This window comes from Amyelois transitella, chromosome 25 (assembly GCF_032362555.1).
Source record: "Amyelois transitella isolate CPQ chromosome 25, ilAmyTran1.1, whole genome shotgun sequence".
Taxonomy (NCBI): Eukaryota; Metazoa; Arthropoda; class Insecta; order Lepidoptera; family Pyralidae; genus Amyelois; species Amyelois transitella.
In genome coordinates this window covers 964248-1252605 of record NC_083528.1, presented here as the reverse complement: position 1 = coordinate 1252605, position 288358 = coordinate 964248, and the positions used below count along the sequence as shown (strand labels likewise).

General features: G+C 36.5%; 7 protein-coding genes across 26 annotated transcripts; 4 read left to right on the top strand and 3 right to left on the bottom strand.

Moving 5' to 3' along the window:
• Positions 1–94110: 94110 nt before the first annotated feature.
• LOC106142783 (solute carrier family 12 member 9) lies at positions 94111–130579 on the bottom strand. Of its 6 annotated transcripts, none has more exons than XM_060951480.1 (23): positions 130374–130579; positions 128272–128400; positions 126422–126544; positions 124767–124901; positions 123370–123504; positions 122329–122531; positions 120489–120693; positions 119369–119548; positions 118377–118466; positions 111425–111540; positions 110489–110574; positions 109203–109404; positions 108517–108648; positions 107985–108092; positions 106824–106972; positions 105688–105796; positions 104950–105032; positions 100926–101093; positions 100821–100852; positions 98904–99034; positions 98351–98454; positions 97760–97889; positions 94111–96594 (listed from the first exon to the last, which is right to left on the bottom strand). In XM_060951480.1, the coding sequence occupies exons 2-23, from the start codon at positions 128384–128386 to the stop codon at positions 96514–96516; spliced, it is 2817 nt and encodes a 938-aa protein (XP_060807463.1). In that variant the 5' UTR covers positions 128387–128400; positions 130374–130579; the 3' UTR covers positions 94111–96513. The 6 variants fall into 6 exon arrangements, with proteins under 6 accessions (XP_060807463.1, XP_060807466.1, XP_060807462.1 ...); XM_060951483.1 differs by having other exon boundaries at positions 98904–99031; XM_060951479.1 differs by lacking the exon at positions 100821–100852 and adding an exon at positions 99909–99940.
• A 1864-nt stretch (positions 130580–132443) lies between these two features.
• Positions 132444–133586, bottom strand: LOC106142762 (probable small nuclear ribonucleoprotein G). The gene is made up of 3 exons (XM_013344641.2): positions 133420–133586; positions 133166–133313; positions 132444–132592 (listed from the first exon to the last, which is right to left on the bottom strand). The coding sequence occupies exons 1-3, from the start codon at positions 133449–133451 to the stop codon at positions 132542–132544; spliced, it is 231 nt and encodes a 76-aa protein (XP_013200095.1). The 5' UTR covers positions 133452–133586; the 3' UTR covers positions 132444–132541.
• A 1684-nt stretch (positions 133587–135270) lies between these two features.
• Positions 135271–228328, top strand: LOC106142776 (transcription factor EB). 15 transcript variants are annotated; one of them, XM_013344674.2, is made up of 16 exons: positions 160468–160602; positions 194346–194648; positions 207957–208059; positions 211948–212055; positions 212909–213010; positions 213719–213850; positions 214958–215108; positions 215576–215817; positions 216881–216994; positions 217812–217862; positions 218138–218252; positions 218664–218791; positions 219223–219310; positions 220093–220212; positions 221295–221435; positions 223370–228328. In XM_013344674.2, exons 2-15 carry the CDS (start codon positions 194518–194520, stop codon positions 221429–221431), a joined length of 1722 nt encoding a protein of 573 aa, XP_013200128.1. In that variant the 5' UTR covers positions 160468–160602; positions 194346–194517; the 3' UTR covers positions 221432–221435; positions 223370–228328. The 15 variants fall into 15 exon arrangements, with proteins under 15 accessions (XP_013200117.1, XP_013200118.1, XP_013200132.1 ...); XM_013344669.2 differs by having other exon boundaries at positions 160471–160602; positions 194298–194648; XM_060951597.1 differs by having other exon boundaries at positions 160486–160602; positions 194408–194648.
• Positions 228329–230969: 2641 nt separating this feature from the next.
• On the top strand, positions 230970–234906 carry LOC106142751 (phospholipid scramblase 2). The gene is made up of 6 exons (XM_060951445.1): positions 230970–231083; positions 231446–231615; positions 232306–232447; positions 232897–233008; positions 233970–234105; positions 234810–234906. The coding sequence occupies exons 1-6, from the start codon at positions 230970–230972 to the stop codon at positions 234904–234906; spliced, it is 771 nt and encodes a 256-aa protein (XP_060807428.1).
• Positions 234907–241822: 6916 nt separating this feature from the next.
• Positions 241823–285872, bottom strand: LOC106142768 (zinc finger protein 579). Its single transcript, XM_060951629.1, has 2 exons — positions 285495–285872; positions 241823–243695 (listed from the first exon to the last, which is right to left on the bottom strand). Exon 2 carries the CDS (start codon positions 243677–243679, stop codon positions 241826–241828), a length of 1854 nt encoding a protein of 617 aa, XP_060807612.1. The 5' UTR covers positions 243680–243695; positions 285495–285872; the 3' UTR covers positions 241823–241825.
• LOC106140026 (retinol dehydrogenase 12-like) lies at positions 262350–263447 on the top strand. Its single transcript, XM_060951444.1, has one exon. The coding sequence runs from the start codon at positions 262374–262376 to the stop codon at positions 263445–263447; it is 1074 nt and encodes a 357-aa protein (XP_060807427.1). The 5' UTR covers positions 262350–262373.
• LOC106142750 (retinol dehydrogenase 12-like) lies at positions 264616–265643 on the top strand. Its single transcript, XM_060951571.1, has one exon. The coding sequence runs from the start codon at positions 264642–264644 to the stop codon at positions 265620–265622; it is 981 nt and encodes a 326-aa protein (XP_060807554.1). The 5' UTR covers positions 264616–264641; the 3' UTR covers positions 265623–265643.
• Positions 285873–288358: the final 2486 nt, after the last annotated feature.

Sequence of the window (288358 nt, the reverse complement as noted above, 5' to 3'; positions counted from 1 at the left end):
AGCCGGGGCGGGCCGCTAGTATTGCATAAAGAGAGTTATGAATGTGGATGAAGCGAAGGAAGTATGCAGAGATCGTGGCAAGTGGAAAGAGGTAGCCTCTTGCCTACCCCTCCGGGAAAGAGGCGTGATGTTATGTATGTATATTTATCATTCGAAAGTTATGTACATTAATTAGTTTGAATACCAACCGGTTCTCTTACGGTGAGGGAAAACATCGTGAGGAAACCTGCACATTCAGGAAATTGGATGTGTAACCATGATCGATCCAATACGGGTTAGGCTTACCTAAAAAGGTATCGGGGGTCAGATGAGAGTCGCTTCGTGTAAAAACCTGACTTATTCAATCCACGGTCCAAGGTCAAAGGCATACCCCGGGCTCCTCTCCAGAGTGGTGAGGATGCAATCGGGACTAAAGCCAGGGGGAAGAATGTATCTTTATCGTCCTCTTTATGCGAGTTAACTTGAGATTACTTTGTTAGATGATCTACCTGAAAATCACTACGTCACTCGCCATCAACAAATCATAGCGAAGTGTGTTATGTGATCAGCCAATAGTGACGAAGAGTCTAAATCGCGCCATCAGATTGTTTTTATACTTTGATTCGGTACTTGAATTTAACAATGAAGATATTAATCCCTTTTCTTGATTGTAGCATAAATACAACAATATTGTTGGAGGCATAAAACCTAGTTGTGAGGTAGATACATACATATAATCACGCCTATATCCCTTGCGGGGTAGACAGAGCCAACAGTCTTGAAAAGACTGATAGGCCACGTTCAGCTATTTGGCTTTAAGATAAAATTTAGATTCAAATAGTGACAGGTTGCCAGCCGATCGCCTAAAAGAAGAATCCCAAGTTTATAAGCCTATACCTAAGTCATCTTTTACGACATCCATGGGAAAGAGATGAAATGGTCCTATTCTTTTTTTTCTAGATAAAATTAAATAGAAAATAAACACTCACATTTGTGGGGTCGAGTCCGAAACACCAACCGCTCCAATCTCTAAATGTGGCCGTTTGGCTCTGTCCACCCCGTAAAGAATAAAGACATGAGCATGCATTATACAGTACCGAACCAACCTCACGAGCCGAAGGAAAATTCAGTGTTGCCATTTCGTTTTGTTCCCGGTTTTTTGGCGGGATGCAGTCCCGAATGTGTTCCTTGACTGACGTCCCGGTTAATTCTATTACTGTGCATTAACATAATGCAGTTCATTCCGGGGGTAATTCGTTTTAAAATGCTTATGCAATTGAATGCACCATTTTTAAAATTCAGCATAGTTAGCTACTTAGTTTAAGTGTATGATGTTCCGAAATTAAATTTGGCTAGTAACTTTTGTTTTCTGTTTTTTTTTTTCAATTGTTTTTTTCTTTTTAATTTAATATTGGCCAAGATCGAGTCTGACTGGTGCACGAAAGATTTTGTACCGTTTTATCGAAATTATATCATCATAACTGAATCGATTTTGTTCAAAAGAATTTTCGCTTCAACTTTTTATTAGGATTAGGATAAAAAAAAATTTTTTTTCGATAAGAAGGTTTCTCACTGGAAAATATTTACCATGACGGAGATTTGTACTATTTTTCATGGGCTTCCATTTTATCTGAAACAAAAATAAAAAAGATATATTTAGTGTTTTGAAAATCAATTAAACAAATAACACGTCTTTATCAATTGCGTGGTAGACAAGGGCAAAAGGAGTAGTTACGAGACATTTCCACGTTAGGCTAAATGGCTTATTGATGAAACTGAGATAAAAAATAGTGACAGGATTTTCAAGACTCTGTTTACCCCGCATGGTATATAGACGCGATTATATGTATATTTGTCCAGTTTTCTAGTCAATTACCTACAATAGGAATTTCCAAGTTTATAAGCCTGTTCCTCAGTCGCCTAGTACGACATCCGTCGCTGAAGTCGTTATAATATCATTAGTTTCCAACATATCCCTGCCGTGTGGTTCCCGGCACCAATACAAAAAAGAATGAAACCACTCCATCTCTTTCCCATGGATGTCGTAAAAGGCGACTAAGGGATAGGCTTACAAACTTGGGATTCTTTTCTAGGCGATGGGCTAGCAACCTGTCACTATTTGAATCTCAATTCTATTCTATCATTAAGCCAAATAGCTGAACGTGGCCATTCAGTCTTTTCAAGACTGTTGGCTCTGTCTACCCCGCAAGGGATGTGGACGTGACCATACATTCTGGTATGTGGCACATAAACATGATGCTATTCTAGGTAGAGGCCTGGCTTCCCTCAACTCACTATCAAAGAATCCAATTGAAACGTCTGCCAAAAGAAATATTACGTCGAACTTCATTCCAATATTTTTTTAATGTGAATCAGATTTTGACCGACTTACAGAATAGATAGATGGTTTTTGTTTAAAATTCCTATATTTGTATTATATATATTCATTCACCGACCCATATTAACACGACTTTATCCCTTGCGGGGTAGACAGAGCCAGCAGTCTTGAAGACTGACAGGTCACGTTTACCGATATAAATGATGTCGTTTAATGCGACTAAGGGATAAGCTTATTAACTTAAAATGCTTCTTTTAAGCGATGGACTAGCAACCTGTCACTATTTGTATCTCAAATCTATCAATAAGCCTAACAGCGGAACTTGGCCTGTGAGTCTTTCAAGACTGCTGGCTGTGTCTAACCCGCATGGGATATAGACGTGATTGTATGCATGAATGAAAAAAAAATCACTACTAACTTGGATTAGTGAACTTAGCGAATTGATTCTTATTCCTATTTTATTTATTTATATACTTAAAACTTTATTGCACAAAACAAAAATGTACAAAAGGCGGACATAATGCCGTTTGGCATTCTCTACCAGTCAACCAGCTGACCGAACAGAAAAAACTTTAAGTTGGTGGTGCGATAAAGTGCACATGCATACTGACAAAATTCGAGTAGGTACATACATTACAAAAAATAAAATTCATAAATACATAGAAGATACACTACCGTGCCGTGTGGTTCCCGGCACTATTACAAAAAAGAATAGGACCACTCCATCTCTTTCCCATGGATGTCGTAAAAGGCGACTAAGGGATAGGCTTATAAACTTAGGATTCCTCTTTTAGGCGATGGGCTAGCAACCTGTCACTATTTGAATCTCGGTTCTATCATTAAGCCAAATAGCTGAACGTGGCCATTCAGTCTTTTCAAGACTGTTGGCTCTGTCTACCCCGCAAGGGATATAGACGTGATCATATGTATGTATGTATGATACACTACCTTATATAAGATATTTTGGGTTTGACGAAAACCAACCACTGTAATAAACTATGAAAGAACACAAATTGATTCGTTAACTCAGAAACTTTGTAATTTCCTACAAAATAAGTAAGGAAATAACACATATCAAGAAAATAATATTCCTTCTGTCCCAACTGATATTATGAATTCGAAAGTGAATTAGTTTGTTTGTTTGTTGCCTCTTCACGTCTTAACCACTGAACCGATATGCATGAAATAAAATAAATATATACGGGACAAATTACACAGATTGAGTTAGCCTCGAAGTAAGTTCGCGACTTGTGTTACGAGATACTAACTCAACGATACTATAAGTATACATTCTATATTTTATAATAAATACTTAAATACATACATATGGTCAAGTCTATACCCCTTGCAGGGTAGACAGAACCAACAGTCTTGGACTGAAATAATAAATAAATACAAACAACAAATACTTAAATGAAATTTTGCATATATAAAGTGTGGAGTTCATCAATTTCATCATAAAGCCATACAGCTGACCGTGGCCTATCAGTATTTCAAGGACTGTTGACTCTGTCTACCCCGCAAGGGTTTACAGACGTGACTATACGTATGTATATTCAGTATCCTTCTTTTTTGGAGTCGGTTAAATTCCTAAAACCTTTTTCTTCTCTTTTATACAACCAACTTTCGATTCTTTTTGCAGGCGATGGTCAAGCAACCTGTCACTATTTGAATCTCAATTCTATCATTCGTCTATACAGCTGAACTTGGCCTTTCAGCGTTTGCGAGATAGTCGGCTCTATCAACCCTGTATGTGATAAAGACGTGATTATATGTATGTATGTTTGTAACACATCCAAAAACATATAAAGGTATCTCTTTCTATACACACTTGCGAGCACCATACATAATCCCAATCTATCCCCAATTCCCTAGGGATCTCCCTTCGCATCTCTCTAGAGGGGTGGGGAGGGGGGCGCCTTAAAAGGAAGTCATTTCAAAAAGGCCTCTTTGAAACCGCGTTTAGATTTCTTACAAAAGAACAGGAATAATTGAAGATCATTGTTGAAGATTATAATGGGAAGGAATTTAGCTGAGAATTTTTTCATAACTAATTTTCATCATAACACACATATACATACATATGTTCACGTCTATATCCCTTGCGGGGTAGACAGAGCCAACAGTCTTGAAAAGACTGAATGACCACGTTCAGTTAATTGGCTTAATGGTAGAATTGAGATTCAAATAGTGACAGGTTGCTAGCCCATCGCCTAAAAAAGAATCCCAAGTTTGTAAGCCTATCCCTTGGTCGCCTTTTATGACATCCATGGGAGAGAGATGGGAGTGGTGCTATTATTTTTTATATTGGTGCCGGGAACCACACGGCACATTACACACATATACCTATCCATGTATATACCTTACGGCGTAGACAGAGGTGATAGTCAGGAGAGACTTGCACCCGTTCAGAGTAACAGAGATACATACATTCTTATAGTCATGTCTATTTCCTTGGGTAGACAGAGCCAACAGTCTTGAAAAGACTGAAAGACCACGTTCTGCGATGGTAATGAGATTCAAATAGTGACAGGTTGCTAGTCCATCGCCTACAAAAAGGACCCCAAGTTTATTAGCCTTTTACATGAACCACACGGCGCTTATCTATACTAATATTATAAAGCTGAAGAATTTGTTTGTTTGTTTGAACGCGCTAATCTCAGGAAGTACTGGTTCGAATTGAAAAATTATTTCTGCCTTGAATAAACCATTTATCGAGACAGGCTATATAACATCACGCTGCAATTATAAAGAGCAAAGAAATAATGGAATATGTGAAAAAAACGGGGGAAATAATTAATCCTTCAATGATGCCCAAAATAACTATTCCACGCGGACGAAGTCGGGGGCACAGATAGTTTTTAAAATACTACCTAACCTCGTAATAAAATGTGCTAACATTTAACTTTATTCTAAAACGATGTTGCGACTTAAATCGAAAAATTTACAAAACATGTGCGAATTTTGGACTTAAATCCTAAACCTCAGAGGGAATCCGCTGAAATAGCAATACGACTTTCCAATTGCATTTCTATCTGAGAATGCTCTAGAGATTCTAAACGTGGAACATCGACAATACGGAAATAAAGCTAGCAAATTGACATACCTCTTCACAGACGGTAGACTGAACAGTCCAGGCCGATTAAGGATAAAGATTAAGCTAGGCTTATCAACTTGGGAATCTTTTAGGCGACAGGCTAGCAACCTGTCAGTATTTGAATCTCAATTCTATCATTAAACCAAACAGCTGAACGTGGCATATCAGTCTTTTTAAAACTGTTGGCTCTGTCTACCCCGCAAGGAATAAAGACGTGATGACATGATGATGATGACAAAATCTTAATTACAATACCTACTTACTGGAAAATAATGTAACATTAAATTATTCATTAACAAGAAACTAAAAAAAATCCTTAAAAAAAAAATTGAATGACCTGAAAAAATCTTTTCCACTTCAAATTCCGTGTGTACACGTCTTCAAAAAGGAAAGGGTTTCGAGTGACCCTTTAAAATCGGTTGAGTGGATACGCACCCTTAAAATTAATTTAGCACATTTAATTGTGCATAAAGGGTCCAGGAATAGTTCTTACGTAAATGTTCAATAATAGAATTGTTTCGAAGCATTTTCTTGTATAAAAGAAAAAAAAAGAAAGAAAGAAAAAAATATTATTTGGTACATTAAAATATACCTAAATAATTATATACGGGACAAATTACACAGATTGAGTTAGCCTCGAAGTAAATTCGAGACTTGTTACGAGATATTAACTCAACGATACTATATTTTATAATAAATACTTATATAGATAAACATCCAAGACCCAGGCCAATCAGAAAAAGTTCTTTTCTCATCATGCCCTGGCCGGGATTCGAACCCGGGACCTCCGGTGTAACAGACGAGCGTACTACCGCTGCGCCACAGAGGCCGTTATATATCAAGAACGGAAACATTAACTTAAAACAACTTTTGTACCAAAATGCCCCACGCCTCTGTTCGTGACCCTGGAGTGGTCAACTCAGATTTTTACACGAAGCGACTCCCATCTAACCTCCGCAAACTTTGCAAAGGAACTTTACCCGATACCTGATCATAATATACATATGTGGGAGAAGTTTTGTTTTTTGCTTTTATTTAAATCCTTTTTGTTAACTGACCTAACATACATACATACATATGGTCACGTCTATATCCCTTGCGAGGTAGACAGAGCCAACAGCCTTAAAAAGACTAAATGGCCACGTTAAGCTATATGGCTTAATGATAGAATTGATATTCAAATAGATTAACTAACTTCTTACTTATTTTTACGCTGGCAACATTGAAAGATAGAATAGGGAGTCTGTGGTACGATGTAAGAGACGTTAAAAGATTTGTTTTTAAGAAGTCTTATAAAATACATACATACAAACATATGGTCACGACTATGTCCCTTGCGGGGTAGACAGAGCCAACAGTCTACAAAAGACTGAATGGCCACGTTCAGCTATTTGGCTTAATAATAGAATTGAGATTCAAATAGTGACAGGTTGCTAGCCCATCGCCTAAAAAAGAACCCCAAGTTTGTAAGACACTCCCTTAGTCGCCTTTTACGACATCCATGGGAAAGAGACGGAGTGGTCCTATTCTTTTTTGTATTGGTCCCGGGAACCACACGGCTTCTAATAAAATACTCGTAAGAAGATTTACGATATCATTCCGCACTGTTTTACTTTCAATCACACATATATAGATATTATATCAAGGTTTACACATCCAGTTGTCTGTTGTTATAACGCCAATAAATTATATTCAAATATTTTGCCCGCCAGTAACAATGTTTGTTCTCGTGGAAACCTGCTCATTTAAGGGCCAGCACTTTTATTTGTTATCTAAATCTTTTGACATAGTGTTTGTCTGTGACTATGCCTATAATTTAAGCGTTATAAACTGAATAGTAGGTAGTCTCTGCCTACCCCTCCGGGAAAGAGGCGTGATTTTATGTATGTATAAACTGAATATCAAAATAGCACACACATTTATCATACATACATACATATGGTCATGGTCACGTCTATATCCCTTGTGGGGTAGACAGAGCCAACAGTCTTGAAAAGACTGATAGGCTACGTATATATGTAGGTATGTTTAAAATGCCATCCAAATAAGAGCTATTCATTGTGATGACCCGTCAAACTTCGGAGGCGGGGGTTAAGCTTGTGAACTTAGGAATTGGCACGTAGGTACATACATATAATCACGTCTATATCCCTTGCGGGGTAGACAGAGCAAACAGTCTTGAAAAGACTGATAGGCCACGTTCAGCTATTTCACTTTAAGATAGGACTGAGATTCAAATAGAGACAGGTTGCTAGCCCATCGCCTAAAAGAAGAATCCCAAGTTTATAAGCCTACCCCTTAGTCGCCTTTTACGACATACATGGGAAAGAGATGAAGTGGTCCTATTCTTTTTTGTATTGGTGCCGGGAACCACACGGCACGGCACGTAAATGCTTCTTATACCATATTGAGGTAAGCTATACAATATCATTGATTGAGGAAACATAATTATTTATGTTTCTATTGAAAGACAAGGGGACTACCGGTCAAGAGGAAAATAAACTAATTCTTAGTATAAATGTGAGATGACAACATTTTTACGCAAATAAAAAATAAAATATTACCTAATTTTAAAAAATATTCCTACTTGAGAGCTTCAATGAAGCCCAAAATAACTATTCCACGCGGAAGAAGTCGCGGGCACAGCTAGTGTACAATAAAGTATTTACAAACAAACAAACCTAACGTACTCCAGCAAAACTAATAAATTAATATAACTTCTTAGATACAATTTTTATCCCATTCGCCTGGTAATTGGCCATAGTCCAACAAAACCTCTCGAATAAATATTTGTGTAACATTTCGCCAAAACTGAGACAGTTAACTAGATTCTGATGGACGAACAGACAGACATGCATATATCCGTATTGACGATCTAAATCCCCAAAATCCTTGGTTATTGATGGACATTGTTCATTTCCTTGTTACGTTTGTAAAGTTACTTCAATATATCAAACACATACACACATATATTCACATCTAAAACTCTTGCGGGGTAGACAGAGCCAACAGTCTCGATACTGATACGCCATACGTTAAGTAGTTTGGCTTAATGATAGAATTGAGATTCAAATAGTGACAGGGTTGCTAGCCCATCGCCTAAAAAGAAGAATCCCAAGTTTATAAGCCTATCCCCTCGTCGCCGTATACGACAAACTTGGGAAAGAATGAAGTAGTCCTTTTCTTTTTTCTATTGGTGCTGGGAACTAGATTAAAATGACAAAAACTAAAACTTAAACCGGGACGTCAGACACTATTACATTCTTAAGTAAACGTCTTAAGTAAGTTCTTAACTTAACGACAAACTTAACAAAAAAGAGTCTAACTACTTACTTGACGTCGCGAAACTCAAGTCGAAGTTGCCGAAGACACAATTTAAAAAGTTCAAAAGAGACTTAACCGTTACAAAGTTTTTGCTAGGCGAGTCAGTAACTTCATCGTTCACTAAACTGAAGAAAACTTGCCCGGCCCACGTCAATTCTAAACTAGGTTGGTCTAATTAACGGACGCGCTCACTGACTCACTCATTACATCTAACACGAACAAATTATCACTATTAGCTGACTTCGTAAACGCCCCTCAACCTAACGCTTCGAACGCACGCATGCAACTGAAGTTTTCGAACAAAACTCGCATCTTTTAAACCCTAATAAGGGTTGCGCGCGCACGGACAATAAACCCGAAATGCTAGGTAACCCTATAAAACTATCCTCATTAGACTAAGGGCGCGACCACCTTTATTGCAAGCGTGTGGCCCTCATTTGGCCGATCATCTGTTTATTCTGCTTTAAGGTCGTTTCTTGTCTTTATAGGTTGTTTTTGTGAGTTATAGGGGACGTTTGCGGGGCTGGCTAATAACGGATTATAGGGTTGGCCGTGGCTGTATAGCCGCGCCTGTCTAAGCAAATGTCGAAGGAAATGTCGGTGTAAGGTTTTGTTTATCTGTGTAGGTGTGGCAGGGCGCGGCGCCGCCCGATTTAGCAGGTGGAAAAATTACACAAATTGACTTGGTGCTATTTTTGCGTTTTTTGCCTTTTCAGGGTACCGACGTGGCGACAGCGGAGCCATTTTGTTTTGTTTTTTGAAATAACAAATTATTCACTAGCAAAAAAAAGTATCATGATTTTTATTACTACAAATAAATAAAGTGTTCAGTCTAAGTTCTAGTCGTGTTTGTTTCCTTGATGTACATAAATATATGAATAACTAAATGTGTTTCAATTTTAAACATGTTTTTACTTTACATTTTTATCTTTAATAATTAAATGTCATCATAATCTTACTCATAGATTAACTCTAAAACTTTGAGACCAATTTAAACAAAAAAACATGAGTCCTCATCTTCTGGAATAAAAATTAAGCTATTTTTCTTCCTGAAATTGCCCAAGCCGTACAGCTGCACGTGACCTTTCAGTCTTTTCAAGACTGTCTCTGTCTACCCCTTAGGGGATAGAAGAGTTAATTATATCTATGTATTTAAACTCCTTAATATAAGTAGACTAAAAAAATAATTTTCTCAAAACCTCAGAAAATAAAAAAAAACAACATTTTTGCATACTGAACCCCTTTTCTTATTCATTTTGCACACTTGGCCGGTTTTATTTTTATACGGGTCCCGATTTTCAACCCTCTGAAATATTAAAAAGGTGCCCCTTTTTGGAACAAATAATACGAAATTAGGTCGTTTCATTTTCATGTTTGTTGCACTTTGCAATGACTCCATTGTTACCATCATTGTGAAAGAGATATAAAATTTTATGAAATGCTTTTTGATGGGGAAAATGTTTTACCTTAATTTATAATGGGCTAAGCAAACATTTTTTCTGACTTTCAATAAATTTTTTTTACATAAAGAAAATAGATATAATAAATAATTTTTTTTTCGCTATTTTTAGAAGATTTCAGTTTCAATACATAAATATTTTTTTAATACAATGATTGTTTTTTAATTTGTAATTTCTTTAAAAATAGTAATAAAATATTTATAAAAGTAGTATCGCCACAAATTAATTACACGTTTGATGCTATTTTTTAACAGACTTCAAAAAAAAAGGAGGAGGTTTCTCAATTTCGACCGTATATTTTTACAATTACAAGTTTCTACGCCACAATTTTACGGTTACATTGTGTTAAGGTTAAAATTTTAATCAATTTTATCACAACGTTGTACAATTACGTCTCATTTGGACGCTTATCACGTGTAACTAGATAAACGGATTTCAGTTGCGCGAGGGTGTCCAAACATTAGGGTTCAATTTTCAGGAAATCTTTGCTTTCGTCTGCAAAGGTAACGCGCTAAGTACATATAACTATATACATATAACTAGTGAATACTCGCGTAAAACGAAAAATCCCGAACCCGCGGAAAAACATACATACATACATATAATCATGATGGCATAATGAGAAACGAACTTTTTCTGATTGGCCTGGGTCTTGGATGTTTATGTATATAAAAGTATTTATTATAATATAGTATAGTTCAGTTTGTATCTCGTAACACAAGTCTCGAACTTACTTCGAGACTAACTCAATCTGTGTAATTTGTCCCGTATATATTTATATATTTATTTATATATATAATCACGTCTATATCCCTTGCGGGGTAGACAGAGCCAAGAGTCTTGAAAAGACTGACAGGCCACACTCAACTAATTTTACTGAATAATAGAATCATTATATTTTTATATATCAAAGAATTCCAAGCACACAAGTTTAAAATATCCTCTATTACGTTATCGGCATAGATACTTCTTTGTTTCATTCAGAATTCATAATTTTTTTTTCCACATTATTTTCAGCGTACATCTCGTCGGTTTAAAAACCTTAACTCATCCTTAGACACAAGTTTAAGTGGTCACTCTATTCGGGTTAATCCCCAGAGCGTCCAGATTAAAAGCCGCACTAGTTTATCCTGAATGAAAAAGGAATTAAAATACTATTCCCTGACCAAAAGGCAGCCATGAACGAATACAAACTTTACTGTGATCGAGTAAAGGTTACATGAACATGACTCAAAAGGGAATATACGAGTAACTTGTTTAAAAAAAATCATTCCTTACTTTGTAAGTAATTACATACTTCAACTTTCTGGAGAGAGGAGAGGAGAGAGAGGAAATCCCTCGAGATCAAGGACCTGGACAAAATCTGGTTAATGTATAATACTTCTTGGGTCTAAGAAGTGCCGTGTGGTTTCTGACACCAAAAGAAAAAAGAAAAGGATCACTCCATCTCTTCCCCATGAATGTCGTTAAAGGCGACTAAGGGATAGGCTTATAAGCTTGATATTCTTCCTGTAGGCGATGGGCTAGCAACCTGTCACTATTACACCCTCAATTCTATCAATAAGGTGCCGTGTGGTTCCCGGCACTAATACAAAAAAGAATAGGACCACTCCATCTCTTTCCCATGGGTGTCGTAAAAGGCGACTGAGGGATAGGCTTACAAACTTGAGATTCTTTTTTTAGACGATGGGCTAGCAACCTGTCAACTATTTGAATCTCAATTCTATCATCAAGCCAAAAAGGTGAATGTGGCCTATCAGTCTTTTCAAGACTGTTGGATCTGTCTACCCCGCAAGGGATATAGACGTGATTATATGAATGAAGAATTTAATTTATAAATTGTTTTTAATGTTTTCTTTTTTAAATTAAGTATTAAGTTTATCATTACAATATTAGTTGTTTTTTTAACATACATACATACATACATATGGTTTGTTTAAGGTGTAACTTAACATCTAATAATAAAACGTAATCTTAATTAAAATTTAAAAACTCCTAAAACAATAGGCAACTGCTCCACACAAACTTCCTTAACCCAAAAGAAAATGAAAATATACTAAAACAAAGAGCCATTTGTTCCAAAAATCTGTATCAATCGTTCACAATATGCACTTCAAACAACATTAAATATTTCAACACGTTCAAAAAGCTTAGAACAATAAATTCTATTCTCGAGAATCGAACTGTGGACCATTGGTGGTCGAACAATCGACGCTTATTAAAATAACTCATGTGTTTCCGATTCGAGTCATAAGCTGAAGCGTTTATGAAAATTTTTGATTATTTACAAAATCTATACTAATATTATAAAGCTGAAGAGTTTGTTTGTTTGAACGCGCTAATCTCAAGAACTACTAGTTCGAATTGAAAAATTGATTTTGCGCTGAATATACCATTTATCGAGGAAGGCTTTAGGCTATATAACATCACGCTGCAACTATAAGGAGCAAAGAAATTTATTAGGTCCCTTTCATTAACACCGATCACATATGTAAGGGCAACGGTTTAGGCGATGGGCCAGCAATCTGTCACTATTTGTACTCGTATCTCAATTCTATCATTAGGCCTAACAGCTGAACGTGGCCGATTTTTTTTATTATATTTACATTTTTCTTTTGTTTTAAAACTTAACGTCATTGCTACAACAGATGAATTTATTTATTTACTTTGGTAAAATTTCACCGCAATCCAACGTATCGTTTGGAAATTAAAGCGACGCTTCGATCTCTTAAGATTTAAAAATGTCTTGCTTATTTCAAAACAAAGTTAGCAAAAAGATTATTTATAGCAAAAACCCCGTTACATGTTTATTCTTCATGAATTTAGGATTCCTTGACAAGCAATAAAGATATTTCACTTCAGCTTCGCTCTGATTTATTATCTCAGTCACATTTTTTTTTAAATCACTAATTTATTACCAGTTCCATTGTTTCTTCAATTCATGTTTTCTTTTACATTTTTATCACAAATCTTTATAACTGGACAAATTACATCTTTAATGCCAATGCGCCATTATTTATACCCCAATAACATAACACTAAGAATTAATTTCCTCTCCCCGTTCCTTCCTATTTGGAATACAATGTAAAAGTCATCATAAAATTGCTTTGTTTACATCACATTTTTAATTGCTCAATCCATAAAACATCAAAGGGGAAACAAAAGTGCAAAGTTAAGCAGTATTCCCTAGCGAATAATAATTCGGCGCACCCGCCGGATTTATGATCCGTTAAAATGTCATCGCTTGTTCGCTACAATCATTTGACATTTGTAGCATTTTCGGTTCCCGAGGGGTCGTAATAGTGAAAAGAAGTAATGTCCTCTTATGATTTTCATTAAAAGGGTTAAAAAGATACAAATTTATTAACTGAATAACTGAGGATAGCTAAAAGAATAACTGAGGATAGCGAAAAACGGACCCTGGGTTACTAACTGGACTTAACACAAAAGCAGTATCACTGCTTATGCTGAAATTATGTTGAAAATAAAACTTATTTTAGAGATACAATGAAGTTTATCAGATGAAGACAGCATGTATTGCTATTCATAATTGTATGGTCTGACTCATGAGTCCTAGTTTCAGATAAATTAACTGCTCTCAGGTCGGTAACATTTGAACTCGACCTTTGTTTGCAGCGCTTATGACTGCTACCTGAAGAATCTTTTGATGGAGTGTTTTTGATGAGAGTTATAATTCTTATTTGTATCAATGACTTATTAGTTGCAATAACGAAAACTGGTGTAAATGTAAATTTAATTTTTAGTGGGGTAAGTGAGCACTAAAATTTACTTATTTTTGTGTTTTTGTCCAATTTACATCCTAACCTAGAGAGGGGCCCGGGATGCGCCTTTACCATGGTCCTGATTAGGTAAGGCATTTACACAAAACGACTCCCGTCTGACCTCCGAAACTTTTGCAACCTAACCTAACCTAAAATGGATCATAGTAAAAGCTTCACTAGATGAAATCTATTCCCTTAGTCGTTTTTTACGACATCCATGAGAAAGAAATGGAGTTGTTCTATTCTAAAAAGTGCCGAAAATCACACGGCACAGCCGTCAACAAACATCGAAGTAAAAAAATTATAAATCACCCAAACTAAGGTTCTCTGCTTAATCCAATGGTAGACTGTTAGATAATGCTATTAGCATTAAGTCCGCCTATAATTGTACTTTACAAATTAAAATTGTTACAATAAGAATCTATACCAATATTATAAAGCTGCAGAGTTTGTTTGTTTGTTTGTTTGAACGCGCTAATCTCAAGAACTACTGGTTCGCATTAAAAAATTCTTTCTTATTCATCCTTGAGGGCTTCAATGATGTCCAAAATAACTATTCCACGCGGACAAACTCGCGGGTACAGCTAGTAAATAAATAAATGAAACAAATAAAAATCTATTTCCAGAAATCGCTTCCGCTCATGCCTCGCGGTCCCTAGAACGTGTATAGTTTATTAGTTCGATATTATTGGCACTGACTCATATAGATTCCGGTAGCGTTTCGTAGCGCACGGCGGTAGTGATCCAGCAATGAACGTTAAAATAGTTGGTAGTTTTCATCGTGAATATATTAAATCATCTTTGACGAATGGCTGCGATTGTAGAAAGAGAAATAAATGTTTTCGTAAGAATTTATTTATGCAGATTCAGCTTGACATAAAGTAATCTTAAGATTATAATGTATATCGGAAGTTGTAGGTATTTATTCTCGAATCCACGAAATCTTTGTAATCGCGATTTAGATTCTAGACACATTTACTACCCAATCTAGGTGCATGGTCACAAGTTGCACCCCTGGCTCCTCTCCAGAGACTAGAGTAGAGGATTTAAAACGACAACGACTCATACATACATTACATACATAAAATCACGCCTCTTTCCCGGAGGGGTGGGCAGAGACTACCTCTTCCCACTTGCCACGATCTCTGCATACTTCCTACGCTTCATCCACATTCATAACTCTCTTCATGCAAGCTCGGCGGTTTCGGGTACTTTTGACCTGACCCTTTACCAGGACGTCCTTAATTTGATCAAGATACGTTCGTCTAGGTCTTCCCACTCCGACCTTTCCCTCCACACTCTCCTTGTATATCTGCTTAGTCAACCTGCTCAACAACGACTCAACCTGTCCATAATCGAATTAACCAAATTAAAACCCTCATTTATTTTTACACGGTAAAAACAGTTAACCGTTAACAACTAGATCGTCTAAATACCGTTATTTCCGTGAACTATCGCTTTGTTTTTGCATACCCGGGGCTGTGATTCGTAATTTACTTGTCCAATCATGATAGGGCTCCAGGCTATAGATAAATACCGTGTTAGGAAAACAGAATGTGATGGGATAAATGGGGGTTTCTGGTTTTTGCCGCCCAGCAAGTGAAGGTGTACTATTTAATTTATACATACATACAGACATACATATGTATAGTCACGTCTATATCCCTTGCGGGGTAGGCAGAGTCGACAGTCTTGTAAACACTGAAAGGCCTCGTTCAGCAGTTTGGCTTTATGATAGAATTGACATTCAGGTTGGGAACAGGTTGCTAGCCCATTGCCTAAAAGAAGCATCCCAAGTTCATCCATGGGAAAGAGATAAGAGTAGTCCTATTATTTTTTCAATTGGTGCCGGGAACCACACGGCACCTACATACACTCACATGTTACGTTTTGATTCTAACGATGGACGCAGAGTCAATAGACCTTGTTCAGTCTGATATATATTATTTTATATATGTTAGTATTTTCATACATACGGTCACGTTTATATCCCTTGCGGGGTAGACAGAGCCAATAGTCTTTAAAAGACTGAATGGCCACGTTCAGGTATTTGGCTTTATGATAGAATAAAGATCCAAATAGTGACAGGTTGCTAGCCCTTCGCCTAAAAAAGAATCCCAAGTTTGTAAGCCTATCGCCTTAGTCGCCTTTTACGACATCCATGGGAAAGAGATGGAGTGGTCCTATTCTTTTTTGTATTGGTGCCGGGAACCACACGGCACTTCTCTGTCAGTTATATATTATTTTATATAGGTACGTTAGTATTTTCAATACTTAAAAATATTACATGCCTGAAGGGGCAAGCTTTTGATACTGTTAAATGTATTTCCATTTACATGTCTACACAGTTATGCAGTAAATATTTTGAGATGACATATTGAGGTATTGAAAACTTGCTTATCCCAAGTTTATAAAATTACGAGCTTCAATCGACTTTTACAAAACAAAATTGGCAAATACAAAATTCCATTTGCCAATAAACAAAGCTTCGGTGCCGTAAACGAATTAAACTAATAAAATCGATTACACAAACCGATAAACTAATCGATTAAGTGGAATCGACACATATTTCTTAGCGATACGATTATCTAGCTGTTTATCTGTCAGTTCGCCTAATGGATGGATTGTCGTGAATAGCCTTTTATCGTATTGGAGGCTTTCAGTCGATTCGTATGAAATTTTAAGGGTTCCATACCTTGATAAAGAGACCGGATCCCTTATATGATCACTTCGGAGGCAAAGGCGGCCTCTGTGGCGCAGCGGTAGTGCGCTTGTCTGTGACACCGGAGGTCCCAGGTTCGAATCCCGACCGGGACATGATGAGAAAAGAGCTTTTTCTGATTGTCCTGGGTCTTGCATGTTTATCAATTTATCTATACTAATATTATAAAGCTGAAGAGTTTGTTTGTTTGAACGCGCTAATCTCAAGAACTACCTGGTTTGAATAGAAAAATTATTTTTGCGTTGAGTAGACCATTTATCGTAGAAGGCTTTAGGCTATATAACATCACGCTGCAACTATAAGGAGCAAAGAAATAATGGAATATCTGAAAAAAAAGACGGGGAACATTATATAACCTTGAAGGTTTCAATGATACCCAAAATAACTATTCCACGCGGACGAAGTCGCGGGCACAGCTAGTTATAAAATATAGTATCGTTGAGTTAGTATCTCGTAACACAAGTCTCGAACTTACTCCAAGGCTAACTCAATAGGTATGTGTAATTTGTCCTGTCTATATTTATTTAAATTGTCATCATAAAAAAATAAAAAACAATTTTTTTTCACGTTAAAAATCTTATTAAAACAGTTACCGACATAGGTAGTCATAAAAAATATCCTTTTATTCGACTCCATACAAAAAAAACGCTTAGAATATTACAATTTAATCTTCTCAAATAAATCCTGGCAAAAAGGTGGATTTAAATTCATCCTGTAATCGCGAAGGCTCAGGAGATACGGCTGCAACAGACAGACGGACGTACGCACGAGTGAGTCTGTTTGTTACGCCCCCTTTACGTTTGCAGACGATGAAATTGATTCTAATATTATATTATATATTATAAATACTTACATATATACGGGACAGATTACACAGATTGAGTTAGCCTCGCAGTAAGTTCTAGACTTTTAATGACAGTTCGACAGACCATATTTCTGTACTTATTATAGTTCCCGGCACCAATACAAAAAAGAATAGGACCACTCCATCTCTTTCCCATGGATGTCGTAAAAGGCGACTAAGGGATAGGCTTACAAACTTGGGATTCTTTTCTAGGCGATGGGCTAGCAACCTGTCACTATTTGGATCTTAATTCTATCATTAAGCCAAATAGCTGAACATGGCCGATCAGTCTTTTCAAGATTGTTAGCTCTGTCTACCCCACAAGGGATATAGATGTGACTATATGTATGTATGTTTTATTAAAATTATTATGATTCTGTAGCTTAAATTGTAACGCCACAAAATTTATTACACAGTGGGTCCTCTTCAATAAAGAAACAAAAAAAAATGAAGATGAAATTATAATTTAGTTCCTTACACCCCTATCATAAACTCGTCGTAAAGTATAAATACTATTACGTCATTCTTTCTTAATTGTTTTCATAGTTACATCATCACTTCAGTCTCATTCATAGCAAGGATTTTTCCAGGCACCAACTACATACGCCATTACATAGATATACATCGTAAGGATGGATCTCATACACAACGCATTAAAATAACAATCATTTGTACGATAAAAGACTTCATTCACTATAAAAACAACCCATTCTTTGAGAATCCAATAGCATCTTTGCAAATAAAAAAAAAACTCATATACAAAACCTTTAAGACATAATTTGGAACACATTTTAAATTTGGAAAGGAAAAATATAAATTTGTAAATCGAACAAAAGGATTGTGTAACTCATATTTATTTCGAAGCGCATAAAGGTTGCTATTCAATGAGTTTCTTCGAAGGTGCAGAAAGAAAAATTTCGAAAAAGGAACACGTGCCGGCGGCCCAGTTCGTTCGGAAACGTATGCAAATCCCTTTGTTGTCTGCGTTGCGTCAGTGTAACGGGACCACGCCACGGCTTACGAACGGTTCGTTTATGGTTCACCATGGCCCTGGAACTATGGCTAGTTCACCTTTGCCTCTTGTTGTTGAACTAATTTCAAACCTACATTGATATTACTTAAATTTATTACAGAGAAGTAGGAAAAATTTTAACCGTCAAACCAGATACTACGTCTCCCATGATCGACCTTTACGATCAGCAGTGCTCGATATAGGTTGCTGATATAATTTATTTATAAATATAATGGTGGGTTTTCTAGGTAGTAAATTAAGAATTTTCATGCTAAGATCATTTGTAAATTGTGTAATACATACATACAGACATATAAATCACATCTTTTACCCATACCGGGTAAACAAATCCTGAAAAGGCTAAACGGCCATGTTCAGTTGTATTGTGCAACGTACCAATAAAATTTCTATTTAAGTTTATTCTTAAGAAAAACACCCATTACATTGTAACAGTACATGAAATGTCACAAATTAAGTTGTCAACATGCAAATGTGATAGTCAATCGCCTAGAAAAAATATTCGAATACTGGCCGAAAATTTGAAAAAAAATATTGTCAACATTTGTCTCACGTCTCTTCAAACAAAGAAAGAATAAATCAGACTAAAACCAAATCAACTCGACCCTCCCCTCCTCAGGCTCTAGAACTAGAATATATGAGGCCTCAAATATACAAAGAATGTTCATAGACCAGCTTACACTGGTCCTTGTCGCTCTACATCTGTTGCAGCTACCAAAAAATCGTTTCCTACCAACAAAATTACCATACATTTGAATTTAGTTCTTACGGGTTTAGGAATACGGAATTATGAATTCTGTCATTTTTACATCATCTGTGAAAATAAGATTGTAAGTTGCGTCTTTAAGTTGGTACTGACTTTACCCTTTTTGAAGTCACCATATTAGAACATTTTTAATTGGGACATAGACAAATCTGGGTTTTAATTTTCTTTGTTTCTTTGTTTAAATTTGGTCGTCTGTTAATTCAACGAACTATGGGGAAATCAAGTGATAAATCTCTGAAATGACGTGAGTTTTTCCTTTTTCTTTCGACAAAACTGTTCTATTTTTAAAAATACTGTAGATTATTAACTTAATTTTTTTTTCACTGAAGTATTTTCAGGCACAAGAATCTCGAACAATACAGCCTAGTCCGTTATCTATTAACGATAAGAAGTATTACAGACATAGTCAAAGTACACACTATAAATCTATGGATTAAGCTTGGATTATGGTTTAATAGCCAATGCTTTGCGTAACATTGATAAGCAAGATGAGAATATCCTTAGTTTAATGTTGGAAATTTTAGGTCAAGTACCTAATGTTTGCCGGCTTATACGGGCCTGATTTTACTTTTTTGTAAAATAAATACCTAAGTTAATGGATAAGGCTCTAGTTGGAATATTTAACTATACTTCCATACTATCTGATGCATACACACATTCGTCATACATACATACATAAAATCACGTCTATAACATTTGCGGGGTAGGCAGAGCCAACAGTTTTTAAAAAACTGATGGCCCACGGCTGGTAGTTTGATAGAACTGAGATTCAAATAGTGACAGGTTGCTAGCCCATCGCCAAAAAGAATAATCCTAAATTTATAAGCCTATCCCTTAGGCGCCTTTTACGACATCCATGGGAACGAGATGGAGTGGTACTATTGTGTTTGTTTTTTATCGTGCCGGGAACCACACGGCCCGAACTAAGTTTAAATTATTATTATTATATGTATTTACTTACGATTTAGTTTTCAGTTTCTCTTACATCCACATCTGAAATGAAAAGAAAACTGTTAAAATACTGTAATAAATGATAAATAACTGAAAATGTACTTGGAGAATAAAGTCTACCAATCATCTTGTGACGTAAAAACATTTTTTGTAAGTATGTTTGCAACGCGATATCTTACGAATCGTTGGTCTGATTTTGATGAAACTTAAAATGTGTGTTATATATACAAAAATGTGTGTTAGTACGCCTAAATTTGGTTTAAATGTTTTTAGTTATTTACATTTTTTGTTCATCATACCAACTAAATATGTAGTTCAATTTACATTACAATCATAAGTTTACAATAAATATACCTACATACTATCTTTTTATATGTATGTACGGGGCAGACAGAGCCAACAGTCTTGAAAAGACTGAAAGGCCACGCTCCAACTGGGTTTAAAATAATGGATTCGAAATTCAAAAGATGATAGACCATCGTCTACAAGATGAATCCAGTGTTTATTAGCCTTTCCGTTACTCGCCTTTTACGATATCCATGGGAATGTTATGGATAAATTCTATTCTTAAGTGTCGGGAACCACACGGCACTATGACTATGTATGACTCATAACAAATTATCGCATTAACATAAATAACACAATACATACTCTGTTCTTAACCATTACTCACTCTAATCTCATTATACATAGTTACATGTATATCTCAATGTAATTCATATAACTTCTAAACTTACATACAGAAATGATGACTAATTTATATCGACATAGTATATTTCATTTACACATAGTAAAGTTATTTCATTGAGCCATACAGCTGAACGTGGCGTTTCAGTCTTTTTGAGACTGTTGGGTATGTCTACCCCGTGAGGGATAGACGTGATTTTATGTATGTATGTATGTACACTTGACTCGTAGTCGCTCAATTCTTTAATTGAGCCATCCAGCTAAACGTGTCCTTTCAGTCTTTTCAATATTGTTGCATCTGTCTACCCCGTAAGGGATTAGGACGTGATATAATGTATGTAGTTAGTAGCAAACTTCATATGTTTGCGATTATTTTTAATTGCAATTAAGCATTTATACGCCGCAATCTTTTTATTTATTTGATTTCCGTAAAATTAAATTTTGAAACGAACGTATCTTGATCAAATTAAGAACGTCCTGGTAAAGGGTCAGGTCAAGAGTACCCGAAACCGCGACCTTGCATGAAGAGAGTTATGAATGTGGATGAAGCAAAGGAAGTATGCAGAGATCCTGGCAAGTGGAAAGAGGTAGGCAGGTATTATTATTATTTTTTTCAAGGTTTACTACCTAGCTCTCTAGATAGGAGTATGGAAATTTGAAATTGGAATTGGAAGAAAGTCTTCAAATTTCGAATAGGAACAATGTTTTAATTTTTAAATTGTTTCTACTTGAAATTTAGTTACTATCAAGGAGGCCTACTTAATATTTAGTTATTATTAAAATTTATTTTTTGATTAATTATATTCTAAGGAAATAACGACATAGATTAAAAAGGTTATCATCTTTCCTGCCATTTATCGAATATGGCTTAGTTATTATGAGTATAAGGAAAAAGTTATAAGTTCAAATAAATCGTTTATAACCATAGTGCCGTGTGGTTCCCGACACCAATTGAAAAAAAAACAGGACCACTCCATCTTAGGAAGAAATAAAATAAATAATCAAAATGTTATCTTATTAAATAGCTTTCATACCATCAGTATAAATGTCAAGCCAGGATTATTTGAACATACATACATGTATATATGTATGTATGTTCAAATAATCCTGTCATACGTCTTTATCCCGTCATATACATATATTATGAAAAGACTGGATAGGCTACGTCGAGTTATTTGGCTTAATGATAGAATACATACATACATATGGTCACGTCTATTTCCCTTGTGGGGTAGACAGAGCCAACAGTCTTGATAAGACTGAAAGGCTACGTCCAGCTGTTTGGCTTAACGATAGAATTGATATTCAAATAGTGACATGTTGTATGCCCATCGCCTTCAAGAGGAATCCAAAGTTTATATGACGAAATATTCGTATTGAAATAACTAGTTCTACATTCATTCATGTTTTTTAATGTAGACAATGTGCATTCGTCCATGATTTAGATTTAAGAGATCTATATTTGTACATTGACGTCCGATGAAAATGCTGCAGTGTAGTTTGTTCCGCCGCTTCTTCTACACATGCGCTTTGGAAGCGGTAGTAGTTATAATAAGATTTAAGTGATGTGACGTCAATAAGTGATACCTTGTATCCAATTTTGAAAATAAGTCTATTCTATTAAACCTTTCCGTTGTGCCCTATTCTCAAGTGCTGAGAACCACACGGCAAATGCGATTTTTTTACCATTACGTAAGGAAGGTGGATATCATGATCTTTGTGTACCTAACTATATTAAGTAATGGTCCAGTCCATTACTTTAAAAAGACAAGACACAATCAGCTCTTATTTGAGCGAATTAAATTACATTTTTGTGGGGTGACCACATTCTCGTGCAAATATTTTTTATCTAGTATACAATATTATAAAGCTGAAGAGTTTGTTTGTTTGTTTGATTGAACGCGCTAATCTCAAGGATTGAAAGAATTAAATCTGGTTGGAATTGCAAAATTATTTTTGGTATCGAGGAAGGTTTTAGGCTATTTATCATCACGCTGCAACTATTAGGAGCGAAGAAATAATGGCAAATGTGAAAAAAAAAAACGGGGAAAATTATTCCTCCTTGAGGGCAAGTAACTTGAGGGCTCGAAAAAACTATTCCACGCGGACGAAATCGCGGGCATAGCTAGTAAGCTATATACATACATCATGTCTGTCAATTCCATAAAAAAAATTATAATTTGTAATTGTTATGGATAAGGCAGAACGAATAATTTCGAAAACATTGGTAGGCCACCATCAGCATGAAATGGAGATAAAAATAATTGTCGAATTGATAACCTCCTCCTTTTTTGAAGAGGGTTAAATAAAAATAAATTAATAATAAATAAATATATACGGGAAAAATTACACAGATTGAGTTAGCCTCGAACTAAGTTCGAGACTTGTGTAACGAATTACTAACTCAACAATACTATATTTTATAATAAATACTAATAATATAAACATCCAAGACCCAGGCCAATCAGAAAAAAATCTTTTCTCATCATGCCCTGACCGGGATTCGAACCTGGGACCTCCGGTGTCACAGACAAGCGCACTACCGCTGCGCCACAGAAGCCGTCCAATATACTGTCAGACTTTTCAAGACTGTTAGACTGCCTATATAGACGTGATTATATGTATGTATGTATGGTCCTCCAACTAAACTATAAAAGTCTATCCTATAAGATGAAAGTTTTCAGATACAACAAAGCGAATAGTTTCAGTAAGATAGGTGCTCCATTGAAGGCTTTTACTAACTTTTCTCATACAAAAGTATATAAAGGGAAAAGGGTCCGGAGTTCTTTGAAGTGTTACCCTATTTTAAAAGAGGTTGTTCGAGTATATAATATATACATATATATTGTATATTTTATCTTACCAAATTACCGCATTTTCTTTTCAAATAATGACAGGATGGACATACAAATAAGTAAATATACTGTTACGTATTCTAAGTAAAATTTTAAATACGAATCACTTTTGTCATGCCCGTCTGTCCGTCCGTATAATCATAGCAACTTTATTTAGAATTGAAATTAAGATGATTTAATGAACTGTCACGTAATAGTGCGGTATGATTTCGCAAATTAAAAAATAATAATATTAGATTCGATACATCTATACTAATATTATAAAGCAGTTTGTTCGTTTGAACGCGCTAATCTCAGGAACTACTGGTTCGAATTGAAAAAATTTTTTGTGTTGAATAGACCATTTATCGAGGAAGACTCTAGGTTATATAACATCACGCTGCAAGTTTTAGGAGCAATACCTATTCGGGTCAAAACTTGACTTTATTTGAAGAAAAAAAGCTGTGATAAGAAAGTCAGATTCACTTTTATTACTAATCTTTCTTACCTTTAAATTTTGATTATAATTAATTTATTCGCACGCATTGAGTCCCTCAATACTGTTGGCTCAGTCTACCCAACAAGGGTTATAGACGTGACGATACGTATGTAATGTATTATGAAAAAATTCCAAAATAATCTGCAACTCATGGTGACCTCACAATGACGTAATTTACGACCGCCTGTTTAGGGTGATGCGCTGATTTTCAGACGTGTGATAACGCTCCCCCCCCCCGTTCCCCCCTCCCTCCCCACTCTCACGTTTATTGAACCAGCCCGCATAGTTCATGATTAGAATGTTTTAGTACTTACTATAAACAATTGTTGAGTAATTTAATGAGTGCCAACATTGGCTTGAGATTCAATTAGTCACAGCCCATCGCCTAAAAGAAGAAACCCAAGTTTATTAGCCTCTCCCTTATTCGCCTCTAACGATATTCACGGGAAAGAGATCCAGCGGTCCTTTTATTTTTCTATTAGTGCCGGAAACCGTACGGCACTATAAAGAAACGACAAAAAGGGAGGAAGACGATATAGTATTGTATGTAAGTATGTAAATTTAATAACTGTACTATTTTTTACAGTTTAGCCAAAAAACCCTATTTAAATTTTAATTAAATAAATTAACGTTGCCGTGAAATTGCCGTGTGGTTCCCGGCACCAATACAAATAAGCATAGGACCACTCCATCTCTTTCCCATGGATGTCGTAAAAGGCGACTAAGGGATAGGCTTACAAACTTGGGATTCTTTTTTAGGCGATGGGCCAGCAACCTTTCACTATCTCAATCGCAATTCTATCATAAAGGCAAACAACTGAACGTGGCCTGTCAGTCTTTTCAAGACCGTTGGCTCTGTCTACCCCGCAAGGGATATAGACGTGATTATGTGTGTGTATGTATGTACATTTAATAACTGTAGATACTATTTTTTGCCTCAAAAAACCTATTTAAATTTTAATTAAATTAACAAAGGGCACTACGCCCATGCGGATACGTTGTCGGTCTGTCCGTCCGTCTATAACGAATCCAACTATGCATACATAAAATCACGCCTCTTTCCCGGAGGGGTAGGCAGAGACTACCTCTTTCCACTTGCCACGATCTCTGCATACTTCCTTCGCTTCATCCACATTCATGCAAGCTCGACGGTTTGGATTAAACTATGGGAGTAATTAATGACGTACTTACATCATTGCTCACTCCCTTCCCTTTCGGGAATGTTGGCTCTGTCTATTATGCGAGGGATATAGACGTGATTACATGTATGTAAGTACATCATTGGTCTTTTGGTACTTTTAAGACAGAACATTCGTAAATACTTTTAGAATAGTATAAATATTCGTAAATACTTTTATAATAGAAGACCCATATGGAGTGGCCATATGGGTGTCGTGAAAGGCAACTAAGAGAAAAGCTTATTACCTTTTGGGATCTTCTTTTAGGCGACGAGCTAGCAACCTGTAAAACTATTTGAATCTCAATTCTATCATTCTATTCAGCTGAACGTGGCATATCAGTCTTCAAGACTGTCGGCTCTGTCTACCCCGCAAGGGATATTGACGGGGCTTACGTGTGTATGTATGTAAATTCATTAAAATACAATCTTACTTTGCATGACGTTAATCCTTAAAATCTCTCTGAATAAGAGCCCCGAGTACGTCTTTTGGCAATGATCCTGGGTAAGTGAGGGTTATACACGGAGCGACTCCCGTCTGACCTCGGCAACCTTTCGATGGAACCTAACTAAATTTTACTAACTTAGAAATTTTTATAAACTAATCTTCTATAATATAAAAATGAATCGCAGAATGTGTTGAGCGAATAACTCAACAAAGCCTGGACCAATTTGGCCAATTCTTTTTTTTAAATGTTCGTTGAAGTTCGAGGATGGTTTTTACGGGGAAAAAAATAAAATTATTGCCGGAAAACCCCTAAAAACAGCCCTAAAAGTTTTCTAACTAAAATGTAGAGTCAATATGAGCTTTATTTCTTTTGTACAAAGTTCACTGTTGTCTAACAACGTAGGTGTGTGGTCAAAACGTCATATTTAATTTTCACCTTATTATCGCTGTACTAAATTCAAATTCAATCATATTTAAATATCAAATCTCAATTTTTTGCCCCGATTATAAAATAGGTACGAACACAAAACTGCTATATTACAAATCTTTTTGACAGAACGAAGTTTGTCGGGTCCGCTAGTACTTCTATATATAAACTAAAACTTCATATAAATTTCATGAACATTCATAGACACAAGCTCTTAGACTACAACTTAATTGACTAAACAGCATACTGACGGAGTAGCTTCAATTGCTGACGCTACCCCACGCAACAGATGTGCAGGGGTCACGTGCTGACTCAGTGCGCGGGCGCACATACAGTCGGCAGCAAAAGTAAGTTATTAAAAAAGTATGTATAACAACATACATCTTTTTACCGTATGAGGTAGACAGAGTCTTGAAAAGACTGAAAGACAACGTTCTACTGAATGTTGTAATGACGGAATTGAGATTCAAATAGTGACAGATTGATAGCCCATCGCCTACAAGAGGAATCCCAAGTTTATCAGCCTATTCCTTAGTTGTTACATTAAAAAACTCACATACATACATACATACATAAAATCACGCCTCTTTCCCGGAGGGGTATGCAGAGACTACCTCTTTCCACTTGCCACGATCACCGCATACTTCCTTCGCTTCATCCACATTCATAACTCTCTTCATGCAAGCTCGGCGGTTTCGGGTACTTTTGACCTGACCCTTTACCAGGACGTCCTTAAAAAACTAACAAGCGCGTAAAATTCACAACGCTGTTTTTTTTTGTCAGGCACACTGTCGATGGAAACTTTACCATGTCTGTTATGGTGTTAAAAATATCAGTTTACCCTTATGACGAAACACTATATTAACACGCGAAAAACTATCATTTCGTTTTTTTTAATGACGTGAAAAGGGACGAAAGGAATTAAAGACGTCCTGGCAAAGGGTCAGATCAAGAGTACCAGAAACCGCCGAGCTTACATGAGAGAGTTATGAATGTGAATGAAGCGAAGGAAGTATGCGGAGATCGTGGCAAGTGGAAAGATGTAGTCTCTGCTTACTTATTTAATGTATGTATGTATGTTAAACGGGACAGCGTTAAGTTCACGCGCGCTAAAAACAGCTTCGCGCGTGTCAAGCTACGAGGTCTGACTTTCATCTCCGAAGATAGCTGGGGCTCTTAAAAACATGTGTGTTAAGCAATACAGTTAAACGTGGCTTTTCAGTCTTCTTTCAGAGACTGTTGAGTCTGTCTATGTGTGTGAGAAAAAAACCGTGTGAACCACATGTGAAATAAATCAAAAACACAAATATCTTACGTGTACAATAAAACATAACAAACAAACAAACATAGTATGCTTACGAATGAATCACTTAGTACATTCAAAAAAGGAATTACAGAACTCATTCATTCGTTCAATGAATGGGATTGAATGAAGTTGTTCTCGGTTAAATGCAACAGATGAAATGGGCGGCGGCGCGCAGTTCCAAGAATAATTTATATGTGCGTATCATTCATCAATTCGGTACATGTTAGTGCAAAAGTGTCTCAAATACATAGAATCACGTATTTTTCCCCTTACGGGGGGAACAGAGCCAATGTTCTTGTAAAGACAGTAAGGCCACGTTCTGCTGTATGGACTTATGATGGAATTGAAATTCCAATTTTGACAGGTAGCTAGCTCATCGCCTACAAGAAGAATCCAGAGTTTATTTTCCTTTCCCTTTATTGCCTTCTACAATCTGCATGGAAAATGCCGCAGCTATTACAATATTAATGTGCTCCTATTCCCGTAGTCGCTTTTAACGACATCCATGGAAAAGAGATGGAGTGGTCCTATTCTAAAATTCTGGAATCCATACGGCACTCAATCGCGTTCCGATTGCATTTTGGGCAGCGTCTTCAAAAGTCAGATTCTGATTAAAAAAGCATGTAAAAACGTTACATGCCATCTCAAACGCATTTCGCATTACTTTTTGAAATACATACATAAGATAGTGTCGTGTGGTTCCCGGCACCAACGAAAAAAAAGAATAGGACCACTCCATCTCTTTCCCATGGATGTCGTAAAAGGCGACTAAGGGATAGGCTTACAAAATTGGGATTCTTTTTTTAGGCGATGGGCTAGCAACCTGTCACTATTTGAATCTCAATTCTATCATAAAGCCAAATAGCTGAACGTGGCCATTCAGTCTTTTCAAGACTGTTGGCTCTGTCTACCCCGCAAGGGATATAGACGTGACAATATGTATGTATGTATGTACATAAGATAACGCTTCTTTCCTGAAGAGGTAGGCAGAGACTACTCTTCATCCACCTTCATAATTAACTTCTTACTAGCTTCTTGCATACAGCTGTACGTGGCGTTTCAGTGTTTCCATGACTGTTAGCTCTGTCTACCCCGCATGGGATAAAGACGTGACTATATGTATGTATTTAAAATTCCTGTTGTAAGCAGCCCGATGACCATGTCATGCTTACTTAATCTATGACAAATAATATATACGATAATATTGACTCATGCCCTAATGAAGCTGAAATACTACTTAAAAATAATGTCAGCATTTGCAGTTCCAAATTTAAATTCTTAAATATTGACCCTACTGACATTATTAATACCTTTAAAGAACTTAATCTGAAAAAGTCTGAGGATTATTGGGGTATGTCGGCTGTTGTGATATGTCATATTATAAATATTATAGCTGGGGACTTAGCTTATATATTCAATAATTGTGTTGACCAAGGGATATTTCCAAATTTAATGAAGTATAGTAAACTAATTCCATTATTCAAGAAAGGTGAAAAATCAGATCCTGGTAATTATAGACCAATCTCAATTTTACCAATTTTGAGCAAGGTGTTCGAGAGAATCATGCTTAATCAAATGCAGCGTTACTTTAAGTCTAATAAATTATTTCATAGTCAGCAATACGGCTTTACTGAGGGGAAATGTACAACAGATGCAGGTGTGGCTCTTGTCACTCATATTCTCAATGCATGGGAAGACTCACAGGATGCCATCGGAGTGTTTTGCGATCTGACCAAAGCATTTGATTGCGTAGATCATAGAACTCTTCTGCTCAAGCTCGCTCATTACGGGTTCGATACTGCTGCCGTTGAACTAATTAAATCATATCTTAGTGATAGATTACAGACGGTAGACTTAAATAACACAAAATCGAAAGGAGCGACGGTAAAAATTGGGGTACCGCAAGGTTCCATTTTGGGACCTTTTCTCTTTCTGATATATATCAACGACCTGCCTTGCATGATTGAGAAACAGACTGGCATCGTGTTGTTTGCAGATGATACGTCACTAATTTTTAAAATGAACCGCCGTAGCGAAATCTGTGATGATGTGAATAGCACTTTAGCCGCCATCTCTAACTGGTTTACAATCAACAACTTACTGTTAAATGCAAATAAGACCCAATGCATTAAGTTTACACTTCCCAATGTGCGGCAGGCAAATGTGGATATTAGTATAAGTAGTAAAAGATTAGATTTTGTTGATAGTACTACTTTCTTAGGAATAACATTAGATTCAAATTTGAAATGGCATGCTCACATTTAAAAACTTTCTAAAAGGCTTAGTTCTGCAGCATACGCTATTCGTCGTATTAGGCATTTGACGGATGTGGCAACTGCTAAGCTAGTATATTTTAGTTATTTTCATAGTTTAATGTCATATGGTCTACTGCTTTGGGGATCAGCAGCAGACATACAAACTATTTTTATTTTACAAAAAAGGGCAATTCGATATATCTACGGTCTTAAACAAAGAGATTCCCTTAGAGATTTTTTCAAAAACCTAAATATTTTAACTTTGCCCTCCCAATACATATTCGATAACATCATGCATGTTAGGAAAAACTTAGACTCTTTCAAAAAAGTAGGTGAATGTACTAGTAGATCACTGCGGAACAATTACAAGTTGTCGATCCCAGCACATCGGCTGGCTAAGGTAGGGAAATCTTTTCTGATTAATTGTATAAGATTTTATAATAAATTACCAAAAAGTGTTCTTGAAATGAATGATAGAAAATTCAAACAGTATATTAAAGTTGAGCTTTGTAGGAAAGCCTATTACAGCACGGATGATTATATTAATGATAAACATGTGTGGCCCGAGCTGGACATAATGGCCTCTTAAATGCTTGTGTATTTTTGACATGATCTTGACATAATTTGTACAGTATGTACATATTTTATTTTATATTTATTTTATTTGACGAAATATTCGTATTGACATAATCAGTTCTACATTCATACATGTTTTTTAATGTAGACAATGTGCATTCGTCCACGATTTAGATTTAAGAGATCTATATTTGTAAATTGACGTCCTATGAAAATGCTGCAGTGTATTTTGTTCCGCCGCTTCTTCTACACATGCGCTTTGGAAGCGGTAGTAGTTATAATTAGATTTAAGTTATGTGACGTCAATAAGTGATACCTTGTATCCAATTTTGAAAATAAATCTATTCTATTCTATTCTATTCTATTCTATTCTATTCTATTCTATTCTATTCTATTCTATTCTATTCTATTCTATTCTATTCTATTCTATTCTATTCTATTCTATTCTATTCTATTCTATTCTATTCTATTCTATTCTATTCTATTCTATTCTATTCTATTCTATTCTATTCTATTCTATTCTATTCTATTCTATTCTATTCTATTCTATTCTATTCTATTCTATGTTCAGTAGCCATTAATTTTAGTACTGAGTATTCAAACATTCTCACAATTGAAAAGATTGGATTGAAATGTCTAGAGAATTATAACTGGACGTATAGGTAATGGACGATTTGCGTACAGTCGCCGACACAATACATTGCAATTTTGTGTAACATCATTTAATTACCTTCAAAGTAGTAATTTTAGTTTAAAATATTTTTTTCTTTATTTTGTATTTTGTTAAGGTGATTTCGGTTGTAAACGTGATAAATTTAAATTAATTTAATTATTATTAAAATGCAGTGAAAAAGTGCCTGGAGAAAAGTGAGTGAAAGCCTATTTTCTGAATGAATTATAGATTTTGATTAATTTTTGATTTTCAATCGTAAATTGATTTGTACGCTAGTTTCACCAATGTCGCCAACTGTACCTAGACTAGACAATTGTAAACGTTCCTAGGAAACTAATTTACATCTATCGACCACGCGCTGACTCAAGGTCTAAATATAAATTATGCAATAAGAGAAAAATATTTCCGCAGTTTTATTCAACATAGTATGTAGAATGGAGCCGTGTGGTTCCCGGCACTTATAGAAAAAAGAATAGGACCACTCCATCTGTAATGTCGTAAAAGGCGACTATAGTATATGCTTATAAATTTGGGATTCTTCTTTAAGGCGATGGGCTAGCAACCTGTTACTATTTGAATCTCAATTCTATCATTAAGCCAAACAGGTGAACGTGGCTTATCAGTCTTTTCAAGGCTGTTGGATCAGTCTACCCCACAAGGGATATAGACGTGATTGTATGTATGTTTGAATGTTGAATGGTCACTTTGCCAAGTGAAGCGACTCAAAATCGGAAGCACTAACTAGTTCCTTAAAAACTTCACTATTTATTTAGTTGAAATGTGGTTAAAATGACGGAAAACAGATTGACATAGAAAATATACAAGGAGTCGAAGAGAGAAAGAGAGAACTCGAGACCGACAAGCTCGGATGACGATTTACGAATGTGGATGAAGCGAAAGAAGTATGCAGGGATCGTTGCAAATGGAAATTAGTAGTCTCTGCCTTCCCCTCCGGGAAAGAGGCATGATTTTTTTATATGTATCGATATGGATGGTTTGAAGTGTAATGTTGAGATGCGCGAGTTCACAGGGTGGTCCCAACCAGGATAAAAGCATCATGAGTCATATAAGATAAAGGTGACGTCATCGACTAACCTATTGATCTACCTAACGAGACACAGACATTGATAGAAATAGATACAGCATGTGTATGTAGTTTGCATACCGAACCGCGTGGCATTGTTAATTTTCTTTGTTAAAATTGATTGAGCGATTAAACAAGGGAAATTTTTCTAAATTAGTGGGTATTAAAAATGAGAGGAAGGAATATAAAGAAGCAGTAAGCGTCCCACGTCAACAGAAAGAAGGCGGGTAAACCTGTAGTCAAAAGCTAGTCATAACTACATAGTATAAAACAAAGTCGCTATTTTAGTCTGTTTGTCTGTATGCTTAAATCTTTAAAATTAAGCAACGGATTTTGATGCGGTTTTTGTAACAGGTAGAGTGATTCAAGAGGAAGGTTTTTATGTATAATAACATTTATAATTTTGCACCCGTGCGAAGCCGGGGCGGGTCGCTAGTAGTAGATAAAGCTCTTTGATGACTTAAGGGAAGTCAGAAATCGCTCGACACGATCGAGAGAGCGTCGCTGGTTTAATCGGTAAAGTGCCCGGTTAAAATGCGTGATGCGCAAGGGATATAGATGTAACCATATGTATGTATGTATTTTTTTTTTGTTTGTCTTTCAGTCATTTTGAGACAGAAGACTATGTCTATCGCTGTTATTTACCTTGTTAAGGATATAGACGTGATTATATGTATGTATGTGTGTAAAGGCGTTGTCTATTTCACTCTATGTCTATGGTCGGTGGTCTATTGGTCGCCATTATTACGTCATTATACGCGCTGAAAATAATTTATGGCCTGTCCCGTAGTAAGTACAAAACGACAATCAAATTTTATTACTAGGCTTGACCGCAATAGTTGTAAAAGTACGCTGAAGGACAATAATAATAAGTTAGAAGTTATAAAGCGCCGTGTGGTTCCCGGTACCAATATAAAAAAGAACAGGACCACCCCATCTCTTTCCCGTGGATGTCGTAAAAGAGATAGGCTTATAAACTTGGGATTCCTCTTATAGGCGATGAGCTAGCTCACTATTTGGATCCCAATATTATCATGAAGCCTAATAGTTGAACGTGTCAGTCTTTCAAGACTGCTTTCTGTGTATCTCTTGTGGGGTAGACAGAGCCAACAGTCTTGAAAACACTGATAGGCCACGTTCGGCTGTTTGGCTTAATGATAGAATTGAGATTCATATAAAGTGATAGGTTGCTAGCCCGTCGCCTTAAAGCAGAATCTCAAGTTTATAAGTTACTTAGTTGCCTTTTACGACATCAATGGAAAAGAGTTGGAGTGGTCCTATTCTTTTTTGTACTGGTGCCGGGAACCACACGGCACTTAAACAAAACAATCCATAATTACCACATTTTGCTGACCTTACATGTAACTGACTAATGCAACTTACCTATCTCAAATATGCACGATAAGGTTTATCTTATTCAAATAACACGTGTCAAGGAATTCCAAACAAGATTACTAAATAATAATGATATATGTATATATACACACATATATTACATAAATATATATATATAACGTTTGTATATATACAAACTCATTAATAAATATCATAAACCATTTGCGTCATCACATCACAAAACATTGGCAACCTGGCTTGAAGATGCATCAAATAGCACACAAACCAGGAAGCTAAAGAAAAATGCATTTTACCCAAAGGGAAAAAACAAAAATAAAGTGAACCAAATAAAACAAATAAAAAAAAAAAAAAAAAATTACCTATGCGTTACATTCAATTTCAAGCGTCCAATTCTTTTTTTTATTATTGGTGCCGGGAACCACACGGCACATAACACTGTACTTATTTACTTAAACTTTATATTTATTTTTATTCACAAACTCAGTTTGGTCTCACAACTTAAATAATGTAGGTATAATAATAGGTGGACTTTGAATACTAAATATATAGTAATAGCATTTTCTACCAGTCGAAATTTTAAATCAAACTGCTTTTACTATAGGTAGTTAAAAAATAAAAGAAATGTAATTTAATTAAACCAAAAAAAAACTTTCCGACAGATGTTTTTAAGTATTCGTTCAATGCACAGTTTCAATAGCAGTCAAATAAAGGTAACCTCAGGTCAATACTGACCCTACAAAGTTGAAAAAAAAAAGTACCATTAATGCTTTTGACTTTAAATTATGAGATTGTTCATTTTTTGATCAAGGAAAACCTACTCAGCCGAACGTGGCCTCTGTCTACCCCGTAAGGGATAAAGACGTGATTATATGTATGTAAGTGCGATTAATGCAAAAAGACTCCTCTCGATATCATCCAGTATAAAGCTCAATTATTTCTGAAAAAGCGCCAAATTGATTGATTCGTTGCAATGCAGTGTTACAAACGTCGTGCTTTTTTTTGGCGCGAATTATAATGTAAAGATTTTTTCAAGGTTAATTTTCAGCGTGAAAGTTACCGAAATGTCCTCAGAGCTTTTCAAGAACTGAGCAATCAGTGCTTCTATGTAAAACTAGCGACCCGCCCCGGCTTCGCACGGGTGCAACGCTGATACTAAACTCTTGAATCACTCTATCTATTGAAAAAAACCACATCAAAATCCGGTGCGTAATTTTAAAGATTTAGCGCATTACCATCAGATCGGATCGGAGGTCCCGGGTTCAAATCCCGGCCAGGGCATGAGGGGGAAAGAACTTTTTCTGATTGGCCTGGGTCTTGGATGTTTATCTATATATGTAAGTATTTATTATAAAATATAGTATCGTTGAGTTAGTATCTCGTAACACAAGTCTCGAACTTACTTCGAGTCTAACTCAATCAGTGTAATTTGTCCCGTATATATATTTATTTATTTATCAGATACTGGTAACTGTGCTTGACTGTACTTCGCCCACTACTGGGCCTCGGCGCCTGATGGTCGCATCACTACAATAATTAAACTATGTAGGTCGGTTGGACGCCCACAGACCGCACACTAACACCCCCCTCCACCTCTCCTTATTACACGGCAAATACTGCAAGAACAAACTGGAGGGGTCAACGTAAAATGGACACCGTTTGACCTCGGTACACAACGCTTTTCTGTTGTTCTTTATTTCAATTCAAAAAGCGAACGAGTACAAAATGATAAATGGGTTATTCTGCGTTTGAATATGGAACCGTTCTCCGTTTAGGAACTAAAATGTTTTGAATGGATGTTTTTTATGTTACGTGCCTGTATCGTATTCATTTGACACGAAATGTTTTCTTTTTTTTTTGTCGCCGACATTAATCCTTCTTCACGTGGGTGTATTGTTCCTTGCGCAAGAAAAGGCTATATTTAAAAAACAGCCAATGTAAAATCATCATTCGCATGAAGAAATTCTAGAATTTCACAGAATTTCTTTAATAGTATACAATGTAGATTAAAAATACATTAATAACTTTTTTAATCTGTATTACGTATTGTATGCAAAACACGTCACACAAAGTCACGTTCCGATTCACGCAATGCAATTCAAAGCACTTAACTCTTAAGATATGCCATCATTGTACACTAATAAGTACGTGAAAAGAGGCGAAATAACGTATCTCCTTTCATAAATATCAAAAGAAACAGAACAATAGCACGGAATCACAGCATCCGTCAAATTAAATTGCAATGTTGCCAACTGTACGTGAATTAACATTGAAAATTGTTAAATTGATTTGAAATTATCTTACAATTACATATTTTAATTTGATTATAACGAAAGTTTGAGAAATGTCAAATTAACAAACCGCAGACGTTTTAGCGTGAATTCGATGGATTCAGAAATTGCAATGGTCGATATTTTATAGGATTTTGACACGAAATTATTTAAAAAATTGGATGAAAAGAAACACAAAATTTATTTATTTAAAAAAAGGAAGTGGCCTATATTTCGACTCCATGCTTTTTTTCACTTTTTTTTACGCGATTTTTGGATAATATTGATGATTATTCTATATTATGACTGCCTTTGTGACGCAGCGGTAGTGCGCCTGTCTGTGACACCGGAGGAGGAATCATGGAAAGGGAAACAAACTTTGTCTGATTCTTGGTTGGGTCTGGGTATTGAAAATTTATGTATATAAGTCTTTATTACAGAATTAAGTATAGTCGAGTCAGGATCTCGTAACACAAGTCTCGAATTTATTTATAGGCTAACTCAATCTGTGTAATCTGCCTTGTATATATTTATTATTAGTATTATTTAAAAAGATATACTTCCTACGTCCTACTTCCTAGATCCAGGGATATTTTTAAATTTTTCATAACAATTATTTTTAGTAAGATTTCTTAATCAATTTAGACAATAATTTCTTTTTTAATAAGAAGCTTTTATCTACTGTATTTTCCTAGTCTCATCCAATTAATTCCTGTCAGCTGATTTCCCCTAAAACTGGGAAAGATAAACCAGCAACACCGGATTTGCAGCTAAATTGAGTTTTATTTCGTTCCGCTAAATGACAAATGCTGTACGTGGTCGTCATTTGTCATATTTTGTGATAGAAACAACATTTTTGAAACAGATTGCGAATCACCCGACAAATAATTTTAAGATTACGATTTAAAATCACGTAGAGTATTCAGAGTATTCCAGATTTCACTTTTGTTTGTCTGGTGCATATAATTTTAAACCTACCACGTCTTGATTTCGTATGGAGTAGACAGAGCCAGAAGTAAGTAGTTTAAAGACTCAAATTGAGATTAAGGAAATGCTCGATCCTGAGTCATTAAGCCTTTCGGTTGATTGACTTTTTCAAATCAGGTTAATGACTTAGCGTTTAAAATAAATCCAGGCTCAAACAATGTCGCTTGGGCTTTAATAAGTAACAAAATAAGAGAAAATAAAAATATTCTGCATCCCCAATCTGTTCCCAAAGGTTAGCTTAGCAAAGATAATATAGGTCAGACAGGATTTGCTTCCTGTAAAACCTGATTTACAGTAGGTACTTTTTAATTTTATTCGTAACGTTAGCCTTTGGGAACAGATTGTCTAAATAACATTGAAAACTGCATCAAAATCCGTTGGGTGCAATAAAAGAAAGCTAAAAAACGGACAAAGGTTATTAGCGACTTTGTTTTAGAGGTATTTTGTAGTGATGGGTTTTATAAGAAAGAAAGCCGTTAAGTATTTCGTACAAACGAGAATCATATGTTTATTTTTAATCAAAAACTGTTTGGAAAAAAAGCTCCAAAATTTCAAAGAGAAACTGAAATGTCCGCTGAAATGAAATGATAAAATTTTATTTAAAAAAACAACTATTATACAATACATCTCATGACTTATTTTAATGTGCTATGCTCACTAATTCCGAGTGCACTACATTGTCTATCACTCAGTAAGAATTTTGTTTATTTATTCAAATAATCACTCATCTTTAATCATCATTTTCTTCATACAAGAAAATTACTTATCGCTTATTTTTTTACGAAATATTATTTTTGTGACGAATAATTAATAGTCTACCCGCATCCCACTGTCACATGTCTGTTGAAAAAAGAACTACCTCTCTTTGTAAAACAATAAGAAAAAAAAAATTGATTTAATTTTTTCGTATTTCTACCTAGATTAACAATTTTAATTGGAATATAAACCATTTATTATATTATCGTTGTACAAAAACCGAAAGTGATTGAACTACAAATGATTTCTCTTGATTACATTAATTAATTTTAACCTAAAACAATAAAATATGAAAAGCGAAGGCAATATACCTACAACTACACGGAAAGCCGAAACAAGTGGCTTTTCCCACGCGATTAAATAATATATTAATTCTTACCCCAACAAGTTTACGAAAAAAATTATATAGTATCCAAAATCGATATTTTCGATCGAATATTTTAGTTATTATTAAGAATATCCGTTTCTTTGATCTAAAAAGATCAAATTCAGGGCGGGCGTAAATGATCGCGTCCGAAATCGGATACAGCGTAAAAAATCAAAGCTTTTAACTTTCGTAAGCTATCAATCAATCGATCGTTCTAAGACTTACTTTTTTGATTCCTCAGTCCGTCGTGATGGAAACTCAAAAAAAAAATGATGCACAAAACAAAAAAAGAACACAATACTGGCCATAATACGCGTGCGTTCAAACGCGTTCTAATTTCGAACGTCGATACAGAGTCGCCCGTCCGGCGCCTAGCGCGTAAGCCACTGATCCATTTCGTTTGAAAACGTACACGAAAGTGACGTAAGAGACGCCATTTTGTTCCCCCCTCCCTGCTGCGCCTCTTCGTCCTCGAATCGCTTCTGGAAAACGAACTACAATCAATTTTCTAAGTTGTGGAATGTTAAAGCTTTTATTGTGTTATATCGTGTTACAGGGGTGTAAAGTTTTGCTATTGATAAGTTATCTCGCTTATATGAGCTTTTTAATTGAAACTATTCTCTTAAGTTTTTTTACGCGATATTAACTTAAAAATTCTGTTTTCAGAGGCTACTTATTTTCAGTTTTCAACGTAAAGTATGCACTAAGTTTTGTGAATAAATTAGTAACTATGTACATCTTTATTATTCATTTAAATTAAGTTTGCATTTCGTACGCACCCGATTTCTAATGTGTTTTATTTTTACTTAACTTTAACAAGTTTCATGGAGATCGGCCCAGCATTTTTTATTAATAACAAACATATTTTTTTTCTTTTTATATGTAATACAAGTGACCCGCCACCGCATGTAAAACGTCTTCTATACCACTTCCAGATTATGTTATTATCTTTAAAGATTGACCCTTACAAACAACTTTACAAACTTTATCATAGAAGAATAAATAAAAAAAATATTATTACTGGTAACGAAACCCGATAGAAATATCGATATATTTTTTCAGATGAGTCATTTTAAAATTAAAGAGATTTCGATATTGTAATTTGCTTAATTATCCATAGTGACATTATCCGTAGCTTAAAAGAAGGATCCCAAGTTTATAAGCCTATTCCTTAGTTGCCTTCTACGACATCCATAGGAAAGAGATGGAGTGGTTCTATTCTTTTTTCTATTGGGTGCCAGGAACCACACGGCACTATATATTTGGTATTAGAATTATATTTGGTATGAACAAGGGAATACCTTCGTAATTCGTGTATTGAAATCTGTGAATTTCAGGAAATCAAAACATTTGTGACAATTCAAAATTATTTCACAGTTAGCTGTTAAATTACACAAACCAATTTGAACTTTACATTCAACGAATTATAGACTGTTTTGGAATTTAACCTCAATACGGGATCATACGTTGAATGATACGGTAACAAATAGTAATTATTAATTGTCACAACGACAGGCTTGATACCATAGGAATCTTAATAATGTTAGTCTATAGAAGTGGCTAGTTTAGGTAAATGTGTCATTAGAACTGACGGTAATCACCACCATTTTAATATCTGTGTGTGATTAATTAATCTATACTAATATTATAAAGCTGAAGAATTTGTTTGTTTGTTTGAACGCGCTAATCACAGGAACTACTTTTTTGAATTAAAAAAATCTTTTTGTGTTGACTAGACCATTTATCGAGGAAGGCTTTAGGCTATATAACATCACGCTGCTACTATAAGGAGCGCAGAAATAATGGAATGTGAAAAGAACGGGAAAAATTTTTCATCCTTGAGGGCTTCAATGATGCCCAAAATAACTATTCCACGCGGACGAAGTCACGGGCACAGCTAGTGTTAAATAAAGATATTTCTTGCTTTCTCAATTCTAAGTTACACCTGTGCCGTGTGGTTACCGGCACCGTAAGATTAAAAATAGAACTCCCAACCCCACCATCTCTTTCCCATGGATGAAGTTAAACACGACTAAGGGATAGGCTAATAAACTTTGGATACAAGAAGAATTAATCTATTTCTATTGTCTCATTATCCGATTCCTATGTTCGATGCTTATTTTGATGGAAGCTCTTGGGAGTTCATTATAAAGTGCCTATCTCCCTCTCATTTTCTCTTATCGAATTCCCAGTAGCATTTCCATTTATTAGTTTCAAATCTCATGATTCTCTTAGACATTAATGGAATAAATCTATGACGTGGCCAATAATTTTGATAGAACAATCTTTAAAACTACCTAACCTATGTTGTTGTATTTTCTTTTCAAAGAAAGACATACATACATATCTAAAAACATGTCTATATCCCTTGCGGGGTAGACAAAGCCAACAGTATTATTAATATACTGATAGGCCTCGTTCAGCTGTTTGGCTTCATGATAGAATTGATATTTAAATAGTGACAGTTGCTAACCCATCGCCTAAAAGAGGAATCTCAAGTATATAAGCCTATGCCTTAGTAGCCTTTAACGACAGCCATGGGAACGAGATGGAGTGGTCCATATTCTGTTTTATATTAGTGCCGGGAACCACACGACACAATATACATATATACACAGCATAATAGAAAGATGATTTTTATAGGTTTATAACATTAGCATTGCACTCGTGCAAGGAAAACTGAATTAAATCATTCGTTCATTCATTCAAGAATTCGTGTCGAAATGATATTACGCAAAATAGTTTCAAAACAGTCATACGTAGAGGAAGACCACGTAATGAGGAAGCGACGGGTCGGCGCGGTTAGCTAGGAAGGGTTATACTATACATACATACATACATGTATGTCAGGATGTCAGTATGGATGTTTGTTACTCTTTCACGCAAAAACTACTCAACCGATTACGATGAAATTTGGTATGTAGGTAGCTGAAGACCCAGAATAACATAGAGGCTACTTTTTATCCCAGAATTCCCGCGGGATTGATTCCACGCGGACGAAGTCGCGGGCAGCCTCTAGTCACTAATAAAGGAAACCGCATTGAAATCGGAGTAAAAGTTTTCGCGTGACGCGAGTTCAAACATACAAACAGACAGACAGAAATTGTAAAAATCATTTTTTATTCTGTTGGTCGTTAATATTCTTAGATCTCACTTTACGTTTTTGTGTTAAAATACATACAGACATATAATCACGTCTATAACCCTATAGACAGACAAACAGTCTTTAAGAGACGGATAGGCCACGTTCAGCTGTTAGGCTTAATGATAGAATTGAGCTTAGTTACAATTTATTATATCACTACTTATCTCGGAAATTTTGGAGTGTTTGAAAGAGGTCTTCCTGAGGAAGGTTTATTTCAATAAATGCTACCCTTCCAAAACCGGGGTGGATCGCTAGTGTTATATTATCGAGGAAGGATTTAAGCTATATAACATCACGCTGCAACTATTAGGAGCGAAGAAATAATGGAAAATGTGAAAAATAGGGGAAAGTTATTCACCCTTGAGGGCTTCAATGATGCCCAAAATAACTATTCCACGCGGACGAAGTCGCGGGCACAGCTAGTAGTGAATATATTGCTTTCCACACGCTTACCTTTGCCAAATGTGAACGATCTTCAAATCGATTCCAGTAATAAACTCGATAAGGAAACAATACCTTTTTTGCAACTAAACTTTTTACGTCGACAGACGCCACAGCTTATCGATTGTAATCGATACAATCTACTTAATCGATTACGCCCGCCCCCACAATCGTTATCAGTTCGCAGTGGCTATCGCGATACATGACATACATACAAACACGCCTCTTTCCCGGAGGGGTGGACAGAGACTATATATTTCCACTTGCTACGATTCCTGCACACTTCTTTCGCTTCATCCACATTCATGACTCTTTTCATGCAATTTTGCATGCAGCTAAGCGGTTTCGGGTACTCAGAACGTCTCCGATTTGATCAAAGTACGTTCGAATAAATTTCAATAGCACAAAACTATATTTTTTTCCATAAGCCAATGGAATTGATAAAACAAAAAGGTTCCGGAGAAAAGGTTCGGAAATTAATTTCCAACGATAACGGAGCGGACCGCCCTAAACAATAATTTGAGAATAAGGGAAATTTATGTTTTACGCGCGAAAACTTTGTAATAAACGCACAATGTAGGTTAGACTAAGCGACTTCTTAACTTATAATTATGTGAAGAGTTAAGTTTGTACCTTTTATTTTGGAAATGCTCTTTAAATTTCATTAGATACTTTATAAAAATATTTTTGTCCAGAATGTTTGTGAAATTTTATATAAAACCTCCTTACATGTCACTAGCCAGTTGGAGAAATTTAATATGTTTTGTTTCATAATGGAACCTAATGAAAATAATTCAAAATTGTATTACGACGCAATAGTTCACAAAGTGCATGTTTATCTATACTAATATTATAAAGCGGAAGAGTTTGTTTGTTTGAACGCGCTAATCTCAGGAACTACTGGTTCGAATTAAAAAGTTATTTTTGAGTTGAATAGAGCATTTATCGAGGAAGGCTTTAGACTACCTATCACGCTGCAACTATTAGGAGCAAAGAAATAATGGAATATGTGAAAAAAACGGGGAAAATTATTCATCCTTGAGGGCTTCAATGATGCCCAAAATAACAATTCAACGCGGACGAAGTCGCGGGCACAGCTAGTTTAATAATGAATAAGTACAAATATTGTTAAATACAGTGCAATAATACAGATTTCTTAGTTTCAATTATCAAAAGTTTTTTTATTCCGAATTATTTCCCTATTTTTTCAAGTGACAAACTCATTCATTAGTTCATCATTAAACAATTTTATTACACGATTTGTGATCTGAGCGCGTCCGTGGTCAAATTGTTGTGGTAACTGTCTAGGAAAGACAGGATCATATATTACCTTGACCATGTGCCAATTACTTTTTTCTGGGTTATAAATAAATATATACGGGACAAATTACACTGATTGAGTTAGTCTCGAAGTAAGTTCGAGACTTGTGTTACGAGATACTAACTCAACGATACTATATTTTGTAATAAATACTTGTATAGATAAACATCCAAGACCCAGGCCAATCAGAAAAAGTTATTTTCTCATCATGCCCTGGCTATTCGAACCCGGGACCTCCGGTGTCACAGACAAGCGCACTACCGCTGCGCCACAGAGGCCGTCTAATGTTATGTATATGACTGGATCATGGTTACACATTGGAGGTTGCCTGAATGTGCAGATTTCATCAAGAAGCTTTCCCTCACCGTAAGAACATCGGTTAGCAACCAAACTAATGTGAGTACTCAGTAAAGAGTCAGCAAACATAGCAGTAGGATTGCAATCCATCCATCCGTATAATCACGTCTATATCCCTTGCGGGGTAGACAGAGCCAGCAATATTGAACGGCTGACAGGCCACGTTCAGCCGTTTGGCCTAATGAAAGGATTGCATGTGCATCTAAGAACGAGCCCGCTTATTTGAATTAGAAACTTTTACCATATGAGCAGCTTTTTATCTTTCAGCTTTTTAGCTTTCTTTAAAAATGCTTTTAAAAAAATTAAAGATAAAACAACATACATTTGTACGAGTATAAAGCTTTCGTGTCACTCAAAGTTTTTCCCAGAGCTTCGGGGAACTTACAAAGGCATGATCTAATGGAACAGTTTAACTTTTATCGGACGATCTAAACTTTTCCAGAAGCTTTATCCGATGAAGAGTTTTGACTTTTTATACTTCCGAACCGATATGAGGAAAAATAATTGAAAACTACTTACATACATACGTACAGTATGTAGTATGCCGTGTGGTTCCTGGCACCAATAAAATAAAGAACAGGACCATTATTTCTAAATTTTCGTCGTAAAAGGCGACTAAGCTTATAAATTTAGGATTTTTCTTTTAGGCGATGGGCTAGCAGCCTGTCACTATTTGAATCTCAATTCTATCATTAAACCTGACAGCAGCAACAGCTGAACGTGGCCTATCAGTCTTTTCAAGACTGTCGGCTCTGTCTACCCCGCAAGGGATACAGACGTGACTTTATGTATGTATGTAGGTATACGTAGAGATAACATATCTTTATTCGTTATGGGGTAGACAGAGCCGATATTCGCGACAAGATCCCTAATGTAAGTAAATGGTAGAAGGAGATAAAAAGTTTAGTACAGCTTTCGACCTAGCCTAGACTCTTACAAGGGCTAATGCGTCTACACAAATATATCTTACTATATAAATGACTAGAGGCCGCCCGCGACTTTGTCCGCATGGAAACCCTATCAATCCCGCGGGAACTCCGGGATAAAAAGTAGCCTATATGTTATTCTGGGTCTTCAGCTACCTACATGCCAAATTTCATCGTAATCGGTTCAGCAGTTTTTGCGTGAAAGTGTAACAAACATCCATACTGACATACTCACAAACTTTCGCATTTACAATAGTAGTAGGATGTAACCACGCATGTTAGAAGTGAATTTGATTTCAATTTGAATTTCATTTCTTTTTAGTCACTCTTGTGAGAAGTGCATACATACATACATACAAGAATCACGTCTATATCCCTTGCGGGGTAGACAGAGCCAACAGTCTTGGAGACTGATAGGCCACGTTCAGCTATTTGGCTTTAAGATAGAATACGTTTGTGAGAAGTGACAAGTAAATTATGTCTTAACAAGATACAAGGGCGTCAAATTAACCGAAGCCAGTGGCAAAAGTTAGTCAATGAGTGACATTTGGACAAGCGTCTCTCACCATCGACCCTTTAAAAGCCGCTAATTATAATTCGGTGGCCATGCCACAGATACTTGGGACCAGAAAGTTAATGACTTACATCTATTTATGACCAGTTAAACCTTGCAAACAGAAAGGGACTGATACACACATACATAAAATCACGCCTCTTTCCCAGAGGGGTAGGCAGAGACTACCTCTTTCCACTTGCCACGATCTCTGCATACTTCCTTCGCTTCAGGGAAGGGACTGATAGACACTAATAACTAAGTATTTTAACTTGCTGCGTGTCTGTTTGTTTCGCTTTCACGCCTAAATCTCTGAAGCGGTTTTGATGACATTTGGTGCAGAGATAATGTTAAACCTGCTTTACTACTCTCTATTGCGAAAAAAGGAAATACGCGGACGAAGTCGCGGGTAAAGCTAGTGAAATATAAATATAATCACGTCTACATCCCTTGCGGGGTAGAGCCAACAGTCTTGAAAAGACTGATAGGCCACGCTCAGCTAGTTGTCTTCAGATAGAATTGAGATTCAAATAGAGACAGGTTGCTAGTCCATCGCCTAAAAGAAGAATCTGAAGTTTGTTAGCCTATCCCCTAGTTGCCTTTTACGACATCCACGGGAAGGAGACGGAGTAGTCCAATTCTTTATTTCTATTGGTGCCGGGAACCACATGGCATAGTTTTATTTATAAATAGTATAATGCATAAAACGGAAAATTTAAAATTAGAAATAGACGACATTCTGTAGCTTTTTTATACTATGGTCACTCACCACGGGCGGTGTCATTAATCACAATGGACTGGAAGCCCTGCCGAAACCTAATCATCGTACTTTAATTGACAATGTTATCTCGGTGTTTACTTCAAACTATACTATGTATGTATGTAAACCATACATATAATTAATTTGTATTCCATATGAAAGCAAATCAAATATCGTGTGTAGCTAATCAAATAAATGAATTATCTATCTATCTACTTACTACCGGTTCCAAAGCGCATATGTAGAAGAAGCGGCGGAACAAACTACACTGCAGCATTTTCATCGGACGTCATTATACAAATATAGATCTCTTAAATCTAAATCATGGACGCAAGTACATTGTCTACATTAAAAAAAACATGAATGAATGTAGAACTATAACACTACATAAAAAGTTATACAATTTATCGATTAGTTGTATAATTCGTTCAAGTTGAAAGTATAATAAGAGTTAACCCGCGGGTGCGGCGGGGCGCGGCCGACCCGGGGCGCGCCAGGAAGCTACATCGGAAGTCAGCCAGGGTTACCATTTGCAAAGTATTTTATCGTCTTAGTGTTTAGTCAGTAGTAGTAGTTTATGGATGAAATGTGTGGTGTCATTTTTGTCATGCAATGTTGGTTTTAAGATAAATCATTCATTGTGCCGTGTGGTTTACGGCACATTAGAATAGGACCACTCCATCTTGTTCGCATGGATGTCGTAATAGGCGACTAAGGGATAGGCATATAAACTTGGGATTCTTCTTTTAGGCTGTCACTATTTGAATCTCAATTCTATCATCAAGCTATATTGCCAGAATATGGCCGTAATCAGCTTTTTGGACTGACCGTTGGCTCTGTCTACCCCGCCAGGGATATAGTCGTGGCTGTATGTATGTATGAAATGTATTCTGTTGAATTTTAAAATTAAGACTGTATGTTCCTTGGGGAATAAAGGGAATAAATAAAATAAAAAGAGGGTATTCCGAAATTTACGCACATGCTTTTGGAATGGAGGGAAAAAACCACAAAATAAAACTTCACCTGTGGTGTAATCTAATTAATCCCGCCCGCCCTAACAAACACATAAAAGGCTGATTTTACCAACGTTAAATTTATTTCACACTACAGCTTATTCCAGTGACTTTGTTTGCTACGAATAAAACTCTAAGATACATCTGTGTAGACTAATACGTCTACACACATAATTATGTAAATCTTTCTATAAAAATGATGAACCACTCTTGTGAGAAGTTACAAATAAATTATGTCTGTACAAGATACAAGGGCGTTGAAATAAGTAGCACCTTTGTATTAGAATTACTGTAATATATGCTCCTGTATATAATTTTGTGTACATCCTACTACTATTATAAAGGCGAAAGTTTGTATGGATGTATGGATGTTTGTTACTCTTTCACGCAAAAACTACTGAACCGATTACGATGAAATTTGGTATGTAGGTAGCTGAAGACCCAGAATAACACATAGGCTACTTTTTATCCCAGAGTTCCCGCGGGATTGATAGGGTTTCCATGCGGACGAAGTCGCGGGCGGCCTCTAGTAAATAAATTAATAAGGGCGTCAAATTAACCGAAGCCAGTGACAAAAGTAAGTCGGTGAGTGACACTTGAACAAGCGGCAAAATATTTCATCAAATCAAGGTACATACATACATACATACATATAATCACGTCTATATCCCTTGCGAGGTAGACAGAGTCGGTCAAAATAATACATATTAAGTAATGGGATGGAAATGAAAATATCGCAATGAATATAATCAAAACTTATGTTATAAATGCAATAGCTTTTTTGTTGATATACATACATGCGTACATACATATAATCATGTCTATATCCCTTGCGGGGTAGACAGAATCTTGAAAAGACTGATAGGCCACGTTCAGCTGTTTAGCTTAATAATAGAATTGATATTCAAACAGAAACAGGTTGCTAGCCCATCGCCTAAAAGAAGAATTCTAAGTATATAAGCCTATCCCTTAGTCGCCTTTTACGACATCCATGGGAACGAGATGGCGTCCAAATTCTAGCTGTCGTTAAAAGTTTTTAAACCCCAGAAAGAAAACATGTGGAAAATAAAAGTTCTCCAGCCATATAAATTAATTAATCCCGCCCGCCCCAGCAAACATTGAGGGCAGATTAATCATACGATGTGACATTGTTTGCCGATTCTTTTGGGCGGGGTCGATCAAGGGAATTTTGGTTGATAGCTTTGTAATAAATACGGTACCACGGGCTTTGGATTACTTGTATTACGTCTTGATCCCTTACGGGGTAGATAGAGCCAATAGTCACGAGAGCCGAGAGAGTGAACTTAGAAGTGAGATTCGGAGATTCACTTGCGTACTTACCTACATACATATAATAACGTGTATATCCCTTGCGGAGTAGACAAAGCCAACAATCCTGAAAAGACTGATCGGCCACGTTCAGCTATTTGGCTTAATGATAGAATTGAATTGAGATTCAAATAGCGACAGGTTGCTAGCCCATCGCCTAAAAAAAGAGTCTCAAGTTTGTTAGCCTATCCCTTAGTCGCCTATTAGCTATAAGTAGTTCAGTTAGCTTAAACATTGATCTTTGTAAAGAGGAAATAAACGAATTTGAATTTGAAATTTGAATTTATTACGACATCCATGGGAAAGAGATGGAATGCGCACCTACTTATATTGTAGTTTATTAAGATTCCTAATCGACCGGTTATTTTTTTATGGAATAAAAATACCTATTTCATTAAAGAGAAAAAATGTAACACACATATTTTGACAATATTTGGAAATAACCACTAGATTTAATTACCTATGCCAAGAGAAGAGAGTTATAGAAATCCTGAAAACATAACACTCATTCTGTGAGCAGTCGGTTAAAAAGAGGATAGTACCTACGTACAGAAACCGCCGAGCTTGCATAAAGGGAGTTATGAATGTGGATGAAGCGAAGGCAGTGTGCAGAGATCGTGGCAAGTGTAAAGAGGTAGTCTCTGCCTACCCGTCCGGGAAAGAGGCGTGATTTTATGTATGTATACAAATAATTGGAAATAACCACTAGATTTAATTACCTATGCCAAGAGAAGAGAGTTATAGAAATCCTGAAAACATAACACTCATTCTGTGAGCAGTCGGTTAAAAAGAGGATATTACGTACAGAAACCGCCGACGTTGCATAAAGAGAGTTATGAATGTGGATGAAGCGAAGGAAGTGTGCAGAGATCGTGGCAAGTGGAAAGAGGTAGTCTCTGCCTACCCGTCCGGGAAAGAGGCGTGATTTTATGTATGTATGCAAATAATTGGAAATAACCACTAGATTTAATTACCTATGCCAAGAGAAGACAGTTACAGAAATCCTGAAAACATAACACTCATTCTGTGAGCAGTCGGCTAAAAAGAGGATAGTACGTACCGTACAGTAGACGATACTAATTGTGTCAGGCGGGCGCGGCCGGGCGCGGCCGGCCAGACGCATTCGACCAACAACTCCTCCATTTTAGTTTTCACAGGGTTGACAGATATTGTCAACTCCCATCTCTTAAATGGGACTAAGGAATCCTACTAATATTATAAATGCGAAAGTTTGTGAGTATGTCAGGATGTCAGTATGGATTTTTGTTACTCTTTCACGCAAAAACTGCTGAACCGATTACGATGAAATTTGGCATGTAGGCAGCTGAAGACTCAGAATAACATATATATAGGGTATCTATTGATTGATAGGATTTCCATGTGGACGAAGTCAGAGGCGGCCTCTAGTAGGCTTATAAAATTGAGATTCTTCTTTTATGGTCTATATCCCTTGCGGGGCAGCCAGAGCCAACAATCTTGAAAAGACTAATAGGCCACGTTCAGCTGTTTGGCTTATTGATAGAATTGAGATTCAAATAGTGACAGGTTGCTGGCCCATCGCCCACAAGAGGAATCCCAAGTTTATAAGCTTATCCCTAAGTCGCCTTTGGCTAACTAACCTGACACTATTTGAATCTCAATAACATCATTAAGCTATACAGCCGAACGTGGTCTTTCATACTGCGAGACTCTTGGTTCTGTCCACATCCTGATTTGACGTCGCAAAAGATGATATGCGAGCCAATGTATTTTACATTTATGATGCTGAAGACTCGATAAATAATGCTTCCCCTGATGCGTCTATGGCTATCATTGATATACATATATATGGTCACGTCTATATCCCTTCCGATGTTGACAGAGCCAACAGTCTTGAAAAGACTGAATGGCCACGTTCAGCTATTTAGCTTAATGATAGAATTGAGATTCAAATAGGGGCAGGTTGCTAACCCATCGCCTAAAAGAGCATCCCAAGTTTGTAAGCCTATCCCTTAGTCGCCTTTTACGACATCCACGGGAAAGAGATAGAGTGGTCTTATTTTTTTTTGTATTAGTGCCGGGAGCCACACGGCATTGATCGTTGAGATAATATAAATTTATAATACCCTTGTGTAGGACAAATATTTTTTTAATACACCACAAAAATTTGTGTAGGTAGGTAGATGAATAAATAAAATCCTGGCAACCCTATCTCCGCGTATTTTCCGCCAAATCATTTCGGGTTAATAATGTCCACTGTTATTAATTGTTATAATTACCTTCACGTCAGTGTCATTGAGGGGTTATGTCCAAAGGGAAGCTAATTATGTGTCAGTCATGAGCTCCGATAAGTAAACCAGGGTGGAATATGAAATTATTTTCGTTAAAGTTACACTGAAATACCAACACTGAAATAAATACATAACGTCACGTCTATAACTCTTGCGGGGTAGATAGAGCCAGCAGTTAGGCTCATTGATCTTTAAGCCATGCAGCTCATATGTGGTCTTACAATTTTTATTAAGAATTTTGGTGTGTATATTGCAAGTGATATAAAACCGTGCGTTGCCGTGTGGTTCCCGGCACCAATAGAAAAAATAATAGTCACTCCACTCCATCTCTTTCCCATGGATGTCGTAAAAGGCGATTAAGGGATAGGCTTATAAAACTGGGTTCTTCTTTTAGGCGATGGGCTAGCAACCTGTCACTATTTGAATTCTATCATTAAGCCACCCACAACCTGTCACTATTTGAATTCTCAATTCTTTCATTAAGCCAAATAGCTAAACGTGGCCATTCAGTCTTTTCAAAGCATGTCTTTTAGCATGTTGGCTCTGTCTACGATCCCTTGCGTCTATATCCCTTGCGGGGTAGACAGAGCCAACAGTCTTGAAAATACTGATAAGCCACGTTCAGCTATTTAGCTTTAAGATAGAATTGAGATTAGTAGTCAAGTAGTGATAGGTTGCTCGCCCATCGCCTTATAAAGAATCCCAAGTTAGTAGTTTGTAGTCGCCTTTTACGACATCCATGGGAAAGAGATGGAGTGGTCCTATTCATTTTTGTATTGGTGCCGGGAACCACACGGCACCGGTACGGTTTATTGAGTAAACGATTAATTCACTTAACTATATTTGTGTTTGCTAGGGCGGGTGGAATTAATTAAAGTGTACCTACAGGATGTTCCCGTTTCAAGGTATTCATTTATTTTGTTTCTGCTTTGGTTCATTGTGACTTTTTTAAGTTTGAATCCTATTAGCCATACATACATATATTCAAGTCTATATCCCATGAGGACATGTGCCTATCCATATCTTTCGCATGTCGTAAAAGGCGATTAATGAACAGACTTATAAGTTAGGGATTCTTCTTGTACTTAGTCGATGTGCCAGCATCCTGTCAATATTTGAATCTCAATTCCATATTAATCCATACAGCTGAACGTAGCCTTTCAGTCCTTCAACATTGTTGGCTCCGTCTACCCTGCGTGGGATTTTAATAAATATATATATATATATATATATATATACGGGACAAATTACACAGATTGAGTTAGCTTCGAAGTAAGTTCGAAACTTGTGTTACGAGATACTAACTCAACGATAATATATTTATAATAAATACTTATATAGATAAACATCCAAGACCCAGGACAATCAGAGAAAGTTCGTTTCTCGAGATTCGAACCCGGGACCTCCGATGTCACAGACAAGCGCACTACCGCTGCGCCACAGAGGCCGTCGAAAATGTAATTTAATGTAATAAAATAAATAAGCTAAATACATTTAACAACAACTGTGTGTGTAGGTTTACTGGAGAATAGGACCCACAGAATGAGTGACTGACTGACTGTAATTTAGCATTAAGTTCCCTTATATGGTCTAGGGGTGTACCTACTAAGAAAGGATTTTACGAAATTCCCGCGGGAACGGGAATTAACAGGATTTTTCGATCCGCCGCCGGCGGCGTGTAATACATTTATATAGGTAAGTCGTGAATATGACCTCCGCAACCTAACCTATATCGTATCATGATCACATATCCAGTTACCTGAATGTGCAAGTTTACTTTCTGTTTCTTTCTTACTGTAGATGTTTTCCTTCACTATAAAGTTCAATTTATTTACATAAAATAGTAATTTCCAAGAGGAGTTCAAGGCCGTTGTTAACGTTACATAATTAACATTAAAAGTAAATTAGGTACGTTATTTTCAAAAAGTTATGACATAATGTGATCTTACAACGTTAAGAATAGAATTATTCTTATTAAATTTGTGAACCAGATAAATATATAGATAGATTTATTTTCAAAATTGGATACAAGCTATCACTTATTGATGTCACATCACATAAATCTAATTATAACTACGCATGTGTAGAAGAAGCAGCGGAACAAACTACACTGCAGCATTTTCATCGGCCGTCAATTAACAACACATACTGTAATTGTATATATAACACATACTGTATATTTTTATACGACTATACCATTAACGGGATTGTTTAACTTAACTGTAATATTGGCTGTTTCTTTATGGTTTTATGGTGGCCCATGGGGTGCCATTTTTATGGAAATACGAAGGTTGAAACCTTATGCTTGTTTTTATAGAGAGCTGTGGTTTACCAACTGTCTAGAAAAGTTGACTTATGCTTTTATCTTTTTATGTTTACATGTCTAACCTTAAATCTATTGTAAACAGTTAAATAAAGAGTGTATTCATTGAGCTTAAAAATAAATGTTGGTCTAGAATCGAAAATAAAATGTAGCATGTGCCACCTGCTTCTCATTCCGCTTGTAAAAGTTGATCAAATGAAATGTTTTTATTAACTAAGGATAATCTTAAGCGATGGACTGGAAGGGTAGGCCTTAAAAGCCTTGACTGCATGTAGGTTATCAAAGATAAAAAAGGAGCCTATAAAAATGACTCAAAACTAATTTGCTCGGTGACCACGGATCATTATGACATTATTCGAAACGTCAGGGATAAAAACAACGTACGTTTTATGCGTTTAATCATTCGTTCATATAATCACGTCCGTATCCCTTGCGGGGTAGACAGAGCCAGCAATATCGAAAGATACTGATAGGTCGCGTTCAACTGTTAGGCTTAATGATAGAATTGAAATTCAAATAGTCCTATCCCTTAGTCGTTTTTTACGACATCCTTGGAAAAGAGATGGAGTGATCCTATTCTTTTCTAATATTGATGCCGGGAACCACACGCGTTCAATACCTGTATTATTTATGAAAAGTACAAGAACCAAAAAGGTGAATTAAAAATATCAATAACCTGAACCTGAGGTTCAAGGCTAAGAAGCTGATGATGCGACAAATAATAGCGTGTTACAAAACTTGAGGCCATCATAAAGACGTATTGAGGTAAACAAGCCCAATTACTGCACGTAGTAATAACCACAAGCAAGAACCCACAAAACACCGGCAAGGTACATTAAACTGTAACATCTGTGCATAAAAAGTTATTTCCAAAAGTAGACGAGCCATCAATCACTCGCGGCGGATGACAGAACTTCCAACCTGATAGTCATTAGCGGTAATTATACTACCAACATAATATACACTACAGCCGACATGGCATTATAACCTTTATTCCTTTACGCGACAACAACTTTTTTAAATTCTACGGAAGACAATTTCCGAACGCGTTGACAGATCATTCGTCGCCTCTGATTGGCTGTGGAGTACCCGCCAAAACGCGTGTTCGAAAGACGAATGACAGCTGTCAGCTAAACACGTTGATTTGTTATCTGACATGTTTTAAACCAAACAAATGAGATCTGAGAATTAAATTTGTTGTGTTGAGTTTTCAGTGACAGATTTAAACGGAAGGGAGCCACTTAACCTTTGAATTTCTTTGTAAAACTAATCTGTGTTTTGTATGGGGTGGGAAGACATAAATGACTCCTATGGTTATGTCTGGATAACATTACCAAAATTAGGATGTATAGATGTTTACAGCTTTTTTTACCTCCATTACCAAAATAAGGGGTAGACAAAGCCAATAGTCTTGAAAAGACTAAATGGCCACGTTTAGCTATTTGGCTTAATGATAGAATTGAGATTCAAATAGTGACAGGTTGCTAGCCCATCGCCTAAAAAAGAATCCCAATTTTGCAAGCCTATCCCTTGGTCGCCTTTAACGACATCCATGGGAAGGAGATGGAGTGGTCCTATTATTTTTTGTACTGGTGCCGGGAACCACACGCCACTAAAAACTAAACTAAAAAAAATAACTAAATAATAGTTGTGGTTAAGGCTGAGTTGCTCTTACGGTCATCACGTTTTTATCCCTACGAGGTAGATACCGCCAAAAGTTGCAAACATTCATACCTAATCCTATGGTTTCGGTTGTACATTGTCAGACAATTGAGTGATCATCAAAAGTCGAAAATGATTTCGTGTCATGTCGGAATCATTTTAATTAACAACTTTTAATCAGAAATGACTACCTGTCGCTGTGGTTTAAAAATGACATAGCTCTTTGTCTGTTAGAGTATCATTGCTAAGCGATTCTTTCACGAACCAATTCATGGTAACCCAGTGACCACAAACAAACCAGAATTGGGATTATGGAATTATATCCGACTGGCGGAGCCCCGGGGCTTAGATCCCGTGGGAATTTCAGGATGAAAAGTACTTATTATGTTATACATACATATAATCACGTCTATATCCCTTGCGGGGTAGACCGAGCCAATAGTCCCGACAAGAATAACAAAAAAAAATTAACGTTCAGCTGCTTTGTTTTCTTTTTTTTTATTGGTGCCGAGAACCACACTCTATGGTTATAACTAACATACATACATATAGTTATGTCTATATCTTTTGCGGGGAAGACCAACCAACCACCAACCAACAGTCATGAAATGACTGACCGGCAACGTACAGCTTTATGGCTTAATGATGGAATTGAAATTCAAATATTGACACAAGAAGCATCCGAAGTTTACTTTTACGACATCCATATGGGAAGATAGGGACTTTTACGACATCCATATGGGAAGATAGGGAGTAGGTCCAGTTCTAAGGTGCGGGAAACCACGCAACACCATTATAAGTAATCTTGATCAAATCAGGGACGATTGATTAAAAATGAGTTCAAAATTACTCAAAATTGGAGAGTTATAAATGTGCATGAAGCAAAAGAAGTAAGGACGGACCAAGGAAGAGGACAGACGTTGTCTCTGCCTACCCCTCCGGGAAAGAGGCGTGATTTTATGTATGTATTTCAACACCCCCCAAAACCATTCTTCCTCCTGACTTTAGTCCCGGTTGCATCCTCACCACTCTGGAGAGGAGCCCGGGGAATTCCTTTAACCATGGATCCTGGATTGGGTGAGTCAGGTTTTAAGACGAAGCGACTCCCGACTGACCTCCACAACCTATTAACCTAACCCGTATTGTATCGATCATGGTTACACTTTCAGTTGCCTGAATGTGCAGGTTTCCTCACTATGTTTTCCTTCACCGTAACAGCATTGGTTAGTGTTCAAACTAATGTACATACATAACTTCGAAAATAGTCATTGGTACTTTGGCCGAGATGGGATTCGAACCTGTGCCTTTCTGCGCATCATTTAAAGCGGGCACCTTACCTATTCGACCGACAGCCGACGCTCTCCCCTCCAAAACCATTGTCACCCCACAACCAAACTCTAATCAAGAAACCGACAATTTTGACGAATATTAATTCCTCAAGTTTTCAGTTCTGATTGCGTGTTTAATAAACGAACAGACAGACAACAGCTGGTAAGCTTTGTTGAATGGAAATCATCGATTTCAACTTTAAAAGTGGCTTCATTAGAGTCCAGTTTACATTGAGTTGGAACCGCGTTCGAAACTGTTAATTTCGAAAAGCAATTCATTCAATGTTTTGCTAAGGAAATTAATTAATAAGTCCCTTCGTTTCGGGTTAAGATAGCTGGGTTATTTAACCAACAATTTTATTGACTGCACTGCGGTAGTATTTTCCATTAATTTTTAAATGTCTTTTATCATGGCGTGTGGTTAACGGCACTTTTGAATAGAACCACTCCTTATGCATGTCGTTAAAGCTGACTAAGGGATAGGCTTATGAACTTAGGATTTCTCTTGTTTACGACATTCATGTGAAATAGAGTGGTCATATTCTCAAGCGGCGGGAACCACACGGCACTTATAAGCGTTGGAATATCATGTACATGGATTTAATAATTCTCAAACTAGACGAATCTGTATTCTGGGAATTATTTACGTAGGTAACGTAAAAATGTAATATTTGTTTGAATTTTCAGCTATGCTAAGATGTAGGTACTTGGCAGGAGTTTTTGTCGCATTTTACGGCTTAGTCAAAATATACAGAAATTATAAGCACGAGTGATGTAAGAAATATTAGACTGCATTGCGTCTTCTTTCGAATACTAACTTACATTTTGGACACAATTTTGAATTCTCATTATGTTTAATTCTCATAACAAGATAAAGATGAAATGAAAATATTCACAATGATAGTCTATCTTAGACTTATCTATAAATTAAAATTCACTTATCTTTACTAATATTATAAAGCTGAAGAGTTTGTTTGTTTGTTTGAACGCGCTAATCTCAGGAGCTACTGGTTCGAATTAAAAAAATATTTTTGTGTTGAATAGACCATTTATCGAGGAAGGCTTTAGGCTATTAAACATCACGTTACAACTATTAGGAGTGAAGAAATAATGGAGGGATAGGCTTATAAACTTGGGATTCCTCTTTTAGGCGATTGGCTAGCAACCTGTCACTATTTGAATCTCAATTCTATCACAAAGCCAAACAGCTGAGCGTGGCCTATCAGTCTTTTCAGGACTGGTGGCTCTGTCTACCCCGCAAGGGATATAGACGTGAACATATGTATGTATGTATGGAGTGGTCCTGTCAGGAACCACACGGCAAAAAAAAAATGTTACCTTTTACTTTCCTCACATAAATATAAATACTTACAGACAGACAGACAGCTTAGCTACATTCGCAGTCATCCATCAGTCGGTCAGGAAACGTTTCTAAATGCTTCCTTCCCCGATGACTCGCCGCTCACAAATTCCTGTTAATATTCCTAAACGGTGCTAAATACACCTTTTTGTGTTCAAGTAAACGAAATATTATGTTTGTAGAGATTTAAAGACTAAAAGAAGAGTTTATAAACTTGAGATTCTTCTTGCAGGCGATGGGGTAGCGACCTGTCACAATTTGAATCTCAATACCATTATCTGTTGGCTCTGTCTGCCCCGTAATATGTAAGGATGAAGACGTGATTACTTGTGTTTGTATTCCCAAAAAAGAATAGGATCATCTCTTTCCCATGGATGTCGTAAAGGACGACTAAGGGAAAGGCTTAAAAACTTGAGATTATTCTTTTAAATGGCCATGGGCCAGTCACCTACTGTCACAATTTGATACTCAATTCTATCATTAAGCCAAACGGCTGAACGTGGCCTATCAGTATTTTCAAGACTGTTGGCTCTGTATACCCCGCAAGGGATATAGACGTGATTATGTATATGTATGTTGTATCCCCAAGTCCCTCGTTACAGTATATTATTATGCGTTAATTTCATCAATCTTCATTCCATTCAATCATTTTCAACTATTGAGCTAAACATGATCTTCAAGTCTTGTTACTTTGACTCTGTCTACCACTTTGAAAACTAACGTTATATATTTTACTAGCTGTGCCCGCGACTTGTCCGCGTGGAATAGTTATTTTGGGCATCATTGAAGCCCTCAAGGATGAATAATTTTCCCCGTTTTTTTTTTCACATTTTCCATTATTTCTTCGCTCCTTATATTTGCAGCGTGATGTTATATAGGTAGCCTAAATCCTTCCTCGATAAATGGTCTGAATTTTAAACAAATATAATTTTTCAATTCGAACCAGTAGTGCGAGAGATTAGCGCGTTCAAACAAACAAACTCTTCAGCTTGATAATATTATATATTATATTTTATATACGTCTTTTCCCTTACAGTCCTAAAGTGAAATTACTATAATAATCCCGTAATTCCCACAGAAAAAAGATATATTTGCGCGTAAGAAGTCGCGGTTTGAACCTAGTTACATTATAAAGAGGTTTATAAGGTCAATTAGCTCAATTGTATCAAGACGCTGTTTTTTCCTGTTCTACCACGATTGTCTTAAAGATCTTCCTGGTCTAAGTTCCAGGGCTTCCAGGTCATTTAAACATATTCTCATTGTGTATCTCTTGGCATATTACATCATCAGCTCTCTGGAGAGGAGTCCCGAGGAGCGCCTTCTGACCATAAACCTGGATAATATTCTTACTTGTGTAATAATTCTTCTTCTTCATTAATAATTCCCAGAATACAGATTCGTCTAGTTTGAGAATTATTAAATCCATGTACATGATATTCCAACTCTTATAAGTGCCGTGTGGTTCCCGGCACCAATACAAAAAAGAATTGGGCCATGGCACTATTTCTCATGGATGTCGTAAAAGGCGACTAAGGGGATATATCTACGGGACAAATTACACAGATTGAGTTAGCCTCGAAGTAAGTTCGAAACTTGTGTTTATAAACTTGGGATTCCTTTTTAGGCAATGGGCTAGCAACCTGTCACTAGTTGAATCTCAATTCTATAGTTAAGCCAAATAGCTGAACGTGGCCATTCAGTCTTTTCAAGACTGGTGGCTCTGTCTACCCCGCAAGGGATATAGACGTGTCCATATGTATGTATGTTTAATAAATAAATAAACTCCATGGTGTATGGCTGAGCATTGGACCCGCTTAGAAAATGTATTAACACCTTTCATATTAACGATGTATGTACATAATATGTTGTTGAAATGAGTCAATAAAACACTTCTTTTCTTCTTCTTCCACCTGGTCTAAGACCTAGTTATATCCTCACCGATTTGGAGAGGAGCCAGGTTGCGCTTTTTAATCATGATCCTGGATGGTGGAAGTCAGATGGATTGGTCTACACTGGGTTTTCTTTACATACATACATAAAATCACGCCTCTTTCCCGGAGGGGTAGGCAGAGACTACCTCTTTCCACTTGCCACGATCTCTGCATACTTCCTTCGCTTTATCCACATTCATAACTCTCTTCATGCAAGCTCGGCGGTTTCGGGTAGGTACTTTTGACCTGACCCTTTACCAGGACGTCTTTAATTTGATCAAGATACGTTCGTCTAGGTCTTCCCACTCCGACCTTTCCCTCCACATTCTATTTTAAAATTTTAATATCATTTGTTTAATAGATTTGTATGTATATAGAGATGTAGGTATACGCTGCCGAACGTGAAGGCCGATTGTGCCTCTTTGTCGCTCGTTCCGCGCTCTCGCTTGCACTTCAAGCCTTACGTGGAACGCCTCAGAGCGAGGTAACGCCGCATGATTCATGTTTTTTCGTGCGTGCAGCCGGCTCAATCGAATTATAAGACGTTGTCACTTCAAAAAAGGAGGGGGATGCCAAATCACACATATTTTGTGTGTTCAAGCTGTTTGTGCTAAACGTGGTCTTAGTATCCTGACTCTGTCTACAATGAGAGGGGTGAAGATCTTATATATTGTGTGTGTAACCAAATACGGCTTTAACTTTCAAAAAGTAGAGCATCCTCATTATTGTGTAGTTATAAACAACAAATTTGAATAGCCGCCGACTGCCGCGTATTCCTTTGTTGCCGAAAACTTTCTAATTTGGAAACCTTATTCGGTAGACCGTATGACGCGACGATACTAACATATAAGTATATATAGTAACAAAAAATCTTCAAACATTGCATACATACATATAAACACGTCTACATCCTTTGCGGTGTAGACAAAACTAACAGTCTTGAAAACACTGATTATGCCACTTTAAGCTGTTGATGTCAATGAGATTCAAATAGTGACAGGTTGGTAGCCCATCGCCTAAATGAAGAATCCCAAGTTTATAAGTCTGTCCCGTAGTCGCCTTTTACGACATTAATGGGAACGCATGCAATGCATGCACGCATGGAATGCATTTCATCCCAACTAATATGATAAATATGAAAATAAGTTTGTTTGTTTGTTTGTCTCTTCTTCACGCGTCATCTACTGAACCAATATTCTTGTAATATTGGTAAGTACACTATGTACTAATCATTCCGATAAAAACTACAGTTCCCGTGGGGTTTGCGGAAAACCTGTATTCTTTCGAAGGTGGCGTTAAAAATCGTTACTTTTTGAAGGTGCCGCTAAATACGTCGCTTTTTCAAGGTGGCGCTAAATAAGCGCGGACGGAGCTGCGTATTAAAGCAAGCAGAGGTATACCTAGAAAAATTATCACCCCTCTTTCTCAGAATTTATGTAATTTCACTCTTATTTTTTGATATTATTTATTACGGACTATAATTATCTGTTCAAACTATATTTTGCGCCAACGCAGCCTAGTTACAGGATGTTATAATGAGTGAGTAATGCTGGAAACTTTGTTTTGACTGTTCATTATTAGTGTTCCAATGCTATTCCGAATGCATTGGTTCTCCCGACTTTACGGAAATGAACTGTTATGTTTTTTATTTAAGTACCTACCTATATTCTATCTATAATCTTAATTCATTCGTTCATTCATATAATCACTTCTATTTCCCGTGCGGGGTAGACAGAGCCAGCAGTTTTGAAACGACTGAAAGGTTCAGTTTTGGGGCTAAATGATACATACATACATACATACATACATATGGTCACGGCTAAATGATGAAACTGATATTCAAATAATGACAGGTTGTTTAGAGCTCATCGCCTACAAGAAGAATCCCAAGTTTCGCCTTTTCCTTAGTCGCCTTCTATGACATCTTTGGTAAAGATATAGACTGGTCTTATTCTAAAGTGCTGGAAACGAAACGGCACCCGCATACAACATCATGAATAAATGACTTGCATTGAATATGCAGATTTATTCACGATGTTTTTCCTCGCCGTAAAAGCATCGGTTAGCAACAAAACGAATGTACGTAACTCAGAAAATAAGTAATTACTTAATTTGATTAAATACTTTATTTGAACTTCTGCTACACTGTCCTGTAAGATGAGCGGCTATAATTATAATTATCTGTGTTATAACACTTCTTAGACATACTATGTTTATAATAAAACTGATTACGCTGAGCATAATTCGTAAACATTCGTGTTTACGCCTTGCCATTTGGGCGGAACTTGCAGATTTTATGATTTTTAAAACGTAAACACTTCGATATTTATTGGGGATAAATTTGATATACTAGAGGGCGCCCGCGGCTCCGCCCGCGTTAAAGGAAAACTCCAATTATATACGGTTCCCGCGGGAATTTCCAAATATGTCGTATCCTATTTTAGGACGCGGTTTTTTGACTATATGCATATCAAATTTCATTCGAATCGGTTCAGCGGTTTAGCTGTGAAAGCGGAACAGACAGACATACTTTCGCATGTATAATATTAATGAAGTTTTATGTTTTTCATGTACGCCCTATCTTAAATCTAAAGTCATTTATTCATTCATATAATCGCGTCTTTATCCCTTGCGGGGTAGACAGAGCCAGCAGTCTCGAAAAAACTGAAAGGCCACGTTAAGCTATATGGCTTAATGATGGAATTGAAATTCTAATAGTGACAGGTCTCAAGCCCATCGCCTTGAATTTGAATACCTAGTTTATTAACCTTTTTATCGCCTTTTACGACATCTATGAGAGATTGAGTGGTCCTATTCTAAAAAACCACATGGCACTTATATCTCAAGTATAAAAATAAAAAACATATTTAATTTTATAACAGGTTATCTATACTAATATCATAGAGCTGAAGAGTTTGTTTGTTTGAACGCCCTAATCTTAGGAACTACAGGTTCGAATTGAAAAATTCTTTTTGTGTTTAATAGACCATTTACCGAGGAAGGCTTTAGGCTATATAAAATCACGCTGCAACTACAAAGAGCGAAGAAATAATGGAAAATGTAAGAAAAAAAAACGGGGAAAATTATTCCTCTTTGAGGGCTTCAGTGATGCCCAAAATAACTATTCCACGCGGACGAAGTCGCGGGCACAGCTAGTCTTATATTAACCTCACATTCGTGTTAAGCCTTACATACAAATGTATCCATACATACATACATACTTACATAAAACCTCAATATAGCCTTACACACAAATGTATCCATACATACATACATACATACATACACACACACATGCGCACCACGCATCCAGGTCGTTCGATAGTAACCTGTTGCATATCCAAGGAGTAAAAGAGAGGCTCGATCGCCCCCAATTCTGGACAACGAGAGGAAGGGAGACAGTTATATAAGTCAATCGTATTCTAATAAACTGTGACACAGTGATCTAAATGTCAATTTCTTTGTTCGATGAAGTGATTTTTATTAGCGGTATGTTGGGATTGAATTAAGCAAAATCTGTGGAGGGATACATACATACATATAATCACGCCTGTATCCCTTGCGGGGTAGACAGAGGTAACAGTTTTGAAAAGACTGATAGGCCACGTTCAGCTGTTTGGCTTTATGATAGAAATGAGATTCAAATAGTGAAGGTTCCTGGCCCATCGCCTACGAGTACTTAGAAAAATTCAAAGTTAATTAGTTTTAGTCTTAGTCGCCTTTTTCGACATTCTTGCTTGCAGTATTCCTTAAAAAATGGGAGAAACATACATCCATATAATCACGTCTATATCCCTTGCGGGATTGAAAAGTCTGATAGGCTACGTTCAGCTCTATGACTTAGCCCACAAGGGATATAGACGTGACCAACTGTATGTATGTTTGTATATCATTTTGTTTCAAGAACTGCGGCTTTGCATTTTATCTTTCATTTAGTCCAAACACGTAGTTTCATCAATTTTTATCACATTTTTATTGCCTTGGTAACCGTTACTTTTCATCACTCAATAAAGGGCAATTAACTGAATTGGCGTCTGCCCACAAAACCATTACACCGAGAGATTAGCCACGCTTGTTATCTTACGCTGTGCTTAAATAATCTGACCGTTTTGACCTGTGTTCAGGTTTTTTAAACAGTATATCACGTCTGTCGGGGTAGACAGAGCCAAAAGTCATAAGACTCGAAGGGTTTAATAAGCTGAACGGCTTAAGATGACATTGGGACCCATAGACTTACGTGCGGCTAGCCCATCGCATCAAAGTAGAGTCTAAGTTAATAAGTTGGTCTTAACTGGCTTTAACTATCAGCGCGAGAAGAGAACTAGCTAATTTGCGTTATCAAATAAAAAAACAAAGCTAAACAGATAAATTAGCAGTTTTACTAGTGACAAAAAAACATAAAGCTACAACAAATAAAATAAAAAATATCGCACTATGAACCATTTGTGACTACAAAACAAAAAAAACATTAGCCAACTGGTTTGAGTTGTATCAAATGGCACACAAAATCAGAAGGCTAACTCAATAATGCAAATATAGATATATTTCATACAATTTAATTTAAATTAATTTAATATAATATAAATATATATATGAATATATGTATAATAAACCGTGTGCCGTGTGGTTCCCGGCACCAATGAAAAAAGAATAGGACCACTCCATCTCTTTCCCATGGATATCGTAAAAGGCGACTAAGGGATAGGCTTACAAACTTGGGATTCTTTTTTTAGGCAATGGGCTAGCAACCTGTCACTATTTGAATCTCAATTCTATCATTAAGCCAAATAGCTGAACGTGGCCATTCAGTCTTTTCAAGACTATTGGCTCTGTCTACCCCGCAAGGGATAAAGATGTAACCATATGTATGTATATGTTTGCGCTAATTAGTTATCTGTGCGCAATTTCCATTTTAAAACAAAAGAAGAAAAATCTTCCCGCCTTTTTTTGAACGTTTTTCCGAATACATCATTTTATCGAATCCAGAGTTTTATTTCGTCAAAAATTATAAATCAGGACTAGTTGTCCTCATCAGTATAACAAACCATTTGTGACTTCATAACAAGTAAAACATTAGTTTGAGACGGCAGAATAGATACATTTTTTAAGTCATATTTCTCTGAAGCTCTTCATTAATATTTCCCCCTATAGCACCCCCCACTTTATTTCTGTCTTATAATTACGTAAACCGTCTGCTACTAAGTCTGGCCACGTGCTGCGCTGATTTCTCAACACCTAAATTACCGAAACCAATAACAAACTTTCAAAAATGACCTTTATAACAAAGTGTTAATGTTCTTTTTCGTATACTAAGTTTAAGTCTCGGTGGTTGTATGTGTAAATCAATCGATCGAAAGACGATAGACGCTCGCGCATGTTGGCGATCAAACGGAAGCTATTTTGAGGTGTGTTAAGATGAAGTTTTCTATTTTAAAAAAAAAATTGAGTGTTAAACATAATTGGAGCAAAGAGCTCCTACGTTTAAAGATAACTTAAATCAAAGTAAAAGTACCTAGATCAAATAAGAAAGGATTTAGTTAAAATTCAGATGAAGAGTGTAGTCTTAAGTACTTTAAACTTAAGAGACTTTAACTTAAGAGGAACTTAGGAACTGGCGTTGTCCAAACCAACGATATTTGCATAAATGGTGGGGTTCCGGCAATTCAGAATGGGACCACTCGATAACTTTCCCATGGATGTCGTAAAAGGCGACTAAGGGTAACACTAATAAATTGGGATTCTTATTTAGGCGATGGGCCGTCTTATTGGTGCCGGGAACCACACGGCACGATATAATGTATATTTGTAAAAAAGCTTCCCCTTAATCGATTCGTAGCGCAGGGGCCTGGCCACTTCGCGTTACAGAAAACGGCTGGAAAAAATACATAAAAATAGCCCAGAAATCTCGACCAATATAACTGGAGGCCAGTCGGTCCTCATGGAAAAAAAAAATTAAACAACTACTTACATATTATAAGCATGCTTCTATTCTGGAGGTAAAGGCAGATATACATACATACATACATAAAATCACGCATCTTTCCCGGCGGTTTAGGCAGAGACTACCTCTTTCCACTTGCCACGATCTCTGCATACTTCCTTCGCTTCATCCACATTCATAACTCTCTTCGGGTACTTTTGACCTGATCCTTTACCAGGACGTCCTTAATTTGATCAAGATACGTTCGTCTAGGTCTTCCCACTCCGACCTTTCCCTCCACACTCAATAGAGAAGTTGAATTTAACTTATAAGGCAGAGATTAAATCGACAAAAACAAATCAACAAGAACAAAATGTACAAGTAACATTCAACTATAACTAGTATGTAACCCAATTACAGGTGAACACAAATTTCGACAAAAATGATACATGTGGGTTAGATTCCCATGCAAAATCACACATCTGAACAGCCTTTCAGTTTTTTCAAAACTGTTGACCCCTAAAGGTAAAGTTTGTTGGTAGTTAGTATTCACTTCTTCCCTATTACATACATACATACATATTGTCACGTCTATCCATCCCTTGCGGGGTAGACAGAGCCAACAGTCTTGAAAAGACCGAATGGCCGCATTCAGCTATTTGGCTTAATGATAGAATTGAGATTCAAGTAGTGACAGGTTGCTAGCCCATCGCCTAAAAAAAAGGAATCCCAATGTTGTAAGCCTATCCCTTAGTCGCCTTTTACGACATCCATGGGAAAGAGATGTATTCTTCCCTATTATTAGATATAATTAAACATGCAGAGCAGTGTACATCTTTTTATTCAGGGATTGATTAATGACAAATAAATTATAAACTCCTTTCTAGTATCAGCACACAATAAAAGGGATATGACGTGACCATAATTATGTATATATAATACATATACGGGACAAATTACACAGATTGAGTTAGCCTCGAATTAAGTTCGAGACTTGCGTTACGAGATACTAACTCAACGATACTATATTTTATAATAATAAATACTTATATAGATAAACATCCAAGCACCCAGGCCAATCAGAAAAAGTTCATTTCTCATCACGCCCTGGCCGGTATTCGAACCCGGGACCTCCGGTGTCACAGACAAGCGTACTACCGCTGCGCCACGGAGGCCGTCAATATACGAGTATAAATATATGTATGTATGTAACTCGTGCTATGAATGAAGACATTTTAAGGGCCGTATGCTTCATCGCAATCGTTCACGCAGTCCGCGATCCGAAACGGTTTCTTGGCTGATCACATTTAAATATTAAGTGGGGGGTACACAGACTATACTATATATTTGACGTCAACCAATGTTATGAAACCAAGAGAAACATACATACATATGGTCTCGTCTATTTCCCTTGCGGGGTAGACAGAGCCCACAGTATTGAAAAGACTGAATGGTCACGTTCAGCTATTTGGCTTAATGATGGAATTGAGATTCAAATAGTGACAGGTTGCTAGCCCATCGCCTTAAAGAAGAATCCCAAGTTTGTAAGCCTATCCCTTAGTCGCCTTTTACGACATCCATGGGAAAGAGATGGAGTGATCCTACCTATTCTTTTTTGTATTGGTGCCGGCAACCACACGGCCCAAAACCATGAGATATGACAATTAATTAGTGATGTTTGAACTGTCCCATAATTATGAGTTAAATTTTGGATACAGTACGGGTATATATCAAACATACATTATAATCACGTTTTTAACACTCACGGGGTAGACAGATCCGACAGTCTCACCAAGAATGAAAGGCCGCGTTCAGCTGTTAATGATGTGAGATTCAAATAGTGACAGGTTACCAGCCCATGGTCTTAAAGAAGAATCCCAAGTTTATTAGCCTATCCTTTTTACGACATCCCTTCAAAAGACCGCCTCTTTTGAAGGGATTATGGTCTTATTCTAAAATGCCGTGAACCACACGGCATAAGTTTATATCAGTCCGTTACATTTCTGCTTCTTCGTCCTGGTTCCCTGTTACATTCTCATTACCCTGGAGAGGAGCCCAGGGTGCGCCATTTGACCATGATCTTTGGGTAAGTCAGGCTTTTACACGAAGCGACTCCCATCTGACCTCCGCGACCTAAGATATATTGAAGAGAAATCTAACCCTTATTAAGTCATACTAAAAACTGCAATAAATTAATATACCCATTCCCTTAGTCGCCTTTTGCTGCACCCGTGGGAAAGAGATGGATTAGTCCTTTTCAAAAGTGCTGGGAACCACAAGGCGCCACCGGTACAATTGTAATAAATGTTGTACGAAATCAATGTGTGAAGTTATTTCCTGAGAAATAACGGATTAGGTACATACGAGAGAGAGATTTTTAGAAAAATATAATTTTGATGTTATTTCAAGACACCAAATAACAATTTAGTACCCTTTTTTGCGCATCTCAATTCCATTAGCCACCAGTTAAACCTTACGGGTAGGCTTTGTCTACCCCGTAAGGGATACAGACGTAATATATTTATGTTAACAATGAAAATAGCAACAAATCGCACTAACAAATAGTTAAATCTAACAACGGTTATTGAATTCACCTGAAAATTCCAAAAGAAATAAAATAAAAGCACTCACACAACGCTCCCTCATTATTTTCGGATTCCAAAAGTTGAACAGTGTACACCCGGCTTAACGTCGGTCATGGCGTGACCCCGTGACCGGGTCATTGACCCCTGACCATTGTTCGTTGGAAACTTCGCTCTATTAATTTACCTTCATTCCGGTAGTTTTAATTTGAAACAATAGACCAATAATGGTGTGGTAGAAGATTGGAAAGACAAACTGTTTGGGTTTTAAACAATATTCAGTTTTAGGGGGATCAAAATGGAGAAACCTGTCAAGTTTGCATGAAGGGAATGATGGATGGAGCTAAAGAAATATGCAATGATCGTGGCTAGTGGAATGATGTTGTCTCTGCTTAATTACTAAGAGAAAGAGACGTGATTTTATGTGTATACTAGCAGTGCCCGCGACTTCGTCCTCATGAAATAGTTATTTTGGGCATCATTGAAGCCCTCAAGGATGAATAATTTTCCCCATTTTTTTTCACATTTTCTTTTATTTCTTCGCTCCTTAAAGTTGGAGCGTGATGTTAAATAGCCTAAAGCCTTCCTCGATAAATGGTCTATTCAACACAACACAATATTTTTTTCAATTCGAGCCAATAGTTCCTGGGATTAGCGCGTTCAAATAAACTCATCAGCTTTATAATATTAGTATAGATGTATAGAAATGCCGTGTGGTATCCGGCACCAATACAAAAAAGAATAGGACCACTCCATCTCTTTTCGCTGTTTCGTTCGGCTGATACGTTCAGCTGTTTGGCTTAATGCCAGAATTGAGATTCAAATAGTGACAGGTTGCTGACCACACGCCTAAAAGAAGAATCCCAAGTTAAGCCTATCCCTTAATCACCTTTTACGACATCCATGGGAACGAGATGGAGTGGTCCTATTCTTTTACAAATACTACTAAACAAAGAAGTTAAATATTCTTATTCAACAGTATAGTGTAAAAATCAAACCAGCCTGCGGCATTAAGGTATAAAGTCTCGGGTTCAAGGCCGTATGTCGAATTTATCTTGATAAAACAAGAAAGTCTTATTAAAAAATATTATCCTCTCTCATCCAGGGTTCGGGAATTCCTGGCTACATCTCCCTCTTGAAAATAATTAAAACGCTATCTTAAGGATATAGGTCTAAGGCTGTTATTACATTTTGCAACAGTTCCCTTTATAATTTTAATCCCAAGTAATGGAAATTCAGCATTGAAGTCAGAAGCATAAAGACGATTTTCAATTACAATCTTAACAGCATAAGGCTTCGGTTTGGTTTAAACTGGAATAAAAGTGATTTATTTTTGCTCATTTTAATTAGTTTTCTAATAATTTATGAGCAACAAGCTTCGTCAAAGATTACAAATATAGCAGACGGAACGAATTTTAATCGATTAATTACAAATTATCATAAAAAATACCTACATCACAAAATCTGTGTAGAAATAACTGCTTCATACATACATACATACATATGGTCACGTCTATATCCCTTGCGGGGTAGACAGAGCCAACAGTCTTGAAAAGACTGAATGGCCACGTTCAGCTATTTGGCTTAATGATAGAACCGAGATTCAAATAGTGACAGGTTGCTAGCCCATCGCCTAAAAGAGGAATCCTAAGTTTATAAGCCTATCCCTTAGTCGCCTTTTACGACATCCATGGGAAAGAGATGGAGTGGTCCTATTCTTTTTTGTAATAGTGCCGGGAACCACACGGCACTGCAATAACTGCTTCACTGCCGAGAAATCCGAGAATAGAATATATTTATATTCAATGTTGGATACAACATATCACTTATTGAAGTCAACATAACTTAAGCCTACAAATTTAAGCCTTTCGCTTCATTTACTTTTTAATGTAGACAATGTAAGTAATTCGTCCATTTAGATAAGTCTAATGATATCTACAAAGGCAGTTTATTACAATTAACAAATATCTTTTATATCTAAATTGTGGACGAATGTACATTGTCTACATTAAAAAGTAAATCAAGCTAAAGGCTTTAATTTGACATTCTTCTTTTAGTCTATGGGCTAGCAAACCAATCTAGTCTATCCATAGATATTAAATTCATAATAAGGCAACCAATAAAACGTCACATTTGCGTATTATGACTATTAGCTCTGTCTGTCCCATATAAGTATATCTGTATACTATAAAATAGGCCGTTTCCGCTTTGGTAAGACCTCAGACCACAGCTCGCAAAACATTCAGCGGAAAATCCACATTATTTCCCTCGCACAAGGTCTAAATTACATTGAACTCAGAATTATCGATTGTAGGCATGTTATAGATATAAGAAGTTAGATGTGCACGACTTAATTCAAGTTTACTAGGTCATTCCTCTCTCTGCCCTAGGGCTAACGAAGCTGTCTACGTAGAGTTTTTCTAGATTTCCAGCTTTATATAGTTACAGCACTGGAATGAGAAATTTCCGTGCGAAACTTGATTTGCTGAGTAAACAAATATTTGCAAGCGAGTTCTTCCGTTTGAGTGAGAATTTCACGAAATTTTCTTTTGGAGTCCAAGCCAAGCAAGTAATAGGACATTATTTTTTGTTTTTACATACAAACATACATACATGTAATTACGTCTATATCCCTAGCGGGGTAGACAGAGCCAACAGCCTTGAAAAGACTGATAGGCCACGGCCAGCTGTTGTGCTTAATGATTGAATTGAGATTCAAATAGTGACAGGTTGTTAGCCTTAAGAATCCCAAGTTTTTAAGCTTATCCCTTAGTCGCCTTTTACAACATCCATGGGGATGAGATGCAGTGATCCTATCCTTTTTTATTGGTGCCGGGAACCACACGGCACCAATAAAATAATATTTATGAGTTTAGGTATTTTTTGAATACACCGTGTGGTTCTCGGCTTTTTAGAATAGGATAATACCAGGATCAGGCCTATCAGTCTTTTGAGACTGTTGAGACTTATAGACGGCAAGGGACATAGACGTGATTATATGTATGTATGTAAAACTCATAAATATATTCGTGCGTTTCTTCAGTTTTAATTCCAATATAGTTTTGAACTAAATCAGAGATTTATGTTTCCAGTCGATATTTTTGAAATACGTCTCCTATTATCTATTTATACTTGTTTCAATAATACACTAGGGATACGCATAGACTATGAACAAATAGAAAGGACTTTTTTTTTAATCGTATGTCTAAATAAATCTATCAAAGTTTATTTTGCCCTAAACATCGCCTAAATAAATAATTTGTTTTGTAATAATAGGTAATGTATAATATAATAGTAGGTATATGGACAACAAAAAAGGTTACCAATAAAAAAAATAACAATATCATATTAATTGCATCTGAACCACTCTGAAGAGGAGCACGGGGTATGCCTGACCATGGATCCTGGATTGGGTGTATCAGGTTTTCACACGAAGCGACTTCCGTCTGACTTTCGCATCCTTTGCAAAGGAACCTAACCCATAGTTACACTTCAAGTTGCCTAAACGTGCAGGTTTCCTCACGATATTTTCCCTCACATTTAAACAGTAGGTACTATCATAAACAAAATAAAAAACTATAATTTTCTGCTTGTCGATACCACCTAAAAAGAGATTTGGGTCCGCTTTTGACTGACAACGATTCAGTAGCGGCATCCGTACTCATTTCAGCTTCATAATACCTTTATATCTTTTAAAAAATACTAATACTCCACTCTATACTTACCTAAGTCTATGTCGATCATCGATTTCCATCATAATTTTATATTTACACACGTCAGCTGGCAAACCTTTTGTTAATTTTGGCTCGCTTTACGGCCGGCACTAAATCCGCCATCTTGGACAAAATGGCGGTGGAAAAATGTCAAAAAGCGCGCGAATATTGCGCTGTAATGTTTTAAAGCCACTTTACTTCTTACTGCCGGTTTGGATTTTATTATTATGTAGTTAGAGCATTTTTCATATACCCTCGTTCGTGTGAAACAATATTATGATGTTTATATGAAACATTTCACTCTAAATCTGACATTAAAATAGCTTTATGTGTGCCGTGTGGTCCACGGCACCAACATAAAAAAGAATAGGACCACTCCATCTCTTTCCCATGGATGTCGTAAAAGGCGTCTATGGGATAGGCTTACTAACTTGGAATTTTTTTTAGGTGATGGGCTAGCAACCTGTCTCTATTTGAATATCAATTCTATCATAAAGCCAAACAGCTGAACGTGGCCTATCAGTCTCTTCAAGACTTTTGGCTCTGTCTACCCCGCAAGGGATATAGACGTGACTATATGAATGAATGAATACGAAAAAAACTTTATTAGGTATGTACTATGTAATTAGGTTGCTAAGGAAACTTTTGAAAGAAACACACATATTTTTTAACAATCAAAGGCTGCTTCATTTCAGGCAGCATATATCTAGTATTTAAAATTCCATCTCTTTCAGTATGTAGCGGGAGCGATGATTTGGCTCTAACGCCGCCAAAAGGAAGATCTTCCGCCAGGCTAGGTGGTATGCCTGACCACACCGCCAGTGTTATCGTGATCCTAAATCCCTACAAGTAAAAGTCGTAGAAGGCAACTAAATAACAATAATTAAAACAATAGTGCATTCACCACAGCTTTTAATTTGTAAGAGGGTAGCTTTACTATTTCGAAATACCCACCAACGTGGTTTTATTATAATTACAGTGTTATTGCAATATATCTAGTGCACTAATAATCAAGTGTGGTTTACTGTAAATAAGAGTATGCACTGCTCTATAGAGCGCGCTCATTAAGGTACCGTACTTTTAAAATAAAAAAGTGAGATATAAATGCTGCAGTGCAGTTTGTTACCGCTTCTTCTGCACTGACGCCTTGGAAGCGGCAGTGAACTTAGTTTTAAGTTATTTATTTGTCGTCAACCAATGTTGTGAAACCAAAAGATTTGACAATTATTAAGCGATATGAAGTATCCTATAATAATAAATAAAAAATTTGAATTTGAATTTGAAAAATATATATACTTTCATACAATCACCTAACTTTCCTGAAGTGGTAGGAAAACACTACATCATTCCACTTGCCACGATCCCTGCATAGATCATTCGCTTCGTCCACATTCGTTAGTCTCTTCATGTAAGTTCGTCGGTTTCTGGTACTCTTGACTCGGCCATCTTCTAGCCACATCCGTTAGTCTATGGCAGATCGAATGGCCGGTTTGATGAAGTGGCCGGATTCTCGAATCTGAACTAAAAGGTCCCGCGTTCGAGTCCTGGTTAGATCACAATGGAAAAAAAACCCTTTCTGATTTGCCTCGGCTTTGTTTGTTTATCTTTTAAATTATGCATTATAAAATATAGTTAGTTTCTCATAACACACGTCTCGAACTTACATTAAGGCTAACTGAGTCTGTGTTATTTTTTCCGTATATATATATTTGGCCTATGTGTCTCAGCGGTAGTACGCTTGTCTGTGACACCAGAGGTCCCGGGTTCGAATCCCGGCCAGAGCATGATGAGAAAAGAACTTTCTCTGATTGGCCTGGGTCTTGGATTTTTATCTATATAGGTAAGTATTTATTATAAAATATGGTATCGTTGACTTAGTATCTCGTAACACAAGTCTCGAACTAACTCTCTCTAACTTCGAGGCTAACTCAATATGTGTAATTGGTCCCGTATATATTTATTTATTTATTTACATCCTGGAACGGCCGTGTGTGGAGAACTCAATACTCAACACGCGCTCTACAATCACTATGTTATAGTTACTCTATGCCTATCAAAGAGATTATTACAGCAGAATAACTACTTTTGTTATTACAGCCCATTGTTTGTTGCTTTCTAAGAAACGACCAAATTATTTTATTGCGGAACACATGTTATGATCAAGATTTTATTGTTGTTAAGTTTAAACCAGATTTGGTATGATTTGGGTTATGTTAATGAGTCTTTGATAACAACCTACATGTTATATAAGAATGTACAGTCAACCGCGTATCCAGTGATCCTACTTGGAACTATTATGGAACTTAAAGGAGAATATAAGCGAATTTGCAATGAATTTGAGTAGGTTGATAAGCTATTTAAATCGCTTATTTATTACTTTCGATGTTCGTGAAGTGCCGCGTGGTTCCCGGCACCAATAGAAAAAAGAATAGGACCATTCTATCTCTTTCCGTTGGATGTAGTAAATGGTGACTAAGTGATAGGCTTATACTTGCGGTTCTTCTTTTAGGCGATGGGCTAACAACGTGTCACTATTTGAATCTCAATTCTGTCATTAAGCCAAACAGCTTAACGTGGCCTCCTTTCCGTCCTTTGCAGACTGTTGGCTCTGTCTACCCCGCAAGGGATATAGACGTGATTATATGTATGACTAGCGACCCGCCCCGGCTTCGCACGGATGCACAGCCGATACTAAATATATCTCTATTAGAACTAACTAAAGGACCGCCCGCAAAGCGGCTAAGTCTTGCTCCCGGAAAAAGTGTCAACTCTGCCTGCAGTCCCGGGCCATGCAGCAGAAATCGTAATATTTTAATTTAACCACAACTTCAAAACCAGATGTCTAATTTTAATCATTCAAAGACCAAATATTATCTACATAAACTGTACTTATTGATGAAATTATTTATTTTGATAAGGATTAATAGCATGAGTAAAAAAAACGCGTTTAAATGTAGACCAAAAAAAATTCAAGATTTTTAAATAAAAATGTGGTTGTTGTGCCTCACTCGACATAGATAGGTATAGTGTGTCGCGGACTTTTTTGTAGATATTTATAAGATCTACAATTAATTAAAACATTTTATGGTTCTATCTTTTGTAGTTAAGGCAGCGTACGCAAAATAAGTAACTTTTTGGTTGATTTTTTTCAGTTTGTGTCTGAAAAATCCAAATATATTACGGAACCCTATTTTTTTCCGAAATAAAATATAGTCTATGTTACTCGTGGATAATGTAGCTTTCGAATGGTGAAAGAATTTTTAAAATCGGTCCAGTAGTTTTTGAGCCTATTCATTACAACCAAACAAACAAAGTTTTCCTTTTTATAATATTAGTGTAGATAAGAGATTTGTAAATTTTTTACACGATTTCGTAATGATTCGTATATAGCTAGAGCGACTCTTATTTATTAATTTCAAAATTGATTTGTGCTAAAACCACAGACCTTTTATTTTTTATTGGAACCTTTAGTGAAAGATTATACATATAGAGAAGACATAAAAATCTGAATATTATGTTTTACCGAATTCTATGGTTAATCTAGAATCACTGCTCCCTTGCTTTGTGGCGTACTGAAACACAATGACACCTTCTAATGAGATTTTATCGCAGCGTTTAATAATGTCAATCCTACATAACCTCTAGGTAGAACGCGCCAAAACTTTCGAAATGGCGCGCAAATGTCAAAAATGGCGGCCAAATGTCAAAAATAGGGTCGGCGAAATGCCACCGTAAATGTTGAGCCGGCATTTGTCCTTTTGTAAGGTCAGCACGCCTCGGTGGTCACCCTGGGGACTTAACAGCATTTGATGGACTTTAGCACAATAGATACACCTTCCTTTATTTTTTGGTGGACATAGATGATATATAACCTTTTCATGACTTAAAAATTAATTTAATAACGTCTTTTATTTGCTTACCCCTCAAAATAAAAGGTAAGTACCTACATAAGTACAAAAAATCACGCCTCTTTCCCGAAACAGTAGACAGAGACTTAATTTTTCACGATCCACGTATAAGTATATCGCGATTATTTTTTATCAACTGTCAAAGACAAATCCCATTGATTCAAACAAAATTACGTGTAAAACTTTATAGATTTTATTTGAAAAGTCCATAACATATTTGAAAAAGGTTGTAACAATAATAACATCCTTATATGCATCCTTATATCCTAAAATAGAAGTACATTTATTTAAACCAAATCCAAATCGTACCAATATACATTTTCATAACCAATAAATTTAAATCCATGCGCCATTTCGAAATTCAGATTTTTCAAGACGATTTAAATTGTGAACAGCTCTTTGTCCGAATTTAGGCCGAATCCAGGTCTGCGAAGTGGAGACTATTCAGAAATCCGTCTTATTGGAACAAAGACAATGGATTTATTCAAAATTTTGAAATTGGTGTCAACTTTGACTATTTATTTAAGAAAAGAAATAAAGAAAGAAGAAATATTAGAACGTCAGTGGTCCAATTCAAATAACCCAACCAATTGTATGACTAATAACTAATTTATAACTCTACTTAATTAATAACAACTTTCTGAGTGATGTACATTAGTTTGGTTGCTTACCAATATTGCTAGAAATTGATGCTTTTGTTACCTTTACTCGCATTTTACGAACATGACTGAAGAAGAGAGAGCAAGTGGCTCTTCAAAGTTTTTTTCAGCCATTGAATAGTTAATTTATAGTCTAGATGAAGCGGCTCTTTCAACTTTGTACACCAAGGATATTTTAATTAATTGTATCATTCCTAAATTTGACTTGTCTCCCGTCAGAAAATCCAATAAGATTTTGCAGAACACGCTATTTCTTGTCGCTTGTAGGGACAACAAAAAAGTTGAAGGCAGATTTATTGTTGTTATATAAATTACAAGAGGCCGCCCGCGACATCATGTCGTAAAAGGCGACTAAAGGGTAGGCTTATAAACTTGGGATTCTTCTTTTAGGCGATGGGCTAGCAACCTGTCACTATTAAAATCTCAATTCCATCTTAAAGGCAAACAGCTGAACTTGGCCTATTAGTCTTTACAAGACTGTTGGCTCTGTCTACCCCGCAAGAGATATAGACGTGATTATATGTATGTATGTATGTACATATGTACTCTGCAAATTAATAACTTGTGATTGAAATACTGTGACAATACAAATAAAATTTACTTCATATTTTTTTTTTTCTGACCGTATGTAAATAACGTTAACATAATTTTAAGCTTCTTAGACATCATAACGATCAGCAAAAATTTAATGCTGTGCTACGTAGGTACTAAGTGTGTTTCTTTGGTTTTTTTTAACCATCTTACTATAGTTACTTTTTACGTACATAAAATTACAACTCATTCTTTCACAATCATCACCTTTGCGGGGTAGACAGAGGCAACAGTATTGAAAAGACTTGATAGGCCACGTTCAGCTTAATAGAATTGAGATTCTCGTCGCCTAAAAGGAGAATCAAGTTTTTAAGCCTATCCCTTAGTCGCCTTTTACGACATCCATGGAATGAATTGGAGTGGTTCAATTCTTAAGTGACGGGAACCACACGGCACAACATTTTGTTGTATAGTTGTTGTGGTGCTCTTACAGTGAGGGAAAACATCGTGAGGAAACCTGCACATTCGGACAACTGGATGTGTAACCATGGATCCAATACGGGTTAAGTTTACCTGCAAAGGTTGTGGAGGTCAGATGGGATTCGTTTCGTGTAAAAACATGACTCAACCAATCCAGGATCCATGGTCAAAGGCATACCCCGGGCTCCTCTCCAAAGAGGTGAGGATGCAACCGGGACTAAAGCCAGGAGGAAGAAGTTGTATAGCTGTTGTATGTTTGTATAGTTTTCTATGTACAGTGCAGCCGGAAACCAAACATACCTACATTATTTATTAATAGAAATTCCACGAACCATACGAAGCTAAATTAATATAACATACGATAATATAATAATATACAAAATGAAGAAAATATAATCACCGGGTGATGAGAGAGACGGGCGGCGCGTGCGCAAGCAGATGTCCGAGGTTCGATGCCCGGTTTGGGCAGCTCGGGGGCGCCGCGCTTTACGCTGTACAAATACAGGTTGATGTCAAAATGATAATAAAAACGAAATTTATTTTTGGTCAGGTACTTCATTATTTACGTTTGAGACAGGTAATGTTCATACAATTTACGAGAATTCAGAATTTTTATCAATTAGAAGAATTAAATAAGAATTAAATAATCATGACAATAGCCGATCAAGTCCTGTGACAGTCGACTCTGTAAGACTACTATTCTATTCTAAGTTTGGATATCTGTGAAGTTGAAGTTGTTAAAGAAAATGCTGCAGTGCAGTTTGTTACCGCTTCTTCTGCACTGACGCCTTGGAAGCGGCAGTAAACTTAGTTTTCAAGTAATTTATTTGACGTCAACCAATGTTGTGAAACTAAAAGTTTTGACAATTATTAAGCGATATGAAGTATCCTATAATAATGAATTAAAATTTTGAATTTGAATTATGAATGAAATTAAGTGAACAACCTATATAATGAAAGTTTTATTTTTACTTTCAACGTGAGTTCATTCTTTTGTTCTTTGATGTAGACCGTTTGAACACATGGCCTGCACTCCGAACTAAAATAAAAAGCGTCAAGACCGAACCGCCTTTAATATCGACAGCTCAGTATCGTAATCATAACATTAATAGATGCTACAATATTCTTTATGAAGTTTCCAGTCCGGTCTAACAAATAAAAAATATAGAATTCCCCAGCTGCATTTTTCATGAACATACATACATACTTACATATAATCACGTCTATATCCCTAGCGGGGTAGGCAGAGCCAACACGTTGTTTCGCCACTTCTTCTACACGTGCGCTTTGGAAGCGGTTGTAGTTATAATTAGATTTAAGTGATGTGACGTCAATAAGTGATACCTTTTATCCAATTTTGAAAATAAATCTATTCTATCACACCAGTCTGGCGGAAGATCTTTGATTTTGGTGGCGGTCGAGCCGAATCATCGCTTCCGCTACAAGCAAAATTTTTACATTCATAGACTATAAAGGATTATTATTTTTGTTTGTGATGAATCAACTCAAAAACTCCTAGACCGATTCTGATTTTATATAACACAGAGACAGTAACGTTAAAAAGTTATTTTTTCTAGAAAAACCCACGGTAACACAGAAGAATTTTATATTCACAAGCAGAAGGATCTCTAAAATTGGTAAATGCCTTCCTCCAAGGCTTTAGGCAATTCATTTTAAGTTTTTATAGTGAAAGGTGTTCCGAAATCGCAAAAGGGGATTTTTTTAATTTTTATTTGCTTTGACCAAATCGCAGACGTCCTGGCGAAAGATCAGGTCAGGAGAGCAAGAAACTGACTGAAATCTTGAAGCCCAAAGCTTTTATTAGTATTCTATCAAAAAGAAATATACTAAGAATAGAATAGATTTATTTTCAAAATTGGATGCAAGGTATCACTTATTGAAGTCACATCACTTAAATCTAATTATAACTACTACGGCTTCCAAAGCGCATGTATAGAAGAAGCGGCGGAACAAAGTACACTGCAGCATTTTCACCGGACGTCAATTTACAAAAATTGATCTCTTAAATCTAAATCGTGGATGAATGCACATTGTCTAGATTAAAAAACATGAATGAGACAAAATCAGATTTACACATTTCTTCTTATAAAACTTGTCACAAAACAATCTTAACGAAACTTATGAATAAAATGGAAAAACAAAACTGTTCATTAAAAGTAATTTACATGTGAAAATTCAGAGTTATTAACAAACAGAGCGTCCATGAATTATTCAGAGCGCCATCTGAAACGGCGGACAGAAGTTTAGTCAGAGGGACAGACATAGACCTCAAAGGAGATAAACCATAGACACGATAATAATAATTGATGTGTTAATTCTCTTTCTGTTAAATATAAATCTTTATAATTTTTTTTTATTAAGAATCTGTAAAAAATAAGTTATGTCATCTCCTGAAGGTTCTGTGTGTCTCCATGCCAAATATTTCTTACTATTTATTCTTTCTTACATACAGATACATACATATAATCACGTCTTTATCCCTCGCGGGGTAGACGAAGCCAACAATCTTGGAAAGACTGATAGGCCAGTTTCGGCTGTTTGACTTTAAGATAGAATTGAGATTCAAATAATGACAGGTTGCTAGACCTCCGATTAAGTCGCCGTTTTATAGCAGAAAACCTTTGTGTGGGTGACAATATATATTTATAATAAACTTATATATATATACATACAAATATACTACTCTTAATATATATATGGAAATACGTAAAGTAGTTTTCGAAAGTTTACAATCAAAATTAATTTATTTTGATCTAATTTGTCCATTCTATATCTTTAAAAGGTTATGGTGCCATCAGAAATGGCGGACAAAGTTTGGCGGGAGGGACAGATAAAATTATTTTTGAAGGGATTACTACCGCTAGGATATTAAAGGACTCCAATTTAGGATTAAGGAATCAAGATTCGGTAACAAACGATATCGTTTGGATGGTGAAGATAAAAAAATAATGTTTATATTTAGGACAGAAAAACAGTTTAATTCACATATAAATATACATACATATGGTCTCGTCTAGGTATATCCCTTGCGGGGTAGACAAAGCCAACAGTCTTGAAAAAACTGATAAGCCACACTCAGCGCTTTGGCTTAATGATAGAATTAAGATTCAAATAGTGACAGGTTGCTAGCCCATCACCTAAAAAAAGAATCCCGAGTTTGTAAGCCTATCCCTTAGTCACCTTTAACGATATCCATGTGAAAGAGATGGAGTGGTCCTATTCTTTTTTGTACTAGTGCCGGGAACCACACGGCACAGAAATCTGAGAGTTTGTAAATATTTATGTTAATTACTCGTAAACATAAAGTAAAACGGATATACTAAGGTATCAGATTTTGGGGATCAGATCGTCGAAATAATTGAATTAAAATATGTTCTAAACAGATATGGATGAAATTTTACACTAACCTTCTTTAGAAATTCTGAAATAAACTATCTTATTGATGTACTCTGATTCAGAAAAAAAAAACAAATAATATAAGCTTATAAACATGGGATTATTTTTTTAGGCAATGGGCTAGCAACCTGTCACTATTTGAATCTCAGTTCCATCTATTCTATTCATCAATAAGCCAAACAGCTGAACGCGCCCTATTAGTCTTTTCAGACTATTGGTTCTGTCAACCCCGCAAGGGATATGCGACTATATGTATAAACTGGAAGTAAGTCGCGGGTAAAGCTACTAGAGTAATTAAATACATAAAAATGAGTGGGTGTTGAACTTTTTGCTCACAGCAGAAAACAAAATGCAAATTAAGTATTAAAGTGATAAATGCGACATTTTTTGTTACAAATTCTTTTAGCTAATTGCTACAATACTTTCGAATTGAATCTTCTTACTTCTATCGTGAAAAGAATATATTCTTTTATCATGTACCTTATTACTGTTCTACGACTTCGCATATACATACATATAATCACGTCTATATCCCTTGCGAAGTAAACAGAGCCCACCGTCTTAAAAAGACTGAAAGGCCACGTTCAGCTGTTAGGCTTAATGATGTTGCTAGCCCATCGCCTGAAAGAAGAATCACAGGTTTGTATCTATCCTATAGTCGTCTTATACGACATGGTCCTATTGTTTTCTTCTATTGGTTCACCAACTTTGATTAGATATTATACCTACTTATATTGTATAGATTTTGCTTAAATACAATAAAATAAGTTTTACACTTTGAATGTGCTAAATGCGAACTGTGGGCAGAAATAACGACCTTCAACAGGTGGTCAGCAGATGGCATTACCTCGAGTAGATCAGACAAAACAATCGAAACATATATATCGAATCTTAAGTTTATAAGCCTATCCCTTAGTCGCCTTTTACGTCATCCACGGGAAAGAGATAGAGTGGTCCTATTCTTTTTTATATTGGGTACTGGGAACCACACGGCACGAAATATGTAAATTAAATAATAGTATAAATCCCTCCCTTACGGAGTAGACAGAGCCAACAGTTTTGAAAGACCGAAAGGCCACGTACCTACAATTGTATGGCTTAATGATGGAATTGAGATTCAAATAGTGACAGGTTGCTAGCCCACCGCCTAAAAGAGGAATCCCAAGTTTATAAGCCTATCCCTTAGTCGCCTATTACGACATCCGTGAGGAAGAGATGGAGTGGTCCTATTCTTTTTTGTAATGGTGCCGGGAACCACACGGCACACGGTATGTATGTATTGTGTACAAAAAGTTCACGATCGACCGCAGATGGCAAGCGAAGGGTTAAGTTCAGCTTAAACTGCACCTGCTTCTGATATCGGCCAGTTTTTATTAAAAAAAAAATTACTTTCCCCTTCTTGCGATTTGATATTCCCGATAAATTTTACAATATAATCATAAAGATGTGGATGAAGCGAAGGAAGTATGTATGCAGAGATCGTGGCAAGTGGAAAGAGGTAGTCTCTGCCTGCCCCTCCGGGAGAGAGGCGTGATTTTATGTATGTATATGTATGTATAATAATAAAGTAAAACTTTTGCCGTGTGGTTTACGGCACTTTAGAATAGGACCACTCCATCTCTTTCCCATGGAGGTCGTTAGAGGCGAATAGGGATAGGCTTATGAACTTGGGATTCTTCTTTTAGGGAACGGGCTACTAACCTGTCACTTTATATAAATCTCAATTCTATCATTAAGCCAAACAGTTGGAGCGTGGCCCATCAGTATTTTCAAGACTGTTGGCTCTGTCCACCCCGCAAGGGATAAAGACGTGATTATATGCATGTATCTATACGTATGTATCATTAACAACGTACATGATTAAATCAGAAATCATACTTATGCAAAGTATGTACAGAATAGATGCGCTTTACTTTATATCCCGTGCTCTGATTAAACCGGCCTTGTTCCAGTGCGCTAGTGTAGTGATGGGAAACGTATTCAGAGTTTCAGAATAAAAACCACATTAATATATATATATATATATATATATAAATAAATATATATACGGGACTAATAATATAGCCAAATAGCTGAACGTGGCCATTAAGTCTTTTCAAGACTGTTGGCTCTGTCTACCCCGCAAGGGAGATAGACGTGACTATGTATGTATGTATAAAGTGATAGGTTGCTAGCCTATCGCCTAAAAGAAGAATCTAAAGTTTATAAGCCTATACCTTAGTCACCTTTTACGACATCCATGGGAAAGAGTTGGAGTGGTCCTATTATATTTCATTGTATGTTGCAGCAAATAAATAATTTTTCATTTTAATTTTCACTAATTCACAACACTACATGAGCCGCCCGTGGCGCAAGTGCACTACACTACACTATCACAATTAGTTCTTTGTTCCGCCGGCTTCGCTCGTGTTTGTTTGTTTGTTTGTGACACAATGACGTAAGAATGTCGTCATGCCCCGAGGCGGCACGGTTGTATTGGATTTCCGACGCTGTTTCAAGGATTTACTATTTTAGCTCAATTTTGGATGATACTGATCAGTTTTTATTTTTGGGAGAAAACTTTTTTTTGTCTTGGTGGATTATTATTTTGTGACATTCAGTAATCACAAGTTCAGTTCCATGGCTTAATAATGAAATTGAGATTCAATTAGTGACAGGTTGCTAGCCCGTCGCCTCAAAGAATCCCAAGTTTATAAGCCCTATATCCCTTAATCGCCGTTTACAACATTAATGGAAACGAGATGGAGTGATCCTATTCTTTTTTGTATTGGTGCCGGGAACCACACGACTCAACTATATAATTAGCCCACAATACATACTCAATCTACCCGCTATCATAAATTAAATTATATTTTCCCATATTATGGATTTACTATCAAAGATTTTACGCGTACGCATGATTGATGAGGCCGATTGGCAGGAGTGGGGGGTTGGTGGAGGGGTGGGGGGGATACAATCGCGCTTTGTTTATCGTGGACAGGGGTGGCGCACATTTTATCAGGTAACGGATAGGTCAGCTTTTCAGCCGTAACGGATACTGGAATAAAATAGAAAGATTCATTGCGTAGTATTAATTATATTATATTGGGTTTTCGACAGTAAAAAAAGGAGAGTCTGTTTCTCCTTTTTTTTACTGTCGAAAACCGTGTTTTTTGTTTGTGTTTATCTTGAGAAACCGATTTTGCTGAATATTTTTTCGATTGACATGATGCCAGGAGAAAGATAACTGGGCAAATACGGTCGAATTGAGAACCTCCTCCTTTTTGCAAGTCGTTAAAAAAGGTTTTAAAAAATCGACGCGATTAAGTGTTGAATTTACCATATAAAAAAAATTATAATTTTTTAACAGGTGTAATTTTCTGTACATCATCATCTCTCAAAAAACCTATAATTATCTACTAAGCTTCCCAACATGATCTTCGCACATCGGATAAGGTTTTAATTACATACATATGTACATATAAACACGTCTATATCCCCTGAAGGCAAGACAGAGTCAACAGCCTTGAAAATACTGAAAGTCCACGTTCAGCTGTTTAAGGTAGAATAGTGGCAAACCTGTCACTTTTTGAAATGTCTGTCTTGTCGAGCAATTTACTAGCCTACAAGAAGAATCCCAATTTTATTAGCATTTCCTTTTGTCGCCTTTTACGACATCCGTGGTAAGGATATAGACTGATCCTATTCAAAATCACACGCACAGATGAACTTTAATTGAAAAAAAATTATTACAATTTTTTATGAATATACCCTAATTCTAAATGTGTAGGACCCCTGTCTGCGTGTTTACCCTACGCAGATGCGCCGCACGTGTGCCGGCGGCGCGTGCGCACACAACACGTTTTTTTGTACACGCCTCGACTCTGACCAATCTGGCCATCCTGTACCTATAAAACGGCTTACTTTTATTTGTTAAAAACTAGATTTAGAGTAAATTTAGCAAGTAATAACTTATTAAGACAATATGTTTTTTTTTATTTTCGAAATTCTCATTAAAAGGACGCCTTTGTTACCTTTTAAGGTAAATCTATATTTATTTAGTTTGACCCCACATAAAGTTCTCTGTCAGACCCAATGGTTGACTGGTAGATAATGCTTCCAGCATTAAGTCCGCCAATTGTGCTATACATTTGTATTTTGTGCAATGAAGTTTAAATAAATAAATCTGATCTTGATTATCTTTTTTTTCTCCTTTTATTTCCTTTTTTTTTCTCCTTCCAAAATGACATATTTTAGATTAAATATTAATTGTGATGATCCAATAAATAAAAATAATATAAGTACTCCATAAATAAAAATCTGATCTTTATCTCATTGAGTCCATTAAGATTTTTAATTTCGCTCCAGCATTCTCCATCTGAAGTTCTTACTCGTAAGTACATAACTCGGGAATATGATTTTTGGTAAGTACATCACCGCAGTGGGATTTGAACCCGGGAATTGGGATTTGAACTGGCAAGCTTCGCAGAAATCCTATCAGTCTTTTCAAGACTGTTCTCTGTCTACCCCGTAAGGGATATAGACGTGATTATATGTATGTACGTTCAAAATTCAAATTTTTTATTCATTATCTATTCATATCACACCAGTGCTTACGTAATATGAACGTGATGCCATCCGAATGAGTTCGTGTCCCGCCCGTTCGGGGGTGAAAATTCCTCCGGGGGGTGGGAGGTGGGAATCAATTACCGGGTAAGACGCATTTGGGTTACATGTCCGGATGTGTTGGCAAGTGGAAAATTTTTTCTATACCGTTTTGTATGGATAAATCTATACGAGTATTATCCATACAAATATCATAGCGTTCCCGCGCACCAAAAGAAAAAAAAATCGGACCATTCCTTCTCTATCACATAGATACATTCATACATATAGTCACGTCTATATCCCTTACGGGGTAGACAGAGCCAACAGTCTTGAAACGACTGACAGGCCACGTTCAGCTGTAATGGCATTGAGATTCCAACAGTCACAGTTTGCTAGCCCATCGCCTAAAAGAAGAATATCAAGTTTATATCCCTTAGTCGCCTATACGAAATCAATGTGCCGTGTGGTTCCCGGCACCAATAAAAAAATGATCAAAAAATTCGAAATGTCCTATATCTATATACATATAATAAAACAGTAAAAATATTTTGTCTTCACATTTAGTATTTTTGACTGAAATGGATAGAATTTTTTTTTACATTATTTGTCTGCCTGTTTCTGACCGTATGATCACGCTTATCTCCACAAGTACAAAACCGATTTAATTACAACCTTCAACAATTTTAGATTCGACTATAAATTTACGCGGACGAAGTCGCAGGCAACAGCTAGTAATTAATAAAATTTTAATAATTGAATTTCATATTTTTTTCTTTTAACAAATTGAAACGCGTGTGAAATTTGTCTTCCCATTGGCGATTCCGTTTTTCACGGGTGAAAGCTATTTTATCTAATAAAAACCGTAGACAAAGAAATATGAAATACTACAAGTTGGAATCATTTCGGAGTAATGACATAATCATCAATCATACTCCTCTGGTTACCATTACTCGTCGCATTTCATTTCTGAGGCGCGAATAACATTTTTATTATGAATTTGACACAGATAATGTAAGTACGCGAGTATAACACGAATATACCGCGGTATCATTTTTGTAATTTTTAACCGACTTCAAAAAAGGAGGGGGTTCTCAATTCGACCGTTATTTTTAATAATTTCCTTAACCTCTCAACAGTCTAAGTGAGCAAAGTTCGTTCAGTTGGATTGTTGATCGCTTAAGCCTTATAAGAACTAGCTGTGCCAGTGACTTCGTCCGAGTTGAATAGTTATTTTGGGCATCATTAATCAATAATTAACAAGGAAGAATAATTTTACCCGTTTTTTTTTCACATTTTCCATTATTTCTTCGCTTCTAAAAATTGCAGCGTGATGTTTTGTATCCTAAAGCCATCCTCGATAAATGGTCTATTCAATACAAAAAGAATTTTTCAATTCGAACCATTAGTTCCTGAGATTAGCGCGTTCAAGGAAACTAACACACAAACCAACAAACTCTTCAGCTTTATAATATTAGTATAGATTGCGCCATGTCGTTTGTCCGTATACTCGTATAATTACCATGAATATGGACAGTTTATAAACCTTTCCCATGACAGACTTTATGTTACAAGCAATATTTCAATATCTTGACCCCACGAAACCAATTCCGCCCGGAACTGAAGACTCCATTCAGCCTTGTACAATCAATCGATGTCTTCTGAATTATTAAAACCTTTGTCCCTTTGAGAATGTTATCGACACCTAGCTGCCTGCCAGGAATCGGGGTGTTATAATCTATTATATGGATTTATTATGTAGACTCGAAGGGTGCTTATAGGAATAAATATAATTATAATTATATTACGGGTGCCGTGTGGTTCCCGGCACCAATACAAAAAAGAATAGGACCACTCCATCTGTTTCCCATGGATGTCGTAAAAGGCGACTAAGGGCGCTTATAAAATTGCGATCCTTTATTTAGGCGATGGGCTAGCAACCTGTCACTGTTTGGATCTCAATTCCATCATTAAGCCGAGCAGCTGAGCGCGGCCATTCAGTCTTTTCGGGACTATTCGCTCTGTCTACCCCGTGAGGGATATAGACGTGACTATATGTATGTATATTTAAAGTGCCGCGTGATTAATGATTTGATTAAAACATACATATGATCACGTCTATATCCCTTGCGGGCTAGACAGAAGTCTTGAAAAGACTAAAAAGCCACGTTATTTGATTAATGTTTAGATTTATAAAAAATTGCATGAACGTAAATGCATAACTTGTTATTTAAGGCACATTGTACTTCGTTAACCGCATTTGCTTAACATTATTTAATAACAGCAAGTTAACTTGAAACTAGGAAATTAATAGGGTGACCATGCGTCCGAACATACATATACAGTACTTTATTTAACTTGAATTGAACTTGTACCTCAACGAAAAATAAAATGACGCCTTGTCGTAAAAAAGGTTAGTATTAGTAGAAAGGGAGTGACCAGTGAGAGGGTAATAGGAATAATAGAAAAAATAGAAAAAATAAGAGGACAGAAGTAATTGGAAAAAACTAACATACTGTGCCGACCCCACGTAAAGAGTGAGAAAAGGTAATGACAACATCTTGCCGTAAAAAGTAATTTTTTCTATTTTTATTTGTATCAGTTCAAACTATTATATACTAGAGGCCGCCCGCGACTTCGTCCGCATGGAAACCCTATCAATCCCGCGGGAACTCTGGGATAAAAAGTAGCCTATGTGTTATTCTGGGTCTTCAGCTACTTACATACCAAATTTCATGGTAATCGGTTCAGTAGTTTTTACGTGAAAGAGTAACAAACATCCATACAAACTTTCGCCTTTATAATAGTAGTAGGATAGGATATAGTGTGAATGTTTACGTTGAAGTATGAATGCCTAGATGAACGTACCATGATCAAATTAGAGTCATCCTAGCGTAATATAACGTTAACTTTACCAGAAACCGACGAACTTGTAGAAATGGACATCGAGCGAAAGAATGTAGGTAATGTGTTAAATGTAGATTACTACAAATCGTGAGAAGTGAGAAGATGTAGTCTTTTAGTCCTTATGGTCAGGATTTTCCATAAAGCGACTCCCGTCTGACCTCCCCAACCTTTTGCTGAAACCTAATGCATATTGGATCAAGATAAAAGTTACAAACGATTAATGTGCCTACGCCTAGTCACTTAGTCGTCTTTAACGACATCCATAGAGAAGAGATGAAGTGGTCCCAAGCTAAAGTACCGGGTACCACACAGCACAATCATAAATAGTGCGTCCTGCAGTGTAGTTTGTTCCGCCGCTTCTTCTACACATGCGCTCTGGAAGCGGTAGTAGTTATAATTAGATTTAAGTGACGTGACGTCAATAAGTGATGACCTTGTATCCAATTTTGAAAATAAATCCATTCTATTCTATTACGTATTTCAATTTAATCTTGTCACCCTAATCTCATCAAAGCGCTACATTATGAAAGCCTTATTACGTCACCGTAAGGTTGACAATGGCTATAGAAACAGCAGTTTTCATTAAAACAAAGCCTGTCTGCGGATGTCCTCCGTGACAACTTTCTGTAGCCTTTATTACAAGCATTCATTGTTTGTAAATTTATGAATGAATGAGTGCCGTGTGGTTCCAGGCACCAATGCAAAAAAGAATAGGACCACTCCATCTTGTTCCCATGGATGTCGTTAAGACGACTAAGGGATAGGCTTACAAACTTGGGATTCCTTTTTAGGCGATGGTTCGAATTGAAAAATTATTTTTGTGTTGAAAAGACCATTTATCAAGGAAGGCTTTAGGCTATATTACATTACGCTGCAACTATTAGGAGCGAAGAAATAATGGAAAATGTGAAAAAAAACGGGGAATATTATTCACCCTTGAGGGCTTCAATGATGCCCAAAATAACTTTTCCACGCAGACGGAGTCGCGGGCACAGCTAGTGATATATAAGAAGTTTGTTAACGTCAGACAATATATAAACTTAATTTCCTTACAAATTGTTTATTTGTAAAAAATTTAATAAGTGGGTACCAAGTGTCCTACGTTATTTTATTACCACCTTAATTACCTACAAACTTTTGTTGAGAAGTCCTTACCGAACAAACTTCCCATCTCCAAATTACGTTACAGAACAAGGAAAATGTACATTCCTCCATGATATTCCTGCCTCTTCAGAAATTACTTTCTACTTAACTTTTTCTCTCTATATTTCACTGAAAATTTTCACATTCGCCGAGTGCCCGCGTATTTAAACAAACCACTTGTTGCTCGATCATCCTGACCTACTTTGAGAAATAGGTCACTCCGCGTCCCAATAAAACCAATATTAAAAATAAATCGACGTTAAATTTTATGCGAAACTGTGATACAGCCAAGACAAGGCATCATAATCAAAATTCTTTTGCAACGAAAACGTTCGGAAATAGGGCAATTTCCCGCCTAAATCCGAGCGTCTTAAGCGTTCCATTGTTCGCAATGGACAAAGAAGGCGGAATGGTGTCAAATGACAATTATTCACGTCTAGACGATGAACGCAACGCAATATTTTGTATTTGGAACGTCATTAATGTCAGAGGGGTGTGTGACGTCATCGTGGCGGGAGTGCGGAATGAGTTTGAAATTGGAACGCGTAGTTTATGATTAGTTATCTCGGGATTGGAGTGGGCACGCCTAGAAGGAGTCAATATTTTTTTTTGTTAATTTTCTCAGCTCCTCATTTGATGAGGTTTGACAAGTAATATCACTGGAATCTGGGGATTGTGAGGAACAAAATAATATGCGTTAAATCAATAAACGGCATACCATCCGCCATACAATAAGAAATTGACTGCTTTGCCGACAAATAAGTTCTATTTATTAAGAATATAACGAGATACATGGACTTTGAGGGCTGGGCTGGGCTGGGCATGGTCATAAAGAAGGTAAGTTGAGCCGGATGACCTACCCAACCCATATAAGACGAGACAATCACGACTCTCAGACAATAAACAGTCAATTTCATGAAACCTACATGCATACATTTCAGTATTTTCGAGACGGTTGACTCTGTTAACCCCGTAAGATTTATAGACGTGATTATGATATGTCAACCGTCTCGAAAAGACTGAAACACCATGTTGAGCTGTATGACTTAATGATGGAATCAAGTTTTAAATAATGACAGATTGATAACCCATCGCCAAAAAGAAGAATACCAAGTTTATTAGCCTTTCCCTTAACCGACTTTGACGACATCTATGGGAAAAAGATGGAGTGGTCTTATTCTTTAGTGACGGGACCCACACGGCACTAAAGATAGAATTGAGATTCAAATAGTGACAGATTGCTAACCCATCCCTTACAAGAAGAATCCCAAGTTTATTAGCCTTTGCCTTGGTCGCCTTTTACGACATACATGTGAAATATATAGAGTGTTTCTATTCTAAAGTGTTTCTTTTGATTTTTCAAAGTAATTAAAATCGATCGTATGGGATCATAAAGTACTTCTTCTTCCTCTTGGCTTTAATTCCTGTCACAACCTCATCTCTCTGGACTCTGGAGAGGAACCCGGGGCCCGCCTTTCGACCAGGATCCTTTAGTCAGGTTTTGTACAAAACTGTCGTAAACGGTGACTAATGTATAGGCTTTTAAACTCGGGATTCTTCGTTTAAGCGAAGGACTAGCAACCTGTCACTATTTGAATCTCAATTCTATCATTAAGGCAAGCAGCTGAACGTGGCCTATCAGTCTTAAAGACTATTAGCTCTGCCTACCCCGCAAGGGATATAGACGAGATTATATGTATGTATGTTAATAAACCTGCATATGTAATTCGATGAAAATTGAACAGATAAACAAAATATGCGGACATATTTTCAAACCGAAATGGACTGAAACCGGCGGCTATCAGATGAGCTGTCGAGATACACTCATCATTACGAGGCTGTGTGTGCATCTGTCGGGCTGGCTCAGTGTTCCATAAAAGCATATACGTACATATAATCACGTCTTTATCCCTTGCGGGGTAGACAGATTCTTGAAAAGACTGATAAGACACGTTCAGCTGTGTGGCTTTATGATGGAATTGAGATTCAAATAGTGACAGGTTGCTAGACCATCGTCTACAAGAAATATCCCAAGTTTATTAGCCTTTCCCTATATCATCTTTTACGACATCCAATAATTGTTATTAAAATCGCACTAGCGTATTAATTTCAAATGAAAATATTGCACGAAATAAACATTATTTTCAACAAAAATGTACTGAAATCGTCAGCTATCAGATTTGCTGTTGAGATACACTCATCATTCCATAAAAGCATATACGTACATATAATCACGTCTTTATCCCTTGCGGGGTAGACAGATACTTGAAAAGACTGATAAGACACGTTCAGCTGTCTGGCTTTATGATGGAATTGAGATTCAAATAGCGGCAGGTTGCTAGACCATCGCCTACAAGAAGAATCCCAAGTGTCCCTTAGTCGCCTTTTACGACATCCATAGGAATGATATGTAAACTTCAGTTCAACAAGAAATATAAGTATATTAACACCTCATACGACATTACTCCCACCCAATAAAGTTATTACTCAATTACTTATCCCAAGTTTATTAGCGTTTCCCTTAGTCACCTTTTGCGACATCCAATAATTGTTATTAAAATTGCACTTGTTTATTAATTTCAAATGAAAATATTGCACGAAATAAACGTTATTTTCAACAAAAATGTACTGAAATCGTCAGCTATCAGATTTGCTGTTGAGATACACTCATCATTACGAGGCTGCGCTGTGCGTCTGTCTGTCACGCCGGCTTGGTGTGAGTGCAGTAAAAGGATTTGTGTGTCCCACAACGACGTTAAATACGACTAGAAATGCCCACATACATATGGTCACGTCTACATCCCTTGCGAGGTAGACAGAGCCAACAGTCTTTAAAAGACTGAATGGCCACGTTCAGCTATTTGGCTTTATGGTAGAATTGAGATTCTAATAGTGACAGGTTGCTAGCACATCGCCTAAAAAAGAATCCCAAGTTTGTAGGTAAGTATCTATCCCTTTGTCGCCTTTTACGACATCCATGGGAAAGAGATGGTGTGGTCCTATTCTTTTTTGTATTGATGCCGGGTACCACACGGCAATGCCCACAATCTATTACAATTGATGTAAACTCTCCATGACTGATTAACTGACTGAGAGACATCGCAGTACAGTGAGTCAAAAAGTTAGGGTACTTATAGATATTTTAAATTTTGCTTGTAGGTTAAGTACTACGTCGTCAAGGAGTAAGAACACTTTAACGTTGCAACTTATCAACATTCTAACATCCAGATTATTGAGTTTATTGTCACTATTCGAATCTCAATTCTATAATTTAACACACACAGCTGAACGTGGCCTATCATTCTTTTAAAACTGTTGGCCCTGCCTACCCTGCAAGAGATATAGACGTGACTATATGTATGTATAAAATTCGTGAGCCGACCATTCCAGTAAATACTATAAATCAACGTCAACATGCTTGTTCCGATTGGAGAGCCCTATAAAGTTGGTACTCCTGGCTTCAATACGGGAAATGGCGGAATAACTAGGCCGCTCACACCACAGCATTTGGAAGAACAGTAGGTTAGGTACATTATTTATTGTTGAAATTGTTTTTGTGCCGTGTGGTTCCCGGCACCAATAGATAAAAGATTAATTTGAATCTCGATTCCATTATAAGGTCTTTTGAAGACTATTGGCTCTGTCTACCCCGCAGGGGTTATAGACGTGACTATATGTATGTATACTTCCTTCTTTCCTTATTTTTTTTACTTTAGGTAGTTACTTATTTTATAAATGCTTTATTTAATTTTTAATAGCAAAATGTATCAATAATTTTTTTTTTACGTTTTTGACCGTGTTCTGATAACTTTCTATTAGTTTTACTGTGGCGCCATATTGGAACGATCTTCACGAGTTTTTCGCAGTCCGTAATTTACTTAGGGCACTTGATTTTTGACTGCTGATACTTTGTTGACGCACCCTTTAGATGATATCAGCTTTTATGTTCATTTCTTAAGAATAAAAAGCAATGTCGCGTCGCAACTGTGTGTGAATTACCCCTTAGGTTTGTCATCCTAATTCGCTTTGTGTAATAACCTGACTTACACAATCCAGGATCATGACCCTGACGCCCCCCCAAGCAATCCAGAGATGTACCCGGGTCTAAGACCAGGAGGAAAAATAACGTTTTCATATCACATTTTAGTCCTGAAATTGATTTGACGGCATTAACTATAACTGTGCAGAAAACAGTACCTACATTGCAAATTAGTTTAAAAGTACAACCACTTCTTCTAAATTAGTAATATAGTTGAAATGAAATGCAGTGGAAATGAGAGCGTTAAGGAGTAGGTATGATGGGTGTGAAATTGAGTGACCGGATACGGAACAGCGTGATAAGGGAATGTTGTGATGTGAAAGAAGATGTAGTTACAGGAATAGAAAAGGGTATGTTAAGATGGTTTGGTCATGTGGAGAGGATGAATGAAAGCAGGTTAACTAAGCAGATATACAAGGAGAGTGTGGAGGGAAAAGTCGGAGTGGGAAGGCCTAGACGAACGTATCTTGATCAATTTAAGGACGTCCTGGTCAGGGTCAGGTCAAGAGTACCCGAAACCGCCTAGCTTGCATGAAGAGAGTTATGAATGTGGACGAAGCGAAGGAAGTATGCAGAGATCGTGGCAAATGGAAAGAGGTAGTCTCTGCCTACCCCTCCGGGAAAGAAGCGTGATTTTATGTATGTAGGTATGTAAAATTATTCATATTTGAAGGCTTCAATGATGCCCAAAATAACTATTCCACGCGGACGAAGTCGCGGGCACAGCTAATTAGAATTAAAGTTTATGAACTTAGGAAACTACTTGTTTTTGTTGGATAATAATGTTAAATTTTAACAAACAGTTCTTTCTAATTATTTGTATTGAGAATAAAATACAAAGTGCACCGTTTCAATCTCCAACTCGATTTACCATACACCCTGTATAATATAGTCCAGATAGTGTCACAGGCGCGCCACCTGCCTCGCCCCATATATCTGGCGCGCAGGTCAAGCACCCTTGACACGGGGCGCGTCCCGGCTGTTGTCCGATCTGATCGTGGGTTATTTTCGGGACTCTTGTTGGTTTTTATTGGAAATTTTCATTACCTGCACCAAGGAGAAAGTTTCCTTGGTTAAGTAACGCTACAGATTGTTTGAAGTTATTGGTAAGCGAATCGCGATTTATGCATCGTGTTACCATACATACATATATTCATGTCTTTTTTCTTACTAGGAGCCAACAGTCTTGAAGAAGTTGATAGGTCGCGTAGCTGTTGACTTGATACATACATACACACATATAATCACGTCTATATCCCTTGCGGGGTAGACAAAGCCAACTGTCTTGAAAAGACTGATAGGCCATGTTCAGCTGTTTGGTTTAATGATAGAATTGAGATTCAAATAGTGACAGGTTGCTAGCCAATCGTCTAAAAGAAATCCAAGTCTATAAACCTATCCCTTAGTCGCCTTTTACGACATCCATGGGAATAAACGGAGTGGTCCAATTCTTTTTTTATTGGCGCCGGGTACTACACGGCACTTGATATTGATAACATTTCATTAAAAAGGCAAATTAAGCAAAATATATTATTTATTGTCATATCACAATTGAATTGAATACTTTGACTTGCTTACATCTATCTACACATATCAAAAGACAATCATAATATTATACGACATGTTTAATGTTAGTATTGTAACAACTCGTCATAAATCCATAGTCTCTGCCTACCCCATTGGGAAACAGGCGTGATGTTATGTATGTATGCATGTATAAATGCGAATTCGTCATTGCACGGGTAATTTTTCATTTTCGCAACTAATTATTATGTGTCGTGTGGTTCCCGACACTTAGAATCTTACGTATAAGTCCCGCGTGCCATGTTACAGGGTAAGATGCGAAAATGTCGAGTAGCGAATATGACGAGTTGCTACTAGTCTATTAGAACTTTTTAAGGCAGGGCTTGAATTACCGTTAAAAAATTGGTATCGTTATTAATGTCAAACAGGGTTACCGTTATAACTTCAGTACCGTCATGTACGATATTATTTGGGTCATTTACCGTTATACTCATATAACGTTACCAGTAAAGTTTACGGTAAGAGATAACGTTAAGACTGTTTATCGTAAATTAACAGAACAAATCAATGCTTTGGTATCGATATAAATAACGTTAATTGGTAGCGTTATTGTTAAAATTAATTGGTAACGATATATAAGATAATTTAATATCGTTATATTATAACGTTATAAAATAACATTGCCTATATCACGTCTTTAACGGTATCAGTCATAACTTTTTGAAAATATCGTTATTTACCGTTACTTTTAGTGTTAATTTGGTAACGTTAACAAGCCCTGCTTTAAGGTTAAATGGTCAGTGGTGATTCATTATTGTAATTAAAAAAATAACTTATATTCTCAATGTCAAAAGTGTCCTATAAAAATTATATGTTTATTCATCTTGATATTAGCTCTCGTTGTAAACTTTATCAAATTCTGTCCAGCAGATCCAATAATACTATATAAGCTAACTAAATAACTAATGACAATTTCGAGTCAATAATATCATAATATAAATTGAGTTAATAGTCCTTAAAAAGTCTCCATCAGCGGGGTTTTAGTGCGAGTTTTATTAGTTCGTTCGTTTTCGTCGAGCAAATGAACGCGAATTTTTAAAAAGATAAAATTTGTGTGATTTAATCAGCGCCATCTAGTGGTGACGACTTGCACAAATGAACTCGGTTCAACATTTTGAGTCTCTTAACTGATAAAACAGGCACCATCTGACGGTTTGTTATATATTTAAAAGATACAATTTAAAGAAATAGGAATATTATAACCTAAGAAACACAAGTTTATTAAAAATGTTTGGTCCACTTTGATTATAATTTATCAATATAATACTTAAACTAAATTATGTTTATTTTTAATACACCTTACCCGCTACATTTTGAATATACATCTAAATTAGATTATACATAGACATTAGTTAAATAAAATTCAAAATATCAAAGGTCAGGTTTAAAAAAAATGTATAACTAAGAACATTCTCTACTTAATCACTTACAAGAAAACAATCAAAATCGGTTCATCCGTTGGGTAACTGCTATGCCATACTAAGACATACACACACGTAGGCAGACATACGTCAAACTTACATAAAACGGGGATTTAAAACTACTTATTTTATACATGATATGTTTTATATAGTACCAATGTTTAAATATCAAAATAGACGCCTTTTATATATATAGGCCATATGTTCCATATATAAAAATTGCATATAACTTTAGGTCTTTCCAATAAGCAACGTTACCTGAAAGTTTAGCTAAGATTTTTGTGAAAACCAATTATGAGACTAAGATTCATGTGATTTTTTCAAAAGGCTATTATTGTAAGGGATGCGCTCATTGGGTCATTATTTGAAATTTTGTAAAATTAGTTTAAGGCAGTTCGTAATATTAGTGGCAGTGCGCTTCCATTTGCAGTTAACCACTGCGCAGGTAACACTATATACTTATTCTTCTTCCTCCTGGCTTTAGTCCCGGTTGCATCCTCACCACTCTGAAGAAGAGCCCGGGGTATGCCTTTGACCATGGATCCCCTAGATAGAGTGAGACAGGTTTTTACACGAAACGACTCCCATCTGACCTCCGCAACCTTTGCAGGTAAACCTAACCCGTATAGGATCCATGGTTACACATCCAGTTGCCTGAATCTGCAGGTTATTACCTCACCGTAAGAGCATCGGTTAGTATTCAAACTAATGTACATAACTTTGAAAATAGTCATTGGTACACGGCCGAGGTGGGTTTTGAACCTGTGCTTTATGGATTTTAACCACTCACCTTACCGATTCGAAAACCGAAGCTCACAAATTTCAGCCTAAATTCAGTCCAGGAACCAACGATAGTGATTTTAAAATAGTTAATTAAAAAAATTGAGTATATGTCTTAATTAAAACAGCCTACATTATAAAGCCGTTGATGTGACAGACTTGAGGCCTCGCACCAGAATGGTCGGCGATAAATTCTTCGTGAACTCGTCTAATATCTGAGGGATCAATCGGAAAAAAATATTATTTTTATATATTCTTCTACACATGAAAAAGAATAGGACCACTCCATCTCTTTCCCATGGATGTCGTAAAAGGCGACTAAGGGATAGGCTTATAAAATTGCGATCCTTTTTTTTAGGCGATGGGCTTGCAACCTGTCACTATTTGGATCTCAATTCCATCATTAAGCAGAGCAGCTGAATGTGGCCATTCAGTCTTTTCGGGACTATTGGCTCTGTCTACCCCGCAAGGGATATAGACGTGACTATATGTATGTATGTATGTCTTCTACACATGCGCTTTGGAAGCGGTAGTAGTTATAATTAGATTTAAGTTATGTGACGTCAATAAGTGATACCTTGTATCCAATTTTGAAAATAAATCTATTCTATTAATTTGTCGACATATATGTAGGTATATTTCAAGTGAACAGATATAAAAATGTAATCCACTAATATTATATATGCGAAAGTTTGTGAGTATGTCAGTATGGATGTTTGTTACTCTTTCACGCGAAAACTACATAACCGATTACGATAAAATTCGGTATGTAGGGTAGCTGATGACCCAGAATAAGATATAGGCTACACTTTTTATCCCGGAGTTCCCGCGGGATTGATAGGGTTTCCATGCGGACGAAGTCGCGGGCGTCCTCTAGTGGTATATAAGTATTATTTTCAATTGACATTAAAATTTCTCAATTAAACCATATTTACTATGACTACTATTTCTATGTGTGGTTCCCGACACAAACACAAAAAAGAATAGGACCACTCCATCTCTTTCCCATGGATGTCGTAAAAGGCGAGTAAGGGATTGGCGTATAAATTTGGGATTCTTCTTTTAGGCGACGGGCTAGCAACCTGACACCTTATAAAATTCAGATTCTTTTTTTTAGGCGATCCTCTCACTATTCGAATCTCAATTCTATCTATAAGCCAAACAGATGAACTAGGCCTTTCAGTCTTTTCAAGACTGTTCTCTGACAAGACTGACTCTGTCTACCCCGCAAGGGATATAGACGTGATGATATGTATGTCTGTATATACATACATATGTACATATATATATGTATGTCTGTATGTATGTATGTACCCATATGTGTATGTCTATATGTATGTAAGTATGTATGTCTGTATGCATGTAAATGATAATACTAACTCTAAGATACTGCAGACAGATGGCGTGGTCGGCGGGCGTGGGCACTGAAGACAGTACCGGCGGCGGGGGGAGCTGTACAAACGTAACAGCTGCGCCCTCCGAGCAACGACGGGAGATTATGTTGTTGACACTGGTAAAAAGACAATATATATATATATATATATATTATATTTGACATCTTAAATTAAATCCTGAAATTTCTTCTAATTGAAGTATTTTATTCCGATTATATTTTGTTGTGCCGTGTGGCTCCCGGCACCAATAAAAAAATTATAAGACCACTCCATCTCGTTCCCATGATGTCGTAAAATGCGACTAAGGGATAGACTTATAAACTTGGGATAAAATTTTTTAGGCGATGAGATAGCAACCTGTCACTATTTAAGTCTCAAATCTATCATTAAGCCTAACAGCTGAACGTGGCCTATCAGTCTTTTCAAGATTTGCTTGACCTGCTTGAATCTCAATTCTATTATTATGCCGAACAGCTGAAACGTGGCCTCTCGGTCTTTTCAAGACTGTTGTCTCTGTCTACCCCGCAAGGTATATAGACGTGATTTTATATATGTATGTTTTTAAAAAAATACTCACGTCTGCAAATAACTGAGCGACACCCTCTGATATATGCTGTTCTGGTCGGAATTGAGATCGCTGGACCAGCTCGCCGAGTTGTCTAGACACGGCCAGTCTGTCACCTGAAAAAAAATATTTATTTTTTAATTTTTCAGTCTATCGCTTTATTCTGGGCCCATAACCTAATAAAAAAAGAACTAGTAGCTAGCAACAGACTGACATTTATATACGTACATACATAAATACAATTATGTCACGTCTATATCCCATGCGGGTTAGACAGAGCCAACAGTCTTGAAAAGACTGAAATACCACGTTCAGCTGTTTGTTTACATATCATTTCATTTATTAAATAAATTTTATTTTCTTTTTAATAATGACATATAAACGTGGCCACCTATCAGTATATTCAAGATTGTCGACTCTGCCCACCCCGCAAGGGATAAAGACGTAATATATGTTTCAATTGACATATAAACATGGCCTATCAGTATATTCAAGATTGTCGACTCTGCCCACCCCGCAAGGGATATAGACGTGATCATATGTATACATGTAACATGTGACTCACGCTATGTGTAGAAGCGTGTATCCTCAACAGCTTGAGCAGCTGGTCCAGCCGCTCCTGGACCGGCCGGCCCTCCCCCACGGCGCCCACGCCCGGGTCCGTGTCCGCTCCCACTGTCACGGTGCGGCCTGCTTCTGGAACAAAATACACATTTTAAATGGACCGTTTGTTTAGTACAGCTGTCGCTGTGAAACAAAAGCACCAAAGCAGAATAAATGCAGTGGAAATGAGAGCGTTAATGAGTATGATGGGTGTGAAATTGAGTGACCGGATAAGAAACAGCGTGATGAGGGAATGTTGTGATGTGAAAGAAGTTGTAGTTACAGGAATACAAAAGGGTATGTTGAGATGGTTCGGTCATGTGGAGAGGATGAATGAAAGCAGGTTGACTAAGCAGATATACAAGGAGAGTGTGGAGGGAAAGGTCGGAGTGGGAAGACCTAGACGAACGTATCTTGATCAAATTAAGGACGTCCTGGTGAAGGGTCAGGTCAAAAGTACCCGAAACCGCCGAGCTTGCATGAAGAGAGTTATGAATGTGAATGAAGCGAAGGAAGTGTGCAGAGATCGTGGCAAGTGGAAAGAGGTAGTCTCTGCTTACCCCTCCGGGAAAGAGGCGTGATTTTATGTATGTATGTATGAACCACAAGGTTGATATTTGAGCTCATCTTCTCAGCGAGCCCCTCTCTGCTGCGGACAGTTACCATGTATGGTGGTGTGCGAGGCCCCGGGCGGCCTCACCACAGCCCCTCGGAGCCCCTCTCTGCTGCGGACAGTTACCATGTATGGTGGTGTGCGAGGCCCCGGGCGGCCTCACCACAGCCCCTCGGAGCCCCTCTCTGCTGCGGACAGTTACCATGTATGGTGGTGTGCGAGGCCCCGGGCGGCCTCACCACAGCCCCTCGGAGCCCCTCTCTGCTGCGGACAGTTACCATGTATGGTGGTGTGCGAGGCCCCGGGCGGCCTCACCACAGCCCCTCGGAGCCCCTCTCTGCTGCGGACAGTTACCATGTATGGTGGTGTGCGAGGCCCCGGGCGGCCTCACCACAGCCCCTCGGAGCCCCTCTCTGCTGCGGACAGTTACCATGTATGGTGGTGTGCGAGGCCCCGGGCGCCCTCACCACAGCCCCTCGGAGCCCCTCTCTGCTGCGGACAGTTACCATGTATGGTGGTGTGCGAGGCACCGGGCGGCCTCACCACAGCCCCTCGGAGCCCCTCTCTGCTGCGGACAGTTACCATGTATGGTGGTGTGCGAGGCCCCGGGCGGCCTCACCACAGCCCCTCGGAGCCCCTCTCTGCTGCGGACAGTTACCATGTATGGTGGTGTGCGAGGCCCCGGGCGGCCTCACCACAGCCCCTCGGAGCCCCTCTCTGCTGCGGACAGTTACCATGTATGGTGGTGTGCGAGGCCCCGGGCGGCCTCACCACAGCCCCTCGGAGCCCCTCTCTGCTGCGGACAGTTACCATGTATGGTGGTGTGCGAGGCCCCGGGCGGCCTCACCACAGCCCCTCGGAGCCCCTCTCTGCTGCGGACAGTTACCATGTATGGTGGTGTGCGAGGCCCCGGGCGGCCTCACCACAGCCCCTCGGAGCCCCTCTCTGCTGCGGACAGTTACCATGTATGGTGGTGTGCGAGGCCCCGGGCGGCCTCACCACAGCCCCTCGGAGCCCCTCTCTGCTGCGGACAGTTACCATGTATGGTGGTGTGCGAGGCCCCGGGCGGCCTCACCACAGCCCCTCGGAGCCCCTCTCTGCTGCGGACAGTTACCATGTATGGTGGTGTGCGAGGCCCCGGGCGGCCTCACCACAGCCCCTCGGAGCCCCTCTCTGCTGCGGACAGTTACCATGTATGGTGGTGTGCGAGGCCCCGGGCGGCCTCACCACAGCCCCTCGGAGCCCCTCTCTGCTGCGGACAGTTACCATGTATGGTGGTGTGCGAGGCCCCGGGCGGCCTCACCACAGCCCCTCGGAGCCCCTCTCTGCTGCGGACAGTTACCATGTATGGTGGTGTGCGAGGCCCCGGGCGCGGCCACAGCATGCACCCGCAGCCGCAGGTGCTGCCAGCCGCGCGCGGATCTCACCACGGCCGCCAGCTGCAGCGCGAACAGCGCTCGGACTGTGAAAGCTTCTTCGCAAGACGGACGAAGAACTTCGACTAACCATACGTCTATGTATTTTAGAGTTGGAGATTTTCTGAAAAAGAAAATTGATAATACGTAAAAAAAATACATACATATGGTCACGTCTATATCCCTTGCGGGGTAGACAGAGCCAACAGTGTTGCAAAGACTTATTGGCCACGTTCAGCTATTTGGCTTAATGATAGAATTAAGATTAAAAAATATCAAGTTAAAAAGCATATAAATGGCGGCGATGGTGTCCGCACCCCATCACGTCTCGTTCCCGGCGGGAGCGGTATGCGGTCTGCTGAAAGCCGCTTTGCGACGATGAATGTAAGAGGAGGAATGAAGGATAAGATTGAGGAAGTATGCCAGATGATGGATGAAAGACGTTTGGATGTGTTGTGCGTGAATGAAACGAAGCGGAAAGGATGCGACGCGACGCAGCACGGCCCTTACACGGCGTATTGGTCTGGAATTTCCAGTACCAGCCGAGGCTGTCAAGGGGTCGGTCTAATTCTTTCTGCACGAATGGCTGAGTGCGTGAATGAGTATGAGTGTGTCAGCCCTCGTCTTCTATGGATTAGGCTGAAAGTTGGAATCACTCGGATCTTCGTTCTAGGTGTTTATGCACCTTGGGATGTGGGTTCGAGGGGTACAACATCAGCAAAAAGCGAAAACGAGGAGTTCTGGAATAGTGTAAGAGAAGTATTGAAAGTTACCAAGCCAAATGAGAAGATTATTATGTTAGGTGATTTTAATGGATGGGTGGGTGTAAAGCGTGATGGATATGAAAAGGTGCTTGGTGCGTTTGGTGACGAAAAGGTGAATGATAATGGAAGAAGTGTATTAGAAATTTGTCTAGAGTGGGATCTTTTTGTGTCGAACTCAATGTTTCAACATAAAGAGATCCACACCTACACAAGAGTGGAAGGTATTTTAAAAAGTATGATAGACTTTGTGATTGTAGATGAAAGATTGAAGAACAAAGTGCTGGATACCCGTGCATATCGCGGTGCTGGCATTGACTCGGACCATTTACTGGTGATATCCCGGATAAGGGGTATCTTCAATCGCTGGCGGCACAGGGTAAGGGAGCAAACCAGCGCTTTGGAAAGAGTAAAAGTAGAAAATTTGCAAGATATGGATGTAGGTAAGAAGTATATTAATAGACTGAAGGATGAATTTGAAGATTTAGATGAAATGAGCGATATTGAAGATGGATGGAAGGAATTTAAAGAAAGAATTGTGAAAGTAGCTGTTGAAGTGTGTGGTGTAAGTAGAAGAAGGAAAGGAAAAAATCACAAAAATGCGTGGATGAGTAAAGATGTGCAAGAACTTGTGCGATTAAAGAAGAAAGCATGGCTGGATTTGTTAGCAGCAAAAGCTAACTTAAGAATGCAAGAGGTTATAGATGAAGATGTGAATGAAGCACGTAAGGAATATAAGAAAATGAAAGATTTGGTTAAGAAAGCTGTGATTAGAAAGAAAGAAGAGTATAAAGAGGATTTTGATAAAGGGCTATCAGAAGACTTTCAGTCAAATCTGAAAGTATTCTGGAAATCCGTAAGGTCAGCCCGAGGAAATACTATAACCAGAGAGCTGACTAGGATCAGATGCCAGGATGGTAGCGTTGTGAAAGGAGAAGAATGTGTACTAAAGATATGGAAGGACTATTTTGAAAGTTTATTTGAAAAAAAGGAAGGAAATAAGAAAGATTTCTGCTATAGCGAAGAAAAAGAGAATGAGATGGAAGGCGAAATTGAAATGTTCGAAATTGTGGAAGCACTTAAGAGTATGAAAGCGGGAAAGGCTGCTGGGTGTGATAGAGTGTCGGTCGAGATGCTTAAAGCAGGAAAAGGCGTAGTAGCTAGTCAGTTGTACTGCCTTTTCAATTTGTGTTGGAGAAGCCGCCGAGTACCAAAAGATTGGTGTAAGGCTGTTATCGTGCCACTTTACAAAGGAAAAGGGTCACAGCTGGACTGCAAAAATTATCGTGGTATAAGCCTGCTTAGCGTCGTCGGCAAATTGTATGCTAAGGTATTGATTAATAGAGTCAGGAATGAAACTGATGACAAAATATGGGATGCTCAAGCGGGATTTCGAAAGGGAATGGGATGTACTGATCAGGTCTTTTCCTTGAGGTGCATAGCCGAAAAGTTTTTGGCCAAGAGTCAAAAAGTCTATTGCACATTCGTAGATCTGGAAAAGGCCTATGACAGAGTTGAGAGGAATGAATTGTGGTCAGCACTTTCTATGCATGGGGTGAGCAGTCTCTTAATACGAGCACTGAAATCCTTATATGAGGATTCGAGTGCTTGTGTCAGGATAAACGGAGCGCACACTGAGTGGTTTAAGATTGAGAAAGGCGTTAGGCAAGGATGTGTTGCGTCACCGTGGCTGTTCAACCTATTTATGGATAGCTGTTTGACAGATTTGAAAGAGTCTAAAAGTGGATTAAGGATGAATGAGTTACTCGTCAAATGTCTGCTCTATGCCGACGATCAGGTTATACTGGCGTCATCAGCGGAGGAGTTACAGGAGATGGTAAACTGTATGCATGAAGCTTTAAAAGAGAAAGGAATGAAAGTGAACGTAAGTAAAACTAAAACACTGGTTTTTGAAATGGAGAAAGAAATGACAGCATGTAATATTTTGATTGGAGGAGAAAAAGTGGAGCAAGTGAAAGAGTTTGTATATCTAGGATCAAAGTTTACATCAGATGGCAAGTATGATAGTGATATTGAAAGGAGAGTGAACGCGGGGAACATGGTGAATGGAGCTTTGCATGCCTTTATGAGCAGTCAGAAACTATCCAAAAAGGCTCGACTGGCTGTGCACAGGGGCGTGTTGGTCCCGACATTAATGTATGGGAGTGAAAGTTGGGTATGGCAAAAGAAGCATGAAAGCAGAATAAATGCAGTGGAAATGAGAGCGTTAAGGAGTATGATGGGTGTGAAATTGAGTGACAGGATAAGGAACAGCGTGATAAGGGAATGTTGTGATGTGAAAGAAGATGTAGTTACAGGAATAGAAAAGGGTATGTTAAGATGGTTCGGTCATGTGGAGAGGATGAATGAAAGCAGGTTGACTAAGCAGATATACAAGGAGAGTGTGGAGGGAAAGGTCGGAGTGGGAAGACCTAGACGAACGTATCTTGATCAAATTAAGGACGTCCTGGTAAAGGGTCAGGTCAAAAGTACCCGAAACCGCCGAGCTTGTATGAAGAGAGTTATGAATGTGGACGAAGCGAAAGAAGTATGCAGAGATCGTGGCAAGTGGAAAGAGGTAGTCTCTGCCTACCCCTCCGGGAAAGAGGCGTGATTTTATGTATGTATGTATGTATGTAAGTTCAAAATATGGTTAAAACAGAACAAAAGAAATGCGACCGATATCTCATGTGTAAAATCTTGTTCATGAATATCATATACTAAAATAAACTTATTGTGTGCTGATACTAGTAAAGAGTTTGTAATCTATTATATGTATATTACAGTTTAAATATAAAACTCGTTCTATGTCACTGAATGTTTTGACACATCAATATCTTGAATAAAAAGATGTACACTGCATAAATATGTACATACATACATACATATAATCACGTCTATGTCCCTTTCGGGGTAGACAGAGCCAACCGTCTTGAAAAGACTGACAGGCCACGTACAGCTAATTGGCTTTAAGATAGAATTGAGATTCAAATAGTGACATGTTGCTAGCCCATCGCCTTAATAGAAGAATCCCAAGTTTATAAGCCTATCCCTTAGTCGCCTTTTACGACATCCATGCGAGAGAGATGTAGTACCTAGTCCTATTCTTTATTCTGTTGGTGCCGGGAACCACACGGCGCTAAATATGTGTTTATAATTAATTATTAAGGGTAAATAATAGGGATGAAGTTATTCCAACCAACAAACTTCAAAACTGACCTTTCAACAGCCGCCATGTCCAATAGATGGAAGTTTCGACACAAACCCACGTTCTTATTGACGCAGAGAACATCTGACACCACCTGCAAAGTATATACATACATACATACATATAGTCACGTCTATATCTTACACTAGCTGTGCCCGCAACTTCGTCCGCGTGGAATAGTTATTTTGGGCATCATTGAAGCCCTCAAGGATGAATAATTTTCCCCGTTTGTTTTTCACATTTTCTATTATTTCTTTGCTGCTCATAGTTGCAGCGTGATGTTATATAGCCTAAAGCCTTCCTCAATAAATGGTCTATTCAACACAAAAAGATTTTTTCAATTCGAACCCGTAGTTCCTGAGAGTAGCGCGTTTAAACAAACAAACAAATTCTTCAGCTTTATAATATTAGTATAGATACATACATGTAATAACCGCTATCCCTTGCGGGGTAGAAAGAGCCAACAGTCTTAAAAAGACTGAATGGCCACGTTCAGCTATTTGGCTTAATGATAGAACTTAGATACTCAAATAGTGACAGGTTGCTAACCAAACGCCTAAAAAAGAATCCCAAGTTTGTAAGCCTATCCCTAAGTCGCCTTTTACGACATCCACGGTAAAGAGATGGAGTGGTCCTATTCTTTTTTTGTATTGGTGCCGGGAACCACACGGCGATTAATACTACAATTTATTACTAACATTAGCTGGATGTAACAGTAGTAACGTAGGTATAAAAAAAAATTCTCTTACCTGTACATACTCAGTGGCCGATATACTGGCGGTGTCCCCGCGTCGGATAGGAAACAATGTCTCTCCAGTTTCCAAATCGAATAAGTCCGTTTTATACGGCGATGTGGGGCTGTTGACATACAAACAGATAATTTATAACGACATACATACATACATACATAAAATCACGCCTCTTTCCCGGAGAGGCAGGCAGAGACTACCTTTTTCCACTTGCCACGATCTCTGCATACTTCCTTCGCTTCATCCACATTCATAACTCTCTTCATGCAAGCTCGGCGGTTTCGGGTACTTTTGACCTGACCCTTTACCAGGACGTCCTTAATTTGATTTTATAACGACAGTTCTTATTAATCTTTATAAAGGGATTTATATAAAGAAATATTCAACTAATATTATAAATGCGAAAGTATGTCAGTATGAATGTTTGTTACTCTTTCACGCAAAAACTACTGAACCGATTACGATGAAATTTGGTATGTAGATAGCTGAAGACCCAGAATAACATATAGGCTACTTTTCATCCCGGAGTTCCCGCGGGATTGATTACACACTGGGACAAAGTCGCGGACGGCCTCTAGTATATATATATATATATATATATACTAATATTATATAGATGAAGAGTTTGTCTGTTTGTTTGAACGCGCTCATCTCAGAAACTGCAACGCTGCAACTATAAAGAGCGAAGAAATAATGGAAAATGTAAAAAAAAGGGGAAAATTATCCATCCTTGAAGGCTTTAATAACGCCCAAAATAACAATTTCACGCGGACTAAGTCGCGGGCACAGCTAGTATATATATATATATATATATAAAGAAGAAATCTTTTTGCATTATCTTTCTTTCTTTCTTTCATGTTGGACTCACTCTCTGAAGAAATCCTTGGGCACGCGGGGACAAAGTCGCGGACGGCCTCTAGTATATACATATATATATATATATATATATATATAAAGAAGAAATCTTTTTGCATTTTCTTTCTTTCTTTCTCTCATGTTGGACTCACTCTCTGAAGAAATCCTTGGGCACGCGGGGACAAAGTCGCGGACGGCCTCTAGTATATACATATATATATATATATATATAAAGAAGAAATCTTTTTGCATTTTCTTTCTTTCTCTCATGTTGGACTCACTCTCTGAAGAAATCCCTGGGCGTGGCGGTGTCTCGGAAACCCAGTAACACTGTGTCGGGTTTCATGGCGCCCAGCCCTGACAGTCTGGTCAGATGGGCGGCACCACTTCTTACGCTCTCGGCGAGGCACAATTCCACGAAAGCCTTGACCTGAAATAAAAAAAAAAACAGTTGTCTGTAAATAAGAGATCGTGGCAAGTGGAAAGAGGTAGTCTCTGCCTACCCCTCCGGGAAAGAGGCGTGATGTTATGTATGTATGTATGTCTGTAAAATCGGTTTACTGACGATAGTTGAACGTGACAACGTCTTAAGAAAATACTGATGGAATGGTAGCATTTTGCAAAAGAAAATATTAATTTTATTTGTTTAATAGATTTGTATGTATTACATATATAGAAAAGGATGTATACGCTGCCGAACGCGAAGGCCGATTGTGCCTCTTTGTCGCTCGTTCCGCGCTCTCGCTTGCACTTCAAGCCTTACGTGGAACGCCTCAGAGCGAGGTAACGCCGCGTGAGTCATGCTTTTTCGTGCGTGCAGCCGGCTCAATCGAATTATAAGACGTTGTCACGTTAAAAATAAATAAAATATCATTTACGAAGCTTTTGCCAGCAGCATGTGAAATTAGCGCCATCTTACAACAAGACATGAATTTCTTACGGTGAGGGAAAACGTCGTGAGGAAACCTGCACATTCAGGCAACTGAATGTGTAACCATATGATCCGATACGGTTTAGGTTTACCTGCAGAGGTAGCGGAGGTCAGACGGGAATCGCTTCGTGTAAAAACCTGACTCACCCAATCCAGGATCCATGGTCAAAAGAGCACCCCGGGCTCCTCTTTAGAGGTCAGGATGTGACCGGGACTAACAGGGGGTATGAAGTCGAAATAAAGATTGGACGGCCTCTGTGGCGCAGCGGTAATACGCTTGTCTGTGACACCGGTGGTCCCGGGTTCGAATCCCGGCCAGGGCATGACGAGAAAAGAACTTTTTCTGATTGGCCTGGGTCTTGGATGTTTATCTATATAAGTATTTATTTTTATTATAATATATAGACAGTATCGTTGAGTACGTATCTCGTAACACAAGTCTCGAACTTACTTCGAGGCGTGTAATTTGTCCTGTATATATTTATTTATTTATTAAAGATTAATTACTCACTTTTAGGTGATCAATCAGCTTCAACCAATACTTGTGTTCCTCGGCCAAGGGGTCACCATTACCATCTAGTTGTCCCACTCGCACGTGACCGATAACAAACAAACCGCCCTGCAAGTTAAAAGATACATATAATCACGTCTATATTCCTTGCGGGGTAGACAGAGCCAACAGTCTTGAAAAGACTGAATGGCCACGTTCAGCTGTTTGGCTAAATGATAGAATTGAGATTCAAATAGTGACAGGTCGCTGGCACATCGTCAAAAAGAAGAGCTTTTCCCAAGTTTGTAAGTAAATCACTCTTATATTGACTGATTAATTCACCAACATCCTACTAATATTATAAATGCGAAAGTTTGTGAGTATGTCAATATGTATGTTTGTTGCTCTTTCACGCAAAAACTGCTGAACCGATTACGATGAAATTTGGTATGTAGACCCAGAATAACATATAGGCTACTTTTTATCCCGGAGTTTTCGCGGTATTGATTCCGCGCGGACGAAGTCGCGGGCGGTATTAATATACTTCTCTTACCTTCTTCTGATCATTAACGAAGTCGATGAGCGGCGCGGACTGCCTCGGGGAAGCTATCAGCAGTAACATTTGCGGCCGCCAAAATTTCACGTGTTCTCGCCGCGGGTCCAATAGTAACAGGTATTTTCGGACCTACAAAAAAAAGAAAGAAATATTAAACATACAAACATACATACATAAAATACAGCTCAGAGGTTAAACCTAAATATTGCAAGTGATTTGTTTCTTTTATAACTATGTACATACAATTTTCTTGTTACCGTGTAAATTTCTATGCAATAAACATATTACAAACAAACAAACAACATACATATAATCACGTTCACGGCCAACAGTCTTGAAAAGACTGAGATAGGCCACGTTTAACTATTCGGCTTTAAGATAGAATTGAGGTTCAACAAACAAACAAACAAACAAACAAACAAACAAATAAACAAACAAACAAGACGAATAAAGAAACACAAAAACAAGTGGACCGAAGAGGAAATAACCTACACACATACATACATAAAACCACGCCTCTTCCCCGGAGGGGTAGGCAGAGACTACCTCTTTCCACTTGCCACGATCTCTGCACACTTCCTTCGCTCCATCCACATTCACAACTCTCTTCATGCAAGCGCGGCGGTTTCGGGTACTCTTGACCTGACCCTTTACCAGGACGTGCTTAATTGGAACCTCCTCACCTGATGGAATATCAGCGCCTGACTGAGGCTCCCCCACTTGGGGTCGGCGGCGGCGGGCGACAGCAGGTGGAGCGCCAGCACGAGTGACGTGCACGCTAACGCGGCTCCACACGCGTACAGCGGCCGCAGCGCGAACACTAGCGCTGCGCAGCCGCACAGGCCGAGCAGGGAGGTCAACCACGAGAACTGCTTGAACGTCGGCCTGGTAGGGGCGGGGGGGGGATACAAACCAGTTCTACATATACATTCATTTATTTATTTACTAATTTATGTACACAGAAAACATCGAGACTGATAAACACAAGAAACAAAATTACAAAGGTTCTTCATTCATGTTTTTTTTAATGTCTACGGTTAATATACAAATATAGATATCTGAAATGTAAATCCATTTCAGATATCTATATTTGTATATTGACCGTCCGATGAAAACGCTGCAGTGTAGTTTGTTCCGCCGCTTCTTCTACACACGCGCTTTGGTAGCAGCAGTAGTTATAATTAAATTTAAGTGATGTGACGTCAATAAGTGGTACATTGTATCCAATTTTGATAATAAATCTATTCTATTCAAATTCAATTCAAATTTAAATTTTTTTTTCATTATTATAGGATACTTCATATCGCTTAATAATTGTCAAAACGTATGGTTGAACAACATTGTTTAACGTCAAATAAATAACTTAAAACTAAGTTTTCTGCCGATTCCAAGGCGTCAGTGCAGAAGAAGCGGTAACAAACTGCATACATATGGTCACGTCTATATCCCTAGACAGAGCTAACAGTCTTGTAAAGACTGAATGGCCACATTCAGCTATTTGGCTCAATGATAGAATTGAGATTCAAATAGTAACGACAGGTTGCTAGCCCATCGCCTAAAAAAGAATCCCAAGTTTGTAAACGCATCCCTTGGTAGCCCTTTACGACATCCATGGGAAAGAGATGGAGTGGTTCATTCTTTTTTTGTATTGGTGCCGGGAACCACACGGCACTTGGCACAAGGAGGGAATATTATTATAAATAAATATATACGGGACAAATTACACAGATTGAGTTAGCCTCGAAGTAAGTTCGAGACTTATGTTACGAGATACTAACTCGACAATACTATATTTTATAATGAATACTTATAGGTATAGATAAACATCCAAGACCCAGGCCAAGGCATGAAGAGAAAGTTCGTTTCTCATCATGCCCTGGCCGGGATTCGAAGCCAGGATTTCTTTTTATGTGCTATAAAGAGTTTACAAACAAACATATATAGATAAATTACAGAATCAAACAATTACCTGAAATTAGGTGCAGATGCCAAATCAAGTCCGAGGCACGCCAGATTTATTGCGAAGTAACTCGTCATGAAGAGAACTGAGTTCACCTGTAGGGAACGAATGAAAGATTGATATTTCTTGCTCAATTAGTGCCGTGTGGTTCCCGTCACTAATAAAAAAGGAACAAGGCGACAAAGGGGTAGGCTTATAAACTTGGGATTCTACTTTTAGGCGATGCGCTAGCAACCCGTCACTATTTGAATCTCAATTCAATCTTAAAGACAAATAGCTGAACGTGACCTATCAGTCTTTACAAGACTGTTAGCTCTGTCTACCCCGCAAGGGATATAGTGATTATATGTATGTATGTATGTATGCTCCATTATTATACATACATAATAAATTCCAAAAAGATTTCTATTATATATGTATAAGTAGCACCTGTGTACTAGAATTACTGTATTAAATACTCCTGTTTATAATTTTGTGTACATAAATAAGTAAATACATATCACCACGTCTATATCCCTTGCGAGATAGACACAGACAACAGTCTTTTTTTTAAATTTTGAATTAGAATTTTTTAAATTGGATCATGGTTACACATCCAGTTGCCGGAATATGCAGGTTTCCTCACGATGTTTTCCCTCACCGTAAGATTCTCAATTTCTCAAATAATAACAAGGAAAAGAGTCATTGGAAGTTTGGAAAGACTTGAGTCTAGGCGTCGATATGCCTATTTACATTATTTTTCATGTTTTATAGCTAGTAAACAACGAATAGTATAAATGAGGAAGTAAGTTTGTTTATTACCTCTTCGCTAGTAAACCATTTAACAAATCTCCATATAATTTCACGTACACAGAGTGGAGACCGTAAAAAGAGGTATAGCGATGATATGATATGATATTCTCGAGAGCGGTGCCGCGGGTAAAAGCTATAATATTCCACACAAACCTGAGCGATGGCGTTGAGGGAGCCGGCCATAATGCCGATTTGGACGAGCAGCCACGACGCCAGCACTGATACAATCGGGTTGCCAGACCTGGAGACCATGGGGCGCAGCAGGAATCCTGAACATATAATAATCACGTCTATATCCCTTGCGGGGTAGACAGAGCCAACAGTCTCGAAAAGACTGATAGGCCACGTTCAGCTGTTTGGCTTCATGATGGAATTGAGATTCAAATAGTGACAGGTTGCTAGCCCATCGGGTAAAAGAAGAATCCAAAGCTTATAAGTCTATCCCTTAGTCGCCTTTTACGACATCCATGGGAACAAGATGGACAGTTGTTTTTTTATTGGTGCCGGAAACCACACGGCAATCCTGAACAGACATACATATACTGTGTAATTAGATACAACGCCATCTAGCGGCTAACATTGTTACTAAAACCAATGCTTTAGATTTTAGCGTCATTCTTTTCGGTGTAGGCAAGCCAAAAAAGATGGTTTAAAGTCGTATATATGTGGCAGTCCAAGCATAAAGGTACCACTTGGGTGGTATTGAGTTAAGGCCGTATTTGGATAGTTAAATAGTTGTATGATCATATGGAATAAAAAAAAATTAATCATAATAACATTTATTGGAATAAAAAATTTTCAAAGTTCACACTTACAAAAATCAAATTGTTGGGAAACAGGCATTGAAAGTTTAAACTGTATTATCTAAAGATCTAGTTGTCAGTTACATAGATTGTTATTTATTATTATAGAGCAATATGTTTAGTATAAAATCAATTAGTTAATGTTATGGAAACATTATCGAATAAAAAAATAGAAGCTTAAAACTAACTTTATAATAAGTTTAGTAAAAGGGCCCAGTTGAATACAATAAAATTTTAAACTGTAATAGCTAGAGATCTAGTTGTCAGTTACATAGATTCTTCTTTATTACAATAGAACAATATGTTAAGTATAAAATCGACTAGTTATTATTATGGCAACACCATCGAATAAAAAAATAGAAGCTTAAAATTAACTTTATAATAAGATTAGTAAAAGGGCCCAGTTGAATACAATAAAATTTTAAATTGTAATAGCTAGAGATCAAGATGTCAGTTACATAGATTCTTATTTATAATAATAGAGAAATATATTAAGTATAAAATCGACTAGTTTTTATTATGGCAACACTATCGAATAAAAAAATAAAAACTTAAAACTAATTGGTAGTTATGTTAAGTTTAGGAAATGGGTCGAGTTGACCGAAATTAGGTTATATTTCGCGTACATTGTAACACACATTTATTAACCCTTTGACCGCCATAAGCAAAACCGACAAACGTGTCACCGACGCCACGGGTACTTTTTGCGAAAACGGCGGCACTTTGAGGATAGGGTTGGGTAAATAGTTATCGAAAAAATATTTAAAAAAAAACGAACCTTATTTATTCCTTGTTTAATTTTTCCCGTTACCACACATAAACATCAAACAATACATATTACTTGATTTTAACCAAAAATAATGCAATTCAAATATATAAACACATAAAAAAAACCTTTTAAATGATTTCAATGACATCGATTTTTCACATCACTAGGCGACTCCTTTAGTCGTCCGTGGCGTCAGTGGTGTATCTTTTCGGAGATAATTTATTAAATCGATAGTGTTGTCCACGAGCACGATAAAATTATGATAGCGGTAAATTTCCTATTAACACCGTAATATTCTTCTAGAAGTGTTGCAACTACTGAGCCACTTGCGCCTAAATTATCAAAATGTGTTAATTCCGTGTCTTTGCCGCAGTATACAATAAAATCCAAAATTATTCCCGACAACACATCACATAAAACGAAGAGCTTGATACCAAAACGATTTCTTTTTTTTTGAAGATACTGTTTAATAAGAAGTCGCCCTTTAAATGGTACAATACTTTCGTCAATGCAAATTTTTTCGTATGGTATAAAACTATTCTTAAATGTCTGACGAGCATGATTTACTGGGTAAATAATTTTTGACAATATAGTTTCTTCCTCAGTCCTAGGGCCTGGTTGGCAGAAATGCAACATGCCTAAAATTGTACAAAACCGGTTTCTCGACATAAGACTACCATATATGCCGGAATGCAAGTATGGGTTAGTAGACCAGTGTTCTTCAATCGTATTCCGGCTGTTTCTTGTCATTAGCATACACACAGCGAAAAATGTATACATTTCAGGAACTGTTACAGGATACCAATTTTTTAATCTTGAATGAAGTTTTATATCAATATGTCTAACAACATATTGCTGGTAACTATTAGTAAATTCAACAATTTTTTCTACATAAGCTTCATTGCAATAATGTAAAAAAATATCCAATTCTGATGAGACCGACGAAATCATTGACGGCGAAATACCGCTAAAAAATCATCAAACGGCTCGTTTTTAATTTCGAAGGCTTCGGACGACCATTGAAAACTATATTCTCCAGCAGAAATGTTTTGACTTTCCTCAGTAGTCGGGTCCTAAAAAACACTTCTACATTAAGTAGGTATAATGAAAAAAGTAATAGTCATATATGTAGCTATTAATTTATAACCTCCTTATTCAATAAAATTATCAAACGTTTAATAAGCCTATTTTAACTAAAGTACGTTTTGTCACTTTCTTTCAACGTAAAATTTTTAAATGTGAGGTAAGGACAAAACATACTTTAGCTAAAGAAGGCTTATTAAACATTTGACAAGTTTTATGAATACGAGTGTAAGTAATTACTGAAACTTACCTCAAAATCTGATAGATCTGAATCTTCATCAGAAATAGCAATAAATTGTTCGACATTCTCCACTCCTTCCAGAATTGCAATAAGATCGTCATTTTCCATCGTAAAGTTAATTTTATCCACAGGAAATGCTACATACAATATGAATATAAACCAACAAATGATTCACGGGTATTTCGATATATTTTATTTATTTTTCTACCCACATCTTGCAAGCACTAGTCGATAAATTGCTTTCGCTTCTGACGTCACAAGCGGGCGCCTAAAGGTGTCCGTGGCGTATAGGGGACGTTAATTGTAAAATTATCTAGAAACGTCCGTAATTTTTATCGATAAAATGAAGGTATATAATTATAATATTGAGATTTTACGAAAAAGATGAATAATTTCGTTACTTAATAATTATTTATGATGCTAAATATTTAGAGGTTTAGGAAATTAATATATTATTATTTATTATTATATATAATAATATTAATTAATATAAAACACTCTTGTATACGAAACTTCAACAACATTAATATTTATTTATTACCGACGATTAACAATTATTAAAGAGCTATATTGAGTGGTATTGATTGTTCTTCTTCCGTTTCTTCTCCTTCACTTTCACTTTGGATTGGTACAAATTCTATGACTTGGTCCAAATCAGGGTCCCCTCTCAACAATCTTATAAGATTTAAAATTTGCGGATATGCATTTGAACGTTTGTTTTCCGGCAAACGCTCTAATTCAAAAGCCACCAACCTTGCAAAGTCTTCATTCCTTTTATCGGACGGTCTTCTATCGTCGAAATTAACATCGGGCAAATGACGAGTAGAATAAGAAATATTTCCTTCTTTTGTAGTTTTTCTGTACACCATAGTGTCTGTAATAGTGTATTCTGTTTGTGTCTGCTTATTATTAGAATTTTCTGTTTCTCTATACTTTCTTTTACGACTTGAGAATCCGAATAATATCGACGGCGAAGATGGCCTCTCTTCTTCCATATTTAGGCAATGACAGTACTACGACTAGTTCAGATCTCATATAACTGAGAGCAATAGAAACATGCTTCAATGAATACCCACTACAATAACATAAGGAACATTAAATGTAGGTACTTGTAAAAAAACTACAATTTCCCATCACTACGCGACACTTAAAGGTGTCGTTGGCGCTACTTGATAGTGTATTTTCATTAAATTTTAGGTAATTGTAAATTAAGCTTTAAATGGGTGTTTTTATATTTTTTCTTCATTCCGCCTCGGTTAAACCAAAGTTTGACGAATAATCAAGCTACCTATCGATATTATTTCAATAAGATTAGTATTAAAGTAAAGTTTTTTTTTGTTTGAATGTGATACGAATCTCGGCTACTTAAGAAGTCGTCGGCGTCTCAAGACAGTTTCCGCTGGACGCCTAAAGGTGTCCACGGCGGTCAAAGGGTTAAGAATATACTACTCGTAGGACATTATACAAAAACAGATTAAATTTACGTCAAAAGAATAAAAATTAATGAATCAAAAGTCATTAATACGACACATTACAAAAAAAAAAGAATTAACCTATTACAGGTTTCAAAAGTCAGAATTAAATCTCAAATATTTTCTGACCTGCGCTTTGGACAAAAATATGACCCGTTTCTTACTTGATTCCTAAGACCGACTTCCTTGCAGTATGAACAAGTTGGCGTTTTTCTAACACTCTTAGCAATTTGATTGGATGATGTATTAGAAGTAAAGTAGTTGTTCCTTCTACTACACTACATTGACTAGGAGTGGATATGTCGTCTAAGACTATTGGTTTGGGACACAAAATATCTTTAGATTCTTCTTCGACAAATTCACGTATTTTGTTATACAAATACCATTGCCTTTCTATAGTCATACCTGACGGGAATATTTCTGTTGGAAGTTGGTCATATACTTTATTTGGATTTAAAACTTTTGCCACGACCGATGGTAGCATTTCAGAAATATTTTTGTAGCAAAGCATGTGCCCTTTGTTATTTGCGTTAGATTCAAAATGGGAAAATGTTAATAGCTGGCTTATGGTAGAAGCATCTGATTGAAAAAATTTTGCCCAGTCATACATTTTTATAAAAGTATCACCTTTCTCATTACCTGTGAGAACAGCTGTAATTGCGTTAGTTTTTGGACAAGCCTAAACTGCGGCTACAACCAAATCCATTAATTTATTAGATTCTCTATTTCTAAAAGTCCAAAGTACATGTCTGGGGCGAACTTGGTATGCCCTACGGGAAGGAATGACATGCGAAATGACCGATGCCTACCTGTAACTACTCGCCACGTAGCATACTGCATAACATAGTTATTTTTATTTTGCCCAGCACAGTTATCAGCGTGGCACACAACATCGGTTTCACCTAATCCGAAATTTGCAAAAAAATGATGCAGCAATGAAATGATTACGTTAGCCCCTTTACCTGTATGACATGATTCAGGGATAATATATAAGACAAATTTCTTTAATGGCTCTACAGCAACACCAAATAAACTGACTTTGAACCCTGTCAAAAAATATTGTAGCGGGAGCGATGATTCGGCTCGACCGCCACCAAAGGGAAGATCTTCCGCCAGGCTAGGTGTTATGCCTGGGGAACCGCGGCTCCGACGATGTTGTGTCGGAGGTTGTATATATAGCTCCAATCCGTTAAATCTCTGAAATCGCGATTTGGGTTCTTCGCTGCTATTGGCTGAGCGCGTCGATTTCTTCGAGATGATTGACAGTAGTTGTTTGATTAGATGTTGTGGACGAGTGGCGTAGAGATGGCGCCACAATATAATGGCCCTATCTGTTGAGAGCTATGTGGTAAATGAACTTGCTGAGCAAAATCAAAAGAGTAATGCATAACACCATCGTAACTACAAGTAATATGAGGTCCAAGCATAGGGAAAGATTCAGAGAATGAATCCCTTACACATCTGATTATATCACTGTAATATTTTCTTTCAATTTGTACTAGGTCTAAATGTTGCTTTGATTTAATTATGAGATTTGATTTTTCTTCTTCACTCAAAGCGTTCATTTTTCCTAATGTTGTTACATTTTTTTGACAAACTGCGCAAAGGTCAGTTTTCGGTTTCTGCACAACAACATTTGGGCAAAATGTTTCCTAGAGGTCGTACCAAGCACTCCTACCAACAAGAATATTATTCAGTGAAATTAGTTTATGTTTTATAAACGTATGATTTGGTCATACTGCAAGAAAGTATTACTAGATCAGAATTATATCGGTGACCTGGTAGACGGCCAGGTAAAACTAAACCATTATCATTGGAGTACTGTTTTATATAATTAACTTCATCAGCTCTGGTTTGTAAATTATAACAATTGTAAGGAGCTTTTCGTGACTTATGGACATTTGGCGCGACACCGTTAGTCAAAAAATCTCTATTATAAAATATCGCTGTTGACAGTAGATGTCTTTGTGGTTGGTTAAACATCGACATTAGTTGTTATTTAACTCATTATCATTATATAATTCAATTTCAATCATTCAATTTAAAGAGTGTTGATAACTGGTCCCTTTTCACTAAACATATAATTGCAATTTTCTCACGTTGTGTTCGTTATTTACAGACGATTATTATACGAAAATGTAGCCCATTGCATGTTGCATTAAAATCCATTAAAATCGCATAATGCCAATTTTCCACCTTTTTTCACAAAATCTCAAATATCTCGGAAACTAGAAAGTGCTCAGTGGGCCCTTTTCGCTTGGACGGCCACATATACTCTGCAGTTAGACACAGCGCCATCTAACGGCTTACATTGTAATTAAAACGAAAAATGTCTGCTTTTAGTTTCAAAGTGCCTCTAACTTGACATACAAACACATCACGACCTTATGCTTTGCAGTGTATGCAAGGAATACATACATATGTTCACGTCTATATCCCTTGCGGGGTAGACAGAGCCAACAGTTTTGAAAGGACTGAATGGCCACGTTCAGCTATTTGGCTTAATGATAGAATTGAGACCCAAATAGTGACAGGTTGCTAGCCCATCGCCTAAAAAAGAATCACAAGTTTGTAAGCCTATCCCTCAGTCGCCCTTTACGACATCCATGGGAAAGAGGTGGAGTGGTCCTATTCTTTTTTGTATTGGTGCCGGGAACCACACGGCACTGTATGCAAGGAAAATGGATCAAAAACGGCATTTTGCTAAATTTGTTGAAATTCAGAGTGACTTACATACCAAAAATGTTATCTTTCGCAAGCGCCTCCAAAACTCTCGAAGCGCCGATCAAATTCGAGAGCCCAGCGGAGAATGTCGCCATCAACATGCCTGTAAACAAACAAATTGTAATTATTTAATTGTTTGTAAGCTTTCAATATTCGTTTAGCATACACGAGGAAAATGTCTTAAAATACGATACCAAAAAGTATTAATAAACTAAAGTAACTTAAAATGTGCCGTGTGGTTCCCGGCACCAAATAGAAAAAAGAATAGGACCACTCCATCACTCTCCCATGGATGTCGTAAAAGGCGACTAAGGGGTAGGCTTATAAACTTGAAATTCTTCTTTTAGGCGATGGGCTAGCAACCCGTCACTAATAGAATCTCAATTCTATCTTAAAGCCAAATAGCTGAACGTGGCCTATCAATCTACAAGACTGTTAGCTCTGTCTACCCCGCAAGGGATATAGACGTGATTATATGTACGTATGTAACTTAAAATAACTTAAAAATTCTTACATACATACATACATATAATCACGTCTATATCCCCTACGGGGTAGACAGCAAAACAGTTTTGAAACAACTGATAGGTGCCACTTGAGCATTGAGCTGTTTAGCTCAATGGTAGAATTAAGATTCAAATAGTGACAAGCTACTAAATAATCGCCTAAAAGAAGAATCCCTAGTTCATAAGCCTATCATTTAGTCGCCTTTTACGACATACACGGGAACGAGGTGGATTGGCCCTATTCATTTTTTTATTGGTGTCTGGAACCTTATCTCATATCTTAATAAAATAAATAAAATCGCGCCTTTTCCAGAGGGGTAGGCAAAGGCCACATCTTTAAAACAATACTAACTCACCGACAGCTACCCCGCAAAGGATATAAACGTGATTATATATATATATATATGTATGTTAGATATATCCCGCCTCTTACCTAAAGCGGTAGGCAGGCAATAGGCAGAGACTACACCTTAAAAGTATAACTAACTAACTAACTCACCGACAGCTATGAAAGGCGGCCAGATATTGACAGGCAGCAGATAAACATAGTTGTTCTGCAACAAGTCCCGGGAACATGTCGCGGCGGTGAGAACGCTGAGTGCCACGTAAGATATGAACGTGAACACTAACGCCGCTATAGTGCCCGCTGGGATGCTGCGACCTGGGTTTTTGAGCTCACCTGGAACAACATACAAATGAATAAATAAATACATACATAGTAAATAAAGATCTTGTATTTATTGTTAAAATTGAAATAAAAAAAAATGCCGTGAGGATCCCGACAACAATACAAAAAAGAATGGGACAACTCCATCTCCCCATGGATGTCGTAAAAGGCGAGGATGTTCACATTGCATGGATGTAATAAACTTGGGATTCTGTTTGTAGGCGATGTGCTAGCAACCTATCACTATTTTAATCTGAATTCCATCATCCACACTAATAATAAAGAGGAAAGATTTGTATTTTTGTATGTTTGTGTGGAATAAACTCAAAAACTACTGGTCCGATTTTGATAAAATTTGGCACAGATATAGAATAGACCTTCAAAAGTGTCATAGGCATAAATTTGTTTTGAAATAAATTTATTTCAAAATATAAAACACAAAAATATGTCCACCCGTGCGAAGCCGGGGCGGGCCGCTAGTAAGTTATACAGCTGGACGTGGCCTTTCAGTCTTTTTAAGACTGTTGGCTCTGTCTACCCCGCAAGGGATATAAACGTGGCTATATGTATGTATGAACCACACGGCAAGTACGGCACACTACTTCCTTCGCTTCATCTACATTCTTCCCTCTCTTCATGCACGCTCGTCGATTTCTGGACCTGACCTTTTACCAGGACACCCTCGATTTCGTCAAGGTAATCAGACCAAGTTTTTGTAGTAAACCTTATCCAAAAGTTACTTTATTACAATGGGAATAACTGTAAAAACATACATACATACATCACGTCTATATCCCTAGCGGGGTAGCCAGAGCCACTAGTCTTGAAAAGACTGATAGGCCACGCTCAGCTGTTTGGCTTTGTGAAAAGTCTAAAAACTGACTGATAAACATTCATATCAAAAATAAGTGTTCTTTTTCTCTGTAATTTAAAACCAAAAACTTATACTGACCGCTCATGTTGGCCCCGGCCATGACCCCGGTGACCCCCGTGAACAGCACGCCGAACACGGACGCGAAATCCACCATCTCCCCGCCGCTGGTGGTGTAGTCCCGCCCGTACGAGGGGTACAGGTTCGAATATAAAGTCTCCGAACTCAGACCAGTGTAGGTGAAGTTGGTGGTGTTCACCAGGTGATTAGAGTCGGGTCTGTCTATCTAAAAATAAATATACATAAATATATATATATATCTAATATATTTAAACGAGCAATTCTTGTATGTATATATGTTAACGGAAATGTATGTAATCCGTCATTGTATACAATTCCTAGGAAATGTATGTAATTCCTAAAATAGCCCGGAAATATGTGAAATAAATTATATTAGACACATTTCCTAGGAAATGTATACATTTCCTAAATAGCAATCGGAAATGTAAAACCCGTGGCGGTACGCGGGGGTAGGCGAGGGGATTATCATTCAGAATGTTAACAAACGCTAAGAACACCGCTTATATCGAAGATGAACGTTACAAAACGTTAATAGAAGAAGTTTCCACGGCAAAAACAACAGCTAGAAATACGGCAGCATAAAAAAGGGCATCGTTGTTAAGCCTATCATATCGTCAGAGTTTAACACTAAGCAATTATTATTTCTTTTTAAAAAAAGAAAAAAACTATCTTAACCTAACCTAAAAATATTATTCTCATTTAAACAAGGTGTTTCATTACAGAAAGCCTTCTTTTATACATTTCCTAATACGGTATAGGAATTGTATACAATTCCTAGGAAATGTATATATCTCGCAGGATATGTATGTATTAAATGATTTTTAAAACAAATATTTTATACATTTCCTAAATAGCTTCGGAATTGTATACTTTTCCTAGGAGTTGTATGCAATTCCTAGGTTTTATACATTTCCGTTAACATATATATAATCAGTATCTCGGAAACGGCTCCAACGATTTTCATGAAAGTTACAGATTAGGGGCTTTTCGGCTCAAGGAATCGATTTATTAAGTCCTAGGTTCGAGAAAAGCTCGGTTCCCAAGATATATAAACATTTAAAAAACCGCGTTTTAAGAAACTATATCAGCGCCATCTCTGGTAGACCGAGCAAAGCTCGGTCAACCGGGTACTATATCACTGGAGTGAGAAACATCGGTGGTCGAAACGGTTAGGTGTCTAGTTAAAATGCGTGATGCGCAAGGCACAGGTTCGAATACCATCTCGGCCATGTACCAATGACTTTTTCCAAAGTTATGTACATTAGTTTGTATACTAACCGACGCTGTTACGGCAAAGGAAAACATCGTGAGGAAACCTACGCATTCAGGCAACTGCATGTGTGTGTAACCATGATCGATCCGATACAGGTTAGGTATACCTACAAAGGATGCGGAGGTCAGATAGGAGTCGCTTTGTGTAAGAACCTGACTCACCCAATCCAGGATCCATGGTCGAAGGCATACCCCGGGCTCCTCTGCAACTAAAGCCAGGAGGAAGAAGACATATTAAAGACTAGCTGTGCCCGCGACTTCTTTCGCGTGAAATAGTTATTTTATGGATAAAATAATTTTCTCCGTTTATTTTTTCACATTTTCCATTATTTCTTCGCTCTTGATAGTTGCAGCGTGATATTATATAGTCTAAAGCCTTCCTCGACAAATGTTCTAATCAACACAAAAATAATTTTTCAATTCGAACCAGAAGTTCCTGAGATTACCGCGTTCAAACAAACAAACTCTTCAGCTTTATAATATTAGTATAGAAGTATAGATAGAACGAGAAACAGAACGAGAAACAGCACGAGAAACATAAAGTGAATAGAAAAAAGATATTACTCACCTGAGCTGGTGGCGTGATGAGGAAGCTGAGGAACGCGCTGGACAAACAGACGAGCATGGTCACCCATATAGCTAGGCTGGTGCGGGCGAACAGTGATGCCCCGGCCAAGGAGACGGCCAAACCCACGGCGTTGAGGACAGACCGGTACAAGAAACGGTACCACCAGCCGTCCGGGATACCCTCGTGAGCGCCGACCAGGTATCCTGGAAAATGGGGGGAAATTGTCAAGTTATTCGTTGAGTTTTTTTAAGGTTGAGGTCAGATTATGATCATAAAGGGTAAGTTAGGTATTTACATTTATTATTTATGCCGTGTGGTTCCCGGCACCAATTTTAAAAAAAAGAATAGGACCATTCCATCTCGTTCCCATGGATGTAGTAAAAGGCGACTAAGGTAGGTTTAGGCTTTTTAACTTGAGATTCTTCCTCTAGACGATGGGCTAGCAACCAGTCACTATTAGAATCTCAGTTCTATCATTAAGCCTAAGGGCTGAACGTGGATTTTCAGTATTTCAAGGCTGCTGGCTCTGTCTACCACACAAGGGACATAGACGTGGCTATATGTATAAACATTTATTAGTAAGTGTGCCGTGTGGATCCCCGGCACTTTAGAACAGGAACACTCCATCTCTCTTCCTCGGGTGACATTAAAGACTGTAGTCGCTTCGTGTTAAAACCAATTACCTAGGAACACGGTCAGAAGGCATCTCTGAATCCTCTTTAGAGAGGTGAAGATGTAACTAGGAACATCTCATACATACCTTTAATCACGTCTATATCACATGCGGGGTAGACAGAGCCAACATTCTTGAAAAGACTGGTAGGGCACCGTTAAGCTGTTTGGCTTAATAAAAAAAAAATGAGATTCAAATAGTGACAGGTTGCTGGCCCCTCGCTGCAAAATCCCAAGTTTATAAGCGTATCCTTTAGTCGCCTCTTACGACATCCATGAGAAACAAATAGAGTGGCCCTATTATTTTTTATACATATTGTTGCCGGGAACCACAGCTCACGATCAGATATCTATAATTTTAATTATTACCATTAGTCCCGAAGTTCTCCACCAGCGCTTCGGTGCACGCAGATATGCACAGCGCGCTGGAAACCACGTTTGCGAAGAAGAACAGCGTGCCGATAGCGCCCCCGAATTCCGGGCCCAGGGTCCGGCTGATCATGACTGTGGTGCTGTTCAGGAAACTTCATCTTCTCAGTCAGTCACGTCAATAAAAAATAATAATATACGAACATATGACCACGTCTATAGATACATAAGTACATTATCATGACTGCGGTTGTTCAGGAAACTTCATCTTCGCATTTAGTCAATCATGTCTATTAATAATATAAACAAACATACATACATATTTTGATTGGAGGAGAAAAAGTTGAGCAAGTGAAAGAGTTTGTATATCTAGGATCAAAGTTTACATCAGATGGCAAGTGTGATAGTGATATTGAAAGGAGAGTGAACGCGGGGAACATGGTGAATGGAGCTTTGCATGCCTTTATGAGCAGTCAGAAACTATCCAAAAAGGCTCGACTGGCTGTGCACAGGGGCGTGTTGGTCCCGACATTAATGTATGGGAGTGAAAGTTGGGTATGGCAAAAGAAGCACGAAAATCAGAATAAATGCAGTGGAAATGAGAGCGTTAAGGAGTATGTTGGGTGTGAAATTGAGTGACCGGATAAGGAACAGCGTGATAAGGGAATGTTGTGATGTGAAAGATGATGTAGTTACAGGAATAGAAAAGGGTATGTTGAGATGGTTCGGTCATGTGGAGAGGATGAATGAAAACAGGTTGACTAAGCAGATATACAAGGAGAGTGTGGAGGGAAAGGTCGGGGTGGGAAGACCTAGACGAACATATCTTGATCAAATTAAGGACGTCCTGGTGAAGGGTCAGGTCAAAAGTGCCCGAAACCGCCGAGCTTGCATGAAGAGAGTTATGAATGTGGATGAAGCAAAGGAAGTATGCAGGGATCGTGGCAAGTGGAAAGAGGTAGTCTCTGCCTACCCCTCCGGGAAAGAGGCGTGAGTTTATGTATGTATGTAAACATACATACATATGACCACGTCTATATCCGTTGCGGGGTAGACAAAGCCAACAGTCTTGAAAAGACCGGAAGCCCACGTTCAGATGTATGGCTTTATGATGGAATTGAGATTTAAATAGTAACAGGTTGCTAGCCCATCGCCTACAGGAAGAATCCCAAGTTTATTAGCCTACCCCTTTGTCGCCTTTATTTATTTATTTATGTACATCAAGAAAAATAAGAATAAAACTTAACATAAAAAGAAATTCAATACAAGGGCACTACTTTTACGACATCCGCGGGAAAGAATGGAGTGTTCCTATTCTTTAAACGAAAGAAAATAAAACTTGAAAAAAAAACGAATGTTCTAATGCTATTCCATAAAAACTACATTTCAAAGGATACAATAGACCCCGCCCCCCTCCACGGCGCCGTTGGTGGAAATGGCACATATTGACGTCACAGTGAACACTACTATGAGATACGCCAGGCCAAACTGTCCCAAGGTCACGAGTAAACCCGCGTTGCCGACCAAATAACCTGAGAACAATAATTATGTATTAGCCATAGATATATGTATGTATATTCATTTATACTAATATTATAAAGCTGATGAGTTTGTTTGTTTGTTTGAACGCGCTTATCTCAGGAACTACTGGTTCGAATTGAAAAATTATTTTCGCATCGAAAATACCATTTATCGAGGAAGGCTTTAGGCTATATAACATCACGCTGCAACTATTAGGAGCGAAGAAATAATGGAGAATGTGAAAAAAAAAACGGGGAAAGTTATTCATTCTCGAGGGCTTCAATGATGCCCATAATAACTATTCCACGCGGACGAAGTCGCGGGCACAGCTAGTTCATTTATATAACAGTCATACATGCTGTTCAGGTAGCGAAAAATAAACAAAGTATGTGTGCATAACTTATTTTCTTCCCAAGCAAAAAAGTGAAAGAGAAACAAAGGAAAGACTAATAAACATACATACATACATATGATCACGTCTATATCACTTGCGGGGTCGAATGGACTGAATGGCCACGTTCAGCTATTTGGCTTAATGATAGAATTGAGATTCAAATAGTGACAGGTTGCTAGCCCATCGCCTAAAAAAGAATCCCAAGTTTATAAGCCTAACCCTTAGTCGCCTTTTACGACATCCATGGGAAAGAGATGGAGTGGTCCTATTCTTTTTTGTATTGGTGCCGGGAACCACACGGCACTAAACTTGGGATTCTTCTTTTAGGCGATGTGCTAGCAACCTGTCACTTTTTGGATCTCAATTCTATCATTAAGCCAAACAGCTGAACGTGGCATTTCTGTATTTTAATGACTGTTGGCTCTGTATCCCAAGTAGGTATACAAGCTTATAACTTAGTCGCCTTTTACGACACCAATGGGAAAGAGATGGACTGGTCCTATATTTTTTTCTATTGATGCCGAGAATCACACGGCGCGATAGCTACTTGTTTGGCAAAATAAAATATATCTATCAAAATGTGACGTGTCTCAAGTGACCCGCCCGAGTCACAGACACGACCTTGCAATGCCGGGGGCAATGACCTGTCGACATAGATAATTACAATAATATAATTACATATTTGAATTAAACATTTCTAAATTGAGGCAGAGTCCGGCTCAATTTAGGAATGTTTAATATAATAATATACAATTCTTCTTTAAAAGCGATGTAGTCGAATGCTGACCAGAGATGAGTTTCACAATATATGTAGTTATACCTATATTCTTTTTATTATTTAGACTGTTGTTAGAATCAAAGTCTTTTAAATACAGTTAGTAGATGTTAAGTGAGTTAAGGTAAGTGAGCTATTAAATTCTTTAGAAATAGTTATTGTTGAATATTTAAAGATTAATGTTGCTTTTTCATTGTATAAGTGTTTTGTATCTGTGAGGACCTGTAACTGATCATTTGTTTCACATACGTGGCGCAATTTTTTTTTTTAAACGGCAACAACCTTTTAAAAAATGAATAAATAATTCCGTTCCGTTACAAAATGATTAAGTCTTCCAAATGAATAAATAATTACAAACTCACCCATCCGAATGAAGACCAGGGCACTGAACATGGACAGCACGACCGGACAGAACACTCCGGCGAATGTGCCCACCTTCTTGATACCCGGGACTTCGGACCTGAACTCTCCGAACTCCACATAACCTGAAACAAATATGTATGTGTAATGACTACTAAGAATAATCAAAAGACTGTATTCTCATGCATCTAACGTTTGAATGTACATACATACAAATACATACATAAAATCACGCCTCTTTCCCGGAGGGGTAGGCAGAGACTACCTCTTTCCACTTGCCACGATCTCTGCATACTTACTTCGCTTCATCCACATTCATAACTCTCTTCATGCAAGCTCGGCGGTTTCGGGTACTTTTGACCTGACCCTTTACCAGGACGTTTGAGTGTACCTACTTATATTTATGTATGTTTATATAGTTTTTTATTTATGTATGTTTATCATTAATTAGTTTATAATTATTTGGTTCCCCAATGCTTTTAATGTACGCTGCCTCTTTGATTTTGGATTCTCCTTTATATTTTGGTTGACTAGAAGAAATCCAGATTGTGATAAGTCCGCTATTGTACATATTCTTCTAAATCCAAGGACTGTTTTCTATTTTTGTTACATTTCTTTTTATGTGCAATAAAGAGTTTAGAAATAAACAAACAGTCTACCACGATCAAGGGCTTGGGTTCACCTGCAAAGGTTGCGGAGGTCAAACGGGGGTCAGTCATTAGTGTAGACCTTGTTTAGCGTAGTGCATCCTCACGACTCTGGAGAGAAGCCCGGGGTAAGCCCTTGACCATGGATCCTGGATTAAGTGAGTCATGTTTATACACAAAGCGATTCCCATCTGACCTCCGCAACCTTTGCAGGTAAATCTAACCCGTAATAGATCGATCATGGTTACACATACCGTAGCCCGAATTCACAAGTTTCCACAAGATGTTTTCCCTCACCGTAAGGGCATCGGTTAGTATACAAACTAATGTACATAATTTCGATAATTGTCATTGGTATATGGCCCTGGTGGAATTCGAACCAGTGTCTTGATGCGCAAGACGCAGTTTAACCTTACAATTCGACCACCAACGCTCCACATACAAACCAAAATCATATTGGGATCAATATATGTAAGTACATAATGTGCCGTAGACTGTTTATTTGAAACTTTATTGCACAAAAAAATGTACAAAGGGCGGACTTAATGCCGTTTGGCACTCTCTACCAGTCTACCAGCTGTTCACAATGAGAAAGACGCTAAGAAGAGACCACTAAATTATTTACAGTTTAAAATTAAAAAATACACAATCACGAATAGTGTACCACGGTACATTATGAACACGAAACATATACAATCCAAAAAAAAACCGGTCGAATTGAGAAGTTCCTTCTCTTTTTTTTGGAGTCGGTTAAACATGAATCACCTTGAATGCACTTTTCATCCATAACCGACGTGTGAACCACACAAGCGCATACAATGCACTGATAAGTACAATTTCTTTGATAACACACTTTTTGCACAACTATGAAAGACTATTTGTATTTTAAAATAATTGTAATGCCGTATTGACAGCAAAATTGGATGAAGACTTCTATACTAATACTAATATTATAAAGCTGAAGAGTTTGTTTGTTTGTTTGAACGCACTAATCGCAGGAACTTCTGGTTCGAATTAAAAAAATATTTTTGTGTTGAATAGACCATTTATCGAGGAAGGCTTTAGGCTATAAAACATCACACTGCAACTATTAGGAGCGAAAAAAACGGGCAAAAATTATTCACGCTTGAGGGCTTCAATGATGCCCAAAATAACTTTTCCACGCGGACGGAGTCGCGGGCACAGCTAGTATTGAATATTATTACCTTCAGATGTTCTGTTCAGTCCACCGCTGCCAATCCTTTGTCTCAATTTGTGAATGAACCCGGGACTCCGAGCCGTGTTCACGCTAGGCGACAACGGGTCTAACATATCCACCATTTTGGGCTTTGTCACTGCAAACAACAATTAATTTGATCAATATACGTTCGTCTAGGTCTTCCCACTCCGACCTTTCCCTTCACACTCTCCTTGTATATCTGCTTAGTCAACCTGCTTTCATTCATCCCACCAAACCATTTTAACAATGTATTAAGTATGCAGAGATTATGGCAAGTGGAAAGAGGTAGTCTCTGCCTACCCCTCCGGGAAAGAGGCATGATTTTATGTATGTATGTGACAATAATTAAATTTAAATAAAACTAGCTTTTGCTTCATAGGTTTGTTTCTGTGGGAATTTACATTCCATGTTAAAACAAGAATAAATATTGTAATTATTATATTATTATACAACTGAATGTGGCCTTTCAAGACTTTTCGCTCTGTCTACCCCCTAAGGGATATTGACGTGACTATATAATATGTATACATAAATATTGTTGACTTACTTTTCTTTTCCTGGAGAATCAAGTTGCTTAAAAGTATAATTTATATATATATATATCAATTTTTTGTTTCAAATCAAAAAATTACCCTTTCCTTAATGGGTGAAAGAGGCGTAATTTTATGTACTTTTGACAATGTATATGTATGTAAATAACAACAAGATAAAAAGATTTTAAACTAAAGCAATTGAGCCAAAATAAACTCTGAAAAAGCGAAACTCAACTATTCATGACAATGACATTGGAGGAATACCTATTTAATTTTCGCTTTATATTGAAATAGATACATTGAGCAATTTTGGCAATGACAGATTGAAAGTAATTTCAAAGATATTTAGTTCAGGGATCTATTGCGTTGAGTAGGACTAAAAAACAGTAAGATTAAGAAATACGAAAAATAATAGGACCACTCCGTAGTGGTAGTGGTAGTAGTGGATGTCGTAAAAGGCGACTAACGTAACACTTTGTTTTTCTAATCTTCATTCGTTTTTCATTCAAACTCATGGTAGGTACTTACCTTCTTTGATACTCCAAATATTTCTTAATAAATACACACACACATGGTCACATCACATCTATATCCCTTGCGGGCCTGTTTGTGGCCATTCAGTCTTAAATAGACTGAATGGCCACGTTCAGCTATTTGGCTAAATGATAGAATTGAGATTCAAATAGTCACAGGTTGCTAGCCCATCGGCTAAAAAATAATCCCAAGTTTCTAAGCCTATCCCTTAGTCGCCTTTTACAACATGCATGGGAAAGAGATGGACTGGTCCTATTCTTTTTTGTATTGGTGCTGGGAACCACACGGCACTTGACTTTGATAAACTTGATGTTGATAAACCTCTGAAAACTAATTATCTTGAAACCACACAAGAAAGCACACATACATATAATCACTTCTCCATCTTGTCTCATTCTCTTATCCCTTACAGGATAAACAGAGCCAACAGTCTCATCAATCCATATTCAGCTGTATGGCTTAATGATGGTATTTATGTTCAGACAGTGCGGGGTCATTGCCTAAAAATAGGCTCCCAAGTTAATTAGTCAATCTCTTATTTACCTTTTACGACATCTATGGGAAGAGATGGAGTAGTACTTTTCTAAAGTGTAAGGAACCACACAGCAGCACACACAAGTATGAAACTCAGGGTATTCAGAAAGCCATATTTTATAGTTGTATGACTGATTAAAGTGCATATGCACCCAAGTCTGTGACCTGAATCTATGACCTAGAAATCTAAACCTAGTTTAGCTATGTTTTAGGAATTCATAATAGATAGCAAAAATAATCCCAAAGTGATCTCATCATGAGAACAAAGTACCTAAATGTCAACATTATTTACAACTTTAAAATATTTTGAATAAGGTTGAAGAAGTAAATGATTATGTTAATTTTCTTGGAAAGATGTACTGTGACATCTCATGATCACTATATAAAAAGGCGGATTATGACCTACGACATGAAAAGTGTACCAGGAAACTTTATGAAAACTTATTAAATACGTTTTTGTTTGTATGAATCATGCGAAACCACTTACCAAATGAGTTAGTTTATTTTCACGTCAAGTTTCGCTACACCTGTTATTTTTTCTAACGCATTGTTTCCAAAACACAAACAGTCAATTAACACTTAATCATAATAACACAAAATCAATCTAATTTACGCAGAAGATAAAGATAACAAAAAAAATACAATCTGTTATTCGGCGTCAGCAAACAATAAAAGCTAGGGATGTGATGCAGAAAACCAAAACAATTTTAAATAGGTGAAGGGCTTGTAGCTTATTTCTGATATCGCCACAGGCTCTACCTCACTTTACAATTATTATTTTCCTCTGCGATTTGAATGAGCCCGATTCATCGCTCCTGCTACAAATCAAAAAGTTTTTGGTTGTATAACTCTAGAAAAGTAAAATTAGAAATCAATATAGTTATGACTTATGTAATGGCATATAAAAATATATGCTATTTTGAAGATAAACACCACATTTAAAATTTACTGTACGTAGGTAAATTTTATATGTGGTGTTTATCTTCATAATAGCATATATTTTTGCCTTTTGCCTGCCTGTGCAATTCGAAAACGAGGCAATTTAAGCTATAAGTTAAAACCCTAAAACATTCTTATGGTAAAGGTAAGTATTCTTAGGAAAGGAATTAATCTAATAATTAAAATAACCCTGTATAAGAAAACAAGTTCATAAAATATATCCATCAAGTTTTGAAATTAAAACCAAAACCAAAGAACAAAACGTTATCAAAAAATACTTTCCCAACGCTATTCAATCACGTTGACAGTTTTGATTGGCAGTGACTTTGACACAATATTTTACTGCCTTAGACAGTAGAAGTAGACAGGCACTAGCAAACGGGCTTAAAGCTTTCCAAGGTAAAAATAATAAACACACACTGGCCAACACACACACTAGTCGATTTCCTGCAACCCCCACGCCGCCTACAACCACACCGAGTATTGTCACTGACAATACTCAAAGCCAAGTACGTACCCGTCGTGTTGAGTCTTACTCGTTGAACCTAATAATATCACTCTACCTGTGTGTGCCCACCCACAGACTACTATTATAGTTAATTATATAGACATTTAGTCTATCCGTTTCGGGGTAAACAGAGCTAACAGTCATTAAAAAGCCTAAGACCATGTTCAGCTGCCATAAGCCATAGCGTAATGATGGAATTGAAATTTTAATAGTGACTGTTCCTAACCCATCGCCTATCCCAAGCTCATTAGCCATTCTCTTAGTCGTTAAAAGTTGGAGTGGTCATGTAATATTAAATACTAGGAACCACTTGGCATCTATACTAATATTACAAATGCGAAAATGAGCTTATATTACATAGTTATAATCTCTTCACAGTTAAACCACTGAACCGATTTGCGTGATATACCTACATATAGTTACGATCCGGATATGGGGTATTCTTCACGAGGGCAGAGCCAGGGCCGGTGAAAGCCAGTGAAGACAATAAAAACACATTCAATGTTTGAAAAGTTACATTTATTTTGGAAATTAGGAATTTTTAACATACAGACCAAAATTTGTTTACAGATTGTATCACATATTATAAAGTTTTGAGTAAAACTAACTGCAGAGAATCAGAACACATTTCTTTAGAACCCTGATTTACTCCAAATCCTTTCCATCAAGAGATCGCCCGCCTTTGGGTGGTGTCCCCTTTAGTGAGAGTGACGCTGATTTGCTCAAATCAAGTTTCAGATATGGTAAAATATATATCAGTGCTCATTGCTTCAAAGATGTATGTTCATCAAATACCATGCAAGTGTTAGTCTTATAAGAAGTTGACAAGGTAAATTAATTATTCACATAGCAACAATTTTGTAATCTTTTTTTCAACTTTTGCTTTTTAGTAATTTCAAGACTGAGCAAGAGAAGCGAGTGAGGTCTACATCAATATGGAATAAAAAATACATTTATTGTATTTATGTAACAATCAAACAGTTAAGTCTTATTTTGTGGAAATTTAAAATGTATGTAGGGTCTGTTAATAGAATTTTTAAGTTTAAAGGGCATCAAAACTGGTAAATTAGTTTTTGAGATATTCACAATTTTACAAAAAATTTATATGTACAAATTTTGTCTCTGTTATCAAATGAAATTCCTCTCACATTTGGTCAAACTCCATCACTTATCATTAATGTAATTAAAGCTTAAGAATAAACCTAATTCTATATTCTATCTAATGATTCTAGCATTATGATGCTATTTCCTCGGATTACCTGCAAATAAATTAAATGGACTGGATTAAAATACAATGACATTGTTTGTGTTTAGAACCCCCGACATTAAATTATATTAAAGATATCTTATATTACATACATACATGTAGTCACATATATGGCCTTTATGGGGTACATAGAGCCAAGTCTTGAAAACTAATAGGTCATGTTCAGCTTTTTAGCTTGATTATAGAACTGAGATTTAAAAATTGTCAGGTGCTTGCCCATCCGCCTATATTATAGAACAAAAATTTTCAATCTGAATCACACAACTCAGAAGATACCTGGCCACCCCTCATATGGTGAGATGGCACAGCTCACACACACATCTCAAGACACACTGTTGATAAAAAGCTTCTATTTTTTATGTATTTATTAAAATTAATCTCTCTTCGATCATTGGCTGGTATGTTTTTAATAATTTTTAGCAATTTCACTTCCATTAGATTTAGTAGCAGCTTTATTGTCCCAATATGCCACTGTTTACTAATTATTTATCAATGAATAGGGTATCAAAATACAGTACTTTAAAAGTCCAAGATGAGATAGTATCACTTCTTAATAGCTACATACCACCATGCCGATATTGTTGCGCTGTCCGTCTTTGCATTCTTCCACAGACTCGTCTAGCACAAGGTTCATGAAAGGATCGAAACCACGCAAGACCCCTGTCACGGCACGACCCGCGTTAAGTTTTATAGACAGCTTCTTGTCCATAAATCTGTAAATCACAAGATATTCCGGTAAATGTTTGCCAAAGTAAGGTTATGATTGACGCGCCGTTACCATAGTACATAATCGTAAGCAATTTACACAATTGTTCTTACTTTTTCAATTCTGGTGGGTGAGCCTTGGACATTATTAATGATTATGTGAACTATTTTAATGAAAACTCAATGAACGAGATGGAACTTTGATAATAACTACAAAATTCGTCACAATCACAACAGAAGCAAGCAAGCCAGGTTTTTTTTTTCGCTTCATTGCGTTTTCGTTCAAAAACTTGCCTAAACCAAAAATTTTACTGCACGCATATCAGGTAAATTTTTCTTTTGATTTAACTTAAACATAACAATTATTAAAATCTATAAAAATATGACTTTGAATTGAGAAATCAATACCTATGCTAAAAGCGGTTTTTTCAAATTATAAATTAGCCTCAGTTTTTGTTTATTGTGCAGGTATCTAAAATATTTCTTACCAAAACTTTTCGAACGCACCTCGATTTAACAGTGTTAGGTGTTGCTTTTACTAAAAATTGCTCACAAGATTATGATGAATTTGCAAAAATATATTTGCCTTTAAGAACATTTATAAAATATTTTGTCTTATAAATTGATAAAAACAAATTTATGAAATCATTGACGCAAATGCAATTAAATGTTTATTATGAGCGGTGTTGCCATATCGCAAAAACTCGTGAAAAATAGTAATGCTGCTAAATTACAAAGTACTCGTGCAAATACAGATTACTACTATATTTAATATCTTTTCAATTGGTACGGGGAGAAGTCATTCGTTTTATCACAATGTGCATGTGTACCTACACACACAATCAACTAGGGATGTGACATTGCTGATAAAAAATCGATTTTTATATAATCGATTTATTTTTTAAGTATGAAAAATCGATTAACAAATAATCGATTTTTCTTAAGAAAATAATCGATTTTATTATATTGATAGATTTTTTCCAAATTTTTCAATTTATGTCAAAATAAACGCCATATACATTATATCAATAGATTTATTCATTAAAAATAAACAACAGAATCAGTAAGTTCTTATACAGGGTGACATTTAATTTAACTGCATAAATTTAGCTGTTAAGTGTACTCATCTAAAGGATATTTAAAAACGTAAAAAGAAAAAAATATCGGTTCATATTTCAGAAAGTACGAAAAAAAATAAAAGTCCTAAATACGTAATATCACCCCGGCCGGCGGAAAAGCGACGCGTAAGATTCAGAGGTTAATGACACAATGCATTCAGCTAAGCGATCTCGACAACTCTGTAGGTACTTTACTTGATCTTGATACTAGAAAAATAATTTATTTTTCAGACATTTATTTACATGTTTAGTTTTAAATTATTTTTGTAGTATTGGTCTTAATAAAGCGTGTGACGTAGTTTTTGAGGGTTTTTTAAATGTGAAAATGATGAAGTTTAATTTAAATAAAAATAGGCTCAAACGGCTCAGAAGCATGGGTATAGTCTATGTTTAAAAGGATGCAGTTGTTTTAAATGTCACCCTGTATAATCAACACAAATTAAAGTTTATAACAATCAAGTTTGAGAATGAAGTTTCAGCAACGAATAATGAATAAAATATCAACCGAATGTCGGTAAAATACTGTTCATCGACTAATTCCATCTAGAGAATGTTTGATTAAATTAATCATCTAAACTGTTTTAAGAGCACAGAAAGAATGCACAGATGGCGTTAATGTAATATAATGGAGCTATGATAGTATTCTTTGGCAGTTCGCGTTCCGGGCTCAAAGCCAGAAGACAAAAACATAATTTCGGAGTGCATTTATTGGATGATTATAAAAATCGATTTTTAATCGATTATTAATTTTTAAAAAATCAAGTATAAAAATCGATTTTTACTAAAAAAAAATCGATTTTTAATCGATTTTTTCCATAATCGATTTTTTTTTCACATTCCTACAATCAACAAAAGCAAGCAAGTTGATGATAGAGTAGGTAGGTAGGTACTTCTTTCTAATTTGTGAAGTGTACAGCTGTGAGGATGAATGTCGGGTTGATATTCATCGTATTGTTATAAACAGCCACGTATTGTTTCGTTAATATGGTTATTTATTATCTCATGTAGCCACTTAGCATAATTACGTAGTGGAAAAGTTTGTGTTTGTGTTACCGTTCAAAAATGGATGAATCCGGAATTGATATGGCTTATGATCTCGCCTCTCTCCTCTCCAACGACTTTAACGCTGACCAAAAGATCCTAAATGAGATGACCGCGGCCCAGCAGCACCAGGAGTTCATGTTCTACGAGCTGAAGTCGAAAGCGGTGCCGATAACTGAAAGGTAAGTGGATTCTAATTAGAAATATGCTCCCGCGAAATACACTGCAATCATTCATTGCGAATATTTTTAGATGAGGAACAATTTCTCCAAAGTATAACGTAAAACGCCTGCTTCGCCTGCGACCCTGAATACTGGACTTGGCAAATCACCCAGTTCTACAATCTTGTTTATCCCCATAAAGCGTTTCGTTAGCATTCCTTTGTTGGATGTTTTCACGTCTTCAATAAGCGAAGATTGTGATTCTATCACATCTTACAAATAATTGATGCTTATTTATTTTGTTTTACTTTTTGTACAACAAATATATCTAAAATCACTTTGAATAACGGTTAAACTTCCCGCCAATTTAACAGTAAGTAGGTCGGTAGGTATGAATGAAACTCCTGTCTGACTTTTTTTTTCTAATTTTCCTCCAAATTAGTTGGTAGGTAAGATAAGATTGCCAGTACTAATTTTTATTATTTCATTTTCTCATATTTGACCTTGTTTACTTTTAATTAGATAGGTACACAGAGGTGATTCAGCCAAGTTCGGTTTGGTTATGTTTCAGCCGTGTTAGGAAATACAAGAGATAGAAATCGATTTACTTGGTACCTAGAACCTAGATGCATTACACAGTCACGTCAGTTATCAATGAATCAGTGTTTACACAAACGAAAAGATCGGATTGTTTGTTTTATAAAATGAATGGGCTCAATTGGCTTGTCAGTAAAAAAAAATATCAATTTAGCTCAGAGTAGGGGTCAAGTGAGGTCAAACATTAAGCACTGTTATGTACTTATAACTAGATACGGTACATACCTACGTAACGAATATGAGGTCTATGTTTCGACCTCTAATAATGAGTTCAAATATTTATAGTCGGCCAATATAATTGCCTTAGAGTACCCGAAACCCCCGAGCGTGCATTAAGAGAGTTATGAATGTGGATGAAGCGAAAGAAGGTAGGTGTTTGTGTTTAGGTAATAATACACACATATGTACATAAAAACACGCCTTCTTCCCAAAGGGGTAGGCAAAGGCTACGACTTGCCACTTGCACAAACACTGCATACTTAGATATGGGCATTGGTTCTTCATGATATTGGGCCCGAAATCATGAAGATCATAACATTTTTTGCCATAATCATTGTTTCGAGTTTTTTCGTCATTCGTCGCCAACTTCTCACTTTGGTTCAGTGTCCATCCTAGGTACCTACGTAGGTAGGTATGTGATTTATCTTAATTATGTTCATGTAGGTTTCTAATATCTTTAACATATCTTTGTAGGTATATTGACAACAGAATAGACTATAAGTTAACACAGCGCCACCTGCTAATGTTTTCGCTGGGTAAGGTTTTAGGTATTCACAATTCAAAGGTTACCTAGATGAGATCGCTTTTAGTGTTATGGTCGCCTTTTATAGCAATGTTCTAATACATGTGAATTTCCTGTAATTTATTGTGATGCTTCTTCGTCCAAGAGAGCAGCAGAGCCCGGGATCCACTACTCCTCTTCTTTCCTAGGCGAATTAATGAGGTTACTGTCGTCTGACCTCCGTGACCTAACAGAAAAATCATAAACAATACCTAGCATAGCATAGAATAGAAATACCTAGCACCGGTTTTACGATACCTTATCCCTTGATCGACTTTAACGATTTGCACGGGAAGAGAAGCAACTGGCACATTCTATGTTATTTATTTCGCTCGTAGACCAGCATAGATTGTCGTGCAACAAAGAGTTATTGTATTGTATCGTTTTGAATAAAGTTTTTTATCATACTAGAGGCCGACTTCGTCCGCGTGGAATCATTCCCGCGGGGACTCCGGGATAAAAAGTAGCCTATATGTTATTCTGGGTCTTCAGCTACCTACATACCAAATTTCATCATAATCGGTTCAGTAGTTTTTGCGAGAAAGAGTAACAAACATCCATACTGACATACAAACTTTCGCATTTATAATATTAGTAGGATATTAAGTCCTTACTAATAATGTTTCTTACTTTGATTAAATAAATATATTTTATTTGAAAATTTTGTACTTTATGTTCCACCTATACCAAACACCAATTTTATTATGTAAGGACCTAATATTATAAAAAAAGTTATGAAAATCGATAATAACGTTTAAAACGATTCGAATGCATGGAACTTGGCGTATCGCTTACATTAAAGTTCTTTTTTTAAATAACAAAAAAAATATATTTTCTTTTATTTTATGAAATCCTTTGATATAAACCACTATCTAACGTCACGCTTCGCCCTTGTGTTTTATTTTGACAGCAACTCTATAATTTTATCTTGGGAAGGTACCTATTTATATCTGAAAAACTAAGCTTTACCGACACGTGTAGGGTTCGCAAGATTCGCAAGATAAATAAATTCGTGTAATATCTTGTTTAAAAATAAAATTGTAATATTTAGCACCAAGCAAATATTTCTCTGGGTTCTTGATTGCTATAGTTTAATGACAATTGTATGCCAGCTGATTCTTTTCCCGCAGAATTATAAAATTAGGTCTAGGAAAAGGCTTATAAAGGCCTTTGGCGATGGGCTGGCAACCTGTATAGGTACATTTTTGTTTTAATCGTAATTCCATAAGGCCGTAACGCTAAACGTTACCTTCTAGTCTTGTGGCTTTTGCCTCTACCTACCCCTTAAAGGGTAAAAACCTGCTAAGACCGGGTTTTTATAATTTACTTATAGAAAGAAAATTGACTTCACCATTCAAATCATAAAACCGATTTTGGTAGTAGATAACAGAGTAGTGATGTTAAGTCAAAAACTAGATTCATATTTTCGAGTAAACATAAAATCGGTTAAGGTTAAGAAACATGTAACAATTCCGGAGAATTCACATTTTACGCGCACGAAGTCGCGGACAAAATCTAGTCAATATAATAAATAACGAACTGTAGGTCTATTATACATATCTAGATAACGGCAAACGAACTTATACAATGTAATTCATTGATAAGGTATCATTTAATAACTCATTTAATTTAGATGACCGCATGAATGGGATATTAAATTATTAATAACGTTGTCGTTAACTTGATTAACGTTCTTCTCGGATAAATATGTTACTATTCATATATCTTATAGAATATGTAAGAATATTAAAAAAAATCGAAAGACCGCCATCAAAGGGAAGATCTTCCGACAGGCTAGGTGTAATGTCTGGGGAAGCGTGGCTCAAACGATGTTGAACTCAGAGGTTGTATTTATGCTCCAATCCGTGAAATCTTTGTTTGCGCGATTTAGATTCCACGCTGCTATTGGCTTAGCGCGTCAATTTCTTCGCTATGATTGACAGTTGTCGTGTGATTGGCTGTTGTTGTGACGTGTGGCGTAAAGATGTCGCCACAATTTAAAAAGGTGTCAATGTAATCCCGTTGAAAATTTTAACTGAAAATGAGATGCCGAAGCTCCTCACCACGTTGGCATACATATATACATATGGTCACGTCTATATCCCTTGCGGGGTAGACAGAGCCAACAGTCTTGCAAAAACTGAATGGCCACGTTCAGCTGTTTGGCTTAATGATAGAATTGAGATTCAAATAGTGACAGGTTGCTAGCCCATCGCCTAAAGAAGAATCCCAAGTAAGTATAAGTACTCGTAGTTATTACTAAGTTCGTGTAAACATACTCAAGGACGGACTCATCACGATTACTATTACACAAATTTGAAAGGATCGTTCGTTACTGCTCTCTAATTTGCAGCCATAACGTCGATCGGTGTCGTGTGGTTCCCGGCACCAATAGAAATAGGAATAGGTCCACTCCATCTCTTTCCCATGGATGTCGTAAAAGGCGACTAAATGATAGGGTTATAAACTTGAGATTCTTGTTTACGGACTAGCATCTATCTGTCACTATTTGAATGTCAATTCTATCATTAAGCCAAACAGCTGACTTGTCAGTCTTTTCGAGACTGTCTACCCGGCAAGGGATATAGACGTAACTGTGTATGTACAAACAAAGTTTTGTAGTCTTACTTTTGTCATTAAATTTTATCTATTAAATTATAACCTTTTTTTTGGTTCAAAATCTACTAGTCAATGTTTTCTTGCTTTCTTTCAATATCTCCGATAAAAAGTCCTTGAACTCAAACAAGCACGCGGCAACGTGGTGGGCATTTCATTGCGGTGACGTACTGACAAACATACTCACTAATCTACATATGTATAGTAGTATTTACATGTCTGTCATTCTGATATATGTATAGAGCACACAAGTTTGTTGATATAGAAAAAATGCGGTTGAGATGTTGATGAGAGTTTTTAAATAAAGAAAGAGAGCGTTTGACCCGCGCCTGATAGGAAACATACATATAACCACGACTATATCTATTGCGGGTAAGACAGAGCCAAATATCTTGAATATATGATAGCTCAGAAATATAAAATAATTGACTAGCGGCCCACCCCGGCATCACACGGGTAGCATTATTACGTATTAACCTTGAATCACAAAAAACCGCATCAGTCGTGTACTTTTGAAGTTCTAAGCATACATACATACAGACATAGGCACAGACGCGGAAAGCGACTTTGCTTTATACTATTTAATGACAAAGCAAGCCCCAACGAATTGCTCTGATAACATCATCTTATCACTCACTTCATTACAAACATAGTATGTAAATATTAGTGCCCAAAGGTTGCTACTTGCTAACGTTCATTGAATGAAAGTATATAACCCTGCTTTTGCAGATGGGGGGAAAACGTCCAATTTGTTTTTGTTTTTTATTAAATACTAGCTGTGCCCGCGACTTCGTCCGCGTGAAATAGTTATTTTGGGCGTCATTGAAGCCCTCCAGAATGTATAAATTTCCCCGTTTTTTTCACATTTTCCATGTGATGATACTCGTAAATAGCCTTAAGCCTTCCTCGATTAATGGTCTGTTAAACACAAAAATATAAATTTTCGACTTCATCGTCACTGACCATCGGGTGGGAAGGAAGACAAATGCCTAATCCAATCTATACTAATATTATAAAGCTGAATAGTTTTGTTTGTTTGTTTGCACGCGCTTATCTCAGGAACTACTGGTTCGAATTGAAAAATTCTTTTTGCGTTGAATATACCATTTATCTAGGAAGGCTTTAGGCTATATAAAATCACGCTGCAACTATAAGGAGCAAAGAAATAATGGAATATGTTAAAAAAACGGGAAAAATCATTCATCCTTGAGGGCTTCAATGATGCTGCAGGGCGCTGATGATGTAACCGGGTATACGCTTTGACGAAGAAGAATGAATTCGAGATAAAAACGAATCAAAGCGCGTAAAATATAAACATTCGTTAAAAACTTAGACATACAGACATCAATTAACCTTAGTTTACCCCCGCTTGCCCACGGGACGACCAACAACACTATTATGGCATAGTAGGGTTGTCGCTTATCTTTTGGTTTTTTTTTTAGTAAATAAGGACTTTATTTACTAAAAAAAAAACAAAAGCAAATGAACGCGAATTTGTGTTGGTGACGCGATGGCACTAATGCAATTTCATGTATGAAGTCATTTTCATCAGTTTGATCGAGTTAAACTCGCACTAACCCCATAGTTCTCTTGTCCACGTACGCACCAATGTTAAAGCTATATTACTGCAAAGTTATGAAAATCCGTTCAGTAGTTATTGCGTGAAAGGGTAACAAAAACACACACATATGTACTTTCGTAATTATATACATAAGTAGGAAGTTGGACTTGAAGGATCAATTGAAGATAGCAATACCTTTTTTTTCATATATCAACTAATATTACACCGACTTACTTCAGGTTCAATCTCTGGTTATACCAAATACAAAAACTTGATACGGAACTTCTGAACGGAAAGGTTGTTAGCTCGTTGTCAATTTAAGATAACCAAAAATTTTTTCACATGTTTATGATAAAAGCCGAGACGGCAAAAGATTTAACTAATACGTGCCATATTTAAATTGCGCAATTTAAAAATGTGGTTATGTACTTACTTTGTTTAAAAAGATTGATGAATGGAGATGAAGCATGAAGAAAACTGTCAACCCCTCTGGGAAAGAGATGTGAATTTATTTAATATTTTCATATACATATGAAATGAGAACTTGGCATTCCCTAGCAAAAAATGTTACTATTTGAATTTCAATTCCACTTGAACCATAGCCAGTTGACCGTTGCCGCAGTCTTTTCGAGACTGTAAGCTCTCTCTACTCCGTAAGCTGTATGTTATAAATATATATTTATTATCGAGCTCTTCTTCAGAGTGGTGAGGATGAAACCGGAACTATCGTTGGGAAGAAAAGAAGAGAGAGAGAATATCCTATAAAAAAAAAGAAAAAAAAAAACATATGCCAACCCTACACACTTCAATATAACGACAATTTTGAATTGATCTCAATTCATTCCAATAGGTTTTGTTGTTGATAGCCTGCTTCTGAATAAAGACATTCAACAAGCAACAAGACCAAGAGATCGCGCGTGCAGCAATTTTTTAGCCCACTCGAAAAAAGAAGGTTGCTCGTAAAGGTCAAGCGTCGATGTGAAGTGCGAATAAATTTCAGCATTGAATTAGATCGATTTATAACAATGATTCCATTCCATTCCATGATGTGCCATATGGTGCCCATCACTTTTAAAGAGAATCAGGAAAGTCCTGGTGAAAAGTCAGGTCCAGCTCTACCCGAAACCGAGGAGTTTGCATGAAGGGTACAAATGACTATCGGGCGGTAACACTACCCATGATCCAACACAACACCCATCTTATTTTTTTACTATACAGTCAAGTCCAATTTTTCAGTATACTAGCGACCCGCCCGGTTTCTCACGGGCAACATTAATAATATAAACCTTCATCAGAAAACCCCCTTTCCAACATTTCAAACATGAACAAAATCCGCCCACAACTTTCCGAGATAAGCGCCTGCACTTAGACAAAAATTAAGGGCACTTTACAATATGTACCTCTAGTGATAAATGTAATGATATTGCCCGTTTCAAACCCTTTCTTTGTGTGATTTATTTCACAGTTACTCATAGTTCGTTCTACAATAATTACTTGTCAAACTGTCCACACTGCTGGCTGTTTGCCCAGATATGTTCGACTACCTCATACCTAGACTGTGCACATCCGCCGCTAATGTTTCCCAAAGCGTGCAGGGTTGCCTGTAAAAATTAATTATTGATTGCACAAATACATAACATTGAAATTAATTTTATATACCTACTATTACTTAGTTATGTACATTAGTTTGAGTGCTAACCGATGCGCTTACGGTGAGGAAAAACGTGGAGAAGCATGATTACACAATGTGTAATCATGATCCAATTTGTAAAAAAGCAAATTGTTTCATACATACATATGGTCACGTCTATATCCCTTGTGGGGTAGACAGAGGCAACAGACTTGAAAAAAATGACGGAATGTATGAAATTCGTACATTCATGAGCGTAATATTTATGGAAACCTTTCCAAAATTTTCTTCTTCGACAATTTGAGTGCGTTTGATCTCAATCTGTCTGTTGGTAAGTAAATTTGCGTCTAAGGCCGCATAACTTTAACATACATATATACCTTGCGGGGTAGACAGAGTCAACATTCTTGAAAAGACCGAATGGCCACGTTTAGCTTAATGATAGAATTGAGATTTAAATAGTGACAGGTTGCTAACCCATCGTTTAAAAAAATCCCAAGTTTGTAAGCCTATCCCTTAGTCGCCTTTTATGACATCCATGGGAAAGAGATGGGTTGGTCCTATTCTTTTTCGTATTGGTGTCGGGAACCACGCCGCATTACTTTTATGCACAAATTTAAAAAACGCAAAGCTTAAGAGTTCGAGTTTCTGACTCCTGTCTCAAAGCCTCAAGTTGTTAAAGCTAAAAGGCTCGATCATTCATAGTTTCAAGGGCTCATGACTTCCAGAATTAAGCGCAGACTTATTTCTCACAACCACAACACTAACTTTGGCATACATTAAGTAAGGTAAGGTTTGATGTAATGAAACTATCCTATCTATACTTATATTTTAAAGCTGAAGAGTTTGTTTGTTTGGACGCGCTAATCTCAGGAACTACTGGTTCGAATTGAAAAATTATTTTTGGTTGAATACACAAGTTGGACTTTCTTGAGGTCTCTGTCGATGTTTGACCACCAGGTCAAGTCCCATAAGAAAAAGAGAAATATAAAAAAACTCAATTTTGGCAACCCTATAGTGAAACTGTTATGCATGCTTTGTGTCGCGAGAACGGTCACGTTGGTTATCTCATGCTGTCTCGGAATCGTTCGGTGCACGTTAGACTAGTCTTTGCGCCGTGTGGTTCCCGGCACTTTCTTTTTTTGATTTCTTTTATACATGAAAGTTGAAGTGAGAGAAGGAGAGGTTTGTAAGGATCGTAGCTATTGGAAATCCATAGTCTCTGCCTACCTCAATGGGAAACTGGTGTGATGGTATGTATGTATGAAAGTTGCAAGTGACAGAACAAAATGATACGTTTAGGTAATCCATACATATATTATAAATACAAAATAAAACTAAACTACTAGAAGAGGACCACTCCATATCTTTCCCATGGATATCGTAAAATTTGTAAGTGACAGAACAAAAAGATACGTTTAGGTAATACAAAAAAAGACTAGAATAGGACCAACTATATACATATCTTTCCCATGGATATCGTAAAAGCGACTAAGGGAATGTCTAATAAACTTAGGATTTTTCTTGTACGCGATGGGCTAGCAACCTTTATTTGAATCCCAAGCTTACTTTTACTAAGCTCAGCTTATACTTTTGCCCATAGATGTTATCTGTACTTACCAATTTCATCATGACTCAAAGGGAACCCTTATAGGTTTTAATTTACGAGAACAATAATCTTGACAGACATACGGCTGAACAGGCTTTTACCGAGTACCGAGTAACAACCTAGTACCCGGCCCATCACTAATTACAGCGTTACCACAGCACAGCCCTTGAACTTGCGGTTCATAAATAGCGCGTTCAAAATAAACTCACGCGCACGGTGCCAAAACGCGGTTCTTGCGATTGTCCTGTTTGTTTTTTTTTGTTGTTTTGCGTGTGGGAAGAAGTCTTAGACTCTTGAAAGGTAACTGGTACATACATATAATAACGTCTTTATCCCTTACGGCGCAGGCAGAGCCAACTGTCTTGCAATGACTGAAAGGCCACGTTTAACTGTATGGCTGATACGTGTAACTGAATGTTAGCACACATAGTCCTGTTTTGAAATGTTTTAGGCGTGGGCTAAGTTATTAATTAAGATAAGCTTGTTTAGGTCTTCCTACTCCAACCTTTTACGCTTCTATGTGTTGAGATTATTTGAGAACTTTACGGCGGAACACCTTGTTAAAAATAATTAAGAAGATACTTAGAGAAATGTTTTTGTACAAGTCAATTAATACCCTAGGGGTCCATGGAAGGGTAATGCTTGACTCAGGGACGGCGTTCCATGCTCTGTGATCACCAGCATTGAGAGAGTGGCATGTTTGTGGGGGGAAGCCGTCACGTGACGATAACTGATGTCAATGATGTGAATGACTTTCGAAATCCGGAGATAAAGCCGACCATATATATGTACTAGCTGTTGCCCGCAACTTCGCACGCGTGAAAGAGCTTTTTAATTGTGTTAGGAAGATACTATATCGTACTCGAAGGTACTATAATTTTTTTTAAGAAATACGTAATATAGATAAACGTCAAAGACTTACGCCAATCAGGAAGTTTTTTTTTAATAAACATCCAAGACCCAGGCCAATCAGAAAAAGTTCTTTTCTCATCATGCCCTGGCCGGGATTCGACCCGGGACCTCCGGGGTCACAGATGAGCGTACTACCGCTGCGCCACAGGGGCCGTCGACTCATCATGCCCTGGTGGCGATTCGAATTCAGGACCGACAGACATACATATAATCACGTCAATATCGTTACAGACAAGTTTAGCCGTATGGCTAATGATGGAATTAAAATTAAAATAGTGACAGGATTTAATAGAAAATGAATGTAGAGCCTCCTATATGCCATTAACAGGAATCCTACTGAGTTAATTAAATTACTACCAGAATTTATTGATAAAACAAGTTTGTTTTCGCTTTCACCGTAATGACGTTATGCAGAAGATACGCAGTTTACATAAGGATTAAACAAGTAATGACAATTCTAAACATAGCTCTATCTGTGAACAACTGATGTAACTACAACATTCGAGTTTTAGTTAAAAGTTCAATAGGAAACCACGAGATGGCGCTGTTTGTAAACCAATCAACATTATTATTAGTTATTATAAAAAATATAACGTTTTCTTTCTTTTTACGAATAAATTATGATGATTTTTTAAAGTAAATATGTCACTCCTGCCTGAAGGTCAAATCTATGTCAAATTACATATAAACTGGTCTATGTTTTAAGAAAATAAAAAAAACAAATTCATAGCCATTATTTTCAAGACCGTTTGGTCTGTCTACCCCGCAAAGGATAAAGACGTGATTGTAACAAAATGAGAAACATACGGAGGTCTTCAGGACAACAGATCAGAGCGACCATTCAGAAATGGCGTGGCTTATCGTAATTGCGTAACTTGTATCGTCAGCCCCCCCTAGAATAAGGGGTGAGTAAAACAGAACTAAAGGTAAAAGAGATTTTGTAGGGAATCAAGAAAGGGTGAGCTGTTAGAGAGCAAACGCGAGAGCAGCGCACTCCGAACATGATACATACATTCATATAGTCACGTCTATATACCTTGAGAGGTAGACTTTTTTACGCGATGGGCTAGCAATCTGTCACTATTTGAATCTCAATTCTATCGTTAAGCCAAATAGCTGAACGTGGCAATTCAGTCTTATCAAGACTGATGGCTCTGTCTACCCCTCAAGGGATATAGACGTGACCATATGTATGTATGTGTATTTAGTATGTGCGGCCGGCACTCATCTTGACCTGAATGTACCGTCCTTAACCGCATGTGGGGCGCAGCATTCTAGATCAGGCGTGCTGAACCTTTTTAGAATGTTAGGATAACTCGACAAGCGTGTGTCGGGCCCCCAGTAATGTTATCTTCCATAGTTAAATAAACTAGTCGTTCGCGGTGACCTTAGGCCTTGCGAACAGTTTAATTTTTTATTTAATTTTGAAAATACAATCAACTGATCCGATTTGGTTGCCCTACGAAGTTGCTCTTGACATACCCTACCTATCTTTTAAATTTCATCAATATCAGACTAGTAGCGGTGCAAAAGTTATCGCGTTATAAACATGAGTACATACAAAAAATTAACATGTACACTGTAAAAGTGGACATTGACAATAAATTGTATTATGTCTTATTCTGCCATCCATCTTGCAGTCTTTTCGATACTATGTTGGCTCTGTCTACTCCATAATTGACTATTACCTAGTACTTATATGTTTATGTGTGTATGATTCTGATGTGTTAACAATAATTTTCATTCCGTTCAGTAAGTATTCTCACAAACTTTTGCATTTGTCAAATTATAGTAGGTCATTGTCATGAAATCATGACACGACTCAATACAAGCCAATCAGAATAAAAAAAACATTTTCATAGTACCTCAGGTCACAGTTAATTAAACTTAAGTTTAAAAGAACATCACTACTGCACCAACCCATTATTACCAAAGGTTGACGAAGTCTGCACTATCTGTCTGCCACGGGATATAGTAACCTTTCATACTTCAATGTCACATAATCAGAAAATACCTTTAAATGATTATTCAATAAGATAATAACTATATCTGTGTATGATATAACTACATATATCTTAACCTAATTTACCTAACCAAAATGTGGATAAAACGAAAGAAGTATGCAGGGATCGTGGCAGGTGGAAAGATGTAGTCTCTGCCTACCCATCTTGGAAAGAGGCTTATACGTATCTATGTATGTACCTACCTATACAGTCAAATTGTCTGTTACTCTTTAAAAACTGTATTTTCAATTAATAGAGAAAACAAAAAGCTCGATATAATTTATAAATTGTGTAGTCCCTGTAATGTAAATCGTTTGCCAACGGCAACGTGCCCAGAAGGCTGGTTGCTCTTAAATCCTTACAATTGCAGTCTAGTGGCCGGTTACAGTTCTCGTGCAGCCGGGTAAAAATGCGATCTTTCCACGGGATCTTTCTCACCACGTCTTTTCTCGCATATACCCATATGCGGAGACAGAGTTTATAAGTTTTATATATTTGTATGTTTGTAATGAATAAACTCAAAACCGACTGAACCGATTTTGATATAATATAGGCTACTTTTTTCTTGATGTTCTCAAGGGAGTTCCAATGTTCAAGTCCAAGTTCGCAAAAGCTAGTCTTTTTAACTTTCTGGTATAACCCATTAACTCAGAAATAGATAGAAGATAAGACAGGTATGCTAGGTCAAAGTTTGTGAAACCCATGAAATATAAAAATTAAAAATTCTATGTTGATGGTGGCTATCTTTTTTAATATTATATCTCTCTTGTCTATGGTTTTGTACTATTCGCATGTCCAATACGATCTATAACATCATTCTAAAAGTCTCGACAAACTACAACGCTGTAATAATTAATCTTTTTTAATTAGGTCACGCCATGAACCTATAAAACACACATACACATTTACTTATGAGACATCGTCATGAAATGCGACGTATAGTAATGACACAACACGCCCATAACCCATTTCAGTTCAAAATGTCTGATGAGGACAATTACTAGTCCTGATTTATAATTTTTGACGAAATAAAACTCTGGACTCGATAAAAAGATGTGTATTCGGTAAACGTTAAAAAAAGGCGGGTAGATTTTTCTTCTCTTTTTTTTACTATGGAAATTGCGCACGGATAATTAATTGGCGCAAACAATGTCACTATGCTGTGTGATTTTATTGTGAGATCCAATGATGCTTCCATGCTGTTCTACATAATTAAGAAAACATATAAGTGGTATATGCCAGCTTCTTCTCTTCCCATGCATGGTAAAAGTCAATTAAGGGAAAGGATAATAAACTTTGAATTCTTATTTTAGGTTATGGGCTAGCAAACTGTCACTATTTGAACTTCAGTACCGTTTTAAAGCTATACAGCTGAACGTGGCCTTTTAGTCTTTTCTTGACTGTTGGCTCTGTCTATCCCGCAAGGGATATAGACGTGACTGTATGTATGTTTGTATGAAAGCGCAAAGAATTAAATAGATTCTTTCCTTTCCAGGTAAGCTCCTGTAATTTGCAGACATTATTAATTTAGAAGACTGCTTCTTCGTAAAGGTAAATCAAAATTAACTTATGTTAAACTTAATACTTCTTGAAGTCCCTGCCAGTAAGACTTCAGGAAATACCAAGTCTGGATCGGGAAGGTCCAATAAGAGTGTATAGATGACTTTCCCAAGCCAGACATTTGGATAGCAGTATTGAAAGCTTGCGTTTTGTCACAAGTTTTTAGTAAACACCTCATTATTAGCGTACACTGATTACACACTTATTATCAGGGAAATAAATTTATTTTTACCTTAATTATTCTGTGGTGATATCTTTAATGTAGAAAAGGGTTATAGCAACCGGACCCATGGCAGATTCAGTTCTTATCCATCATAGCCATATATCATAGCCATCAAGTGATCCCATACTTTTTAGTCCTAACCGCCCTTGAGAATTGTTAAGAAACCGGTCCTGTCCAGTTTGCGGCGGTTGTAATACAGAATCCATAGAGCATTCTCGTTCATTAAAACAATTTGTTTGATGTATGTACAACATTCCCTGTTTATGTTCGTGGGAGCCGCTGTTGTTATGCTGCTTAATTTTTGTTGTTTACGTTGGACCCAGAGCGAATTGCGTCTGTGACATATAACAACTTGCATCTAAAATACAAATATTATGTATTTGCCGTGTGGTTTCCGGCACTTAAGAATGGAACTACTCAATATATTTCCATGGATGTAGTTAAACGTGACTAAGAAACAGCTAATAAACTCAGGATTCTTCTTGTAGGCGAAAGGCTAGCAGTCTGTCATTATTTGAATCACAATTCCATCGCTAAGCCATTCAGCTCAACCTTTCCATACCTCAAATTTAAGCGTTACCTCTGTGATTGACTTATTTTGAAACTGTTTAAAACATATTGCTAATCTTCCATCTGCTGTATTTGAAAAAGGTTACAGATCTATCTATAAACATAGAGACGACACCACTTAATAATTTTCGCTTTTTATAATAACAAAGGCTAGAGGAGAATCTTTTGCTGTTCCCACGAGAGTAAAAGCTCCTGGCAAAAGTTAATCTAAAGATAAATATAAACAGTTGCAACGTAAACCTTGTTCTAAAATAGGTTTGTGTTATGACGGGTTTGGCACGAGACGCGACGTCAGACCTAAAAACGTCATCAACGTACGTGTGTCTGGAAGGTGTTCCAGCGGGACATATTTTTTACTACTATCATCGTCTGAGTGTTTCTGGTTGCAACATCTCTGGCCTCCGCAATTCAGGGGAACCTAAACCAGCTTCTCTCATACATACATAAAATCACGCCTCTTACCCGAAGGGGTAGTGCCAACAACACCACTTGCCACGATCCCTGCATACGTTTGCTCTTGCTTTAATCATAGTACTCGTACAACACATTCATAATGCAATCGTTATCATTATCGTGAATGTTTTGGAAAAAGTCTGAGACTACAACAACTTTTGTTGTTTTATCTGTAAGTTGTTTTTAATATAACTAGTAAAGTATAAAATCCCTTTAATTTCCCTCCCCATGGAAATCCTCTTTTAGTGCACTCATAGGCATTGTGTGCTTTATACGCACTAAGCACATAAAGAACTTACACGCTGCTTGGGCTGAGTGTTATTTGTTAGTGAATCAGTCATTAACTATTCTATATTAATATGTACAAATATACATACATATAATCACGTTTATATCCCTCGCGGGGTAAAAAGGGCCAACAGTCCCATAAAAATTTGAGATTTAAATTGCTAGCCCATCGTCTAAAAATTCCCAATTTTATAAATACAAACCCTTACTCGCCTTTAACGACATCCATGGGAAAAAGGTGGAGTGTTCTTATTCTTTTTCATATAGGTGCTGGGAACCACACGGGAAATAATAATATGGTTGATTTTCAATTTTTATTGGGTTAAGTCGATCGCATAATATAAGTTTGTAAGTTTAGGATACAACATTAAATTTTAACGACACATTCAAAGCAAATATCATGACAGCGTAATGATCTACGTCGTGGTTGTAAACGGAAAATTGAGAGTAAAATGACGCCACAGCTTTATCTGTGTTTAAATTAAATCTGGGTTATTTTAAAGCTATCCATCATGAAACGTCAGCTTTGAACTATGCAGAAAAGTATGAAGTCAATGAAAAAAAGGAGCAAAAACAAATTGAATATGTTTTAAACATGCCAATGATTTAGCTACTTTTATGATAAATAAATAAATAAATAATAAATAAATAAATAATAAATAAATATATACGGGACAAATTACACTGATTGAGTTAGCCTCGAAGTAAGTTCGAAACTTGTGTTACGAGATACTAACTCAACGATACTATATTTTATAATAAATACTTATATAGATAAACATCCAAGACCCAGGACAATCAGAAAAAGTTCTTTTCTCATCATGCCTTGACCGGGATTCGAACCCGGGACCTCCGGTGTCACAGACAAGCGTACTACCGCTGAGCCACAGAGGCCGTCAAAACTTACATATACAATTACTTACATAAATAATAATAGTAATAAATTATAAGAAAAATCAGAATTAAGAACAGTAAAGAAGGGTGCCCCTCAGGTTAGCATTTTGAGACCAGTACTTTTTCTGTTATAAATTAATGATCTGCCCAAGAATGTTCCCTATGATATGTTGCTTTAATCGTTGTTGTCACAGCTTGTCAGCTGAAGTATCTAATCCAGTTCTTATCAGCGGATTAGAGTTGGTAGTGTTAGTAATTAACATGGTAAGCGGTCCTTTGATATTATACCGCATAGAGTTTCTATTATAATAATAAACTCTGGCCTTGCCTTCGTGCTAATCTACAGAGAATCAGAGAGCCAGATTCTATATATTTTCGTCACATCAAACTTTGGAAACGGTTATTTGTCAAATTTTGAAAAATTATAATTTGGCTGCTTAGGTAAAGTTAATGATTTGATCGATCATGCAAGGCCTGGTATAAGTTTCCAATGTGTCTCACGGCCAGGTGAATTTTAAAAGCAACGATGGCCATAGAACATACGGGTTCATCCACCTTTCATATCAAACAATTGAGTGATTATCTATCGTAACTGAAACGAAACATATATCGGGTTACAAATTCAATGAAATTCTAGTTTAAAGGGATTACAAAAAAAATATTAATGTAATAAGGTGATGCATAAAAGACAAACAAATGAACGGACTAATGAACTCTGAGGCAATTATAAATAGCATCAAAATAAAACACATTATAGATCGACATCTGATATCGACTGCTCAGTTGATCATGCCAAATTCAGCGTCCCAGTTTTGTTTATACGCCTATAAACAAACAGTCATTGTTTGTACCTGATCAGACTGCAAATACAGACAAAAGCATTTATAAATCCAGTACAATTCAAACGTAAGTAAATTGCAATCTTTCGTGCAGTGTTAAAATATTAAAGAACTTAATTAAAGAATTATTCCACACTATCTGTGCCCGCGACTACGTCCGCGTAGAAAAAATATTTTGGGCATCATTGGGCTTCAATGATCAATGATGAATAATTTTCCACGTTTTTTTTTTCACATTTTCAGTTTCTTATAAAATAAAATAATATCTTCGTTCTTTTTTGTTTGTTTATTCAAGGAGATAGATAATTGTTATGGCTGCAAATGGTGTGTTACAACAGTCTTGTCTTATTCTATAGTCTAGCTACTTCTATAATGTAGGATTTAAAGCAAGTGTGCTAAAGGTAGCGGAAAATGATTGGAGGGTTTATTTATGTTGTTGTTTTGCCATTACTGTTGGCCAAGGACCGATTTTCACTGAATTCCTTCATTATTCATCAAATTCTTCTTATTCTCTCTGGCATATTGAATCGAAATATTTTGATTCTTGTCAAAATTTAAACGTGTCCCCAAACTGCTCATTTCATTGTCGAATGATTATTTCGTCAGTGGCGTTACCAGAAATAAGTGGGAGACTAGCCAAATTGACATTATTATATTTTCCTTCAATCATTTTTTATTTTTATGACTAGGCCTTTACCTTGACCACTGTTCTATGCTTTGAGGGCCTCGTGGCTAGGTTTTGTGGAAAAAAATATCAATATAATGTAAAAGTTAACAGTTAGGGACTATGAGAAAGAAAATGTCTCTAAAATTTGATTTGCTTGTTAGAAAATTTAAGAAAATCTTTGAAATTTTAGTAAAAGACAGATACAAAATAGCAGAGTGCTTCAGTCCACTTCGAAGATCCATTATACAGCAACAGACTATGCATTTACTACTGTGCAGTTGTACGAGTACATTAATCATCTCAATTCTGTCATTGCATGTAATATTTCTCTCATCACTTTACCAAAATAGAAATCTTTTTAATACGTACTTACAATGTGTATTTATATGCTTGACACAGGCGCCAGATCCCTAGAAAATAGGAGGTGTTTCACGTAAAACAGTGGTATATTTAGGGCTTACGCGATGGTACCTTGAGGCTGATCGTGGAGATAAATCTTCACGGATACAAGCATTAAATTTAGCAACCCTAACAGTCTGGCCGTCTGGCGAGACTCTTCCAATTAGGTTTTCTATTTTAGAATGCACGCAGTTAGATCGTTGTCGCGCGTGTGCTCTGCCGTCCACACAATCATCAATAACAGTTAAATTTGAATAAAAAACCATAAACAATAATCGCAGCTAATATGGCGGCGTTCGGAATTCGAATTTTCCGCGCCCGGTGTTCCCAGTGTTTTGTTTTTAAACTGTTTCGCGGCAAAGGTGTTCTATTTGAATTTGGAGATGTTCATAGTGTTTTGTTTTTAAAAGGTGTTGTGGCAAAAGATTTCTAATTACAAAGCATTGTGGTGAATTTGTGGATTAGAAATTGCAACGTAGTAATGTGTATTGTTGTTTGGTGCGCCAGTTACATTGTTTTGGATGATCGATGTTCGAGTAAACAATATCGATTCGATTTGAATTCGATGTGCTCTTTCGAATTTAGGCACCTATGTAAGTGAAAGTCAGTGAATAATTTTAATAAAACAGTTGAAAGACATGATAGGTTATATTGAATTGAAGATTAAAAGAAACTGAGTAATGCATACTTAACTGCAATTGCAATGTTGATCAAACAATTGTATTCAATAAATATGCTCTTAATGAAAGTAAATTGATGTAGGCTGCCATTTAATAACAATTTATTTCTCAGATATAATTCACGCACATAGTACATAAACCTATACCAATCTACCATAAGTTTATCTCACAGAATGATCGTCATCTGTCAATAACTCCATCTTATGGTCTAAATCAAATGCTTTTTACATTAACGTTGTTTTTCGTTGTCACTCATTGTATTATTTACTAGCGGCCACGGCTTCGCCCGTTGTACATACATAATTCAAATACAAAAAAAATATTCATTAAGTATTGTGGGATATTTCATATCACTTAATGCTGCTTGGTTTCCGGCACCAATAAAAAAAGAATAGGACCACTCTCATCTCGTTCCCATGGATGTCGTAAAAGGCGACTAAGCTTATAAACTTGGGATTATTCTTTTAGGCGACGGGCTAGCAACCTGTCGCTATTTGAATCTCAATTCTATCATGAAGCCAAATAAACTCGATGTGGCTTATCAGTCCTTTCAATACTGTTGGCTCTGTCTACCCCGCAAGGGATATAGACGTGATTATGTGTATGTATGTATGTATTCATATCACTTAATAATTGTCATATCTTTTGGTTTCACAACAAACTTGTGTTGTTGTGAGTTGGTTTGTTTGAACTAAAATAAATAACTTGAAAGTTTACTGCCGCCTCCAAAGCGTCAGTGCCGAAGAAGCGGTTACAAACTGCAAGTGCACATGCATACTGCAAAATACATACATTACAATCATGTTTAAATTATTTGTGAATGTCATCAAATCATTAGTGTACATGTATAAATTCTGCATTCATCTTTTCAATAAAATTTTCCTGTGAAAAATAATATAGATACGAGTATTTTGTCTACTTCTTAATAAAATCGATACGAGGATAGAGGCCACCTCTGCCTGCTTTCGATCTGGCGTGATGTTGCGCAGACGCAAGATTTCGATGTAAATCTTGCAGAACATTTAAATTTACATCGGCATCTTTTGTGGTAAACTTTATATTAGTCATGTTGGTAATCGGGGCATTTTCGTTTACACGATGGAAAATATTAATTAAATATTTGATGTATATTAAAGCAGTGTTTGTTTATGGTTATTTACAGGTACCATCATCTATTTTCTTTTCATCGGAAATATATATAAATCTTTATCCCTTACGGGGTAGACAGAGCCAACAATCTCGAACACGTATTGTATCGAGCCATAAATTGAGATTCAAACATCAATAGACCGCTATTCCATCGCCTAACAGAAGAGTCCTAATTTTATTAGGGTTTTCCTTGATTGACTAATCTACATTCCTATTCATACATAAAATACATTTAATCACGTCTTCGTTCTTTGCAGGGTACACAGAGCAAAAAGTTTTGAAAATACTGAAAGGCCACGTTCAGCTGTATGGCTTAATGATGGAATTGAGATTCAATTAGTGACAGGTTGCTAGCCCATCGCCTAAGAGAAGAATCCTAAGTAAATTAGCCTTTTTGTTTTATCATTATCGATGTTGTTATATTGGTAATAAATATTTTATTATGAACCAAATGCAATTAATACAAAAATGAATCATTGGGTAGTTCTCAATTATCATGCATCAGTCATAATGTTACATTTTAGGGCGTTGATGACCTAATCACTGACCGTGGTATAAGTGAATACATACATACATACCATCACGCCTGTTTCCCATTGAGGTAGACAGAGACTATGGATTTCCACTTGCTACGATCCTTACCGACCTCACCCGCTTCCTCCACACTCATTACTCTTTTCATGCATATTCGACGATTACGGGTACTCCCCTAACATCTCCCTTTTTCAAGACATTCGAAATTTGGTCCTTGAAAGTTCGACGAGGCAGGCCCTGTCCCACTTTTACAGTCAGATCAGCCTTATAAATTTATTTCGTTATTTGTAAAAGTGAATGATGTCAATTTATTCACATACTAATGTTGCCAGTTAATCTCTTGCAATATTATTCATTTTTTAAAAACAATAATTTAGTAGGAATTTGTAAATTCAAGCAAAATGGTAGTAGTTATTTTAAGAAAGGGCAACCCAATGTAGCGCAGGGGTGGAGCGGAAAAAGGGGGAAGAAAACGTTTGGCTGAAGAGGCAGTCTCTTTCGGGAAAGTGATGGAGTTAAAAGAAATGGAATTAAATATAAACTTAAATCCTGGAGTTTATTATTATTGGACCATCGAAGTATATTTACGAACTTTCTCTGATTGGCCTGGGTCTTGGATGTTTATCTATATACATATTTATTATAAAATATAGTATCGTTGAGTTAGTATCTCGTAACACAAGTTTCGAACTTACTTCGAGGCTAACTCAATCTGTGTAATTTGTCCCGTATATATTTATTTATTTATATGTTTATGGATAGGTTTCATTCAAGTTTTATCAAATCTCTTAACATTTTGTGTTGAAAAAACGCCGCCTTCTCCTTTTTGCCTTATCTCCTTATCATCATCAGGGATTTGACAACTCAAGTTTATGCGATGTGTAATGTTATTGTGAAACAGTTTAAAATACTTGTTCATTTAGTTGTGTTGTGAGATTTTCCTTAAATTTGGCTCTAGTAAACATTTTGAAATAATGAATACATAAATGTATATGGTCACGTCTATATCCCTTGCGGGGTAGTCAGAGCCAGTCAGCAGTCTTGGAAAGACTAATAGGCCATGTTCAGCTTTTTGGCTTGATGGTAGAATTGATTAGATGGGTTTATATCATCTTAATATTTATGGAGAAACCTCCATGAACTGTTAACATTAATTACGACCAAATATTTTTTTTATCTTCAACTTAAATAAACTATAAACGAAAATCAATATAAATATTAATAATTAATTCTATAATAATAATTGTTTGGCAAATTCGTATATAAAACGAGTAACCATGATGTTTCTTCGCTTAGACGGGAGTCGCTTCATGTAAAAACCTGCCTCGCCCAATCCAGAGTCCACGGTCAAAGGCATACCCCGGGCTCTTCTCCAGAATGGTGAGGATGCAACCGGGACTAAAAGCCAGGTGAAATAAGATCAATACACTCGTAAACGGATCACTACGTAGAATCTATCCAGCTATCAACATATACATACACTAGCTGTGCCCGCGACTTCGTCCGCGTGGAATAGTTATTTTGGGCATCATTGAAGCCCTCAAGGAGGAATAATTTTCCACGTTTTTATCACATTTTCCATTATTTCTTCGCTCCTAATAGTTGCAGCGTGATAATGAATAGCCTAAAGCCTTCCTCGATAAATGGTCTATTCAACGCAAAAAGAATTTTTCAATTCGTACCAGTAGTTCCTGAGATTAGCGCGTTCAAACAAACAATCAAACTCTTCAGCTTTATAATATTAGTATAGATATATAGAGGAAATCATACTTGATATTTGATTTGTCAACCACAAATCGAAATCACGTGTCGGCTGGTACAACAATATTATTTTCCTGACCTTGAAAATAAACTACACCACAACATCTTAATCTCGACAGTCTTTACAAAACCAATTCACACATAACTGAGACGGACTACGTACTGTAAACCATAGGTTACATCATGAATTTTGACTAGTACTGTTTTACAATATGAATTGTACATACATACATATAATCACGTCTATATCCCTTGCGGGGTAGACAGAGCCAACAGTCTTGAAAACTGATAGGCCACGTTCAGCTATTTTGCTTTAAGATAGAATTGAGATTCAAATAGTGACAGGTTGCTAGCCTATCGCCTAAAAGAAGAATCCCAAGTATATAAGCCTACCCCTTAGTCGCCTTTTACGACATCCATGGGAGAGAGATGGAGTGGTCCTATTCTTTTTTATATTTAATATGAATTGTAATGAGTATGAACCGTTGACTAATATAGTATTATGAGTGTGACACATAATAATCGATCGACACATACATACATACATATATGAAATCACGCCTTTTCCCCGGAGGGGTAGGCAGACACTACATGTTTCCACTTGCCACAATCCCATTGATAACATACATACGTATGTATATAATCAAGCGGATCAATGGTCAATGATTATCAATAATCTGGACGTAGTTTCCAAATCCTACTAAATCTATACTTGTATATTTTATCAACCATATCCAAGATCACTATGACATAGCATGTTCGACGAAATAACATTTATCGAGAATTTGTGCCGTGTGGTTCCTGGCAACAATAGAAAAAAAAATAGGCTCACTTCATCTCTTTGCCATGGATGTCGTAAAAGGGATAGGCTTGTATACTAGGGATTCCTCTTTTATGCGATGGGTTAGCAACTTATCACTATTTGAATTTCAATTCTACGAGTGTCATTAAGCGAAGCGTTGAGCGTGGCCTTTCAGTTTTTTGATGACTGTTGGCTTTGTCTGCATCGCCGGGGATATAGACGTGATTATACTAGTATGTACGTTGGACTCCCGATAATATGTAAATTTTACCAAAACTGTTTAAAAACCTTAACGGTATGTCCGTGCGGAATATTCTACTAGGACTTTAGATACGTTATCTTACTTCAAATATATTTTAATTTTTATGTAGTACGCATTTTATTGTTAGAAAATACCATTTATTAAGTGTTATCTAGGTGACGTGTGGTTCCCGGCACCAATAAAAATAGAATAGGATCACTCTATCTCGTTGCAACGTATGTCGTAAAAGGCGACTAAGGGATAGGCTTATTAACTTGGGATTCTTGTTTAAGGCAATGGGCCAGCAAGCTGTCGCTATTTGAATCTAAATTCTATCATTTAGCCAAACAGATGGAAGTAGCCAATCAATATTTTTAAGACGCTTGCCACTGTTTACCCCGCATTGGATTATAAGTATGTATGTATGTTAATTATTACGAGTATATAAACGGTTTATTGCTAAAAACGTGAGTTAACGATCAATTATTATTATTCATTTTTAGTTTGGTTATCCGCGATAAATCGGATTGAATGTGAATGAATGCCCTTTATTCTGAGTAAAAATTACTACATTTTTATAGTTAGTATGTTTGTTATACACACGAAGGTTCTCTGCTTAACCCAATGGTAGACTGGTAGATAATGCTATTAGCATAAAACCGCCTGTTGTACTAAAGTATAAATAAATAAATATATTCACAGTGAACCAATAAGTCATCCAAAAATAACATAAATTAGCGATATTTACAATATTTACCTCTAAATAAGATAAAGCAACAGGAACCTGAATAATATTGGGAATACTGATAGCAGTACTGATTAATTTAATTTCAATCTATACTTATACTACTAATACTAATATATAAAGCTGAAGAGTTTGTTTGTTTGTTTGAACGCGCTAATCTCTGGAACTGCTGGTTCGAATTGAAAAATTCTTTTTGCGTTGAATAGACCATTTATTGAGGAAGGCTTTAGGCTAAATAACATCACGCTGCAACTATAAGGAGCAATGAAATAATGGAAAATGTGGAAAAAAAAACGGGGAAAATTATTCATCCTTGTGGGCTTCAATAATGCCCAAATAACTATTCCACGCGGACGAAGTTGCGGGCACAGCTAGTATTCAAATACGTTCATTGCTAATTGACCCATTGATAATTGAAACACTGATAAGATCATACAAAGATTCTGATTCATAATAATATGTTATTGTTCCCAATTTTTGTTAAAACGGCAGAAGCATACATATAGTCACGTCTATATCTCTTGCAGGGAGGACAGAGCCTTGAAAAATACTGAGAGGCAATGTTCAGCAGTATGTATGGCTTTATAATGGAATTGAGATTTAAATAGTAACAGGTTGCTAGCCCATCGCCTACAAGAGGTCACATGGCAGAAAGATCGACGTTTATTTTCAAAAATGTAATGTAATCACTAATACACTACACAGAAACTAGTGTACAATACAAACCGTTACAAAATCTTGCGACCAGTCCAGAGATCTAGGGTCGTCGCCACAGATCAATGGCTGCCAGGCGCACGCGCATCTACTTACACCAATTGAGACAATCACTAAATGGGGTTCAAACTTAAACCGCGAGTGAGGATGTGATACTCGTAAAATCGTGGGATGGCTTGAAGGATGTCTATTTACGGCTTGTTTTTGCAAAAAAATTGTCCTGTTTATGGGACTTAGTCATAGAAATTTAAGGAAAATTCAAGTCCAGATGTGTAAGCGTTTATGTATAATTGTTTCTCAAAATTTTCAACGCATCTCACCAAATTGCTTTTCACTAGATTACAGTAACTTATGATATTGTTTACCAAATTATTTTTTTCATTATAGAAATGATCTAAAAATATAACAGACTTATTAAACAAACATCGAACTATTATGAATGTCGTCTCAATTGTCTTAATTGAAATCGCAATCACACTCGTCTGCCATTCGACCCAGTTTTCCTTATCGACGCTTTCCCTTGCTAGGATTCATCGTTGCATTTTCATTACCTGCATCTTGCGCCTGCGACCGTCAACGATCGTCAGGCTGCGTTAATTTAGTGTCATTCCAAACGCCGCCAAGCGCAGACGTGCCTCGCGCATAAAATTTCACAAGCCACGTGGTTTTGTGAGTAAATAATCCAGTAGTGTCCACTGTGTTGTGTTGTGGCAGTTTCGGATTGTTGGATCGTAAAATATTTATCAGTGGTATGCAGAGTCCATTTTGTTTATTTTGATTGTAACACTCAATTTTTTCGAGTGTTCTTAATAGTTCTGATTGCAATGAGTCGCCCATCAAACTATTACCACTGATTAGCAGTAAATGTATCTTCTATTACGACGAGATACGAGCTATGGTTGATAACAAACGCTGCGATAGTGAAGCTGTTCCAATCAGTTATATTATTGGTTCTTGTAACAAGGCAAATGCTCTTGAAGAATATGATGTTACGTTGATATATTTGAAGCTATTGTGTAGTAATTCATGGAATAATTATGACGTAAATATTCCACATCGAATTGATCGGTCACAGCATTCTTTAGAGCTTGAGTTATTTTACCTTGTTACGCGTGAAGTTGAAAATTTACTGGCAAGTTTGGTTTTTCGGACAATTTGCTTAACAACTTCCTGCTAAGGATTAAGTGTTTGCACATCATCTTATTATAATAAATAGGTATGTTTTGAATGAATCCTGCTTAGCAACGATGCTGTATATATAAAAACTATTTTGGACTATTTCTTTTCTTATCATGCGTATATTGATCAAGTCGATTCATCGCTGTGGTTATCAAATTAGAATAAGATTTCTATTTTATTTATATCATATATTGTTATTGCACTTATGACACTAAATAAACACAGTTAAATCCATCAAAGATAAAATGCAAGCTAATGTCCTGATATCAGTGGACATTTTTCATAAACCAAATATTGGTACAGTTAATCCGAATGTAAAAGTATATATAACTGTTTACAAACTTCACATTGAGTCTGTACGTCCTTCGTTTAACCAATATAACGAGCTAAATTAGCTATTTAATAGCGCCAACGCTGTGCCATATAGCAAACGCGGACAATAAATTATTATCCCGACTGTGGTGAATTCTATGCTGTTCTGGGAATGAATGATCTTCGGGGAGACATAATTAGTTCTTAGCGCCGTCAACTCCAGGCATTTTGATTATTTTTACTCAATGATTGATAAGTTGTTTAACCTGTCACTATTTGAATCTCAATTGCTGACCATGGCCTTTCAGTCTTTTGGTGACTGTTGGCTCTTTGAAAATCCTTTATAAGCTCCTGCAGGGTTGGAGACTAAAATTTCTGCGTGTTCTCGTTGATCTCTAGATAAAAGCCAGTCCAATAAACATATTTCACTTAACAGTCCGAAATATTGAGATGACTTTCATTAATCTTTTTATCTTACTGTTACTCTGAAAACCTAATGTACATTTTCATCAATCCCAATGTATTTTGTAATGAAATCAACTGTTTTTTTTTAATGCTAATAAAGCTAAAAGCTGATCAAATAATTTATTAGCCGTTATGAAACAAATCCTTATGTTAATTTTACTGACTGGAGAAATGTTTATAAGTTTTATTTAGGTAACAGTCAATTTATCTAAATGCTTATTTAGGCAGTCCATTAGTTTAGTCTAAAATAGACTTTTTGTGTCTAAAATTGGGGTGTCTTGGCGAATAGCCTTAAATATGGGTATTTTGAATATACGTTTCGAAACTTTCTAATTTTACAATGTGGTTACTACATTGACATTTAAAAAGTTACAATTTAAGTTATTGCCCAGAAAGAGACTTAAAAGTCTGAGAACGTAAATATTATTGGTGTTACAGTTTTTATTACTTGTTTAACTTTCATTACCCTGCTGTTGCTTGATTTTATTACTCTGGTGAGGCTCCATAGAATTGATAATGTAACCAGATTAACGCCAGGAGAAGACATCTCATTGCTTCAACACACATAGAAAATAACAGTTGTGTAATTCTTGATCCTTGGCAGCGTAACGTCGCGTCGTCGGACAAAATCTACTGAAGGTCGTAGAACAAGTAGCAATGTATTTAATATAATTTATCTTCTTTCACCTTTTTTTAAACGTGATCATCATATCAGCATGATTTGTACATCATTCGTATTAAAACAAATAACATTAATTCCTAGAAATTTCATACATGAATCTCACAAAGTTTGGGAATGCGAGTCTAATAAAATCAGTTAAAATTATTGAGGGAAATAAAATAAAAATTGGATTAGAGCTATTTGCGAATGGCACTTTCGCAATTCAAGCTAATATTACGAATCAAGTTCAATTACATTAAACTGTTAAGGATACAGATGCAAGAGAATACAAATACCAAAAAGATGCTCTCAGACAGACACACATGGTAATCATGACGTAAATAACGTAATTCAAAGTCACCTTACAACTAACCATGCAAATATACAATAGGATGCAAATGTAAACACTAAATTACTTTATTATCTTAAAAGAATTGTAACGTATTTAAAAATAGATTTAGCATGGAACCAATTTGTATTGTTAATGTTATTAAGAGCGTTGAGATTTTGGCGAAAATAATTACTTAGATATAAAATCTTCGATGAAAGAAACATTTCTAGATGGAAGCACTGAATAAATGATACAAACAGTATGACATTAATGCTACACTGACTAGAGTAAATTTGATAAGGAACGCCAAAATTACACATTAAGCTCATATGGCTGCTCTTCACAGAAGTAAAGACGTTTCGATGTTTTTACGTTTAAATATTTAACGACAGTAGGATGATTTGATAGAGCAAGCATACAGCTTAGCCGATTTAGAATATTGATATTACAACGTCAAAATAAACAAAAGGGCCGAAGTCCATGCCCTGAGGTACGCCTTAAAATTATTGTTTAACTTAAAGATTATCAGCACGTAGACGAACTTAGTTATTTTATTCGGCTTCTTTAAAGTATATTTATTTATTACTTAATATATTTATGTACATCAAGGAAAAACCAAATAAGTATATTTCATAATGGGTCATTTGCCTAAAGTCGTACAAAAGTTAATTGAACTGGATTTTTTTTAAAAGATTGAGATCACTTGCTTAGGTTAAGGTTAGTCTTCAGGTGAGGTCATTTATCATTACGCTATGTTAATCGGTTTTAACTGGTTTTTTCGCTCAACTATAAATCAATACTTGCTTAAGTGATTGTTATAAAATAAACTGGTTTTTGGACCAGTCATTTTACCAAAGGTCTCGGGCTTTTACCTTTCGGTTGGTCTCGTAAAAAGTAAGTTCAGCGTTTCTTTTTAAGTGAAATTATGGCGGTAATACTATACTCACTTGATCAGAGGCATTTTAATCAACAGATAGATTTTTATCTTTTTAGCTTCATTTAAATTTTGTATTACTCACCACCTATTCTGGGGGACTATAAACATGGTTCAGTTAAGTATTTACGCTTCGTTAACGTAAATGTCAAACTGTACTTTTACTTTCAATTTGATTTGTTGTGATACTTATTGCTGTATGCCAATCTGTTCATATAATTAAACTTCTGTTACTGATTGACTGATAGACAACGCATAACCCAAGCCGCTGGGTCTAGAAATTTGACATTTATCATGTTACTCATGTGGCTTAGGGGTGCACTGAAAGAAGGTTTGCCTAAATTCCCGCGTTTAGTCACGACTAGACGAACGTATCTTGATCAAATTAAGGACGTCCTGGTAAAGGGTCAGGACAAGAGTACCCGAAACCGCCGAGCTTGCATGAAAGGAGTTATGAATGTGGATGAAGCAAAGGAAGTATGCAGGGAACGTGGCAAGTGGAAAGAGGTAGTCTCTGCCTACCCCTCCGGGAAAGAAGATTTTATGTATGTATGTATGTAGTCACGATTTTTTTTTCCTTTTTTCTCTTTATTTATTTACATATATCACGTGTGTGTGTAATGGAACGTGTTTGTACTACATACGTGAAATGGAGCGTGGCAGCCACATGGTGCATATGCAATATGCATGCCGAGGCCAAACATGGTCATGGCTTGTTATTGAAAGGACTTGGCCTTAGCGCGGAGGAATTATAGAAATACCGTGAAATTTATTAAAATGTTAGTAGTATGGTATAGGCTTACAAACTTGGCATGCTTTTTTAGGCGATGGCCTAGCAACATGTCACTATTTGAAGCCAAGTAGCTGAACGTGGCCATTCAGTCTTTTCAAAAATGCTGGCTCTGTCTACCCCGCAAGGGATATAGACGTGACTATATGTATGTATGTTTATTAAAATAAAATGTTTTGTTTGCTTAGTCGTAAGTGCTTGGAAGATATTTTTCAATTTTCCTTGTCTCACTGCTGGGGTAAGGGTCGTTCTGTTCGCTAAATAGGTTTGTCTAAGGCTATATTCTTCCTGTTTTTACCCCCGACGGATAAAGAGGAGGATTATAAGTTTGACGTGTCTGTGTGTCTTTGGCATTATAGCTCACCTACATTGGCCAAAAATGATTTATTATTTTGAAAAATATATTATTTAATTAACGAATGTCTGGTTATTATGTGTGTATGCTACGTTACGATCTCTCTTATCATTGCAAACCTTTGCTTGTAAAAAAATTAAATATATCTTTTCCTTGAGAGAAATCTTATAGTTATAAATTTACCTGTTGTAGCTTCGAAGATCAAAAATTTCACAGTAAATAAAATAAACCCGCTATAATTTTCGTCGAACTGTTTACAAACAAAGTTGGACTTTGTATATTTACGTCATTACTAAAAGTCATTAGATCGACATTCGTAATATTGAATGAACCATTATATAAAAACAAAATGAACCTTGGATTTTCATAGTCTTAAATCATTCACTGGGGTATTCCCAACGTACTTTGATTCTTGGTAATTAAGGCATTACCTAATGACATATCAAGAATAAAAAAATAATAATAAAGGAAGTATTTATTTTTTGGTTGCAAGTTTCTATATAATTTTGCATAAAAATCTGAATAATAAAACGATATTATTTCGAATTCGGTGGTTATTAGTTGTGCTTAAGTAAATATAGGTACTTAATACAAAACTAACAAAAATACTATATTGAATTTTATGCCTTTATAAATATTATTTTAGGACAGATCTTAATTAACTGTATTGTATACATGCGCTAATGAAGGTTTTCTGAATACTCCCGACGAGAATAAGTTGATAATAATAAATCTGAAAACACCTTAACATTGTCCTAAAATGAGTCACAGACTATATATACCTAATTCATATAACGTATTTGTAAATATTTTTATTTACAAAGACTGTTTTTCTCCTACTAATTACTATAATTATCAATAAAAAAAAAAACAAACTATAAACATGGCCGAATTTATAACAACTTTATTTTTTTATTTTTACTCTATGCCTATTTTTATACAGTGATTTTCCATTTATAAATTGAGCATACTAATGACACGGTCCGTTTGTTGCGTCAAAAAAAAAACGCAATAAGTATCAAAATATTCCAAAGCGGACATTCTTTTTTTAAATTTAATTTACGACTTAATTGAGCTCTTAGCCACTGGTGAACTTGATAGAAGCATTCTCTTCCAGTCAACCTGTAAGATATAAAATGTAATCAATGTATCAAATACGAGAAATTATATATTGCGACAACGGATGTCGTAAAAGGCGACTAAGGGATTGGCTTCTCTTAGGCGATGGGCTAGCAACCTATCACTATTTGAATTTCAATTCCATCATTTAGCCATACAGTTGAACGTGGCCTTCCAGTCTTTTCAAGACTTTTGGCTGTGTCTACTCCGCAAGGAATAAAGACGCGATAATATGAATGTATGAGACTTTTTCGGTTAGAGATTACACCTTTCCACTTGTCACTCTGTATTTTTCGCTTCATCCACATTCATAACATTTTTCATGCAAGCTAGTGGATTAAACAGAGATTGAATTATCAAACTGAAGTTCAATAACGGTTTCATTTCTAAAGGGCATACAAAACCATTTCCCATGAAGCGACTATTATTACTACGTCACAAACAGTGATATCAAATGACACAATCGCGTATTAATACCTGTGATTTACTGGTCAGTACTGATAACTAGGTCATTTCTACCTGCAAACTAGTTAGCACAAGGAAAATAAACATATAATATGTGAGGCTGTGGCATAATGTTTTTAGCTTTGCGTTGTTAGGACTAGTTCACAGCGAGGCGCGACGCTATAAATACGGAAAGATACGCTTTCCAATGCGTTAACGTTGATTTATTATTATGGAATAGAATAGATTTATTTTTAAATTGGATATATGACCAGCATAATAGCAATGTTACGAAGTGTCACGACGTATAAGGTTGCAGTTCCAACGAAAGCGTTGCCAAGGGCGACTTGTGCGATAAATAAATTAAAATAAAAAAGATCCGGTCCGGTTTCGTTGTTTCGCACGTAAATTGAAACATTACCTTTTGCGATACAGTCGCGTTGGAAAGTTTTCACGTGTCATATTATCTGTTTGTTTGGTAAGCTGTTAGGGGTGAGGTTCTTTTTTAGGCGATGGGCTAGCAACCTGTCACTATTTGAATCTCAATTCTATCATTAAGCCAAATAGCTGAACGTGGCCATTCAGTCTTTTCAAGGCTGTTGGCTCTGTCTACCCCGCAAGGGATGTAGACGTGACCATATGTATGTATGTAATTCAAAATCCATATTGAAATGATAGCAATTGTAAAGCGTCAAGATAGTGGTAGGTACCAGTAACAAAACTAACAGTAATTTGGTCACGTTGGGTAACGCAAGTCGTAATTACAATATTTATTGCGCGTCCTTGCATCATTTCAATGGGGTATTTTGGCGCGTACAATCAATGAAAACGCAATATAAATGCTAACAAAACAACTGTATGTATGTATGTAGGTATGAATGTTACTCTGCGTTCGCTGAAACGTCGCTATATGTTGCTTGATCGCTTCTTGTAAAGATACTATTTAGAAGTCATTGGATATCGCCCAGGCACAACTATTTTACACTAGAGGCCGCCCGCGACTTCGTCCGCGTGGAATCAATCTCGCGGGAACTCCGGGATAAAAAGTAGCCTATATGTTATTCTGGTTCTTCAGCTACCTACATACCAAATTTCATTGTAATCGGTTCAGCAGTTTTTGCGTGAAAGAGTAACAGCCAAACTGACATATTCACAAACTTACGCATTTACAATATTAGTAGGATATAAACGGGCATATTATCACGTCTTTATCCTTTACGGAGCGGACGGTCTTGAAAAATACGAGTAGGTATGAAAGGCCATAATCAGCTGTATGGCTTAATAATAAGATTTTTGTTGTGTTTGATCATTTTAAACCCCCGACGGAAAAAGAGGGATGTTATAAGTTTGAACTGTCAGTCTATCGGTGTTTTCTTAGCTCACAAACGGTTTCAATGCAGTTTTTTTTGGATTAAAGCTGATTTTGCTGCTGATAGAGAATACTGATGATCAGATAGAGGGTTCTTAGCTCAACCCACGGTGCAAAGAAGGTATGTGTTAAAAGTAAAATTTGTATAAGGTTTTTTTTTATTTATTTTTTAAATATAATATTATTAAAGGTACACTTCCGTTTAGCTTCAATATCTTTGTAGCAGTCTACTGGTACAAGATGGAGTAGACCCATTCTATTAAAGTGCCGGAAACCACACAGCATAACAGGAGATTTCAAAAAAACCAGACTTTACAATGCAAAACAAGATAGCGCAACGTCGCGCGTCGTCGCGAAGTTGAAGTGACGTAATGGAACGTCAACAAACGATTTTGCCGGGCGGTTATTCTGTATCTCGCAGTCGTATCGCGACTCGCCGATAAATCGTAAAGTTATGATTATGAGATTATTAAAAATTATTTATTAGAAATTATGAGACGTGTTGTTTAAGAACGTGTATGCCAGCTGCTAGTCTTCGTGCGGGAAAGTAAAAATAAAATCCTTGTGTTTCCTTTGAACAGGATATTAAAATCCATCTACATATTACGCATGAATAAATAACTTTATTCACACGATGGATACCTTTGTATTTATACATACATATAATCACGTCTATATCCCTTGCGGGGTAGACTGAGCCAACAATCTTCAAAAGACTGATAGGCAATACGTTCAGCTTTTTGGCTTGATGATAATATTGAGATTTAAATAGTGACAGGTTGCTGCTAGTCCATCGCCTAAAAGAAGAATCCCAAATAATAAGCCTATCCCTTAGTCGCCTTTTACGACACCCATGGGAAAGAGATGGAGTGGTACTATTCCTTTTTCTATTGGTGCTGGGAACCACACTTATTATGTATTAAAATGTATACGAATGCGTGACATGTTTATATGTATGTACTAGCTGTAGCCCGCGACTTCGTCCGCGTAACCCACACTAAAAATGACGAAGTTTCATACAAACTTGCAACCCCTATTTCACCCCCTTAGGAATAGAAATTCCAAAAATCCTTTCTTAGTGGATCCCTCATACTTAAAATCTACCTTCCTGCCAAATTTCATCTTTATTGGCTCAGTAGATTTCGAGATTTCGTGATTCCTAAGTGAGTGTTTTTCGCTTTTATATATATAGATTACTATGTATGTATGTACATTTTACGGAATCGGCCCGCCGTAAACCATGACACTTCTTGAGTCTCAGTCACTAATTAAATTCGCGCTAAATGCTCTGTTTCCACGAGGGGCTTACAATGTTTACTATTCAACGTCACTATAGCCCTATAATGCGACTTTTTGTAGTAAATAAACGTCTCACGCACGTTTTAAAGTAGACATAGAAATGGTAATTATATTGACAGTAGGGAGTTTTCAAGTGTGCTTCGTTCATCTCATTCATTCGTTCATATAACCACGTCTATATCCCTCGCGGGGTAGACAGAGCCAGCAGTCTTGAATGACTGACAGGCCACGTTCAGCTGTTAGGCTTAATTATAGAATTGAGATTCAAATAGTGACAGATTGCTCGTCGATCGCCTAAAAAGGAATCCCAAGTTAGTAAACCTATTCCTTAGTCGCCTTTTACAACATCCATGGGAAAGAGATGGAGTGGTCCTATTCTTTTTTGGCATTGCTGCCGGGAACCACACGGCAATATGGTATAGATAACGCGAAATATAACATTTGTAACGTTATTTATGACGCCCTCTGACGTAAGTTCACCACAACTGATTTTTAGGGCAAAAAAGTCGCATGAAAAGTGACTCCGTTCACAATTAAACCCGCTTGCCAAGGTCAGGGTTTCATTAACTTTTTTTTTCCACTAACAGACAACAGACTAAACCAGGTTTTTGTCTCGAGATTAACGGGCGACCTTCGCCCGCTGTTATTTTCTTATTTTATTTCATAGAACTTGGAAATTAATTTTTATATTGCTGCCACACTGCATTTTTAAAGGTCCAGCTTAGTGATTGTTTTGGTTATTTTGTTCAGATGATTTCTTGATGTAACTTTAATTACGATTTATACATACTTATAGTTACGTTTATATGCTTTGTGGGGCAGACAGAGCTGAAAGTAGAAGCCTAGAAAAGACTGAAAGGCCCGTTAAGACACTTCAGATTCTACTTGAAGGTCTTCACAAAGTCTCAATTCCATCTTAAAGCCATACGTCTTAACCTGGCCCTTCAGTCTTTTCGAGACTGTTGGCTCTGACTACCCCGCAAAGGATATAGACGTGACTATATATATATGTATATCTTAACCGTATGACCATTATAAAAGCTAATAACCATTAAGATTTACGATTATGATTTTATATTTGCGAGTAACACGAAATTTTTTTCCTCATAATTTTAGGCCATGGATATCAACTATTGCAATTTTATTTCTACGTGCTCGTCTGAATACTAATATTTAAAAAAAATGGCGTTAAGATTCTGGCCGTTGATAAATTTAGTTGGATATATACTTGAGTTTAGTTTTAAATATTTGTGTCAAAATATATTTTTTTTTATTGGAACAATCTAGCTTATTTAAAATAAAAACAAGCGCTTATCGATCTAAGGTCCCTAACTAATTTGTACAAGCTACATATATTTTGTCAATGGAGTACACTCAATAGCATGTCAATAAATAAATATGATATAAATTTTATAACCTTAACCATCGTATTTCAAATAACACGCAAATGGAGTTGCAGGCGTCAATATATATTAAATTCTCGTGTCACAATGTTTGTCTCCGTAGGTACTCCTCCGAAACGGCTTTACCGATTTTAACCAAATTTTGCATGCATATTCAGTAGGTCTGAGAATCGGCTAACATCTATTTCCCTTAGTGATAAGGATGGTCCACCTTAAAAATTGTTAATATGGCAAAACAACGTTTGCCGGGACAGCTAGTAATATATAAAACAATGCCTCTTTCCCAGAGACTCAAGCAAAGACCACATCTTTCCACTTGCCACGATCCCTGCATACTTCCTACGCTTCGTCCACTTTTATCATCCGTTAAGTTTCAAGATGCCGTGTGGTTCCCGGCACCAATACAAAAAAGAATAGGACCACTTCATCTTTTTCCCATGGATGTAAAAGGCGACTAAGGGATAGGCTTACAAACTTGGGATACTTTTTTAAGCGATGGACCAGCGACCTGTCACTAGTTGAATCTCAATTCTATCATTAAGCCAAATAGCTGAACGTGGCCATTGAGTCTTTCAAGACTGTTGGCTCTGTCTACCCCGCAAGGGATATAGACGTGACCATATGTATGTATGTATGTCAGTTTAAATAATGCGGATAATTTTTAATTAGTTTAGCGACGACTGGCTTTGCGCAAACAACATGTCAAGTCGTGTCAGTCTGTCCCGTTGGTTCTGTTTAGAGGCTAATTGTGGATCAATCCTGGAGGTCAATGCGCTTAAGTTCATTGCCGTTTTAATAATATTATTAAAAACATATGTAAAATTCAAAATTTTTATTCATTATTATATAGGATACTTCATATCGCTTAATAATTGTCAAAACGTATGGTTTAACAACATTGGTTGACGTCAAATAAATTACTTAGCTAAGTTTACTGCCGCTTCCAAGACGTCAGTGCAGAAGATGCGGTAACAAACTGCAACATTTTCTTCAACAACGTCAACTTCACAATATCAATTAAACTTAGAATAGAATGTGGACGAGAGAATACATTGTACAGTGTAAATGGTGCCGTGTGGTTCCCGGCACTAATAGAAAAAGTATAGGATCACTTCCACTTTTCTATGGATGTTGTAAAAAGCGACTAAGGGATTGTAGGCTTATAAACTTGAGATTCTCTATTTAAGGCGATGGGCTAGCAACCTATCACTATTTGAATCTCAATTCTATCATTAAGCCAAATAGCTGGACGTGGCCTGCCGGTCTCTTCAGGACTGTTGGCCCTGTCTACCCCGCAAGGGATACAGACGTTCTATATGTATGTATGTATGAATCCTAAACCCTTAGGACTTTCTATGCTTTGTTTTTCCTTGATGTCGTTAAAGGCTACTAAGGGAGGCTAATAAACTTGGGATTCTTTTGGCTATGGGCTAGCAACCTGTCACTATTTGAATCTCAATTCCATCAATGCTGTTGAATGCGGCCTTTCAGTCTTGGCGAGACTACTGGCTTTGTTTCTCCGTAAGGGATGGAGACGTGATTATTGTATATATCCTTTATTGTAACTATTAATCGCTTCTTAAACAATTCTGCTACTATAATTGTATTTTTGGTCAATCCAAATTACAATAAGTATAAATAACAACATACTATGTAGTTTCCCGACTTCTAAAATTACTCCACCTATTAGACATGTGTTTTTATCGTAATGATGATGAGATTTTAAGTAACATACAAATACACACCTTCTGGTATAATAATTTTGTTAATACAGCCTAAATTTTTCGACTCAAAATAGCATATTTTTGGTCCTGAAATTCTAACTAGAGCCCCGAGGCGTAGTTTGTATTTTATATAATGAAACAAATAAAAAAGAAAAGATGTTTATTTGGTACATTATAATATAAAACGGCTACGGGCTAGCAATCTGTCCCTTTATATGAATCTCAATTCTATCAGTAAGCCAAACAGCTGAACGTGGCCTATCAGTATTTTCAAGACTGTTGGCTCTGTCTACCCCGCAAGGGATATAGACGTGATTATATGTATGTATGTAAATTATATCTTCTGCCATGGCGTCGACATATTTACTGTGTCTTATAAAATGCAGATTTTATGTTTTATATTCTTTAACGCATACTCACATAGCTTCACCTCTAATTAAGTGTAATATATTTCCTCTATTATGTAACTTGACATAATTATCCTCTTTCTTGTAAGGAAAAGGCATCTTGATGACTTGTCTGTGTGTATATCTTTAAAATATGTTTTATACTAGCTTATATTATAACAGCAGCTTTGTCCGCGCGAATTGAGTGCCACTTACAAAAGAAAACAGGTCTTTCGCAAATCCCACGGGATCTATAGTTTTTACCGGGATGAAAAGTACCCTACGTCCTACAGATAACTATATATTATACTTCTACACTATTAGACTACAATATATAATCTTTATTTTATTTTCTCGACCTCCGAGTCGGTTTCTTCGAACGAATTCCCGTCCTGAAGCCTTCAGGAAGAGGGAGATTCGACGTCCCCTTCAATAAACATACTGTTCCCTAAAACTTTACTCAACAAAGCGACTGTGTGTAGTGCTGCTTGTTTCTGCATTATAGTGGTGCTATATATTATACTTCTATATATTATAGTACTTTATATTCAGCATGGGGGGTTAAGCTAAGAACATACATACATAAAATCACGCCTCTTTCCCGGAGGGGTAGGCAGATATACCTCTTTCCACTTGCGACGATCTCTGCATACTTCCTTCGCTTCATCCACATTCATAACTCTCTTCATGCAAGCTGGGCGGTTTCGGGTACTTTTGACCTGACCCTTTACCAGGACGTCCTTAATTTGATCAAGATACGCTAAGCTAAGAACACTCGCACGTTAGTGGGAATCTGCGTGTAAAAACCTGACTCGCCCAGTCTAGAATCCATAGAGGTGAGGATGCAACCGGGCCTTAAGCCAGGAGGAAGAAGGGTGATTGAGGGAAACAAATAAAAAAAACAAATATCACCCAGAAACCTCTCAGTATCTGAATTTCAATTCCAATGAATTGATGAAATTCATTCAGTTGAACGTGGCTTTTCTCTTGAGAATATTTACTTAGCTTACATATCTCGCAAGGTATTAAGACTTGATATACGCACGTTCATACATATAAATCCACTTATATCTTAGTCTACTTATATTTTACCACTAGCAACAATCATTGCATACTTCTTTCGCTTCATCTACAATTATAACTCTCTTCGTGCAAATTCGTCGGTTTAAGGTATTTTTGACCTAACCTTTCCATTTAACTATCTACCGCCAAATAACTAGTTAAAATACAACATACGTTTGCAGATTAGCGGTACAGTCAGTCATAATAAATCGTCGAAAGCTGTCCAGTTGCCCATGACGAGTATGAGCCACCAAACATTATAAGGGTACGCTTACATTGGAGCGAGAAGCGGCATTATGAATAAATAAAAACATGACAACAAAATTTTAACTTACACGTGCCACACGGATTTTTCTACGTAAATTTTGAAAAATTGACAAGAATTTGAGACTATTGAGTAAATTTAAAAATTAAAAACAAAACACTGGGTTTCGTACCTAAAAGGTGAAAACGTGACCCTATTACTGAGCCTCCAGTGTCTGTTTTCCGACAGCGCCATCTAATTAATTTATTTGAACTTATTAGAAGCGGCCATGTAACGTGGTATGTATTGACCGTGTTGTAAAGCTTGTAGCTGCATAAAATCCCTGCCTCTAATGTGTATGTACACGGTCTTACTTGGTAACTCTGACTGGGTGTTCGCACGCTGATAACTTTCGACGGCCTTGATCCAACTGTCAAACGGTTACGAAATGATCAGGTTGTTATTACAATTCGGGTATGACTCGTCGCATAGCACCTGCGAGTTTACTGTCAATAACCAAACCTTAAACAATTAATAAATAAGCAGTGTTTTGTTAGGAGAAAGAAGAGGCGGGCCAAAATACGTACCTTGTGGTGCACCAAAATTTGGTGTAACAAAATTATGTTTTTTTTAAATGTATTTTTTTCATCTTGCATGTATAGTCTTTTAATAAGATTCAATTTGCTATACTCATAAACCGATAAACGTTAAATTGTCGGGGCTTCGTTGCCGTGAGACTTTCCAGAAAACAGTGGCAAGTATGTTTACCTTCGGGTAATTCACGATACTCATACAAAATTTCAATAACGTTCCCGCGTTCTTATTAAAAGACACACATACTTCCACATTTATAGTATGATTGTATGTTTCGTGCACAACTTCATAATATTCCTTTCACATGTTTCAGATTTTTAAAGGACCTTAGTTATATTAAACTCCACGCAAACTGAAGTTATAAATAAAACTGGCTACTTATTAGCATTTTAACAGTTTACTTGACAGTGCTCTTGTATACTCATTAGTAGCTCATTAAAATGTACACATTAGTGAGACACTTTATGTGTAGGATTCTCACGACTTCCTACTAACGTAACTCGCAGATGTAGCCGTAAAATCTGTAATAACTTGAAAAAACATTGTAGTTGCATAAGTTAACTGTTACAATGTTCGGAATTATTGTTTGCCTTTTGAAAAATATCACGAGAAAACGATTTGATGTTGTATTTATATCGTTAATGACAAAAACTTTATTCGTCTTTCCCTCAGGTCTTCAATCTGTTTGGGAAAAATCCCGAATAGTAACAAAAACTGCGCAGGTGTAGCTGCGTAAATCTCAAATTTTCATTATTTAATGGAGTTATTCCGGTCTCATACTCTACCCTAGTGAACTGTTTTATTATATTTTTTCAGAATGGAATAGGTTCTGATCCCCGTTCCTACTGAACAGGATCAGATGGGACAAAAGTAATAATTATGAAAAGTGAATCCGTTTGGGAGATCAGACTAGAATAACTAATTTGATGCTGTTTTACAATAAGATGATAACAATATTTTTTAGAGACAAATTGATCTTCAATTAGTAGTGTGACTTGCTCTTAATGAGAAATAGAAAAAAATAGCTAAGGGACAAAAAGTAGAAGGTAAATGAGAAACAGGGGAAAAAACTATGCATGAAAACAATGACGCAGTACCAACCTTAAATGTTAATTTTACGGTAGAATACGATCGTTATAACACTGAAGGATGTGTTAATTCAACTAATTGCATTTTTATGTCACTTCATTAGTGAACGGTCGTGGCAAAAATTAACACCGAGTTAAACGACCGATAAACATTGTAATTAGTAATAATTTGACGATAACGTTCCATATTTTACTATAATATAACAAAAGCCAAAGAATCCTAGTAATTTGTATGGACCTATTATTTTGAATTTAACAAGACACACAACAGCACTTGAAAGATTTTTTGACTATTTATCAGAAAAATATCAATTAAAATTGACAACATAGCAGATTCAACTTAATGATTTAGTTATGATGTTGTTGATTTTACCCAAAATGGTTCACACCAAATCAATGTACTGGTATTTTTATAACAAAATTCGCGAATGTTGCCCATGCGTAACTGATTTCATAGATAGACTTGGCAAATCGTATCGTTTAACAAATTTCACCATGGTTCATTCAAAAAACTTTAATTATATATGGTAATGGAAATGTAGTAGTATTATAATGAAAATAATATAGAATAACTCGTTTGTTCAGAAGGTAGAATTGATAAAGTTTAATCAATCGACTGTAATAAAGTAAAAAAAATTATATGAATGACACACTAAGTTAGACTCTCCCTTTCGCACGTGCCAAGGTTCATTTATTACCTCCTATGAGTCACCAAAACACGGACACTTTAATTGCGGACTGGTAGTTGGGTTCAAGATACCATCCACACCAATCATGTTCCAAAATGGCTAACGTTCCCTGCGGAGACAGACAGGAGTTTCTTCGTGTAAAATTCTAAAAGGATGAATCCAGGTCTAAAACCGACAGGATGGGAATGAATACTATCCATCCAGTTTGGACCACCATTCGATCATATTTTTCTGACTATAGTATTTTTAATACATAAAAACTTTATCGTTGACGATTTGTGTTAATACGAGTATAATTTTGTTTCCGATGGTGGTCTTAAAAACTGTAATATTTATTTTTCATTACTTTCCCTTTTCAAAATATCAATCTGTTATCTAAGCTGACCTTCTACATTTGCCGCCTTACATTCGTTTGGTTTAATATCTGTATCATCAGTTCTGCCATAACAATTAGTCTTTTCGATATTCCGACCATTATTACTCATTGTGTGAATAACCTTGGTCGTGACAATATTGGGGAAAAAATATTACCGTGCTGAGACTCTGAAGTGTGCAAGGTATCGATAAATCGTTTTTAAACACAATAAGTGAATTTAATGTAGGTTTCTATATTTTAATAAGTACAAGTTTTATGACATGTCCATTTTTCTGTTGCAACCTGTAATTATTTTTATTATTAATCTTTATTTTTTTGGAAATAATTACTGACTTTGTATACAAAGTTTTATTCAGATCTCAAATATATATTATTGACAATAAGGCATACATTTCAGGTAACATTTTGTCTTCGCTTATAAACATTGTGGCAAAAACAGTCCTGATGGGTAAACGTAAAGAATTATTTTCCTCATTGTGCAAATAAAATTTCGTTACATATCTCGTTATCATTATTAAAATTTGTACTATATTTTGGGATCATAGCAACACGCGGAAACAATGATTTAGCATCGTTCGTAAACAATAAACTGTAAATGGAGCGAGAACATCGCTTTTTATAATAATTGGGCAAAATGAGGTCTCTTCGACCTTACTTTTTGTTGCTTTCAGCTAATTTTTCCATACTCAAGGATGGTACGAGTATTATAGTAGTATGGCATTTCGGTTAAATATAAGCAGCCTATTTTTTACTAATGAATTGGTTAAATTTAACTTATTGCAGTCACATTTTTATCGTATCATTGTTAATATAAAAGTAGCGCCAATAAATGAAAAGAAGAATGGTAATAAGCTGTGTTGATACGGACACATCATGAGAAGAGAGGAAGGTCATGTTACTAAAAGAGCCTGTAACTATGGAAGCGGAAATAAATAGGGGAAGACTTTGGGTCTTCCCCTATTTCTTAAACCTTAACCTTGTTAAGAATATATGACAGGAATCTTCAAAAAAAAGTGTTATAACATTACGATATTTTACAATGTGTTAATTAATATTGTTGGTTTGACTTTGTGAGGAAATTGTTTAATGCAGATCACCCGCATTTTGATAAACGCAATCGTATTTTTTAATATTGCATAACATGTAACCTTTTTTATTAAGCTAAGTATCATGATCCTTTATTTTATCAATCGTTAAGTTCGTCGGTTTATTTACTAGGATAGTCATAGTCAGTTCATCTTATTTCTAATTTTATAGTCGATTGCGTCGAACGTGCCCGAATCAGTTTTTTGTGGTTTGGATGAATTTTCACATTATTTTGTATCCTTATCATCTCTTTCTCTAATTCTATTTTCATCATCGCCACCAGATGATGAGTTGTCCTTGATAACGTTCTTTTACCACGTTTTATCGTACTAGTTTCATTCCCTGACACTATGACAGATCGTCTCAGCCTCCTAGATAAGATACGAGCCACTTCAGATACAATATTTCTGACACTATTTCAGGCATGGCAACGCATTTTCTATATCTATTGCGAGAAATCTTTGTTGCTTTCGTCAGTTCATGACTCTGCAATTTATCAGAAGGTACAGATTTAGAATACCAGATATTTAGACATTTCTGTCGTTTTAAATATTTTTCCTTACTTTCAAGTTATCTTCAATCCGAGGTTTACATAAACTTTTATCTCTGAAAGCAATAAAAAGATACAGAATTATATTAAAAAAAGGTCATGAATGTAATGCTTCCGACGTCATCTGCCACGTCGCGCTTAAGACGTGGAATAGGAAAAGTATAATTTAAGATAAGTAGGTACATATTTGAGTCATAGATGTTTCTTTAATATTGCTATTTTTCATTTTCAACATTTTTTCCAGATTTGATTTCTTGATTTTTAATTACTATAACAAATTTATTCTATGTTTAATTTTTTTTTTGTAATTTTGTTCTAATTACTTCTTCATCAAGTGCACTTAGATTTTGATTAATTGTTATAATTAATTATTTTTAATTTTCCATCGTCATAGTTTTCGTTTTAACCTAAAACTTGGTATGTAACAAAGTTATTTGCAGCTCTAAATTGAGCTGCAAATAACTGTGTTTGTTCTAATTGTATCTTCATCTAATGCATATAAAATTTCTTCCAATAGAACACTGGTAGTTGTAGATCCTAGTACTCTTACTACGATCCGTGATCACATATTTATCGCGTCTGTCGTGACTGTATTGAATATAAAGTGCCTGATGTTGTCCTAAAATGTTATGATGAGCACCGCGTTCCAATTTGATAGTTTGGTCCAGTAAATTTCAAGGTTAAGATTTTCGTATAAAAAAACGTGGTTGGTTATTGTAACCTATAAAACTATACAAAGTTATATTGAATAACTTGAGTACGTAAATTAAAAATGCCATTAGTTGCAGTTCCCGAGGGAATTTCATAAAATCTTCTGTTTATCTTCTTATCTTCTCTTTCTATAATTCTGTTTCCATAATCTACATCAAAATCTTTTTATTTTGGTTCACTGGAAGTAATCCCGATTGGGATAAGTCCGCAATGTACATATTCTTCTATATTCAATGACTGTTCTTTTTTTGCTACATTTATTTTTATGTGCAATAAAGTGTTTATAAACAAACAAACAAAATTACCGAGTTGTCCTTGATAACGTGCTTCTACCACGTTTTATCCTACTACATCTATACCCTGACACTTTGACAGATCTTGTCAGCCTCCCAGATGGTGCACCCGTAGACCACATAAAGAAGCCAAATTTCTAGTATTTGGACCGAGATTGGGATGTATGTTGTTTGTCAATAAGTCAATCATTGCGTGTAAAATAATTGTATATTTTACTATACCGAGTTGCCAAGGTTCATAAATTGTCTAAATTTAAGACAAAAACCAAGTCCCGGAAACCTACATTTAAAAAATAAATATACACTTATAAACACACAACTTTCCATAATTTTAAAAGCTATTGTGGCATCAAATATTTTGCAACTAGTGCTGACTGAATTGTCATGAAAATCGTGTGCGACCAATTTGTTTAAATTTGAAACCAAGGATGCGACGGAGGTCGGAGTTTCAACAATTTTTGGATAATTTAAGGATCCCCTCACGTTTTCTTACATAATTACAGTTCCTTGGATCTAGTAGGAAGTATTTCAGCGCATTCATATAGTTGTGATATCGGATGAAATTCTTTCGTTTTCAATAATGATTCTAAATCCTTTTCTTTTATATTTAATTTCATTCGTCAAGATTTGATTGCGAAATCGTAACCTATCATTAAATTTTGAATTAAGTCTTTTCGATAACACGATACGGGAACTATGATTGTTTATTGAATTCGTGATTATTTCATACGTTTATTCCACGATGCGATGGTTGATGATATTATTAATGCAATAACATTAACCCATACTTAATCTCTGGCGTCTTGTAAAGTCACAAGACTAGATATTTTACAGACAGTGTCTGATCGCTAGTCTAATGTCAATCCCTAATAATAAATCCATTCCCTTAATCGACTTTTAAATTCTGTGCGGGAAGAGAGGCAGCTTGTAATTGAACCGTTTCAATTATACAAATCGTTGCAATGGAATATAATGAATCAACAGAATATCATCTTGCAATAAACAGGTGTTGTGTCGGATTTCGGTTTATTATATTATCATAAAATCTAGTTACATCTTCATTTTCAATGTTGTAAATGAGTCAACCCATAAAGAATTTCGTTCTGACCTTAGTATTTACATACATATAATCATGCCTACACCCCTCACGACGTAGACAGAGCCAACAGTCCTAGCATTTATTTACTGGTTGTCTTGGTGAAGCTGTGTGGTTACTGACTTGGTAGAAACGATCACAGCAGCTTCTTATAGATGCTCTATAAAAGACTGAAAATATTGTCAACTGACATGGTAACTGTGTGTCGTGAGAAATAGTGCGTCTAAAACTGTGATACATACATACATACATATGATCACGTCTATATCCATTGCGGGGTAGACAGAGCCAACAGTCTTAAAAAGACTGAATGGCCACGTTCAGCTATTTGGCTTAATGATAGAACCGAGATTCAAATAGTGACAGGTTGCTAGTCCATCGCCTAAAAGAGGAGGCTTATAAACTTAAAACTGTGATGGCTAATCTAAAATAAACTTATCGATAGTTTTTATACAACAGACAAACACACATGTGAACTTAATAGTGTTTTGAGAATCAAAAATGGTCCTACAGAGTGTCCAATTAAAATTTTACATCAATAACATGATTGTCATTGTTCATACTTACAGTTTGTTTGTGTGTGTGTGCCGTGTGGTTCCCGGAGCCAATAGAAAAAAGACCACTGCATCTCTTGTCTATTGATGTCGTAAACGGCGACTAAGGGATAGGCAACCGGTCACTATTTGAATTCTATAATTAAGCCAAAAAACTAAACGTGACCTATCACATTAATTAATAGCTATTTCTATTGTACTAGCTGTGCCCGCGACTTCGTCCGCATGGAATAGTTATTTTGGGCATCATTGAAGCCCTCAAGGATGAATAATTTTCCCCTAATTTTTTTATATTCTCCATTATTTCTTCGCTCCTAATAATTGCAGCGTAATGTTATATAGCTTAAAGCCTTCCTTGATAAATGGTCTTTTCAACACAAAAAGATTTTTCAATTCGAACCAGTAGTTCCTGAGATTAGCGCGTTCAAACAAACAAACTCTTCAGCTTTATAATTTACCCGAAAGCTTAGGGAAGCCCGTAAATGTGAACTCAGAAATGCGAAAACGCCCATTTTACGTCACAAAGAGATAAAGCAAATGAGTGGATGACATCTGTCGATGAATAATTAGCATCCATCCTTTAAAGATAGTCTTAATGGAAATGATAAATGTAATGAGTATGACACACAAACTGTACATACACATACATATAATCACGTATATATCCCTTGCGGGGTAGACAGAACCAACAGTCTAAGACTGATAGGCCACGTTTAGTTGTTTGACTCAATTATAGAATTCAAATAGTGACAGGTTGCCTATCCCTAAGTCGCCTTTTACAACATCCACGGGAAAAGAGATGGAGTGATCCTATTCTTTTTTCTATTGATGCCGGGAACCACACGACACGGCATCAGAAAATACCAAAAACAATATATGATAAAAAGATATCAGCGTTATCTTTAAACATATAGGCATTTACAACACGCATGATGTATATCATGCTTATTCTTGCAGTCCTTGAGTTTTCACCTCAATTTTACTTACAATTAAGTACACTGTGTTAAGATGCTTGTTTTGTCATTAATGTTTTACAGAAATATACATTTCTATTATTTACTAGCTGTGTCCGCGACTTCCGCGTGGAATAGTTGTTTTGGGCATCATTAAAGCCCTAAAGGATGAATAATTATCCCCTTTTTTTTTTCATTTTCCATTTCAATTATTTCTTCGCTCCTTATAGTTACAGAGTTACAGCGTGATATTATATAGCCTAAAGCCTTCCTCGATAAATGGTCTATTCAACGCAAAAAGAATTTTTCAATTCGAACCAGTAGTTCTTGAGATTAGCGCGTTCAAACACAGCAAAAATAACTCTTCTGCTTTATAATATTAGTATAGATATCTCTTTGTAGCATCTGTGTAGTTCTGACTATACTACTACTATACTATATTTAATAACTATTCCACGCGGACGAAGTCGCGGGCACAGCTAGTCTTAAATAAGAAGGAAATTTGTAACAACATATTAATAAATAGGAAAGCTTTTGGAATTGTTGTAACAATCGAGTCACTCATACTCAACATCATAGTTTTCAACGTCACAAACATTTACAGATACTTGCTCCTTTTTCTAGAATTTTTTTTTTACATTCGGCTTCCGAATTTTTAGTACAAGGTTAGATAAGCTAGCGCCAGTAGGAATCGGGTGTGTCGCTAGTTAAGATAAAAAAAATAATCTATCGTAAATAATTTTCCACTGCAAATCTTATCGCGTTAGAATCAGAACTACACCCATTCAGTTTTATAATCCACTGCAATGCGAAAGCGTGTTGATCACTTAAATTTTGTAGTAAAATCTGAGCAATAATTAAATTTACGATAAATTTTGCATTATCATTTTTAAGAGCTTCTTTTTTTTTTCAAAATTTGAAAACAGAAATCGTGTGTTCCACGCCTGACGCCTGGCCGGCGACTGTCTTGCTACGTCTTTTATCACTGGCTTTATTTGTATTTTTTTTCCATGATAATACTCCATAGTAATCAGTCTGAGCCGTTGAGTTGACGTGGACTGACGTAAGGCGTGCAATAGTGTGTTAGTTGTAGTGCTCGAGTCGATATTGTTATTGTAAGTAGCATATTGTGCGTATAGGTTTTCAAAATCATCACGATCATTTTTATTGCCATCAATTTCTATGTTTAAAAGTTTATTATTGTTTATGTAATAACAATACAAATTTAAGATCTCTTAAAATTGATCATTTAGTTCTTGCATTCAGTAAAACCGCTATTTTATTGAACGTTCCCATTGTCTTCTCAGCGTGTAGTTTTTATGGCAAGTTTTTCTATTACTTTTTGTAGTATTCATTGAATGGATATGAGGGAGGTACTATGAAAAGTTCTTATGATAATGCAAGTGGATATATCAACGTAACGAGTGATATTTTTTGCTAACAAACATATGTACGTCAAAAATTGGCACACATTTTATGCACAGATTTGGAAATTTTTTTATCGAGCAAGTTATCAATCATATTCAAAGACGTTTTCTTTGGATTTTATGTTCCTTAAGACAATTCTGTATACTTTTATTTATATACGAGGGTTATTACCTATAAAATGATATAGTCAACGCAGGAAGACATTTTTAACCATCTCAGCTTCAAAAATCAATATTGGAAGGCCATATCCAATATGGCCTTCCAAAAATCTAGATCTTTACCGGTCTCAATAGCTTTTTTTTATATAACCGTGAAAAATTATGTCACGATCATGAATTCGAAGTGAAACAGTTTTCCGCATCCTAATTACAGAGATTAAAGTGAATTAGTGATTATTATGTCAGTGAGTATTATTGTTTGAGTTAGTAACTGTCTTATCATCATTAAATAGTGTAAAACATTCGGTTTCAGTTGTGTTATGATTTTGGATTGTTGTGGAGCCACTTATAGTAAGGTTATTTTAGTTAGTTTTTGGTTTTTTTTTTTATTTTATTTAATATTGGATAAGGCATTTGAATTCCATCTCGCCTGATGGTAAGTGACGACGAAGACGAAGATCTTACACGCGTGTCCAAGTGATATGTACTTGTCTGACGATTTAGTTGGTGTAAAAGAGATTTAATTAAGTTGGTTAAATAATCCTGACATATTGTTGTAAGGTTTGATTATTATATATATAATTATTTATTTTTGGAATAGTTTCGTTCCTATTTTCATTGATATCAGTCTACCTTTTTATAAAAGTATATCTTCTATTTTTTTCTATTTTTAATACATACATACATATAGTCAGGTACATATCCCTTACGAGGACAGAGCCAACAGTCTTGAAAAAACTGATAGGCTACGTTCAGCTTAATGATAGAATTGAGATTCAAATAGTGACAGGCCACTGGTCCGTCGCCTAAAAGAAGAATCCCAAGTTGATAAGCCTATCCCTTAGTCGCCTTTTTCTATCTTTTAATATAACTATATTGTCACATGGATGAATCTTGTTGAAGGATGAAACATTCATTTAGAAAATTGACTACTCGTACTTCGTTATTGCCCACCGTGTCTCTGACGCAAATTGTGTCATATGGGACAGGACTATTTTGGGTGTGTCTCTTTTGTTGAAATATTCCACAGGGATCATACAAACAGGATACAACTAATTTGTTTGATATCGGCTACAGTATGTCCAGGCGCCTGAAAATCGATGATCTTTTCAAAGACAGACTCTTTTAAAACAAACTCTTCAATCGATTGTTCGTTTGAATGTAATTTTTTATTCTAATTACACTGATCGGAGTTAAGATTAAGACTTCTGCTTTTCCTATACCTACATATCATCAAAGAGCTAATAGTTTATCATTATTAAACTCGGTGTCAGTAAAAGAAACATTTCAAATCATAATAAGTATTAGTAATATCTTGGAGTCTGATAGGTGTAAAATTGAGAGACAGGATAAGGAACAGCGTGATAAGGGAATGTTGTGATGTGAAAGAAGATGTAGTGACAGGAATAGAAAAGGGAATGCTTAGATGGTTTAGTCATGTTGAGAGGATAAATGAAAGCAGGTTGACTAACCAAATATACAAAGGAAGTGTAAATGGGACTGTTGGTGTAGGAAGGCCTAGACAAACGTACCTTGATCAAATCGGAGACGTTCTAGCAAAAGGTCTGGTCAAGTGTACCCGAAACCGATGAGCTTGCATGAAGAGAGTTATGAATGTGGATAAAGCGAAAGAAGTATGCAGGCAAGTGGAAAGATGTGGTCTGCGCTTACCCCTCCGGGAAAGAGGCGTGATTTATGTAGGTATGTATGTATGTAACATATTTTATATGGAACTTGAAAAAGAAAGAGAGAGTTTAAATAACTATCATCATTCCGCTACTACGCCAATGTCCTGTCCTTCGCCAATGTAAAATAACTAGTAAATATTCAAAGACCGTGCCAGAGTGCTGCCATTTTAAATAATTTGTGAGAATTTGTGCGTCACTTAGTCACAGTTTTGTAGAACAAATCGCCACTATTATGGACACTGTAGACGCCAGTTTAACGCCATTGTGCTTATATGATGTAACTACGCCTCTTAATATTTAAGCCGGAGTTTGGTAATTACTCTAAATGTCTAAGTAAATATTCAAATTTTACAACAAAAAATATATAGAAATTGTTGTCAGAATCTTGCTTCGTGGAGCATACATACATACATAAAATCACGCCTCTTTCCCGGAGGGTTAGGCAGAGACTATATCTTTCCACTTGCCACGATCTCTGCATACTTCCTTCGCTTCATCCACATTCATCTCTCTTCATGCAAGCTCGGCGGTTTCGGGTACTCTTGAAGCATAATTACATTGAATATTAATATTAGTAAAACAAAGGTTGTTAGAGGTGGTAAACCACCAGTTGGTACCCAATCCGAGATCATGCTCTTGACAGCCTCTGTGGCGCAGCGGTAGTGCGCATGTCTGTGACACCGGAGGTCACGGGTTCGAATCCCGGTCAGGGCATGATGAGGAACGCACTTTCTCTGATTGGTCTAGGTCTTGGATGTTTATCTATATATAAGTATTTATTATAGAATATAGTATCGTTTGGTTAGTATCTCGTAACACAAGTTTCGAACTTACTTCGAGGCTAATTCAGACTGTGTAATTTGTCCTGTATATATTTATTATTATTTTTTAATGCTCCTAAGTGATTCGGGGTGCTTATTAGCAACCGGGACAAAGGCCAGGAGAATGAAGATTAAAATTAATAAGACAAATAACTTATTATTAACGCAAGTTATACTTTATTTAATGTTGCCCAAATTATTATTTATTATCTCTTGGAATAAAATTGTTATGGTCGTACCGAATTTCCATCAAACAATACCTAGTTGCAAAAACATATTTGAATTTTTCACCTGCATTTAAGAAATCAGTTTGATAACCAATCAGTGCCTCAAAATGAAAAGGAAAATCAAGTAGGTACTGACTGGAATTCTAGTCTAGATAAAGAGATGTTTGTTACCTTGGAATCACGCTGTAACCATCTATCATTTTTGACGGCTCGGTTAAGATTAGGCAGTAACTATTTCTTATCATCGCTCTGTTAAAATTAAGTTTAGACTTTTATTTTAGGAATAAATGGATAATTCTTAAATTTTAGGCGATGTGCTAGCAACCTGTCACTATTTGAATCTCAATTCTATCATTAAGCCAAATAGCTTAGCGTGGATATTCAGTCTTCAAGACTGCTGGCTCTGTCTACCCCGCAAGGGATATAGACGTGACCATATGTATGTGTGTATTAATGGATAATTTTAACATGTTTTTGTCTTCGCCCTTTGCCGTTACACGGCCTTGCTTATCACACGGTGCCAGGAACGCCTTCTCAAGACCAAAAACTCATGACATGACATTCATCAGAGAAGCAAGTTTAGTTCAAATATTCCATAAAATAAATTTTGTCAAAAATATCAAGGTGAACACAATAGTTTTGAAATCGAATAAGTTAATTAAACTATGTAAAAAAAAGAAAAAAAATGCTCGGAAGAAATCTATAGACTTGTTTATATGATATGTTATTCACCTTAGCTCTTATTTGGTCAGTTCATCTGGTAGGTATGATATGAAGATAATCTTTTTTTAGTGTTTTGGACATTACTATTAACCGAATATGTTTCAGTTCAAACATACTCGTATGTTCTTGTTGTAATTCGGACCATACTTTATCACTGATAACAACTTAAAATTTAATATCACGGTCTGTCACGATATCCTCAGTGATTGTTTTGATAAATCGATAAAATGTCACCTCGAATAGATTTGACAGACCAGTGCAAGAATGTTCGTTGAAAGTATTATTGGCGTAAGTCTATGGCCAATAATAAATAATCTAACAAAAGGTCCGGTCAAGAGTACCCGAAACCCATTTATATGCAGGGTACGTGGCAAGTGGTAAGATGTGGTCTCAGCCTACCCCTCCGGGAAAGAGGCGTGATTTATGTATGTATATATGTATGAAAGTATCAAGTCTATGGTCAATACTTATACCAGTAATATTTGAGCTTAATTATTTTTGGCTATACAATCATTCACGACAAATCTCACTGGCATTCGCGCGGTGGTTGTAAAAAACTTCAGATGAAATCTTGAAATCTTATTTAAAAACGGAATAATTAAAGTACAATGCCTTGTTTTTGGATGTTAAGAATTTATTTATGTATTAATTAAGTAATTTAAAACTTTATTGTACAAAATACAAGCGTTTAGCTTAATTGGCAGACTTAATGCTAGAAGCATTATCTACCAGTTAACCATTGGGTCTGACAGAGAACTTTAGGGTCATCAGAATTTCCTAAGGATCCAACTGACAATATTCATAGATGCTGATTATGATGCAAGTGTAAAACCTTAACACAAAATGCATGTTATGTTTGATACAATGTTTAAGCAAATAAAAAAAATCTAAACAATTTAGAAAATATTATATAATATAAGTTCCATAATATCGGACAAGAGCAACACAACTCCCTTGTATCTATAAAGTCTATATTTAATTCAATAACATGTTGACAGCTCTGGAATCGAATTAAACCCTCATGATTCATACTGGCGCCCGTAACAATCACTCAGCGCTTATCACCTGTCTATTTTATATCATTATCTTATACAGGATGCTTTGATATATGCTGTGGAAATTGAAATATATTTACAATCATATAAATAGTTTTATCTATTTCACATTTGATCTAATGTAATTCAGTTCTTCTAAGTGTATCTCCGGAACATGTAGTACCTAGACGATTGAAGCAATTCTCAGTGATACTGTTATAAATAAATTTAGTCGCCCTTATGGAGAAAACTCAGGATGGTTGATACCAAAATGACATAAATATTAAAAGACTACATATTTCCACTTGCCACGACCCCTTATTTCGCTTCATCCACATTAGTTACTCTCTTCATGCAAGATGGTTGTTGGTGGTTTCGGGTACTCTTGTCAGACCTTTTGCAAGAACGTCTCCGATTTGATCACAGTCTCGTACAGTTTTGGCAGAATTTGCGTTAAAGACGAAACTTTGAAAAACATTCATTCTTATAATCACGTCTTTATCAGCAGTCTTTAAAGACTGATAGGCCACGTTCAGCTAACAGGCTTAATGATAGAATTGAGATTCAAATAGTGACAGGTTGCTAGCCCATCGTCTAAAAAGAGAATCCCAAGTTTATAAAGCCTATTCCTTAATAGCCTTTTACGACATCCATGGTAAAGAAATTGAGTGGTCCTATTTTTAATATAGGTGCCGGGAACCACACGGCACGTTGAAAAACATTCTGTATATATCTGTGTTCCCTTGTCATGTTTCTATTATTGTGCAGTTTGTTTTAATATTCTATTTCTGTGGCAAACCTCTATTGTTATGTCAGTATCTCTCTTATAATCATTACAATGTTATGCTCACCGCTAATTATCTTCAAGGCTGTCGTATTTTACACGCCTCAAGAAAAACTTAAGTGAATATTCTTAAAGGACAAGTTTACAAATTAATACGATATTTTTTTGTTGGACTTAGATGAAGACAATTGTTGAGTAATTAATGTTTGAGCCCATAAAGTTATAACAGTTAATACTTATACTTAATTAGACAAAACTAAAACGGAATTGTATTATACTCAATATATATAATAACGGGCTAATTGACCGACATTCAACACACGACCGGGTCTAGAGACCTGAGAGAGAGATAGAAGAGAGATTTTTCTGAACCGACCAATCGAGGAAGATACATACATATAATCACGTCTATATCTCATGCGGGGTAGACCGAGCCAACAGTCTTAAAAGAACTGATAAGCCACGTGCCGCTGTTTGGCTTACTGATTTAAACTAAAGAAGAATCCCAAGTTTATAAGCATATCCCTTAGTCGCCTTTTACGACATCCATGAGAATGAGGCGGGAAGTCCTATTCTTTTTTTTATTGGTGCCGGGAACCACACGGCATTGATGAGGTAGATCCGAATAAAAATATTGCAATACCTGATAAAGACATTATTATCTTCACATTTTTCGAGTCCTAATACCACCGTTATGATGATGATTTTTCCGGAAAATTCCATGATAAAATTGTAAAAGAAAAATGTAATACATTGGATGGGTCAACAAACATTACACAAGGCGTAGTTGATAAGATGTTTGAGTGTAAAGTGTTGATAAGTGGTATGTCTTGTCAGTATCATTTAATTGCATGACCTACTGTTGCACTGAAGAATGAGATTTTAGCTTACTTGTACTTTACTGAAGATTTGTATGATGCTTGAAGATCTATCGCTTGCCCATTTCACATCAAAGTTCTCCATTAAGATCAAATATAACATAAAATCACGACTATTTTCCTTGCGGGGTAGACAGAGCCAACTGTCATCAAAAGACTAAAAGGTCGCGTTCAGCTGCTTCATGCCGCTAATGATTCAAATAGTGACAGGTTGCTATCTATATATCTAAAAGAGGAATCCCAAGTTTATAAGCTAAGGGATAGCTTTGTGGCCTTTTACGACATTCATGGGAAAGTGATGGTGTGGTCCTATTCTTGTTTCTATTGGTGCCGGGAACTACACAGTTCAGGCATAGGTTTCAATCTTTTTGATATTATATATACATACATACATACATACATAAACTCACGCCTCTTTCTCGGAGGGGTAGGCAGAGACTACATCTTCCGACTTCATTCACAATTCGCTTATATGAATCTCTCGGATTGAATCTCTGGGATGATAAAAAAATCTGAGAAACTCGAATTGGTTACTTCAAGTCGACCAAAATTTTGAGAAGTTCATCCATTGAACCTTTCTTTTTCAGTCAATATGTATGCTGTGATGCGTAATTGCATTTTAAACACTTGTACTACACAGCACGTGAGCCGGCCACGTGTATACTTCATTATTTAGACACGCGATACTAATGAGGGCTAAACATGTTTCGCTTCGAAATCTATGAGTTCGATAGTAAGTTATCGATGAAACGTTTTGATAAGAAAACCTTGTGTTTGGGAAAGATTTCATTTTTTTTTTCATATCAAAAACTCAAATGATCGAGATTAGATTCTATCACTATAATGATCAGGAATGGTTGACTTCTCTGACTTATCGATGTTGTATCCTTAATCTTAGTAGAAATCTATGTCCATAGTAGGCTAAGGATGGAATACATGCACAAAAAAAGCATTGTGCTTGGAAAAGATTTCATTTCATTTCAAAGGGAGATTGGAAATTTTATCACCAGGGTGGTCGGGTTGCCTCTTCCAACTTATCAATGTTGTAGCTGACATGCTGACGGTGCGGACACTGTTGGCCACTCTATTTATCTTGACGTGTACCTAGTTTGCCACTACGTGTCTCAGTTTATTCAAGCTTAATGTGTTTTGTGGTATTTAGCATCCTCACTTCCTTGAAAACAATGACTGACAATCCTATATCATTCATAGAGACCTCAAGATAACTTTTCTTCGGGCTATCTACTCCTTCTATTACCTCTTTTATTTCTGCTCAAGTTGAATTACATCATTTATTTTTCTGTGCTTTGGCACAGTTGTGCCGTTATTACCAGAAATTAGCTAATGGCTGCTTTAGCTCTTAATAAAGTGAAAGTTATTCCTCTTGGTAAGCGTTGTAAATAAAAAATATTGATCCTAAAAAAGATCATCAACATTTATCAAAAACTACATCTTTGACAAATCTGATGTTGATCGAGTCGACATATTCTTGCAAGATGGCCCAGACCAGATTTACTCGTACTTGCATCTGATAATTCTTTATCGTATCCTTATACTGTCGGCTGTTCTGTTTTAGAAAGTTATATTTGAAAAGATAGCAGTATTTCGTTCCCTTTCACGCAATGTTCAAAATAATTGTTTTATTTACGTTTTCAGAATCCGTTTTATAGAAATCAATGTCGCTCTTTGGAACCATTATCAATTTTGTGGTATGCACTATGCAGGTTTTGTGCATTGTTATTGATAAAATTCTACACTTGCACTCCGTTACACATAAATATTACATAATATTAAACTCAATATTCGCCCTTCTCCACCAAGTAATCTATTAACTCTATTTTAATCCCAAGATTAGGATAAAACTTTTGTAATGAAAAATAAGTTATGGGATTCAGATAAAGCACAGACAGAAACGCAATTTGTTTATCTTAAGGAAAAGATTTTTATGCTTCAGTTGTCGGCGATAAGATTGACGAGCATTACTGAACTGAAGATAATTCTGATTGACGTCTTAACCATTGTGGATTATTAGACTTCCTTGAAGTTGATATGAATATAGAATTCATGAAATAACGGGTTTTCTATGTTTGTTACAATAACTAGCGGTTTCCATATTTCCATATCTAGCAGTAACTATGATTTTGATCAATTGACATAATCTTTTAAAAAATCTTACATGTGAATATCTATTGATATTATCGAAACTAGGTGCTACTGATTTAGATCGATAATGTGTTTGATTGAAAGTTACGTTTAATGACGTCAAATCAGTGATAGATAAAATTTTTGGATTAAAAACATTGACTTCATCTTCCAACACTGGATGAGTCATTGATTTGAACTTAAATTATCTAGTTACCAACCCCAAGATGAAAAGTCTAGCATTCCACAAAATGATCAAACATGTACACATATAATGAAGAAAACTTTAGTAGAAAATATAAGCCTTCTAGATACAAATGTTTGTACTATGCGTTAATGTGTCAGATAAGACTTACAGGTTAAGATCACACTGTCGTCTTGACGTTGTTTAGGTAAAGTTAACCACGACAGTAATATGTAAAAGCTGGTTTCTTTTCTTAATATGTTGAGTACATTATTTATTTTATGTTTCTTGAATTGTATTTGAATCTCAATTCCAGCATTATGTCATACATCTGAACTATCTTTCAGTCTTTTCAGGACGGTTCTATAAGGGCTATGAACGGGTTTCTATAATATGAATGTATTTTTTTAATCTTAGGTATTCATTTATTTTTTCGTACTACTCAATTCTTGCAGATTCTTCATATTATTCATTAGCGTTGACAAATCGAGATAATTTATCGCTTGTATTTAACTTTTGACAAAAAACATTATTTAGAATCTCAGTTATTTCATCATCCGTTTGGCAGCGATCACTTATTAGTTCAGATGCAGTTTGTCAAGTGTAATTGTGATAATTTGGCTTGGGTTTCAGTTATAAACTATAGCTATGCAATCCTACATATATTATTAAGGCGTAAGTTTGTGAGTATGTCAGGATATAGGTATGGATGTTTGTTACTGTTTCACGCAAAAACTACTGAACCGATTACGATGAAAATTACGATGAAATTGGTATGTGAGTAGCTGAAGACCCAGAATAGCACATAGGCTACTTTTTATCCCGGAGTTCCCGCAGGATTGATACGAAGTCGCGGGCGGCCTTTAGTGAGGTATAATTTTGGTAATGTAAGCAGTAAAGTAATGTGCAATTGTCGTTATGATTTGAATCAATTTAAACATTTATATGAAATTTATGAAGATATACCTGTATTAAGTTTCTTTTTCCTACTAGTGTTAGCCCCGGTAACATTCTCACTATTATCGGATTAAACTTTTTTTTATTATTTCAAAACTAGCTTTTATCCGCAGCTTCGGCCGCGTCAAATTAGCGATACCTACAAAAGAATACAGATTGTTCGCAAATTCCATGGGCACTGTAGTTTTTAACGGGATGAATAGAGTACTATAGCACCCTTTTATTTCATTTATTAATAGAACATAATGTCCTTCTCCAGATTCTTAATTATATATATTTAAAATTTCAAGAAGATTGGTTCCGTTGATAACGCGTGAAGAGATAACAAACAAACAAACTCATTTTTGCAGTTATAATATTAAGTTGAGATCCACACAATGTTACGGTTTACTTTAACACTTTTGGTTGATAGAATTAAAATATTCACTTGTCGCTAACTAGATACAACGATTAAAATTAAAAATAGTTCTTTTTCACATTCATAACGTCAAACAAACAGGTAATTAGGATTGATTGTTATTATCGAAGTTTTGTTTATGTTGGATTTAAAGATTAGCGAACGTCATAAATTACTTTACAATCAAATCTCTTATGATATATCTTATATAATTATAAAATTTTGCTCCAATATCTGTGGACTTTTCTTTTGTACATGTGTTACCAGATTTAGTATTATAAATATATAATAAAAATCTGAAAACAATTACTACTGCCGAATAATACAGCTCAGTGTGCTCAATAAGCTAGGCTGATATTTGGGACATTGTTTATTGTAATCTCTGAAGTATCACTAAAAATTCTTACTTTAAAAATTGTAATTAAACTCTCTAACGACATATGTGCGTGTCGTTAAAAAACCGTCCAATTTTCCAGTCGAAAGTTTACCGCAGAAATATTTAACCATTTTAGACTGAATATTATAAGAAGACTCTGATACGTTATCATGTTCATAATGCATCATCGTCGATCAACTGAAATCTTGACGCCGCACTCATCTGCGTGGCACACTTTGATAAACATTGTCACTCGGCAAAGTCTGCTTTAGTTTTCCCAACTATTACATAACTCTCAGACGCATCTTCATTTACATTAACAAATTCACTAACAGTAACAAAACTTACAACAACTAGTACATTTCTATCTTTATTATTATTATCATAAAAATCAATGTCAACGGTTTTATCTTCAAATTTAGTTGTGAAGCGACAAATTAATTTCTACTTACGTCAAAATCAGACGCGTTTCGCGTGCTACACTAATTCATATAGTATTAACTCTGCTATCATCAATTACATAAGTTTTATACGTCACATCCACATCAATCACTTTATCTAAATCTTTTGTTATATTCAGTAATAGTTCATCAACAAAATCGACTCTAGCATCAACTGGTTAAATTAGCGAGGCGCCAAGAACAGTATTAAGTAGTATTATAAGAAGTGATACAACGTTTGTGATTTTAGCAGTATTAAATGAAAGTGTATAAGTTCAAAATGTGGGAAAGTGCAAGTGGTTTTAGTTAGTGATAATGTCAGTGAGGTGACGCTGGGCCCAGCCATTGCGGCTGATGTGAATGAGACTCGAAAACATTCCTCTATTAAAAATCGTGAGCCAGGGCCCGCAGGATAAAAGCAAGGATATTTGCAAAATGACCAAGGGCCCTCGCAAAGTGAAGCTAGTCATTGTAGTCAACAATAAAAAAGAGTGAGTACATATTTTTTTTTTTGGTAAAAACACTATTTTAGGAACAGTCCTAGTCGATCAAAGATTTCAGGTGTGTATTAAAATTTTGAATTTGCCTCATAATTTTTTTTTATTATTCTTATCTTTATTTTATTATAATCTTGAAATCTCATTGAATAACAGTCTGTAATAGTGTTTTTATTTTGTTTTAAGTTTATTTATTTCTTATTCCGTGTCTTTGTAGAGGACGTTCCTTGATTCAAGGATAAATTGCGTACGTAGATCAGTAAATCGTGATAAATTCACAACAGAAATACTATAATCAAGCTTGAATGAAAACTATGAATGGACAGACGTAAATACGATGCATTATATGCAAATGTTATCGCAGTATCAGCTTAATTACAATCGGTAATAAGTGTAAAATCGTCTGCATCCGGTCGTGCATCTAATGAGATTGCATTGTAAGAAACATGACTGAAAGTCACATAAAATATCTAATAAATTATGATTTCTGATGACGCACTTGTATTTATAATTCTGTTGTTACGTTTACGGTGCCGTGTGGTTTTTGGATATCATCAGAGGCATTTGTGCAAGCTTCGGTAGCGATTAAATCCTAGTGTGTACTCACTGCTTCTGTTCTCTTCTTGTGCAGATTGTAAAATTCTGCTGTATTTTAGTGTTTTTCTCACTGTTGGCTTTGTATACTCCGTAATTGATAATATATATGTTATATGTTATTTACGTCTGTAAAAATTATGAGTTTGAAACATATTATTACTTGATTCAGATTTGAATGTTTGTATCATTATCAATGCTATCGTTAATTAATAATTTGGTTATTAAATTCTGTCCGCATATCATGATTTAGGTTTTTAAAGTTTGGAATATGATCAATGTTATCATCAATTATATCAAGGAGGTCAATCGGATGGTGGAAATCTCCAACGACAATATCAATCAACGTTTCAATTTTTTAAGCGTTTGTTTATTAAACATTTGATAGTTATTTTAACATTAAGGAATGACATAATGTTAACATTAGGCATTAAGAGGCACGCCAGACAAACAAACGAACAAATTACATAATTGTATCTGGGTTGTATGTTTAAGACATAGTTTTTTATTAAATAGGAGAAGGTTAGGTTGTGATCAAAACTATTGCTTTTCATCATAATAAAATTGAAGCTGGCCAGATGTTTTCATATCATCAAGGAAGATAGGTGTAAGAAAGATCAACCAATCAATTAGTTTCCCGAACTTTGAAGCAGATTGCGATTGGGAATACATAATAACAAGAGATGCTTTTGCACATCTTGGGAATTCTGATGACAAAATCAAGGATATAAAAACTTTATGGATGATATTTAGAATAATAGTGATCAGTGGGAGTTTTTAAAACCTTATGCCATAACAAGCCCTTTAATTGGTGGGTGGCGCAAGTGATGCGCGCGCGCTAAGTACCAAGTTCTCACGCCTTATTTTAATTTTTGTGTCAGTACTATTAATTATATTGGATCGTACCGTCTAATCCACCCATGTCTGTACTAAAATCCAAGTTATACGAACGTATTCATGAGATTATCTTCTCTCGCCTTTTCTATCTCTGATGGGACGACACCCTTTCTTATCTCTTTACAAGTTTTTAATATTCCTTCTTCTTCTTCTTCAAATTATTTTAGTGTCTAAGTATAGAATCTTTTTTAGTTAAAAAAAAGCACCCGAACACTTTCAATTTATAGATTTTTGTGGTTGCAACTATAAAAATCAATAAGCTTTTGCGTACCCCAGTGAGACAGGCGTGATAACATGATTTTAGACACATTATAGTGACGATATCTTTCAGTAAAGAATTCATTGATCTAGTCTAAAAATCGTACAGAGCGACAATGTTCACATACTGATGCTCTTATTAAGAGGTTACAACACTGTTGGTCCTTAATGGAATGCCTCACGCGAATGACTCAATCTTATTTGACATTTTTTAATTGGTCATAAACTTTTAGTTTATTAGTTGATGTTCTTACTGTTGGTAAACCAAAATGGAATCGTTTGTTTCGTCAAAAAGTTTAACGTCAATCATACTAATGAGTTGGTTGGATTGGGACGGGTATAAACCCGTATGTACACACATACAATCACGTCTTTGCACCCTTTGCAGGGTAGACAGAGCCAACAGTCGTCAAAAGAATGAAAGGCCACTTTTTAGATTGTTTGGCTTAATGATAGAATTGAGATTCAAATACAAGTTGCTAGCCCACCGCCTAAACAAGGAATCCAAAGTATATAAGCCTATCTCTATACAAAATCCATGGGAAAGAGATGGACTGGTCCTATTCTTTTTTCTATTGGTGCCGGGAACCAGCACCAATAAAAAAAGCCGGGAAACAGCACATAAAAATGACATGTGTTTTTTAATTTATAATTATAGAAATCAAATTTAAATGTTTTTGGGGTCGAAAAGCCTACAAGACTGGATGACCATGTTTAAGACTTAGAGTATCCACTTAATTGTGAGTAATGGTTTACTTGGATGATGTAATAATAGAAGTAAAATCATAAACACTCACACGCTTGTATAAATTAATCGCTGAAGAAAATAAATTGAAAGTTATTGTGTGACTTAGTCAAAAACCAAATATATTATGTTACATCAATTTATGAATTGTAAATTTCCTATCAAGTGACGTAATTTGATACAAATCTTGGTTTTTCTTTTCGTCTGATTAGATTACTTATACGACTGTAAGGCGCCATGATCCCAGCCAATAAGAAATGGGAAATTGTTACAGTTAATATCGGTTCTTTCCTCGTTATCTTTAATGTTATTGAATTAAAAATAATTCATTTCCGCATAATATTCGCGATTCTTAGTCTTTCTTCATTCAAACTCTAACGTATCACTATTACCTCTCAAAATAAAATTCTTTATAATAATTATGTATGTATGTGTGTATGTGTAGTAAATATTTTTGTGTAATTTTATTATTACTAGTTAGTTTTTTGTCACATGTTTATTTATGTAAGGTACGTATGTTCAGTTAAATATGTTAAATGCGTCTAGTTTGTAAATACAAGCTTTGCAAATGCAAAGCAAGATAAATGTTTAGGTAACGCCAAGACCTATTCTTAAACACAATTAAATCGACTTTTGTTTGCTATTATAATTTTTTTCAGTCTATCGATGACTTGTTTAAATCGGCCTTCCATCCACGCGACAAATAGTGTTGTCGACCTATCGATAATTTACATTGAAAGTCGTGTACCGTATCGATAGTTTTGCACAATCGTTATTGGTAGTATTGATATTCGTATTCTTCCATATGATGTTAATGCCGGTTACATCCTCTCCGGAAAGGAGCCTGGATTAGGTAATTCAGGGTTTTACACGAAGCAATTCCCGTCCGACCTACGCAACCTTTGCAGGAGAACCTAACTTCATAATGGATCATGGTTAAAGCTGCGTTAGATGAATGTGCCTTTCGTTTTAGGCTATTTTTAAGACGTCCACTGGAAAGAGAAGAGTTACATTGCCGAACGCACTATACTGTCGATAACTATCGATAGTTTTGTAATGCCTCAAACTATCGATAATGGAATATCGCACCGCAACACTAGCGACAAATGGCGATCTTCCGATGACCACTTCAGTGGCCAAGGACGATCAAATCGCGAGAGTCGCCATTACGTTTGTAATGCAGCTGCTTCCGCATTCATTCATCATTATTTTCGCATGTGAACTGGACAATATTGATGATGGGGAACTAGTTTATTTATTTAGCTGTACTTCAAAAATAAAAACCGGTAAAGGTTAGGTCAAAAGATTGCATGAATATGGATTAAATGAAAGAATGTATGTAGGTATGCAGAGATCGTGGAAAGGTGAAAGAGTCACTGAACCTACCCTTTCGAGAAAGTTGGCTGGCTTGGTTTTCATTCAATGATGAAAAATGATGAAAAAGAATTTTTATGAAAGCGAAATGTTGAACTGAAATAACATATCTATACGTTTCATAAACTTTTTTAAAACATTATTGATCTGCAAAACACTTTGGTCAAGAGGATCAAAATCTCAATCTTATAATTTTTGAATTTGTCATAAATATTGATCCAACGAATACTACGATTACATTACGATCCAATTATAAACACCTCTGCTGTCATTCCCAGTACTCTTTTCACAAATCATGTGCCATTAGCATTACCTGTAATGATGGGAATCTAAACTTCCGCGTTTGTCTGTCCAGTCATTATAAACGAGGGTCACATCTACCCTGTCCGACATGCTTCAAAGCACCCAGCCTATACCGTGTCATCAATGTAAAACACTGCTGAGATTGCTCTGTCCGGTCCTAATACTGTGCTGTCATCAAGATATACTAATTGTCTTAATATTAATCCTCGTGAACAAAAATAAATTGTTTACCCGTCACTTAAAGAATGATTTGGGGACGTCTTGTGGACTCTGGAAGTGAATGCCAATTCAGAGCCTAACAGCTGAAAGAGGTGGTGAGAAAAACCGTTTTACTTGTGGCAGTGAAGGACCTGCATTGCTAGTGAGGGTCTCATCATCAATACCGTGTCATAAATGTAAGACACTGCTGAGACTGCTCTGGCAGGTCCTAATTCTGTGCTGTCATCAAAATATGCTAATTGCCTTAATATTAATCCTCGAGGTCCAAAAGAAAATTGTTAACCCGCCACTAAAAGAACGATTTGAGGACGTCTAAATAGCCTCTGGAAGGGAATTTCAGAACCTACGGCCGAAAGAGGTGGGTAACAAAATAATAAATAATTGGCTAAAACTGTTATAAATGTCGGCTGAAATTTCGTTAAACCAATTTTTGGAATAAAATTTACGGAAAAATAGTTTAATGAAAATAATTCTGCACTTGACGAAGATCTGTAAATACTACTGAAGATAAACAAGAAAGTGTATAAAGAAAAAAAAGGAACCATGACAATTGTTAAGATCAGTCTCTCCGGTAATGAGGAGCGATTTTATACATGTATTGAAACTAATAATGAATGAAGCCGAAGGCCGAGCCTCTATTTGGTTACGCTGTACGTTATAAAAGAAATCTAAATTGTAAAACACGGTTGACGACAAAGATAATGCATATAACGACGATCGCATGACGTCTGGCCGGCCTTGCTAAATCGTTGGTCACGCGAGCCCCGATGAGAATCGCAAACATGGGAGTTACGTCAAATGCTGGCTTTACGAAGTAACTGAAGCTACAGATATCTTCCACCTGGCTTTAGTCCCGGTTGCATCCTCACTACTCTGGTGACCCCGGGTACCGGAGTACTGCAATGGCAGGTTTAACTGGGAACAAAGATGTGAAATTAGTATATGTATCTATCTGATCCGATATTTCTCTAGTATATCAATATTATATGTATATTTTGTATGTTAATCCGTATTGGATTTATATTTTCTTTCCTCCTTTAGTCAAACTGTGCTATAGATTCTTCTTCTTACTGGCTTTAGTCCCGGTTGCATTCTCACCACTCTGGAGAGGAGCCCGGGGTATGCCTTTCACCATGGATATTAGATTGGATGAGTCAGGTTTTTACACGAAGCGACACCCATTTGACCTCAGCAACCTTGTGACGTTTCCTCACGATGTTTTCTCTCACCGTAAGAGCATCGGTTAGTATTCAAACTAATATACATAACTTTAAAAATAATCCGAGACCGCGGTGGGATTTGAACCTATGCTTTTCTGCGCATTACGCATTTTTAACCGGTCACGTTACCCTTTCAACCACCGACGCTCGGACTGAAACTACAGATAAAAATATATATAGATTTATTTTCAAAATAGTATGCAAGGTATCACATACCTAGCTAGGTGTAAAAGAAGCGGCGAAATAAACAACACTGCAGCACTTTCACCGGACGTCAATTTACAAACAACATGAAATTCAAGTAAATTTTACATGTTGCTGATGAAGTATATATAATGCTAATGTAGGCAACAATTAGACGATACATGTTTTCGGTAGGTAGATGTTGCACCGGAAATAAATTAAACAATAATTCATTTAAGAGTCTTCTTTCGAGAACATATAGACTATATAAAAAAAGACGATATAATACAATTGGAGAGATGTATATTCAAATTCAATATTACTTAATGATCTTTTGGTTTCACAACATTGGTTGACGTCAAATAAATTACTTAAAACTACGTTTACTGCCGCTTTCAAACCGTCAGTGCTGAAGAAGCCGTAACAACTTGCACTGCAGCATTTTCTTCAATAACGTCAACTTCATAATTTTTAGCTTTCAATTCATCCTCCTCTTGTTCAAATTGTCCTATAACTGTTTTTGTTATATCGTCATCATCTAACACTGTATCAAAAACAGTAATCACATCAATGAACATCATTTGATATTCACATCAGACACAATTTCGCGATTTTAAATCGGGACGCGGCCGAAATATACGATCGAATGTCGACACAGCGCCATGACCAGGAAAATCTTGGAGTTAATACGTAGGAATTTCGTATAAGTACTTAAATTAACTGTTTTTGACTGACTTTCACATAAGGAGGTCCTCAATTTATATGTGATCGATTGGTGAAGGGAGTTATATTAGAATTGTTTAAACCCCTTAAAAAAAGATTAGACCGTATAATACTACCTGTGCCCGCGACTTCGTCCGCGTGTAATTGTTGTTTTGGGCATCATTGAAGCCCTCAAGGATGAATAATTTACCCCGTTTTTTTTTTCACGTGATGTCATATAGCCTAAAGCCTTCCTCGATAAATGGTCTATTCAACACAAAAGGAATTTTTCACTTCGAACCAGTAGTTCCAGAGATTAGCGCGTCTCTCTCAGTGGTTACTTAACACTCCATAAGTAATCAAATTTTAACTTCTTGTCTGTCTGTCACTATTTGAATCTCGATTCTATCATTGAGCTAAACAGCTGAACGTGGCCTACTTTTCAAGACTGTTAGCTCTGTCTTCCCCGCAGGGGATAAAGACGTGATTATATGTATGTATGTTTATACCATCTTGATCTTGATAGAAAATGAAAACTGATTGTATGGCGGATCGCGTGCGGGTAATAAGGTCTAAGTACCTAATGATTTGATTCCACGATGAGAAAATTGTTGGCGACAGCTACAAATTATGCAGAAGTCTTCTTTATATATATGAACATATATCACGTCTTTTCTTCTTTCCTTTTAAGGGAAGACAGAGTCATAGTCGCCATTATCAGACTTAGAAACCAGTAGCTACGAGTATAATTACATAATGATGAAATTGAGTCTATAAAAATTTTTTTTGCTTTAATTTACAGACAAAGGGGGATTTTTAACCGCCTCCAAAAAAAGTGATTATCAGTTTGACCTGAATGTATGTATGTTTGTCCGCGATTACCTCACGTTCCGCTGAACCGATTTTGTTGCGGTTTTTTAGGAAAGTATTTGTTACACTAAGGCAAAGGTCATAGAAATATAACCGACTTCACAGAAGGAGGATGTTTCGATTGGAGGCAGTTCTCGTTTTACAAATGTTATACATACATAAAATCACGCCTCTTTCCCGGAGGGGTAGGCAGAGACTACCTCTTTCCACTTGCCACGATCTCTGCATACTTCCTTCGCTTCATCCACATTCATAAATGTTATCTTGTCATTTTATAAGATATTATAACGTTACTAATTTTACGTAAATAATTTTTAAGTAATTTCTAGTAAAAAAAATGTTAAGGGTGGACAACTCCTTATCACTAGGTATGAAAAATAGTTGTTGGCCGATTCTCAGATCTACTCAATATGCGCAGAAAATTACATTACAATCGGTCAAGCCGTTTCGGAGGAGTACGGGAACGAACATTGTAACACGAGAATTTTATATAAAAGATGATATAGGACCCGCGTTTGGTCATTGCGTGCCTATGCAAAATGATGTCAATCAATCTCTTCCCAGAACTGCTGCAAGATATTATTATTTCTTAGAAGAGATGGGTCTGTTTTGTACTTTAATTCTCTCTCTTTCTTATCTTTGTGACGTCAGATATCAGATTGAGAAGTCGGTAACCACAAAATTGAACCCTGTGCCCTGAACCATAGGGTTGAATCGGAAAAATTGTGAATTGATGTAATGTTTGGTTAGTACTTATCTCATGACACGAGAATTTTACTTTGTATATGTGATTTGTCCCTTCCCGTAGGAAATATACATACATACATATAATCACGGCTATATCATTGCGGGGCAGACATGGCTTCCATTATAAAGCTATACAGAACATGGCGTTTAAATCTTTGCAAGACTGTTGGCCCTGTCTACCCCGCAAGGAATATAGACGTGATCATATGTATGTGTATATAATTTTTTTTATGTAAGTCATATAATGGTTAAGACAAAAAAAAAAGCCGTGGTAGGTACATGCGATTTTTTTAAAAATAGCCGCGGTATGTGTAGGTACATGCCGTAACAAGTAACATGTCCACTGACATTGCGAGACGGGAGTGCCTTGACCGCTAATTCCGACAATATCGCCGCAACTTACGATTATAACCGTATGTACATACATACATACATACATACACACATACAATTGTATTCACCGTCTCCGGGTATGTAGGATTTTTAAGAAAGATAAGGAATTTTAAACTAAAAAAAATTCTATTCACAGTTTGGATAATTGTAAAGTTGACGTGATTGAAAGAAATACTGTCCCTCGCGGGGTAGACAGAGCCAACAGTCTTGATAGACTGGTGATAGGCCATGTTCAGCTATTTGGCTTAATGATAGAATTGAGATTCAAATAGTGACAGGTTGCTAGTCCATCGCCTAAAAAATAATCCCAAGTTCAAAAGCCCTATCCCGTAGTCTTTAATATCAGCGACACCGTCCGCGTGGAATAGTTATTTTGGGCATCATTGAAGCCCTCAAGGTTGAATAACTTCCCCCGTTTTTTTCACATTTTCCATTATTTCTTCGCTCTTAATAGTTGAAGCATGATGTTATATAGCCGAAAGCCTTCCTCGATAAATGGTCTATTCAACACAAACATAATTTTTCAATTTGAACCAGTAGTTACTGAGATTAGCGCGTTCAAACAAACGAACAAACAAACTCTTCCGCTTTATAATATTAGCATAGATTTCATGATATCTAATTATTTTTCCACTTCTTTTGTTTTGACATATTTAGATGGTCATCCAAATGGACAGTTTAAAGCGTCTTATCTTACATGGAACATCTGACGTTTTACTGATATGATAGCAGGAGAAACCTTTAGCAAAACATTGAGAGACAGCTGAATTAACGTTGTATGTTTAACGAAAAACGAATTTCGCGTTAAACACACAACGTTAACTTGAATTTTAAACGCTTGATTATTCATTTTCTTCCTCCTGGCTGTAGTCCCGGTTGCATCCTCATCAAAAGAGCCCGGGGTACGCCTTTGACCATGGATCCAGGATTGGGTGAGTCAGTTTTTTACACGAAGCGACTCCCATTTGACCTCCGGAACCTTTGCAGCTTTGGATCGATCATGATGGTTGCCTGAATGTGCAGGTTTCCTCACGATGTTTTCCCTCACCGTAATAGCATCGACATTCAAACTGATGTTTATACTCCGTAAATAGCTATTGGTACTAGCCGAGGCCGAGGGATTTGAACCTGTGCCCTTCTGCGCATCACGCATTTTAACCGGGCACCTTACCGATTCGACCTCCTACGCTTTGTTTATTTTGGCTTGTTTATTTATTTATTTACTAATTTATGTACACAGAAAACATCGAGACTGACTAACACAAGAAACAAAATTACAAAAGTTCTGCTTATTTCAAAAGAAATCTTTTCCAGCAGACCCGAGATAGGAGACAAGATGGAAAGGGTGACAGGCGTGTACTCCACTCACACAACTATTTATTTTTTATAATGTGTAGGGAAACCTTATAGGATCCCCAATTCCCACGGGAGTGGGGAAAATGGGTCATTGTGCTCAAGATTTTGCGGCCAAAAGCTATATACAAAGCACGCCTAGAGCCATTACAAGTACTGAAATGAATATAAGGTACCTTACATCCCGAAAAAACACTATTCCCGTAGAATTTGCGATGAACAACGATGTGCGTGATCGGAGCCACGGGGAACAGCTAGTCGTTTATATTTTAGAAATGTATTGTCTCTTGTGAGCTTTTTACTTATTTATTTGTTTGAAGCTGAACGTGGCTTTTCAGTATGGCTGTTGTATCTGTCTACAGTGAAGACTGAGACAATAGTCTTGAAAAGATTCTGTACGGTTTTAATAATTATACATAAAAAGTGTATAGAATAAACCATTAAAAAGTGCCGTGTGGTTCCCGGCACCAGTACAAAAAAGAATAGGACCACTCCATCTCTTTCCCATGTATGTCGTAAAATGCGACTAAGGGATAAAAAATAAGGGATAAATAATAATATATTTATATATATAGGGCTTATAAACTTGAGATTCTTCTCTTAGGCTATGGTCTAGCAACCTGTCACTATATGAATCTCAATTCTATCTTAAAGCCAAATAGCTGAACGTGGCCTATCAGTCTTTTGAAGACTGTTGGCTCTGTTATTTAAAACTCGGCAGGATACCTATTAGGATCCTGATAGGATATTATATTAAAAAGTCAGTAGGTAGGTAAAAACCTACTTTCAATAATTGTGGAAGAATACTGGGTAATTGTTTTATTACAAAAATCGCTGTTTAAACATAATGTTGTATTATCTCGGCTTCACGGTTAACCTATCATAGATAAGTCGTATTTTGATGTTTTATCGTCTAGTATTTAATAATTTCCATGACAAGTTTAACTCATAATTTACAATTTAAATACGATTATCATTTTACCGACCTCGATAAAGTTCGAGTGTACGTAAGTGCGTGTCATAGAAAAGTATATATATGTACCTACATACATATATACATAAATCACGCCTCTTTCACGGAGTGGTAGGCAGAGACCACATCTTTCCACTTGCCACGATCCCTGCACACTTCTTTCGCTTTATCCATAGTCATAACTCTTCATGCAAGCTCGTCGGTTTCGGGTACTCTTGACCAGACCTTTTGCTAGAACGTCTCCGATTTAATCAAGGTACGTTCGTCTAGGCCTTCCCACTCCAACAGTCCCATTCACACTTCCTTTGTATATTTGCTTAGTCAACTTGTTTTCATTAATCATCTCGACATGACAAGTATGTATAAACATACATATTTTCACGTCTATATCTTGCGTGGTAGGCAGAGCCAACAGTTTTGAAAAGATTTACTGGCCACGTTCAAATGTTTGGCTTAATGATAGACTTGAGATTCAAATATTGACAGGTTGCACAAATAGAAAAAAGAATAGGACCACTCTTTTTAAACTTGGGATTCATCTGAGGGCTAGTAACCGGTCACTATTTGAATCTACATTCTATCTACAGGTTTTTCAAAATTGTTGGCATTGTCTACCCCGCGAGTGATAAAGACGAGACTATGTATAAATGTAAGTTTAAATTTCTTAGGCATATGTGGTATACTATTCAGTGATATACTGACATTGATTGATCATGATTTTATACCTGTAGACTCTACATGGATAAATTCATGATGATCTGCATCACTCCTGAGGGAAAGCGGTCACCGCAGCCTCATATCATACAGAATCAATACAATCTACAATACTTATCGTTATCAATACGTGTGTCAGTCACGTTAAACCCTTGACCCAGAAGTGATTCGAAACAGCAGTGTAAATAGATAAGATTGTCTCGTAAGGAACGAGTCACGACATATTTGTTATAACTGAAATAGGTAACACTAGAAGCAGTTGCAATGTGTGTTCAGGTATATTTGCTTCGTTTGTAGGGTGTCCAGATTTGTGTATGCTGTAGTATTTTTTTTCTGAGATGCAATGATCAAGTATTGTCTTCGTTCATGTAGACAATGTGCATTGTCCACGATTCAGATTTAAGAGATCTATATTTGTAAATTGACGTCCGGTGGAAATGCTGCAGTGTAGTTTGTTCCGCCGCTTCTTCTACACATGCGTTTATGAAGCGGTAGTAGTTATAATTAGATTACAGTGATGTGACGTCAATAAGTGATACCTTGTATCCAATTTTGACAATAAATCAAAAGTTAAAGTACAAACATACATACTTATAGTCACATCTATATCCCTTCAGGGCTAGCCAGAGCCAACAGCCTTCTACTGAAGGGCTGAGGACTAGACTTACACGTTGTACGAGGGCGTGGGTTTACCTATAAACACGAGCAACCAGCAAGTAGCCGCCAGAGGATAGCGAGGTACTTGGTGAACGCTATAGTAGTCCAAAAGTGAAGACCAGGGGCGTTTTATAGGGCTCCCGGGCTGTGGGGGGGAGCCAGGGAGACCGGAGTCGCACGTCATCACACAGCTTAAAATAATATCTTTTATCTTCTACTACGAGTATATCCACTCGAATTATATGTATAAGACTAGAGACCGCCCGCGACTTCGTCCGCGTGGAATCAATCCCGCGGGAACTCCGGGATAAAAAGTAGGCCTATATGTAATTGTGGGTCTTCAGCTATCTACATATAAATTTCATCGTAATCAGTTCAGTAGTTTTTGCGTGAAAGAGTAACAAACATCCATACTGACATCCTGACATACTCACAAACTTTCGCATTTATAATATTAGTAGGATGTTCCGAACAGGTTATAGGTATATTGGTCGAATAGGTAGTTTGGTCCAAAGGTTCGACTGGCAGACAATGCCTTGTGGCATTAAATCCACCTGTTGTACATTTTACGTGCATAAAGTTATTAAATAAAAACTCTAGACGCATGGCCACACTATTCGCAAGAATGGGTGATTTTCATAGCGAACAACTGAGGCAAATGAATCCTGATGTAGGTTTATTACATACGAGGTTAGATAGTAGGTAGGGTTATGTCATAGAATAGTGAGGTACCCACAGAGAAGTTCGTACCCTATAAGCAAACGCCAGAAACTTATTGAAATTAAATGAACATTTATATTTTATTTATTTTAGCGCCGTGTGGTTCCCAGCACCAATAAAATAAAATAAAAGGACCACTCCATCTCTTTCCCATGGATGTGGTAAAAGGCGACTAAGGTAAAGGATTCTAAATTTGGGATTCTTCTTTCAAAATTCATAACTTTGGGTTCTTTTGACAATCAAATACTGACGGCTTGGGATCAATCGACAATCGCCTACAATGGGAATTTTCAAGTTAATACGTCTATCCCTTAGTCTAAACTGATCCTTTGTATACCTATATTATATTCAAGTCTAACATGTCCGTCTGTTTGTTCCAGCCCGCCAACGTTCAAGACCCTAACGCCGACGTCTCGCACGCAGCTGAAGCAACAGTTGATGCGAGAGCATGCGCAGGAGCAGCTTAGAAGAGAATCATTACAGGTAAGAAAATAAAAACTAAGGAATCGTTTCGCTAACGGTCAGCTGTATGACTTTATAATGGAATTGATATTCCAATAGTATAGTATAGATTGCTAGCCCAGCGCCTAAAAGAAGAATCCCAAGTTTATAAGCCTATTCCTTAGTCGCCTTTTACGACATCCATGGGATAAAGATGGAGTGGTCCTATTCTTCAGTGCCGACACTAGCCCACAAAAGCTAGTATAACATACAAATTGTTTTTATCACACTAGCTGTGCCCGTGACTTCGTCCGCGTGGAATAGTTATTATGGGCATCATTGAAGCCCTCAAGTATGAATACCTTCCCCGTTTTTTTTTCACATTTTCCATTATTCCTTTGTTCCTTATAGTTGCAGCGTGATGTTATATAGCCTAAAGCCTTCCTCAAAAAATGGTCTAGTCGACGCAAAAAAAAAATCAATTCTGACCAGTAGTTCCTGAGATTAGCGCGTTCTAACAAATAAACAAACTCTTCAGCTTTATAATATTAGTATAGATGTGGCTTTGACACTCATACAAGTACAAATCCATTCAATTCACGAGCAACCCGCGAACTTTAGCATTCCATACAGACAACAATGAGCTTGTAACCACATCGGATATTTGCATACAGACTTGCATCTTTCGCAATATGTGGTTTGAACGTGTACAGTCGGCGGCAGATTATCCTGACCCCCTTTTATAAAGACACAAGCCGTTGAGTCAGGTTTACTTTTTTTTATTTATATATTTGGGTCTTTCTACGTTAAAGGAGCATCTGATATTAAGAAGAGTGGCACGATATAAATATTAGAAATAACATTTTTTTCCAATAAAGAACTATGTAAACAGATATTTTGTATACTTGTTGAAGATGGCCAGTTAGTTTATCTATTTTTACAAGAGTTTTTACGTACCAGGGGAGATACAGGATCCAGGGTAGATACATGAAGGCCAGGGTAGGATACTTTACCTTACAGGGGAAATATACATTGAAAGAAAAACAATTTTATTCATCAGAATCAACTTTAATATTTAACTTTTTGTGATAGTTTACAACTATAAGAACAGACCTCATTTCAATACAGTCTTTTAATGTTACTTTAATTATTAGGACATAGAAAACAAAATTACTTAGTATCTAACTACTAACAAAAATCACAGTATTTTTTTCTATTAGTTCTTAAAGAAAATACTTAAATTATTTAATGGCACATAAGTTGCATGTAATGCAATGTGATATAAGAATTTAGAGCATGAATACTTTGTTAAATCATAAACATAAATTGGAACTTCCATTTAAAGAAATAAAATAAAAAGATAACAAATGAGATCATGGCTTTTCAAATACGTTAATACTTTGGTGAAACTCATAATAAATATGCTGCATTTCATTTTGGGGGTTGGTATCTTTTCTATAATCTGGTCCCATGAGATGAAAGAAACGTTGTTGTCATCAATCCTGAAATTTTTACCAGTGTTGTCACAAATTTTACAGAATATTACTTGATCTTCATTATTTTCTTCAATCCATATCGATCACATAACTACGTATCGATATTCTGTGTCTTTATGTAAAATTCTCACCAAGACAAAATCGCCATTGTTGAATTTATTGTTTAAACCAGAAGTTGAAGGTCCGTCTTCAAGTTGGCTTGCATATTCGGAAACAGTGGCACAAGGCAGAGAAGATGTTTGTAGCTGCTTTGACAGTCTGTAGTTGATTAATGGCTCGTCGTCAGATTCAGACCCATACACATTGTCAACATTAAGGCGCGGTCTCGTATTCTTTGTTGCAAAATCCATGGTACCAAGCACAAAGTGTTCGCAGGCCTCAGGATTGCAGAAGCAACTCAAGCTCTTCATCGTTAAGCGGTTGGGTAGAAATTACTTGTATAAGTTTATAAATATGGATTTGACGGCCTCTGTGGCGCAGCGGTAGTGCGCTTGTCTGCGACCCCGGAGGTCCCGGGTTCGAATTCCGGCCAGGGCATGATGAGAAAAGAACTTTTTCTGATTGGCCTAGATCTTGGATGTTTTTCTATTTAAGTATTTATTTTAAAATATAGTATCGTTGAGTTAGTATCTCGTAACACAAGTCTCGAACTTACTTCGAGGCTAACTAAATCTGTGTTATTTGTCCCGTATATATTTATTTATAAGTTACTTGATGGACCTTCATGGTACCTGAGAAAGCTTCCAAATCTCATCATCGTCACTAATAGTCACCACTTTTATATTGGGACAGTTTTTTTTGGAGGGCGTTCGTGAAATCTTGTTTCAAAAATGTCGTTCCCAGCTCCAACAATTCTATCCGCAGTTCTTTTGCACCTCCCTTGCCGTGACCAGCTTCTTTTCTGAACGTTCCTCACGAATTAGATTTTATCGGGGAGCCATGTTCTAAAATAAAGAGATGTTACAGTTTAAAGATATTAAATATGTTATTCGTGGGATATTTTATAGCCACACACATAATTATTTTAGGTCAAGCCTGCCCAAATAGGCAGCAAAATAGCGTATAAAACTCCGAATATAAAACTACTACATAGTGTAGAAGTAACGTACACCATGACTAAAATTTAAAAAAAAAACGTATTTATGTTAACAAATTACTCTTTTACGAATGATAAATATGTACAATACTAAGAAAGGACTGATATGGTACTTCTGTATTTACCCTGGAAGTAAGGTCTCTACCCTGGCATTTAATGAGACAGGGGAAATATGGCAGGGTAGAGACGTTTTCATTGAAAAAAGGAAACTATCAGAAAAGTTTGTACTGTTACGCAAAAACAAACTAATACGGTAAACTAGGCAGAAATTGAAGTAATAACAAATTACAAACAAACTTTTAGTATGAATAACAATTCAATAAAACTTACCAGTGGAGAGACGGCACTGACTGACACATCCGCGTGAGACGAGTGGCGTGGTCGGACTATCGGCCAATGAGGGCACGCGATTCGCTCGGACGACGGTTGTAGCTAACTTTACTTTGAAACAAATGCCCCAAGACTTAAATTTGCTACACCTTCGCACTTTAACGCCATTTTTAAAAGGACCAAAAATGTCCAGGGGAGGAGACATAAAATACGAGGGACAAAACTTGCGTTATTTTTAAAAAAAGAAATTATGTTTATTTTTGAGTTGATTTAAGTATTCAAAACGATTGATTACGCATCTTTTTAAAATAAATAAAGCTCTGAACAGGATGTATAAGAAATGTATTAAATTTCTAAAACTCTGTTACAGAATAGTAAAGGGACAGGCCAGGGTAGATACTTTTTTATCGGTTAACATGAAATTATACCCAAACTAAGCCAATTTAGATATTGCAATTAAGTGGCTTCATAGTATTTGTTATTTACTATAATTTATTATTGTTATTTCCTTCAAATTTTCAAATAATGTATGATTTTTTAATGTTGCCGCCTCTTGTCCCTCTTAACGTAGAATCACCCATTTACTAGATTTGTACCGAGTGTTTCCCGGCACCTAATAGGAAAAAGAATAGGACCACTTCATCTCTTTCCCATGGATGTCGTTAAAGGGATAGGCTTATAAACTTGGGATGCTTCTTTAAGGTTGTACTTGAGTCTTTTTAAGACTGTTGGCTCTGTCTAGCCCGCAAGGGATATAGACGTGATTATATGTATGTATGTATATGCCTTGGGTGATGTTCAACGACATAATGTCTTTATTTCTCTTTTTTACATCTAGGTTATAACTCGTTTACACTCGGTACGTTCCATTTCATATGCTAAAATTACGTTTCGTTCAGCCACATGTCCTTTGAAAACTTTTTTTTTTACACAATACAATATTTGTTTTAAATTTCACTTCTCTACAACCATAAATACATGTATAATTGTTGTTTACTAACGTTCCAGGCACAACAATCAGGGCAATCCAAAGACAATGAAGACAAGAAGAAGTCCTCGCCGACGGAGGTGCCTCGGATCACGCCGCTCGTCGAATTACCTCCACAAGTTCTACAGGTAAGAATACCATAAAATATTAATATATACAGGACAAATTACACAGAGGCTAACTGAAGCCTCGTAGTAAGTTCGAGACATGTGTTACGAGATACTAACTCAACGATACTATATTTTATAATAAATACTTAGATAAACATCCAAGACCCAGCCCAATAAGAAAGAGTTCTTTTCTCATCATGCCCTGGCCCCGGGATTCGAACCCGGGCCCTCCGGTGTCACAGACTACCGCTTGAATCGCTAGAACCTCGAGGCTAACTCAGTCTCTGTAATTCGTCCCGAATATATTTATTTATTTTTATAATACCAAAATGGACTTATCCCATGAAAGAATCCCTTTCCAGTCAAAGAAAGAGACAGTCTTATATGGAACTAGCTGACCCGGCAAACGCTGTTTTGCCAATTATTTTTATATATTATTACGGAACCCTATTTTTTTTTCCAAAATAAAATATAGTCTATGTTACTCGTGGATAATGTAGCTTTCGAATGGTGAAAGAATTTTTAAAATCGGTCCAGTAGTTTTTGAGCCTATTCATTACAACCAAACAAACAAAGTTTTCCTCTTTATAATATTAGTGTAGATAAGTCCACCATTGATTCATTTATTTTTAACTACTATGTACAATTTTTGGTTACTATGTAAATTTCTGTGCAAAAAATATATTTCAATATAATACATATTTATATAAGAAGGAAGTATGCAGAGATCGTGGCAAGTGGTCAACATGCAGTCTCTGCCTACCCCCTCCGGGAAAGAGGCGTGATTTTATGTATGTATGTATGTGTAAAAAATATTACATACAAACAAAAATATTAACGGATTTAAAAATGAATTCCTGTCGTGTTCCAGGTCCGAACAGTTCTGGAGAATCCCACCAGGTATCACGTGATCCAGAAGCAGAAGAGCCAGGTGCGCCAGTACCTCAGTGAATCATTTCAACCGCAGGCGCAGGTATTTCTTTATTTATTCTTACATACATCATGGTCACGTCTGTATCCCTTGCGGGGTAGACAGAGCCAACAGTTTTGAAAATACTGAATGGCCACGTTCAGCTTAGTTTGGCTTAATGATAGAATTGAGATTCAAATAGTGACAGGTTGCTAGCCCATCGCCTAAAAATGAATCCCATGTTTGTAAGCCTATCCCTTAGTCGCATTTTACGACATCCATGGAAAAGAGATGGAGTGGTCCTATTCTTTTTTGTATTGGTGCTGGGAACCACACGGCACGGGTTATTTAGCGGGTTATTTATTCTTTATTGTAACAATTACAATTTGTAAAGTACCTACAATAGGCGGACTTAATGCTAAAAGCATTATCTAACAGTCTACCATTGAGTTAAGCAGAGAACCTTTGTGTGGGTGATATAGTAAGTACACACATACCTCCTGGTATGTGTGTACTTACTTTATTTTTTATGCAATTTCCTGGTTGAGACATTTATTTTCCAAGTTTTTCTTTTTCCATCCAAAAATGTTTAGCGTTAAATTAAAACTATAAATTATAAAGACAAATAAAAATTATATTAAAACGATTTAAAAAAACATTAACAAAGCTGAAAAAAATTTAAAATTAAATTAACTAAATTAAAAAAAAATTAAGGCCAGTTCCCTTTATATTTAATTTAAAAATGTTCAATTTTATCTTTTTTATTTCCAGACGAATGGGCGGGGCGCTCCCGCGCAGTCCGCGCCGGAGCTGGGCAGCCGGACCCCGGGCTCGCCGGACCGCGGCTCCTCCTCCAGCCTGCTCAGCCCCGGGATCTGCTCCGTGGGCACCAACAACTCGGAGGTGATATTGAATTACTTTTACACACGTTTACATACATAAAGTTTATCAGTTTAAAAACTTGTTTGTTTGTAAACTCTTTATTGCACATAAAAATAAATATAACAAAAATAAAACAGTCATTGGATATTTTTAGAAGAATATGTACAATGGCGGACTTATCCCAATCGGGAAACTTATTACAATAAGTCAAAATTTATATATTATCTTATACAATTAATCAAATATACCTACCTAATTAAATAATATACACTAATATTAATTATTTTATATATAATAATAAAAAAAAACTATTCTAAATTACAAACTAAAAACATTATTATTCAAATTTTGGCCCCTAGGAAGGGTTCCCATCATCATTATCTACATACATATAATAACGCCTATATCCCTTGCTGAGTTGACAAAGCCAGCAGTTTTGTTAAGACTGAAAAGCCACGTTCAGTTATATGGTTTGATAAAGAAATCGAGACTCAAATAGTAACAGGCCCATAAAGAGGAATCCCAAGTGTATAAGCCTACCCCTAGTCTCATTTCACGACATCCATGGCAAGGATGTGGGAGTGGTTCTACTCTATCATTAATCCAAACAGCCGAACGTGACCTATCAGTATTATCAAGATTATTGGCTCTGTGTACCCCGCGATGGATAAAGACGTGACTAGGTTTACTGGAAGAGATTGCATTAGCGATAAGTCCGCCTTTGTACCATCTCTATCTGTTTTGTGCTGTTCTGTATATAGTCATACATAGATAGATAAAAAGTTTTATCTATCTATGTATGTATGGTTCTGTAGTGGGAGCGCTAATTCGGCTCGACCGCCTCCAAAGGGAAGATATTCCGCCAGGCTAGGTGTTATGCCTCGGGAACCGCGGCTCCAACGATGTTGTTCGTTGGAGCCGCGAGATTTCACGAGCAAAGATTTCACGGATTGGAGCATATATACATATGCTCCAATCCGTGAAATTGCGCGATTTAGGTTTTTCACCATTTTTGCCCGATGGCGTCGCGTGATTTTATTTTTGTGACTTGTGACTCAAAGATGTCGCTACAGTTCTATTGTGAAGTGCTGGAACCCACACGTCATAACAATCCCCTGTGCCCGGCAGGCGGACGAGTTCCTGGACGACATCCTGTCGCTGGACGCGGGCGCGGCGCTGTCGTCGGGCGCCAGCTCGCTGGCCGGCGACGGCGCGCTGCCCGACGCCGACATGCACGCGCTCGCCAAGGACAGGCAGAAGAAGGACAACCACAACATGAGTGAGTTCTGATTACCTACATACATATCGTCACGTCCACATCCCTTACGGGCTAGAGGGCCAACAGTCTTGATAAGACTGAAAGGCCAAGTTCAGTTCTATTTGGCTTCTTGATAGAATTTTGACGTCAACCAATGTTGTTAAACCATACGTTTTGACAATTATTAAGCGATATGAAGTATCCTATAATGATGAATAAAAATTTTGAATTTTTTTTGAATTGAGATTCAAACAGTGACAGGTTGCCAGCCCACCCATCGCCTAAAAAAGAATCCCAAGTTTGAAAGCCTATCCCTTAGTCGCCTTTTACGACATCCATGGGAAAGAGATGTTGTGGTCCTATTCTTTTTTGTATTGGTGCCGAGAACCACACAGCACAGTTTTGCTTATTCCAAAATAAGTTGGCTAATAAATAATAATAACAGAAATAAATAAATAAATGTAAACAATAAATTTTTCAAATTACAGTCGAACGCCGCCGCCGTTTCAACATCAACGACAGAATAAAAGAACTGGGCACGTTGTTACCAAAGACAAACGACCCGTTCTACGAGGTCATACGGGACGTGAGGCCGAACAAAGGGACGATACTGAAGAGCAGCGTGGACTACATCAAGTGTCTGCGCGACGAGGTGAACCGGCTGAAACAGGGCGAGCAGAGGCGGAAGCAGATCGAGCTGCACAATAGGAAACTGATGCTGAGGATACAGGTCAGTGCAGGATTATATATACAGGGTGACATTTAAAACAACTGCATCCTTTTAAACATAGACTATACCCATGCTTCTGAGCCGTTTGAGCCTATTTTTATTTAAATTAAACGTCATCATTTTCACATTTAAAAATCCATCAAAAACTACGTCACACGCTTTATTAAAGACCAATACTACAAAAAGAAATTAAATCTAAACATGTAAATAAATGTCTGAAAAATAAATTATTTTTCTAGTATCAAGATCAAGTAAAGTACAGAGTTGTCGAGATCGCTCAGCTGAATTAATTGTGTCGTTGACCTCTGAATCTTACGCGTCGTTTTTCTGCCGGCCGGAGTGATATGACGTATTTAGGATCGTGGATTTTGATACTTTTATTTTTTTCGTGCTTTCTGAAATATGAACCGATATTTTTCTTTTAACGTTTTTAAATATCCTTTAGATGAGTACTCTTAACAATTAAATTTATGCAGTTGAATTAAAAGTCACCCTGTATAACTAGCTGTCCCGGCAAACGTTGTTTTGCCATATACTCGTAAATAATTTGTAAGTATATTTTTTTTGTGTGTGCCGTGTGGTTCCACCATTGGTATTGTGGTTTACCACGTTGGTATTGTGTCGTGAGAATTTTATATGTAAGATTAATATATTATGAATATAAGTATATATATGATTATTCTTCTAACTGGCTTTAGTCCCGTTTGCATCCGCACTTTTTTGGAGAGGAGTCCGTGGATAAATCTTTGATTGGGTGAGTCAGGTGTTTACACGAATCGACACCCGTCTGACCTTCGCAACCTTCGCAGGGAAACCTAACCCGTGTTGAATCGAACATTACCCAGTTGCCTGAATGTGCAGGTTTCCTCACGATGTCTTCGAGCGAACTCAAAGGATGTGAACTTGTGTTAATGTGGTTATTACATACATACAATTTGGTCACAATATGGTCACGTCTATATCCCTGGCGGGGTAGACAGAGCCAACAGTCTTTCAGCTGTCTGGCTTAATGATAGATTAATTATAATTATAACAATGACAATAATGTATGTGTGCCCCCCAGGAGCTGGAGCGGCTGGCGCGGCTGCACGGCGTGCCGCTGGGCGGCGCGTCGCCCGCCGACAGCGGCGTGGACACGGCCGGCTCCGACGCGCTGCCCTCGCCCGCGCACGCGCCGGTCAGCCCACACCTACATACACACATACATACACACAGTCACTACACAGCAGTCCCGGAAGGACTGACGGGCCACGTTCAGCTGTTTGGCTTTATGATAGGATTGAGATTCAAATAGTGACAGGTCGCTAGCTTGTTGCCTAAAAGAAGAATCTTTAAGTTAATAAGCGTATTCCTTAATCGCCTTTTACGACATCCATGGGAAAAGATGGAGTGGTCCTATTCTTTATTTGTATTGTTACCGGGAACCACACGGCACAGAAGCTATTTCTTTTTCTAAAGAAGACAAACGTTTTGGGCTTGACTACCTCATTCTGAAAAAGTGAACAAGCGACCGATACTGAAGTTTCTTCAGCTGGGTGCATCTTCTCTTACCAGTGGTCCACTTGTATGGGCGAAGTACCAGCGCCTTTTTGGGGAGGGTGTCAGTTTTGAAGAGCATTTCATTCTGTTCTTTAAAGGGATTCTGTGTCAGCTTTGAAGAACGTTCCGTTCTTTTCCTTGAGACACTTAACCCTTGCTGTGGCTAGTGGGATACTATGAGGAGTTTTTTGGAGGGGTAGTAGAGATATAGTGGGTAGGAGAGGAGGAAGGAGTTAGTAGAGTTGGAGGGTTAAGTGCTTAAGAAGTTTGTAGTTTTTATTTTGGTCTACATAATTTTTTAATAATTCTTTTTGTATTATTGACTTTATTTCGAGTGAAAATGTAATAATAAGTTATAATGTTTGATTTGATGGTTAGGACCGGTCGCATTATATTTATAACAAGATATATTTCCGCATTGCTTAGAAAATAATTTTAATAATCCCATTATTCAGGAGCTGACATTGCCAAAATTGGAACCCTCGTCTTTTATGGACTTAGAAAAGGTAATTAGTTTACCTTTTTGTTATAAAACATCACTGTTGGCCTAATGTTGTGTCATGTGTTCTTTATGAAGCTCTAATAAAAAAAATTGTATGTGTTTTTTGTCAGTTTCTCGTTTGTCTGGATGGTTTCTCGCAATTTTTGGTCGGTTTCTCACCTTTGTTCGTATTTTTCCTCCGTTTTGTATTTAAACATTCATGTTTCTTGTTTATGTGATCTCTTTATATTAAAGAAGTAATAAGTGATTTGTTTTAAACACAAACCCGCTTGTTTCCAGGAGGTGGTGATGCCGAAATCTGAGCCGGCGCCGCTCATGGAGCTGACGGAGCAGACTTCAGATCTCATGAGAGATGTTCCCTCCAACGAGTGTCTCAACGCTTTGGACGCACTCGGTGAGACAAAAAACATTAAATTTAAAATTAAACAATAAAAAAAAGCAATCATTCACTCAATCACCATCCTGTTCCTATGTATGTCGTAAAAGGCGACTAAGGGATAGGCTTACAAACTTGGGATTCTTTTTTAGGCGATGGGCTAGCAACCTGACACTATTCTAACTAATCTCAATTTTATCATTACGCCAAAAAGCTAAAATTGGCCATTTAGTCTTTCCAAGACTGGTGGCTCTGTCTTCTGTCATTCCAGCTCCTGGGGGGCATAGATACATTATTGTCAATGTTATAATTATAATTAATCTATCATTAAGCCAGACAGTTGAAAGGCTGTTGGCTCTGTCTTGCCCGCAAGGGATATAGACGTGACGTGTATGTATGTATGTATGTATGTTATTCTTTTAATTTCAGATGGCCTAAAGCTAGGCTCGTGTTCGCCTCTGAGTCGAGACGAAGGTTTATCATTAGGGTGCCTGGAACCCGACCTGTGTCTAGATCCGGTGCCCGAGCACGACTTATATAACCATAAGGATGTTAAGGTATTTACACATATACAGCTAACGTTGTATTATAAGAGTTTATAATATTGATTAAATAAATAATTCAATATATATACGGGACAAATTACACAGATTAGTTCTACATTCATTCATATTTTTAAATGTAGACTAGACAATGTGCATTTATTTCCACGATTTTGATTTAAGAGATCTATATTTGTAAATTGACGTCCGATGAAAATGCTGTAGGCTGGTGTGACGCCTGGGGAACCGCGCTACACACGATGTTGTGTCGCAGTTTGTATATATGCTCCTATCCGTGAAAACTTTACTTGCGCGATTTAGATTTTTCGCTGTTTTTGACTGATAGCGTCGCGTGATTTTATTTTTTATTGTCGTAACGTGTGGCGTAGAAATGTCGCCATACGATTATGAAAAATTGTATGATGATGTTCCCCCCTTCCCCCCAGATGCGGCTGTCGCCGGCGGCGGGGCTGCTGGGGCTGGCGCACATGGCCGACCTCATGGACGACGACTGCCGCAACCCCGTCACCGCCGGTACGCGCACACGCACACACATACATACATGCGTACACAGTACACACACACACATGCATACACAGTACACACACACACACATGCATACACAGTACACACAGACACACACACACACACACATGCATACACAGTACACACACACATGCATACACAGTACACACACACATGCATACACAGTACACACACACACACACACATGCATACACAGTACACACAGACACACACACACACACGCATGCATACACAGTACACAGTACACACACACACAGACACACACACATGCTTACACACACATACATACACACAGATATACTTTAACTGACGGATTTATTGTAAGAAATATGCAAGAATCACAGCAAATGGAAAGCTGTAGCTGATTATACATACCTACATATAGTCACGTCTATATCCCTTGCAAGGTAGACAGAGCCAACAGACTAAAGGCCAGACTCAGCTGTATGGCTTAATAACGGAATTGAGATTTAAATACAAGAAGAATTATATTATTCATTTTAATTTTAGAACAATATTGGAATTCGTTGTGGTCACTTTTTTTTCAAATAGCCATTTGCTTGTCTTTATATTTTTCCAAGTATAAAATCTTTACTTTTTTTTAAAGATCTTTCTTACCCATACCGTAACCCTTAGTCGCCTTTTAAACCATAATCCAAAAATCTATAAAACCAGTGTTATAGTTAAACACTGGTTTTCCGTGAATAATCATTTTTTCTTTGCTAACAGTGTCCTTACGTTATCCCTTTTAACAAATGTTTTGTTTCCAGGAGATCCCATGCTCTGCTCGTCTCCTACGTCTCAGCTGTGTCTCAGCGACGTGGTGGCGGAAGCGGCTGACGGGAGTATGGCGGGCATGCTACATGACGACTCCTACTCGCATGCTGCTGGTGAGCATGTAGCTAGTTACAGAGACCATCCCTTGCTCGTCTCCTACGTCACAATAATCATTATCACAATATCAATATCAAGGGTGAATTGGTGGACATTTAACCTCATGGACGTAGAAAAAAAGGCGAAGTATTTTATCGTAGTTCAGTTTCAAAATTTCATGGAAATTGGTTCAGTGGTTTTGAGGTGAGAGGTGGTGAAACACTTTTACATTAATAGTTTTAATTACTTAATAATTAATATCTTAATTAGTATAATTTAGTATAGGAACATTTCACCATCTGTTAGGAAACTTTGAACAATTTGAATATACTTTTTTTTTAATACTCACTGTATGTTTGTATGACAGACAAACAAACACAGTTTTACTTTAATAATATAAGTAAAGCAATAATAGTAAAAACCTGACTCGCCCAATCCAGGATCCATGGTCAAAGGCATACCCCGGGCTCCTCACTAGAGTGGTGAGGATGCAACCGGGACTAAAGCCAGGGGGAAGAATAATAGTAAAGGACTATTTGTGTGATTCCCGGCGCCAATAAAAAAAAAGAATAGGACCACTCCATCTCTTTCCCATAGATGGCGTAAAAGGCGACTAAGGCTTTTAAGCTTAGGATTCTTCTTTTAGGCGATGGGCTAGCAACCTGTCACTATTTGAATCTCATTTCTATCTTAAAGCCAAACAGCTGAACGTGGCCTATCAGTCTTTACAAGACTGTTGGCTCTGTCTACCCCGCAAGAGATATAGACGTGATTATATAGATTGACTTTTTCATCGTCAATTTGAAAAAATTGATAAATGAATAAATTTTTAATACTATGTGGCGTGCCGTTTGAATTTGGAAAACTAAGAACGATGTCTGCGCGCGCAAGACGCCGCTTGGGACTTCATCGCCGAGCCGATCCTTCACTCCACATATAGCTCTGGTTCAAATCGCATGTTGTCGCATTTCTTTATTAAACATTTACATACATTCTTCAGTTTCATTTTGTTAGAAGGTTGTGGAAGTAAACATTAATTCGAGGAATCACAGGCCTTCTACAACTATATGTATGTATGTATGTATATATCTATCTCCAGGCGCGTCGTCCCTTATGTCGGACGCGGCCATGGGGCTGGGGCTGGAGGCGCCGTGCCTGCTGCTGGGGCACCACCACCCGCACTCGCCGCACCGCCACCCCCGGCAGCCCTGCTTCGACATGGACCTCAGTTCCTAGCGATGTATGTACACGGGAACATGCGAGTAGGAGTTATATATCATATAAATTAGACTGTATTATTAGTATTATTAGACGTGTGGTTCCCGGCACCAATACGAAAAAGAATAGGACCACTCCATCTCTTTCCCATGGATGTCGTAAAAGGCGACTAAGGGATAGGCTTATAAAATTGCGATCCTTTATTAAGGCGATGGGTTAGCAACCTGTCACTATTTGGATCTCAATTCCATCATTAAGCAGAGCAGCTGAATGTGGCCATTCAGTCTTTTCGGGACTATTGGCTCTGTCTACCCCGCAAGGGATATGGACGTGACTATATGTATGTATGTAAATTAGACTGTAAGACTTCCATTAATAAATAAATAAATTAAATAAACATCTATCTTCACTCGGTGTACAAATACTTTATTTGCTACTAGCGACCCGCCCCGGCTTCGCACGGGTGCAAAATTATAAATGTTATTGTAGTGTTTGTATCTAGTAATGGATACAATACGCTGTCTCACACACACAAGTCGGTATTATAAATGTCAAGTTGACATTGACAGTTGCGTGCGAGCGGCAATCGCAGACAGATGTGTACTGGTACTTGGTGTGGTAGTGAGCCGGTGACTGTACGTAGTATAAATATCATGTGCTTTACAGTTATTATACATAAAAACCTTCCTCTTGAATCACTCTACCTGTTACAAAAAACCATATTAAAATCCGTTGCGTAATTTTAAAGGTTTAAAGCATACAGACAAACATACTAAAATAGCGACTTTGTTTTATACTATGTAGTGATAAATGCGGCACAATTATAGGTGTTACAAAGCATATACATTTAGCGCATTTAACCAGTCATGGCATGAAAAAATATAGAAAATTTAAATATTTAATTTTATTTATGAAATTAAAATTTAAATGAAATTTAAAATAATGTCTCATATTAAATGTTCTTGTCAAAATATATTTTTTATCGAAATATTCGTCAACAGTATAAAACGATTTTTCGATAAGCCACAGTTTTAATTTAGTTTTAAAGGCATTCAGAGATAGCGACTTTATCTCCTCATTGAGGCCGTTGTATATTTTGACAGCCATTTGATATGTATATCTATAGCACAGTGTGACTGAATCGCTTTAAATCTAGACCAAACGGTATAATAAAAAAATAGTCTTATTCCTTCTGGCTTCAGTCTTGATTGCATCCTTATCACTGTGGAGAGGAGGGGTATGCCTTTGACCATAAATCCTGGATTGGGTGAGAATGATTATTTACGAAGTTATGTACTTACATTAGTTTCAAAACTAACCGATGCTCTTACGGTAAGGGAAAACATTGTATGGAAACCTGCACATTCAGGCAACTGGATGTGTAACCGTATGATCGGGTTAGGTTCAAAGGTTGCGAAGGTCAATTGGGAATCACTTCGTGTAAACTGACTCACCCAAGTCAGGATCCGTGATCAAAAGCATACCCCGGGCTCCTCTCCAGAGTGGTGAGGATGCAACCGGGACTATAGCCAGGAAGAAGAAGAAGAATCTATAGCATAGTTTGAATAATCTCTTTACATCTCTTACGCCAGGAGGAAAAAAAATTGTATTGGATTAACATACGAAATATAATATTAATATACTAGAGAAATATCGCTTCACATAGATACATGACGGACGGCATGATTGATGGCCTCTGTGGCACAGCGGTAGTACGCTTGTCTGTGACACCGGAGGTCCCGTGTTCGAATCCCGGCCAGGGCATGATGAGAAATGAACTTTTTCTGATTGTCCTGGGTCTTGGATGTTTATCTATCTAAGTATTTATTATAATATTTAGTATCGTTGAGTTAGTATCTCGTAACACAAGTCTCGAACTTACTTCGAGGCTAACTCGATCTGTTTAATTTGTCAAATAAAAAAAAACATATACTGATTTCACATCTTTGTTACCAGTTAAACCCGCCATCGCAGTACTTCGGGGCCCAGGGTCCGCCTTCAGACTTTCCTCTCCACTTTCTCCAGTCCACGGCGTCCTCAGTTAAGTCTATTGGCTCCTTTATCTTAAACGTCTAGCCAGGGTTCCTTTAGTCTACCTTGGTCCAGCAGTGGCGGCTTTGATAAACAGTCTACAATTGGCGCCCAACGTGTGACAGAGTTAAATCCTGATTACTAGATTTATTTATTTACTTTTGAGTACAATACAAGTTGTAGCTAAACAAATATAAAATTAAATAACGAATGGAACAATTAGACTGTAATAATTTAACTGAAATATTAGTAGAACTTAATATTTCAGTTAAGTTATCCAATAAATAAATTGATATTAAATTTACTGTTAAACTGTGGTGTTACTTGCTTAAAAATAGGCATGTTTCAATTAATTATAAATTAACTTTTTGAACCAATTTATCGCAAATGTACCATATAAGTAATAGACTGTAATCTTTATGAAAGATTCAATATATAAACTCATAACTTACCGAGTGACTGACGGACATCGCACAGCCCAAACTACTGAACGGAGAAAGTTGAAATTTGATATGAAAGTCCCTTAGAGTAGGCACTAAGAGAGGATTTCTGGATCTCTCGTTTTACGCGAGCGAAGCCGAGGACGTCTTTTAGTCTGTTACTAAAAATAAACCCCCCATTTCGCCACCGAGCAAGTAACACCTAGCGAAATGAGGCAAATTGGTGTAGCGCCATCTATTGTTAAATTATGGAACTAATATTTAGTCTGAGCCGTAGTGAATTAATATTTAAAATAGATATTATATTGAACTTATTTATGTTATATCGGAAAATATTGTGTGGATTCATAAAACGTCATTAAATACAGTTTCAAATAGAGAGTTCTCACTTCTTCAAACAAAACAAAAGAAGTGTGTCAAGTTTCTCTAAAAAATTTACTTACGTAATAGTACAGAGTTATGACAATAGATGGCGTTGTACTGTAATTTTTGACATCGACAATTTTTTACCACAAAAATGTATGACTTATCACAAAATGGTGTTTCAATTTTATAGATCTCTAGAGATATTTTTGCATAAAAGACGTGTGTGTGAGATACGTACTTCGAATAAAATTGAGATTTTTTTGATGCTTTTTGAGGCAAGAGGCAAGAAAGGATGGTAAAAGTCATCCTTTTGGTACATTCAATTGAACTTTTCTCCTTGTGCAAAATTTATGTATTTAAAAAAAGCAAAAAATCATTAAGCCTTTCGTGTGAAATGTCCTAATTATTATCTGATCCAATTATATTTAAAAAAAATTAACCTGGAAGTTATCATATTCTATTTACAAAAGTTACCACACGAATATTAATAATATATTTATTATTTATATAACGCTTGCGGTAAAAAAAACATAAAACACGTCTACATCCCTTACGGAGTGGACAGGGCCAACAGTCTCGAAAAGCCTAATAGGCCACTTTCATCTAAACTGCTTAATTTAAAAAATATTTTATGAATCGTTTCGCGTAAGACTTAATTTCTAGTTTCTTGCCTCTAAAAAGTTGATATTCTCGCTATATGATTCCGTATGTTCGTATGTTTTTTTTTTTTAATTTAAATAATATCTTAAGTATACAAGCTGCTACAAAGATTCTAGTTATAACGTGTTCATTATAAACCTTTAGTAGCACGATTTGTGAATTGTCACGTTTTTTTTAAGGCAAAAGAACATTTAGGCAAATTTAAGATTATAGTTTTAACAGAAACAACGTGTAAGTACATATATACTGGAACCCAGACTCGCTTATACGAAGTCCAGGAAACAAAACGCACATTCGTGTTTATCCCTTACGGAGTAGACAGAGCCAACTGACTCGAAAAGACTGAAAGGCCAATGTAGTTTTACACTTTTCGATCCAATTCATTTTATTGCCGAAAATGCGGTGGGAAATAGAGACATTAACATCTCTATCTCACTCTAATTGGTGTAATTGGAAAAAGACGGAACGAAGAAAGATTTTTAAATAAAGAAATGTTTAATGACCGTCTTTAAAAAAGGCGTTCTTAGATTGACCTGTATACATATGTGTTTGTTCGTGATTACCTCGCATTTCACTGAATCAATTTTGATGCGGTTTTCAGGAAAGTGTTTGTTCTTAGCTAACCTACTTCAAAAAAGGTAGAGGCTCTTTTTCCCACTAAAGTCATTTAGCAGTTTGGTTTCCAGATGGTTTGTTATGTACTGTAAGAATATTGACGAATCCCAGTTATAGTGTGAAGCCAAAGAAACGCGCAGACAGACATTGTATTTGTGTATTTTTTTATAGAAAAAGTACAGTGTAATAAATATAAAAGTGTACCATGTTATCGTTGGTATGTATCGAGGTCGGTTCACAAGTAAAGTACAGCAGACTCAATAGAAAAATGTACCCTCGTATGTTACGTATCCAAGTGGTATACTCTTCTAAGCAGCCCAGTGTACCGTGTATTTTGTATTTTATTAAATCTTCGAAATCTTTTACAGAAATGGTATTTTAACCCTAAAATGGATCTTCCAATACATGATTGACTAAATTCTATAGATTACTTCTTTAAAAATAGTAAAAATTGTGATATTGTTGTTACCCGCTCATAATAAGATTACTCGACTGCGTTGAAAGTTGTGTTATGCGTGCAATTTCGTACGCTTTTGTTGTTAAATAAATATATTGGTGCTTATTTTTTTTCTCAGTATAAAAATCAAATAAAAGATATAACTTAAAGATACTTATAAATGTTTACTGGTGCTAAAAAGTAAGCAATATTAAATATTTTACAAATTTATTGAAATATCAAGTATTCTTAAACTATGTATGTATTATGATATTAATTATATACAGTACATGATAACACCTCAAGATATTAATTATATAGATATATATTAACACTACTTTCTATTATATTAAAATAAAATATATTTTATTTTTTATTCAAAGTATATGTCACTTTGGACTTAATATTTTATACATTATATTTGTACATTATATTTTTGTATTATATTTATACAAAAAGAAACTGGGATATTAAAAACGGAAGGACCACAATGTGTACACTGTAAATGTGATAAAGTACCTATATTTTTAGATGATTGTTAAAGGAATCGTTAGTTTTTGTATATAATTATGAATAAGCATTCAACGTGCCTTGCTTATAGATAGTTTACGCGGAAGTATTAGGGCGTGTTCACACGTATCAGTGCAATTTAATTATTTCACAACCTCTTTGGTGTAGTGGTTTGGTATATTTGACTGTTGATAGTTTTGAAAACGTAATAATACATACATATAATCCTGTATATATCCCTTGCGGGGGAGACAGTGCCGACAGTCTTAAAAAGACTAATAAGCCCCGTTCAGCTGCTTGGCTTAATAATAAAATTGAGATTCAAATTGTAACAGGTTGCTAGCCAGTAACCTAAAGGAAGAATCCCAAGTTTATAAGCCTATCCTTTAGTCGCCTTTTACGACATCCATGGGAAAGAGATGGAGTGGTCCTATTCTTTTTCCTTTATGTGCCGGGAACCACACGTAATAAGAGGACTGTTACCGAATGATTACCTATCTCTATCTGTGGTTAACCAGAGACATGAAGAGATGATAAGATAATTGAAGAACATACATTTTAAATTTCATTACAATAAACTGAAATTGAAAGTAATTAATTTCACTATTTACAATTTAGGATTAAAAAAACATGTTACTAAATTTAGCAACCCCTGTATTCTTGATAGATGTGAACATACCCTAATAAAAATTATTATTGTAAATAATGTTTGTTAAATTAACATTGCTTAAGAGAAATACCTTGTAAGGTATTTCGTCTTAGACGGCCTGCATTGTTAATTTTTGCAATGAATTTATGTAATGTTGTCACGTTACAACGTGTTTTAGGTGAATATTCAATGTTAAATTTGTTCAAAATTTTAGTAAACATTAAAATTTGTCTTGATCATCAAAAAAAAAATATTTTAATTTATGAGATAAATTTATTTCTTTGGCTGTCTAAAATTGTAATTAACGCTGATCCGTTTTAAAGCAACGCTTTGTGTTAATGTTGTGGTAATAAATTGTTAAAGAGATTATCACAAATCTAAAATTAATTTAAAAATACAAGTCTATCTAAAAAAAAAATTTGAAGATTTTTCGACTACCATACGTCGCATGTTGATAAAGCAATGAATTTATGTCGATTGATAATTATTACATAGAACAAATAACATGTAGTTGTTAAATCAGTGAGCCTTTTGTTATTAGATAATAAATCGTTGTTTTGTTTGTAAGCCTGAATAGAATGGTGCTGTTCGCTCGATGTTTCATGGAAATCTTTAAAGATTTTAAGTATTAATTATCATCGAATCATGGTTATGAAATAAATCTTTACAAGAATAATATGAAAAAACAGGCTTAGTCTATATTTTTAACTGTTATATTTTAATGTGACCACATAATTATACTTCAGTATTTTACAATTAATAAGTAGATTTTTATCAAAATACATAGGTTTTTTTATACAATTTTGTTTTTCATGAATTGTTGCCAGATTAAATAAGTTTTAGATGAAATGTTTATATAACCTTAATGGCCTTTTACAAAAGTGATATTCAGTGCCTTACTTGAACAATAGAATAAGTAGTATATATTTTATCAGAAAAATGTAATAACTGTGCTATTATTAATAAGTAAAATTACTTTTTTCGTGTAAGTTAATAAACGCGAACCGATGTAATAAAGATTATAATATATATATTTTAAGAAAATGTTGCAACTTAAAAATTGTTGCTTTTATTTATTTTTAGAGAATTTTGAATTTTGTTTGCGAGCGGTACTCAAGCACAAATTTATCTGTTACGTACGAGTGTTATTTAATATTGTATGAGATTAAAATGTTGAAGTACAAAAAAGTAAATAATTGAAATGAGAATATTATCAGTCTTTTATTTTTAAGATTCTGTTCCTGATTTCGACTGTTACATACATACATCTAGTCACGTCTATATCCACTGCAGGGTAGATCAAGCCAACAGTCTTTTCAAGACTGAAAGGCCACTTTCAGCGGTATGGCTTTATGATGGCATTTCAATTTAAATAGTGACAGGTTGCTAGCCAATAGGTTGTAGCCGACAAGAGGAATCCCAAGTTTATAATCCTATCCCTTAGTCGCATTTTCCAACATCAACACGAAAGATTATAGATTTTTTTCTAAATTGCCGGAAATCACACACGGCACGGTAAAATATTCACATTAATTCGCCCCAATTTCTGGACATTTTTAATATCGATCACAAATTGACGATTGATTCATTCGCTTGCATAAAGATCGACGTTAATTTTGCGGATTTGGCACGCTACTGGGAGAAATAATGCCCGATGTAGGGATGGGATTATCGATAAAATTTGATATTTAGCTGCTTTTTTAAACGCTTTCTAAAATATGAATGAATGTGGAGAAAGCAATATAAATGGAGGTCTGTAGTGTTCGAAGCAATTGGACATCTGTATGTGTGAAGTATCTGTTTTACCCCTGTAGTAATCAGGCGATTTGGTATGTAAGTATGTATAGAAATAAAACAACTCCAAACAAAAACAAGAACTAGTAATTTTTAGGAGCAGTTAAAAATAATTCTGTTTGATCATTTCAATCAACTGAACCTAATTAACCTGTTACCTAAGTATTTATTATTCTATTATTACAAGAGTCAATTTTAATTTGGACCATTTTATAAATTCACTTGAAAAAATACGTATTAATTTAATTCTTAAATTATTATACAAAACACAAGTTTTTCCCCCATTTTCCAATTTACTATGATGTACAGAAACAATTTTTTTTTTAAACATCTTGTAAAGTCCCTTTGTTATTCTTATTTGCAATAATTATTATTTTATATGAAATAATCTTCCCAAAAACTGATTTACGAATACAAGACTTTAAGAATTTCCAATTACAATTTTTTTAAGGTATCGATATAACATATGAACGTCTCTAACCGAGAACTGTCCGATCCTTTCTCCCCAAAACGCGATTATTTTTATTCATCGAAAAGGCAACAATGCACCGTTTCAAATTTCCAGAAATTTGCGTTTTTGCATAAAATGTAATGCGGGGCGGCGCGTGCGACACATTAAAACCGAAGGTGTCCAATTGCATGTATTTTAGCGGGAATTTATTTATTTATATTATTGTGCTAATACTATATTCACATTTTTGTTACGAAAATGATGTCACAGTTTAATGTTATATTTCACTCATGGTAACATTAGTAAAGGATTCACCCAAACAAATTAAAAAATGTGAATCAATTCATGCGAAATGCGAAAGTTTGTAAAGTTGATCATCAATCACGTAAAATATACTAGCTGAATTTTGATGAAATTCAGTAATTAGTTAAATACATAACATAAAAACCTGGAATGATATAAAGGGTAGGTACTTTTTATTCAGTTGTGGAGTGGTTCCTTGCTCTTTAGAATAGGACCACTCCATATCTATCCCATAGATGTCGGAAAAGGTAACTAAGGGAATAATAAAAGAACTTATAAACTTGAGATTCCTCTTGTAGGCGATGGGCTAGTAAGCTGTCAATATTGATATATATTTTCTTCAATTCCATCATAAAGTCGTACTCGTACGTCTGAACGTGGCCTTTCAGTCTATAAGACTGTTTGCTCTGTCTGCGTATATATCTAAGGGATATAGGCGTGACTATATGTAAGTACGCATGTATGTACTTTTTATTCCGTAATTCCCACAACTGTCGAACTTTCTTCGGGGCTCATTCAACGTTATTTCAGTTTGACTAATGACTCGGCGATATAAAGATGCTAAATATACGTAGAATATCCGCCTAATGCGTCCATCATGGTCACCCTAAACTGCATTGACCGTTTGCATTGTTGCAATTGATAAAAGCGATACAGTTTCCCATTTTTTCACAAATTTAAATGAACTCCCCTCGCGTCCCCATTTGCATGGATCATGTTCGGTGAATATTTTATTTGGGGAACAAAAATTTAATGGGAGTTTTTTTTTTGCGAAAATGCGCTCGAAATTGTGATCAGAGTTTTATTATTATACTTGTATTGGTATTATTTGAGTGATTTTTAAATGTTGGTAGCACTGGTTAACTGAAACTTGGCATTCGTAGTCCAGTTAATTATTTAAAAGAAACTTATACGAATAATAATATCGATAGGAAAATTTTCTCTTAAAACTGGTAGGCTTAGTTAACAAAGTGGACGAAGGGACATTTTTTTTTCTAAAAACCTAATGAAACCTTATATATCCTTTTACAGAAATATCGCGACGTTTTTTGCTTTAAGCAGTTTAGTTTTGCGTCAGTTAACGATGCAATCAAATGATAAAAATATATAAACAGAGCCACGTAATGTACGACTTAACAGAGCACGTACGTTTAAATGTTAAAAATTGTATGCATAAAACCTTACCTCCAACCCAAAGGACGAGATACTTCTTATAACTTTAAAAAATAATCTTACACTGTCAACGCTTTATGTCAACAACGCTATGGGAGTGAGTGGAGTCTGACCAGAATTGAGCCGGTATGATGCAAGCGGCTCCTATCCCAGCGTCTCCGACCCAGGTCTTCCCTGATGCTGTGAAGAGGCCAGGGGTCCCTGAAGTTGATGTCGCGCCTAAGGAACAGCAGCAGACTGAGGTCAGTTTGTGAGAGATGTAAACTCGTCTTGAGGTAATCCGAACTACATATGTTCAATCTGTAAGACTAATAAACTTGGGATTCTTCTTCTAGTAAGAATAGGACTTAACTCCATTTCTTTTCCATGGATGCAAATAGTGTCAGGTTGCTAACCCATCGCCTAAAAGATGAATCCCAAGTGTTTTACGACATCCGTGGGAAAGAAATGGAGTGATCCTATTATTTTTTTAGTAAGGAGGAAAGTTAATGTTACCATTATGTTGACGTTATAAAATACAAAAATATTTACCTAAAATTAATAAAAAACCATGTTTCCCGAACATTCGAATTCCAATAATTATTATCGAAATTATTTATTCAAGGCCGTAGCCGAGGTCACCCCGCCGCTCCAAGAGCTGACTTCAGTGGACCGGCTGCTCATCACCAAGCGTCTGAGCGTGAGGAACGTGCTGTTTCTCAAGGGCAAGAGGAACCGTTACTTCGTCAGAACGCCGGATCAGAACCTGCTCTATACCGTCGAAGAGCAAAATAGGTAAGTTTATTATGCTTCTCCGTGCCGTGTGGTTCCCGGCACCAATAAAAAAAAGAATAGGTCCACTCCATCTCGTTCCCATGGATGTCGTAAAGGGCGACTAAGGGATAGGCTTACAAACTTGGGATTCTTCTTTTAGGCGATGGGCTAGCAACCCGTCACTATTTGAATCTCAATTCTATCATTAAGCCAAACAGCTGACCGTGGCCTATCAGTCTTTTGAAGACTGTTGGCTCTGTCTACCCTGTAAGGGATAAAGACGTGATCATATGTATGTATGTTCTCCGAAGACTGTTCATATCTTTTACGTCTCTGAATATAGATACATACATATGGTCACGTCTATATTGTAGGTAGACAGAGCCAACAGTTTAAAAAAGACTGATAGGCCACGTTCAGCTGTTTGACTTAATGATAGAATTGAGATTCAAATAGCACCGATACAATAAAGAATAGGACCACTCCCTTTCTTTCCCATGGATGTCTTAAAATGAGACTAAATGATAGGCTTATAAACTTGGGATTCTTCTTTTAGGCGATGGGCTAGCAACCCGTCACTATTTGAATCTCAATTCTATCATAAAGCCAAATAGCTGAACGTGGCCTATCAGTCTTCAAGACTATTGGCTCAGTCTACCCCCCAAGTCAATACGTGACAATATGTATGTATGTACTCTTCTTCATTTGTAGTTGGTGGGTGGGCTACTTCTGCTACGGGCTACGTCCACTCCAGCTGCGCGTCACCAACAGCGACGGCGCTGAGGTGATGAGGGTCAGCAGACCCTTCGCCTGCACCCCCAGGGTGTTGCCATGTCAGCTGCAAAACATTGAGGTATAAAATTGGTAGAAAATAAGCACTTTCATGAGATGCAAACACGCTAAATGATTCTTGTTTAATTTATGTCAGGTTGATAACAGAAAACAGGGCCGTGTGGTTCTCGGGACCAATACAAACAAAGAATAGGACCACTCCATCTCTTTCCCATGGATGTCGTCAAAAGAGACTAAGAGATAAGCTTATATTATAAACTTGGTATTATTTTTTAGGCGATGGGCTAGCAACCTGCCTCTTCATACATACCTAAAATCACGCCTCTTTCCCGGAGGGGTAGGCAGAGACTACATCTTTCCACTTGCCACGGGCTAGCAACCTGTCTCTTCATACATACCTAAAATCACGCCTCTTTCCCGGAGGGGTAGGCAGAGACTACATCTTTCCACTTGCCACGGGCTAGCAACCTGTCCCTTTTTGAATGTTTAATGACTGTCTCAATTCTCCAGGTGTTCGCCCCGCCAGACCACCTGATCGGGACGGTGGAACAGATATGGACCCCCATCCGGCCGGAGTACGTTGTGAAGGACGCTGAAGGCGCTGACGTTCTTTGGATCCGTGGTGAGTGGAATGAGAATAACATACATACATACATACATATGATCACGTCTTTATCCCTTACGGGGTAGACAGAGCCAACAGTCTTGAAAAGACTGATAGGCCACGTTCAGCTTTTTGGCTTTAAGATAGGATTGAGATTCAAATAGTGACAGGTTGCTAGCCCATCGCCTAAAAGAAGAATCCCAAATTTATAAGCGTATCCCTTAGTCGCCTTTTACGACATCCATGGCAAACAGATGGAGTGGTCCTATTCTTTTTTCTAATGGTGCCCGGGAACCACACAGCACATAACCACCACACGGCATATGACCACTGACGCTCAAATAAATGGTAAATGGCATCATTACCACCATCAGCGGCACATGACCACTGACGCTCAATTAAATGGCAAATGTCGTCATTACCACCATCAGCGGCACATGACCACTGACGCTCAGTTAAATGGTAAATGGCATCATTACCACCATCAGCGGCACATGACCACTGACGCTCAAATAAATGGTAAATGGCGTCATTACCACCATCAGCGGCACATGACCACTGACGTTCAAATAAATGGTAAATGGCGTCATTACCACCATCAGCGGCACATGACCACTGACGCTCAATTAAATGGTAAATGGCGTCATTACCACCATCAGCGGCACATGACCACTGACGTTCAAATAAATGGTAAATGGCGTCATTACCACCATCAGCGGCACATGACCACTGACGCTCAATTAAATGGTAAATGGCGTCATTACCACCATCAGCGGCACATGACCACTGACGCTCAATTAAATGGTAAATGGCGTCATTACCACCATCAGCGGCACATGACCACTGACGCTCAATTCAATGGTAAATGGCGTCATTACCACCATCAGCGGCACTGACGCTCAAATAAATGGCGTCATTACCGCCATCAGCGGCACATGACCACTGACGCTCAAATAAATGGCGTCATTACCACCATCAGGTCCAGTGGTGACCCTCAGCTGCTTCAGGGACGTGCAGTTCCACATCACGAAGCCGGACGGCAGCGCTGCCGGCGCCACCTGCAAGCGCTGGCAGGGTCTGATGCACGCCATGTTCTTTGCGCCGGTCGTTGACAGGTGAATAGATTCTGTCTGCTTCCTCTTACTAAATCACTCTTCTTGACCTCCTGCTAAAACTGCTTAGTGTCCTTATAGTTGTGTTTTACTTCAGGGCACGATGAGAAAAGTTTTTTTTCTGATTGGCCTGGGTCTTGGATGTTTATTTTTGAAAGTATTTATTGTTAAATATAGTATCGTTGAGTTAGTATCTCGTAACACAAGGCTAACTCAATCTGTGTAATTGGTCTCGTATATATTTATTTATTATTTATTTATTTCTTATCTAGTTCCCAGCACGATAGATAACAAGATCACTGTCGTTTTTTTGTGGATCTCATAAAAGGCTACTTCGGGAATGTGCAACCTTTAAATCACATACATACATATACATATATTCACGTCTTTTTTTCATGCGGGGTAGACAGACAGTTTCAAAAAGACTAATTGGCCTACATTGGACTTTTTGGCTTAATGATAGAATTGAGATTTATATAGTGACAAGTTGCTAGCCCATCACCTTAAAGAAGAATCTCATGTTTATAAGCCTTTTACGACATCCATGAAAATGAGAGGGTGTGGTCCTATTCTTTTTTTTATTGGAGCCGGGAACCACACGGCACCTCCACCTTTAAATCTCAATTCCATAATAAGTTATACGAGGCCTTCGAGTCTTGTGTGTTATTTGGCTCTGTCTACTCCGTAAGGGATACGTGTGCTTTCAGATTCGGCGTGGCGTTTGAGCGTGACCTCTCTACGGAACACAAGGCCCTCCTGTTGGCCGCGACCCTTCTTTTTGACTATATGTACTATGATGTGTAACAATATATGGTAATTCTTGTATATTATATGATTTTATTTAAACATGTGTGTCTTGTGGTTCTTGACACTTTAGAATAGGACTATTCCACCACTCTTTTATAAGTCGTATTATGTTGCAGATGTCGTAAAAAGCGACAAAGTGAATTTTTATCTATAAATAAATATTTTTTTTCCATTTTTATTTTTACAAATCATAATTACTCGTAGAATGACCACTGTCGAAATTTACAGGGTTCAAAATATTAATACAAATCAAATTTTTTGTTAATTATATGGACAGACATTTCAAACATCACTAATAATTGGCATATCTTTTGGTTGCACAACATTTGTTGACGTCATATAAATTACTTAAAACTAAATTTACTGCCGCTTCCAAAGCGTCAGTGCAGAAGAAGCGGTAACAAACTGCAACATTTTCTTCAATAACGTCAACTTCACAAATTATCCAAAGTAAGAATAGAAATGTGGACGAGAGAAGTGATCGTAGTCATATCTGCCCTTCTGTCATTCTGATCAAGTTCTAATTTTAAAAGTTTTGCAATAAACGTAAAACCCATGAACATTATGTATAAAAGTTTATTACTTTTAAAAAAATATTGCCCTTAGTTAATGTTTTAACAGTGTATTAAGACCTCATTAACGCGTTATTTAATTAAATAACAATAATAAATGAGAGCGTGTAACTGTAACCTATTTCGCATAAACAGTTTCCTTAAACACAATAGCCGTTTTAATGGCTGCTACGGTCGTAAATCCAAAGAAATAATAAAAATTAACGCGAGCTATAAAAATGAAAAAGACCGATTCCGAATTAAATGCTTTCACAACGATGTTTGTATTCGCTTGAAACATTAATATTAAAATGAGGGGACATATTTCGTTATACTTTAAATGTATTTTTCGCTTTTACATCAAAAACGTCGATTTCCCCTAAAAATTAATGTCCTGCACACACGTGCCACCCCTATTTGCATTGTATCTAAGTTTTTTCGTCTCGGCAGATGTCCGCCAAAGTAAATGGCGCGAAATTTTGACAGAACATGTAATTTTGGCGCACAACAATGACATTTCTCAGAGAATTCGTCGCGCACAGATAAAAAAAGCTTAATATCGGGTATTTTATCAAACCCTTTTGCAAAAGGATTTAATTCAATTATTTGAAAGCGTAAAAAAATCTAATAAAGGGGTGCTTTTTACAGAATTTTGGAAAAATAACATGGGGTAATGTAGGTCACTGGTACGTACTTAGCGAATTAAATTTTTTGTGTTGTTTTTTATGAAATAAAAAATCGGCGCGCGCATGTCACGTGTTGCTATAAAGCAAGGGTTTAAAAATAACAATAGGGTTTTAGAAAATGATTTAGGGTTTTTTCTTTTCAGAATAACGGAATTTTTTATAAGAAAAACAGTGATTTTTAAAAAAATAAAACTGTATTTTTTGTAAGGTCAGAGAGATGTCAAGATGTGATTTCTATATGGTGATTGATTGCATATTGTTTATTTTTTATAGTTTCCAATTGCAGTTTAGAACTCCAGTTGTATCATCATGTTAAGGCTCACGTGGATAGGTACATAGCCACGATATCATTTTAGTCATAAGACTGATTTTGCCCGTCTTGTGTTTTTGCCACCGCGTTGAAACACCGGTTATGCAGTTTTTTTATTGGATTAGAAACTAGAGCACTATATTTAATTAATATTTTTACAGATACTTATGAAAATTTTTTCTAGTAAGTTCTTAAGTACATTCAAACAATTTTTCTCTCTTCTCTTCATCTCATCTTAATGGTATTCTAAGTTTTTAGCGAAAAGTGGAGGTTCGCTTATTTTTTTTTAGCAGTTGTTGCTGCATAAATATTTTTTCTGCGTCTTTCGTTTTAATTTATTCTGCCAAAAGTAATTAACTATATTCACAGGACAAGGTGTAAGAATTAAAGTAAATAAATGTGCAAGAGTTTTCCACTACAATCTTAAATCATTAGTAATACAATATTAATTTACTAAAATCACATGAAATCCCTTTGAACCCAAGTTCAAAATGTTACCGACCGTATCGACAGCATTTTAACCCTGCATGTTGACACGCGACCCTTCTCCGTTGCAATGTTTTGCCATTTTTTTCTAACATTTAACCCATTTTTCAACAATTTCACTGCATTTTCACCCCTAAACAAGTTTGACAGATGCGCTTCACAATACAACCCTCTAACATCGCGATTTTAATGGGTGTCGCATTTTTAATAAAAAAACGATTTTTTGTAAAAAAAAACGTGTTTTTTTTTTGTTAATCTAAAGCCGACAGTTGACGCGAGAATAATCTTTAATTAAGACTATTTTTGTTGTGTGTTCCGAGAGGGTGGTAACTGTGTGATTTATTTATTGAAAATTTTACGGTTTTGTAAACTTGGAGCACTTTGTTTTGATGATTTTCTCATTTTGTAACGTGGCGTTATTAATGATCAAGTTATTAATGTGCGTGTTATAATCATCTAGCTTTTGACGGCAGCATCTACCACGTATAAAACTGTAAAGTAAAAATTTCATGATAGCAGTAGGTACTTTTTTTGGATATTGGTACCTACCGTTTTTCTTCCTTCATTTCTAAAACATTAATAAAATTTCAAGAGAGAAACAGAATATAAGAATTAAAATTGTTAGCGACAAATTAATTAAAAAAAGTTCTTGAATTACATATCAAAATTTCACGCGTTGCTGTGTCAAAAATACGGCTAATTTCGTACCTCTAATTAAACCTTTCGATTATTTGTACCGGATATAACATTCATTTTAGAGAAAAAGATATCCTTGAAAAAATATTATGATAATATTTCTCTTCGTTACTTTTTGATCACATCTTATCGGGGTTTTGTATTAATTAATATTGAATGTACAGACACACTCAATTTAACTGTCTAATTACTTGTATATATATTGATAATCGCAGTTAAAAGGGAAATGGGACATTATAAGTAAAACAAGAAGTATTTGTATATTTAATTTATTGAATACGGTAGAAATGCTCGTAGTAATTAATGGAAAACAAATATAACGAACAGACGGTTCTAGGAACATATACCGACCGCAAGCCATGTGTAGCACGATTTACAAAAAATTGAATGATTAAATGGAAAAAATATTTATTCATGTTGTCATATGTATTGGACAGTCATTGTAAGATCTATAGATTTAAGAATTTTTTGTAATTGAAGAGTTAGATTAGTTAAAATTAGACCAGTCCTTCAAATAATTTCAGTCTAATATTCTTACATATATATTTTTTTTTGTGGTATAAGAAGTTTTTTATGTAAAACAATAATTTTTGTAATTTCAAACCGCACGCAAAATAACTATCGGGCACAGTATGCAAGAGTAATAAAACTATGTTTTAATTCATCGCATCGAATCAATTAAAATCGACAAAGATTTTATAATTCATTTATTTAGAAGTAGATAGGTATAATTCTGATCTAACTAACTCAATTTTGACTAACCTCAATTTTATTATCTAGCCATCAGACATTCATGGAGAATGAACAATACTTAATTCTGGTTTATTGGCTCTGTCTACCCCATTTTGTAAAGTACCTCTTGTTTTTAAGTAAAACGTAAATTTTTAACGATATCTGTCCCACTTAATTGTAACTTATTTGTCTCTAATAATTTAGTATTTATAAATTTTTTTAGTAGGTATTTATGTATTTTCAAACATTGTTTTTTACCGACTCCATAAGACGATGTAACTACTACGATTTCTTTGTTGATGCGGTTTTTTTTTATCTCACAGATGTACTTTTTTCATAAAGTACATACATATGTGTATAATATTTTTTCCATTTTCGGTATCAAAACGGCTGATTTTAGTTTTTATTTTGTTTTCCAGCTTGTTATTGAATAGCGGTACATGTTAATACAACATTTAAATAATATAAATAATATTAAAAACGCAAGGCTACGTCATTTTCGATTTTTTTATAAAAAGTGCTACAAAATGGTGCGGCATAAGGTTGGCTCTCTCCTAAAGCCAGAATATAATTCTCTTTATATAATTTATATATATAAATTTATCTAATGTGAAAATTAATTTTAATGAAATTGCTTTATTTTTTATAATATTTTTATTATTTTGTCTAATAATGTGCTCCTGTTATAATTTATATTATACATTTATGAATTTACTATGGTATTATGGACCGCATTGATTTTCACATTAGCTAAATCTAAAAAAAATAATTTGACTAGAAAAAACACAGTTGTATATAAGTTGACAAAACATGACCGTTCACATTACAGCCGCACTAAATTAATCTTAAAGGTAAAATTATAGTAAAACGACTAGATTACTTTATACAATAAAACTTTGGAATGTTAAACTTACAGAAGACTAGCAAGGAACTTTCGATTAATGGCATTAAAAATTAATCCAAACTTATTAAAAAATAAAATATAAACTAATTTGTCTAATACTTCTCACTATTATCATCGATTAGACATTTTTTTACTATATTACCAGAAATTATACAAAATAAAATATTATTAAACTATTTTATTTATTTCAGGATAACAATAATATAATCACAACTTTAGTTTCCTGAAATAAATATTATAGATAGTATTATTTTTATATTAATTATGTGCCTTAGTTTAAAAATAATATTGGGACAAAAAACCAAATTGTTTACATAAGAACCAACAATTTGCTTTTCTATTTAAAAAAGGTGTCAGTAATTTTTATGCATAAGTATAAATAATTAAAAATTAATTATTATGCAACAAAAACATTATACCCAAACAGCTACAATAGTTTAAATTAATTAATTACAGAAATAGGAACTATTTGAAAAGGAAAAAGTGCGACTGTTGCAAGCTGTTTATTTGCTTTGTACCCGAGTGTATATCTATCTGTTGCGCCATCTACCCTTAACCATAATTTGTACTGTTTTATTATTTGTTACCAATCACCGCTAAAATACATTGGTTATATTTGTACTATTAGTTTGTTATATATCTTTGGTCTCGTTCACTCAAGGTACAAGGCGATCGTGGAAAAAATTCTGAACACAATATTGATACATTTTCACTACATTCAATTTGGACGACTCTTGACCACTATGTACTTTCTTATATAGTAAAAATTCGGCGTGAACTCCCGTATTGTGTATCGAAAACGCCCCCCTCCGTCTGAAAATACACAATGGCCCCCCGATCGTCACCACGCGTACATTTTTTATTAATTTTGTTATTATTTAAAACGTTATTAATATAATTTGTTGTATTGCGCAAGAGTGGTTCGGCTATGCAGCTAGTTTGTTTCGGCTTCAGAGGAAGACTGAGAAGGAAGGTTGTCTATTGTTTCTACATTTTCAATTTCAACATAATCGGAAGTACTTTTAGGAACTACAATTGTAACATCAATTTGTCAATCATTAAAATTTACTTCATCGCCTTTTTTTTCTACACTCATATCTTTGTTCACCTAAATGTTGGAATGGAGTAAATTATCAGTAATTTTGGACAGTTACAGCATTACCCTGACTCCATCACTATATTATTATCAAAATCAGGTGCATGCCTTGCTTCTGCTCGCTGCAGAGCCGACCCCCCCTCGCCTCTAGTTTACTTTAAATTACAACTTACGTACATACATAGGAACTTTGTTTAGAAGCTGCATGGTTTATACAAGCTAACCTCCACACTGACTACCGAATAATGAATTATTCAAACAAATCGTTACTCCATCAAATTAGTCTTGATTATCAAGATAATAATTAACCCGGTGCCCTGTTCCTCTCTATTGTGTATTGAGGTAGATCTTCAGTCTTCGACAATGGTGTTACATGAAAGAGTTCAACACTCTAAATAAATTGCTTTCGATTGACCGGTAAAAGTTTAAATTCAAAAATATTGTGTAACTTCTCTTACAACTATATAACTTATTGGACGCTTCGCATTAGAGAGGAGCAGGGCTGTAACACCCGCTGTAACATATATGTTATAGATTACAATAGAAATAAGTGAAATGAAAGGCTCGGCCGAATGCGGAGCCGAGCTGAGCTCGGCCCCAAACAAGACCCGTATAAGACTGATGTGTGACACAACAAAATCCACTCTGACCGAGCCCCTAACACCACGTATCTAATCAAATTTAATACTAAAATTACGTTTAATGTTGATCACTGCCCAATAGTACGTATCTTTGTGCTTTAAGTCACTCGTAGACAACAATAAATAGTCGAGTAGCTAACATGAACGCGGTATATTTGTACTTTGTAACTCCAAAATATAATTTATACAATAACAGCTAATATAAAACCTAACGTTGTGAGGTAGAGCGGTTGTCGTAGTACACTAGGTGGAGCGGCGCTCGCTCGCTCGTATGCTCGCCCGTGTACGCTGTGGGTCGCTGCTCGGCGACTCCGCCCGGCTGTCACTGCCACCGAGGCGCGCTCAGTGATCAACATCGACCGGTACTACGACGCTATCGCGGCGCACGCGCCGATTACATACGATAAATAATAATAATTTATGCCTAGGGTGTATTTCTTCTCCCGATCGAAATCGACGTTTCAAAAACTCGTCTCGGACCGACCGACGGAACATCGAGGAGATAATAATAAATAATCGAATTTATAAGCGGCAACGTTTCATATATCACCCGTTTAATATAATTCTCAATATATGAAGTTAGACTCTGACAAAAAAAAAGCCGGGGCCGCCACGCGGTGAGGCGCTCGAGCGGGCGGCCGGAACGACTTCTCCGATTATATAATTACGTCTCATAATATTTTTCAGCAATCGCTTGAAGGCACACAGCGTTAAATGTAGTTAGTACAGTTCAGCGATCGTAAGCGCGCGCGCGCGGCGATGGGATCTCCGGCCGCGAGCGCGCGCGTGCGTCGGTCTGGTCGCGGCGGCGCGGCTAGGCCGGCGTCAGCGTCAGCGTCACCGTGGCGCGGCGCGTGGCGCGGCGCCGCACCGGCAGGAACACCAGCGCCGGCACCAGGCTCAGCGCGCCGCCCGCCTCCTCCACCACGAACGGCTGCATCGTGAGCGGCGCCTGCGGGGCGCGCGGCACCGCCAGCAGCGCGCCCGCGCCGCCGTGCGCCGCGCGCAGGTGCGCCTCCAGCGCCGCGAACCCCTCCGCGCGGAACTCGCACCGCGAGCACGAGTACTGCGCGTCCTCCGCCTCGCCCACGTCGCCGGCCTCGCTCGCGCCCTCGCCGCCCTCCTGCTCGCCGACACTGGCTTCGGTATTATTCTCTATCGGCTCGTTGGCTTGCTGCTGGGCGTGCGCGCGTTCGTGTGCGAATAGGAATGCGAGGACATCCGTCGTGAATGGACAGTAGGAACACGCGTATGGCTTGTCCCTGGCGAGCAGGTCGAGCGGCCGCGGGGGAGGGGGAGGAGGTCGGGCTGGCGGCGCGTGCTCGGCGAGCAGGTGCGCGCGCAGAGCCCGCGGCCCTCGAAACCGCCGCGCGCACAGCGGACACGGCTCGGCGGGCGCGGCGTTCGCCGGCGCCGGGGGCGCGGGGATGCCGTGAGTGTTATGTTTGTGCACGCGCAAGAAGTATTTGCTACAGAGCTCCTTGTGACAGATGTCGCAGGTGACTCCGCCCAGCTGCGTGCCGCTCTCCAGCGAGATCCCGTGCATGCGTTGCATGTGCGTTCGCATGAAGTATTTGTTGCACAACTCCTTATTGCAGATCTCGCAAAAGCTGGAACCGGACGATGAGGAGGCGCGACGTTCATCAGGCGGTGGAGGAGAGGAGCTAGGAGGCCGCGGGCCGGCGTCCATGGGCTCGTCGACGAGGCGCTCCGCTGCGAGCTCGTTGAGCTGCGAGATCATCGTTTGCAGTTTCCGCAGCTCCTCGCTGGCCGAGCCCGGTGACGCGACTCCCCGCTCCTCCACTATTAAGTTCAACGGACTCGTCTGTCCGTCTCGCAGCGCCGCCTCGAAGTCTTCTTCGCATTCTCGTTTTACTTCAGCCATCTCCTCAGAGTCGAAAGGGGGAGGTAACGAATGTGACCGCGGAGGAGTATCGGGCGGCGGAGCTGGTAATGCGGGCGGTGTGGTGAGAGGTGTAGTCATCGGCGTGGTGATAGGCGTGGCGAGCGTCATGGGCGGTGTGACGGCGCTAGGAGACAGCTCCGCAGCGGGCGAGCGGTGTGCCGGGACGCCGTGCCGCCGCTCCCGGTGCGTGCGTAGAAAATATTTATTACAATACTCCTTGCAACAAATCTCGCAGAACGCTTCAGGGTTCACGACGCCGAGTCTCCGTAACGCATCCGGTTGGAATCCCGCCTCCCGTGCTCGTCTCGCCGAGTCTGGTGAGAGACGACGCGGCGTCCCCCCGGACTCTTCATCGGATGCTCTTCTCGGGGGGGAGGGCTGCGCGGGCGGCGGTGGGGCCGGTTGTGGTTCGCCGCCGTCGTAGATGCCGTGTTTGTTCGCGCGATGTGTTTTGAGGAAGTATTTGTTGCAGAACTCTTTGCAGCAGAGGTCGCAGTAGGCCTCGGGGTTGAAGATTCGCGGGGGTTCGTGGCGGGGTAGGAGCCTGAAGGCGGCGAGGGGATCGAAGGTTGGCAGGGTGAGTTCCCCGAACGCGAGCGCGCTCTTGTAGATGTCAGCCATCTTGGCGTGGAGATCGAGGGGCGGGGGCGGCAGGGGTTGCGGGGCGCGGGAGGGCGCGGCCTGCTTCCGCCGCTTGCGCCCGGGGCTGCCGCCGCCGCTGTCCAGGTCGAGCTCGCGCTTGACCGCCGGCGCCACCGACATCGCGTCACCGCCGCATCTGGAATTGAGAAACAATGACGTTAGCTGACACATTTTCAAGAGAAATTAGTGGGTAGGGTCCATAATCAGTGGGTAGGAAGTACTTTGACAGGCGTGATGTTGACGGTCCACTCGAGTAAGGACCCACTGTTAAAACTGTTACAAAGACCAGACGCTCTTCGCTCCTTATTTATCCACTTCTGATCATGGTCATGGGCAGATCCCAACCTCTGCTCCAAGGAGGACGCTACCAGGGATGGAATATATACAGAATAGTAGATAATTACAAAACTCCTTGCCAACGCTTGTTGAACGAAGGGATAATATGCTTTTGAAAATCTCCAATAAAAAAGCATAATGTTGTCTTCAGAAACTTGTTTTTCTTTTAAATATGTTGATAGTGCCGCTATTGTTTTTCCGCCTTCTATGTAAGATATAATTAGCTCTTGTCTAGAACATTTAAAAGTAGACATTTTATAATAAAAAAATTGCCGGACTTTGCGAAACGTAAACTGAATTTGTAATGAAGACATATTTTTTTTACTTTTATTTTTATACTATTTAGTACCGTGTGAATTATTTCAAATATCTATTTTCTCAAAGGAAATGAAACCAAAAATTATCAAATTTAATAAATTCAATTGATAAATACGAGTCTTATCAATGCTTTGTATGTATAATACCTACAAAGCATTGATAAGACTCGTCAACCAATTAAACCGCAACTGTTGATTTTGTTCCCACGAAGAGTACCTACCTACTTTGTAGATATTTTTAATTTTCTTCGTAAGTAGCAGGAAGTAGCAGCTAATTTTTATATATGTTTTAAACAAGTATTAGTACTTTAATTTAATAATATTTTAAAAGCGTGGGCACACGTGGGCAAAATCACATATTTGGGTTTGGTATCGATCTAGTAACACCCCCTGCTATTTATTTTTTCAATATTTTCAACTAGCGACCCGCCCTGGCATCGCACGGGTGCAAAATTATAAATGTTATTATACATAAAAACCTTCATCTTGAATCACTCTACCTGTTACAAAAAACCGCATCAAAATCCGTTGCGTAATTTTAAAGATTTAAGCATACAGACAAACAGACTAAAATAGCGACTTTGTTTTATACTATGTAGTGATGTACAGAATTGACCCTTCCACAGATTTATTATATGTATAGATTATACTGACTTCGAAGCACACAAAGTGCAGAATGGAGTCTAAGAAATTTATTATAATAATATAAATTAACATGCTTAAAAATTTAAGTTGTGTAATAACAGACTCATTTTTTTACTTCACATCTGAGTGTATTGTTTTAAACTAATAATAGTTATCACGTCTATATCCCTTGCGGAGTAGACAGTGACAAAAGTCTTGAAAAGACTGAAAGGCCACGTTCAACTGCTTGGCTAAATGATAGAATTCAGATTCAAATAGTGGCAGGTTGCTAGCCCATCGCGTAAAAGACTCCCAAATTTATAAGCCGATCCCTTAATCGCCTTTTACGTGTTATATTACCTGTAGTAGGTATGTAAAAAATTGCAGGAGAACATTCGGCTAAGCTTACTTCCACTACTATTAAACTACTTATCTACTAATAAAACCTAAAACTTATTTAAATTATACTTCGTTTATTAATAAGTTATTTTTTTTATAATTGTTATTAATTTTATCATTAATAAAAATTATTACTATCATTATCGACTTTAAAGTGTAAAAGATAATACCATGTGTCATTTAAACTTTATCGTATGTCAAACAATAATGTTTTTTTTTTTATTTTCATAGGAAGACCAACAGCTGTACAAGTTACAAATTAATAAAAAACATTTTAGCCAATCACAGGTCCTCACCGATAGAGACACAATATATTAACAGATTAACATAAACATAAGAAAATGAAAAAGCACCTGTTAGGATCCTGATTATTATGCTGAGTGTCCTTCATTTGTGATTCAATCACTGGAATAAAACAATGACCACATCTCACACGTCAAAACATTTCACAAAAAAAAAAATACGACGACTGACATTTTCGAACTCGAAGGCGCGTGTCAAAAATGCGCGCACGCGGCCAAACAGTATGTTTTTAACTAAAAATGTGTTTTTATTTTTTGGGTAAAATGGCAAAAATTGTGTTCCCCACCCCTACGCCCTTCGACATGGGGTCGGTGCATTGGGATTAGGGCGGGTTTACATGGTGCTGGTTTTACAAAGTTATCACACAATTATTATATGGACTATGCCCGAAATACGGGCCAAATTACCTACACAGTATGAGTTAGCCTTGAAGTAAGTCGAAACTTGTGTTGCGAGATACTAACTCAACGATACTTTATTTTATAATAAAAACTTATATAGATATATATCCAAAATCAAAAATAGTAAGTAGTTTTTTTTTTTATTTTATTTTTATAAATTGGTGCATATAATTCACGAGTAAAAATATAATACAAGTGACTAGAGCGAAGACTGTTCAATACTATTTGAAATTTATTAATTATCTTCTTGTGTTTTGTACGTATAAATACCAAATAAACTTTCTTTTTTAACTAAGACAGAATATAGTTGTATGAAAATATTTTCTTTCCAAGTTCTTTTCATAGAAAATCTTTAGTAAGAGAATTACGCCTAACACAAAAAACACGTACCGCTGGTCGTCTTGTTCAAAACACATTGAAACAAAATCTTCACATTAAGATACAAGAAGTACAGATGTAATCATTACTTGTTAAAATAAATGATTTCTCTTCTGTTTTTCATCACAATTAAATACAATTAAGTAATCTGATACTCTGCTCCATGTGAGCCCAGCATAATATCAAATAATGCACATTGCTTTCCGAAAATTTGGAAACTATCACGAGGGCGCCACAGCAAATACACCTGTCCCGCTCTAACACCAATCCATTTGACCCTAGTGTCATCTTCCGTCCCTTTCCAGCCCCCTTATAATTGTCATTATGAGTAATGGCACAATAAATTTTAGTTTAGAAACTTTTTGTTTTTTGAACTTACGCCTCTTAGCTTGTAAAAGCTATTGTTGTTTATAAGATGTGTAAGTGTAAAAATTAAAAGTTCCACAGTAGGGCACGCGTCAATTCATGCTTGTTTTGGAATTTAACCGATTTTAAGAACAAAAAAACTATGGTCAGCTTCGTAGATTAAGTGTTAAAACACCAATACAGTTCAGTAGAGAATTTGGGCAAGTGATGATAATTTTAGATGAGGTTCATTCATTCATATAATCACGTCGATATCCCTTGCGGGGTAGACAGAGTCAGCAGTCTTGAAAGACTGATAGGCCACGTTCAGTTGTTAGGCTTAAGATAAGGTTTTCAGAATATGCATAACTTAATAGAAAATAATTGACTTAGCCAATAGAAACGATGCGAAGCTCAAAGAAAAAAAATTGATAATTAGTCAATAATCTGATTTTTTTTCCAGAAAGTCACTCAGACTAATGACGAAAAACTATTATTTTTTCATATTTTTTTTTTAATGCTAAGTGCCAAGGTACCTATAATTCACAGTTTTATTTCCACTTCAATTTGACTTCAATAAGTCACGTCGATGCTGACTGCCAGTATTTCATCGTACCATCGACAATTAAAAAGTATGAGCGAACTTTTGGTATTTTTATTTGGCATAAACAACCGCGGCCCGGGGCGGCATTTTCATCAGACTTTTTTTTTCCTTCGAAATTGAAAAGTTTTATATTAAAAAGTGGAAAAAAACAACTTTAATTACTTGGGCCGACATCAATTCTGCTTATTAAACTGTTATTATAATTTAAGATGACCTAACTTAATTTCAAATCTACCTTTGCGAATTTGGGGTGCGGGTTTTTTTTTATTTTAAATTTTTATAGGAGTTTTTAATTTGTTTCTAGGGTCGGCGAGGAAAAGTGTGATGGTACTCGTATTAAGGCTCTGTAATACATTTGACACAAATTATGAAACGTTACATTTGAAACAAATTATGAAACGTTGTAATAATTGAATTTAATTTGTTTTATGAAATTATCGTGTACTTTTTTATGATGCCGTATTGCTCGTATCTAACATACATACATATAATTACGTCGTTACAGGGTAGACAGAGCCAACAGTCTTGAAAAGACTGACAGGCACGTTCAGCTGTTTGGCTTAATGATATAATTGAGATTAAAATAGTGACACGGTAGCTACCCCATCGCCTTAAAGAAGAATCCCAAGTTTATAAACCAATCCCTTCAATTCGCCTTTTGCCACATTCATCCCAAGTCGCCTTTTGCGAAATCCATGGGAACGAGATGGGGTCTTATTCTTTCATCTAACATTTTGCAAAAAATATGTATGATGAAAGTCATCAATCAAAGAGCACTTTTATTCGGTAATTTTGTAAAATAAAACGGAGAAAGGCGACTAAAGGATAAAAAAATTATACCCTCTTTTTGATCAGTAATTTTTTTTCAATATGTAGCCTATTTAAATAAAGCCATGACAGAAACCGGACGAGCAGACCGTGGCATGTACAAAGGTTTAGTCTCTGCCTACCCCTCCGACATAAGGCCTGTTTTATGCCCTGCGGTAGATTTTCTATCACTAATAAAGAAAATTAGACAATAAGTTTGGCCATAACTTCTGATTGGCCGAAACTATTAGAGAAAATTAAGAATTAGTGTTGCCACCTCTGGTATCCAATTGACCCAATTATTTTATTTCGTTTGGTGGGTGACTTGACGCTTAGAGAACCCACACGTGGGATATAATAAACATATTTATTTTTCAAACAATTTATTCAATATAGTAAGATACAAACAAAGTTGGTGCCTAAGGGATACGCTTATAAACTTGGGATTCCTTTTTTAGGCGATGGGCTGTCACTATTTGAGTCTCAATTCTATCATTAAACTAAATTGGTGGCCATTCGTGCTTTAAGAGACTGTTGGCTCTGTCTATCCCGCTAGGGATATAGAAGTGATTATATGTGTGTCCTTTTACGACATCCATGAGAGGATTAATATGGAGAGGTTCTGTTCTGAAGTGGCTGAAACCACATAGCAGGTAGGTTACCACATACCTTTGTATAGATGATAAGTAGGTGTGGTTCTCCGCATTAGAATGGGACCACTTTCACTTACGATGGATGTCGTAAAAGGCGACTAAGGTGTCGTAAAAAGTGAACTTATCGAATTTGCATCCTTGCAAAAAAAAAACCAGCTTTAACACAACCTCCCTAAAACAAAGCGATCAACACCATAAAATTCTGAATTTTTCAAGTTGCCCGCTATATTTTTACAGCAGTCGTTAAGTTTGAAATATCGGGGGGTGGCGGGTGGGGGTGTTGGGCAAATAAAATAAAAATAAAGGCCGATTACTCCCGACATTTTATAATGGCCGCCGAAATGACATGCGGGCGCCGCCGAGCCGACGCGAGCCGTGGAGTCGCCTTGCGCAAAATAAAATTAAATGTCGCGACCTTGATATAGATTTTATTTTGGGTTTGATGGATTGTTTTTGATTTTTTTTTTATGATTGGTTTTTTTGTTATGTTTAGGTAATTTTCACTGTCATAAGTTTTTAAAAGGTTCCATGTTCTGATCTCGTTGATGTCGTAAGAGATGATAAAAAGAGTTTTTGACTTAGAACAACAATATCTACAAAATTGATTTAAAACGTTACGTCAGTCAAACGTTCATGTAGGTAGGTACATGAATTAACTATTTCCAGATCGTGGTTATAGGCGAGCCCCGGGTTCCTTATGTTCTTTTTTTAATTTTAATCTATTAATATAAAAAATAAATAAAAAAAACAAATTTGACATTCTTTTTTTTTTAAATTATATGGTATTGGCATAAAAGTATCTAGGTCAAAGATAAAACATGTCTATTATATTACTACGTACGTAATTTTCCTCATAGGAAACGAAAATTATACAAGTTTGTGTAAATTATGATGTCCATAATTCAATGACTGTAAATACATATATCCTTTCTCTATTTTACTTTTGATATAATTAGCAACCCGCCCCGTCTTCGCATGTGTAGCATTCACACATATAAACCTTCATCTTGAATTACTCTATCCTTTTGTTCAGTTCTGTAGTTTTAAAGGCCTAAACATACATACATTTGACGGCCTCTTAGGCGCAGCGGTAGTACGCCTGTCTGTGACATCGGAAGTCCCGGGTTCGAATCCCGGCCAGGGCGTGATGAGAAAAGAACTTTTTCTGATTGGCCTGGGGTTTGGATGTTTATCTATATAAGTATTTATAATAAAATATAGTATCGTTGAGTTAGTATCTCGTAACTTAAGTCTCGAACTTACTTCGAGGCTAACTAAATCTGTGTAATTAGTCCCCAAAATCACAAAGAAAATCCTAAATTCATCTCTCCTCTCACGGGTCTACTGGAAGAGATTTCTTTGAAATAAGTAGCACCTTTGTACTAGAGTTACTGTAATAAATGCTTCTATATATAATGTTGTGAACATAAATAAATAATAGTGTACATTTAATCTGGCACCTTTTACTCATTCATTTAATTTATTACAGCTATGACTAACTCCTATTCTCATAATTATATATTATATTCGTAAGGTATTCTATGCGTCATTAAAAAATATATTTGACGTAAACAATAAACAAGTGCGTTTGTAAATAATCGCTCTGTATATTATTTTAAGGAAAACGAGGGTAAATGACGAATAAGTTAATGAAAATAATATTCATAACGAATAAACAAATACACTGACGTGTAAATTGTGCTGAATCCCCTTTTTTTACTTATTATCCCGTTCCATTGTGCTAATTATCCCGCAGATAATTAGCATAATGTACACGTCAATCCGTAAGTGACGACTTAGGGAAAAGGGTAATGAGCCAAGTTGGGAATGGGTTGGGTTACTGTTAACATAAGTTTATAGTTTAAAAAAAACCTAGTAAATAGATTTATAATTATATTAAATATGTATAGTAAAAATTTCAAAATTGACAGCTTAGTTTAAATACCGCGTGATTCGCGGCACCAATACAAAAAAGAGTAGGACCACTTCATATCTTTCCCATGGATGTCGTAAAATGCGAGTAAGGGATAGGCTTACAAACTTGGGATTCTTTTCTTAGAGCAACCTGTCACTATTTGTATCACAATTCTATCATTAAGCCAAATAGCTGAACGTGGCCTGTCAGTATGTGTGTATGTTTGTAGTTTAAATTTAAATAAATATAATTAATTTTTTTTTAATATAAGTCTACTCCATTCCTCCCTCATCACTCATGTCACCGCGTATTTATATTCAATCAGTCGCGGGGCGGGATTCGAACCCGCGACCCGCCAGGTGCCCCGTTGATGGATTTTCAATTTTATAATTGACATCACCCTTATTCTAATACTGCACACTCAGAATTTTTCGAGATTCATCGCTGACAGAAGAATTTTAATTATATTTTGTTGACTTCAAATATCAAGGTATAGTTTAAGGGCAAATTAAAAAAAAAATTATGATACAGTTTGAGGTTAGCCCGAAGTATGTCAGACTTCTTTTATTTATTTATTTCTTAATCTTGTACCGTGTGGTTCCCGGCACCAATAGGAGAAAAAGAATAGGACCACTCCATCTCTTTCCCATGGATGTCGTAAAAAGCGTCTAAGATAAGGCCTATAAACTTAGAATTATTCTTTTAGGCGATGGGCTAGCAAGCAAAGTCAAGCTTAAACCAAACAGCTGAACGTGGCCTTTCAGTCTTTTCAAGACTGTTGGCTCTGTCTACCCCGCAAGGGATATAGACGTGTCTTAATGTTATGTTTATGCTATATGTATGTAAGTATGTTCTTTAAAAACTACCAAAGAAAAGGCGAAGGAATTTGTATTTATTAGTTTTGTTTAAAAAAACTTCTCCGCCCTTATGGAAAAAGTTTAGGGAGTAAAAAGGGGTAAAGGAACGGAGTGCTTATAGTGGAGCTTGGTAGACGAATCGGTAAGGTGGTATAATTCAATTCAAAGTCCTACTAATACTATATAATTACATAATATATCTATACTAGTATTATAAAACTGAAGAGTTTGTTTGTTTGAACGCGCTAATCTCAGGAACTACTGGTTCGAATTGAAAAATTCTTTTTGTGTTGAATAGACCATTTATCGAGGAAGGCTATAGGCTAAATAACATCACGCTGCAACTACGAGTATTAGGGGCCAAGAAATAATGGAAAATGTGAAAAAAAGGGGAAAATTGTTCTCCCTTGAGCTTAGCTTCAATGATGCCTAAAATGACTATTCCACGCGGACGGGGTCGCGGGCACAGCTAGTACTATATAATTTATAAGTTTACGATTCTTGTTTCAGACGATGGTCTAGCAAGCAACCTGTCGCTATCTCTAAATCTAACCAATAAGTGGCCTTCAAATCTTGTTTAGATCGGCTCTTTCTATCCTGTAAGGAATTAAGACAACATGGGTTTTATTTAAATGAATTTAAATAAAAAGAACACATTTTAATGAAAAGATAGAAAGATGAATATTAAGAATAAAGTGTTTTGAACAAATAAAGCAAAAAGTAATCGTTAAAACAATTTAAAAAATTAACAGAGGAAAGAGATGAATGGAGCACGCTCCACTTAACTCCACTGACAAGAGTTAGCTTATAAATTTAAGAAGAAGGGTACTGATTTAAATAAATCAATAACCCCGTTATTCCCCAAGAAACAAAAACAAGGAAATATAAAGTTGTACATACATATACAATCAAGATTACATCCGCCACGGGATAGGTAGAGCCAACATTCTCGAAAAGACTGACGTTCGCTGTATGTAGTATAGTTGTGGCAGATCTTCCTAGCCTGGTCGAGGATCTTCCCTTTGGTGGCGGTCGAGCTGAATCATCGCTCCCGCTACTTAGTAAAAATCCTACTAATATTATACATGCAAAAGTTTGTGAGTATGTCAGGATGTCAGAATGTATGTTTGTTACTCTTTCACGCAAAAACTAATGAACCGATTACAATGTTTGTATGGTAGGTATGTAGGTAGCTGAAGACCCAGAATAACATATAGGCTACTTTTTATCCCGAAGTTCCCGCGGGATTGATTCCACGCGGACGAAGTCGCGGGCGGCCTCTAATAAAACAATATTCCCAGTCCAACTGAAAACTCCAGACTTTTGTACAAAATAACACAGCCTTTTAATATTTACTCCGTGATTCCAAGTCGGGATTTTATTAAATATTTTCCCTCAAGGCTCTTTCAAACATTTTAGTGAAATATTGTTATATATCACAGAGCGTCGATGGTCGAATCGGTAAGTTAAAATGTCCAATACTTTTGCCGCGTAAAAACTCGCCAGTTATCCTACTTCCTACTAATATTACAAATGTGAAAGTTTGTGAGTATGTCAGAATGTCAGTATGGATGTTTGTTACACTTTCACGCAAAAACTACTGAACCGATTACGATGAAATTTGGTATGTAGGTAGCTGAAGACCCAGAATAACACGTAGGCTACTGTTTATCCCGGAGTTCCCGCGGGAGTGATTCCACGCGGACGAAGTCGCGGGCGGCCGCTAGTATATACATACATATGTACAGTTTCAATTTACTGATATCGCATTATCTTTAAACTCAACAGCGGTAGATATAAAAATTTGGACTGCGATCGATACCGCCGCGTATGAGCGATATAAATTATACAACATTGCCAACATACACGACTGATTCCGTAAAATATTATACTTTTTGTTAGCATCGATGGCTTTTGTGAACATTTATTGACGAGTGGTTAAAGTATCAGACTCGTAATCGTAAGGGACTAAGTTAAAATCACACTTATACCAATGACCTTTTTCTAAGTAAGTATTCTTCGTCTTGTCGATAAATTAAACATACATTTTTAATCTCAATCTTTAAGTCACACATTTGACCTGTGACTATATAGTCTGTCCATCCAGACTTAATATGAGTGTATGTATTTCCTTTATTAACAAGACATTGATTAGACCAATGCACAAAAGGTGAGGAATTAGGTACCTTCATGAAATAGGTACTTGTGTATTCTATGGATCGAGTGTCGCTTGGCACAGGCAATGTTTTCATGACCCTGAGGTCGCGGATTGGATTCCCGTTTAGAATTGTCATGATCATTTATAAATTGATCTAGTAAGTCATATTTTGTTATACAATTGGATACCAATTCAATAATAGCCTATAACAAATCTCGGCTTCACTTTTGGGCCTGTAATCAGTGACATATGACAATATATACCTATATAATATATATATAAGGGGAAGTAATTAAATTTCCCATCGCAAAAATAATGACGATACATCATAGGAATATCCCAGGCTTAGAGATCTAACCCAAGATATACACATACATACACACGAACCATATTAATCTAATCACACTTGGCCCGAAGAATGTGTGCGTACGTTCGTCTTTAATAATAACTGGGGGGGGAGTGGGGGGTGCCACCCTCCCCCACACTAGTGAAAAAATATATCCTAAGGAAAACAATATTATAAATTGGACGAAAGACGCGTGTGTGAGTGCTGTGTAGAAAGTAGGGCGTTTTCGCTCATGCGTGGGGTGACCAGAATTTAGGATTTTTTTGGTTTATTATTTTTATTTTTTAACTTTTGATTTTGTGTTAGGACCAGTTATTCGCAGCAAACTTAGACATCGTGAATACTTTTAATTAAAACTAATAAATTAAAATACTAATCATTAAGACCTATACTGTTACCATATTCAAGGAATAAATGATTGTGATTATTGTTTAGAAAATTGCGAATATCTCAAAACGACTTCGCCCAGTTGGATGCCCAATGAACTTTGAAATTCTATTGACAGATCCTACATACCATTTAAATTTCAACAAAATCAGAGCGATGTTTCGAAAGTTATCAAAAAAAAATTAAATTAAATAAATATTTTTTCGCCACAATTTGATTGGTACTTAGTGCTGTGTCGTCGCTGTGTCGAACGTCAATCCTGGCTTTTGTCCCGGTTGCATCCTTCAACGTCAAAAAGTAAAAGATAAATTATATTTCTTTATGACTTCAGTGATAAAGACAACTGTATTCGTGGGACTTGGGAGAAAATAATTAAAAACAGTAAATCTATAAATTTTTTAAGAATTTCTTTTTACTTTTAATTTCGATAAGTCGAGACAAAAACCTTTAGATATTTGTAATTTCCTTACTAAGATATTATATTTTAGTGTTTGTGTTCAAACATTTACCTACATTAAACAAACATGATCAAACAAATCAGAATTCCGTTCCGAATTCTACACGCGCCATGGCAACCCTACTCACATGTCTTTTATTTCATTTTACTTTATTTTATTTTTGTGATGTACTATTTTTTCAGTTTTATTATTTTATTTTGTTACGTCGACGCCGCGATGGCGGGGAGGAAATAGGGAATAGTTCACGAAATGGATTCCCTTTTTATTTCACAAATTGCTGTCTTTGGTATTCCATTCTTGTTTAAAGCTAGCTGGTGCCAGCGGCTCCGTCCGCATTAAACAGAAAATCTCATTTATTATCCGTTTTCGTGGGATCATTATTTCTTTAACTTTTTAAAATTAATTCACACAAAGACACTAGCAGCTTATAAGTCTGATGCGTTTCGTTTATGCTTGAAGCTGTTAACAAAAGGTTATAGGTAACCGATTTTAGTACAGTTTTACAGTGTGGACATAGAAGCGTCGGTGGTCGAATAGGTAAGGTGCCTGGTTATAATGCGAGATACGCAAAAAGGCACAGGTTTAAATCCCAACTCGGCCATGTACCAATGATTAGTTTGAAAACTAACCGATGCTCTTACTGCAAATGTTGCGTAGGTCAAATGGGAGTCGCTTCGTGTAAAAACCCGACTCACCCAATCCATGGTCAAAGGCATTATCCTGAGCTCTGCAGAGTGGTGAGGATGCAACCGGGACTAAACCAGGGGAACAAGGATATATTGGGACATCCAGCAGAACGTCTTGTGACAATTGGCTCTGTCTGCCCTGTGATGGATAAAGACGAGACTTCTTACTAAAGGCTAGCAACTTGTTAATACATAATTCTTAAGTGTCAATTCCGTGGTTGTGAGCGGGGCCTGTCTTATGACTATTGCCTCTGTCTACCCTGTAAGGGATAAAGACGTGACGCGGCACGTCTACTGTCGTCAGTGACAAAACATCTGTGACCCCACTTAAGACATGAAAAGCTATTCAATTATCTGCCTTATTGCATTGTTATAAAGGTACAGGAATATAGTAGTTAATTAAGATCTGTTAAACAGATTTTTTAAATCCAAAATAACAATATAACAGTAAAAAGATACTCGTTTTTTTTGTAATGAATAAACTCAATTACTATCCCGACTTTGACATAATTTGTCACAAAAATAGACTAGTGAGTTGTTCGTCTCGAACATAGATCTCGCGAACACTTAATTTTTTTTTACAAAATTGTGAACATCTCAAAAACAACTCAACCAATTCGATGTCACACGAAATTAGAAATAATATTGACATATCATACATTAAAATTAAAATTTTATCAAAATCAGACCAACGGTTCGAAAGTTATTGCGTTACAAACATACATACACATACAAAAACAATATTTTTGGCTAAAGTTGTTTGGTAGACATTCAGTTACATTATTTCCTGAAAGCATCGCATAGTTCTCAAGCTTAGGGCATAAGTCTTGTGTATTGGAAAATCCACATTTAACCCCCGACATTAAAATAGGTGTTTGGGTCACCGTCTATCAGGATGGGTTGCCACAAACGAGATGGATGATCCGAAGGGTGGAAGTCATATTATTTCTTTCTTTATAGATTTTTTCTAATAAGATCCTGTCTATTTGAGAACCTCCTGAGTTACATACGCACATACATATTATCACGTCCATATCCCTTGCGGGGTAGACAGAACGAACAGCTGTACCTGCTGCAGTGTAGTTTGTTCCGCCGCTTCTTTTACACATGCGCTTTGGAAGCGGTAGTAGTTATAATTAGATTTAAGTGATGTGACGTCAATAAGTGATACCTTGTATTCAATGATGCCGTGTGATTCCCGACACCAATACAAAAAAGAATAGGACCACTCTATCTCTTTCCCATGGATGTCGTAAAAGGCGACTAAGGGATTGGCTTACAAACTTGGGACTCTTTTTAGGCGATGGGCTAGCAACCTGTCACTATTTGAATCTCAATTCTATCATTAAGCCAAATGTGGCCATTCAGTCTTTTCAAGACTACCCCGGCTCTGGCTCTGTCTACCCCGCAAGGGATATAGACTTGACCATATGTATGTATGTTGTATTCAATTTTGTAAATAAACCTATTCTATTCTATTCTACCACCTCAGTAGATAGAAAAAAAAATCTGAAATATTAAAACAGTGGTATAAAGTCGCGCCTGTCAAAGAAAATCAATGAAAGTAAACCAAAGACCATAATATAACATACATACATACATATGTTCACGTCTATATCCCTTGCGGGGTAGACAGAGCCAACAGTCTTGAAAGGACCATAATATAAACTTGGGATTATTTTTATGGTGATGGGTTTGGTTGGCAAACTGTCACTATCACACTTAACGTTGCTTCCGCGTCCTGTGACTGTTGGCTCTGTATTTACCGTAAGGGATAAAGACGTGATGAATTGCAACCCGACATCGTAATTATTTATTTCAATATTTTTAAAAGCATAGGGTACCCCGAAAATAAAACGTCGAGAAACTCTAAGATGAAGAAGAAATAGGTAGATATATAAGTATATATATATCTACGTGCATATAATCACGTCTATATCCCTTGCAGGGTAGACAGAGCCAACAATCTTGAAAGGAATGATAAGCCAAGTTCAGCTGTTTGGCTTAATGTTAGAATTGAGATTCAAATAGAGACAATTTGTTAACTCATCGCCTAAAAGAAGAATCCCAAATTTATAAGCCTATCCCTTAGTCGCCTTTTACGACATCCATGGGAATGAGACGGAGTGGTCCTAATTTTTTTTTATTGGTGCCGGGATCCACACGGCACAATACAAGAAATTTACTCCTATTAATTTAAGTAGGTAAACTTTCTTATATAAATATACATATGTAGAGAAGTAAATTTCCTTCAGTTCCATTCGCTTAAAGACAAAAACGTTAATAACACGCCTAGTTACGGAACATATTCATTCCATATTGATTTTTTCCGCCACCCCATGGTTGCCGTTGTCGCGAAATTATCGAAATCCAACAAAAGCATCCGAGAACTCGCAAGAAAACTAATAACCGGACTTACACACGCACACACGCGCCCCACCCGGACGCGTCCACACACACACATAACCTCAAACTTACACGCACACCCGCAAACTTCTAATTATATACGTCTACGAAGAGAATTGGGGGAAAAATTTTAGAAGAAACAAGTGCCTCGGACTGGGAGGGGCGCTGACCGCTCGTCATTAGGCCCCTAGGGGGGGCGCCCGCTAGTTGCCGTCCCCCCTAGATGTTTAATAATATGAAGAATTGGAGATAATTTGCGCGAAACTAAATAAGAAACGCCGCGCCGGGCGAAAATTGAAAGGTCGGCTGTTGCCGTCTCCCTCGCACAGTCCATGGGGAGACTCCAAACTACTTATATTTGTATAGGAAGTTTTATTTCCGTGATGAGTCGCTGATATTAAGGTTTATAATTGGATAGATAGGCTTCGGCTATTTTGTACGCATCAGGGAAAATACAAATAAATTTTCTTGTATGGGGTGACCATAGACTATAGAAATTGCATAACTGGCAATCGCTCCTTTCGGAGGAGATAATTTCAATCCGTAAATCCGTATGCACAAAAATATTTTTCCTCGCTCATGAGAATTCTAAAAAACAATACTCTCCTAGAGTCCCAAATGTAGGTTACAGAGCAAATTTCACATTTTTACAATCAGCTGTGTACTATAACCGGCTCTGACATTCTTTTCCTTGGTTTTATATACATACTTGCGTTAATAAAAACTAATCAATAAGTTATCTATATAATTTAAAGAAACAACAAGTTCGGGCACATTTCTCACACACCTTTCAGCCTAAAACGTAAACACGTGAACGAAATCGCGGGCAAAACTAGTTGACAATAATAAAAAAAATAATTGGCATGTAAATGTGTGGAATGTCTCAGAATTACTCGCACACGATAATAAGATTTCGCCTTTAACAACCCGCGTAATCTTAATCCGAAAACTAATAAAACAAAAGACATGGCTGTATAACCCAACATTCCTATGCCAGAAAAAAGAACGCGGCCATTTTCCTGAATTTACCGCCATTTTGCCGCATCCGCGGTTTCCCGTACGGACGAAAAGTCTCCAATTAAGGCTTATGAGACAATCGATTGGCTGTCTGTGGGTTCGTTTCTCATAAATATTTAGTTTTCCGTTGTTAACTGTGATGTATGCTGACCGACAAGAAGTGTTGACGTTTTAAGATAGTAAGAAAACCTTCAAGATATTCATGAAATGCTTTCGGGTTTTCCTAATTATACTAACTTGAAAAAAGAGCCGTGTGGTTCCCGGCATTAATATAAATAAAGAATAGGACCGGGGTGGTCCTCACTTCCAGAGTTCACTCATCTCACTTCCAATGGATGACGTAAGAGGCGACTAAGTGATAGGTAGTGATAGGTAGGACTTATAAATTTGGTATTGTTATTTTAGGCGATGGGCCACCAAACTGTCACTATTCTATCATAAACCCACACAGCTGGACGCAGCCTATCAGACTCTTCAACACTGTTTGCTCTGTCTACCCCGCAAGGTGACTATTTAAATGAATGAATGATCAAAAAAGAGCTTCTCAATTTGACTGCATATTATGTTTTATTGTATGATTGTTAAAGCATCTTAAGTTTATTAGCATATCCCTTAGTCACCTTTTACGCATCCATGGGAAAGAGAAAGAGAGTACTTAAGAACTTTATTTGAGCATGTTCAGACAACTTAACTGTTGATTTACCCTTCGTGTCCGAATCGCACTTAGCCGGTTTTTTTAATTAAGCGACAGGAAAACACGATGTAAGATGTAATTTAATTAATTGCATAGTTTGTGCTCATGTTTCTAAGTAGTTTAAGACTAATATTACCCACCTATGTAGGTATATAGCTACCTAAACTATGAAACATAATCTGGATAATAGTATTTTTTGACTTCTTATTGCATATAAATAAATAAATATATACGAGACAAATTACACAGATTGAGTTAGGTAGATATAAATTTAGTTTATTTAAGCGATTTTTACACTACTTATATACCTACATATAGTCACGTCTATATCTCTTGCAGGGTACACAGAGCCAGCACTCTTGCAAAAGACTGATAAGCCACGTTCAGCTATTTGGCTTAATGATGAAATTTAGATCAAATAGCCTAGCCCAACGCTTAAATAAAGAATCTTAATTTTATAGGCCTAACCCTTAGTCGCCTATTACGACATCCATGGAAAAGAGATGAAGTAGTCTTATTTTTTTTTTATTGGTGCCGGGAACCACACGGCATTTTTATTTTTATCTAGACTGATATTTTAAAGAGGAATTGTTTGTGTAAGGGGTGATCTCTTAAATTGAACCAACACCAAATGGAATATCAGGATGAACACTGGATATACTAGAAGACTAAAATGGGTCACTGCGCGTACGCAGTTGCAATAACAAAACCTTTGCCTTAACGTCAACATTACGTCACCGCAAAATGCATGCTAGGTATATTATAGTTGAGTTTTAATAATAACTAAACAATAATACAGTTCGAATCCAACCTCGGCCATTTACCAAAGTTATGTACATTAGTTTGAATACTAACCGATGCCCTTACGGTGAGGGAAAATATCGTGAGGAAACCTGCACATTCAGGCGACTGGATGTGTAACCATGATCGATCCAATACGGGTTAGGTTGCCTTACAAAGGTTGCGGAGGTCAGATGGGAGTCGCTTCGTGTAAAAACCTGACTCATCCAATCCAGAATCCATAGTCAAAGGCATATTAGTGAGGATGCAACTGGTACTAAAGTCAGTAGGAAGAAGAAAAATACGGATATGAAACATGAAACATTCATATTATTACATACATACATATGGTCACGTCTATATCCCATGCGGGGTAGACAAAGCCAACAGTCTTGAAGACTAAATGGCCACATTCAGCTATTTGGCTTAATGATAGAATTGAAATTCAAATAGTGACAGGTTGCTAGCCCATCGCCTAAAAGAAGAATCCCAAGTTTATAAGCCTATCCCTTAGTCGCCTTTTACGACATCCATGGGAAAGAGATGGAGTGGTCCTATTCTTTTTTGTAGGTGCCGGGACCCACACGGCACGTATTATTACATAAACATATAAAATATATTTCAGATAAACGAATTAACGAACGAATGTGGATGAAGCGAAAGCAGTGTGCAACCTATCGCCTAAAAGAATAATCTCCAAGATAACTAGCCTTCACTTTGATCGGCTTTTACAAACTGCACGGGATAGCACCAGGTTGTGTTGTGACTGTCCTAAATTGCTCTGTGGGTCAGTGTGTCCGTTTATAATCAGAGAACTCGTATCACGAACCTACCGAACCCAGATAACAGGACAGACTGGTCTAAATCTATACTAATATTATAAAGCTGAACAGTTTGTTTGTTTGTAAGTTAACGCGCTAATCTCAGGAACTACTGGTTCTAATTGAAAAATTATTTTTGTGTTGAATAGACCATTTATCGAGGATGGCTTTAGGCTATATTACATCACGCTGCAAATATTAGGAGCGAAGAAATAATGGAAAGTGTGGAAAAAAACGGGGGAAATTATTCACCCTTGCGGGCTTCAATGATGCCCAAGATAACTATTCCACGCGGACGGAGTCAGTCTAATATAAATGACGCTTAATGATAAATGAAATTTGATAATTGCGAACTACTGTCCATACTAATATTATGTAAAAGTGTGTTTGTTTATTTATTTTGTTTTTTTATTATTATTATTATAGATTTGAGTGCACTTGACGACAATCTGCCTGGTGGTAAGCAAGGCCTAAAATGGTGCACGGAGGCTCAAATAGAATTCGCTCTTGCCTGGAAAATCCCCAACTTATGCGTATCCGTCTTTTACTAGACTTCTTTCATAAAATTTGCCTGGAGTACGAGGTGGAACAGGGTAATTTTCACGCGGGTTGGTATCTAGGTAAAAAAAAAATAATTTTTAGTATATATATATATATTCATGTCTATATCTAGGCAGAGTCAATAATCCCAAAAAGGCATATAATTAATTATTCTACAAAAAATTGGTTAATTCAATGCAATATTATAACACATTTAGATTTTAACTTCATATACGAAACTAATAAAATAATACAGTTATTATCCGCAACAAGTTTCAGTGCAACTAATTTTTGAATCGCAATTCCATGATTAAATCATCCAGCTTATCGTGGCCTTCGAGGCTCTTATTAGCGCTGTCTACCCGTAATGAATAAGACGTGATGAGCGTGACGTGAATAGAAACAAACCTATAAATAAACACCAACAAATCTATTTTAATAAGCGAAGCAGGTAATTTATATTCTAAGGTGAACCAGTGTACAAAAGTGCATGCCTTGCGTTTATGTCATGATAATTACAAGATACTGCATTAAACTGCAGTATCGTGTTGACTTCCATTCTGTGTGATCAATTTTGTGATCATGTTTGTTAACATTTGTTGTGTGTTATCATTTTTATCAAAAATCCTCTTATACGTCGCCCTGACGGCTACTATTATTGTTATCGTATTAAAGTTATGGCTCGAACCAACTAAAGGTGTCTGCAGATGCAAAACGAAGCTCAAAGGCAAAGTGGCTCTCGTGACTGGTGGAAATTCAGGCATAGGATTAGAAACAGCAAGAGATCTAGCCAGGAGAGGAGCAAGAGTAATTATCGCCAGCTCTAATGACGAAAAATCTAAGTTAGCTGTTAAAGATATCATAGCTACAACTGGAAACATAAACGTCGAATACAGACATTTAGATTTATCTAAATTCAGAAGTGTTACAAAATTCGCTGAAGATTTCAAGAAAACAGTTAATCGATTAGATGTTTTAGTTAATAATGCGGGTTTTGCCGGTGCAGAAACTATAACTGAAGATGGAATGAATGTAGTTATGCAAATCAACTATTTGGGGCCGTTTTTACTTACATCTCTACTTATTGATAAGTTAATTGAATCAAGACCGAGTAGAATTGTCATTGTTACTTCTTGTGCCCATCAAGTTTCCTATTTCGATCCTGAAGATCTACCTGGATTGAAAGACTTGTTTTGTAGCGTTAAAATTAAAGGTTACGATGTTATTTTTAAGGACAACGCTACTATGTGGTTTAGATATGCCAATAGTAAATTATGTGACGTGCTTTGGACTAAAGCCTTGTCAAAGAGATTACCTAGTGGTGTCACAGTGAATTGCTTGCATCCTGGTGTTGTTTATACAAACATTTTCAACAATGTTCATCCTGTTATAAGAATTCCAGTATTGGCAATGATTAAGTATGCATTTTTCAAGAATGCAGAAGAAGGTGCACAAACAACAATTCATTTGTGCGTGAGTTCTGACGTAGAAAACGTGTCGGGGGAATATTTTTCTGATTGTAAAGTTAGTCAAATGTCTAGAAAGGCGAGTGATAATAATCTAGTGGATAAAGTTTGGAATGACACTATTAAATTGATTCAAAAGACGACTAATTGTGATCCTCGGCTTTTAAGCCGATTGAAAAGTTCGAAATAGTATTTTTTATTTATAAAATTAATTGCTGGTACTGAATTAAGTATATGGTTATAAAATTAATTGTTGGTACTAAATTAAGTATATAATTTCATTGAAAAAACGTTAAACAATGTATTTTGCAGTCAGCCTCGTAAGTTGTATATTGCTGCAGTTTTTTTAAACCGACTTCATTGTAGTAAATTACATAGGAAAATAAAGTATGACATACATACAATGAAATTAAGTCTTATTTCCAACCCACGTTAACCTTATCATACATACATATATTCACGTCTTTATCCAACTGAACTAACTAACCAGCTGCACTTGGCCCATCAGTATTTTCAAGACTTTAGGCTCTATCTACCCCGCAAGGGATAAAGACGTGATTATATGTATGTATGTGCAGTTAGGCTCAAAACTAACATGCACCATATTTATACGTGATTATATGTATGTATGTTGTTCAGTTAAGTCTATCTAGAACGAAGTGGTACGGCCATTTTCTAATAATGACCTTATTGGGAAGTGAGTAATTACATTCATATTCATTCGTTTGCCAACTCAACTCAGTGTTGGTACTTTGGTCTTAAAATTAAGAATGGACCTTATAACTCACCAAACTTTTACAGGCGTGACAAATAAGACTTCTACGAAAATTCCTTTAGTTACCACGTGGTTACCACCAACTATTAGTGTATCAAGGGTAATTCTAAATTTGTATTTTTTTTAAAAGAGCATCGGTTAGTTTTATAACTAATACCTGGATTGAATTTATGGATTTGAACCTGTCCCTTTTTTTTCACATCACGTATTTTAACCGGGCACCTCACCAGCAAAACAAAAAAGCAAGCAAAACGCACCAGCTGAACGTGGTCTTTCGGTCTTTTCAAGACTGTTACGAAGCAGCTAGCACACATTACGTCTTTTTCTCCAATATCAAACCAGCGTAGAAACGATTGTATTACCAGAAAACTTTTTCCCTTTATAACCTTTAATTGACTGAGAAAATATGGAGTGTTCGTATTCTAAAGTGGCCAAAACCACACGGGTATAAATAACAATAGGTACTGCTTAAAACTAAAATGTCAATCAACGACTATCAAGAATTCTGTTTGGATTATTTACAAAACGACAATCCAGTGACAACATTTGCATACAATTATATTATACTTACGTGAGGCTCGACTTTAATCAGTCTTCAAACGCGCCACCATGTTGGAGGTTCTATTCTTTGTTTTTACGTGCCTGGTGAAAGTAATCATAAGCGTTTCATTATTTGTAATCGTTTTTACCATCGCTTGGAGGATATTCATCGAGCCGAAGAAAGGTACATGCAAATGTACAACGAGATTAGATAATAAAGTGGCACTTATTACTGGAGGAAACTCGGGAATAGGATTAGAAACAGCTAGAGATCTAGCCAGCAGAGGAGCAAGAGTAATAATTGCTAGCAGTAATGAGCAGAAGTCTAAAATCGCTGTCGAAGATATCAAATCTACAACTGGGAATCCTAATGTGGAATATAAACATTTAGATTTGTCAAAGTTTAAGAGTATCAGAGATTTCACTGAAGATTTCAACAAAACTGTTGATCGTCTGGATATTTTAGTGAATAACGCTGGCTTTGTTGGTGCTGATAAAATCACTGAAGATGGAATGAACAATGTAATGCAAATCAACCATTTGGGACCTTTCTTACTCACAAGTTTATTATTAGAGAAGCTGATAAAATGTAAGCCAAGCAGAATAGTCATAGTTTCTTCTTGCATTCATTTAGCCTCTTATTTTGACGACAACGATCTTGCTGGATTGAATAATTTATATCTCAACATCTTATTTAAATATGCTAATAGTAAATTGTGCAATGTACTTTGGACTAAAGCCTTGTCCAAAAGACTGCCTAGAGGTGTAACAGTTAATTGCTTACACCCTGGCCCAGTTAAAACTAATCTTTTTAATCATTTTTATCCAATTTTTGAGAATATTATCCTAGCAATCATGAACATCCTATTTAAGAACCCAAAAGAAGGTGCCCAAACTACAATACATCTTTGCGTTAGTCCAGATTTAGATAATATTTCTGGTGAATATTTCGTTGATTGTAAAATTACTTCGCCGTCAAAAAAAGCGAAAAACAATGATCTTGTAGAAAAGGTGTGGAATAATAGTGTTGAATTAACGAAATACGAATAAAAGTTTTGATATTAAAAATTATAGTTATTCTTTTATTTTTGTTTTATGAACAGATTAAAAAAATTTAAGTATTTAACTTGATACTCTGCTAGTAACTACTTTTAAAGAGTTCGGGAAAAATTACACAAGAATTATGAAGGATTTTCTTTCTTTTTCGGGGTTAGTATGTCACAATAGCAATAGTTACTTCTTCCTCCTGGCTTTAGTCCTGGTTGCATCCTCACCCCACTGGAGAGGAGCCCGGGGTATGCCTTTACAATAGCGATAGTTAATCGCGCGATAAAAAACGGCATCACGCGCGCTATGCTATTGCCTTAGTGCCGGTTATATCTTTAACTATCTAGACAATTTTAGATTGAAAATTTGAAGATCTGGTTTGAGTGTCATTTTTTTTTTTGCTTCCGTAGTGTACTGTTAGAATGTAATATATATTATAGGTATAAACATTACCTATAAATCATACATACATACATACATAAACTCACGCCTCTTTCCCGGAGGGGTAGGCAGAGACTACCTCTTTCCACTTGCCACGATCCCTGCATACTTCCTTTGCTTCATCCACATTCATAACTCTCTTCATGCAAGCTCGGCGGTTTCGGGCACTTTTGACCTGACCCTTCACCAGGACGTCCTTAATTTGATCAAGATATGTTCGTCTAGGTCTTCCCACCCCGACCTTTCCCTCCACACTCTCCTTGTATATCATAAAATAAAATCAAACTTTCCAACAATTCCGACTGGAATAAAGCCTTTCCACAATTTTTCAAGATAAGCGCATTCATGCAAAGAGTGATGAGTGTGGAGGAAGCGGGAGAGGTCTGTAAGGATCGTAGCAAGTGGAATTCCATAGTCTCTGCCTACCCCAATGGGATACAGGCGTGATGGTATGTATGTATGTATACAGATAGTGAAAATAGAGGGATAAATAATATTATTTATAATGCATATATAGTGATAGTGATGATACTCTTTATAATATTACGAATTCAAATATTTGACCTTTTTTTTCAAAATTTTTGCATAAACACATTATGCCATCATGGCAATATGCATAATTATCTGACGTACATCCACATCCGTACTTCTATAACATACTAATATGATAATTTTAATTTGAGTCTGTTTGTCAACTCACCACGCTTTAACAACTTGACTTATAAGCTTCCACAACCAAAAAAAAATTGGATCATCTTTTATGAAATACGGAATATGAGGTAGTTCAAAATCCAAAAAACATTTACGCACGCAACTTCGCGGGGACTTCTTAGTTTTACAAATAAGTATTTCTCTTGCCCGGACCCGGACGGACGGCTAATCAAAAATATTCTTAAAAACATATATATTTATGTTGTTTACTGTTCTTTCACAGAAGAAATGTCGAACCCGTCTCAAGTTAACATTTTTAACACCCCTAATTTACTTAGAACCGACGCCATCTTGGACATATTGGCATTGGCATCACCATTGGTGGAATGGTAAACAGGTTTAATTCCTGCTCCAGTTTACATACTACGTATTTATCGCTTACGGGGTAGACAAAGTCGCTACTCACAACATCCAGGCCAGGCCGTCAATTGAGTATCTCTACCTGAGCAGCTAGCATGAAAAAATTTATAAATACGGAAGTATACAGAAATATATAATAATACTATCAATCGTGGCAAGTAAAACAATTAAGTCTGTGCTTTTCTCTCTGAAAAGAGTTTGAAGTTATTACTAATGTCTCTTGGTTTTTACAAGTGGATTAGGTACTACGAGTAAATCGCAAATAAAAATATTTTCCTGACACGGATACTTTCTGGGTTAATTCTTAATTAAGTGATCGATAAAATCGTACATTGACAAACATATAATCACGTCAATATCCCTTGCGGAGAAGACAGAGGCAACAGTCTTGACAACACTGATAGGCCACGTTCAGCTGTACGACTAAATGATAGAATTGAGATTCAAATAGTGACAGGTTGCTAGCCCATCGCCTAAAACAAGAGTACCAAGTTTATAAGCCTACCCCTTAGTCGCCTTACGACATCCACGGGAACGACAAACGTATAACATTACAAAAAATCCATCCCGAACAAACGGCCAATCAATCATACAAACACACACACAGCGTACTGCGGCAAATAATGACCGTTTCTTTTCCCGAATCTCGTTTAATAGTTTACACCACACATCGAAACATACATACATATAGATACGTTTGAGTGCGCAGGGTGGTGGGGGAAGGCGGGTGCTCCAACACTGTTAAACTAATTACTGGAGAGGGCGCCTTCTAAGATTTTTGTACAAAAGTATACGTATATATTCATGTGTGCTAGATTAATATTTGCAATATACTAATATAAAAGTACGTGAAGAGAAATTTTTATTACCAGATTCGGGGCAATACTTTCTTAGGATATAAATGTTTTCCAATAAATATACTTACTAAATATTATTATTAAATATACTGTTGGTCCCGGCATTAATGTATGAGTGAAAGTTGGGTATGGCAAAAGAAGCACGAAAGCAGAATAAATGCAGTGGAAATGAGAGCGTTAAGGAGTATGATGGGTGTGAAATTGAGTGACCGGATAAGAAACAGCGTGATAAGGGAATGTTGTGATGTGAAAGAAGATGTAGTTACAGGAATAGAAAAGGGTATGTTAGGATGGTTCGGTCATGTGGAGAGGATGAATGAAAGCAGGTTGACTAAGCAGATATACATAGAGAATATGGAGGGAAAGGTCGGAGTGGGAAGACCTAGACGAACGTATCTTGATCAAATTATGGACGTCCTGGTAAAGGGTCAGGTCAAAAGTACCCGAAACGATGGATGAAGCGAAGGATATATGCAGAGATCGTCGCAAGTGGAAAGAGGTAGTCTATGCCTACCTCTCCGGGAAAGAGGCGTGATTTTATGTATGTATATATGTATGTTGTTTTCGGTGATATAGGTAATACGTTTTGGATAAATTGTTTTGTATTTTACGCGCTAATAGCGATGCCACGGTATTCCCTTACAATACGACATGGGATTTTACATGATCGTGAATGTTTCGAAGGTCGGCGACGTACCTGAAAAATTGGTTAGGTTTTCTCATGGGATAAGTTAACAAATACATACACGTGTTGCCCACAGGGATAGGCAGAATATCGGTTTTCTCTTGCTACTACATCAATAGTTTTCTTACTTAAAAAAAAAAAGTAATGTCACTTCTATTATTAAGCCAAACTGCTGAATGCTGGCCTATCGGTCTTTCGAGACTGTTGGCTCTGTCTACCGCGCAAGGGATGTATACATGATTGTATGTATGTATTAAACTATAAATAAATATATACGGGACAAATAACACTGATTGAGTTAGCCTAGAAGTAAGTTCGAGACTTGTGTTACGAGATACTAACTCAACGATACTTTATTTTATAATAAATACTTAAATAGATAAACATCCAAGACCCACGCCAATCAGAAAAAGTTCTTTTCTCATCATGCCCTGGCCGGGATTCGAACCCGGGACCTCCGATGTCACAGACAAGCGTAGGTACTACCGCTGCGCCACAGAGGCCGTCAGCTAAATTAAACTAATATAAATTAAACTATACGAATGAAACAACCTATTGATAATTAAAACTAATTCTGTGACTAATAATAATAAATCATTATGACACTCAATCAAAATGGCGTCGGTCAAGCCAATAAAAAAAATATAAACAGCCACCATCAGTAGACGTATGACAAACTAATAAACTACAATTCAGTTTTATTATTAGGGGCCGGAAAGACCGCGTACCATATAATTTTGCCCGACTACTCTAAAAAGGAAAGTAGTGTTTTCAAATTCTCATTTTATATTTATACACCTCCTATAGTCTAGAACCCTTTACTTCAGAATAGGACCAGTCCATATCTTTCCCATGGATGTCGTAAAAGGCGACTAAGGAAAAGGCTAATAAGCTTGGGATTCTTCTTGTAGGCGATGGGCTAGAAAAAGTCACTATTTGAATCTAAATTCCATCATGAAGACATACTTTAAGCTTTTCAGTCTTTTCAAGATTGTTAGCTCTGTTCACCCCGCAAGGGACATAGACGTGACGTGATGTACATATGTATAATATCACCATCCTAAAGTAGTATTTAGTGCGCCCTCCTGCTCATACATAAAATCACGCCTCTTTACCCGAGGGGTAGGCAGAGACTATCTTCCCACATTCCACAATCCTTGCGCACTTATTTTGTCATAAGTGACAAAAAGAGAGGGAATAAAAGTCATAAACTCTATGAATGCTTGTTAACAGGTAACCAATTTTTAAATAGGCATGATGACAAATTTTCTTTGTTTTGGTTTCACAACAACTAAAACTTGGGTCAAATAATGGCATCAATAAACAATGAACTACCTGAGATATACGAAGTAACATAACACATAATTTGGACTAGTCCAAAACGCTACTCAAGTGTGACGTCACACTAGAGTTACTTGTTCGCGTCATGAACTTCATTTGCATGGCAGCTACCTTAATTATTCCGTTTATGGATATGATGTCTTAATAAAAGTTATTCCAAATTTTATTTATTTACTCTTGGCATAGTTATTTTTAAATAATTTTGAATTTTTTAAATGGACTTTCCCATCGTACTTTGAAAGAATATAAAACGTATAGGGTGTCAAAATTAAAACTAAAAATTTACGTAACGTATTTAATTACGTGTATTCTATCATGTTATTAAATAATTAATATTGTTTTAAGACCTCGTCATCATCCCTAGTGGTTTAAATCTCACCCCGGCCAAAAACTCTTTCTTAAGTTCATGTACATTAGTTTTAGACGACTGACGCTATTATTGTGAGGGCGTGAGGAAACCTGCACAATCAGTGTATGCAAGTTTCCTGAGGAATCCAAAATCGGACATTTGCATTTATATTGGCAACTTAACTACTTGTGCCGTGTGGTTCCCGGCACCAATACAAAAAATAATAGGACCACTCCATCTCTTTCCCATGGATGTCATAAAAGGCGATTGAAGGATAGGCTTACAAACTTGGGATTCTTTTTTTAGGCGATGGGCTAGCAACCTGTCACTATTTGAATCTCAATCCTATCATTAAGCCAAATAGCTGAACGTGGCCATTCAGTCTTTCCAAGACTATTGGCTCTGTCTACTCCGCAAGGGATATAGACGTGACCATATGTATGTATGTATGTATTGGCAACTGAAATGAAGCAGTGACCTAAATGGACATCTAACAAACTATATTTTACCTCCAATTAAAAACAATATACGCAAATACTGCACGTCATTAGACCGATAAGACATAAATAATTCACTAAGTTTACTTTTTCGGACCATTGACATAACATTTATGTTTAATTTATTTTTTAAATGTCCCATTATTTTATAATTATGTTTAATTTATTATTGAAATGTCACATTAGTTTCCCAATGATTTATGAATATTTTATAAGTAATATCTATGTTTTTCTATTTTCATAATTAATTAAATGCTTATTTACGAAAGATAAACTAATTTGGTATTACACAAGACTTTATAGGTGAAAAGTGATAAAGATAAATTACAAATGACTACTAAAGATTTTAGGAATATGTTCCAAGACGCCTCAATAATAAAAGTAATATTGATCAATCTGAAATCAAGTCTAAACAAGAATTAAACAGACGGGTTGTAAGTTTAAAAAAAATGTATTACACAAAAACCTACCAACGTTATAACGTCACGTTACGAAATCTACACAGTGGTTTTTTCATACATTAAAAATTTACAAAAATTATTGAAAAATAACCCCTATTGAAATATTAAATCACTTTCAGATTTGATTATGGACTTTCTTTCATATTTTGGTTGACTGGAAGATATCCCGATTGGACCATTGTAAGTACATATTATTTTTATCAAATGACTGTTTTGTTATATTTATTTTACACTGTGTTATATTTATTTTATTGTACAATAAAGAGATTACAAACAAACAAACATATTCAGAATAAAATAAAAAATACATCTACAAAAAGTACACTTAGCGAATTTTGACCTACAACACTAATGTTATGACTCACAGCAGAACCCCCCAAGACCCGTATAAAAACGTAGTAACTACCTGTTTCGATCATTCACAAGCAAGATTTCTCAGCAGCAAGATGGCGTTCAAACTGTTTTTAACGCTTGCCATCCTAACCTTAGTTCGAGCTGATTTAGACGACACATGCACGTGCAACAAAGAACAAATAGAGTCGGAAAGAGAGGCAGTTTGGGAATTAACAGATAGAGTTAAAGGAGCCAATTCTCTACCAGTCCTACCGGCCGTTATAGGCCCTTTAGTGCCTTGCGGGAACTGCTTGAATTACGACAGGAAGAAGCGAATGGTTTTGCCAGAAAATAAGGACCAGGAGGCGAAGATTGTAAGGGTCGGAGTAAAGGATAGAAGGTGCCCGAAGAATTACGTCAGGATCGCGTACATGTGCATCCCAGTGGATTATTGGGATGAGTAAACCCTTATAATTTATAGTGCTATAGACCAGTGAAGTTTTTATGTAAACCAAAGTGTAAAGTGACTGATTGTAATCATAGTATAGTAATTTAAAAAACGGAAACCCAAGACGTCTCTAATTCGATTCGAAAAGTTCACATTTCAAACCAAAAATTACATCCAAATCGAACAAGTTATATCACATCGATTTTAAATCGTATGAAATTGTGTCTCATAAAAACGTACCTCATAGTATTCTTGGGTTCACATATGACACATGTAACCTCACGCGACTTTTCCCAATCCGCAAATTATGCAGGCTTTGACGTCGCAATCCTTGATAGGCTTTTACAATCTGCGCAAGGAATGAAGCTGGCACTCACTATGTGTTCTTCACTGTTAGGAAAACGCAAGGCAATTATAAAAGCAGAAGTTAATCAAAGGGTTTTCGTCAAGACCATAGTTTATAGTCTATAAACACTGCCAAGATATATTTGACTTGATATATTCCTTAACCAAAAGACAATCAACCCCAGTTGGAACGTATATTAAATAAGAAAAATCTACATACAGCATGTGCATTTAAAACATTACCATCATTCTGTCGCAGTTGGTTAAAAAGTTCCTCATTGACCAATAAAAAGCCAGTGAAGTATATGCAAATAAAAATTTACGTTGTGTAGGGCTCCCCTGCACATTCAGACAACTGGATTAACTCAAGATCCAAAAGGGGTTAAGTTCCCCTGCAAGTTTGTGGAGGTCTGACAGGAATCGCTCAATAATATCTAGGGATTTTAGGATGTAACTCGGTCAATTGCCAAGTCTCTCTCATCTTATATCTTTTATATATATATTATATAGCTGGAGTGACTGGGTGTTATTATAATGTTAGTTCCAATAAAAGATACTCAATAATTTATTGTAATGATAAGAACTAGTAAGATAAGCTTTAATAAATATTATTTTGTCGTAATTTTGAACTTTTATTTTTTAATTCAAATGTAATAAGTATACTTATGAACAAGTATTTTTTATTAAGATATAGAAATATATCTGATATTTATATTTAATTAAATATATGTATATTGATATTATGGTTTGTTCCCATTCAGTCACACCTCGATCTGTAACACTGTTACTCAATGGGAAAAAAATTCCCGTTGTGTAGCAGTGGTACACATTGCAACTATCGTTTTCCAAATGAGTGACACTGTTACACAATGGCACTTTGTATTCCCGATCTTTAAATCTGGTTAACAATATTTTTTATAAAAGCATTTCTAATGTTTGTTTAATTAGTTTTAAACTGAAAAAGAATAAGACATGTAACGAATTAATGTAGAAAATACATATATTGTAGTCTTCGATCTTATCTCTTTTCGGCCATCCAGTTCCACGAAATCTATTGTTTCAATTGTGCTTTGAAATACGCCGCAAGTGAGCTGGCGCAGGGTTCAAGTAATTCAGGTAAGTAAATGACGTCACTTAATAAACAATGAAAAACATTAGCGACTACAATATATGTATTTTCTACACTAATTCGTTACATGACTTATTCTTTTTCAATTGAGAACTAATTAAACAAACATTAGAAATGCTTTTATTAAAAATATTCTTAACCAGTGTTAGTGATCGGGAATACAAAGTGCCATTGTGTAACAGTGTTACTCATTGGGAAAACGATAGTTGCAATGTGTACCACTGCTACACAACGGGAATTTTTTTCCCATTGAGTAACAGTGTTACAGATCGAGGTGTGACTGAATGGGAACAAACCGATATTATTTAATTGAAAAAATATTTGTGTTTAATTAATGATTGGCTTTAAAGATACCAGATAAATAAGCTCTGAAGATAATAGCACGTAGTTAGATTATTTTCTAAATAATTTCAACTAACTTATGCCGTTCCCGGCACTTTGGATAGGTGGAACCACTCCATATCTTTTAATTGATGTCGTAAAAGGTGACAAGGAAAGGCTTGGGATTCCTCTTGTAAGTGATCGGCTAGCAACCTGTCAATATTTGAATCTCAATACCATCATTAAGCCATACATCCAAACGTGGCTTTTCAGTCTTTTCAAGACTGTTGTCTCTACCTCGTAAGGGATTTAGACGTGACTATATGTATGTATGTTCTGTTTGGCACAGTAGTAGTGTTCCTACCTTTGAACCACAAGTCCCGGGTTCGATCCATGGTCAGTTCATGATGCAAAATGAACGATGTTTATCAAATTATGTTTTTATAATAAAAGTCACAAAGAGCTTTCTTATAACAAGAAAAAAGTTACCGCTTAATACGACTGTCATAAGACCTAATTAAATAATTAAGCAGGTACTTAATAATATTTGTTTACGCGTACTTACGAGGTGTGATAGTAATTTATTTTTAATTACAGGTTATTTGTAGGTTAAAGATGCTTATTCTTTACATCGGAGGCGGCATAATAAAGTAATTAATAATTTAATCAATAAAATTGTCCAATGGCATTGTGCCGTGTGGTTCCCGGCACCAGTACAAAAAAGAATAGGACCACTCCATCTCTTACCCATGGTGACAAAGGCGACTAAGAGATAGCCAACAGTCTTGAAAAGACTGATAGGCCACGCTCAGCTATTTGGCTTAATGATAGAATTGAGATTCAAATAGTGACAGGTTGCTAGCCTATCGCCTAAAAAAGAATCCCAAGTCGCCTTTTACGACATCCATGGGAAAGAGATGGAGTGGTCCTATTCTTTTTTGGTATTGGTGCCGGGAACCACACGGCAAGGGATACAGACGTAATTATATGAATGTATCGTTCATATGCTGAATTGCTGTCGGGTTTGTAAGAATAAATTGTTAGATAAATAACATGAATGTTTTAAAGTGATTTAAAATTTAAATTATTACGTTTCGGAAAACCTGCTAAGTTATTTTTGATAAATTACTCACACATAAGATACGACCAACTCATTTCAATATTACGTATTGTCAAATGACGTAGGAGTTTATTTTACACTAGCAGTGCCCGCGACTTCGTCCGCGTGGAAAAGTTATTTTGGGCATCATTGAAGCCCTCTAGGATGAATAATTTTGCCCTTCATTTTTCACATCTTCTATATTTTCTTCTCTCCTAATAGTTGCAGCGTGATGACCAATAGCCTAAAGCCTTCCTCGATAAATGGTCTATTAAACGCAAAAAGAATTTTGCAATTCGAACCAGTAGTTCCTAAGATTAGCGCGTTTAAACAAACAAACTAAGAAACTCTTCAGCTTTATAATATTAGTATAGATGGGATTACTATTAATTAATTTAGCTTTTTGATTTTCGAAATAGCAGATACATACTTCTTCTTCTTAAATGTATGAGCTAACTCTTGTCAGTGGATTTAAGTGGAGCATCCTCCATTTATGTATGTTCTCAGTTAGTTTTTTTATTTGTTGAAAAGTACATACATAAAATCAAGCCTCTTTCCCTGAGGGGTAGGCAGAGACATAAATAGTACATAGAACGCATACTTCCCAGTGAACCCGAAATGAAAGTGGCTGGTCATTTTGGCAAAAAAAAGTTAAGTTTTTGAACATCGACAACATAAGATCATCACTAAATGATCCTAAGTCGACACCAAGAAGAAAAAGGTATTGAATTCAATGCAAGGGATATAGACGTGACTATCTATCTATACATATAATAAATCTGTAGAAGGGTCAATTCTGTACATTGAAAATATTGAAAAAATAAATAGCAGGGGGTGTTACTGGATCGATACCAAACCCAAGCATGTGATTAAAAAAATTTTTGTCCGTCTGTCTGTATGTTCAGACATCACGTGAAAACTAACGGTTCGATTTCGATGAAACTTGGTATAATTACACCTTATTATCCTGGGCATAAAATAGGATACTTTTTATCCTGGAAAAATACAAATAATAAAAATCATCCACGCGAAGACCGACATCCGCGCGGACGAAGTCGCGGGCGGAAGCTAGTATGTAATGTTATGTTACAAAAATTATTACTTTATATTACTACTGACTCAGGCGCAAGTGGATCGTTTGAAATGATACAATTATCTCACACGAAGTCTCGTGGTGACGCCATAACATGACTCAATAACACATGGGACAATCAGTCCTCAAAATTATGACTACCATTCGGAAGCGGGAAGGCCAAGTAACACTATCCTTTCTTTATGTGAACTTGTTAACAGGTTGGTGGCGAAATCTGGAGGTGGTCATAGGGTTCTTTCATTCCGGTTACAGGGAGAGATATTTTTTGGGAGGGCCCAATATATGTTCGATTATAATATGTATGTTAAGAAAAACATAAGAATCTTTAAAAAATAGTAGGTGAATGTACTAGTAAATCACTGCGGAACAATTATAAGTTGTTAGTCCCAGCGCATCGGCTGGCTAAGGTAGGGAAATCATTTCTGATTAATTGTATAAGATTTTATAATAAATTATGAAAGTGTTCTTGAAATGCCTGATAGAAAATTCAAAAAGTATATTAATGATGAGCTTCGTATGAAAACCTATTACAGCACGGAGTATTATATTAATGATAAACATGTGTGACCCGAGCTTGACAGAATGGCCTCTTAAATGCTTGTGCATTTTTGACTTTGTTCGAGTACTGATACAATTTGTACAGTATGTATTTGTACATATCTTTACATTTATTAATATCATTTATTTTGTACTTTTTCACTTTTTCTTTATGTAGGCAATGTGCATTAATCTACGATTTAAATTTAAGAGATCTATATTTGTAAATTGACTTCCTTCTTCTATACATGCGCTTTGGGAGCGGTAGTAGATATAATTAGACTTTAAATAATATGTTGACGTCGATAAGTGATACTTGGTACCCAATTTTGAAAATCATTCTTTTCTATAAAAAAGACATAGGTGTCTTTTTTCTAGAAAAGAATAATTTTCAAAATCCCTCCTAAGCCTAGAAGTTATTCCTGGTTGTCTTCAGTCAGTCAGTCAGTTATGAGTTTAAATTATGATGATATTCGAAAAACCTAATAAAAAAAAAAAATCATGAAAAGCCGCGAATTCAGATACTTTTTTTTTGTTCTAGCACATTTCGTGGGTTTTTATTGTCATTGTTCTGAGGTTGTCAACTTTAAGGAAAAATCTTTTACAGTTTTTGTTCACCAGTCTTTGGGCAGGACTTTCCCAAACTGATTGGAGCATGACTTTTTAGTCTTCAAACTTCAAATTTTTATTTGCATAATATGAGTACAACAAGGTCTTAAATTTATAAGTTTACCGCAACACTAAATAAACTTCACACAAGACAATAGGAATGATTACCAAATGTTCTTATATTTTTACATATAATCACGTCTATATCCCTTGCGGGGTGGACAGAGCTAACTGTCTTGATAAGACTGATAGGCCACGTTCAGTTGTTTGGCTTTATGATATAAGTGAGATGCAAATAGAGACAGGTTGCTAGTCAATTGCCTAAAAGAAGAATCCCAAGTTTATAAGCCTATCCCTTAGTCGCTTTTTACGACATCAATTATATACTAGAGGCCGCCCGCGACTTCGTCTGCATGGATTCAATCTCGCAGGAACTCCGGGATAAAAATATATGTATATGTTATTCTGGGTCTTCAGCTGCCTACATACCAAATTTCATCGTAATGGGTTCAGTAGTTTACTGACATCCTGACATACTCGCAAATTTTCGCATTAAAATATTAGAAGGATATTTTTTTTTATAAAATTCATTTAACCCAGTAGGAAATAAGATGGGTTTTACAACAGCGTCAGGAGGAAGGAAGCCTCTTTTATTTTAATGTCATGTTTTTTATTAGGGAAGTCGGAGTTTGGAATGTATAACGTGTGGTTGTGTAATTGTTAAGCAATGTTATTTATGGTCAGGTTTAAGATGGGTGACCAAAATATAAACTACGATAATGAATTATTATGCAATCAAGATATTAACTAACTAGTTTTTTCGCGCGAATTTAGCGCCACTTACAAAAGAATAAAGGTTTTTCGCAATTACCACGGAATCTTTAGTTTTTACCGGCATAGGTAAACTGGCATATACATATAATAAGAGTCGGAACTCTTTTTATATATGCCATTTTGACGTAGCATTTCAATCTTTTTAACACTGTTGTCAAGAATTGTAGTTTGATTTGAACCCTAATTAAAAATTCAGTAATTTCTACTTAAAATTATTTAATTATTATTATTTTAAGTACCTATAAGTTCTATTTAAAACTGTCAATCCATAAAAAAAAATATTTTACTATTTAAATTTTGTGTAAGTCAATTAATCAGCACAATGTATTCTCTCGTACACATTTCTATTCTAATAAGTTTGGATAATTGTGAAGTTGACGTTGTCGAAGAATTTTGTTACCGCTTCTTCTGCACTGACGCTTTGGAAGCGGCAGTAAACTTAGTTTTAGTAATAGTTTATTTATCGTCAACCAATGTTGTGAAAAAATAAAATAAAAGGTAATGTTGAAATGAATTAAATGTCATAATAATAAATAAAAGTTTTGTTTTTTGTGTTAAATCTTTCTGTCACGCAAAATAAAATAAAAATGTGTTTGTAAAAAATACATAAAAACGCGTGTCCTTCGCAGGGTCACTAAGAATAGAAGTAAAATATTCTAAGGTCACACTGCCAATTATCGTAAATCTTAATCATAATTGTGATGCAAGATCGGACCTTGATCTCGTCGCGTCTCGAAAACCGGTTGTGTGAGTAGACCTTTATGACGGAACGCCGCGCGTGCGCAACACGCGGGATTCCCTAGGTAAATACGCGAATAGTTGTGCAGAAAAGTGTTATGATATACCTAGATTTTTTTTTTCTTTTTCATTTCTCTTTTTTCACATTGATAAAATTATAAATCTATGGCGCCGAACCAAAAAGGTTGGCAGCATGGCCGTCGCTAACACAAACGATAAATGGGGTGTTTATTTCTTTTGAGTTATACTAGAAATTTTATAGGAAATACCCGAAACCGACGAGCTTGCATGAAAACAGTTATGAATGTGGATGAAGCGGAAGATATACATATAAGTATGCAGAGATCGTGGCAAGTGAAAATATGTAGTCCCTGCCTACCCCTCGGGAAAGAGGTGGGATTATATGTATCTATTGTAAGTACTTTTACTAGAAATGAATTAACCCCTATAAGGGAGCAATTATCACCCACACAAAGGTTCTCTGCTAAACCCAACGGTAGACTGTTAGATGATGCTACTAGCATTAAGTCCGCCTATTGTACTTTACAAATTGTAATTGTTACAATAAAGAATAAATAAATAAATAAATTATGAAAAAAAAAATTAAAAACAAAATTTTCGTAAGACTTTTGTCCTCGACTGTACAGTTCGTTTAACTCTTTTGTATTACATGCATTTCAATATAATGAGAGTCTTTCCCACTGATGCAAAACCAGTTTAAATGTAATCACTAGAGACACCACATCTACATTAACATATGTATTTCTTTTATTATAGTTCATTCACTGTTTATAAAAAACAGATTCAATATTTGGTTAATTGGTGTTCCGTGGTATCCCAACTAAAAGGATTATAAAGTTTATTTGTTTGTTTATTGTCTCTTAAAGCATTATCAACTGAACGAATCTTCTTGAAATTTTGCGATACTGTATTTGGAATCTTGCTGGTGAAAAACCTATGCCATGCTAATATACAAAGTCATGGTCACGAACTGTCTAGACAGTAATTGCTGTCATCACGACACTGCACCTGCATTCCAATGCAATATCAACTAAAACAGAGCATCGAACGATAAAACGTGCAAGCCCGACTCTTTTGTTCTGTGTTTTATCACATACATACATACATACATATGTGGCGACATCACTAATGTCACACACCAACTGTCAATGAGCGCGAAGATACGATGACAATCTCAGCCAACAGCAGCGATAAGTCTAAATCGCGCAAGAAAAGATTTCATGGATTGGAGCATACCTATATACAACCTAGTTACATACACACATATATATAATCACGTCTATATCCCTTGCGGGGTAGACAGAGCCAACTGTCTTGAAAAGACTGACAGGCCACGCTCGGCTGTTTGGCTTAATGATTGAATTGAGATTCAAATAGTGACAGGTTGCTAGCCCATCGCCTAAATGAAGAATCCCACATCGACATCCATGGGAACGAGATGGAGTGGTCCTATTCATATACATACATATGTACATAATCACGCTATTATCTCAAAAGCTAGGTTTTGAAACCGGGTCCTACTGTGACACAGACAAGCGTACTACCGCTGCGCCACAGAGGCCGTCACAATCACTATACAGGTATTTTGAAAATACTTTTAAAAAATAAAATACATTTTGACCAAATCGATATTTTTATTTATTTTAGGTATTTAGGATAGAAAAATTTAAACACAATCCACAAAATAAAGGCACTTTTTGTGGATTGTGTGAATTTTTTTTCTTTTATTAATACAATTAAAATTATCTTTTATTAATAAAAGTTCGACTGGTATTGTCAAAAAGTGAAAAAAATCAACATCAATTTATTTTTATTACATACATACATACATATAGTCACGTCTATATCCCTTGCGGGGTAGACAGGGACAACAGTCCTGAAGAGACTGACAGACCATGTTCAGCTGTTTGGCTTTTTGATAGAATTGAGATTCAAATAGTGCCAGGTTTCTACCCCATCAAATCAGATCAGTAATCACTTTACTAGCACCAGCACCAGCAAACAATAAATCCGTTAAATTAAAGCGTTGCGTTTGTTTTTTGTGGCTTCTAAAGCGTCCGCAGATGGATGACGCACAATTAATTCCGCCAATGTAGAGACACGTTAATAAATTAAATTTGACCGGTGATGTTTGACTAATTTTGCGTTTTTATTATAGCCATCGATATTTTCGTTTGACATTAACACTAGTCAGACATAAGGCGCGCACTCTGACCAAAAAAAAGGACGCATGGCTGGAATAGCAGGCGCCTCTATAGGTAAAATTCGACATACAAGCATCATAAGATCATTTCATTTTTTTGAGTGGTAATATTGGCTAAACTTAATCACAAAGTAGTTTGCATTTTGAAATGAATATTATAAATGCAAAATACATCTCGAAAGGTATTTCAAATAAAAAACAAAATGTTTTTTATTAAAAGGCATTTAAATACAAAATAGGTATTTTGTATTTGCATTTTAAATAGAAGTATTTCAAATAAATCGCATCTCTGGTAATTTGTACATACATACATACATAAAATCACGCCTCTTTCAAGGAGAGGTAGGCAGAGACTACCTCTTTCCACTTGCCACGATCTCTGCATACTTCCTTCGCTTCATTCACATTTATAACTCTCTTCATGCAAGCTCCGCGGTTTCGGGTACTTTTGACCTAACCCTTTGCCAGGTCGTCCTTAATTTGATCAAGGATCTAGGTCTTCCCACTCCGACCTTTCCCTCCACACTCTCCTTGTATATCTGTGTAATTTGTACCGTGTATATTTGTTTATTTTTCAATTATTTATTTTGTTTATTATGTATTTATTTATTATTTACGTATTTATTTTGCAATCTCGGCGGTCTTAACGTGCTTCCGGTAATCAGACCTCGTTCGCTTATATGATAGAATAACTAACTCACCACCTTACCCACCCTAAATCTTAGTCATAGTTGGCTTTCGGTCACCTTCATATTCCTACTAATCCTGCCATAACTTTAAAGGCTCGATGAGGCTTTTAATAAATAACATGGCTATCATATTTTCATTCCCCACTTCGTCATGAAAAATGCCAGGCCGCGTTCCCTCTCGAAATGTCAAAGGTTGACAGAACTTCACGTCAATGCGTCTAGGATGCACAGAGTAGCAAAAGATGAGAGCCCAAGCCTTATATGATTACATATTTGTATAAAATTACGGTTCTTTTTTTGGAGTGGTACCAGTGTCTACTACTTACCATTATTTTTTATTGAAATGTTCTCTATCTATGAAGACAAAGACTACATCTTTCCACTTGCCATTATCTTTGCACACTTTTGACGCTTTATCCACATTCATAACTCTATGCAAATTTGTGGGTTAAGGTACTTGACCGTACAAAATAAAGCAAATTATTTTGTGAGAGAATGTGGACAAGCTAAAGAACTTAGAGCATGAATCTCGGATTAGTTTTTGTTTCAAAAAAAAGGAAGAGATACACGATAAGCCTTAACAACGTTAGAGAAATTCCTCTCAGCTCAAAAAAGACCAGATAAGATAGTGAGATGACAATGACATCTTCAAATATATTTCTAAACCTAAACTCTATGGCAAAATGATGCTTCGGTTAAAGCTTTATGGAATTTGCGCAGCAGTGTGACACAAATGCAGGCCAAAAAATAAGGAATAACAAAGGCTAGTCTCTATAAAGTAAGCTCCTCTATGCCGGCACACTGACAGGACGCGTCAATGCTACCAATTTTATTTCACGATGCAATCAGTCACGTGTATAATAAACCTTACAAGGTCATTATATATTTGTCTGTATGTAGCATATACAATTACATATACTTTATATACATACATTCAGTCAGAAAAGTATCGAGAATGGATTATTTATTTAAGAGAGCAAATCCGACGAAAAAGGCCAGATTTGTGGAAAGAAAATTCTTGGATTTTGCACCATGATAATGCACCTTCGCACAAGGCCATCATTGTGAACGAATTTTTAACCAAACACTCAACAAATACCATCGAGCAACCACCATATTCACCAGATATGGCTCCAGCCGACTTTTTTCTTTTTCCTAAACTCAAATTACCACTTCGTGGCACCCGTTTTCAATCGGTAGAAGACATAAAAGAGAATTCGCGGCGAGAACTGACCTCAATTCCGGAAACAGCGTTTAAAAAATGTTTTGATGATTGGATTATTCGTTGGCGTAAGTGTATCGTTTCTAAAGGAGCATATTTTGAAGGTGATAAAATAAATTTGGATGAATAACAAACAGTTTGTGTATTATTGATCTTTTCCTGCTACTTTTTTGACAGAGTAGTACATATATATAATATCTATCATTAAGCCAAACAGCTGAACGTGGCCTGTCAGTCTTTTTAAGACTGTTGGCTCTGTCTACCCTACAAGGGATATAGACGTGACTATATGTATGTATGTGTATATATATAAATAGGCGTGGTTTACAATCGTCATCAAACCGTTTTTTACGAGTCTATCGTGTGGCGTAACTGTCATCAACTTATTCCACTCTCATTGGAGAATAATAAAGTTATTACGATGTTTTATCACTTAATATTATCCATGGATATCATATATATGTATATCCATGGAAATTATTGAAATTGTTGTGTCATTTTGTAATATTAAAATGATTATTTTACTATTTGTTACTTTCTGCTTTGTTCCCATAAAAAAAAATATATAGTAAGTATATGTTAGACCTCTGAAAATCAAATATATCGAAACAACACACGTACACACAAACTTATAGTCACGTCTATTTCCCTTGCGGGGTAGACAGAGCCGACAGTCTCGAAAACACTGAAAGGCCATGTACAGCTGTATGAAAATTGAGATTCAAACAGTGACAGTTTGATAGCCCTTCGTCTAAAAGTGAAATTCCAAGTTTAACAGCCTATCCCTTAGTCGCCTTTAACGACTTCCATGTAAAAGATAAGGAGTGGTTCCAATTCTAAAGTACTGGAAACCACACGGCACACTATATTCAAACAAATATTCTTTAAAATTGGTCGTTTTAGGCGTGAAAGCGTAACATACAAACAGAGTATACGAGTTCAACACTTGACTGGTTTATAGTTCATAGTAACCGATTCAACATTACAATTTGGCGCCCAACGTGGTGTTTTTAAAATAATAATTTAAAAATATATACATCATATTGTGACGTGTGGTTCCCAGCACATTAGAATGGTATCACTCCATTACTTTAATATGGATATTGTAAGAGCCGACTAAGGGAATAGGCACATTCATCTAGAGCCTCTTTTACCATGGTTCAATTCGTTCTATGGTTTATGTTCTTCTGCTAAGATAGCGGATATCAGATGGGAGCCGCTTCGTGTAAAAACTTGACTTACCTTATCCAGGATCCTGGTCAAATGTTGCCCCAGGGGTTCTCTCCAGAGAGATGAGGAGGAAGAAGTTTTGGATTGATCATTATATGTACTTTTATCATCCGTCTGGTGTTTTTAATCAGATGCAGATGATCACAGATGACAGGTTGACTAAGCAGATATACAAGGAGAGTGTGGAGGGAAAGGTCGGAGTGGGAAGACCTAGACGAACGTATCTTGATCAAATTAAGGACGTCCTGATAAAGAGGGTCAAGTCAAAAGTACCCGAAACCGCCGAGCTTGCATGAAGAGAGTTATGAATGTGGATGAAGCGAAGGAAGTATGCAGAGATTGAGGCAAGTGGAAAGAGGTAGTCTCTGCCTACCCCTCCGGGAAAGACGCGTGATTTTATGTATGTATGTATGTATGCAGATGATCCAGGAGGATCCAGGTTTTAATATTCATAAAAGCAGTGTTCGATTAAATACAATTTGTATATCCAATGCAGTTTAACACTATATATGTTTAGATAAGAAAATTGTTGACTTTATTTTCGTATCGAAAATAAAGCGTTCCAGAAAAGTCCGTAGGTATATGTGAAGTAAGCAGTATTTCATGTATTTCAAATCTAGAATACTTACTTAATATAAACATACATACAAATAATTTCGTCTTTGTCACTTACGGAGTAGACAGACCCAATTTTAAAAAGAATCAATTTTAACAGTCATAAACAAAATTTCAACATCATTCATTCAATGGTCTTCGTCTTACTGTAAAAATGTGTAGTCACAGTTACCTTATATAACATAGTTATACAGATTAACAAAAAAAAAGGTAAAATTAATGCAAAAACCAAGATATACATTCAAAAATGCCATAAAAGTTTTCCAATCATAAAATAAAAGAGTGATAAATGAACTGAGACGCTTAACGACCGGCACAGCGATCCGTCAAATTTCCCAAGCAATTTCAGCATTTTGTAGTGATAAGTTATCAAGGTTGCTCTAAAAATAGCCCCATTCTTCCGATTCCCTTCGCCACACGAGCGCGGCTTGCTGCACACGTCATCGGCTGTCCGGTCGCTCCCCCAATAAATGAAATTTAACAGAATGAGGGAAAAAAATCAATACCAACACTAGTCAGTCCGTATCGGGCCACTATCGCCCTTCTAATTTACTAGCAACGATAAAAACAATCCCGCTTATGTGTGCGTCCACCGCACACACCGCTCATATCAACTCCTACAATATTCATGCGACATTATGATCGCACCCTTACATAACATCATCAATAATTCCAAATACCCACGATTGATTCAAAAATGTACTCACGGATAAAGCAGACGTCAAATGTTTTGGAAGTTTATCATCCTAGTGCGAGGATCCGGCGAGGTCGACGAACCCGGCAGACACGCTGACAAACACACAGACCGCCATGTTGAAATTCAAACGTCAATTTTAAAATTCGAAACCGCGAACTGTCAAACTCGACCGAAACTTGCTGTCAAAACTTAATGTGCCCGTTATTTTTCGAAATTTAAAACTCGCCTTATTGTTTCTTTAAAGAATGTTCGTTTGTTGTAATTACGCCTATCTATAAACACTTTATTGTATAAAATGGTATAAAAATATTAAAATTATGAACCATGGAAAACTTGTAAATTAAAACGAAATATAAATATATATTAATAATAATAAAAACGTTCAAGCGCCTCAGAGTTCGAGCGCCTACTGACTTAAAATTTTTGGGTATAAAAACATGCTACAATAGCCTCCCGCGGGAGCGCGCAGTCTTGATACTCGCGGGGGCCGGGAAATTCACGGAGAGGGGAACTAATCACATATCGAAGCCTCACACAATAATAATCCATACATACGTTCCATTTCATATTCATATATAATATTCTGAGCTTAGTACAAACTTTATACTTTTCTATTGTCAAACTAAATATACTACCTACCAGTTGCCTTAATACATATTAATATTAAAAATACAATACCAATTAATAATAAAAATCATAATTGACGACCTTTGACGACGATTGGAGTTGAAAATTATTGTTGAAAATTTCCCTGTTTTTTGGCTAATACCTAAAATTGCAGGCTTAATTCTGGCCACTTATCATTAAAAAACGTAAAATAAAGCAAGAAACAGTGCTTTGGTTGCGGATTAAAATTTACAAACAGTATCGCAACTTAAATACATCGTTAAATACTTATTTGCCGATTTTTCAGCGACGCACCATAATTTTTTCAGTTTTACTCACAGTTTTATCCACAAAATTATAAAATAAACAGAATTATATTTGAATGTTGAAAACGGGCACTTAAATATAGATAAGGTACTTTTTTCTATTTATTAATTTAAAACATTTTCTGGACAATAAAATAATTCTAATTTCAAGCACATTATTGCACAAAATACTTAGAATAATTTTTGAGCATTTCTTACACTTTTTCCCATCGCTATCTCAACAGACATATATCCAAAACATTAAATTCTTTTATTTTTACACTTCACAATTTCAAAGTGAAAGTGCCAGTATCAAAAACGTTTAGTCCTCACACAAAATCGCGTGTGTGCGTGTGAGGGGCCGGGCGGGGGGCGGCGGGGTGGCGGGTGAAATTTTTCGTTTTTCTCCCACTTTTCCGTCCCGCTCTAGTTTTTCGTCTCCCTCTTTTTTTCTTCGCCCGTTTTCTTCTTCCTAGTGCCCCACCACATGTGTGCCGGTTATAGTATAAACGAAAAATTCAGATGTCGCTTCGTTTCCGGTGTGTTGAATACTTGTTTATACTATTCGAAACTGGAATTAAGGTATCGTTGTATGATGACTTGATTATGTTAAAACAGTGGACTTTTAGAAAGGCTTGTATTTACTTTTAAAATAAATTAAATTATACGTGATTTATTAAATGTTAAGTAATATTGACAAAACCATAAAGCTTAATTAAATGAATAACCGATTATAAACTACACTATGTAACTTAAGTACTGTTATGATGTAGTAGATGTAAAATAAAAAGTTTGTATTGTTAGATTTACTTAGGTTTAATTTGAAATATTTATAATGATACCTGATGGGTATAAGTTTATTGCATGTGTCTTTTTCAGACACATGCAATAAACTTAAAAGCTATAATTTGAGCTTTATACCTAAATTTCTTTTTGATTAAAATTTAAGCAAAATAATTTTACATATAATATGATATTAGTACTTAGATGAAGGTGTTTGCTTAAAACAAATAAGTACATTTATTTTTTGATTTGCAATCGCCATTTATTTAAAACAATATTTAAAAAAAAAACTCTATCATTCGAATTTTATCTGTGACTGTATTGTAGTTTTTAAAACATTTCATTTACAAAAAGGAATCATTTAATTTTAATCATCACTATTTCTATCGTAAAAAAACAATGAAATATTCAAACTTCTTGATCAAAACAAATAAATATATGACCTGTTTTATCTGTATATCTAAACTATACTGCGCGCCGCCGGCCGCCCGCCCTCGCTCCGACTCGGCGCCTTACGAATATACAGGCGGCTTGCTTAAGATTGTCTTGCTTTTTTTTTCATTAAAACTTATTCTTACATCCTTTATAAAGTAACCATACGGGGTAGACAGCTCCAGTTGTACTGTAAAGGTTGCGGATGGGAGTCGATTCGTGTAAAAACCTGACTCACCCAATCCAGGATCCATGGTCAAAGGCACACCCGGGCTCCTCTCCAGAGAGGTGAGGGTGTAACCGGGACTAAAGCCAGGAGGAAGATTGTGTATGATTTTATATCACGTTTCAGTTATCCAAATCAGCACATTATTTTGTATCTTTATCAACAAAAAAGCTTACGTACGCGGCTCCCATGCCCGCATAAAACGAATATCCAGTTAATTTCCATTCCCGTGAGAATAGCGAGAAATACCCTTAGATCACATAAAAAATATGAGGAAGAACGTGAAGCCATTTTTAATTTCGTATGTAAGTGAACATATACACAAGTGTATCTAAAATCTATATTAATATTTGAACGCGCTAATATCAGGAACTACACGCGGACGAAGTCGCGACACAGCTAGTAATCAATAATATGTATGTATATTTACCTCTTACGGCGCGGACAGAGCCAATAGTCTCGGCAAGACAAAACCAGTTCTAGTGATTCCTCAAACCGCCCAAGGCCACAAATCACTAAACA

Coding starts and splice junctions, on each gene's coding strand:
- LOC106142783 (XM_060951480.1), bottom strand. CDS start 128,386: ATGGTGGATATGTTAGACCCGTTGTCGCCTAGCGTGAACACGGCTCGG. Junction 119,549..120,488: donor GGCCGGGGCCAACATGAGCG/GTCAGTATAAGT, acceptor ATGTTGTTCCAG/GTGAGCTCAAAAACCCAGGT. Junction 108,093..108,516: donor TCGTTAATGATCAGAAGAAG/GTAAGAGAAGTA, acceptor TTTAACTTGCAG/GGCGGTTTGTTTGTTATCGG.
- LOC106142762 (XM_013344641.2), bottom strand. CDS start 133,451: ATGTCCAAGGCTCACCCACCAGAATTGAAAAA. Junction 133,314..133,419: donor CACCCACCAGAATTGAAAAA/GTAAGAACAATT, acceptor TGTGATTTACAG/ATTTATGGACAAGAAGCTGT. Junction 132,593..133,165: donor GCAACAATATCGGCATGGTG/GTATGTAGCTAT, acceptor ATTTATTTGCAG/GTAATCCGAGGAAATAGCAT.
- LOC106142776 (XM_013344663.2), top strand. CDS start 135,486: ATGGATGAATCCGGAATTGATATGGCTTATGATCTCGCCTCTCTCCTC. Junction 212,056..212,908: donor TACCTCCACAAGTTCTACAG/GTAAGAATACCA, acceptor GTCGTGTTCCAG/GTCCGAACAGTTCTGGAGAA. Junction 215,818..216,880: donor AACTGATGCTGAGGATACAG/GTCAGTGCAGGA, acceptor TGTGCCCCCCAG/GAGCTGGAGCGGCTGGCGCG.
- LOC106142751 (XM_060951445.1), top strand. CDS start 230,970: ATGATGCAAGCGGCTCCTATCCCAGCGTCTCCGACCCAGGTCTTCCCT. Junction 231,084..231,445: donor AGGAACAGCAGCAGACTGAG/GTCAGTTTGTGA, acceptor TATTTATTCAAG/GCCGTAGCCGAGGTCACCCC. Junction 233,009..233,969: donor TGACGTTCTTTGGATCCGTG/GTGAGTGGAATG, acceptor TACCACCATCAG/GTCCAGTGGTGACCCTCAGC.
- LOC106142768 (XM_060951629.1), bottom strand. CDS start 243,679: ATGTCGGTGGCGCCGGCGGTCAAGCGCGAGCTCGACCTGGACAGCGGC.
- LOC106140026 (XM_060951444.1), top strand. CDS start 262,374: ATGTTTGTTAACATTTGTTGTGTGTTATCATTTTTATCAAAAATCCTC.
- LOC106142750 (XM_060951571.1), top strand. CDS start 264,642: ATGTTGGAGGTTCTATTCTTTGTTTTTACGTGCCTGGTGAAAGTAATC.